This window comes from Aquarana catesbeiana, linkage group LG01 (genome assembly GCF_042186555.1).
Source record: "Aquarana catesbeiana isolate 2022-GZ linkage group LG01, ASM4218655v1, whole genome shotgun sequence".
Taxonomy (NCBI): domain Eukaryota; kingdom Metazoa; phylum Chordata; class Amphibia; order Anura; family Ranidae; genus Aquarana; species Aquarana catesbeiana.
Window position 1 is genome coordinate 171,773,448 of NC_133324.1, and position 274,725 is coordinate 172,048,172.

At 43.2% G+C, this 274,725-nt stretch overlaps 1 protein-coding gene across 3 annotated transcripts; it reads left to right on the forward strand.

The window, feature by feature from the left end:
* The first annotated feature begins 115,386 nt into the window (after window positions 1–115,386).
* On the forward strand, window positions 115,387–222,668 carry RGMB (repulsive guidance molecule BMP co-receptor b). 3 transcript variants are annotated; one of them, XM_073624562.1, is made up of 5 exons: window positions 115,387–115,681; window positions 125,050–125,082; window positions 159,062–159,252; window positions 181,592–182,100; window positions 216,108–222,668. In XM_073624562.1, coding segments are annotated over exons 2-5 (1,368 nt in total). In that variant the 5' UTR covers window positions 115,387–115,681; window positions 125,050–125,080; the 3' UTR covers window positions 216,774–222,668. The 3 variants fall into 3 exon arrangements, with proteins under 3 accessions (XP_073480663.1, XP_073480665.1, XP_073480664.1); XM_073624564.1 differs by lacking the exon at window positions 159,062–159,252 and having other exon boundaries at window positions 115,396–115,681; XM_073624563.1 differs by lacking the exons at window positions 115,387–115,681; window positions 125,050–125,082 and having other exon boundaries at window positions 158,914–159,252.
* The last annotated feature ends 52,057 nt before the right edge of the window (window positions 222,669–274,725 follow it).

Genomic DNA, 274,725 nt, shown 5'->3' on the forward strand with positions numbered 1-274,725 from the left:
CAGGGGTTTGGAGTATATAATGCACCAAAGGTATGAGTCAGGAGTATGTAAATCACAGTGTAGAGGGCATATGAGTGTATATTGCACAGAGTGCGGCGATCAGGAGAATGTAACTTACAGGCCATCATTTAGCGTTCAACCAAAAATAATTCCCTCCTGCCAGTACAAATCCCCCCAAGTCCAAATCACAAATCCCCCTAGTACAGAGACAGCAGGGACTCCCCAGTACAGAACCTCCCTTTCAGCCCACCAGGCCAGCAAAATTCCCCCCTCCAAGCCCACCCCTCTTAGTACAGGCCCACCTTCCCAGCTCAGCCACTTAGTACAGATCCCCTCTCTTTGTACAGATTTCCTCCATCCAGCCCACCCCTCAGTACAGAATCTACAGTACAGACTCTTCAGTACAGACCAAGCTCTTCAAGCCCCTTCAGGCAGGATGTCAGAAACGCCCCCTTTCTCCCTAATACTCACTCATCCTACCTCAGATGCAGTGACCGCTTTTGGGTAGCCTCCTTCGGGTTCTGAACTGCCACTGACAGGCAAGCAAAAGCAGTGCTGCATTACTATAGGCACTGCAGCACCTTGGAAAACACAAAAAAGTCAAGCAGTCATGTCCTCAGGGCCCAGAGCACCTTACAAAAGATGTACGGCGTGTACCCTGGGTGGCCAGTGCTAGCAATGCCTATGGTTATCATCTTTCAACCAGAAGTACTGTTACTGGTGGAACTGAACCTGTAGATTTACTTGTTCTTCAAATCATTTAAAACACGCCTCTGCTGAAAACTCTCACAATTGCCAGTTTGCTTGTGTGAGCTGAGTTCATTACTGAACTATCAAGCCCTCAAATAACTGGTGTCATAGCTGATAACAGGTGCAGCAACATGGCCACTGCAGGTGCTAAGATGGCAAAGTCTTTAGTTAAAAGATAGAAGGGTTGAATTCCACTTTGAGAAAAGTATGCACAGTGAGGTATGATGCCAAACACATTAAAACATAGATTTTGAGTTTACACATACTTTAACATAGTGGTGCTAAATGCTGTGTAGTTGAATTGACAGCCAAACAGTGACTGCATCCAATCTGACAGCCATTGGTGCCAGCTGTCAGAACACAATAGGCACAGTAAGACATTTGTCCATCTACACTATATAGCATGGATGGAGAAACTGACTCCAAGAATCTGCTAACACCAGTCTAACCAGTGTTGCCAACCCCCTGAATTGTAATTTACTGGCAGAATGGCAAAATTTACAAATGGCACCAATTTTTTACTGGCAAAAATCATGAACAGAGCCAAATTCTTTACTGACGCTACAAAAAAGTACCTAAAATGTCAGTTTTCAGTGCTAAACACTGCAAATATCAATATTTTAACTATAAACATATAGCTAGTGCTATTAGCAATGTGTTTAAGTTGAACAAAAGATTAAAAAAAGCCCCCGTGGCATCAGAGGGGGGCGGGGTCACTTGTTTACGTCAGCGGGTGGCCCCGCCCTCAGCTATATAAGAACTATTACAGAGAAGAAGCGTCAGTCGGCGGAAGCCTCCCATGGAGGCGGAAGGGTTGCGTTTTTTTTTTTTCTTTTTCGGTCCGTCGGGTGGCGTGAATTTACATTGCGGGACATTTTTATTTTCTTATTTTTTAAAGGATTTGTCCCAAGCTGTCGCTTGTCTTTTTTACCATTTTTGACACTTTTTTTGTGAAATGGTAGGGATAAAATGTACCCCATTACCAATTCACATGGGGGGGGATGCCAGGATCTGGGGGTCCCCTTGTTAAAGGGGGCTTCCAGATTCCAATAAGCCCCCCGCCTGCATACCCCCACAACCACCGGGCAAGGGTTGTGGGGATGAGGCCCTTGTCCCCATCAACATGGAGACAAGGTGCTTTGGGGTCAGACCCCAAAGCATCGTTCCCATGGTGAGGGCATGTGGCCTGGTACGGTTCAGGAGGGGGGGCGCTCTCCAGTCCTCCCCTCTTTTTCTGCAGCCTGCCAGGTTGCGTGCTCAGATAAGGGTCTAGTATAGATTTTGGGGGGCCCTATGTCATTTTTTTTTTAATTTTGGCGCAGGGTTCCCCTTAAAATCCATACCAGACCTGAAGAGTCTGGTAATGGACTGGGTTGGGGACCGATGAGTTTTAGCTATATTTCCGAGACCCGACAATTCATTACAGCCACGATCAGTTTTGAAAGACAATTTTTGACCCCCAGGCCAGTTTTTTAAAGAAATTGGCTCAGGGTTCCCCTTAATATTCATACCAGACCCAAAGGGTCTGGTAATGGACTGGGTTGGGGACCGATGAGTTTTAGCTATATTTCCGAGACCCGACAATTCATTACAGCCACGATCAGTTTTGAAAGACAATTTTTGAAAGACAATTTTTCCTTTAGAAATGTTGCTGTGGTACTGTTCGAAAAACACAGGAAAAATGCGCCATACGCCATTACAGGCATACTATAGACACCCCCCACGCACGATATTTAAAGTAAGGTTTTATTTTTATTGGTTCACTTTAAGCATTAAAAAAAATCACTGCTCCCGAAAAACGGCCGTTTTTAAAAAAAATGTTTGCATAGACACATGTCCCCTGGGGCAGGACCCGGGTCCCTAAACACTTTTTATGACAAGAACTTGCATACGAGCCTTTAAAATTAGCACATTTAATTTTTCATGTTAGTGTCCCATTGACTTTAACGGTGTTCTGGCGGCTTTCTAATTTCCAGCAAATGCTGCATATTGTTCGCTGTTTGGCGAACACTTACGTTCAACTCGAACATCGGGCTCATCCCTACTCCAGACCCCCTCAGAGATAGCAGACATGGTACAGGAGGTGATTAGAGGCTGCAGAGACATGGTACAGGAGGCGATTAGAGGCTGCAGAGACATGGTACAGGAGGTGATCAGAGGCTGAAGAGTAATGGTACAGGAGGTAATTAGAGGCTGCGGACATGGTACAGCAGGTGACTAGAGGCTGTGGACATGGTACAGGAGGTGATTAGAGGCTGAGGACATGGTACAGGAGGTGATTAGAGGCCGTGGACATGGTACAGGAGGGGATTAGAGGCTGCGGACATGGTACAAGAGGTGATCAGAGGCTGTGGACATGGTACAGGAGGGGATTAGAGGCTGCAGAGACATGGTACACCTTCATATATAACCCCCCAGTAGTGTCCTCCTATTCTCCATTCATCCACCTACATCAGTGTCCACCTCTGCCCTCATCACAGTAGAGTCCTTCTCTGTCCCTCTTCATCTCCACATTGGTCACAGTATCCTGTGCCCACGTCACCCCCACACAGTAGTGTGTGCCCTCCTCTGCCTGCCCGTGCCCTCTTTACATTACCATCTTAAAATGAGGAGTCAGAGTCACTGAGTCAGTGTGGCACTGGCACTGCTGGGAGCAGGTATGAGTTGACCACTAAAGCCACAAGAAGTGATGTGTCCAAAAAACCTTCCTGACTCCATGCAGTCAGCCCCCTCCCCCCCCCCCCCCCAAGTTGATGTTCAAGTCCAGCATTGGTCGCAGGCAGGCAGCCCAGCGTGGTCAGGTGAGGTCGGTCACGGGGTGGACTTAGTAAAGAGCCATCATTTTTACAGGAAACGCTGCCCTTAACGGGCATTCACGGGCAGCTTGAAAATGGGCTGAAATTTAAAGGCTGCCCATAAATTAATGGGCAGTTCAGCAACACTGAGCCTAGCTCAAGATTCAGAGACTAGTTTGATAAGATCATTTGCACTGTCTGTGTATCACTGCACCAATAAAGTAACATGAGTGATGTAAAAATATATTAAAATAAAGAAAATTGGGCAAAATATTATTAATATAACACACTATAATAATATTGGGCTAATATTCCAATGGCCCATGACCTCTAAAGCAACATGAACCTCTGATGTCCTTTACTTCTACTGAGTGCATATTCTGCCTGCCACATCATCATCGTATGAACTGACAAGATAACAGCAGGCTGGGCTAATATGCCCTATCAGTGTTTAATTGGACAAAATAAAGATCCACAACACTAAAGCCTAGTACATATGGGCCGAATGTTGGGCAGCATCAGCCGGTTCAATAGAAGCTGGTCGGACAGGAGATGGCCGTTTAGCCAGCTTCTGTCAATGGGGCATGATCAAAAAAGGTCTGCCGATCGGCTCATGATCAGCACTCTTAGCCAATAGCTGAGAGCACTGAGCGAAGTGTTCTAGTGGGGGGCATCCCCCTTTCAGAACACATTAGAACAGCAGGGGAGATCACTGTACTGACATCACATGGTTAGTACAGCGGTTCCTCCAGAACTGTCAGTTTTTTTTCCCTCAGCCCTATATTTTGGATATACTTTATAAAATCACAATAAATTATATTCATAATACAGTGTTCAAAACTGGGGAAGAGCAAAATTCAAAGATTTTATTTCTCTAAAATGTTGGATAAAACCTGGAGGTTATTGTTATTTTGTCAAAATTCATAAGGAAGGCTTTTGTGTTTTTTGCCATAGGCTCATGAGGGTTAAAAAAGTTCCTTTTAACAATACTGGACCTGTCCCCGTGGCAAAAACTTCTCTTTTTAGCCCATTTTTTAAACGTACGTTATAGTAAGAAAAAGACTGTAGGAGAAAGTGAAAAAAAAACATGACAATACCATGAAATACACAAAAAAGTGTGAAAAACAAATACAAAGAATACTAAATAAAATATATTAAACTAACCCAAATATACACTTCCTCCAAGAAAAAAACACTCCCACAAGGAAGTTTTTTTTTCATGCAAATTTCACACAATTTATTCCCAAGCATTTTCAGAGAGTAAAATTAGGAGGTCCTGTTTTAGAAAAAGTTTGCAGACATGGAAATTGTGCAGCAAAATCAATGCAGTTGAAATCACATCCTTATTCATGATCTTTTGACAACAATAAATTTGGTGGCTGTAGAGTATCAAATTTATTTACATTTAGATTCATCAGTTTCTAGTATTAGAAGACAGAAAGCTGACAGTAGATAAAAACCAGGAAAGCGTCTTTCTACATATGGATGTGTATATTCCAGTGTGTGAAATGCTTACTGCATTGTGATAGACTATCTGCCTCATAAAACCTTTGGCAGCAATGTCAGGAAAGGATTCATACTCTTTTTCCTTCTATGTGTTTCTGTTATTTGAATCTAACAGACAGCTGGGATTAACTGGAGTAAAATGTGTGGTAATTCCATCAAGCCCATTAATGAATGACAAAGAAGAATACTTGCTTGACAGGTCAATCAGGATCCAGGTTAAAGTGCAGAAATATGTTAAATCAATTGGGGTTAAATATACAGCGTCCCTTCAGAGATGGATGTAAAGCCTGTGAAGCAGTTGTATGAAAATGATCTGGTACTATTTTTCCTCTTCTTTGTATTTAATGCATTTATTGTACTTTATGTACTGTCTTCTTTTTGTTGATAGGTAGACAAGTAAAGCTGGGAATAGTATGGGTTCACACTAGTGCGAATTGGATGCAGATTTCTCCGCATCCAATTCGCAGGTCAGGAGACTGTGACCGGCTCTCAATGGAGCCGGTTCACACAGCTGCAGGACGGCTGCAGAGCAGTTTGCAGAAGAGTCCTGTGCATCTTCTGGTCTGTTTCAGGTCCGAATCAAGTAAAAAATTGGGGCCTGATTCGTCCCTAAAAACGGAGAACAGGGACGCACCGGCCCCCTGCTGTGAGCCGCTCCGCACAGCGGTGTGAACCTAGCCTGAAGGAAATTAAATGAAGCTGTTGTCCATAAAAGTCAGATTGCAGATTTTATTTTTCTTGTCTATGGCTCATAAAATCGTGACAAACCCAAGCTGTTTGCAATTTGGGAATGTTGCAAATTAATGCAGCCATTTGTGGGGACCAATAATTGGGTTTTGGTTTGGTTTTCTTTTGTGCCAACCTCCCAACTATAAAACTTTTGTCAGTGTATGATGGATATTTGGTGTAGATAGGGAGGGCTGCATTAGAGTGAATTACAATGTGGTGGTCTATGTATTGAGGTTTAGTGCTTTAGGGCTAGGGTTCAGTTTTTAGGTTTTACGTTTTGCATAGTTTAGTTCCCCAAATCACCACATTTTTGAGTGCATCAAATCACATCTTCAGTCCCCCTATTGCTATAGTTTATAATAAAGTTAGGCAATCCCCTGCATTCACAGTATCTGGGAGGCCTAAAGAAAGAGGCAGAGATTCTGCATGCAGGGCTAGTAGGGTGTAGGCAGGTTTTGCATCTGCAGGGCAAAGCAGTGGTCTGGCCATTGCCATGTTGAGAGGCAGGGTACATTTGCCTTTTTTTTCTGGCAGTGGGCATACTGTAAAGCCAGAGCATGTGGAGAAGGTAGTGGAGTGTCTCACCAAGTCTTCCTCTTTTTACTCCTCCCAAGTGAAGAGCAGCACATTTTACCCAGCAGCTGAAAAGGCACCTTCTTCCTCTGCCTCTACAGCTAATTCTGCAGTAGCCCTGGAAACTGGCATGGAAGAATTGGTTGAATTATTTTAGTAAAATCTCAGTTACTACACAAGATGCCATGTTATTCGAAATTAAAAAAAAAAAAAACATTTATACTCACCTTGGTGGGTGCAGCATTAATCCAGTGCTGCATCTGTCCCCACTGGCTCTGCAGTGAGAGTTGAGCGATCAAATACTACTGATCGCTCAGTGCTCCCCTCCTTTCTGAGTAGAGGGCCGTGACTGTCTGTCTACTCTGCCTCTCTAGCGCTCACCGGAATGTTGGGCTGTCGAGGGGGTGGGAGGGGCTGGCTCTGGCTCTCAGCGAATCGCAGATAGGCTGAACCAGGTGTCGGTCCAGGCTTCTGGGTGGATCCTGACTTTAAAGTCAGGATCTTTGCAGAGCCTAGCTCGGCTAAGTGATTTCAGCCGACAATGGGCTTTAGCCCGCTGTGGGCTGGAAATGGGTCACAGGAGTACAGAACTAAGTGCACTCCTGTGACCTACAGGAGAAGTAGAGCCAAAATACCTCTGTGCTGATGTCACCAATACCCTCGAGTCCCGGAAGGATGCGTGCAGGCCGACGCTCCGAACATAAGGCGATTTTCTCTCTACATTGCTGTAAGTGTAATATACTGTATGCGTGAATAAAGTTTTTAAGGATTTTACACGTGTAGTTCTTTTATATTTTTGGTGAACGCTGTTACAATTGTATCGAGTTAAGGAGTACGCTAAAGACAGGAGAGTTCCAGGAATAGCTAAAGGCTTTGGGTGTGCTATAGCCAAAAGCGCAAATGACCTCTTGCAGTGAGAGGTCATTTGGAGCTGGTAAGCAGATATTTCTGCCTTTGGTGGTCAATGCACAGATCACTTTCTATGATGTTGGATGGTGGAGATGCACATCAAGATTATCATCATAGCATTTGGAAATAAGATTTATCGTTACTTGACTTGTGGACATAACCTTTGTTTTCTGGTTTTGTTTTGTTTTTGTTTTTTTATCATTTAACGCAACTCTATAACATTTACCAACATGCAACATCTTTGGTGACCAGAATGACTCAATGAGGTAGGGATTAGCAACACAATGCCTCTGGTGTTTCTGCTGGATCACACACTGCATGGTGTTATAGATTGGGCACTGGAGGCACAGTACAAGGAAGAAGAGGAGGACTTCATGCTGTCTCAAAGCCAGCAAGTTCTTTTGTCTACTGCCTCGGATCCCTCTGAATCAAAGGCTGGAAAATGCAGAGCAGAAGCACAAGGAAGGTTGGGGTGCGTGGAGTGAGGAGGAGGAAATGGGGCAGATTTTCAGGGGGACATTTTACCCACCAAAGAGCTATATGTGGGTGGGGTAAGACCATGGAGGACACTCAGCGACACTGATGACTCAGGATTCTCTGCTGCAGGTAATTTGTGGTGAATAGGCTTATTAATGCTGAAATGCCTATGCAAAGACCCTATGATTTATGTAATGATGAGAGACCATTACTAGGTGACCATCTCTTTGGATCCCTGATATAAAGGGAAAATGGAAGATCCCCATGCTACCATCCCAGAGGAAGTAAAAATCTGCCATTTACAAGAGGTGCTACAGAATTTCCAGATAGTGACAGGATCCCCTCCCATGTCCAACGTTCCTCTGATCCTCAGATTGCTGGGGGATCAGTGGTGGCAGTTGCCTCAGAGATGCTTCTATGTCAATTTTCCAACCACTGTGGACAGGCCCGGCTGCTGGCAGCAGTTAAATGCAGAGCCTAAACCATATGATTGCAGACTACTTGGGGTCCAGCTCTTATACAGACACTCTTTAAAATGAGAACTCCATGGGCTACAGGGTGCCTAGACTGGACCACTGGCCTAAGCTTTCATAGTAAGTGCTGGAGCTCCTGGCTTGCCTTCCAGCCTGCCACCATTACCTGATCCTGCCACTTCTGCTGGATTGCCACTATTACAAGCTCCAACCACCTCACCTGCTACTGCCATAGTTACCAGCTCCTGAAACCCCTCCTGGACTGCCACATTCACCAGCTCCGCCTACCTCCATTGGCCTGCCACCATTACCAGCTTTTGTTGCCTCTCCTGACCTATTCTGGTGTTCCAATACTGTACAGGTCTCGTACATATTGCTTCTGTAGCTGGGTCCCAGGTGCAAAATTTTAAATGTTTGCTGCAATGTGAATTATGATCTGTGTCCCCTAGTTTGCGGCCTATTCCAATGCTCCAGCACTGAAAAATATTTGTGACTATCATCTCTGTGAAATAATTTAATCAAATGTATATTTAAAGATAAAAAGTGCCTAATCTCTCCCTCCTACCTTGTGGCCCAATCAAACTGTTTACATACTCTTCAGCGAATGTTCAATATTTGTGGCTATTGTAAAATAATTATTTTGTGATAAAAACCTGCCTCATTTCTCCCACCTAAATTGTGGGCTATAAAAACTGCTAATATATTGTGCATTGACTGTACAATATATATCACTATTGCATACCTACCAACTGTCACAGATTTCCTGGGACATTTCCGGAATTTGGACTCTTTTCCCGATTTTATTGTTTCCCGGGAAATGTCCCGAGAAATCCGTTTTTTTTTACGATTTTTCTCTGCCGCCGCTAGAGGTCCGCGGCCGGTGGAGACATTGTCTCCGTCAGCCACCATTTTTAAGAACAGGAAGGCTGGGTGGCTAGACACAGCTTCTGCGTCGCCACCCACCCTGCGCCCCGCTCCGCCTCCCCCCCCCCGCTGCCAGTCTGTTATGGAGAGGGGCGGGGGTCCGATCGGGAGCCAGCTGGTTGGACTTACTATTAGGTGACTGCTATGAGAGCTATTCACAGTGATCACATGATCTAGACACCACCTCCATCTCCTAGCATTAGGACCCACTTAAAGGACCACTGAAAGGCAAGGGGTTGGCAAACGCTGCACCAGCCAGAGATGGCGTACACTTTGTTTGAGGTAACTTATTTTTACTGTGCAAATATACAAAAATAGTTTTGGGCCCCAATTCAGTTTTAAAGTTCAGGCAGTATATTGTAGTGATTCATATTTTTCTTTTAATATATGAGACTGCTTTTCTCAGGCTAACCAGGAACTACTATGAATAGACGCTTTTGAAGCCTGTGAACTTATGAAAAAACAAGCAAGAATTTCCACTGGAATTAATCAGTGGTTTTCTTTGTGGGCAAACCTGATGTAAGGGGGGGCTCCGCTGGTGACATCTGATGTAAGGGGGGGCTCCGCTGGGGACAGCTGATGTAAGGGGGGCTCCGCTGGGGACACCTGATGTAAGGGGGGGCTCCGCTGGGGACATCTAATGTAAGGAGGGCTCCGCTGGGGACATCTGATGTAAGGGGGGCTCTGCTGGGGACATCAGATGTAAGGGGGGGCTCCGCTGGGGACATCTGATGTAAGGGGGGCTCTGCTGGGGACATCTAATGTAAGGGGGGCTCCGCTGAGGACACCTGATGTAAGGGGAGGCTCCGCTGGGGACATCTGATGTAAGGGGGGGCTCCGCTGGGGACATCTGATGTAAGGGGAGGCTCCGATGGGGACATCTCATGTAATTGGGGACTCCGCTGGGGACATCTGACGTAAAGGGGGGGCTCCGCTGGGGACACCTGATGTAAGGGGGAGCTCCGCTGGGGACATCTGATGTAAGGGGGGCTCCGCTGGGGACATCTGATGTAAGGGGGCTCCACTGGGGACATCTGATGTAAGGGGGGCTCCGCTGGGGACACCTGATGTAAGGGAAGGCTCCGATGGGGACATCTGATGTAAGGGGGGCTCCGCTGGGGACATCTGATGTAAGGGGGCCCCGCTGGGGACACCTGATATAAGGGGAGGCTCCGATGGGGACATCTGATGCAAGGACAGACTCTGCTGGGACACCTGATGCAAGGACGGACGGCTGGTTGCAGGTGAAGTGGCAGGTGACACGCTCAGGGATCCCACTGATTCGGCATTATGGTGAGTTGAATGATTTCATTTTATATTACAATGTAATAATAAAAATAATGCACTTCAATCATCCTGACACCATAACAACCATGGTGCCGGGATGATTGAAGTACTAACACCAGGTGTTTGGAGTATCTTTATCTGCTGGTTGTTAAACTTTCTAGAATACACATATTTCCATTGTTGTGTAGGATCTGGGCCTGCTGTCCGTCCATCCCTCTCCCCCCTTTCCCTCTCCATCCCTCATTCATCTCATACTCTAACCACACCCCCTTTGAGCCACACCCACTTAAGACACGCCCACCATTTTGCGTAAACCATGCCCATTTTTCTCCACGCACATTTTTTCTTTCCCCCTGTGCCATGCCTACAAACGCATGCCCCGCCCCCTAATTATAATAAGACTCTGCCTACAGCCAAAAAAGTGTCCCTAAAACATTTGTTGGCAACTATGCTATTGTCTGTGAAACAATATACTCACACTCCAACCTTGCTGTATAGAGGCTGCAGGAGACTGATACCAGGTACTTATACTACTAATACATTTTATGGTGTAATAATAATTATAGAACTGTATTAATTTGTATGTTTTATATTTAGCCCAGTAAAGGATGCACTTCCTGTATGTCTCTCCCCCACCCCTGTATATGCTTCCAGGTCTTATGACATCTGCAACTTACTTATCATGTGACATAAAATGTTTTACGTGAGCCAGAAGATCAGCTGTAATAAAGTGAATGAAGATTTCCAACAAGCCAACAGCTTTATTTTATCTAGAGAAAGTCATAATGGTCACATGCAGTCACCCAACCCATCCCTGAGAATAACCACTCTCAATGATCCAGTTTGTTCCAGCTCTCTCCTATTGTCAAAAAATTATATTTACACCATTATAATACATAGCAATATCATTTTTATAGTTTCTGGATTTTCACCTGTTATATAATCGGAAGCACACAAAAGTCACACAAACATAGGACATATTAGAATGAAACTACAAACGTTGACTATAAAATATTGCATTCTCATACTTGCCCTTGGTGACAGTCAACAAACTGAGCAGAATCAATAAAGTGTTGGCTGTGGCTTTTTTAAACGCATAAATGAACGTACCAAACTACCTTGTAGCAATGCAGCTTTCAAATTAATGAAGAGTAATCTTTGGAAAATATGTAGATGCTGAATTCTACTTTGCCAGGCAAATATTCACAATCCATTCAGCATGTAATGAAGTAGTAAAGGGTTACTCTGAATCCCTTAATAGTGTACTGGGGAAGCCTGTGCTGTCACCAGGTTCTTTGACCTAGTACCTGAATGCACAGGATCCAAAGGGATCCTCTTTACAAGGGGTGTACACAGGGGTTTGAGCCGTGAGGTTCCCCAATGCAATGTGATATAAACACTACTGAAAAAAAAGCCTGAGAATCCTTTTCCCCCAAATATGTTGGGCACCTACAGTATCTTACAAAAGTAAGTACACCCCTGACATTTTTGCAAATATTTAATGCTATCTTTTCATGTGACAACACTGAAGAAATGACACATTGCTACTATGTAAAGTAGTACGTGTACAGCTTGTATAACAGTGTAAATTCTGTCTGCTCAAAAAAACTCAACACACAACCATTAATGTCTAAACCGCTGGCAACAAAAGTGAGTACACCCCTAAGCGAAAATGTCCAAATTGGGTCAAAGTGTCAATATATTGTGTGGCCACCATTATTTTCCAGCACTGCCTTAACCTTCTTGGGCATGGAGTTCACCAGAGCTTCACAGGTTGCTACTGGAGTCCTCTCAAACTCTTCCATGATGACATCACAGAGCTGGTGGATGTTCGAGACCTAGCGCTCCTCCACTTTCCATTTGAAGATGCCCCACAGATGCTCAATAGGGTTAAGGTCTGGAGACATGCTTGGCCAGTCCAACACCTTTACCCCCAACTTCTTTAGCAAGGCAGTGGTCATCTTGAAGATATGTTTGGGGTCGTTACCATGTTGAAATACTGCCCTGTGGGCCAGTCTCCGATGGGAGGGGATCATGCTCTGCTTCAGTATGTCACAATACATGTTGGCATTCATGGTTCACTCAATGAACTGAAGTTCCCCAGTGCTGGCAGCACTCATGCATCCCCAGACCATGACACTCCCACCACCATGCTTGACTGTAGGCAAGACACACTTGTCTTTGTACTCCTCACCTGGTTGCCACCACACATGCTTGACACCATCTGAACCAAATAAGTTTATCTTGGTCTCATCAGACCACAGGACATGGTTCCAGTAATCCATGTCCTTAGTCTGCTTGTCTTCAGCAAACTGATTGCAGGCTTTCTTGTGCATCATCTTCCTTCTGGGATGACAGCCATGCAGACCAATTTGATGCACTGTGCGGCGTATGGTCTGAGCATTGACAGGCTGACCCCTCCACCCCTTCAACCTCTACAGCAATGCTGGAAGCACTCATACGTCTATTTCCCAAAGACAACCTTTGGATATGACGCTGAGCACGTGCACTCAACTTCTTTGGTCGACCATGGCGAGGCCTGTTCTGAGTGGAACTTGTCCTGTTAAATCGCTGTATGGTCTTGGCCACCATGCTGCAGCTCAGTTTCAGGGGCTTGCCAATCTTTTTATAGCCTAGGCGAGGGGTAGGTAACCTTAACCACTTAAGGACTAGCCTCGTTTTGGATTTTAGGTGTTTACATGTTTAAAACAGGTTTTTTTGCTAGAAAAACACTTAGAACCCCCAAACATTATATATTTTTTTTTATAACATCCTAGAGAATAAAATGGCGGTCATTGCAATACTTTTTTTCGCACCGGTCTTCTAAGCGCACTTTTTTTGGAAAAAATTCACTTTTTTGAATAAAAAAAAAGACAACAGTAAAGTTAGCCCAATTTTTTTTTATATTGTGAAATATTATGTTACGCCAAGTAAATTGATACCCAACATGTCACGCTTCAAAATTGTGCCCGCTCGTGGAATGGCGTCAAACTTTTACCCTTAAAAATCTCCATAGGCAACGTTTAAAAAATTCTGCAGGTTACAAGTTTTGCGTTACAGAGGAGGTCTAGGGCTAGAATTATTGCTTTCAATCTACCGGTCGCGGCGATACCTCACATGTTTGGTTTGACCACCGTTTTCATATGCAGGCGCTAGTCACGTATGCGTTCGCTTCTGCGCGTGAGCTCGTCGGGACAGGGCGCTTTAAATTTTTTTTTTTTTTTCTTATTTATTTTACTTTATTTTAATTATTTTTTCACTGTTTAAAAAAAGTGAAGGGCCTATGTTATCATAGAGGTTTAAAAAGGTATAAGTACCATCATCCCAAAGTATCAAGATCAAAGGAGGGCAGAGTGATAGCCGCAGTTGCTGCTACTGTCAGCTAGCGTCTCCACCCCCACCACAGGAAGAAAAGGGGGGACTATTACGGTACTCAGTATTGGTATACAATGGTAAGGGTAAGACAGAAGAAAATATAGAATATTTTATAAAAATGTACTTTTAATAGAAAAATGTTTATAAAAGTACAATTTCACATACAATTGCGATTATACACAACAGCACTACAGATAACCATAAAAAGGGAGGTACCACATAGTCTGAGCCAGTGGATTATGCACAGTTTTAAATGGCAAGTGTGTGTCAACTTTTATTCTCGACCGGTTTCGCGGATAACACCGCTTCTTCAGGAGAACCATGTCTACAGCGTAACATAAAATAGTAGTTTTAATTTTAACATAGATATATGTGTATATCAACTTGTTGCAGCACAGTACTTAAAAAAACTACTTTCCCCCACACACCACTACCTTGGAATACTCTAATTGCATGTTATGTGCACACTCCTCCTTGATGTCACAAGATGGTGATACTTATAATCATCTAATCCAATATTTATCCATCAGAGGCTGTCTGCCATCCCCTGTGTCCGCCGCGGGGGGGAATTATATGGGGTCCTGTATGCCCACAGGAATCTCCTGAACGGGTGAGCTTGTCCTTATTTTCATATGTTTTGTATGAAGTGTTTAGAATATTTTTTTTTTTTAAGTACTGTGCTGCAACAAGTTGATATACACATATATCTATGTTAAAATGAAAACTACTATTTTATGTTACGCTGTAGATATGGTTCTCCTGAAGAAGCGGTGTTAACAGCGAAACCGGTCGAGAATAAAAGTTGACACACACTTGTCATTTAAAACTGTGCGGAATCCACTGGCTCAGACTATGTGGTACCTCCCTTTTTATGGTTATCTGTAGTGCTGTTGTGTATAATCGCAATTGTATGTGAAATTGTACTTTTATAAACATTTTTCTATTAAAAGTAAATTTTTATAAAATATTCTATATTTTCTTCTGTCTTACCCTTATCATTGTATACCGATACTGAGTACCGTAATAGTCCCCCCTTTTCTTCCTGTGGTGGGGGTGGAGACGCTAGCTGACAGTAGCAGCAACTGCGGCTATCACTCTGCCCTCTTATCTCCTTTGATACTGTTTAAAAAAAAAAAATGGATAATTTTTATTTCTATTACAAGGAATGTAAACATCCCTTGTAATAGAAAAAAGTATGACAGGTCCTCTTAAATGTGAGATCTGGGGTCAAAAAGTCCTCAGATCTCATATTTACACTAAAATGCAAAAAAAAAAAAAGTCATTTAAAAAAATGCCAAAAAAAAATATGCCTTTAAGACATATGGGCGGAGCTGACGTTATGACGTCGCTTCTGCCGTCCTATGGTATGGAGACGGGTGGGCGCCATCTTAGCCTCACTCATCTCCATACTGAGGAACTGACAGGTCCCGATCTCCTCCACCGCTACCGACAGCTCCGGTAAGCGGCGGAGGGAGCGGGAGAGCGGCGGGAGGGGGGTGGCACCTCTCCCCCTGCCGATAACGGTGATCTTGCAGCGAATCTGAGACCACCATTATTGGAAACATGACCGGCTCCTGTAAAGATGGATACCTCGGTTGTGGCAGCAGATGCTGCCGTTACCGAGATATCCCTCTTTAAAATGCCGACGTATATGTTCAGGAGCCGGTCGGTATAGGTGGAGATCTACCTGAGCAACACAGGAGAAGTCAAAGATCGCCGGGTACGATGTTGCCTCCTCACACCTGATTTAAAACTCTAATTGCAGTATTACCGTGCCGCAAATGCGTGCATTGCATGGCAATCATGGGTTTAAACATATCGCCTTCCCACCACCTATCAACACATACTCGGATCACTTTTCAGAGAAGCAGCACTTGTGCTGCATTTGTGAATAAGCCCTTAGTTGCTTTAAGCAGCGGCACCTTAGGACTCATTCACACGTAAAGTTGGGGGTGGTAAAACAGCAGGATATAATAGATGTCTATGGCTAAGCACAGCAATCCCGCAGGTACACTGTACAACCGCAGCACATCAGTGTGAAAGCAGCCCTATACTATTAGGCCCAGTGTATTGCTTCACAATGACCTGAAGATCTCTTCTTTCTTGCTGCTGGTACCACTCTGGACATCGTTAGCTAGGTTAAGAGATGGAGTGCAGTTGGTATCACTCCGCATGGAAGAGGAGCCAGTACTACAGAGGAGGCATCAGCTTATGTGGCTTTTGCTCCCTTTGCTGCAACTTTACAAGTAGTTTTCTGCATTGCACTCCGTTTGATGCTCTGCAATGGCAGGTCAGCAGGCCCAAACCGAGATCTTCCAGCCACTTGTCCATGATCTACTGGTAGATCGCGATCTACAGATTGCTGACACCTGGCCTAGGCCATCTTTATGTAGAGCAACAATTCTTTTTTTCAGATCCTCAGAGAGTTCTTTGCCATGAGGTGCCATGTTGAACTTCCAGTGACCAGTATGAGAGGGTGAGAGCGATAACACCGAATTTAACACACCTGCTTCCCATTGACACCGGAGACATTGTAACACTAATGAGTCACATGACACCGGGGAGGGAAAATGGCTAATTGGGCCAAATTTGGACATTTTCACTTAGGGCTGTACTCACTTTTGTTGCCAGCGGTTTAGCCATTAATGGCTGTGTGTTGAGTTATTTTGAGGGGACAGCAAATTTACACTGTTATACAAGCTGTACACTCACTACTTTACATTGTAGCAAAGTGTCATTTCTTCAGTGTTGTCACATGAAAAGATATAATAAAATATTTACAAAAAAGTGAAGGGTGTACTCATTTTTGTGAGATACTGTATGTACCAAAATGAGTATATAATATATATATTGTAAGCTCCATAAGGCTTGTAAGAAAGAAGGAAAAACTAGTAGGGTTGCACGTATACCGTTTCAGGAATCACTGCCGATACCGAGTATTTTCACAAGCGCTCATGAGAATGCTCTGATACTGGAAGACGATACCTTTGTGGTGTGATTTGAGCCCATACAAAACGAATGGGCTCAAATTGCGCTGGAAAGAATCGCATGCAATTTGAACAGGAATGCGGTGGGATTCCTGTCCGAATCACATGCAGTTTACTGCACCACTTCTGTGTGAACCCAGGCCTGTCATAGTGATTTCAGCCTGGGCTTACACAGGAGAGGTGGGGAATCCACGTGAAATTCGGACAGGAATTGTACCGCATCCCTGTTAAAATGTGATTCTTTGCAGTGCGATTAGAGCCCATTCATTTTTTATGGGCTCAAAAGTGTCAGTACTCATACGCACTGGTAAAAAAAAAAAACAGTATCACTGCAACTCTAAAGAATAGCATAACTTGGGCTCATTATTGAGCCCATAACTTGGGCTCAACTGTATACTCAAGTACAGTAATACTTCGGATTGCGAGTAACGCAAGGTTAAGAGCGTTTCGCAATACGAACTATTTTTTTTTTTTTAAATCCTGACTGGGTTTGCGAGTGTTGTCACACAAGATGAGCAGGATTCAAGCCTCTGGGATGTGCATTTGGCCAGAAGTGCGGGGGTGCCGGTGACACTCAAAGGCGCTCAAGGACACTTGGAAACACTCCGTTCCCGAGTGTCTCCGAACCTCTCTGAGTGCATCCGAGCATCTCCGAGCGGTCTCCGAGTGTTTCCGAGTGTCTCCGGCACTGCCCCCCCAGCCACATGCGGTACTGCATACAATAGCAGTCACAGTGGAAATAATTATCTGAGTTTCCATTGACTTCTATGGGGAAACTCGCTTTGATATACGAGTGCTTTGGATTACAAGCATTCTTCTGGAACGAATTATGCTCGTAATCCAAGGTACCACTTTATTCAATAAAAAATCCATCCAATGTCTTTTAAAAATACGCTGAGTATAAATAGGATACAGCCGGAAACTCAGTAACTTCCAGTTGCAGTTATATTTATTTAGCCTAAAGGTACTACTGTAAGTACAGCATAAGTAAGCAATGCCTTTTAAACATATGTCACTGCCTTAAATAATTCCAATGCCAAAAAAACATCTGACTGCATACCTTTGGCTGATTAGAAATAACATTTGGTATATCCAAACATCAATCACCTTTCAGCAAGTCTATAGTTAAAATATATCTTCAAATGGACTGACAATTTTATTAGTTCACCTGTTACTTGCCAAAAGCAGTGCATCTTTCTCAATATGAAGTAAATAACGTGAGGTAATAGTGGAACATGCCTTGGAAAAATTGCAGCAAACTCCCCTTTTTTTAACCACTTCAATACAGGGCACTTATACACCTTCCTGCCCAGACCAATTTTCAGCTTTCAGCGCTGTCGCACTTTGAATGACAATTGCGCGGTCATGCTACGCTGTACTCAAACTAAATTTTTATCATTTCGTTCCCACAAACAGAGCTTTGTTTTGGTGGTATTTGACCACCTCTGGGATTTTTATTTTCTGCTAAATAAATAAAAAAAAGACCAAAAATTTTGAAAAAAAAAAAAACTTTTTTTTTTTGTTTGTTTCTGTTACAAAACTTTGTAAGTAAGGGTCCTTTCACACTGGGGCGGTTTGCATGCGCTATTGCGCTAATAATAGCGCCTGCAAACTGACCCGAAAGTGCCGCTGCTTTCATTCCAGTGTGAAAGCCTCGAGGGCTTTCACACTGGAGCGGTGCGCTGGCAGGACGGTAAAAAAAGTCCTGCTAGCAGCATCTTTGGAGAGGTGAAGGAGCGGAGTGTGTACCGCTCCTTCACCGCTCCTGCCCATTGAAATCAATGGGACGGCACGGCTATACCGTCGGCAAAGCGCCTCTGCAGAGGCGCTTTGCGGTGGTTTTTAACCATTGCTCGGCCGCTAGCGGGGGGTAAAACCGGCCCGCTAGCGGCCGCATACCGCCGGTAAAGCGCCGCTTACAATAGCGGCGCTTTACCGCTGACGCCCGCCCCAGTGTGAAAGGGCCCTAAGTTTTCTCCTTCACTGATAGGCACTGATGGGGCTGCACTGACAGGCACTGATAAGGCAGCACTGATGGGCACCGATGAGGTGGCACCAATGAGCTGGCATTGATGAGGTGGCAATGATGGGCACTGAAGATGGGCACTAATATGTTGCACTGATGGGGCACTGATAGGCGGCTCTGATGGGCACTGATAGGTGGCACTGATTTGCAGCACTGATGGGTACACATAGGTGGCACTGATGGGCACTGAAAGGCGGCACGGATGGGCATGGACGGGCACTGATAGGTGGCACTGATGTACATTAATGAATGGTACTGATGGATGCCAATCAGTGCCAAAAAATAATGCCTGCCAATCAGTGATTCCCCACTGAGCTGGGGAATGACAGGTCCGTGTCTACTACGCTTATGCAGAGTGGACACAGACACAGCCCGCTCTCCTCTATGAGCGGTCAGATGTAAACGGACCACCTGACTGTTTACACCCGACTGCCATCCGATCCAGCCAGATAAAGGGGAAGGCATCCCCATCCATTTGTTTTAAGCGGATCAGATTGGATGTAGGCGGGTGTACATCTGCTGCTCCATAGAGAAGAATGGAGGTTCCGATCAGGTCTGCCTGAAAACGGACAGGCGGACCCGCCCAAAATAGATTTATTGTAGTCACAAATTAATTGTAGAAACATCAGAGGTGCTGAGAGGTTATACACCATTCTTTAAAGCAGGTCCGTGCGCTTTATATTTGCCTGGAGTTTAGCTTTAAAGTGGATGTAAACCCTCACATATACCCAGTGAAGTGAACAGCCTCAGATGATACACAGAGATGAAACAAATCTCCCTACATAAGTTTAACATGTATATCACTGTCTTCAGCTTTATATACTGGAAAAAGGTGTAAAAAAAACACTGCGCTAACTAGTGAGAGGGAGCAGCTACATACAGTGTGACAAAAACAGTGTAGAATAAATAGAGAAAATGTAGCGCATAGTGGACAAACCAAAGTAACAAACAATGGTAATAAATTATAATGGAGTCCAAAGCAACACAAGTCCTTCATCCAAATGTAGTGGACTAAAATAGTGAAAAAGTCAATAAGCCATAGGGCAAATATATGAAAGGTAAGTCTCCAACTGTGTGTAAGCATGGAAACAGTCACTGAAGATGGTGGTTATTCCAAATGCTGGCAGGAAACTTGGTTAATCCGTAAATGAAGGCCCCATCAAACCAAAAACGGCATCAAATAAGGAAATTATAAGTATAAACTCTTACCAGATCCAAAGGACTCCCCTGTCAGCAACATTGAGCCATGAAGACAGTGTGCCACCCAGGGCGTATATGGAAGGTATCCTGACCGTCAGAACTTCTGAGTTAGACTCAACAGGAACTCCGGGGGTCGTCAGGTGGTCACAGTAAATGCACAGATAGGAATCTGGCAGATGAGATGTGCTGCATATGGTAGAAGCTGAGCATTCACTCCCATCCGGATGATATGTGGAAAGAAAAATAAAGCTTCCCCATAGTGCAGATAAAAAAGGTATCTTTATTGCTAAAAAAAAACGATACATTAAAAAGAAGTGATCACAATAAAAATCAAGGGCAACTTGGATAGTGGTGTGGCGTTCCGACACGTTTCGACCTAAAGGTCTTCTACTGGGACATAAACCACCAACTCCAAGTTGCCGATATTTATAAATAAAATAAAAAGATAAGAACCAATCACAAGGAAAGAGAATGACTCAGTGTCATTGGACCAAGATCAGCTGATCGTGAGAAGAGCAACTAGATACTAATAGACCCATGACATTCAGCATAGGACTCCCCTGTACACTGTCTTCATGACTCCATGTCGCTGACAGGGGAATCCTTTGGATCTGGTAAGAGTTTATACTTATATATTATATTTCCTTATTTGATGCCATTTCTGGTTTGATGTGGCCTTCATTTACGGATTAACCAAGTTTCCTGCCAGCATTTGGAATAACCACCATCTTCAGTGACTGTTTCCATGCTTACACACAGTTGGAGACTTACCTTTCACATATTTGCCCTATGGCTTATTGACTTTTTCACTATTTTAGTCCACTACATTTGGTTGAAGTACTTGTGTTGCTTTGGACTCCATTATAATTTATTACCATTGTTTATTACTTTGGTTTGTCCACTATGCGCTACATTTTCTGTATTTATTCTTAGCTTTATATACTGTTTAGAAAATTCACATTGTGTTAGGAGATTTTCTCTTCCTGTTCAACACTACAGTGAATCCTGGGCATACAGCCAAGACAGCTGATTGGAGGAAAGGTACACACCCCCTCTCCTCATAGGTAGAGACTTTCAGATCTGTTTGTTGAATAGTTCAGGGCTCTGCTAATCTATTTATAGCATCCTCCCCAACACAAAACTCCAGCTGCTTTTATCACATTTGACAGGGAATTTTTCAGGAGTTATCAGGCTGATAACATATGAACGGAGCAGGAGAAAGCTACGGGACATAGTGCTTTGAAGAGGGATAAGAAAACACTGTAGATACCATATTTATTGGCATATAACACTCACTTTTTTCCCCTTAAAACCAAGGGAAAATGTAAGTTTTTTTTCCTTAAACTTCCCTCCTAAAAGTTTTTTTCCTTAAAATTCTCTCCTAAACTTGGGGTGCATGTTATACGCCGGCGCGTGTTATAAGCCGATAAATACGGTATATGTGCCCAGCTCAAATTTCATGAATCGGGTTTACATCCACTTTAAAGTGTGCCTGTCAGACAACTAGTAGTTTAACTTTGTTTGAATCTCTGGCCAGAGGAAATAAATTTATGCAAATGCTATATCGCTTTACTTTGGAATTTTTCAAACTGTATTAAAAAATGTTTAAGAAGATGGTATTACAATTGTTCTAATTACTTCAGAAAACTAAAGTTGTGCTCCACTCGACTGAAGACAGGACATCTTGACCAGGCCACAAAGCAAATCAGTACATCCGGCACAGTGAGTTACCGATCTACAGCAAACATTCGGCAAATTTGGCAAAGCGTGCTTAGTATTCTTAATATATTATATTAATACATGTGTTCATTTTTACCAATCATTTTATTTGATGAGTCTTCACATCTGCTTGAGGAAACGGTCACTAAAATCCTTCAAAAGATGGACTGCTGGGGTATGAGTCATGTGAAGCACAAGAAATGTTGTTTAGAGATAATTAGAAGAGTATTTTAAGGTCACATCACTGTAGCCTACAATGTGCTCTAAATAAATTATCTAAGATGTACACTGTTATCTATATGATGACCAGCAGGTGACTGGTTTTAAAAGTTTAAACACATGAGCAAAGAGAACATTTCTAGGTGGGAAGCCATAGTTTGGCCAGTTTAGTGGCAGCTCCAAACAGGCCTGCTGAGAAGTAAAACAGTAAAATTCACAGGAAGCATGGTTTACTTTTTTAAGAAAGTTTTACTAAAAAAAGAAGGTTGAAGAGGCCAGAGTCAAAGCACGCAGATGATTGATGGGCTGGTGATTTATAAAAACACTAAATAGTATGGGTTCTGCACCTAGAACACCTAGAAAAATATGCACAGGTGATCTTAATCTGCAGGTTATTGTATAGTTTGACATGCAGTCCATGCATTAAGTTTTGTTTTTTAGTTAAATCTCTGCTTTTAAAAAGAATATATTGTGCACAATGGAGTGTGTTATAATGAGCATGTTGTACACCATGTAATTCCTAAAAAATCATAACCTTTTTTGTTTTGTATAATGTGGAGAATAAGTTACCTGTGAGGTTTTCTTTCTGCCATCTGTGTCCTATTGGAATCATTTGCCTCCACTTGCCTTCCCATAGACACATCAGTACATTAGAGGAAATAACCTATATTACCAAAAGTATTGGGAAGCCTGCCTTTACACGCACATGAACTTTAATGGCATCCCAGTCTTAGTCCGTTGGGTTCAATATTGAGTTGGCCCACCCTTTGCAGCTACAACAGCTTCAAGTCTTCTGGACAGGCTGCCCACAAGGTTTAGGAGCATGTCTATGGGATTGTTTGACCATTCTTCCAGAAGCGCATTTGTGAGGTCAGGCACTGATGTGATCAAGAAGGCCTGGCTCGCAGTCTCCACTCTAATTCATCCCAAAAGTGTTTTATCGGGTTGGGTTCAGGACTCTGTGTAGGCCAGTCAAGTTCCTCCACACCAAACTCGCTCATACATGTTTTTATGGACCTTGCTTTGTCCACTGGTCCAAATCATTTGGTGGAGGGGGGATTATGATGTTGTTTTTCAGGGGTTGGGCTTGGCCCCTTAGTTCCAGTGAAGGGAACTCTTAAGATGTCAGCATACCAAGACATTTTGGACAATTTCATGCTCCCAACTTTGTGGGAAAAGTTTGGGGATGGCCCTCTCCTGTTCCAACATGACTGCGCACCAGTGCACAAAGCAAATATAAATTGACACATAAGGGTCTACTTATAAAAAAAATGCTGTACAAATGTGACAAACTTTCACACAGTCGCAACATAAAATTACCATATTTTGTCTAATATAATTATTTCCTATGATTGTCAGAGCAATCTAATGGCCGTAATGCAGTGTTTTCCTGACTGAAGTATTTCAGGGAAAATACCACATTAGGGTCACTAAATGACATTTAGGGGTTGATTTACTAAAATTGGAGAGTGCAAAATCTGGTGCAGCCAGTCAGCTTCAAACCTCGGCTTGTTCAGTTAAGCTTTGACAAAAAAAAAAAACTGGAAGCTGGTTGGCTTCTATGCAGAGCTGCACCAGCTGTTGCACTCCCCAGTTTTAGTAAATCAACCCCTTAAAGTTATAGGAAATAATCATATTAGACGAGATGCAGAAAATTTTTGTTTGCTGCTGCATTAGGCTCCATGCACACTAGAGCTTTTTTGGAGTTTGGGTGTTTTTTTAAACAGCCCATAAACTCCACTCTATGTTATCATATGTGTCCATGCACACGTGGACGTTGTTGAACTTTTATCAGCAGTGGAGTTTATGGGCTGTTTTCTGAACGACATAAAATCGTGTTCAGGAGTCGTTTTTCTGACCACAAAAAATGCCAAACGCTCATAAACGTCGATAAACACTCAAAAATGTGGCTCACCAGCATTTTTAATGATTTTGATCCATTGAAAAAAAAAAGCTATCGTGGAAAAATGCTAAAAAACGCTAATAGACGCTATTGCAAAAACGTTAAGGCTCCATGCACACTGGACGTTAAAATAACATTATAAAAATGGCAGTAGCTATTTTTTTGGAGTCATTCTAAATTTTGTAATGTTTTTGCAATAGCGTTTATTAGCATTTATTAGCGTTTTTACGCGTTAGCGTTTTTTAGCGTTTTTTTTTGTTTAATTTTTTTTTTTTCAATGGATCAAAAATGTTGAAAAACACTGGAGAGCCATGTTTATCAACGTTTATCAGCATTTATGAGCGTTTGGCGTTTTTTGTGGTCAAAAAAACGACTCCTGAACGTGATTTTATGGCGTTCAGAAAACAGCCCATAAACTTCACTGCTGATAAAAGTTCAAAAATGTCCATGTGTGCATGGACACCTAGGATAAGGTAGAGTGGAGTTTATGGGCTGTTAAAAAAAACACCCAAACTCAAAAAAAGTGGTAATTCTCTGCCACTATGGGGTCCAGTAGACCCCATAGTGGCAGAGAATTTGCTTTGTTTAACTAATTTTGCCTATCAATGTCACGTGGACTAAGAGGCTCATTTTGAAGCAATTCTGCGAAGACAAAATCCATTACTTCATGACAAAACAATGTTTGCCAAAATCACCTTCTCATCACTATGATCGATGAATACAAAAGGGGACCATTGGCCATGTTTACCCTAAAATGCATTTATCATTTTAAATTTTTTTTTTCGTTTTTACATTTTTTTCATGCTTAGAGATAATGATCTATACAATGACTATACGATGTTAAGGCTTGTAAACAAAACATTTAGAAAATTATCCTAAGATAAAGAACACAACACTGAGGCTATCAGTACAATGAATAAGGATTTTTTTTTAAAGGAAAAAGCGTTTGGGAAACAGCTATAAATGAAAGGAACTGGTATATAGTACAGGTGACTCTTACAAGCTGATGAATGTATTCATGTATGGTTATAATTAGTCCACTGTTTTAATATCTAAATATTAATATGAAGAAAATACAGTCAGGTCCATAAATATTGGCACATCGACACAATTCTAATCTTTTTGGCTCTATACAGCACCACAATGAAAATAACAAGATGTGCTTTAACTGCAGACTTTCAGCTTTAATTTGAGGGTATTTACATCCAAAGCAGGTGAACGGTGTAGGAATTACAACAGTTTGGCCATTGCATAACATTCCACTTCTTTCCCTTAGAAAACTCTTTGGTTGCTTTCGCAGTATGTTACGGGTCATTGTCTATCTGCACTGTGAAGCACCGTCCAATGAGTTCTGAAGCATTTTGCTGAATATGAGCAGATAATATTGCCCAAAACACTTCAGAATTCATCCTGCTGCTTTTGTCAGCAGTCACATCATCAATAAATACAAGAGAACCAGTTCCATTGGCAGCCATACATACCCACGCCATGACACTACCACCACCATGCTTCACTGATGAGGTGGTATGCTTTCGATCATGAGCAGTTCCGTTCCTTCTCCATACTCTTCTCTTCCCATCACTCTGGTACAAGTTGATTTTGGTCTCATCTGTCCATAGGATGTTGTTCCAGAACTGTGAAGGCTTTTTTAGATGTTGTTTGGCAAACTCTAATCTGGCCTTCCTGTTTTTGAGGCTCACCAATGGTTTACATCTTGTGATGAACCCTCTGTATTCACTCTGGTGAAGTCTTCTCTTGATTGTTGACTTTGACACACATACACCTACCTCCTGGAGAGTGTTCTTGATCTGGCCAACTGTTGTGAAGGGTATTTTCTTCACCAGGGAAAGAATTCTTCGGTCATCCACCACAGTTGTTTTCCGTGGTCTTTTGGTGTTGCTGAGCTCACCGATGCGTTCTTTCTTTTTAAGGATGTTCCAAACAGTTGATTTGGCCACACCTAATGTTTTTGCTATCTCTCTGATGGGTTTGTTTTGTTTTTTCAGCCTAATGATGGCTTGCTTCACCGATAGTGACAGCTCCTTGGATCTCATATTGAGAGTTGACAGCAACAGATTCCAAATGCAAATAGCACACTTGAACAGAACTCTGGACCTTTTATCTGCTCCTTGTAAATCTGACAATGAGGGAATAACACACACCTAGCCATGGAACAGCTGAGCAGCCAACTGTCCCATTACTTTTGGTCCCTTAAAAAGTGGGAGGCACATATACAAACTGTTGTAATTCCTACACCGTTCACCTGATTTGGATGTAAATACCCTCAAATTAAAGCTGAAAGTCTGCAGTTAAAGCACATCTTGTTCGTTTCATTTCAAATCCATTGTGGTGGTGTATAGAGCCAAAAAGATTAGAATTGTGTCGATGTCCCAATATTTATGGACCTGACTGTACATCCTACCTATCCTGCATAGCCTGTATAAAAAAAGAACTGTATACCACAGCTCTGAATTCTGGGAATCACAATGTCACCCATAGGCTCCCATTGTTGTCAATTCCACTCACTGACACATTAGAGCCAGAGCTGCAAGATCATGTGAACTGGAGAGGATTAAAAATAGGTATATATATATATATATATATATATATATATATATATATATATATATATTTTTTTTTTTTTTTTTTTTTTTTTTTTTTATACAGGTTGGGCAGGTAAGGTAGGAGAGGTGAGGGAACATTTTTAAGAATGTACTGTGTATAGTTCAGCTTTTTCAGCTACTTTTGTTAAAAAAATAATATAACATATAAGATTGCCAAAAAAAACAGATCTGTAATTCAGTAATATTATATATTATGTTTCCATTTCAATCTTAAACTGATGTAATCTTCTAAATCTGCTAAAAAAATAAAATCAATGCAAATTGGAAACCTGACATCACAGTAGGTTGTGTGATTGGCTAACTGATTTTCACAGACATGTACACTAAGATACAAGTAAAGTTTTAGGCATGCTCTGCAATTGGAATTTCATTTTTGGTGGAATGCTCCCTTAGGATTAATAACTTTTATAGAGTTGCAGACACTTTACTGAAAGTACACCAGACAGTTTTAATGAACCAGACCCTCCTCTTTAGAAATCAGTCAGGAACATAGTGGGATGTGCTATAAAGTTTGTTAAAATGCTTGCAATGTCAATAGATCACCCAGAGGGGATGTTACACTGTAAGCAGATTCAACGTCACTGTCCTAAAATATAATGTGATTCAGGATGCAGAGGAAAAAACTTCCATTAAAGAGCTTTTGCACAGAAAATTTGCTTTGTGACAAATTTCTCAAACAGAAATCTTCAATGAATATTTTGTAGAAAGAGACATCAACTGACTGTTGTATATTGCAGTTTTTATTCATTTATATTCATTATGAAAAGCTGCCAAGAAATATAAAGTACACAAATAAAAAAATCAAAAAGACTGAAATATAATCTGATTTGTTATCTGGCAAAATAATAACACCATACTGTACATTTTCCCATCTCTATTCTTCTTTCGAATCTGGAGGATGGCTGGAACAGCTTTGATCAATTAACTTTATCGTGCTGTCAGATACAAGCAATTAAGATTTATATCAAGTTCTCACCCAGCCTAAACCTCTGTGCGCATTTCAATAATTATATCAGCTGAAGAACTGTTCAGCATTCCTCACTCATATCTGGATATCAGCCTAGAAAATGTGTTGTACTCATTATAAGTGCAATTCCTGCTGCTTCTCCTTTGAGATCTATTTATCCTTTATTAAATATGTATTTGTGCCTAATTTATTTGCAAAGGGTTATTAGTCTGAGAAGTATACATTCATTTGTGTACTCCTTTCTCTAATCAAATATCCTAATAGGATTCCCTCTCCCTGTTATTCTTACACAGTACAAGATACGCTTGCTAAATCTCATGAGCCAATGCCTAGCCAGCAGGGTAAAAGGAGGCGGCACCAACACAACAAATATGTGCTTTAATGTTATTTTTTCAAATTTTATTTTGCTTTAGTTATTTCTAGATCTAGGATAGACAGGGCTTTTTTTCAGTGGGAACGTGGGGGTACGCATACATGTATCTAATGCTAAGGAGTGCTGCTGGGAGATCTATTATTGTGGGGGGGGGGGGGTCTATTGTTGCTTGGGAGGCCTATTGTTGCTGGTGGGGGATCTATTGTTGTTGTTGGGGGGGGGGTCATATGTTGTTGGGGGTCAGTTGTTGCTGGGAGAGATCTTCTGTTGAGGGAGGGGTCTAATGTTGCTGGCTGCTGGGAGATCTATTGTTGCTGGGGCGGATCCACTGTTGCTGGGGGGTATATTGTTTAGGGGGTATACTGATGCTGTAGAGTATATTGCTGTGGAGTCTATTGTTGCTGGGGTGGATCTAATGTTGCAGGGGGGTATATTGTTGCAGGGGCCTGTTGTAGAAGGAGGGATCTATTGTTGCTGGGGGGTCTATTGTTGCTGGCTGCTGGGGATCTATTTTACTGCTTTTCCTGTTCTCATGAACAAATTCCTTACTAATTACTTAGCACCACAAAATTATACTGGGTTTTGTATTCTCTAAAAGGGGCAATACTGAGAGGTGTGTAGGGGGGGTGGAACCAAGGGGTTGGGCTAAGAGAGTGGTAGGGGGCGGAGACAAGGGGTGGCTCGGAAGGTGGGAGTACCTGCACCTCTTCTCTGAGAAAAAAAAGCCTTGAGTAAAGACATTGACATGCCAAAAGAGTATATTTATAATGTGACAATCACCCAATATTTTTTTTTCAAAATTTTTATTTAATTTTTTCACATTATACAACAAAAGAAAAACACTTATGACATTCCCATCACATTACCCCACCCAACCTCTGTGCAATGGAAAAAAAAAAACACAACACATCCCCTCTCTAACTGCGTTCATCAGACCCTCAGATTTCAATTCCCGCCTTCACTTTATTCCAAGATGGTGTCTATTTTATAAATATTCATTTCACTCGAGTAATATGTTTCTTAATTAATTTCCTGTATCATTAAGATACTCGTCTGAATGCTCAACTAGATTGGACACTAACCACCAATGCTAGATCTTTTCAAATTTCTTAGGGCATCTCCTATGTTTATAGGTCAGTTCCTCACATCTTAAACAAAGATTAATTATTTTGATCCATTAATCTGTCATTGGTGATCATTAGGGCCCGTTCACATTGCCCTGCAGCCAAAAATGTTGCTGAACGCACAGCATTTTGAGCTGTACATTCGTGCAGCAGGGTGCAGTGCGATGTGTGTTTTTTTGCATCACACAGCTCCCTCTTTTAACAGACTTTTATATAAAGTGTACAAAGTGACACTTCATTTATGTCACCGCACAGCAGCTTGGTGTGCTTGCTGTACAGTGACATGCAGGCCCAAGCAGAGAGGTGCGATATTGTGCATACATGTTGCATAATATCGCACTGCTCTGCAACATAGCAAAACATTGTGTTTTGATCTAAATAAGACACACAGAAACCTATTGTTTTCTTTGTGTCATTACAGTTGCCTGCATTTTTCAATAAGAAAAAATGCAGGTAAGTGCACACAGTGCTGCAGATGTGTATTTCTGGTGCATGTTTTTTAAATTACAGTTATTGATTCACTGCAGCAAAAATTTGGGGAAAGTTACATTCATTGCTTTGTATATATGCCCCTAAGCATACAGTATGTAAAGCCAACATTTTATTTATAATAGAGTAATGATGGATTAGAACTAGGGATGAGCCAAGCAAACCTTTGTTTGTTTTCAGGCAGGCTCAGTGTACAGTACAGAAGTTCTGGTGCTGAATGGTAAAAAGTGGTAATTGCCATTTTCTAAGGATTGTCAAACAAGTGACGTGATGACATGGGAGGCTGGGCACTGCCCTGTGGAAAATGTACAAAAGCAAAAAAACAAACAAAAAAAACTCCATTTGGCGATGAGTAGCAATTTATTAATAATTAAAAGGTAATATCAACAAAGCTAAACTACTTCAAATAGCATACCTGAATGATGCCCTGACCCTGCTTTTGAATTGGCACAACTGTACAATGTATACAACCTACTGCAGCAAAACTTGACATTTATAAATGAAGAATAATGCAGTTTAAATTGCTGCCAAATGACAGTTTCTGCTAGGACTAGGGATTCCCAGAAGTTTACCCCCAAAAAAATAAGTTGTGGGGTTTACCCCAAAAAAATAAATGCCAGGACTGCAACATTGCGGCGGACAAATCTGACCCTAAATGACACTTTTTGGAGACCAGTGACATTATTACATTGATCAGTTCTATACCAATGCACTGATCAATAAAAAAATGACACTGGCATGGAAGGGGATAAACACTAGGGAGCGATCATCAGGGTTAAGTGTGTTCCCTGGGTGTGTTCTAACTGTAGGGGGGATGGGCTCACTGGGACATGGCAGAGATCACTGTTCCCGATCACTGGGAACAGTAGATCTCTGTCATGTCATCTGGCAGAACGGGGAATCACCTTGTTGGCAGTTCCCCATTCTGCCTCTCTTCACCGAGATCACGGGTCACCGGTGGACCCTCCGTCATGCTCCTGCAGTGCGCTGTGGGCGCACGCACCTGCTATTCTCCTTATGTGGTTTCCAGTGGAGGAGTGAAGAGGAATACTTAAAAGTACCATTTGGGAGTCTGCTGGGGCTGCTGTCATCACATTCAAGATGGAGACTCCCAGCAGAGTCTTAGGGCTTTGGATTTGGATTGGCTTTTGATATCTACACAAGGGTGGCTTTTAAAATGTAAATAGCATGCATAAAATTTGTTAAATGACCATATATTTCTATAGGAATAATTTGGTCCGGCTGGTCTGACAACAGGATCTCTGTAAACCTACCGGTAGCTTTGGTATGAGATAAGTGGATGTAAACCTCAGTCATGAAATCTGAACAAAACACATAAAGCTGTAGTATTTACTTGTCTCTCTCCAAAGCTCTAAGTGTCGTTTCTCTCTGATGCTTCGTTCCTCTGTTATTATTATTATTTTTATGGAGGATTTATATAGGAGCAACCTTTTGCACAGAGCTTTACAGTGTAGAGGGGGGACAGTACATTTACAATACAGTAGGAACTGCTCATGGAGCTTACAGTCTAAAGGGAGGTGGAGGTGGTACAAAAGGTAATAGTTGCAGGGATGATCTGATGGAGGTGTCTCGGATACAGTTCTTGGGTGGAGGTGGTGTAGGCATCCCTGAATAAGTTTTCAGGGATCACCTAAAGACAGACAGGGTAGGGGCTGACTGGACATACTGGGTCAGGGAGTTCCAGAGGATGGGAGAGGCTCTGAACAAGTTCTGGAGGTGAGCATGGGAGGAGGTAACAAGGGAGCTAGAGAGCAGGAGGTCTTGGGAGGAGCGGAGAGGATGATTTGGGTGATATCTGCAGATGAGGTTATGGGGGGGTGATGTTGTGGATGACCTTGTATGTGGTTAATATTTTGAATTTTATACACTGGGGTAGAGGAAGTCAGTGAACGGATTCGCAGAGAGGAGCAGCAGTGACGGATCGGTTAGTAAGGTGTATTAGTCTAGCAGCTGCATTCATAAAAGACTGAAAGGGGGGATAGCCTGTGTAAAGGTGAATACATTGTTTTGTGGTGTCGTTACTCAGGAAGGGGCAAATTCTGGAAATGTTGCGGAGGTTGAGGAGGCAAGATTTAGCAAGTGATTGGATGTGGGGGCTGTAGAAGAGTTTAGGATTACGCCAAGCACCTTGCGTGTGTGGAGGGACCAATGGTTGTGCCTTGATCTCAATGGTAAGGTCATGGGGAGGGGATTCAGAAGGAGGAGATATTACAAGCTCAGCTTTAGAAAGATTGCATTTGAGGAAGTGGTGTGACATCCATACTGATATGTCAGTTTGTTACCAGCATAATAAGTTTTCCCGACACATGAGATACATTTGTGAAAGGGAGGAGGGCTCAGCACACAGTTTATCTATTGTGGAGATGCAACCTCATGTCACAGGTGCATATGAGCAGTGTATGCCTAATTTTGGTAGGTTTGCTAATTGTACACCTGTGTGCTGGCTTCATAATCATCCCAGGAATAGAGGTCAGTGCTCAGACTAAGGCACAACTCCGCCCGGCAGACAGGAAGTCTGGCCTGGGAGATCGGGAGGGTCCCAGTAGGAGATGGCTCCAGGAGAAAGAGACAGGAGGTCTCGGAGTCTAATACCGCGTACACACGATTAGAATTTCAGCCCGCAAAAGACCGATGAGAGTTTTTCGTCAGAAAATGCGTATGTATGTGCCATCGGACTTTTATTGGCCGAATTCCAGCCAGCAAAAGATTGAGAGCATGTTCTCAATTTTTCGGTCTGGAAAAGTTCCTATCCGAAAATGCAATCGTCTGTGGTAATTCCGACGCGCAAAATTCCTACGCATGCTCGCAAACAATTCGACGAACTTCATTTTCTCTACTCGTCGTAGTGTTGTATGTCACTGCCTTCTTGATGGTCATAAGTTCAGCGAACTTTTGCGGGACCGTGTGTATACAAGGCAAACTTGAGCAGAATCCCGTCGGAAAAGCCGTCATATCTTTTTCCCATGAGAAGTCCGATCGTGTGTACGTGGCATAAGGCTGCAGGTGGCAGCCTGTGTGTGCATGTCTGTAGCAGGCAGATGTGGTCCGCGACCAAAACAGCACGAAGCTGACAGTGAGTAAGCCAGGAAGCTATAGTTTGTGCTTATACATTGATGGTGGAACCCCCCTGCGAGGGAAGATTACTGTTTGTTTGAACTTTTTTCGCTACCTTTAAATAAAAGTGGGCTGCCATGCTCTAAAAACGCAGTCTGGAGTGGTTACGTTTCTGGAAATCTGCATGCACCACTTGAACCTAATCACCCCAGATCGTCAAACTATTCAGAACACAGCTCTGCATATTCTTTTGTTCCTGTGCAGTGTGTGGGTGTGTCCCTTTCCTCCAATCAGCTCTCATGTAACTGCAGCTCTCCACCCCCTTCTCTCTGCTCCTCACAGATGTAAAAGGATTTTTATCACAACTGTGCTCTTTTGAAGGGATGTAGACAAGAGAGGACTGCAGATAAACAAGTAAAATTTATGTAGGAGGATTTAATCTTTGTGTATCATCTGAGACTACTCGCTTCACTGGGTATATAAGAGGCTTTACAACCACTTTAAGGTTTTTCACCTTAATGCATTCTGTGCATTAAGGTGGAAAAAAAACCTTCTGTGCTGCAGGATTCCCCAAGCCCCCTCCCCCCCTTATACTTACCTGAGCCTGATTCAGCAATGTGATTGGGAGCAGCTGTCTCCCTCGTGATTGAGCAGATTGATAGCAGTGGAAGCCATTGGCTCCTGCTGCCGTCAATCAAATAATGTAACTTGGGAGCGGGAGGGCGGGCCAAGAATAGTCAATAGGCACAGATAGGGCCGCTCAGAAGCAAGTCCGCACAAGTGCCCCATAGAGGGCAGCTTTCTATGGGGGCACTCGCCAAAAAGGAAGAGCCTGGAGTGCTGACGGGAGACCTGAGAAGAGGAGGATCAGGGCTGGTTTGTGTAAAACCATTGCCCAGAGCAGGTAAGCATAACATGTTTATTATTATTATTTTTTTTAAAACAGTGCGACCCGGAGGAAAATCTAGACGGAGGGTCGGCATGACTATGGGAGGAACAGGTCGGCAAGGGTTAAGTTTTTACTGAGTTAGTTGGGGGAAAAAGGGCAGCTTACCTTATTGGAGGAGCAGGTCAGGTGTGTGGGTGGAGCAGGAAAAGGTTGGGATGTTGCACAGGCTGTTGGGAAATCATTCCAGAATTTTCCCTGTTGGTAGAAGTTCTGTCAGCCCCTGCGGAGAGAAATACAGGCAGCATGAGCGATTTGGAGGCCTTGTGGAACCAGGTCAGGGCTGCAGCCTCTACACGGGGTCCTCAGTGGCTCCAACAACAATTATTAGGCATGTTAGGGGGGTCGGGGGTTGATCCCTCTCCTCCTGGATCCCCCCCTTCATCTAAGCGCGCTAGGAGGGTTCGCCCTCCTGAGCGCTTGAGCCCTTCCCATACCCCCCGGGTCCGGCGGCCGCATGGGAGCTCCACACGGAACCCTTCAGTGTCCCCTGCTAGGCCATCAGCTTCTGGCCACAGCAGAGGGCCTGGGAGGAATCCCCAGCATCGGCGGGACCTGCGGGAGGGGGGGCCGCTGCGCTCTCTCCCCCCCTCCTCCCCCTCTACAGTGATTCAGGATGTCACGGCCGGCTCTCCTGCTGATGTGCCTAGCAGGAGGCTGGCTCGGCGAGGGACACAGTCGGATGCAGGGAGGGGCGGGAGCCCTGTCCCTTCTGGATCGGTGGGCAGAGCGGACTGTGGGAACCAGGAGGTCCGGTACCTGCGCTCGTCGGCAGCGTCATCTGGAGGATCAGCTCCCTCTCCTGTGGCTGAAGCGTCGGCTCGGCGTGGGAAGGCTGGAGAAACAGGCAGCAGAAGGCAGTTGGCGCCCTCTGCTGCTTCTACACAGACATTGCAGCCATCTTCAAGCAGAGATAGAGTGACAGCTGCACGGGGGAGTGGCCAAGCTCAATTAAAGGGCCGGCGACCCCCTTCCACAGTTGGGGGTGCACGCGGACCCCGCAGCTGTCAGATGGAGGCGGAGGAAGATGAGGGTACGCCGGGGCGTGCTGAAGCAGAGGAATCGAGGGGAAGAACGCCTGCGGCACAGTCGGTGCGTGAGTCATCAGCAGAATCCGGCGAGGTGTCCAGCGATGACGGCGATGGGCGATCACCGGCCATGCGCCCTACCGTGCAGAGTCAGCTGGGATCCGGAAGTGCGGCTGCTCGGGATTCGGTGCGCAGGCAGCCTGGTGAGTCCAATTTTAATTCTGCTACTTTTGTAGGGCAAGGTGTTGGGTTCACGGAGGGTGGAAAGGGGGGGTCACGGGGCAGGGAGCAAGCCGGTCAGATGGGGAGGGAACCTGGTGTGGCGGGTTTGGCGGAATTTTTTGCGGGTTTTCGGGAACTGTTGGACCGTTGCGCCCCGCCTGGGCCTTCAGGACCAGTAGCAGGGCCGACGGGGGCGTGGGTCCCTGCCGTGACCACGTCGGATGGATTGGGCTGTGATGCCCCTGTTGCGTGTAGTTCTACGCTGCCGCCGGCGGTGAGCACGGCGTCCCAGCGGGAGGGACAAGCGGATACGGGAATCCCATTATCCTCAGCGGTAGTTGAGTCTGCGTCTCAGACGGCGAGGGTCAGTGGCACGGAGTCGCGTAAGGCTAAGGAGTCGGGGGACGATGGGGTTCGTTTGGGTGATAGAGCACACGGTGAGGTTTATGTATGCTTCGAGGGTCCGTTAGGGGTACATCTCAAGCCCGAAGTTAGGGAGAGGATTTGGCGGGGGGAATACGTGGAGATATTCCCCCTTTTGCCGCTAGAGAAGTTTAACATAGATAAAGGAAAAGCAGATGAGAGTAAAAAGGAGGAGGAGGAGAGGCGGCGTTGGCGGCTTATCCCTAGGACATTTTCTAACTGGCTGCAAGCCTTTGCGATATTGGCCAGCGTCATAGGTGAAAAGGAGCCGGAGAATTGTTCTCCGCTTTTTTGCTATTTAGACGCTATTGGGGAGGCTTATAGGGTATATGGAGGACTGGCATGGCTTCGCTATGACGAACAGTTTCGTCAGCGGAAAGCTGTCAGGCCTCAGCTAAGATGGGACCATAAGGATATTGGGCTTTGGATGAAGCTCATGGTGCAGGCTCGGGCTTCAGGACAGCCCTTTCCAGGGGGGGCCGGCGGTTCAGGCACTGGGCAGCCGGCCTCACAACGTAAAAACTACTGTTGGCAGTTCAACGAGGGAGCGTGCCGCTTTGGCGCGTCCTGTCGGTTCCGTCACGAGTGCTCCGGATGCGGAGGCTCTCACGGTTTTGCCAAATGCTTTAAGAAGGGGAAGCTGCAATCTAGTGAGTCCGTTTCAAAAAGGGAGGACGCCGGTAAATCTGTCCGAGATGCTGCCGTACCTAAGTAGGTATCCCAGGACGGAGGCGGCGATTTTTCTTGCCGAGGGCTTTGCATATGGTTTTCGCATTCCCTGTTCGCTACCCTTGTCTGGGGATTCTATGCCCAGGAATCTGAAATCTACTTCTCAGTTTCCTCAGGTGGTGACGGATAAGTTAGCTAAAGAAGTGGAGATGGGTAGAATGGCTGGCCCGTTCGATCGCCCGCCCATACCTGGGTTGCATGTGTCTCCTTTGGGGGTAGTACCTAAGAAGGAACCACATAAATTTCGGCTGATTCATCACTTGTCGTATCCTAAGGGATCTTCGGTAAATGATGCGATTGAGCCTGATTTGACGTCGGTGTCCTATACGTCGTTTGATACGGCCGTTAGTTGGGTTCAGAGATATGGACAGGGGGCATTATTGGCTAAGACGGACATTGAGTCCGCTTTTCGTTTATTACCGGTTCATCCGGATAGCCAGCCGTTGCTGGGTTGTTTTTGGGGTGGACAGTTTTTTGTTGACCGTTGTCTTCCCATGGGTTGTTCTATTTCTTGTTCTTACTTTGAGACATTTAGTACCTTTGTCGAATGGGTGGTTTGGGAAGAGTCACAAGTGCGCTCGGTTCTGCACTACCTTGATGATTTTCTTTGTATTGGCCCCCCGAAATCCACGGTTTGTTCGGTCTTGTTACGAACATTGGAAAGCGTGGCGCGGCGTTTCGGGATTCCTCTCGCGCCGGAAAAGACGGAAGGGCCGTCGACTGAGATGCAATTCTTGGGTATCATTATTGATACACAGGCAATGGAGTGTCGCTTGCCGACGGCAAAATTGGAGGACTTGCGATTGTTGGTGAGGGCGGCCCTACAGGCGAAGAAAGTTAGGCTGAAACAATTACAGTCTTTGCTGGGGAAGCTTAATTTCGCCTGCCGCATCATGCCGATGGGGCGCATTTTTTGCCGTCGCCTGAGTGCCGCTACTTCGGGGGTACGAATGCCACATCATTTTATTCGGCTTTCGGCCGAACACAAGGCAGATCTGCGGGTATGGGAGGAGTTTCTGGCCACCTATAACGGGAGGTCCTTGTGGATGGCCCCGGTGGTATCGGCCTTTGATTTCGATTTGTACACGGATGCAGCGGGCAGTTTGGGTTTTGGGGCGTACTGTCAAGGGGCATGGTGTGCGGAGGCATGGCCGGAGGAGTGGCGTGTCGCGGGCTTCTTGAGTAATCTGGTGCTATTGGAGCTTTTCCCGATTGTGGTGGCATTGGACATCTGGGGATCTCACTTTCAAAATCGGCGAGTTTGTTTTCACTGTGATAACATGGGGGTGGTGGCGGTTGTGTCTAGTCTGTCTGCCTCGTCTCCGCCCGTAGTGCGTTTGTTACGTTTTTTGGTCCTTCGTTGTTTGAGTTTGAATTGTTTTATAAAAGCTGTGCATGTACCGGGTGTGGAGAATTCCATTGCTGATGCCTTGTCTCGTTTTCAGTGGGACAGGTTCCGGAAGCTGGCGACGGCGGCGGAGCAGAGGTCGGTTCCTTGTCCCAGGCATCTGTGGAGACTGGCATTGGAATAGCTGGTGGCTTGGTACAGCGTTCGGTGAGTGCGGGAACATTGGCGGCTTACTCGTCGGTTTGGCGGGAATGGGACGAACTGGTAAGTTCTGTAGGGGGTTGTGTTTCGGAGCAGGACAGGCTCTCACTGTTATTGTACGTGATTGGGATGCAGTTTTCCAAGGGAGAGTCGGTGTCGAAAATGAACCGGAGATTGGCTGCGTTGGCTTTTCTTTATAAGCTACAAGGCCTGCGGGATATTACCAAGGAGTTTATGGTGCGTCAGGCCATGAAGGGTTTCCGGCGCGGACGCGTGGTAAGAGATACCAGGCGCCCAGTGTCCTTTGGGCTGCTACAGGATATGGTGGGAATCTTGCCCAGGGTTTGTGCCTCGCCTTATGAGGTTCAACTTTTGCTTTTTCTTTGGCTTTCTTTGGAGCCTTGCGGATTGGGGAGCTGGTGAGCAAAAATAAACGCGGTGTGGGGGGTTTGTTGTTTTCGGAGGTACAGATCAATACGGATAGCGTTCAGCTCCTTATCAGTAGATCTAAAACTGATCAATTGGGCAAGGGGGTTTATGTGACATTATTTAAGGTGCTTCCGGAGGCAGTGTGTCCGGTACGTTCTGTTCAGCGCTTCGCTCAGGTTCGGAAGGGCGTGCAAGGGCCTTTTTTACAGCACGAGGATGGTTCATCCTTGTCGCGTTTCCAGTTCGTGGCAATTTTTAAGCGCTGCTTGTTGACGGTTGGAATGCCAGCCGCTCAATTTAACACTCATTCTTTTAGGGTAGGGGCAGCTACGGAGGCAGCTCGTTGGGGTTTGAGTCAACAGATGGTTATGCGCATAGGGAGATGGGAATCTGATCGTTTTAAAATTTATGTACGTCCGCACATGCTATAATGTTTTTTCATGATGTTATTGATCTGTTGGAGTTATGTTTTGGGCTATATGTTTTCTTTGGTTGTCTGTTACAGGTTTTCCTCAAGGCCTGGTGTGGATTCTGGGCGACTCTTATGTCTTCTGGGGGGCGATCAGAGCAGATGCGCGGCCCGAAGGGAGACAGCTTGGAGTTCCCCGGAGTGAAGCAGTATGCAAATGGTTGGGGGTTAGAGGCATGATGTGGGGACGGGTTCTTCCGGAATTCCACTATTACTCTAGAGTGGACAGGCCCCCTGATGTATTGGTGCTCTCAGTGGGAGGGAATGATATGGGGGTCCGGGCAGCTAGGGACATTGTGCGGGATGTAAAGTTTGACATTCTACGACTGATGCGGGACTTCCCTGGGGTCGTCATAGTGTGGTCCGACATAGTGGCACGACACACTTGGCGACATGCGCGTTCCGTTGAACGCTTGAATAAAGCACGGATAAAGGCCAACAGGGAGATTGGGCGTTTTGTGTCTTGCCTTGGGGGTGTGGTGGTTCGCCATCGGGATCTAGAAGACCTATCTATTAGGTATTGGAGGGATGACGGTGTACATCTGAATGCGGTTGGAACCGATTTTTGGTTTTTAGGATTGCAGGAAGGGGTGCAGAGGGCTCTGCAGGTGTGGAGGGACTCGCTTTAGTGAGGTGTCACTCAAGCTCGCATGGCGGGTCAGGGGGTCTTTGGGGGGTCAAGAATTGAAACAGTTGGTAAAATTTTGGGGGACCCATACAGGGTATGGGATCCCACCTTGGTTTGTTGTTGGTGGTTCTCCCAGGACTTAGGTCCCAAGGGAAAGAGAAATTTGGAAAGTCGCAATGTCCTCGAGCCGGCTGGGGCACAGCTGAGGGCACAGTGGTTATTGAGCAAAATGGGACCCCAAAGACCCCCTCCTGGTGTTAAGAATTGTTATGTTTATGGTTATATTTATTTTGGTTAATAAAAGGCTGTTGTGGCCATTAAAACCCATGTCACGCAGCGTTGTGTGGTTATTATAGTTATAAGATAAATGTAAGACCGCAGTTGACGAATCCTATAGTCAAGTGCGACCCGGAGGAAAATCTAGACGGAGGGTCGGCATGACTATGGGAGGAACAGGTCGGCAAGGGTTAAGTTTTTACTGAGTTAGTTGGGGGAAAAAGGGCAGCTTACCTTATTGGAGGAGCAGGTCAGGTGTGTGGGTGGAGCAGGAAAAGGTTGGGATGTTGCACAGGCTGTTGGGAAATCATTCCAGAATTTTCCCTGTTGGTAGAAGTTCCCTCCCTCCCGCCCTACATTTGGTTATGAGTTTTTTCTTTATAAAAAAAAAAAAAAAATATATATAAAAAAAAAAAAAAAAATATATAAAAAAAAAAAAAAAAATGAATATATATTTATGGTTTTCTTGAACAATTTGTCACAGCAGCTGGCGGGTCAGGGGGTCTTTGGGGGGTCAAGAATTGAAACAGTTGGTAAAATTTTGGGGGACCCATACAGGGTATGGGATCCCACCTTGGTTTGTTGTTGGTGGTTCTCCCAGGACTTAGGTCCCAAGGGAAAGAGAAATTTGGAAAGTCGCAATGTCCTCGAGCCGGCTGGGGCACAGCTGAGGGCACAGTGGTTATTGAGCAAAATGGGACCCCAAAGACCCCCTCCTGGTGTTAAGAATTGTTATGTTTATGGTTATATTTATTTTGGTTAATAAAAGGCTGTTGTGGCCATTAAAACCCATGTCACGCAGCGTTGTGTGGTTATTATAGTTATAAGATAAATGTAAGACCGCAGTTGACGAATCCTATAGTCATGAAGCTTTAGTATTACTTTAAAACAGGCTAGCTGCATAGGAAAATAAAAAAATATTACCAGTGTTGACTGGAGTGTCTCTTTAACACAGTAATATACCTAGAAAAAACAACATATGAGTAATCAGGCATTAATATATTAATAGCATTCCCCAGATCTAGGTTCTTTAGCAAGTGTGATTCCTATAAATAATTAAAATGCTAATTTCCATGACCTAAATGAAATGTAGGGATGTAGGCCAGGCTTTGTATTATGTCTTCCTATTAAAACATTATATAGCTCTACTGAGCTTATGACATACATGAGTAAAGATAACACTGATGTGTCTGAACTGACAGATACTTGTGGTATTCTGTGAACTTGAAAAATGTTTGTTCTAGTGCCTTTTTCCCATGAGTTCCCGTGAGAGTGCCCTGTGAAGGTTGCCTGCCTCTACATTCTTTTTATTTTGACAGTAGTCTGAGTAGATACAAAAGGCAGTGCTGATGCAGCACCATCAAAAAATACAGAGCAAAGTGAGCCTATGATTACTGCTGTTTTCATTGAAATCTAAAAGTATGCACATACCAAACACATTGTGTGAGTATGAATTTCAAATAACAATCTTGCAGTCCTGAATTTTCAAGCTAGACTAGAGTTTAATGAATTCTTGAAAAAGGCAATAAACTCAAACTGAATACATTTTTGCAAAGAACTGTCTTAATTGGCAGCTGGCCCTTTTGCAGATGGCACTAAAAAATGGGTGATGCTTAACAAATTATGGTAGCTTTGCCAATACTCTTTTAAAGCTGAACTCCGACCAAAAACATTTTTTGCCCTCTTGCACTGTAAAAATAAACATGAATGAAACGTGTGCAATGTGTGCCAGCTTCTGCATTATGTAATACTCTTTAATACTCCCTGTACAGTACAGTCAGCACTCAGCACCAAACACCTGGAGTAGAAACTTACAATTCCGACTAAACTATAGACATCACAGCAGGTTGCTCGCTCTGTAGCTCATCTATTCTGAAAACTTCTTTCTTTCTTTTTAAGAAATGCAAGATGTTCCTTCTGGTATAAGGGAGATTGTGATGTTCATTTGCACTTCCTCCATTCACGGAATGCCTTGTCTCATTAAAAAGAATGCAAGACGTTATTTGGAATGGGTGAGCTGCAGAGCAAAAGAACCGCTGTGATCTGTGTACTCCATCTGAGCTGTTCAGTGCTGGCTGTACTGTATGGGGGAATTAAAGTAACAGTATTACATAATGTAGCTGTGGGCACACATAATAATTATTAAATATATGGAAATTAATCAAAAGATAATTTTGAAAAAAAAAAATTAATAATAATTACATTGTGGAATTTAACAAAAAATTGTGAATGAAATCCAGACTAAAAAAATAATGCTAAATACAGGATGCCTGTGCATTCTTACTTGAATTCTGGTTTCCTTTGTGTATTTCTTCCAGATCTGTGCAGTAATCCAGTGTGAAACTTTTTAAAGACCAGTCACTGTTAAGGTGGCCATAGACCAGCAGAATTTCAATCGATTTGTGGCTACTGCAGTTGAACAAAAGGCAACCTACTGATTGACTTCTGTTCCACCACCCTTTCAGATAAAAGCCAATGGCAGTAGCTTTGATCTATGTATTCTGACAGTGGGGAGGATTCCCCCATCCACCTTAAATGTGTGGATGGTGGAATCAGTTCAGTTTGTTTCATTCAGCCTTCTTGCTGAACAAAAAAATGAACCATGTATGGCCAGCTTTACTCTCTCTCTCTCTCTCTCTTTCTCTCTCTCTCTGTATACAGAGTGACCAGTCTTACATCTGTCCCTCTGTAGTTTCTCTATTCATTTCAGTCAGTGAAGCCCGGAGGAGAAAATGGACGAAGGGGCGGCATGACTAAGGGAGGAACAAGGTCAGGGAGGGTCAGCTAGGTTAGAGTGGTGGGAAGGAGAGTAGTCCTTACCTGATTGGAGGCAGAGACTGGATGGGCAGGGAGCAGCTGTGAGGGTCAGTGCAGATAGGTGGGTTTTTGTTCATTCCAAGGAATTTAGGAAAAGAGGTAACTTCCCTCAACCCCCGCCCTCATGTTAAGGGTTGCTGAAGTGCACAGGTTGTGGAATAATTTTTGTGTTTTCCACCTTAATCGAATAGATAGATAGATAGATAGATAGATAGATAGATAGATAGATAGATAGATAGATAGATAGATAGATAGATAGATAGATAGATAGATAGATAGATAGATAGATAGATAAAATATGATTATGTCTGTTGCGTATTTTGTCACAGCAGTTGGTGGGTAAGGAGGTCTTTTGGGAGGTCAGTGAATAGTTACATTGTTACATAATGGTGGGGTCTATCTAGGCGTTATGGCACTCCCACTTGGTTAGTGGTGGTTCTCCCAGGAGCTAGATCCCCTTGGGAGGGGGGGATGGAAGTATGTGTGATGTTGTAACGTCTTCAAGCCGGTTGGGGCTCACCTGACGATTCCAGTTAAAATTGTGCCTTATGGACACCCAAAGACCCCTTGTTGTTGGGCATTGTTATGCCGCGTACACACGGTCGGACTTTTCGTCTACAAAAGTCCGACAGCCTGTCCGACAGACTTCCGACGTACCTTCGGCGGACTTGCGGCAGACTTTCTTACGAACGGACTTGCCTACACACGACCACACAAAAGTCCGACGGATTCGTACGTGATGACGTACACCGGACTAAAATAAGGAAGTTCATAGCCAGTAGCCAATAGCTGCCCTAGCATGGGTTTTTGTCCGTCGGACTAGCACACAGACGAGCGGATTTCGGGGTCCGTCGTACTTACGACGTAAAGATTTGAAGCATGTTTCAAATCTAAAGTCCGTCGGATTTGAGGCTAAAAAAGTCCGTTGAAAGTCCGGAGAAGCCCACACACGATCGGATTACCAGCCAGCTTTAGTCCGTCAGCGTCCGTTGGACTTTTGTAGACGAAAAGTCCGACCGTGTGTACGCGGCATTAGAATTACATTGTTGGATTTTGTACTTATTGGTATGTTTTAATGTGTTGTTATTTATTCTTTGGTTAATAAATTGGCTGCTGTGGCCGTATTAAACCCATGTCACACAGTTTGTGTATTTATTCTATGGATTAAAAGGGTTGTAAAGCCTCATGGTTTTTCACCTTAATGCATTTTATGCATTAAGGTGAAAAACCTTCTATGGTGTTGCAGCCCCCCCCCCCCAGCCCCTGTTTTACTTACCTGACCCCGATCTTCCTCCGGCCGGGAAAGAGCACACCAGCACTAGCTGGTGTCTTGTGTCCTGATTGGATAGATTGATAGCAGCACAGCCATTGGCTCCTGCTGCTGCCAATCAAAACCAATGATGTGGCGGGGTCGAGTCCTGCATTCTGTGTGAATGGACACAGATGTGGGACTCGGGAGCGCACTCGCATGGGTGTCCACCAAGGAGAGCGTTTCTCCAACGTGGACACTTGATGCTGGGAGGAGACACCAGCACCACTGAGGGACTCCAGAAGAGGAGGACCGGGGCCACTTTGTGCAAAGCGAACTGCACAGTGGAGGTAAGTATGACATGTTTGTTTTTTTGTTCTTTTTTAAAAACGAGGGTTTACTTTCCCTTGAGGGACCCAGGTGGACGAATTCTTTAGTCATGTAGAGGGTGAACTTGCTGGGCACCACCTACAGCTCTGTTCCTATTTTATGCAATATAGTAATGATGTCATTGCCATTTTTACAATGCAATGTCGAGGTTTGCAATGCCATTTCAATCAAAAAAAAGCAAATTGTGTCTTATTCATGACCACAAAAGATATAAATAAGAGTTTTTTGGCTGGGATCAGCTTTAAAGATACATATCAGACAAAACTGAAACAAAAACTTTGTGATGCATACAGGGAGTTCAGCTTTTCATCCAGTCAATGATGTACTGCATCAGTCTATCAAATCTTCTTTTGCTAGTAAAATGATGGTCTCAGAACCCCTGATTTTGAAGCTAAAGATATGTTCTCAGACACACCCAGTCCATGTTTCTTGCTGTTTCTCATATACGGAAACCCTGATGTAAACTATGTCAAAGCTAAGAAACTGCACCAACACCAATCTGATTAAAATTTTCTTTGGGGGTTTGAACGTGACTAGTGGTTAAAAAGAGAGAGAGAAAGAATCTTCAGGAAGTATACTCCCAGTGAACTTCAAGGAGCTTACTATACTGGTTCCAGTTGCTGGAATTGCTCATTGATACTGGACACTTTTATTCAAGTTGTAGGGCTACAATGGACATATATAGTTGCATCGTTGGTGAGGTTGTATAAAGACTCCCTTCTATCCGATTCAACCTGAGTGTGTGTTTATGTCACTACCATTTTCCATATCACTTTACATTGTGCTCACTGAGAAACACATCTACACTCTCTACTGACACCAGCAATTGAGATCACATCTTGATCATTTTAGCAGTAAAGAATCCCTACACATAATAAACTGCTTCTTATCCAACTTCAATGTGTGGCTGCATGCCTTTTTTTAGAAACCTTAGGTTAACTAGTTTATTTCCAATGTTAGAGTCCCCATTTAAAGATTTATATATTGTGATCACATCCCTTCTTAAGAGTCTCTTCTCCAAGGTAATAAGATAATGTTTGTAATTGTTCCCCATAACTAAGGCCCTCCATCCCCCTTATTTGCTTGGTTGCCCTTGTCTGAAATATCTTTGGTTCAAGCGCATACTTCCTGAGGATTGGTGATCAGAACTGGGCGGCATACTCAAGTGGTAGAATTATAGTTTTATCTCTTGTGTAAATACCCTTTTTTAAATTCATGTCTGCTAGCTTTGCTTGCTGCAGCTAGGCATTGCATATTATTGCTGAGTCTGTGTCCTACCAGGATTTCAATTCCCCTAGAGGTTCTCCCCTTAGCGTAAAACTAGCATTCGTACGTTTAGCTCTCACGGGCAGTACTTTACTGTATATTTTTCAGTATTAAACCACATTTGCCATATAGCTGCCTACTCATCTATTTTAACTGGGCCCTCTTGTAAAGTTGCTGTATCCTGCGGTCAAGTTATTGTCCAGCTTAGCTTTGTATCATCAGCAAATACTGAGATTAAACTATTTAAAGCGGAGGTTCACACATACGGGTCCCAGAGACAGCAGGGACCATTTGGATTGCGCAGTGCGACTCACGCATGCGTAGTAGGGAACTGGGAAGCGAAGCCGCAAGGCTTCAATGTACTCTTCACCTACACACTATTTCTTGCAGCACCTTCACATGCTCTTCCCCGCTATATCGCTTTTCTTTTCCCCTCTCTCCTCTCCCCGTAGGCTCCCTCCTCCCCTTGGTTACCTGACGTGGCGTCGGCCGCACATCACGGGTTACCATGACGACGGAGGCCCCGCTGCCAGGCGTCCTTCGCATTCAGTGGTTGCCAGCGAGCCGGGCGCATGCGCTACACACGCGGCGCTATGCTATTGGCTCCCTGGACCTCCAGCTGACTGACAGTCGCTGGGTCCTAGGCAACAGTGTGCCCAGAGCGGGCGGAATCGGCAATCCTTGCCGATCGAACACAATTCATGACAGTTACTGACGCCACTTGTTATTATAGCATTGTATGCTTGCCAGTATGGTTAGGATTATGCATTATCTATACAAACTATGATTTTCAATGATTCTGGCGGGATTCTGACGTCAGATTGACGTCAGTGGGAGGGGGAGGGGACTATTTCTCTCACTCTGCACTTGTTGTTCTCATTATTGGTGACCACTATATATATGTTGTATTTTACTGTGCACCCCATCACTTGCCTGACGAAGGGGTCCTGCGCGGCCCCGAAATGTTGCACCTCCCTTGTGATGTGACCGTTTTCGATTAAAAACCTTTTTTGAACAATCTTGTTTGCTGATAGCTGTATGTCGGGCGCTTTAAGACCACTAGGGGGCAGTGGTCGCTGCACTGCGGGGGTGACGCCGGCCACACGCGATTGTATGCACGAGAGCCAGAACAGGGACGTGTGTGTGTAAGCACACAAATCCCTGTTCTGTGAGGAGAGGCAGATCTACATTGAGTTCCTACTAGCTAGGAACAACGATCTGACATCTCCTCTAGTCAGTCCCTTCCCCCTACAGTTAGAACACACACTAGGGAACACAGTTAACCCCTTGATCGCCCCCTAGTGTTAACCCCTTCCCTGCCAGTGACACTTACACAGTAATCAGTTTTATAGCACTGATCGCTGTATAATTGTCCATGATCCCAAAAATGTGTCAAAAGTGTCCGATCTGTCCACCATAATATCGCAGTCCCGATAAAAAATCGTAGATCACCGCCATTACTAGAAAAAAAAAAAAATAATAATAAAAATGCCATAAATCTTTCTCCTATTTTGTAAACTCTATAACTTTTGTGCAAACCAATCAATATACACTTATTGCGATTTTTATTACCAAAAATATGTAGAAGAATACATATTGGCCTAAACTGAGGAAAACATGTGCTTTAAAAAAAAAATTGGGGACATTTATTATAGCAAGAAGACCAAAATATTGTGTTTTTTTCAAAATTGTCACTCTTTTTTTGTTTATAACGCAAAAAAATAAAAACCGCAGAGATGATCAAATACCACCAAAAGGAAGCTCTATTTGTGGGAAAAATAGGACGTCAATTTTCCATATTCCAATAAGCCCCCTGCCCGCAGACCCTGACAACTACCGACCAGGGTTGTTGGGAAGAGTCCCTTGTCCCCATCAACATGGGGACAATGTGCTTTGGGGGGCACCTTGGTATGTATCAAGAGGGGGAGGCCGCTTGCCCGTCCCCTCCCTTTCCTGGCTGCATGCTCGGATAAGGGCCTGGTATGGATTTTGGGGGGGACCCCCCAACAATTTTTTTTATATTTCGGTTTGAAGTTCCCCTTAAAAGCTATTCCAGACCCAAAGGGCTTGGTATGAATTTTTGGGGGAACCCCATGCTGTTTTTTTTTTTTTAATTGGCGTGGAGTTCCCCTTAAAATGTATACCAGACCCAAGCAGCAGCCTTATATAGTGTGGTGCGTGGACATAGCCCCTGAGCCATGATTGGTCAAAGGCACCCTGCCTTTGGCCAATCATAGCTCTCCCAGCACATCACGCTGTGCAGGTCAGGTGCATGCTTTGGCCGATCAGCGGCCGTCAATGCACTGTGATCACGCAGTGCATAATGGGCACTCCGCGGTGGATGAATTAGCCGCGAAAGCCCCATATGTTCGTTATTCTACGAACAAACAAACAGCTGATGTTCGAGTCGAACTTATGCTCGACTCAAACATCCAGCCCATCCCTAGTTGCCTATCAGAAAGCTATGAGCTTTTAGGGGTTGATTTACTAAAGGCAAAAAAGACTGTTTACAAGGGAATTTGCACTTTGCAAGATATTATCTCTAGAGCTTAGTGAATGAGGTGAAGCTCTATTTACCTTATCATCCAATCATGTGCAATCGAAAATGCTATTTTTTTTTCCTTGCACATGATTACATATTGGATTTTGCCTTGGGGAAATTACACTTTGCAACTTCCCTTGCAAAGTGAACAGCCTTTTTGTCTTTAGCAATTCAACCCTTTAGACTCAAACTTCTCTACAATAATGATCAAATGAAGAAGCTAGGCTTGCCTTGAGCAATAATGGATCTGTAAAAATAACTAGTTCAAAACTTCACGTATGTATTGGTTTACTTGAAAATATAGGCAGGCTTTTGTACTGGAGACTTGCTGTGTGTGCTCATGAAAAATTGAAGGGGAATTATGCTGAGTGAATATTAGAAATGTGTGTTCGATCTGTCACAAAGTAAAGATAAAGGATGTGGTCTGGGTATCATCTAGGACCCAATATAGTGTTAATTCATCACTAATGGGTTGGTAAGATGACAGAAACTAGCTGATTTATCATCAGCAGGAGATAACTAACTGAACTCTAAGGAATAACAAGAAGGCATCTTAAGAATCATAGTTCACGTGTTGTATTAGTACCGCAATATGAAGGAAGGCATTACTGGATACGGTAGTTTAACCAGACTAATGCCAAATCCTAATAAATCTTTATTGTGAATCTACAGAACATTGTTGCACATAACTGATATGAATACAATAAAAACTGTTAACCAATGAAATAATATTAACATGAAATGTGATGTACTTTGCTTAGCTTTATGCTAAGCAATATTGTTACCAGCCTCATTTTTAGAGATGTAAATGTCTGGAAATGTTGAAGCCATGGGAAAGAAACTTTTTTCCCCCTGTGTTTTTCTGGAAAAAATTAAATTTTCATTTTTTTTTTAAAGTTTAGTTTGGAGTAGTTTTACAAATTTGGAGTCATTTTGTTACACTGGGAAAGTGAAGCATATGTCGCTCTTGCAAAAGCTTGATCAATGTGCTCCTGATTTTCAGGTGTCATTTTCTCTATAAATGAAGATATCATGTATTTTTGAGAGGCAGTGGTTAGTAACACTTCCTTACTTGAAGATGCTGCTGGTGAATAAACACTTTGTTATGATCCAAAAAGCAGCAGAAAGGGTGTTTCAGGAATGAAAACTCTGGAAGGAGTAGCTACTAGCACTTTCATTATGGCCCTTATTATTTCATTCGATAAAGTATTTTTGACTGTCTTTAGGACACCTCTGGCATGCAGGGCTGTGTTTTGTCATCCTTGTAGCATTTGGAAAAGAATCTTTCTTCTTACAATATTTGCAAATTGCAGCTTTGCTCGCAGCAGAAATCGCACTGTAGAAATGTTCCAAAACATGCATCTGTAGTATGGAAGCATAGGAAGAAGGACGTCACAGAGCAATGTGCCTAGCTGTATCTGAGGTCTGTGTGTTTGGGGAAAGCTGCAGCCCTTGGCCATTTTTCAGAGAATATGAATGATAACACAAAAACATTTCTTCCACTCATGGTTAGTGTTTGGCTGAAGCCATTTATTATCATTTAACTGTGTTTACTCTTTTTAAATCATAATCACAACAGAAACTACCCAAATGACCCTGTAATTAGTGTGTGTGTATAAAAGGTCAATGAGTTTCTGGACTCCTGACAGACCCTTGCATCTTTCATCCAGTGCTGCACTGACGTTTCTGGATTCTGAGTCATGGGGAAAGCAAAAGAATTGTCAAAGGATCTGTGGGAAAAGATAATTGAACTGTATAAAACAGGAAAGGGATATAAAAAGATATCCAAGGAATTGAGAATGCCAATCAGCAGGGTTCAAACTCTAATCAAGAAGTTGCAAAATGAGGGGTTCTGTTGAAACCAAACCCCAGTCAGGTAGAAAAACTAAAATTTCAGCCACAACTGCCAGGAAAATTGTTCGAGATGCAAAGAAAAACCCACAAATAACTTCAGGTGAAATACAGGACTCTGAAAATTTGTGGTGTGGCTGTTTCAAGATGCACAATAAGGAGGCACTTGAAAAAAGATGGGCTGCATGGTTGAGTCACCAGAAGAAAGCCATTACTACACAAATGCCGCAAAGTATCCTGCTTACAATAAGCCAAACAGCACAGAGACAAGCCTCAAACCCTCTGGCACAAAGTTATTTGTAGTTATTAAACCAAAATTTAGCTTTATGAACACAACCATAAACGCTACATTTGGAGAGAAGTCAACAAGGCCTATGATGAAAGGTACACCATTCCTACTGTGAAACACGGAGGTGGATCACTGATGTTTTGGGGATGTGTGAGCTACAAAGGCATAGGAAATTTTGTCCAAATTGATGGTAAGATGAATGCGGTATGTTATCAAAAAATACTGGAGGAACATTTGCATTCATCAGCCAGGAAGCTGCGCATGGGACATACTTGGACATTTCAACATGACAATGATCCAAAACACAAGGCCAAGTCGACCTGTCATTGGCTACAGCAAAATAAAGTAAAGGTGGAGTGGCAATCTCAGTCTCCTGACCTCAATATCATTGAGCCACTCTGGGGAGATCTCAAACATGCAGTTCCTGCAAGACAGCCCAAGAATTTACAGAAACTGGAGGCTTTTTGCCAAGAGGAATGGACAGCTTTACCATCTGAGAAGATAAAGAACCTCATCCACAAACACCACAAAAAAATTCAAGCTGTTACTGATGTTAAAGGGGGCAATGCACGGTATTAAGAACTGGGGTGTGTAAATTTTTGATCAGGGTCATTTGGGTAGTTCCTGTTGTCATTATGATTTAACCACTTGCCGACCGCCTAACGTATATATACGTCGGCAGAATGGCACGGGCAGGCAGAATCACGTACCTGTACGTGATCTGCCTCCCGCGGGCGGGGGGTCCAATCGGACCCCCCCCGGTGCCATCGGCGGTCGGCATCTGACTGGGAGCGTCGGGAGGCGAGGGGGAGACCATCCGATCGTGGCCCCCCCCTCGCGATCGCTCCCAGCCAATGGGAATCCTCCTCTGCCTGTGTATAGTTTCACACAGGCAGAGGATGTGATGTCATCTCTCCTCGGTCTGGCAGTTTCCGTCCAGCGCCGAGGAGAGAAGACATGTAAGTCCACACAACACAAACACACACAGTAGAACATGCCAGGCATACTTTACACCCCCGATCCCCCCCCGATCGCCCCCCGATCCCCCCCCAATCACCCCCCCCCCGTCACAAACTGACATTAGCAGTATTTTTTTTTTTTTTTTTTCTGATTACTGCATAGTGTCAGTTTGTGACAGTTACAGTGTTAGGGCAGTGAGTATTACCCCCCTTTAGGTCTAGGATACCCCCCTAACCCCCCCTAATAAAGTTTTAACCCCTTGATCACCCCCTGTCACCAGTGTCACTAAGCGATCATTTTTCTGATCGCTGTATTAGTGTCGCTGGTGACGATAGTTAGAGACGTAAATATTTAGGTTCGCCGTCAGCGTTTTATAGCGACAGGGACCCCCATATACTATCTAATAAAGGTTTTAACCCCTTGATTGCCCCCTAGTTAACCCTTTCACCACTGATCACCGTATAACTGTTACGAGTGACGCTGGTTAGTTTGTTTATTTTTTATAGTGTCAGGGCACCCGCCGTTTATTACCGAATAAAGGTTTAGCCCCCTGATCGCCCGGCGGTGATATGCGTCGCCCCAGGCAGCGTCAGATTAGCGCCAGTACCGCTAACACCCACGCACGCAGCATACGCCTCCCTTAGTGGTATAGTATCTGTACGGATCAATATCTGATCCAATCAGATCTATACTAGCGTCCCCAGCAGTTTAGGGTTCCCGAAAACGCAGTGTTAGCGGGATCAGCCCAGATACCCGCTAGCACCTGCGTTTTGCCCCTCTGCCCGGCCCACCCAAGTGCAGTATCGATCGATCACTGTCACTTACAAAACACTAAACGCATAACTGCAGCGTTCGCATAGTCAGGCCTGATCCCTGCGATCGCTAACAGTTTTTTTGGTAGCGTTTTGGTGAACTGGCAAGCACCAGCCCCAGGCAGCGTCAGATTAGCGCCAGTACCGCTAACACCCACGCACGCACCGTACACCTCCCTTAGTGGTATAGTATCTGATCGGATCAATATCTGATCCGATCAGATCTATACTAGCGTCCCCAGCAGTTTAGGGTTCCCACAAACGCAGTGTTAGCGGGATCAGCCCAGATACCTGCTAGCACCTGCGTTTTGCCCCTCCGCCCGGCCCAGCCCAGCCCACCCAAGTGCAGTATCGATCGATCACTGACACTTACAAAACACTAAACACATAACTGCAGCGTTCGCAGAGTCAGGCCTGATCCCTGCGATCGCTAACAGTTTTTCTGGTAGCGTTTTGGTGAACTGGCAAGCACCAGCCCCAGGCAGCGTCAGGTTAGCGCCAGTACCGCTAACACCCACGCACGCAGCATACGCCTCCCTTAGTGGTATAGTATCTGATCGGATCAATATCTGATCCGATCAGATCTATACTAGCGTCCCCAGCAGTTTAGGGTTCCCACAAACGCAGTGTTAGCGGGATCAGCCCAGATACCTGCTAGCACCTGCGTTTTGCCCCTCCGCCCGGCCCAGCCCACCCAAGTGCAGTATCGATCGATCACTGTCACTTACAAAACACTAAACGCATAACTGCAGCGTTCGCAGAGTCAGGCCTGATCCTTGCGATCGCTAACAGTTTTTTTGGTAGCGTTTTGGTGAACTGGCAAGCACCAGCGGCCTAGTACACCCCGGTCGTAGTCAAACCAGCACTGCAGTAACACTTGGTGACGTGGCGAGTCCCATAAGTGCAGTTCAAGCTGGTGAGGTGGCAAGCACAAGTAGTGTCCCGCTGCCACCAAGAAGACGAACACAGGCCCGTCGTGCCCATAATGCCCTTCCTGCTGCATTCGCCAATCCTAATTGGGAACCCACCGCTTCTGCGGCGCCCGTACTTCCCCCATTCACATCCCCAACCAAATGCAGTCGGCTGCATGAGAGGCATTTTCTTTATGTCCTCCCGAGTACCCCTACCCAACGAACCCCCCCAAAAAAGATGTCGTGTCTGCAGCAAGCGCGGATATAGACGTGACACCCGCTATTATTGTCCCTCCTGTCCTGACAATCCTGGTCTTTGCATTGGTGAATATTTTGAACGCTACCATGCACTAGTTGAGTATTAGCGTAGGGTACAGCATTCCACAGACTAGGCACACTTTCACAGGGTCTCCCAAGATGCCATCGCATTTTGAGAGACCCGAACCTGGAACCGGTTACAGTTATAAAAGTTAGTTACAAAAAAAAGTGTAAAAAAAAAAAAAAACACATACAAAAATATAAAATAAAAAAAAAATAGTTGTCGTTTTATTGTTCTTTCTCTCTCTATTCTCTCTCTCTATTGTTCTGTTCTTTTTTACTGTATTCTATTCTGCAATGTTTTATTGTTATTATGTTTTATCATGTTTGCTTTTCAGGTATGCAATTTTTTATACCTTACCGTTTACTGTGCTTTATTGTTAACCATTTTTTTGTCTTCAGGTACGCCATTCACGACTTTGAGTGGTTATACCAGAATGATGCCTGCAGGTTTAGGTATCATCTTGGTATCATTCTTTTCAGCCAGCGGTCGGCTTTCATGTAAAAGCAATCCTAGCGGCTAATTAGCCTCTAGACTGCTTTTACAAGCAGTGGGAGGGAATGCCCCTCCCCCCCCAACATCTTCCGTGTTTTTCTCTGGCTCTCCTGTCTCAACAGGGAACCTGAAAATGCAGCCGGTGATTCAGCCAGCTGACCATAGAGCTGATCAGAGACCAGAGTGGCTCCAAACATCTCTATGGCCTAAGAAACCGGAAGCTACGAGCATTTTATGACTTAGATTTCGCCGGATGTAAACAGCGCCATTGGGAAATTGGGAAAGCATTTTATCACACCGATCTTGGTGTGGTCAGATGCTTTGAGGGCAGAGGAGAAATCTAGGGTCTAATAGACCCCAATTTTTGCAAAAAAGAGTACCTGTCACTACCTATTGCTATGATAGGGGATATTTACATTCCCTGAGATAACAATAAAAATGATTAAAAAAAAAAAAAAAATGAAAGGAACAGTTTAAAAATAAGATAAAAAAATAATAATAATAAAGAAAAAAAAAAAAAAAAAAAAAAAGCACCCCTGTCCCCCCTGCTCTCGCGCTAAGGCGAACGCAAGCGTCGGTCTGGCGTCAAATGTAAACAGCAATTGCACCATGCATGTGAGGTATCGCCGCGAAGGTCAGATCGAGGGCAGTAAGTTTAGCAGTAGACCTCCTCTGTAAATCTAAAGTGGTAACCTGTAAAGGCTTTGTCGCCACTGCACGTTTGTGCGCAATTTTAAAGCATGTCATGCTTGGTATCCATGTACTCGGCCTAAGATCATCTTTTTTATTTCATCAAACATTTGGGCAATATAGTGTGTTTTAGTGCATTAAAATGTAAAAAAGTGTGTTTTTTCCATTTTCCATTTTAATCTGTAGGGCATTTGCTTTAAAAAAAATATATAATGTTTGGGGGTTCAAAGTAATTTTCTTGCAAAAAAAAATTATTTTTTTATGTAAACAATAAGTGTCAGAAAGGGCTTTGTCTTCAAGTGGTTAGAAGTGTGGGTGATGTGTGACATAAGCTTCTAGATGTTGTGCATAAAATGCCAGGACAGTTCAAAACCCCCCCAAATGACCCCATTTTGGAAAGTAGACACCCCAAGCTATTTGCTGAGAGTCATGTTGAGTCCATGGAATAATTTATATTGCGGGAAAGAGACAATTTTTTATTTTTTTTATTTTTTTTTGCGCAAAGTTGTCACTAAATGATATATTGCTCAAACATGCCATGGGAATATGTGAAATTACACCCCAAAATACATTCTGCTGCTTCTCCTGAGTACGGGGATACCACATGTGTGGGACTTTTTGGGAGCCTAGCCGCGTACGGGACCCCGAAAACCAAGCACCGCCTTCAGGCTTTCTAAGGCCGTAAATTTTTGATTTCACTCTTCACTGCCTATCACAGTTTCGGAGGCCATGGAATGCCCAGGTGGCAAAAAAACCCCCCAAATGACCCCATTTTGGAAAGTAGACACCCCAAGCTATTTGATGAGAGGTATAGTGAGTATTTTGCAGACCTCACTTTTTGTCACAAAGTTTTGAAAATTGAAAAAAGAAAAAAAAAAAATTTTTTTCTCGTCTTTCTTTATTTTCAAAAACAAATGAGAGCTGCAAAATACTCACCATGCCTCTCAGCAAATAGCTTGGGGTGTCTACTTTCCAAAATGGGGTCATTTGGGGGGGGTTTGTGCCACCTGGGCATTCCATGGCCTCCGAAACTGTGATAGGCAGTGAGGAGTAAAATCAAAAATGTACGCCCTTAGAAATCCTGAAGGCAGTGATTGGTTTTCGGGGTCCCGTACGCGGCTAGGCTCCCAAAAAGTCCCACACATGTGGTATCCCCATACTCAGGAGAAGCAGCTAAATGTATTTTGGGGTGCAATTCCACATATGCCCATGGCCTGTGTGAGCAATATATCATTTAGTGACAACTTTGTGCCAAAAAAAAAAAAAAAATTTGTCACTTTCCCGCAACTTGTGTCAAAATATAAAACATTCCATGGACTCAACATGCCTCAAAGCAAATAGCTTGGGGTGTCTACTTTCCAAAATGGGGTCATTTGGGGGGGTTTTATGTCATCTGGGCATTTTATGGCCTTCAAAACTGAGATAGGTAGTGAGGAGTAAAATCAAAAATGTACGCCCTTAGAAATCCTGAAGGCAGTGATTGGTTTTCGGGGCCCCGTACGCGGCTAGGCTCCCAAAAAGTCTCACACATGTGGTATCCCCATACTCAGGAGAAGCAGCTAAATGTATTTTGGGGTGCAATTCCACATATGCCCATGGCCTGTGTGAGCAATATATCATTTAGTGACAACTTTTTGTAATTTTTTTTTTTTTTTTTTTTTTTTGTCATTGTTCAATCACTTGGGACAAAAAAAATGAATATTCAATGGGCTCAACATGCCTCTCAGCAAATTCCTTGGGGTGTCTACTTTCCAAAATGGGGTCATTTGTGGGGGTTTTGTACTGCCCTGCCATTTTAGCACCTCAAGAAACGACATAGGCAGTCATAAATTAAAGGCTGTGTAAATTCCAGAAAATGTACCCTAGTTTGTAGACGCTATAACTTTTGCGCAAACCAATAAATATACACTTATTGACATTTTTTTTACCAAAGACATGTGGCCGAATACATTTTGGCCTAAATGTATGACTAAAATTGAGTTTATTGGATTTTTTTTAGAACAAAAAGTAGAAAATATCATTTTTTTTCAAAATTTTCGGTCTTTTTCCGTGTATAGCGCAAAAAATAAAAACGGCAGAGGTGATCAAATACTATCAAAAGAAAGCTCTATTTGTGGGAAGAAAAGGACGCAAATTTCGTTTGGGTACAGCATTGCATGACCGCGCAATTAGCAGTTAAAGCGACGCAGTGCCGAATTGTAAAAAGTGCTCTGGTCAGGAAGGGGGTAAAACCTTCCGGGGCTGAAGTGGTTAAAAAGAGTAAACACAGTTGATTGATAATAAATGGCTTCAGCCAAACACTAATCATGAGTGAAAGAAAAGTATTTGTGTTATTCATATTCTCTGAAAAATGGCCAAGAAATCATAAATTCTGCCAGGGTATGTAAACTTATGAGCACAACTGTATATGTGTGCTAGCTAGCAGACAGCAGAGGATACCTTTGGCCAACTGTATATGCTCACTTTCCTCACTTTGTTTATCCAAGGGCACTAACACTGCATGCACTGAAATAAGCTGAACTGCAGGCAAACAGTTCATTACACTGGTAAATACGAGGGTTCTTCAAAAAGTTTCTGCATTTTCTTTTTTACTCTATTAAATATAAAATATATAATGTAGTAGACTTTTTGAAGAACCCTCATCTATACACTATATGGAAGCTGTTTTACCTGTCAAAAAGAGGTTTGTAGTAATGTGAAGTCAGATCTATGGTACAGTCACCTCTGCCACACAGGAAGGTTCTTGACCTCCATTGCAACAACAGCACAGCTTTGTCAAGTGCATACGAGCAGCTGGCTGAATTGACAATGAGTCCCTAATCTTATCCAAATTTTCACTATCAGCATTTGTGTTTTGCAGCACACCCTTATTGGGCCCTAGTGCTGCCAATCCATCTCCTAGTCTAAGAATTCCTCTACAGGGCATAACAAACACATTAACAGGGAAAGTGAAATCATATTATAGTCATTTTTAAAATAACTTTATTGGCTATTACTTACTGTTAAAAATGTCCTACTTCTTGGCCTTCAGAGACACCCCTGAAGTTTCAAGGCTCCACAATTGCCCCCTGGGAAGGTTACTTCACCAGTGGTTTCCAGGGAGAACATGTGGGTCTTTTTTTTTCAAGCAGTGTAATTTGATACGGTGCATGCGCAAATTGGGGTGTCATGACGTGATCTGTGGACTGGCAGTGGGGAAGTAAGAGGCCAGCCGGCAAGACCAGTGGTTTTTCACTGTGCATTTTTTTTCCCTGGAATTTGGTTTTAACTGGGTTTTAAAGGAAGATAATATTTAAGACCTTTTACGAGCATAAAGATACATAAACGCACTATTTAGAAGTATTTGCCTGTTTAGCCTTATAATATCTAATTGATCAGAAAAGTAGAGTTAGCCTTTGTGAAAAAACAGTATAAGAATGGAACAATCATTTAATGGTACATAATGTTTCATTCCATATTTCATCCACTGTCAAACATTAGCTCCATGATGCCTCTCCTAAACTTAATTTATTCACATTGTAAAGCTTGTTGAACAGTGCTGGGCTGATGGTCTGTCATGATGTTGCGCTGGCGACATGAGAATTAAAACAAACCAACCAAAGCTGAAATGTTGCAGTATTAAGATGGTTAGATGCCAATTAGTTGTGTTGATTAGACCGAAGAACAGTTTTTTTTTTTTTTTTTTTAGGAAAGGGATTTGTATGGTGAGTGTATTCCAAGCAAGCACAGGGATTAAAGGCGCCTAATATCATGAATATGTAAACTGAAATCCCCATATGTTTTCCACTGAGAAGTTTTAAGTGGCCAAAAGAGAATACTTACGTTATTTGTTACACATAATTTTGAAGATACGGAGACAGCTTTAAAAACACAGGAAAAGGGGGACAGCAATAATTATATCAGGAGCCACTACTGAAACAGAGCCCAGGGACCCTGAAGCTATATGGAGATGTCAATATGTTAATCATATTACATACCACTTGGTCCCATACCTCTCTACTGAGAGACTATAAAACAAGTTTAGATGATTTTAACAAGTATCTCCAAACCAAAAACATGTTGCATTGATGTCATTGGAAATCCTGGTTATCCTAGTACAGTCTTTGTCTGAGAGCCAAGGAAGTGCTACACAAATTACTATGCTACAAGATTATTACACATATATATTTTGTGTATTTTCTTTTTGTGTAATTTAATTGTTTTTTTTTTTCAACATACACTCACCGGCCACTTTATTAGGTACACCTGTTCAATTGCTTGGTCACACAAATTGCTAATCAGCCAATCACTTGCAGCAAGTCAATGCATTTAGGCATCTAGAGGTGGTGAATATGACTTGCTGTTCAAACCGAGCATCAGAATGGGGAAGAAAGGGGATTTAAGCAACTTTGAATGTGGCATGGTTGTTGGTGCCAGACGGGCTGGTCTGAGTATTTCAAAAACTGCTGATCTACTGGGATTTTCATGCACAACCATCTCTAAGGTTTACAGAGAATGGTCCATAAAGGAGAAAATATCCAGTGAGCGGCAGTTGTGTGGATGAAAATGCCTTGTTGATGTCAGAGATCAGAGGAGAATGGGCAGACTGGTTCGAGATGATAGAAAAGCAACTGTAACTCAAATAACCATTTGTTACAAGCAAGGTATGCAGAATACCATCTCTGAATGCACAAAACATCGAATCTTGAAGCAGATGTGCTAAAGCGGCAGATGACCACACTTGGTGTGACTCCTGTCAGCTAAGAACAGGAAACTGAGGCTACAATTCGCACAGGCTCATCAAAATTGGACAATAGAAGATTGAAAAAACTTTGCCTGGTCTGATGAGTCTTGATTTCAGCTGCAACATTCAGATGGTAGAGTCAGAATTTGGTGAAAACAACTTGAAAGCATGGATCCATCCTGTCTTGCATCAACGGTTCAGGCTGGTGGTGTAATGGTGTGGGGGATATTTTCATGGCACACTCTGGGCCCCTTAGTACCAATTGAGCATCTTTTAAACACCACGGCCTACCTGAGTATTGTTGCTGACCATGTCCATCCCTTTATGACTACAGTGTACCTATTTTCTGATGGCTACTTCCAGCAGGATAATACATCATGTCACAAAGATCAAACCATCTCACCACTGGTTTCCTGAACATGAAAATCAGTTCACTGTGCTCCAATGGCCTCCACAGTCACCAGATCTCAATCCAGTAGAGCACCTTTGGGATGTGGGATTTATAGTCATGTACATGACTAATAACTTTGGACATGACTAATAACTTCAGAATATGAATCATGAATCACTACTCTCTAAATACGATATTTTAGACTTTAACCCATTAACTCATTTAGCACATTAGTCATGTGTGGGGAACTTGGTTAAACACTTTTGCAGAGTTTATATACTATATCCACAGCCACTCGTTTGTCAATGTTTTTGATTTCTCCAATGGTGTGACATTTACAGAGTGCGGCTTTATTTTCTGCCTTGCTACTTATGCTGAGTGTGACGAGTTCTCAGTAGCCGGCATCTGGTGCAGTGACAGACCTGAGAATCATATACAGAGCTTGGAGTGATGTAGCCTTTCTTTGAATTTTTAAAGAAACCGGATTTGTTTGACAACTTTGGTCTTTTGTGAATCCATGCTGTCTATTGCTTAAAATATTGTTTTCTAGCAAAAATGAATCTATGCGGTATATTATCAAACTCTCAAGTATCTTTCAAACTATAGTAGTTAAACAAACAGGTCTATAGTTACCTGGTAAAGACTTTGATTCCTTTTTAAATATAGGCACCACATTGGCCTAGTGCCAATCAAGTATGCCTAGGCAGTCATTAAAGATTTTCTAAAAATTAGAAACAATGGCCTCAAAATAACATAGTTCAACACTTTGAGGACACGTGGATGTAAGTCATTTGGTCCAGGTGCTTTATTCACCTTTATTTTGTCTATATGTTTCTAGAACATGTCATTCTTGAGCCATTGTGGTTCTTTTGGGGCTATGCCAATAAAATAACAATACAGTTGATACCAAAATGTCTGCAAAGTCATACAAAGAATAATAACTAATAATAACTATTCTCATAACTATATAATAAATAGACTGTATACCACATTGTGGATGTTCATCATTATTTTTGAAAGTCCTCACAACTAATTTTGCATGCAGACCAACTTGGCTATAGTTACTACACAGTCATGTGGTGACCCAACAAAAACACATCCGTGATCCAATTTGGGTCCCAATCGATAGTTTAAAAAAATACTAGTCTACAGAAACAGCAAACCTGCCTGAAATCTAAGCTATTTAATCTAAGCATATGATGGAAAGAAATATGCAGCAAGAGCTTTCAGTGACAATATTCAATATTTCCATACAGATAGTTCAAGATTTATGTGACAATCTTCCTTGAAAGACTGAGGCTGTTCTGACAGCAAATTGTGACCCTACTCCATACAAGGTCATTGACATATCATTAGCTGTTTCTGTTATTTTGTCTACCTGCATCAACAAGCTTAACACACCATCACAGCTCTTTATACTGTCCTAAAAAACCTAATAGTGTTTATGGTACTACTAAAATGTAATATGTTGGCTCAAAATTGTTTTACAGAGTGCCTTTCTTTTTCCAAGGTGAGATTTCCATGATCCTCTAGACAATAAATATTGTCTAATAGGTTTCTTTTTATGATTGCTTGCCATAAATTAAATGTGTGAGATAATTAATTAATTTGTAATGAAATAATTATAGTTCTTCAGCAGCAATAGTTAATTAAATAGTGATCAAATGTGAAATAATGATTGTAGAACAGGCAGTTCACAAATTAAAAAGGGGAAATACTTTTAACCTCGTAATGGTGTGAAAATGATTATAATTGTCCATGTTATTAAATCTGATCAAGTTGTAAGACTATCCACAGACATTTAGTGATGGGCAGCTCTGCATGGTTAGACTGGAGCATTGCCTGTCAATTCAGCCTGGGATTTGGATGTAGTGCCAGGGGTTTGAAAGCTTTTGTAGGTAGGTAGGTATACCCAACAGCAGTTTTTCTCTGGTAACAGTGTAGATTAAAGCCAGCTCATAGTAAAGTGAAATTATTTTTAACTCTTCTTCAAATTGTTCACCCACTTCCATTTTTTTTTAGATTGTACTCATTTAGAGTAGGTGTATTACCCATGAAGGGGCCACTGAGAAAATTCACAGCCCCTCCCAAATAGTACAGAGAATGCCAGTTATGCAAGCACAGTCCCATGCACAGGGCCCTTGGAGCCCTTTCATAACCTCAAACCAGTGAACTGCACTTCTATTTTACCCTGCAGGTTTGGTGCGCTTTCTGAAAGTTCACCACACCCACAAGATATTATAGAAGTCTATGGCAAAGTGCAGCTAATGCTCAGGAAAGCCGCAGGTGCACCCACAGTGTGGGTAAACCGCAGCACATATATGTGAAAGCAGCCTTATTGGGGGCTAAGGACAGTAAGGGCTTGTTTATATTTGCATTTTGGGGGGGGGGGTGGTAAAACCCCATAGTTGAGGCGCGTTTTTACCACACCTTCCCCAACCACCGATGTAGCGTCAAGGGTCACAATGGTAACCACGTTTTACACCTGAACAGGAGGGACTGTGGGGTCGGCATATACAGGATCTAATCCTCTCCATTTTCCTCCTGCAACCAATGAAAGCCGGCTTCTCCTCCTCTCCCTCTCACCAGCATTCAGCGGCTGCAAGAGTAAAGTGTTCATTATGCTATTCAAAATAAAAAAATTAAATTCAGAACCATTTCGGGGGGCGTGGCCTGGAGCGGCATGGAATAGGACGCTGAGACGCTGAGCTCCGCCGGACATCTATCCTTTCCTGCATATCCTGCTGGCATCACAGTCTCCAGACGCCCCAAAAACACCACCCTACACAGGGCAATCGCTGGCATCATGTCGCCGCCAAAAAAACGGCCACCACGACATCCAAGCTCGACCAGTATCGCCATCAGGAGCGGGACTCCCCAGGCCAAGATGGCAGAGCCACGAGGAGAGGGGAGACGGCTGCAAATGCAGGTATTAGAAGCGATCACTGCTTGTCAGGAAGCTATTGCTGCGTGCCAATCCACCCTCACAGCCAGAATAGAGGAGGTTAAAGTGGATATCTCACTGGTGAGGCAGGACTTCCAGAAGCTCAGGGAGAGGGTCACAGAAACAGAAACTAGAATCAGCATGATGGAGGACTCCCTCCCCCCTCTTCAGCATTCTAGCGAGGCCATGCAGGCACAGGTGAACCAGCTCCTACAAAAGCAAGATGACCTAGAAAATAGAATTCGGAGGTGCAACCTCAGATTCATAGGCCTTCCAGAGGGGGTAGAGGGAAGGGACCCCCCAGAGTTCCTGGAAACTTTATTATGTGACACATACGGCAGAGCAGCATTCTCCTCTACATTTACTGTTGAACGAGCACACCGAATGTCAGGCAGACCCCCACCGGTGGGTGCACCGCCTCGCACCTTCATCGCCAAATTCCTCAATTACAGGGACAGGGACACCATACTACGTCTCAGTCGTGAAAAAGGCAATATCCCCTTTGGAAATAAAATGATAGCTGTCTTCCCAGATTTTTCTGCAGATGTGCAAAGAAAGCGCAAGACCTTCACGGAAGCGAAGCATTAAAAATATCAAATATGCAATGCTTTTTCCAGCCCGCCTGCGAGTAGAAGGAGAAGACAGAGCTTACTTCTTTGAGGATCCTGAAGCGGCCATTGCGTGGCTGGAGAGGAGAGATGCATAGAGATAAGTGCCTTAACTTTTAAATACCAAACTCAATCTCCCACATTTTTTTTTTTTTTATTATTTTTTTCTCCGTTTTGGTTGTCATGGTTTTTGCTCACATTTACTTGGAGGATGACCCTGCCTAATTCTTTTCAGCGAGATGGGGTATTTGACTGCATATAGACATTGCTCTCTGTTATACTTGCCCCTGAGCAGTTAAAACTTAGCACACGATTCATGAACATCAGGTGTCGGTAAGGCCCTTTGTGTGTGTGCGCCGCTTAGATGGATATTGGTGCGACCAGGGTCAGTTAAGCCTACATGCTACTCCCTTTTTGCAGAGACATAACTGGACAGGAAGTTTGTAGGCCGCCATGATCCACAAAAAGTACGTCTGGTGTGAAAACCTGATCTTACACATTTTTTGGCTATACCTTCCGGCGGAGGGAGGCGATTGGCTAATGGGTTCACTACAGCAAGTGGGCTCAGTCCTACACTATGCTTTGTTACGCAGCGAAGTTTCGCCCTATCATATCCAACCCAAGATGGATTACAACACTGGACGACATACAGCGTGTAGTTGTTGCCATCGTGGAGATGAGGTTTACTCTCTCTGCCTTGGCAACACCAGTAATTTTTCTTACTTTTTTTGTTCACCATTTTCTTTTTGCAGGTTGGACGATGTTCATGCCACGTTGGCAGTTACAGGGGAAAGCCCGCACCGGTTGGGAATTGTGTTGGGCAGGGAGGGGGGGATGTAATATATATTATAATGTAAGACGAAATCCCTATATTTGGCTCAGTATGCTAATATTACTTTGGTATCAAGATATCGGAGATGCAATGATACACCCAATTGTTTACTTGACCATGTTGACTCTCAGAAAATATTTAGTGGCGGGAGGAAGTCATGGAGCTCTACATTCCAAATACCTCACCCCATGACTGCTCTAACATTTCTCACGTGGAATGTACGTGGAGTGAGGGATCCCATTAAAAGGTCGGCGGTATTTACTTTACTTAAGCAGCAACGAGCAGACGTAATGGTTTTGGTTGAAACACATGCAGAGGGCTCAGTTCAAAGAGCGCTCAAACGCCCTTGGTTGGGGTGGGCATACCACTCTGTGCACACCACGCATTCTAGAGGAGTTTCAATTCTTATTGCCAAACACACTCAGTTTGAGCTCCATGGCTTCGTATCAGATCCACAAGGTCGATATGTTTTTTTAAAAGCAAAGCTGCATGGTGAAATGATTTTATTATCGGCATTCTATGTACCTCCACCATTTCAGACTTCCAGTCTAATAGAGGGGTTTAATTTTATGGCCTTACATCCTAATGTGCCAGCGATGTGGTTGGGTGATTTCAACAATGTTTTGGACCCCACACTAGACAAAATGACCAGCTCCTCCCTATCTAACGCCCCTCAACATCAAACAAGATTTGCAAGACTATTGCTGGATTTTAATCTGGTTGACAGTGGAGATGCAGGAATCCCTCGCTTCGGGTATATTCATGTTTCTCCACATCCCACCAATCTATGTCTCGTATTGATTTAATATTAATCTCTAAAACACTCCTCCCCAGATTAATTGATGCAGGTTTTTCTCCTAGATCATTATCTGACCATTGCCCATATTGGGTCAAACTCTCCATCCATCATAATAGACCACCATTCACTTGGAGACTAAACCCTTTTTGGCTGACTCTTTTTCCAGCAGAGGATGACCTCTCCTCACATTGGACACAATTCTTTGAGACCAATGAGGGCACAGCGTCCCCTCAGATAGTCTGGGAAGCATTCAAGAAACACGCTCGTATGACACTTACCACACACATCAACAAACTAAAGCGATCCTCTGGGGCAGCTATTACCGCTGCCACGAGAGTCTGCTTTCAGCAGAAAAGGCATTTACAGAAGACCCCACTCCAGAGAAGGCAAACAATCTCAAACTTTGTTCTAGGGCCACTGACCAACTCTTGTACGAAAAATCTAAAAGAAAACTTTTTTTCCAAAAACAAAGGTTATTTGAGCAAGGGGAAAGAGCAGGTAAACTACTAGCCTATCTTGTACATAGCGAAGACAGACCCCCAGTTGTAATTTCGCTTTACTCCTCTGACGGTACTCTGACGACGGAACTGGCCCAAGTTACAACAATGTTTCGAGACTTCTTTACCACACTATATACTTCCAAGGCCCCAACTGATAATACTTTAATGGAAGCTTTCTTAGACGATATTACTATCCCCACCTAACGGAAGCTCAAATAGAGACCCTAGAGGCCCCATTGACAGCAGAAGAAATCACTAAAGCCATTGCGGAATTCCCCAAAGCTAAGGCCCCTGGTTCCGATGGACTACCAGTAGAGTTCTACACCTCCCACTTAGAAATATTTACTCCTAGACTACTAAAACTATACAACTCCATCTTTACTGACTCTGAATTGCCAGCTTCTATGCGCGAGGCTACAATAGTACTAATTCCCAAAGCTGGTAAGGACCCACATCTTCCGGAGTCCTACCGCCCCATCTCTTTGTTACAGGTGGATGTAAAAATAATAGCAAAAATTCTAGCCATGCGTCTAAATGCAGTCATCTTGTCTTTAATACATGAAGACCAGGCTGGTTTTATGCCAGGGCGAAATACATCTTTTAATCTTCGTAGACTGTTTATTAACTTGCAAGCAACACATGACAATCCAGGATCCAGAATAGCTGTGGCCTTGGATACAGCCAAGGCGTTCGACTCAGTCGAATGGAAATATCTCTGGACCTGCCTAGCTCGATTTGGACTTGGTCCCAGATTTATAAAATGGGTCCAACTCCTCTACCAAAACCCAGTTGCAAGAGTAGTGGCAAACGGCTGGCCATCTGACCAATTTCCCCTATCTAGAGGTACGCGACAGGGGTGCCCTCTGTCGCCTTTGTTATATGCCCTGGCAGCAGAGCCATTGGCAATTGCAATACGGGCACACCCGGGTATAGTGGGACTTTGAAGGGGTGAGGCAGTGGAAAAAATCTGCACAAATGCAGACGATACTCTGCTGTACCTAGATGACTCACAGGAATCCTTGCCAATAGCTCTGAACCTAATAAAACGCTTTGGAGTATTCTCTGGTCTAAGGATCAATTGGGATAAATCCCAAATACTTCCTTTAGACAGCTTCCCACTAAACAGAGATAGGGCCACACTCGCTCTGCAGAGAGTAGACAAAATAAAATACCTAGGAGTACAAACGACTCGGTATTCATCAGAATACATCACACTCAATATAACACCACTGATCGATATGATTAAACAGAAAACCCAGATATGGGCGCGCCTTCCACTTGGAGTGACAGGCCGCATCAATCTAATAAAAATGGTCCTACTACCAAAAATTCTGTACATGATTTGGCACTCACCCGTATACCTGATACTCAGACACTTTAAAATAATGGAAACTCTACTTAAGCCATTTGTCTGGGGTAATACTAGGCACAAACTCCCTTGGCATAAGTTGAAGAACCCCACCGACCTAGCTGGACTGGCACTCCCTGACTTCAATATGTACTATCTCACATCCCAACTTTCACAAATGTTTCATATTGACAAAACAGACCGGAAAAGATTTTTATTTCTTGTATGCCCAAAATGGATACAACAGACTCTAGACCCATTACTATCAATGATGGGGGGGAGAGATGGAGGGGGCTTGGGGACAGACCGCAGGTCTTTACTATATCAATATAAGAAAATCTGGGATATAGCATCCAAAAAACTTCACATTGAATCACCAAACATTTATACTCCCATATGGCATAATGAGTCCCTTCCTGAGTTTAGACGCATGCAGGACACCGAGGTGTGGAGTTCTAGAGGAATAATATACTTGACGCACATAACAAATAATGGGAAATTGAAAACATTTGAAACTCTAAAATCTGAATTTGCATTACCTAACTCCATGTTCTTTAGGTACATACAACTAAGGCATGCTTTCCACACACAATATCCCGCAGATGATCTCACCCTAAAAGATAACCCACTAATGGCTGCTATAAAATTCCCAGACCCCAAAAAAATGATCTCTCAATTCTATGCCATGTTAACAATTCCACAGGCAACTGTTCAAGCCTACGCTTTGAAAACTAGATGGGAGAATGAAGTGGGTCCTATTGAGGATGACGAGTAGAGTGATGCACTAGATACATGTAAATTAGTATCCCCTAAAATATCAGACCGGCTCACACAGATTTTCATCACACATAAATCCTACCTTACGCCACTTAGGATTTCAAAATACAAAAGTAACCAATCTGCTACCTGTTTAATGTGTAACCAAGCCGTGGGCACCTTCTTCCACTTAATCTGGCATTGCCCTAAGATCCAACAGTTTTGGTCCCAGGTTATAAAATTTTTGCACGATACCATGGGTTCACCCATCACGCTACAACCAAAATCGTGCTTATTAGGAATTTTTCCTGATCCGGAACTTAACAAATTTATCAAAATATTTTTACATGAATCTCTCTTCTCGGCTCGCAAGGTAATAGCCAAAGTATGGATGAGACCCACACCACCAGAATTTTCACAATGGGTGTTAGAAATAAATAATTCTTTGCCATATAAAAAAATAATTTACTCCCACAGAGGATGCCCCACCAAGTATGAAAAAGTGTGGGAGAGGTGGCTCAGTTCCCCAGATACCTGCATAGACAAGATCTAAATCACCCTGGCTTACGGGCCATGCACCCGCGGTGTTCCTGTTCTCGACCGGGGTCCCTCTCCCACATCATATTACAAAATGTGCTCATGATAGATAAATGGAGTCAAATATAATATAGCAGAATGTATAAGATACCAATGTGAATGTCTTACATAAAAATACTAAAATAGGGGAAAAGTTTCTTTTTATATTCAGTTCTATATATTGAATGTAATATACGTCAAGACTTTATACTGTATGTAATCTCCTTTATTTGTTTAATAAACAGAATTTTACAAGTAAAAAAATTCAGAACCATTTCATTTAATTGTACACTGCGACCGGTTACCAAATCACTTATGTGGCCCGTACTTTCAAGAGGTTGAGCACCCCTGGTCTAGGCAGCAGTCCACAAACTCACTTCTGACACTAAATTCCCTTATAGCACTCGCACAGCTATCAGTCCCAATGAGAACTTTAGTCACAGTGTCCCAAGAGCTGTCTGCCACCCAGCATCCGTGGGTAGATCCTTAGTGAGGGAGGTAACAAGTGCCTTCTCCAGACCCAGGGCTTCAATGAAGTGCCCTCCATCAAGTGTAATCCTCAGGCAACCTTCCTCATGCTCTCAGCCCAGCAACCGCTGAGGCCCAGACTGCATCTTCTTGTCTCTCTGGCTATCATCCAGGGGAAACAGCCTCCCAGAGAACTGAAAACCTCCCTGATGAGGAAACAATCAATCTGCTCAGGCTTCCTGCACATTTATCACCTCCCCAGCTACCTTTTGGATGCCTCATTCCAGGGATTGGCTGGGGCATGATAAATATTAATTTTATCATTTGAATCTCCTAGCTCTATAATCTGCAAATGTGTTTTAGAGCTAGGGAGAGGCAAACAAACTCTCAGCTCAAGAATCCTGATCAGACCACACAATCAACAACCACTCCATTCACTACAGCAGAGCCAAAAACTAAATTTACACAGCAGCCTAGCTAGGAGGGTGCTTAGAGTATATTGCTTTAGCATACATTTTTATGGTCAAATGATGTGCATAATGTGATAATCATGGATTTAGACAGATATAGAATTACATAGAATTTTTAATCCCAGTCATTCAGTATCTGATTGGCAAAAGGGTTATTGGCAAGCATATAAACTACCTAACCTGCCTAGGTAGGTGCAAACGAATTGTATTGTAACGTTGGGCAGAAAAAATATACTAACCTAATGAATTTATCAAATAATATAACAATTTATGGTATTTTTTCACAGACCAGCATATATAAAGCCATATATTAATAGTGCTGCTCTCATCTCAAAAGATATGAAATCATTAGCTGAAAAGCCTAAAAAGACTGGTAAACTTTTCCCAAGTGTGCCTGTTGAAATCTATTGAAGAACAAGGACATCCAAATCATCAAAAAAGTCTGTCTATTCGGGATTATGAGATACATATTTAATACCTATAGCTGGCAATCACAGTAATAAGATTCTAATAAAATGTTATAAACATTGCCAACCAAGGTTATCAGTCTTAAACAATTAATTTAGGTAAATCAAAAAAGAAAAAAACCCTTATATTAAATTACTTAACCACTTCCTGACCGCCACACGCCGATATATACGTCCTAAGTTTGTCATGGGATATCGTTGTTATGGCAGCAGCTAGCTGCCATAACCCCAGTATCCTCGTGTTCGGCCGGTGGTTCGATTTCTGATAAGAGTGGTCTCTGTGGCGGAATTCGCCGCAAGATCACTTTTAACGGCCCCCCCTCCCACCGCGCTCCAGTGCCCTCCGCCACTTACTGGATCCGTCGGCAGCGGCGGAGGCAATCGGATCTTCACCCTGGCTGGGCATGGAGACGAGTGAAGGGAAGATGGTTCCCACCCGCCTCCATAACGATGCAGGGCAGAAGCGCATCAAAACGTCACTTCCACCCACAGCTCTTAAAGGGCCATTTTTCATTTTTTTTTAAATGCCAATTTTTTGTTATTGCATTTAAGTGTAAATATGAGATCTGAGGTCTTTTTGACCCCAGATCTCATGTTTAAGAGGTCCTGTCATGCTTTTTTCTATTACAAGGGATGTTTTTTTTTTTTTTAAACAGTGTAAAAAAAAAAAAAAAGGTAAAATAAATAATAAAAAAAAATTAAAACGCACCCCTGCAGCTCACGTGCAGAAACAAACACATACGTGAGTAGCGCCCGCATATGAAAGTGGTGTTCAAACCACACGTGAGGTATCGCCTCGATCGGTAGAGCTAGAGCAATAATTCTAGCCCTAGACCTCCTCTGTAACTTAAAACATGCAACCTGTAGAATTTTTTAAACGCCGCCTATGGAGATTTTTAAGGGTAAAAGTTTGTCGCCATTCCACGAGCCAGTGCAATTTTGAAGCATGACATGTTGGGTATCAATTTACTTGGCGTAACATTATCTTTCACAATAACTTTACTGTTGTCTTATTTTTTAATTAAAAAAAGTGTATTTTTTCCAAAATAAAAGTGCGCTTGTAAGACCGCTGCGCAAATACGGTGTGACAGAAAGTATTGCAACGACCGCCATTTTATTCTCTAGGGTGTTAGAAAAAAATGTATAATGTTTGGGGGTTCTAAGTAATTTTCTAGCAAAAAAAAAAAAAAAACAGTTTTAACTTGAAAACAACACATCTCAAAAAGAGGCTCAGTCCTTAAGTGATTAATCTAAATCTGTGCCCTATAAAAAGCAATGTAACAAGTTGAGCTAATAGTCCCCTCCTCTGCTGCTAACCCTCACCATCCCTTGTTCCTCATGGCTTTGTTTGCTCACTAAAGTGGTATGGGAAGCACTCCCTTCATGTTATATCATAATGCAGTTCTGGGCTTGTTCTTTTTACTCTGGCTGGGGTACATGGCAGCAGGTGAGCAAAGAGAAGGTAGGTATAAGCAGTAGGGCACTGGCAATTATATGAGCCAGTTGATTTGCCCTTTTTAGGCAATCTGCAAGTTCATGTTAGGTTACCCATTTAATATCAAGGTAGCCATAGAAGATAGAGGAGGACTGATCCTGTAGGCACAATCCATCTCACCTCAGTGCACCAGGACATTGCAGGGCACTTTTCGTACCTATAAGCTCAGCTCAGCATGTAAAGTTTATGGAAGGAAGCCATCATGGGCAAAAAGTGATCAAGAAACAACCCAACCCAGTCCTCAGTTCCCCAGGCAGTGGTTGGTCCGCCAGCTCAGGGGTTTCCCTCAAATATGAAATTGTTTCCTGATTTGTCTATAAACAGTTGGATTGAGCCACTGTCCTCTCATGTCTTTGGGTGCCCTGAGATTTTGGTTGGCCAATTTACCAAATTTACCAATACGTGTGAAATCAGTGCGTCAGTGTGCATGTATATGTTCATTACAGTGGGGCTCCAGGAAATAATCTAAAGAGCTGGATTGCATATACATGTGAACTGTTAAACTTTCCAGAATCTTTTAAGATAGTTCTGTGATGGACACAGCTCTACCACATTATGAAACCCATATTTTCGAGGTTTCTGTTGCTATCTGTTTTAGCTATCTGTTCATAATACAAAGAGTAATCATAATTTATCCTCTTACTTTTGGTGTTGACTTTTGTATAATGTTGTTTATGTTCAGTTATTTTAAATATTAGCTATCAATTATTTCACCTTACATTGCTTCTAAAAAAATAATTAATTCATTTAAAAAAATGTGACCAAGTTCCAGACAAAATTACAATAATTTGGACATTAGGAAAGTGCTAGAAATGTAGCCAAGCAGTTTGAAAAACAACATTGAACAGAAATGCTTTTGTAAATGTGCATTTGGGCAAAAAAAAAAAAAAAAAATGTGCATTTGGGCAATATTCTGTCTGTGTTTGACATGAAAAGCAAGGCTCCAATCAACTGTACTACTGTACCTGAAAACCATTTATCATGCTACCCGTGAAGTCTAGCAACTTTATTAAATCAATACTGGCTTAGGAAATGTTATTTCTTTATACAAGCCTGTCAGGAATTTATAATAGTGAAGTTTGAAATATTGAACGGGTTTTATGAGAACTTTCTGGTTTCATTCTAACTTACGCTCAGCCTGTACAGGTTCTTGTGGTGAAATGTTATTTGCTCCTGCTCTATTCATCCACTGTATTATACCACCAGTCTCTAGATTGTACGTTTAATGTTGTCTTGTGCAAATAAAATGGTGTCATTATTCCAAAATCTGCCAGCCCTTAGTCTAACAATCAAAGGAGGTGAATGTAAAGGAGCTTCCGAAATGCAGTAGTTTTGAAATAAACCTCTTTATTTGGAGTACAGATGGTGGAATATAGCCAATGCATTTCGGGGGACAAAGGACTTGTTTTATTTTTTCCACTTTTATTTATTCTATTTTTTGTTTTATCCTCATTTTTCTTTTTTTTTTCTTTTTTTTTTTTCATTATTATTTTTTTCAAGCGCTCCTTTACATTCACCACGTTTGATCACCTGGCCGCACCCTGAGGTAACAACCCATACCCATAACAGGGTTTACCAGCTTTACAAAACAGTCGGGAATCAAACTCCGGAAAGAATGCTTTCTTACCTTGCCTTTTGGACCTCCTATCTACAACCAGTGACCAACAAAGCCAGTCCAGCACGATCTCTACCCTTCAAGAATACTTAGTCTAAAAATGACCTATTACCTCCTAAAAATCATCTAGAAGGGGGAAGTGCACAACAAATAGCCACGTCCATAAATATTGAGGAGAAAAAATAGGGTAGTACTAAGTATTACCAAGAGGGCGGACTTTATAGGCTAGGAAACAATGGAGAAGAAACAAATTATAATCAAATTTATTAAGGTTAACAATATATAGAAAAAAAAATTTTGGATAAAAAATGTAGCATAAATGCATCTATATTTTTTGTGCAGTGAGCCCTTGTATGTCTACGCGTTTCGCCACTAGGCTTCTTCAGGACACGGCCAAGGTTCACAGATGGAACAGATAAGAGAATATGTTTCTCTATCTTAGTTTGGAATATAGTGTCATATATAGCCACGATAAGATGAATGATGCATTTAGAACCTATAAATAGATCCAATATAGCTGAGTGAATAAGCAGGGGCAGATGAAAATATGAATATTCCTGGTCTACAAAAGTCAGAAAAAAGAGGAAGGCTGGAAGGCATCCAACAATAAGTCCTTAGTTCAGTTTCAGCAGTGCTGGTGGCTGTATAGAGCCTGACAGCATAATGCTGTGTATTCAGGATTTTGGTAGAGAGATATGCCCCTGGGAGACAGAAATCCACAGCTCCTAAAAATCATATTCTTTAATTAGATTGTTGCAGGTTTTCTTTTTTTCTGAAGGAAAAAAGGGTCAAAACTTAATTTTTAATTTAGGATAGAGTAACGGTTCATAAAAAAGGAAACTGTATTGTCAAATACTTACCTTAATTTTCTTTTCCTGATGGACACCATGGCAGCCTAAGTGTGGGTTAACCCCGCCTCCTCTCCATTGCTATAGGACCCCATTCCCATAAATGAGTACTCACCACTAGCTACTGCGTTCCGTAACTAACTAAAACGTCAAGAAAGGTTCTTCAGGACCCAATGATCTGATTTCAGAGACCCTTTTAGCCGAGGTGACGGCTACTAAAAAATGCGACTTTTGCTGAAAAGTCCTTAATGGAAAGCGGGGAGGGCCCCATGGTACTGAGTCCAGAGATTGAGATCAAGGACAAGTGGAAATCTGGGTCTCCTTTGGGGCTTGAGCCTTGATGCCCCACGAAAAAATTGCTGAATCCAAGGATGAACCGCCCGTGAAGTACCGGAGAAGGCCGATAATGCAGATACTTGGACTCTAAGAGAGCTGATAGATAAGGGTAGATCTAGGCCTGTTTGAAGGAAGCTGAGAACATCCTGGACTTCTGGATGTCTAAAAGACCTGTCCCTAGAAGAGCAAAATTCCACGAATTTGGACCAGATTCTTCCATAGACCTTATTTGTGCTTGATCTTCTTGAACTCATGAGAGTGGAGATCACTTTTGAGGCACAGCCAAGGGATTCTAGTCTCTCCCTCTCAAGAACCAGACCATCAGTCTCAGTACTGCCGGACAAGGGTGCAGGACTCACCCCTGAGAAAGAAGGTCCAGCCTGAGAGGGAGAGGCACTGGGTCCAGGAAACTGAGTTGGACAAGGAAGGGGAACCAAGGCCTGTTCGGCCAATAGGGAGCTATTGTCACCACTTCGACTGCTTCCACTCGGAGCCTCCGCAGGAATCTCAGGATAACTGGAAGTGGCGGAAAGGCATACACTCTCCTGAACCTCCACTGATCCGTCAGGGCGTCTGTTCCGAAGCCCTGGCTGCAACGGCCTCTGGTATAAAATTTCTTTAGCTTGAAATTGCAGAGGGAAGCAAACAGATGTACTTCGGGATCGATTCCCAGCGACAAAATCCACCTGAACGTCTGTACATGAAGGGACCACTCCTTGTTGTCCAATTGGGTACATGATAGGAAGTCCGCTTGAGTGTTTTGGACTCCTAGGATGAAGACTGCTGAGATGTTGGAAAGGTTCTTCTGTGCCCATGATAGAATGAGCTTGACTTCTCGAAGGAGTGTGGAACTCCGAGTACCCCCTTGCCTCTTCACATAAGCGACCGCCGTGGTGTTGTCCATCCTTAACAACACTGACTCCCCTTTCAGAAGGTGAGAGAAGGACTGGAGGGCACACCAGGCCGCTAGAAGTTCCAGGACGTTCGAACCTGGGTCGGGGAGGCAGGTGTCCCACTTGCCCTGAGCAAGAAGTGATCCACAGAGGGCTCCCCATCCGGTACCGATGGCATCTGTCATGACCGTGACCCAAGAGATGGGAGCAATGGAGTGGCAAGTCAGAAGGTTTTTGCGCTGAAGCCACCAGAAGAGGCTGTTCCTCATTGTCGAAGTTATGTGGATAACTTGATTCTTGTCCCTTATCTTCCATATCTGTAGGAAACCTGACTGGAAGGGACGTAATCTCCACAAGGCCCATTTGACCATGGGAGTCGTGGAGACCATCGTGCCGACAATTTCCAGGCACTGGGAGGCTTTCAGGCGTGGGGCATGTAGGGCCTAGGCCTAGGGCTAGTGTCGAACTGAGCTCCTAGATATATTAGACATTGAGCTGGGTCTAGATGACTTTTTCCTAAGTTCAGGAGCCACCCAAAGCTGGACAGGGTGGAGATCACTTGTTCCCAGTGGGTCAGCATTTGCTCTCTGTTTTGAGACAATACTAGGAGGTCGTCGAGGTAATGGTAAAGACGTACCCCTTTTAATCTGATGAAAGCCACTGTGGCTAGGAGAACCTTTGAAAAGACCCAGGGAGATGTTGTCAGCCCGAAAGGGAGGCAGATAAATTGTAGATGATCTTGCCCGACTTGGAATCAGAGATATTTGTGAAACTCCTTTTCCACTGGGACGTGGAAATAAGCGTCCTTCAAGTTGATTGAAATCGTCCAATCGCCTGGCTGTATGGCTTGCTGGATGGTTGACAGGGTTTCCATTTTGAACTTTCCGTGCTCTATGAATTTGTTGAGGTAGGTCAGGTCTATGACTGGGCACCAAGAGCCACTCTTCTTTTGAACTAGGAAGAGAGGGGAGTATATCCCCTGGAACCATTCATCCTTTGGGACGTGTATCACTGCTCCCTGAATCTTCAGAAGGTCCACGTAGGACAACAACACTTGTCTCTGTTCCTCTGAATGAATGGAGACAAATCTGGGGGGAGAAGTACTGGAGAAGGCCCATCTGTGACCTGACGAGACTGTCCTTATAACCCAGAAGTCCGAGATTGAGGCCACCCAGATGTGGGCGGGCACAGTCTCAAAAAGACTTGGCCTGTTCACATCCACCAGATGTCTGGCTTTTCTCAGGCTTACAAAAGGATGCCTGCCCTCTGCTCCAATTTTTCCTGAAGTCTCGGCCAGGCTTGTAAGAGCGTGCTTCTCTGGAGCGCTCCGGGCTGTGTCTTCTGAACTGGGGTTTCTTCCGACCGAGCAGGCGCCTGTCCTGGGGAAGGAAGCTCGACTTACCGCCTGTGGCCCGTGTTATGGCATCATCTAGCTTGTTGCCAAACAGTGAGGACCCCTCAAAGGGAATTTTACACCATGCTTGCTTGGAAACCGGGTCGGCAAGCCAGGGGAGCAACCATAGGGCTCTTTTGGTAGTAACCGAAGACAACATAATACGTGCCAGTAGGCGGATCAAATCAATAGACGCCTCCCCCAGGAAGACTGCTGCGAGCTTTAGTTCCGCGGCTGCTGAACTTCCGGCCAGTTCCTCCGAGACGCCCCTGAGGAAGGAATCTACATTCTCCATCCAGGCCTCCATGGCCTTCGACATGGCTGCTAATGCCAGGGCCGGTTTACAGGCCATACCGGCAAGCCCATAAATTCTTTTTAGATCCTGATCTATCTTCCTCTCGAGCCCATCCTTGAAGGACACTGCGTCTTCCAAAGGAAGAGTAACGTGTTTGGCCAGACGCAGTAGGGCTGCGTCCACAAGGGGAGTATTCTCCAGACTCTTTACTTCTTCTGACTTGAAGGGGTATAATCTGGAGGTTTTACTTGACATGGAGGACTTCTTCTCCGTCTTACTCCATTCCTCATCATTGATGTCCTTTAGTTCAGGAAGGAGCGGAAAATTTGAGCGTTCTTTCCCCAGATGTTTAAGGAATTTTTTCTGTTTAGCTGGGGGAGTGGAGGGGTCTTCCCATTTCAGTGCCTCCTTGATTGCTTTGATTAATGGTGAAACCATAGCGAAGTCAAAGCCTCCAATGTCCTCTTCTTCTACAGGTTCATCATCTGAAGAGTCAAGAGAGGCAACGTAGGACTGGGAAGTGCCCAGACCATCGCGGGCCTCATCAGCCAGCGGGCCAGAAAAGTAGTGGACTGGCTCGTCGTGCGGGGTGTGTCAATCTCCATTAGGGATTGATGCACCACACGTTTTACAAGAGACTCTAAATGCAGGTTTCCTGTCTCCTTTTCCCCAACCGCACGGGCAAAGCAACGGTCACACAAGGACTTGCCCTTCAGGACTCGTGTCCTACATCCCCAGCAAGCTCTGCGATCAGAGCGGCTATCATGTCGGTGGGAGCGGTGTCTGGAGGAGGAATGAGAACGTCTCCTCTGGTGGTGAGATCCGGACTGGGAGTGCCATCTGGATCTGGATGATGAATGATTTTGTGGCCTGGCAAGGTCTCTGACATTCTTGACCGCGACCAGAGGGTCCGACCTGGAAGGGCTGGAGAAAAAACAGAAAAGGGGGAGGGGGAGGCAAGAAATAATATCAGAACTGCAAATATTTGCGCCTGTACCTCAACCCCTCTCCTCACAAGCACATACCTTGTGCGTGAGGGTTGGCCACTTAAAGGCGGTGACTTGTCCATGATCTTGGACGAGGAACGTCACGTGATAGCAGTCCATGATCTTGGCCTGAAAAAAGTGAAGGTACCAATGAGGAGGTTTGGAGAACTTGCTCCTTTAACAGGTATATAAATATATATATCCACATGTACATTACATATCCATAAATATTATTATTATACCTTCAAAAAAAAAACCTTCCCCCTTTTTTTTTTTTTTTTTTTTTTTAAAGGTTTACTAAAACAATCCTTTAAACATCTTTTTCTTTCTTTTTTTTTTTTTTTTTTTTTAAATGTGTATACATATATGCATATACTGCTACAAATAGCCACTCACCTGGAGAAATACACAAGCTTAAGATATATAAAAAAGAAAGAGATAAACCAAGGACATAAACAAACATAGAGATACTGCCATGGAGGAAAGGATGAGGATACCGCAGACCTTGCCCGCCGTTGATGCGTCCGTCCCTCGGGCATACAGAGGCGACCACCCATCCACCATAGGGGAATACTCTAACCTCTTAAAGCTACTCGCCCGCCTATGGCTGGGCTCTGAGCTGCACCGCATAAGGTATGCCAAATCCTGGATCCATCCAACCCGACGCGAACAGCATGTGTAGGTCCATTGGAGGAGGACAAAAAAGGAACGCAGTAGCTAGTGGTGAGTACTCATTTATGGGAATGGGGTCCTATAGCATTGGATAGGAGGCTGGGTTAACCCACACGTAGGCTGCCATGGAGTCTGTCAGGAAATTATTTTTTTGTGCCATCTGTGTGCAAATCGAAAGATTTCCATTCAGTTCCTGTACTGTAGACCAGTGGTGTAACAATATCCATAGCAGCCCATGTGGCTGCTATAGAGCCTAAGGATGGAAAGGGGCCCCAATGTGCGCATGTGAAGATAGCACATATAAATCACTGCTATACCCATTATGACATTACCAATGAAGGCAGGTCGGGTCGCGGCCGCCGAACGAATAAGAAGAGGTGGACTGGGTCTCGGTCTCCAGGGACCAGCGGTCGGCGGGGCACAGACAAACAGCCCGCAGCGCAGAAGACAAGGGGGCGGGCGTCCTCCCCACGGCCCCCTCCTCATTCAGGATGTCAGACAGGTGCAGCTGCAACAGGAAGAATGCCTGGAAGAGGAGAGACAAGATGGCATGCTGCATGACAGAGCGCAGGGTTCGATACCTGGTATGCTGCTTGAAGGCATGGCTCAGCAGAGTAAAGCGCAGCCAAAAGTGTCTGGTGAGTGTCATCAGTTTCAAACTTTGTCTGTACTAGTTGATTCTCTGTCTTCATTGATAAAATCTTTCTTTCCTGTGGTTAACCCTGTCTCTGCTGCTACTTTTACTGCTTTACCCAACCCAGCCCCTGCTGCTGTTTCTAGCTGTGTTCCTGTTCCCAATTTTTCTCCTGTAGTTTCTCCTATGGTTAGGACATTGCAGAATAGTGAACACACTTATCACACGGCTCAGGGAGAAAAGGATAGGAATTGTATACCAGAAGCCTGTATGAAAGATGTTATGCCATGTGAAATTTCCCCCTTGGGTTATCATTTAAGTTCATCGGTGAAAGAGAAAATATGGCGGGGAGATTTTGTAGACATTTTGTCACTTCTCCCCTACCATAAAGATTTTACTTTTAAATCGGAAAGAAGGGGGGAAGAAAAACAGGAGGAGGACTTGGTGTAGGTATGTACCTAGATCCTTTCACAATTGGCTGCAAGCATTTTGCATTTATGCTGGCGTATCGGCGGAGAAGCACCCAGAATTGTGTGGGAGTCTTTTCCAGCATCTGGACAACATTTTGGAGGCCTATAAAAATTTTGGGGGCTTGGGGTGGTATTTTTATGACGAATCCTTTTGTCAGAAGCTGGCTATTCACCCGTCGCTCAGGTGGGGCATGAAAGATGTGGGCCTATGGCTGAACCTGATTTTGCCCCAGAAACAGGTTGCTCCGACTCAAGCAGCCTATAGAAAAGGCTGTTGCTTTGCATTCAATGAGAATCAGTGTCGGTTTAACAATTCGTGCAAGTATAGGCATGAATGTGCCTTTTGTGCCGGAGCGCATCCGGTGACTAAATGTTTTTGGAAATCCGCTTCTTCGGGGGCGGGCCACACGCAGAAAGATATTTTTCTAAAGAGCCTGCACTCCAGTGAGGCTGGAAAAAATGCAATTGTGGCTGGCCAAATATCCAGACAGGACGAAAGCTCGATTGCTCATTTATGGACTTTCCCATGGATTTCCATTACCCCCCGTTTTTGGGGGACGGGCGTGAAATTATGGATAACCTAAAGTCGATTGAAAGTTTTCCGGATGTGGTTAGGGATAAGTTGTGGAAAGAGATTGCTGGGGGGCGTGTAGAGGGCCCTTTCAGGGATCCGCCTTTTCGAAATTTTCTCATCTCCCCGTTGGGGTTAGTTCCCAAGAAAGATCCCCATGCGTTCCGCTTGATTCATCACCTGTCATTCCCAAAGGGGAGATCGCTAAATGATGAAAGTGATGAATCATTGTGTTCGGTGAAATATGCAACGTTTGATGAGGCCATCGAGAAGATAAGGGCTTGTGGCCAGGGGGCTTTGCTGGCCAAAGCCGACATACAATCAGCCTTTCGACTACTGCCAATCTCTCCGGCTGCGTTTAGTTCTCTGGGTATGCATTTTGATGATTGTTATTTTTTTGACAAATGTCTTCCGATAGGTTGCTCGTTGTCGTGTTCATACTTCAAAGTTTTCTCTACCTTCCTGCATTGGGTGGTCTGTTTTCAGTCAGGATCTGACAGCCTGGTGCACTACCTCGATGATTTTTTGTTTGTGGGTCCGGCGGACGGGATGCTTTGCACAGAGTTGCTGCAGACATTTTGGTCTATTTCGCTTGATTTCAGAGTAGAAGAGGTGTGCACTATCATCAGCCTTGGAGTTCCTTGGGATTCACATTGATACTGTAAAAACGTTTGTTAGTTTGTTAGTTAGTTTGTCTGTGGCAAAGTTGGAAAAGTTGAGATTTTTGCTGGCCCGTTTTTTGCAGAAGAAGAAAGTTCTTTTCAAGGAATTACAGTCCCTATTGGGTAATTTGGCCTTTGCGTGTAGAATCATGCCGGTGGGCCGTATTTTTTCTCGGAGGCTTTATCTCGCTTGTTCTGGCCTGAAGTCTCCGTTTGCCCATGTCAGGTTGACTAACTCCCTGAAAGAGGATTTACGTGTTTGGGCAAGGTTTTTGGAGTCGTATAATGGGCGGTCTTTGTTTCAGCAGGATTTTGTGTTCACGCCGGATTTTCATTTATTTACTGATGCAGCTGGCTCAAAAGGTTTTGCGGCTATCTGGGAATCTCATTGGTGTTGTGCGGCTTGGCCGGATTCTTGGATAAGTCGGAAGGTTACGAGAAACATTGTGCTTTTGGAACTGTTCCCAGTTTTGGTATTGATTGAACTGTGGGGTGCGTATTTTGCAAATAGAAGGATCTTGGTCAAAACAGACAATAAAGGGGTTCTTTTTGCAGTGAATTGCCTTTCTTCCAGCTCATTGGGGGTTGTTAAGGTGCTGTGTCGCTTGGTTTTATTGTGTCTCCAATACAATATTTGGTTGAAGGCTAAATATACACCAAGGAAGTTAAATGTGATAGCTGATTCCTTATCCCGGTTTCTGATGGACCGTTTTCAGCAATTGTTGCCAGAGGCAGACAAAGAAGGCACCAGGTGTCCGGAGCATGTGTGGACTTTGATCTGACTTTAATCTGACATTTGCATCAGAAGCTATCCAGGGATCAGGACTTGGGCCAGCTACTTGGCTGCGTGGCGGAATTGGTTATCCTTTGCAAGCTCGGCAGGCGTGAATGGCGACAGGCTGTCGGAAGTGGGGATTCTGGCTTTCGTGTCTTCCCTAATGCAGCAAGGTTTTTCAGGCAGTCACTTGGTGAAGTCCTTGGCCGGGATTTCCTTTTTCTGTCATTTGAAGGGCCTGCCGTCCTGTATGTCATATTTTTCGGTAAAACGGGCAATTAAAGGTTACAGGAGGAAGTCTTTTGTTCCGGACAGCAGGAGGCCAATTTCGCTAACCATGCTTAGTGGCCTTTGTGGAGCTACATCAACAGTCTGCTATTCTGAGTATGTAGCAATACTTTTCAGAACAGCTTTCGTGTTGGGATTTTTTGGTGCTTTTTGCATCTCGAAGCTTGTGCCGGGCTCGAGATTTGGCAGCCCGGGCCTCCTTTTTGAGCAAGTACATTTGGAACACTCAGCGATTCACATATGGCTGCGGCGTTCTAAAACAGATCAATGTGGGAGGGGTACATGGATTACCTTACGGGAGCATGATGATAAGTCAGTGTGCCCGGTCTCTGCGGTACGACAATTCATGGGGGTTAGGCCCCGGGTAGCCGGCCATTTCCTCATTCATTGTAACTTAGTGCCAATGTCACAATATCAGTTTCATTTTGTATTTAAAAATTGTTTGGGCATAATGGGTTTCCATGGCTTCCGGTTCTCTTCCCATTCTTTTAGAATAGGCGCAGCATCAGAAGCTGCCAGAAGGGGTATGGATGAATTGGCCATTAAAGAATTGGGGAGGTGGAAATCTAAGTGTTTCGAACTGTATGTAAGACCTAATTTGTTTATTTGATTTTCCAGACTTACATCGCACAGTATGGATTCTGGGACACTCTTTTATACATTGGGCGCGGAAAAGAGCGGCTCAATGAAAATATTCCACAAACGTGTCATTACCTCCTGAATGCTTTGAGTTATTTTGGAAGGGTGTGCGAGGCCTTCAATGGTATCAATTATATTTTCAGTTAACCAGATTATTTCAGGTGTGGCCCCCCACCATCCATTTTAGTGCTACATGTCGGGGGTAACGATTTAGGTAATTTTCGTACATTAGATTTGTTATTTATGATCAGAAGGGATCTTCACCGATTTATGTTGACTTCTGCGGGCACGACTATCGTGTTTTCTGAGATAATCCCACGTCTTTCTTGGCTGTCTTCGCCCCCGAAGAAAGTGATGGAAAGAATGAGGAAAAGGGTGAACAGAGCCGTGGAAAAATTAATGCCTATTATTGGCGGTTTGTCATATAGGCATTAAGATTTGGAGGGAGGGATCCCCTGGTTTTACAGGGCTGATAGGGTTCATCTCTCAGATGTGGGTGTTGATTTATTTAATTTAGGTCTCCAGTCGGGGATTGTGATGGCCGCGGTGGTGGGGGTGGGCCGGACTTGATGTCAAGTCCGGCTGGTGTGGATTTTTGATATATTTAAAATTGTGGTTCGTTTGCTGCTCAAGTTCTGATAACTGGGCAGTGTATTTATTTGGTGTGAATTAAAAGTTATGTTAAGGTTCATTTGAATAAAAGAAAGAACTTATGTTTAACAATTATACCAATAAAGGTGCCGCGGCCAATTATTTGCCAAAATGGTGTATGGTGTCATTATGTTTAGCAGAACTGGGTTTTGGTTATATTAGGGAAAGAGTGTGTGGCCTACAATCTCATTTGTTTAGCTGTCTTAGCAGTGTAGAGTTATTGCCATCAGAGCTTCTGGTCAACCTAGCCAGCACTGAAATTAACCCTGTTTGCCTATTGCAGGCTGTAAAAAAAATACAGAATGTCTCCTGAGGTAAAAATCTACGAAACAACTTTAACAACCTCACTCTCCTGTTCTGGGACAACGTCACATGACGTCATCCCCAGTCTCACTGCACTTGCGTGCCCACGGGGGCACATAGCACGTCGATCGCAGGCGCGCTGTGTCCCAAATCTCATTAAAGAGCCGATGACAATGCTCTTTACCCATGTGATCAGCTGTGTCCAATCACAGCTGATCACATGTGAACAAGGAAATGCTTGTTATTGGCTCTCCTCGCCTCACACTGACAGAGTGTAAGAAGAGGAGAGCTGATCAGACACATCTTCTTACAGGGGAGATCTGTACAGTGCCCGGATTATCAGTGCAGCCCCAACAGTGCCCATCAGTGATGACAGTCAGTGCCCATCAGTCATGACAATCTGTTCCCGGTGATGTCAATCTGTTTCCATCAGTGATGCCAGTCAGTGCTGCCTTTCAGTGCCCATCAGTGCCTGCTCATCAGTGCCATCTCCTCAGTGCGCATCAGTGCCGCCTATCCATGCCACCTATCATTGCCCATAAGTGCTGCCTATGATTGCCTATCAGTGCCACCTATCAGTGCCCATCAGTGCTGCATATCAGTGCCGCATGTCAGTGCCCATCGGTGCTGCATATTTGTGCCTCCTCATCAGTGCCACCTCATCAGTGCCAGTGCAGCCTCATCAGAGCACATCAGTGAAGGAGAAAAATTACAAGATTTTCTGACAGAAGCTACAAATTTATTTATTTTTTTTAATTTTTTGGTAATTTTTCGTTTTTTTGGGGGTTTTTTTTTTAGCAAAAAATAAAAAACCCCAACGGTGATTAAATGCCACCCAAAGAAAGCTCTATTTGTGTGAAAAAAATTCTAAAAATCTCGTTTGGATACAACTTTGCATGACTGCGCAATTTTCATTCAAAGTGTGACAGCTGAAAATTGGCCTGGGCAGGAAGGGGTGAAAGTGGCTAGTTTTGAAGCAGGTAAAGAAGTTTGTATTAGAGTGAGAGAGTAATTGTATGCAGAAGTACTGACACTTATGCCATAATATCATAATAAAAAATAATGTGATGTTCATAATTATTGCTACTATAAATCTTTTTTTTTTTTTTTAACCTTTTACTAGGCAGCTTATTTCAGCAATTGCTTGCTGTGACAGTGGAAGAAAGGAGAAGGCTTAGAATTTACATTAAGAGTCCTTTCACACAAACAACAAAGGGGCTGTAAAAACTTGTGTTGATCAGCATTCTTACTGTTCCCTGACCTCCCATCTACAAGCAGACATGGTGCCGTTCAGAACAGTACATACTGCCATGGCTGCAATGCTTTGCATCACAGCACGCCAATTTTAACACTACATGCAGAGTTTGACAGGTGCCATTGCCTGTCAAACTGCCCCATGTAAGTGAAAGAGGCCACATCACATACGTAAGCCAAACACTTGGCTTGCAATTAGTGTGTGGTCCTGAAATGTATAATTGCCATTTGGCAATTGAAAAAAGAGGAAAAGTTAAAAAAAAAAAAAAAAAAAGCACCAGGAGGCAGAAGCATTACCTTCTGAACACCTGTTAACCTCCTTTCACTATCCTCTGAAAAGTGATCCACCAAGGATTGCTTTTCAGAGGACGGTAAAAGATACCGCTAATGTGAAAGGAACATAAGTATCTGAGATGCTAAAAAAAAAGGCTGGTAAGCTACTGGTGGAAAATGCAGGCTGAACGTTAATTTCATGCAATAGTACCTCCCTCTTCCCTAAAAAAACCTTCTAATCACAGCTCTAATCCCTACTAATGTATTGATCATTCTGACAGCTCCTGCTACCTGTCCCTAAATTTAGACATACTATATGTTAAAATCAATGACAGCAGAGAGGTTGCCTGGAGACACCATAAAAACTTTACCATGGGGTCCCATGATCTGCAGCTCTGCCCCATTGTAAACATAACAAGTGAGGGGAAGTCTCTTAAAAGAGGTACACCTGCTTCTAGACAGTTGGCACTTGAAAGGTTCCCATTTAAAGATTTCCCCTCTATTCTTTATCTGGTTAGAATTAGGCATGAGGTTTGGGCTTCCCACTACCATGGACAAAACTAATAAAGAGGATCCAATAATTTGAAGGAATGGATAACTCAGTGCCCTTTCTATAATCGGTGGGCCAGCACCCATTATGTCAGTGTGTGTTGAAGATTTTATGAAGAGATGACAATTCTGTACAGGGAGACGGGGAGAGATAGCGTTTTTTTAATTACTATTTTATATTTTTTTAGTTTTGACATTGATACATATCTCTCAAGGTAGTACACAGCTTCCCATGCCTTTTGTATGACAATTGCTGCTTATTAGCCTTACAAATGGTCAGAATGGGGTTTGCTACAAAGTTTGCGAATTTGAACTTCGAGCAAGATTTGAAAAGCTGTTCACAAACCAAACCCAAATAGTATAAACTATACACATACTTTGCGATTAAATAACATTTATAATCATATGACGTTAATCACAAGAGTCCCCCTTTACATCAGAGTCCACAGAGTCCCCCTTTACATCTGAATCCACAGAGTTCCCCTTTAATCCGAATCCACAGAGTCACCCTTTAATCTGAATCCACAGAGTCCCCCTTTACCTCTGAACCTACAAAGTCCCCCTTTACATCTAAATCCACAGAGTCCCCCTTTACATCAGAGTCCACAGAGTCCCCCTTTACATCAGAGTCCACAGAGGTCCCCTTTACATCTGAATCCACAGAGTCCCCCTTTACATCTGAATCCACAAAATCCCCCTTTACATCTAAATCCACAGAGTCCCCCTTTACATCTGAATCCACAGAGTCCCCCTTTTACATCTGAACTCACAGAGTTCCCTTACACTGTAAGGGGGGACTCTGCAGACTCTGACATAAGGGATACTCTGGGAACACTGATTTATGGGGGAACACTGAGAACTCTGATATATGGAGAGGACTCTGATGTAAGGGGGAACACTGCGACCTCTGGTGTATAGGGGAACTCTGATGTAAGGGGTGCTCTGAGAACCCCTTACCTTACCCCTTGATTTACCTTAGTGTACTCACTCAGAGGCAGGAGAAAGAAGGGGGGAGGGGAAGAGACTTCAGTCACAGACAGGGATGGATGGTGAGCTCACTCACCCCTTGGCAGTCAGCACCTCTCATCCAGATGTATCTGAGGCTGCTGGACTTCAAATTTCTGGCCCGCACTTCACTTTTCTTGGACACAGTGCCGGGGATTGGAGTGTGGACAGACACAGAGGGGTAGGTGTGGGAGGAAGAGGAGCAGATCAAGCCCTCTCTCCTCTCCCATCTGTGTGTGGATGGAGGGGATTGTTAGTGCTGGCTTTGGGCAGTGTGCAAGAGAGTGTAACAGACACTTCCAGTTTAGAAAACTGCAGCCAGCAACCCTGCTGGGAAGTCATAGTCCAGTGTGAATAATGTGTTTCAGACTGTTGGAAACCCGGACACATGATTCCAAATCCGAACTGTTCAGGTGAATCCCAGAAAAGTGGCAACCCTAACCTCTAGTAGGGATGAGATTTGCATTTGGGTCAAAGTCAGTCTGCTTGCTATTCGCACATCCACCAGACTATTGCGGTTGTTTGTGGCTGTGTTCCAAATTTGTGGCCCAAATTTCTGGTGCTGCTGTATTGTAAAAACAGGATCCTGGGTGACTCCACTGATCGAATGAAGTCATTAGAATATGTGGTCAATGAAGTCGCCCGGGATCCCCCACACCGTGTTTACATTACAGCAATATCGGGATTTGTCATTCTGTGACAGAAGTACAATGTGTACATATCAGCAGATGGCAGGTGGTCGTGATTGACAATGTATTCACATCACTGGATGCTGTGACTGACAATGTATTTACATTGTTGGATGACATAATTGAAGTTGTCAGGGAAAATTATTATCCTTTTTGTAATTTTTTTTTTTTTATAATACCATTAAAGGACTTTTTCACAGAGTTTGGGTTAATTTCAATTTAACTCTGTGGGAATGATTAATAAGGGGTACCAATATGCCCCTGTACCCATTCCCTTGGGAGGGGACAGATATTTGGATACCCTTTTATTATAAAGGGGGTTTCAAAATTCCACTGAAAGTCCCCTCCCAATAACCCCCACATCCTTTTTGGAGGACCAGATATTGGAAAGAGACCATTGTCCTTCAACATTGCAAGTTTCTTTGCAAAGGGAAAGGCTATGTCATGCCCCCCTTGCAAGGTACACCCCCATGCACGTGGCTTGGTCTGGTATAGCAAAAAGGGGGAGGGGACACTCACTGCCCTCCCTTTTCTGGCCACCCATGCCACATGCAAGGATCAAGCCTAGTACACACGGGGCAAATGTTGGGCCACATTGGATGTTTCAATAAAACCATCAGACATTTGGCTCGTGTGTATGACGGCCAGTGCGACAGAAGCCATTTGGCCGACTTCTGTTGGCTGGTCATGCTGGAAAACCAGCAGCCAATGGCTAAGAGCCGCTGACCGGAGTGTTCTGGCGGGGGTCCACCCCCCTGTCAGAACACAGTAGCTCAGCAGGGGAGATTGCTGTACTAACATCATATTATTAGTACAGTGGCTCCAACAGGAGCTGTCAGTTTGGGTTGAACAGAAAAAAAACTAGTAGTGTGTACTAAGCTTAATGGTCCATACACACAATCTGAAAATTGGACGAAAAATACCGCTTTCAAAGTGATCGTATGATAATCGGATCGTTAGTACAGAGCTTTCGAGAACCATCAGGACAGTTCATCCGATATTATCTGATCGGACAAACACGAACATTTTTCTCGTAGTATACCAGATAGTATGATTTTTGTTTATTCAGTACAGTTGTCGTCCGAAAACACAATAGAAATACACTACAACACATGAGATCACTTCCGATTTTTTATTCTGTCGTATGAGAATTTTGGTTACTTTAGTAACCTCTCCATTTTCGATATGCGACTAGCATGCTAAAAAAAAACCCCAGAAGATCTGTCATCTGATTTCCGGGTCGTGTGTACGGGTCATTAGGGTCTGTGTGTAGTTTTAGTGGGAACCCCACGTCTTCTTTTTCCCATCGCTTTTAAAGGACTACATTATACTGTTCTGTAACACCATATGTAGCCTTAAGTGGGGTATACACTATAGGAAAATCAGGCGAATGATCATCCAATTTTCCTCGTTTCACAGCAAATCGGAACTGTGAATGAAATTTCGTACAAAAATTCTCGTACGACAAAGACTTTTTTTTTTTTTTCGTTTATTGTTTCTGATCATGTGCAGTCTTTGTTTTCTGATTCTTCTTGTACGAAAATCGTACAAAAACGGTACACATTAAACTAATATCGTTCGTTCTGTTCCCATACGAGAAACGTTTTGGAGTTTGTCCCTTTGGGAATTTTCATATGAAAAGTCCGAATCGGCTGTCGAAAGTTGTGTACCAACTATACGAAAATCGTGCGATAATTCTTTGGACGAAAATGTTTGCCTTATAGTGTGTACGAGCCTTTAAGGCATCCCCCAAGCATGTTATTCAAACAATTTGTGTATTTACAATTTTGTGCTTTTAGATGTATGAAAAGACCCTCTACCTGATCTACAGTATATTTTAAAGCCCTCTTTTTGCATTGATACAGGTCTCCAGGGGCAGAATAAATTAGCTATTTTCTGTTTCAATGTTTTTATTGAAAATTTTGCAATACAAGTATATCAAGAACAAAATATACCACTTAATACTCCTCGATGACCAAGGCAGTCAAAAGAGGGCGATACATAGCAGAAACAACATAGAACTTACACAGAAGATGTATCAAGGTAGAGCAAAGTACCTGGCTAGTTTACTGTCTTAGAAAAGAACTGTTAAATTCCGTTAGAAGAACGGGCAACCTGAGAAGAAATTTAAGCTAGAGGCTCCCCCCAGGAAGGCCCCGAGATCATCACTCCACCCCCATGGGAGCACACTGTGGAGTGCGAGAGCTTCAGGGTTCCCACCAAAGGGGGCGTCTCCCCACCTCCTGTCAGATCCTCCGGGAAAGCGCTCGCACTGGAAAGGAACCCAGGCGCAGCAGCTCCCCCGGACGGATCCGACAGACACATCGTCCAGGATAGTAACCTAAGAGTAACTGGCTGCCATTTAGGCTGATACATTATGTGAGTAGTTTAGGACAACCTAAAAGAGCAAACGAGGAGGTTTTGGCCTAGAAAGACCGTTATTAGCCAGTAGCTGGTATAAGAGAGATGAGGTTGGAGCCGGAAAAGAAAGAGTAGAGATGAAAGAAGAAGAGGAGAAAGGGAGCCAAAGGTAAAGAGAGGGAGGGAGGAGGGGTGGGGTCGAAGGAGAGAGGTGGTAATCTTGCCGGACTCTCCCCTACGTTAGCAGATGACCTGGGTAAAGTGAAATACCGACATACCGAGCCCAAGGTTCCCAAATCCCTTCAAAACGTGGGACTGTGTCACGCAGTTTAGCGACTATTTGTTCCTGTGACATTATCCAAGAGATCTTCCGTTTGGTGGCCGATATGGACACCGCAGGAGTTTTCCAGGCTTTCGCTAGAGTAACTTTGGCTCCCAAGCACATAAAGAATAAAAGTTGTTGTGTGTTTTTAGAAGTGTTGGGTATTTTGCAATTAAATAGAATGTATGTGGGGTCCTGTGGAACCACTGCCCCAGATACTTTCCTTATGATATGGAGGAATTTATTCCAGAAGCTCCGTATGCGGGGGCAAGTCCACCAGATGTGATGCATCGTGCCAACATGACCGCAACCTCTGTAGCATAGGGGGGAAGAGTCTGGGAATATCCTGGCAAGCCTGGCCGGGACGTAGTACCATTTAGTAAAGAGTTTAATGTTAGCTTCAATTAAGGCTATATTTAAGATACCTTTCGATGATCTGCTGAAGGCTTGGAACCACTTCGCAGGGTCCCACTGGATGTCCAGGTCAGATTCCCAGGATCGAGCGTAAGCCGGGGTGTCCGTCCTATCCGCCAGGGACGCATAGATAATGGATATCCCACCCCTTTGGGGGGCAGATGAAGAGCACCATAGCTCATACGTCGTGGCCTTAGGAGTGTTCGCCTTATCAGTACAAAGTGAGTGGAGAAAGTGGCGTATTTGTAAGAGTCGAAACTTTTCCGAGGTAGGCATTTCCAGAGAGCTCAAACAATGGCCTAATGAAATAGGGCCATTGGGGGTAAGGAAGTGTCCTATTCGGAAAAGGCCCTTGTTCAGCCACCAATGAAATGCATGAATGTTCATCCCAGGGGGAAAGTCAGGATTGTGAAATAGGTGTGTGAGAGGCCTTAAGGGGGAAATCAAGTTGGCATGGGTATGCAATTGGTCGCAGAGGGCTAGGGAGTGAGATAAAGTGGGGGCTAAGATGGCCGGTCTGTGTTTGGGAGGTCTCCATGTTAAGAAGTCGAGAGTGAAGTGTGGTACCGCTTGTCTCTCAATGGAGATCCAATCTGGTCTGCAGGATTTAGTGTAAATGGCTGAGAATTGTGCTAACTGTGCTGCCTGGTAATATAGCCACAAGTTTGGTAGTCCCAGGCCCCCTTGAGACCGAAGTCTGAATAATATTTCTTTAGCAAAGCGATGGCCCCTGTCCCCCCAGACAAAATTAATCACCCCGGACTGAAATTTGGTCAAGACTGATTTTTTAATCGGTATTGGAAGTGATCTGAACAGGTATAGGAGGCGTGGCAGGAGAGTCATTTTGACTGCGTTGAGTCTACCTAACCATGACAGGCCCTCCCCCGACCATTTCCGTAGGTCCTGCTCCAGGGAGCGGAACATGGGGGGGTAGTTAGCGGCATATAGGTCTCCAATGTTTTTCGTCAGCTTGATACCCAAATAGGGGATGGAGTGGCTAGCCCATGTGAAGGGAAAGTGTGGTCGTAGTTGGTCTATGAGAGGTACTGGTACCGAAACATTTAGGGCCACCGATTTGGTCACATTCACCTGAAGACCAGAAATGAGACCGAAGTCTCTCAAAAGTCTGAGGACGTTAGGTGTGGATGTGAGAGGAGCAGTGAGGAACAAGAGCATGTCGTCAGCAAATAGGGCGCATTTGTGAACGTCAGGACCACACTTCACTCCCTGGATATTCTCATTCGATCTGATGGCTATCGCCAGTGTCTCGATTGCTATAGCGAAAATCAAGGGTGAGAGGGGACAGCCCTGTCTAGTTCCCCTACGAATATTGAAGGGTTCCGAGTAATGGCCCATTAGTCGCACCTGTGCTGAGGGTGAAGAATATAACGTGTTAATAATCGTGCGGAAACCGTCGCCAAACCCCCAGCGTTCTAGAATGTCAAAAATGTAGGGCCACGACACGGAGTCGAAGGCCTTCTGCAGGTCCAGCGACAGCAAGAAGCCTTCTTGTGCAGGGCCTCCGTCCCACCGGGACTGCAGAAGGGAAATCAAGTCAATAGCTCTGCGAACCTGGTCCGGTCCCTGTCTCCCCGGGATGAAGCCCACTTGGTCCCTATGTATATAATGAGCGATAAAGTTAGACATCCTGTTTGCCAGGATTTTAGTCATTATTTTGAGATCGTTATTGATTAAAGAAATAGGGCGGTAGTTGCCCACCTCGCCTGGGTCCCTACCCTGTTTAGGTATAACCGAGATAAAAGCCGAGTTTAAGTCGCTAGGGATAGGGGCTCCATCCCGGAGGGAGTTGAAGAACCGAGCCATGTAAGGAGCCAGACGAGGGCCAAACTTCTTGTAATAACATACCGAAAAACCGTCTGGACCCGGGGCAGAGTTTATTTTCAAGGATTTAATCGTTTCCAAGATTTCGTCGGAGGAGAAGGGGGCGTCTAGCAGGTCGCGGTGTGTTTGCTGTAGTTGGGGTAGGTTAATGTCTTGGAGAAAACGCTCTCTGGCCGTGGAATGAATGTGGGGTACTGTCTCATAAAGCTGTGAGTAATAATCGTGGAATGATTTCATAATGATGGTGGGGTTTTGCGTTAGATTACCCGACGAGGCACGAATCTTGGGAAATACCAAGGTACGAATCCTCGGGCTAAGCTTAGTAGCTAGCTTAGCGCCAATCCTATCCGATTGGTAATAGAAACGCGCGCCGGACCACCGTAAGTGTTTCTCCGCGGAAGTAGTGAGCGAGAGATTGAGTTTCACTCTAGCAGAGTCAAGTTTGGCCAGGTTATCCGGAGTAGGGTGTTGTTTGTGGGCTTTACTCAGCAAGCGGAAATCCGCAGTGAGGCGCGAGACCTCCTCCCTGCTTTCTTTTTTAAGTTGTGAGGAGAGTTGTAGGATCCTGCCCCTCAACACCGCCTTGTGTGCTGCCCAAAGACATCCCGGGGAGACTGATCCCGTGTCATTCTCACTGAAGTAGTCGGAAAGAGCTTTGTCTAGAAGTGTGCAATGGGTTGGGTTGCTTAGAAGAGTTTCATTAAGGCGCCATTGGAAGGAGCCCTTCACCCCCGACCCACCCCTGAGTGACATAGACATTATCGAGTGGTCGGACAGTGGAGTGTCATAAATTTTAGAGGCGGTCACTCTCGGTATTACGTGTGGTGGGACAAATATGTGGTCAATCCTAGAGAAGGTGTGGTGGGGGACCGAGTAGTGCGTGTAATCTCTAGTTTGGGGGTTCATTTCCCTCCAGATATCAATCAGGCCAAAAGATCGGACTATTTGCGCCACCCGAAGGCTACGTTTGGGAGGCCGTTTTGATTTGGGCCGCAGGGGGTTTGATTTGTCAGAGGAATAGTCAAATGGGGTATTGGAGTCTCCCCCCAAAATTACTGTGCCCACGAAATGCGGTTTGAGTACCTTTAGCGTGGTGTCAAAAAAGGTGTCTTGGTGTGTGTTGGGCGTGTAGTATGAGACAAACGTGTAAGCCTCACCATTAATCATACCGGAGACTAGTATGTAACGTCCATCTGGATCTTTGATAGTGTTTGCATGTACGAATTGAGTTCTGTTGGAGAAGCAGACTGCCACGCCTCTCGTTTTGTTGTCAGCATTAGCTAGGTGGAAGTTCATGAAGCTTTTGTGAAGGAATTTGGGCTGATAGGAGGTGGGAAAATGAGTTTCCTGAAGCAGAACTACGTCAGCCTTCAGAGTGTGAAGCTGTTGCAGTATTTTGCGTCTCTTCACAGGGGAGTTAAGGCCTTGTACGTTGTGAGATAGGATCTTAAGTGTCCCAATCAGAGTGGTGGAGTCAGTCATGGGGAGGCAAGGTGTGTGGTGCTAAGTGTTTGTGATTCTTACCTGATGTCCCAAATGTCCCTGGCAGATAGGAGACATTCCCAGCAGCAAGACGGGCTCGACCTGTGGTACCGCAGACGGGAGATCCAGTGGGAACCTGTAGGTGAGGAGGAGGGGGGAGGAGAGGGGGAGGGAAGGAGAAAGGAGAGAAGAGTAGAGAAAAGAGGTAGAGAGGAGTGAAAAAGAGAACCATTAGATATCGTGACCAAAAGTTTTTACCCATAACCCAACGGACCAGCGAGGGGCCCTCCCCTGGCTGGACCGGCACCCAGAACAAAGCAAAAATTCTGCGACCCAAGGGTCGAGAGAGTCTGGGTCCGATAGGTGAATGAACAAGGGTTCAGCTATCGGAGCCAGAGAGAGGCGCACTACGACCACTCCGGTCAACGCCGCCTCTGATTAAAATCGTGTCAGTACATAAACAATGCAATGCAAGCCCTGCCATCACCTGGTATTAGTGAGCAAAAAGCTTCGGATATTGTGGAAGGGAAAGAGAAATAGAAAAACAAAAAAAAAAAAAAAAAAAAAAAAAAGAAAACATTATGAGAAACGGAACAGAACAACCTATTCCCCGGAAAATCTGGACCCATGGGGATCCGAAAGGAAGTCCTGGGGAGAACTCAGAAGAGGAAAGTCACCAAAAAGCTGACATCAAGTTTGTCGTCAGCGTCGACCCCGGGGAGGATCAAGAGCGGAGACTGCTGATGCTGCGGGCCCACTCATGGGGGGAAGGACTCTTTCGGTCGCTTGGAGAGCTGTTTCTGCCACACCGGCGAGACTGGACTGGTGGGGGATGTTCTCTTGACTGACGATGCTCCTCGAGATGCAGAAGACTGTGGGACGTCCTGAGTGATCAGACCCAGATGAAGAAGCAGACGTTCCCCTTCTTGAAACGTTGAAAAGTTGTATGGTTTGTTGCGGTAAGAGAAGTTTAATCTCAGCGGGAAGGACCATCTGTAGGTGATCTCTTTGTCCGCCAGAACTTGTAGGAGCGGTTTCAGGGCTCTTCTTTTTTGAACGGTATATGGAGATATATCAGCGAAGATTTGGACCTGATGACCTTGGAACATCAGTTTCTCTGCTGACCTGGAGAGCTTCATCACTTCTTCCTTGACTGCATAGAAATGCGGTTTCACGATGATGTCTCGTGGCAGACCGTCTGAGCGAGGTGGTTGCAGCGCCCTGTGGGCTCTGTCGAGCTCTAAGCGATGAGCCGGAATATTGGGGATTAAACTTTTGATGAAGTCCTGAACTGCCGTGTGGGTGTCTTTAATAGATTCGGGGAGCCCCCTGAGGCGAAAATTGTAACGTCTCGACCTGTTCTCGAGGTCATCAATTTTGGAGGTGGCGGATTCCAGTTGATCCTGGAGATCCTGGATTCTGGAAGTGTTTTGGTTAAGTCGTAGTATGGCCTGGTCAGATTTATGTTCGATCGCTTCAATCCTGGCACCAATCTGCTGTAGATCTGCATGTATGGAAGCAGTGATCTGTGTGGCTGTGTGGGATAGGCCTCTAGATAACATCTGGGAGAAAGCAGCTATCATGGAGGGGAAATCAGTGGGGGAGGGAGAGAGATCTCTGGCCTGTAAGTCCCAGGAGTCAGGACTGTGAGGTGAATCCAGCTGGGGGGTGAGGGCTGCCCCTCCAAATGTCCTCCTTAACAAAGAGTCAGTGGATGCTGGAGAGGGGAACCCCGTGAGGGTACTCACTGTGGCATCCGAAGCTTGTGAGGACGGTGGGGCCCCTTCATCCTGATCAGCGATAGATTCTGACAGGCTGTGCTGGCTGTGTGAGGAGACGGCCGCCATTTTGGGATGGCCAGGCCGCTCCAGGGATCCGTTCATGGCGTCCGTGAGATTCCGCCTGGAGGAAGAAAGGGACATCCAGGTTTGGCTGGAGGTGTCCCCCAGCTGCTGGGATAGAAAACGGGCCGGAACGAGGGCTTGCACCGCCGCTATAGGCGGCGTTAGATCCGAGTGGCGCGGAGCTCCCGGGCTAAGCGGCCATCTTGGACGCTGCCGCGCATGCGCCAGTGAAATTAGCTATTTTCATCTCCCATAGACTTCATAGGGGGTTCTTCTCTAAGTTTGTGGTTCCTGAACCTCCTGCTAAGTTCACCAAACCCAGCTTGAATCAGATATGGCCAGATTCACTCATCTCTACCTCCCTCACTTTTAGTCCCAGTGACGAAACGTACTAGGACAAATAGAGGGGTGAATCTCCCCAGCAGGGACACAGACAGCAGCACTCTATTCAAAACAAAAAAGGTTTTGCCTTTCCTATACTGTGTATAACATATTCTATTGAGTTTTATTATGAATCAAAACTTTTTGGTCCCAGAACCCTGGCACCTAAATAGCTAAGTGCCTTTGTTTGAGAATATTGTTACACAAACCCCTTCAGTGCGGATTGCTCCTGCTAAAGCCTTGAATTTCCCAATCCATTATTTTATGCACACTTGCACAGCCCTTCATTGTGCTTTGAATATAATGGGGGAGAGACTGAATAAACTCACAGGGTTTTATTATCAAAGCTAATGTCCTGCTTTCCTGATTACAGCGGAGCTGCATTTCATAAATGGAAGCTCTGAGTAAATTACCACCCCATGTTACTACAAGCTGCAAGAAGGGATTTCTAAATCCTCCTTAATGAGAAGAACATATTCAATTGTGTGTCTCAAGCCCATCAATTCCGAGTCTGCCTAAGCAAGGAAGCCAGCCTATTATGTCCAATGCACTTGCTAATTTAACAGTGGCATCGTTAAGAGGATAAATAAACCAAGGGCTGCTTTCGTTAAGCAATGAAAATAGTTTTGTTCAACGGGAGGATTAGTGTATCCAATCACAGCCATACTGTCAGGGTTTATTACAGGAACATAACACTGTGCAATTTGCATAGATCAAGTCAGTATTTTCATCTAGGAACCATGTCTGAGCACTAATATGTATTATGTATGGCATTTATGGAAAGACGTTGGTATGTACAAGAAATTTCAGGTCATATTCTGCTACTTTAACCACTTCAATACAGGGCATTTTCACCCCCTTCCAGGCCAATTTTCAGTTTTCAGCGCTGTCGCATTTTGAATGACAATTGCGTGGTCATGCAACACTGTACCCAAATAGAGCTTTCTTTTGGTGGTATTTGTTCACCTCGGCGTTTTTTATTTCTTGCGCTATAAACAAAAGAAGAGTGACAAGTTTGAAAAAAAACACAATATTTTTTACTTTTTGCTATAATAAATATCCCACTTTAAAAAAAAAAAAAAAAAAAATGTTTTCCTCAGTTTAGGCCGATGTGTACTCTTCTACATATTTTTGGTAAAAAATCTCAAAATAAGCGTATATTGATTGGTTTGCACAAAAGTTATTGCGTCTACAAAATAAGGGATAGATTTATGGCATTTTTATTATTTTTATTTTTTACTAGTAATGGCGGCGATCTGCAATTTGTATCGTGACTGTGACATTGCGGCGGACACATCGGACACTTTTGACACTATTTTGGGACCATTCACATTTATACAGCGATCAGTGCTGTAAAATGCACTGATTATTGTATAAATGTCACTGGCAGGGAAGGGGTTAACGCTAGGGGGCGATCAAGGGGTTAAATGTGTTACCTAGGGAGTGATTCTAACTGTAGGGGGAGGGGACTCACAAGGGTAGGAGACCGATCGGTGTTCCTCTGTACTGGGAACACACGATCTGTCTCCTCTCACCTGACAGGACGTGGATCTGTGTGTTTACACACACAGATCCACGTCCCAGCTCTGTTACCGGCAATCACAGGTGCCCGGCGGACTTTGCGGGCGCGGAGGACGCGCACCAGCTCCCGAGTGACGTGGCGGGCGCGCGCGCCCCCTAGACGGCTGGGAAGCCCAGGACGTCATATGACACCCCCCAGGACGTATGGGGGGTTTCGTTTGACAATAGCCGAGATGTGAATTGGTTAAACAGCACTGTTACTCAATGACTGAAAAGTAAACCTGTGTGTAACTCATCACAGGTTACTAAACTATAACTGCTTGACCAATGAAGCATCCCGCCTTGGGTTTCTGCTTTACTTTAAACTTGAATAGGCACACACGGGCGGCCGGTCGAAGGCTTATGAATAATGGCTGAGAGAGCTGACCGGAGTGTTCTGGCGGGGGGGGGGTGTCCCCCAGTCAGAACACAACAGCTCAGCAGGCGAGATTGCCGTACTAACATCGGATTGTTAGTACAATGGCTTCGACCTGAGCTGGGTTGAATGAAAAAAGAAATAGTAGTGTGTACGAGGCTTTAGGGTAGGTTAAGATTAACCTACCTCTCCTCTGAAGCCTGATTTACGATCGATTCACACTTCAGAGGTGATTGACAGGCGGTGAGGAGGCGATTCAACACCTCCTCAACACCTGTTTTAACCTGTTGTGGGGCCTTTGCAGTGCTTTTAAAGCGATAGGAAGACAAAGAGATGTCTCCAGAAGAGTAGCAAATAGGAGCATCAACCACGGTGTATCAAAATTAGAAAAGCTTTATTGCATAAACAATAGGATTGGTCTACTAATGGTAAATAGTAGCACCGTTATAGTATAAAAACACATACAAAAAATGACAACGTTGTCACAATATGGTCCCAATACCGGGGCCCTAGACACACACACCCATGCACAACCAACTATGGAAGGACTGGTCCTGCTCAGAGTCGCTAATCCAGTATGGAATAATAGTTACATAGTTACATAGTTACATAGTAGGTGAGGTTGAAAAAAGACACAAGTCCATCAAGTCCAACCTATGTGTGTGATTATGTGTCAGTATTACATTACATATCCCTGTATGTTGCGGTCATTCAGGTGATTATCTAATAGTTTCTTGAAGCTATCAATGCTCCCCGCTGAGACCACCGCCTGTGGAAGGGAATTCCACATCCTTGCCGCTCTTACAGTAAAGAACCCTCTACGTAGTTTAAGGTTAAACCTCTTTTCTTCTAATTGTAATGAGTGGCCACGAGTCTTATTAAACTCTCTTCTGCGAAAAAGTTTTATCCCTATTGTGGGGTCACCAGTACAGTATTTGTAAATTGAAATCATATCCCCTCTCAAGCGTCTCTTCTCCAGAGAGAATAAGTTCAGTGCTCGCAACCTTTCCTCATAACTAAGATCCTCCAGACCCTTTATTAGCTTTGTTGCCCTTCTTTGTACTCGCTCCATTTCCAGTAATCCCTCCTGAGGACTGGTGCCCAGAACTGGACAAGCATACTCCAGGTGCGGCCGGACCAGAGTCTTGTAGAGCGGGAGAATTATCGTTTTATCTCTGGAGTTGATCCCCCTTTTAATGCATGCCAATATTCTGTTTGCTTTATTAGCAGCAATCTTCTAGTTGATAATCTAATAAACAGTGGTTCAGTATTCTACATCTAGAATGCCCATTAATAGGGTTTGTGCAATGATTATGTAGAACTAAAATGATAGCATGTGTATTAGTCTCACAGGGTTGTAAGGCACACAGTAGTGGAGCGTCGTAGACCGGTTATGTACCAATGCATATGCCAATATATAGCCGACTCACTGAGCTCTAGTGTTTGTATAGCATGGAAAGAGAAAGATCACTAAATGTCCTGATGACAGTTCGATCCGGTCATGGGTAGAGATAACTGTCAGTATAGCATGCAGTATACACCTTGGTGAACTTCACAGTCCTGTGTTGAAGGGGTATAGCACAGCACTGGGATCTCGGCTGAGGAGTTTATCAAAAAAGGAGGGGTTGCCCAAAGGCTCTTACCGCTTCGTGGCATTGTCTGATGTGAAGGTGGTATATGGATAAGCTTCCTTCATAGATGCTGCAGTCAGCGTGTTGACGAATCCTTAGTACGTCCTCATGTTGTTTGTTGGCTATTTAGCAATCAGCGGCTAGATGCAGGACATCCGGTCGGACGCTTGATGCGCCAGGTCAAGAGACCCATCAGGGAGTGTGGAGCACACTCGTCCAGTCAATCCATGCAGAAGGGGTGGCTTGATGTTACGCCGCGCTTTAGTTGGAACGCATGGTGGAATAAATAAAACAAAAGCTTGACTGTTATTTTTCATTTCTTGGAATTTATTGATATTTAGAAGTTGCCAAAGCTGTGAAATTCAATACTGTATCATATCTGTAGTCAGCATTTATCATACTGTCTGCTATATGACAGCTGTGTTTGTACAGTATGTTGATATTTTTACTGACAATTTACTTTAGATCAGTATGTCAGGAACATAAAACAACACAAATTGATGTAATGAACCTGTTTTGTAATGGCTAGGAGTTCACTTTTGTGGACACGTCTGGTTTGCATTGAATTAAAGGGCAAGTATTGTGAAAAAAAGAGTTTATTTTGCATAGAATAAGGGGGCATCTTTTTAACCACAATGCTGTTGTGCAGGTTTACCTGTGATGTGCTGCCTTCCATTTCAATAACACGCGTCATCATATGTGCATAAACATGCGTCAAGGTGTGCTTTAGCGGTCCCACAATATGTGTTAACCAGCACTTTAAAACTTTAGTGGGCTTACATTGATTTCAGTGGAAATGGAAATGCATGTGCCTAAAAATTAATAAGTGTGACATTTTCCCTAAGGAGTAGAGATTGTTCACTTAAACTGGTTCTAAAAGCAGAAGGTTTTTTTTTACCTTAGTGCATTCTCTGCATTAGGCAAAAAACCTTCTGAGTGCAGCACCCCACCCTTACATTGAACTGAGCCTGATCTCGATCCAACGATGTGCGCAAAAGCAGCGGCTCTCTTGGATCTCTCCCTCCTCATAGGGATAGAGAAATCAGTGGGAGTCATTGGCTGCTGTCAATCATAGCCAGTGAGGAGGGGGTGGTGGGTGCTACCGAGCTGTGCTATGTGTGTCTATGGAGAGGAAGTGGAGGGCAGGAGCCAGGTGTGCCGGAAGGGAACCCAAGAAGAGGAGCTTCAGGGATGCTCTTTGCAAAACCATTGCACAGAGCAGGTAAGTTTATCATGTTTGTTGTTTTAAAAAGAGGGGGGTGGTTTACAATCAGTTTAATTAAGTGAATGTTCATTTTGCAAACTGTACAGTCACCTTGCAAAGTGAATGTGATTAAATAGGATGGAGCTTTGAAAACCCAATCACATGCTAGCAAGAACAGGTTTTTAAAAAAATCTCCCTTGCACTTGATTAGGAATTCAAAATGAACAGAGTTCTACCTTATTTACCAACATCTATCTTAGCAAAGTGGACAGCCTCTACCCCTTTAGCAAAGCAACCCCTTGGAATGATGAGAATTACGGTACATTTTTATATGTCTTCTAATATTTGTTACAGTTGAAACAGTGTTTGAGGTTCGAATACAAATTCATTTCCTTTTATTACTTGTATTTTCATCTATTTCTAATTACTACACATATTACTCTTCTACATTTTGTTCACAACATTATTTTTTTTGATAAAGTTATTGTAAATCGTTTTTATTTTACTATGCTTATTTTCTTTCTACAATTTTTTTTTTTAATAAAAAGACAATACAGAAAGATGACACACTAGGAGGCATACTTTTAAAGCAGTAATGCCCTGTACACACGGTTGGATTATCCGACAGAAAAAGTGCAATCAGATTGTGTTATCAGAAATTCCGATCATGTGTGGGCTCCATCTGACTTTTTCTGTCGGAATTTCCGACACACAAAGTTTGAGAGCAGGCTATAACATTTTATGACAACAAAATCCGATCGGTTAAATTCCGATTGTGTGTACACAAATCTGACACACAAAGTGCCACCCATGCAAGAGATGTAAGCTATTGGTTACTGCCCCATTTGTAGTCCCAACGTACGCGTTTTACGCCACCGCGTTCAGAACAATCCGATTTTCCGACAACTTTGTGCGACCGTGTGTATGCAAGACAACTTTGAGCTAACATCCGTCGGAAAAAATCCATGAATTTTGTTGTCGGAATGTCCGATCAATGTCCGATCGTGTGTACAGGGCATAAGTGTTAGGTCTCATTCACATGGGCGATTACAACCGTGTCTCATGCAGGGTCGTGTTTTACCGACATAGAGGTTTTTTTTTTCCTAACATTTTCTAACATTTAGTATTATTGTAGGTTATCCTACGTTCACTGGTGTTTCTGTGCTCCATGTCTGCTTTTAGTTTTACTTGTTAGAAACACTGTATCCGTATTTTGGGATCATGTGATCCTATAAGGTTGGATTAGACTGTGTATGAAACTAGACTTTGATTAAGACTGTTTGCCAAAAACATGTAAGCTTCTCGTACTGCAATTGTAGCAGTTGTGTCAATAAAAACAGAAAATTGTATACTCACCTTTTCGTAATTTTCCTTTCCTGGTGCATCTTCATGGTAGCATACAATGGGTTGTGACTCCGCCCCACAACCTGATAGGACTGGTTAACTATTAACCACTTCAATACAGGGCACTTAGACACCTTCCTGCCCAGACCAATTTTCAGCTTTCAGCGCTGTCGCAGATTGAATGACAATTGCGCGGTCATGCTACACTGTGCCCAAACTAAATTTTTATCATTTTGTTCCCACAAATAGACCTTTCTTTTGGTGGTATTTGATCACCTCTGCGGTTTTTATTTTTTGCTAAACAATTAAAAAAAGACTGAAAATTTTGAAAAAAATAAAAGTTTTGCTTTTGTTTCTGTTAAAAAAAATTGTAAATAAGTAAGTTTTCTCTTTCACTGATGGGCACTGATAAGGCGGCACTGACAGGCACGGATACGGCGCCACCGATGAGGTGGCACCAATGAGCGGGCACTGACGATGGGCACTGATATGCGGCACTGATGGGCACTGGTAGGTGGCACTGATGGGTGGCACTGATATGCAGCACTGATGGGCATTGATAGGCGGCACTGATGGGCACTGATAGGTGGCACTGGGTGGCACTGATGGGCGACACTGATGGGACTGGCAGTGGTAGGCATTGAAGTGGGCACTGACTGGCAGCTGCCTGGGCACAGATTGGCAGCTGCCTGGGCACACAGTGGCATTTCCATGGTGGTCTAGGGGCATACCTGGTGGTCCAGTGTGGATCGCTTCCCTGGTCGTCCTGGGCGGCTTCCCTGGTGGTCCTGAGTAGGATCCAAGGGGGGACTGTGCTGATAAACAATCAGCACAGACCCCCCCTGTCAGGAGAGCAGCCAATCGGCTCTCCTCTACTCGCGTCTGTCAGATGCGAGTGAGGAAAAGCCGATCACCGGCTCTTCCTATTTACATCGTGATCAGCCGTGATTGGACACGGCTGATCACGTGGTAAAGAGTCTCTGTCGGAGACTCTTTACCTAGATCGGTGTTGCAGGGTGTCAGACTGACACCCCGCAACAATGATCGCCGCGATGCGCGCCCCCGGGGGCGCGCGGCAGCTCGATATTCCTGATCACGTCATATGACGTCCGATCAGGAATATCAAACCACTTTGCTGCCGTCATTCTGTAATAGGGCGGGCGGCAAGTGGTTAATCAAAGACAGACTCAGCATTCTCTGTAACTCTCACCATTTGGGGGGGAATCTGTATGCTGCCATAAAGATGCACCAGGAAAGGAAAATTACAGAAAGGCGAGTATAAAATTTTCCGTTTTCCTGGCGCATCATGGCAGTATACAATTGGAACTAACTTGAAATACGGGAGGATGCAATAAAAATTTTGTAATGGTCAGTGGCGTAAGTATGCACAATGAATTTTTCAAATTTTACTGTCGCTGAGCCGGGTTCACCTAATAAATTGTAATGAAGGTTTCCTGGGAGGACCATATTGCTGACTTTCAAATAGCCTCAGGAGACACTCTGCACTGCTCTGTCCACAAAGCTAGCACTGTCCTGGTTGAATGTGCTCTTAAGTCCTCCGGAACATGAAGGTCTTGTGAAGAATAGGCTCTTCTAATTGTCTTAACAGTCTAGAAGGTGACTGTACGTGTTGATGCTGACTGACCCTGCCTTTGGCCATGCCGGAAGCAAGCACAGATTTCAGCTTTTCTGAATAAAAAGGTAAAAAGAAAGAGAAAAAAAGCCCCACTAAGTGTTACAATATTAGATGTTACAGTATTAGATGCAATTTAATATGGCCCCCATAATGGGTTACTCACAAAAGGTAGGCAGTGTACAGGCTCTTCAATATGGGTCCACTATAAGGGGTCTTTTCCATCTATTCCACGTGTGCTGGGCAGTGGTGTGTCTCACGCTGTGGAGGAGACAGGAGCTGTGCCGGATGATGGCCACAGAAGCCCCGGAGCGGTTCCGGGACCAGAGATGGAATGCAGCGTGGAGCGCAGCGTTGCATGCAGTGTTGCTTGCCGTGTTGCGCCAGTGGTGGAGAGGGTACAGACGTCACAGGTCCCAGAATGCTGTGCGATGCATTTCGGAGCATTGCAGTGCTATGTTCGAGCATGAGCATTCCTCAAAAGTCCAAGGTTGACTGCAAGAACCAGGCAGGGATAGCCAGCTTCAAATGACGTAAGGAAGATGGTAGCACAGAACTGTCCAATCCTGATATCCCTAGCACCGGTGAGAGGAGCTTCCCCCCTTTCCTGACACAGCCTTAGGTCGGAGAATGGAGCCACACTTCCCCAGCACAGGAGGAAGAGGACGGGGCGGAGGGAGATGGAGTGCACACACGGCGCATGTGCACTCTGAGATGTTTATTTTAAGAAAAACATGTACCTAAAAGATTTTCCTACAGTGAATGTTTGGTGAATGTCAAATTGAGTGCCGTATAAATAAGTCCCTTAGTAATATCTGCACACTTTTCTGTAGAAATTATCCAGATCTCCTTTTTATGTACAACAGCAGTTGAAGTGGAACTCTAGGCACATAGGTTTTTGTGATTTGTGGTGGCAAAAAAAAAAAATACCTCTATTAATGTTTATCCCATGTTTGGATCGCTGCTGTGTAGTTTAAAAATCATACTTTCAGTCATGTTGTACTTCTGTCACTGCAACTATGAGAAGCTATAGTCCCGTTTTATGCCCCTCCTTTTCTCTTGTCCATTCCTAGGCACTCCTGTGCCAATATTACAAACAAATGGCAACCACCCCAACCTATAACTGGCATTTACAGCAAAGAGCACATGGAAGGGCTACGCATGTCAAAAAACAACAAAGAAAAATTGCCAGCTCACTTACCAACCAGCCTGCACTAAACAGGACAATTCAGTTTGTTGCAGGCTGGCTGGTAAGTGAGCTGGATTTTTTTTCCATTTGTTGTTTTTTGACTCCTGTGCCGATAGCCTTATAGTATATCTGTAGTATGAGATTTAAAGCCCTACTGCCTCTGCCTATCTTTCAGGAGATATGAAATGAGATTTGGGGATGTAACTACTGTGCTGCTCACTGTTCTTCTTGTTGGAGGCTCTGACATGAAGAAAATACAACCCTACCTCTAGCAATATGGCCACCTTCACACAGTGCAGAACAAGGCATTAACAATAGGGAAGTTTCAGCTGCAGGGAGACCAAAGGCAATACTGGTGTCTCATCCTTTCCCCTACTAATTTTGGGTTCAAGAGCTCAGTTCCTTTTTAAATAACTTTTTCTCAAGGTACAGAAAAGTTTGCAAGTAAAGAGCAAAGGCCTTGTTTATTGTCTTCAGCAACACTATGAAGGGTGATGAAGTGAATATTGATAAGTGCATAAAAGATAGGCCAGACAGTCACCCTGTATGGTCAGTAATAGTGGCTGGTCTGTTTTCCTTTACAATAATGGCCTCTAAGTTGACCATTTGCATAAGGGTACCTCTCAGGGGCCAGCCCCTCCAGAGGTAAAGCAGGGCCTCCATCCTACAAGCACATGGATGGTTAGCATTGCAATGGGGTGAATTTCATGCAAAGAGCCTTTCACATAGTAACACCTGCAAACAAAAGAATCGATCCTAACTCCAGGATCATACTCTAGTCACTGTACCAAATCTTGCATGCTAATTTCTAATGACTGGATACTTCCAGATGCCTGGTACACTGCTTCAGATTACCTTCATCCAACATGCAGTGCCAGCATTTAATCAAGAAATCGTGTGACAATGCATTGTCATGAAAACCTCTCCACCATTATGAAAAGAATAGTTTGTAGTAGGGATGAGCCGAACACCCGCCTTTGGCCAATTATGGCTCTCTTACCAGAGGGCGCTGGGATTGGCCAAAGCATGCAGGTCAGGTGCATGCTTTGGCCAATCATCATACAGCAATTCACTGCGATCTTGCAGTGCATTATGGGGCGTTCCGCAGCGCTCGAATTTGGTGCAAACGCCCCATAAAATTCGCTGTTCGGCAAACAGGTGAACACCCAATATTCAAGTCAAACTTATGTTTGACTCGAACTGTGGGCTCATCCCTAGTTTTAGTACTGATATAACAGTTTTGATATAAATATGCACACTAGTACTGGCTGAGCATGCATCTTTATGCACTGTGCAGACATGCCTAGCTGACACAAACCTAATTCCATTAAAACATAGTAATCATGCAAGAAAACTCAATCTGTTCAATAGATTCTCTACTAAACTGATTAGTCTGGGGTTTCTGTACAGGTCACATAGTATAAACAGATAGGCGAATGTCTCACATCGTAGCCAAAATAAGCAAGACCAGGTGATGTGTCTGTGGGTAATTTAACTTGCGTCTACTTCTAGCTTGCTTTTGTGGTTTCTTATATTCACATACTGCCTTACATACTATTCATTGCTGCCAATCAACTGTTTGCATTTATTTTGTAATATGCACAGAAAAAATGAAGTCCAACTGTACAGTGTGTACACTTCACTTTTAATTGATGCAGTACAGAGACATGCAGCATGCATCCCATTATACATTAAGATTATGCACACCCAGACTTATAAAGGGAACACTTAACCAATTTAAACAGCTGTGAAATGCCCACCATCACCACCACTTCCCACATATGGAAGAAAGAGGATTCCATTTGTGCAAGGCATTTGCTTCAGTCATGGCTTTCCCTGTGCTTGGCCTCAACTTCCTCCCACCGTTGTGACAGTAATAGGTACATTGCCTAAATGCTGGCAGAAATAAGACAGGCATCTTCTATCTTTCCAGAACCTATGAGAACACTGTCTAAAAGTTAGGCAGTTAAGCACTAGTTTGCAGAAGTACAAAGGAGTAAGAAATTTGCACGATTAATGGCTTAATTATGACACAGTAACGTAAAAACAATAAACCCATATAAACATCCTTTTTTATAGGTGCTTGCAAGTAAACTTTTATGATTTCATAATCTTTATTTGGACGTCTTTAATTGTTTCAACGGGATGTGTTAACTGCTGAGTTAAATACTTGCATTCATTTTCTAAACCACCCACTAATGCCATAATTCCACATTATAAAATAAAACATTTAACATTGAGTGCTGGTAATGTATTAAAGGGAACCTGCTCTAAACTATATAAATGCTATAGTGCATCCCCCGTAGGAGCCGCCGGTGAATAGGAATCCCTCAGATTATGACTAAGCAAACCTTGATTCATGAAACATGTTAATCTTGCCATGCCTGCATAGAGATCTCATGATGTCTTATGATGTATCTTGATGGATTTTTATCTTCAATTAAGTAATTATCACTGCTTCATACCTGGGGGTGCGGTCAACCTTTCTTGAACCACTGGCTCTTATTCAGGCTGTGGACTGGACCTGCACCACAAGGTTGAAGGGAGCAATCATTTCCACCTGGAGCGGCACAGCTCTGTCTTTGCATCAGTTAATAGGGATCCGCCACCCTGCGCAGCTAGGCACACCGAATTTTCACAGGCTTGCTTTAGACAGGAAACAGTCCATGGGATGCCCACTTGACTGGAACAAAGTCTTTTCAGGGACACTTAACTATGTACACTCCACTTCCTCCAGCACTTCACTTGCTTGCAGAAACACTCAGGCCCAGCTGGAACACTGTTTAGGTAGGATCTGACAGGGCGCTCTGTCAGATCCAGCAAAAGCCCATTAAGGCAAGGACCATGGGCCCCTTTGGTGTGTGTAAAAGTCCCAGTGTTCAGCTACCTTCCTGTGGCTACTGATCCCAGCACCACCTCATCAGGAACTGGCAGCCCACCTGGCTACAGCTGACCCTTTCACTAGCCCTCCTGGCTAATCTTCAACAGTCCTCCCAGACTTACCCTACAGCCATCCCAGACTGCCACTCCTCAGTCCTCTCAGGCTGTCTCTCAGTCCTCCTCGACTGTCTCACTCACCAGCCACCTGACTGTCTTCTCCCTGGAGATCTCCTGGATGTGTTTGCTGGCTCCTGCTGTCTTCACACCTGCTCCTGTGCCTCTGGACAGGACTCCTCTGTGTGTTTGAAGAGGATCCCTCCTGCACCTGAGCCCCAGGCCCGAGGTCAGCCCCCCCCCCCACAGACTAGGGGGCTACCCTCAAGGGCCTCCGACAGCCTCCTCAACACTCCATCTCCACCTTCCACCCAAACTCACACTGCCCCGGCTGGACTGACCGAGAGTATTTTAAAGGTCCCTCCCCCTGCCAGCCCATTTGGCCTGGGATTGGTTGGGGACCTCATCAATACTCCAGGCAGCTCCTCCTAACCACCCTCCCATTATTCTGAAACTTTCTGCAAATTTCCAGCAATTAGGGGGAGGTAACAGAGGTGCTGCCTGATGAGCCATCCAGCCTTCCAGAGTCACTCACCCTGACCCAGATTCAAAACACACAGGCTTGGCTGCTAGCCAAGCCACAATTTACCTACACTAGAAAAAACCTATTTACATTACCTAGCACTCTACACTAGAGGGTGCTACACAGAGAGGGTGGCTGGTTGACACTACAAGTCTTGAGCTAAATGTATATGTATATGTTTTGTGAATTGAGGCCCATTGTGGCACGCTGTGTTAGGCAGCCCATTCTAAATCAATGCACTTCAACATCTAAAAGTTTTGTCCAGGTAGCAATGCAGAATGGAGACCTGTTGGGGTACCAATGCATTACTGTGGGATACCGCAACATCCTGACATGAGTGTGCCCTCAGGGGTCAAGCAAAAAGAGCTGACATTGAAAAAATTATTTTTTGCTTGTGTCAAATATATCCTTTTACCTTCAAAACTTCAGAAGAAGAATGATGGTTGGAATCCAAGTGATTGCTATGGAAAGCCCAGACATGTACCCTTCTTCCAGTTTTGGAGCATACCCATGAGTTATACTATCTAGGCTATTTATAATTGTGTAGCACCCTCCTAAGTAGGTGCTAGGGAGTGTATCTAGTGTTTGGCTTTTTTGCTTAACAGAGAAGCAGACAGGAAAATGTAGGTGCTGTTTGCTTAACAGAGAGCAGTGATTGATTAGCGAGATTTGCTCAGTGTGCTCTGGTGCGGCTCATGCTGACTTGATGCTTCACACTGATCCAATAGCAAGAAGGCATATTCGAGAGTGGGAGGAAACCTAGCAGGTGAGAGCATGGATGCAGATACAGCCCTGGCCAATTAGAAGGGGATGTGCCCCAAGGAATCCTGGGTGCCTGTATTTAAGTCTGAGGAGCACATGGGCTCTGGGTTCCAGTCCAGCCCACCTCTAAGGAGAGAGGCACAGGTGGGGTGGAGGCAGCTGCCTCTCCGCACCATAGGCTGCCATGCAGCCTCATATGCCAGATCTGAGGGCCTGAAGCCTGAGAGCTACAACCCTGGGTTCCTGTGCAAGCTGACTGAAGGAGCAAGTCTATTGTTCTTGTCTTATGTCACTGGTATAGAGTGTCGCTTGGGAGTTGGAAGGAGGCTACCAGCTGTCCCTGGACATTTTGTGAGTACAGACACCTGAAGGGATCCCAGAGACTGAGTGTGTTGCTGAAATCCCCCTCTGGTCCTAGAAGTCAGCCTATTGGGTGTGTGAGCTAAAGGGGACACTGGCTAGTGTCTTGAAGACTTAAGTCCACTGACTAATTCCACTGAGTATCTTCTGTTACAGAGGGACTTGTTCTTCCATACAGACGGTGTATGGTTCAGCAGATAATCTAAAGGAAAAGAACAACAGATAATCTGCTCCATAGTTCTACAGAAAGAGAGTTGTCCTGGCTTGTGCATTGTTAATTTGGAGTATCCTACTAATTCCCTTCTCCTATCCAAGTTCTCCAAATAAAACATAAAACAAATCCCCTAGACTGGTCATTGGAGGCAACGAGCAGAAGAGTGTGTGCACCTGGCTTTGTGAAAGTACTGTGTAACTGGCAGTAGAATAATCAGTGGGAGACCCAGGGAAGTCTAAACTCAGCAACCCTCATGGAGGCAGTGCTACAATTGCAACCAACTAAAATTGCATATTTTAAATATGTGATTTCAGTAGACTAAAACCAAATTGAATTTTGAGTCTCTGTCATTTCACAAATTCACTAAACATTATCACAAGTGCTATTTTAATATTTTTAATTCACTAAAGGTTTTATTGTACAAATTAACTGAATTTACAGCAAATACATTACTTGACCGATTTTTGCTGTCATTTGTAATTAAAAGACAATTCAATAAAAAAATTACACTTTTTTAGTTTTTCAGATATTAATAGCTTGTTACTGGTGTTTAGTATGGATCTCCATGAAGTGTGTACCGCGAGAAGCAGAGAATAGAGCCAATAGGTAGTGATAAAATAACACTTAATGAGATGAAATAACGGTTCATAAGAAATTAAGGCTTTCAAAATAAACTATTTTAACTAAAAATTGTATAATTGCATACTCAAGTGATAGTTATGAATGTGAATTAAATAGTTTCATGAGAAAATGAAGGACACAGGAGATAACACAAGTAAAATAACTCATACAGCCTAATGAACTACCACCAATGTCCCTGTACATCATCATTTCTCATAAGCCAGTATGCAGGTTCGTACTCATAAAAACTAAAAGTATAATTATGTTGCTGACAATTCACGCATCCTACTTTTCATGCTCAGGGGACTGCTATTCCCTTTCAATCCATTGGCATGACATCAGCTGTTTTGCTGGGCTGTGATGAGGACATTATGGGAAGTCTCTCAGGGAACCATCTACATCTCCTCTGTCATTGCCTGGAAGAGTGGGGATCAGATGGATTTTAGCATACATAGTGTATTATGTAAACCAACGCTATCTAAATAATGTGCTGATCTCAAGCATGCTTGTGTGGGTGAGACAAATGGTGAAGTAGACAATTAAAAGTCAAACACAGCCAGAAGGAAACACAGGTGAAGCCAGGATGTTCAAGGCTTGCCTAGAAATTAAAGCTGTATGATTAAATGATGAAGTTAAACAACGTCCTTTGAGGATAACTGAGACGATGCATACAATTTGTAGATAAGTAAATTAACATAGAAATGATATTGAATGCAATTGAAGAAAATGAAGAATGACAATGAGGTAGAAAAAATATATCCATGATGTATTTTTTATTAGGAAAAAAAATTATACATTGCATAGATATACTTATTTATCATGAAAAGTACAATTTACATAGCATAAACCAGTCAGTGTGATTACTTGATAACTACTAGGTGCATTGCAGACATGGAAAATTGATATACTATAATATATTGAAAATAATTCTATGAATACTGCTTATAGGTTTCTGAAAACATGTTTCTATTCTTAATTTAACATTTGAAATGTAGAAAAACGCTGTTTTAGAGTGATAATATCAGCACTTCCAGGGTGAAGCTACTAAGTCTTGTATCTGCCTATAAGGAACATGAACTGGGCAATCAGATTGGGTCAGTGTCTGCGGTGCAGAGGATGACTGGCCTCAAGTATCAGCATGTCATTATTAATTTAAAATAAAATTATCAATAGCAAACCCTTCCTTTAAAAATGACAGTTGGAATATAAATACAACTGATTTGTGGGTAAAGAATGACAGCTCTCAAGAATGACTTGTTATAATATGCCTATAGTACCACTCTATGGCAGGAAAACATGCAAAATGTTTACTAATGAGGTTTGCCATCACCATTAATTTACGACCTTGTCCTAAATTATTGTCCTATGTTCTGGGCAATGACTAAGAGGAACTAGATGGACTTGTGTCTTTTTTTTTTTTTCAACCTGACTGACTATGTAATTATGTACAGCAACAAGCTATGAGTTCAAAAATGTGTTTTCTCTGGAAACTGGTATCATTACTCAAGAAAGAATGTAGTGATCAAGATGCACCCTTTGGCTTCTAATATTTGGTTGAGGGAGTCTTGACAGCTTATAAAAAATGAAATCCATAAGGCTCATACTTGAGCTATCTCTTTTCATCTAAATGGGTGGAGGATCTAGAATAGACCAGGAGGGATTAGGCTGCAGTATCCTAAGGCCAGACATAGATGGAGCAAATTTCTTTTCTGCAACCATGGGTTGCTGGAAAGAAATTCGCTCAATTCCCCCATCAACACAGACAATGTTGACAGCGGAATCCCACCTGCAGAGCTATTGTGTTCTCCTGGCGGGGAGGCAGGGGAAGCTGTCCCTGCTGGGAGAACATAGTGATTATTGCTAGTGGCTATAACAGCCGCTAGCAATAATCGCATTTAAAATCTGGCAGGTTGTACCCAAGTTGATCAATTGATCAACTTGGGTACATTCAGCCTGCCCATAGATGGTTTGAATCTTGGCCCGGTTCGGCAGGATTTAAACCATCTATGGCCAGCTTAACCCAAAACAGGAAGATCATGATTTTGTAGAAAGGAGGACTTTAGTCTAAACTGGCTTACTCGTCCTACAATCTCATGATGCTCAATAGAAGCAATAAGTGTAAAACCTTATAAAATGAATGTTTTTTTTTTTTATTGTGTTCTTAAGTATATACTATATTACTTATAGTATAATATTTACAATATAATGAATCCAAAAGATACACTGGTACCAATTCTATTGTATGAAATAAAAAAGCAATGTTTATCTAAAAAAGAAAATAGTATATTCTTATACATGTTGGTGTTGGTTATTATTATGTTTTCCTTCCCAGATGACATATAAATTAGTCATATTTTAACAATGGCCATTTTTTCATTTTTTCATTTTTTTGCACACATGTTAAAATGCAGTTTTAGGCCTGGGGTTTAGAAAACCCTCAAAACTTTACATGTTTTCTGAAAGCAAAGACCCTGGAGAATAAAATGGTGGTAGTTGCACATGATGTTAACGCACAAAAGCTAATGTTCAATAAAAAAATAAACTGAAGTTAATTCTAGTGTACACAAATATAACGTACTACACAATTTTTAGTAATGTAAAAGATGAGGTTGCAATGAGTAAATAGATACCAAACATGTAAAGACAAAAATTATACATGCCCATGAAACAGCAATAAACTTCAGTACCCCAAATTACCCATAGCCAGGGCTTTTTTTCTCAAACAATAGGTGCTGGTACCCCCCAAAACCCCTCCCCCCACACACACCCTCCAAATCACATCAAATAGTAAGTGTGGTCATATTTCACAAACAGTAGGGGGGTCTTAAAGGGGAATTAAATATCAGGATTGCCGAGTTCATGGGGGTTACACACAGAGTGCAGAGCTGTCACTTGTAAACACAGAAACCAGACTTCTGTGTTTACAAGTGATTGTGGTGAGCAGGCACCAAAGGGTCTGAGCCAGAGGTGGTGGAACTGAGTTCCACCAAGTTCCCCCTGAAAAAAAGCCCTGCCCATAGCCAACACTTTAAATGCCTTTGCAGGTTATTAGTTTTGATTTAACTATGAATGATGACCTTGGAATTATACCTCTTGCTCTGAAATTCGAGGCAATACCTTATGTGTGGCTTAGTTGTTGTTTTTGTACATAGGCACACCCACTGTGCTCATTTATGTTCTTATGTGCACAGTCCTGAGTTCAGTACATGGAGGTGGGGGACATTAGAAATTGTTTTTTGTGTTTTTTTATTTATTGTAAGTCTTTTATTTTTTTAATTTTTTTTTTTGGTTTTTACACTTAACTTAACCACCTATGTGATAGCATGCCATATCTGAGGTTCCTTTACTTAGACATCAGGGGGATATTTGACCCCTGATATCTCCCCTGCCCTTCACTGAAGCTAATGGAGTACAGAGCATTCTCCATTAGTTTCCATTAGTTTCTTCCCCAGCCACAGCAGTCAAGGAAAGTGACAGCCGAACACTGAAGTGACGTAATACACCCTGCTTCTATTTTCATTCACCGGTGGAGAGAACAGCAACACTCATGTGTGTTTAACCGCTTCAGCCCCGTTAGATTTTACCCCCTTCCTGACCAGAGCACTTTTTACAATTTGGCACCGCTTTAACTGACAATTGCGCGGTCATGCAATGCTGTACCTAAACTAAATTTGCGGGGTTTTTTTCCCACAAATAGAGCTTTCTTTTGGTGGTATTTGATCACCTCAGTGATTTTTTTTTTTTGCGCTATAAACAAAAAAAGAGCGACAATTTTTGAAAAAAAAAAATATTTTTTACTTTTTGCTATAATAAATACCCCCAAAAATTTTAAGAAACAAATTCCTTCATCAGTTTAGGCCAGTATATATTCTTCTACATATTGTTGGTAAAAAAAAAAAAAAATCCCAATAAGCGTATATTGATTGGTTTGCGCAAAAGTTATAGCGTCTACAAACTATGGGAAAGATTCATGACATTTTTATGGCATTTTTATTATTTATTTATTTGCTACTAGTAATGGCGGTGATCTGCGATTTTTAGCAATATTGCGACATTGCGACAAACAGATTGGACACTTTTGACACATTTTTGGGACCATTGACATTTATACAGCGATCAGTGCTATAAATATGCACTGATTACTGTGTAAATGTCACTGGCAGGGAAGGGGTTAACACTAGGGGTTGATCAAGGGGTTAAATGTGTGTTCCATCAGCGTGTTCTAACTGTATGGGGATAGGACTGACTAGGGGAGGAGACAGATCGTGTGTTCCTACTTAATAGGAACACACGATCTGTCTCCTCTCCCCTGACAGCACAGGGATTTGTGTGTTTACATACACAAATCCCCATGCTGGCTCTTGTGCACATGATTGCATGTGGCTGGCGGCGATCGAGCCCGCCGGCCATGCGCATTGGGTCCCCTGCTGTGCAGCGGGTGCCTCCAGTAGCGTGCGTGCTCTGGCAGCTCCCCTGGCCAAAGCTATACCCTTATGGGATTTTGCCCAGGAAAGCCATTCTGCAGCAGTAAAAGCACATGAGCTGGTCGGGAACCGGTTAAAATCCCATTTTACCAGTCGCCATTTATAAAATGGCACCGGTAGACAAGTAGTTAAAGATAAACCCCAGGAAAATAGCTAAATACTCATAACAAATACAGATATATTAGAAGTTTTACCTGCCAAAGGTTTTGTATCTCTGTCCATTTAATACCAAGATTTACAAAGCTCTGCCACGTAGCACAAGTCCTGTTTAGTAGGGTAGGTAACCCAACCTTTGTCAGCTGCAGCTTCACTTTTAATTACAGGTCTCCTCGCTATCCTTACCCTGTGTGGACTACACCCCCCTAACTACGCCATTGCTGTGCTGCTTCTCCTTTCACTGTTTCAGAAAATATATGTTTGGGGGGGTTGAAGAAATTTCTTTCCTTAGGGGGTCTGTTCTAGTGAAGTTGTCGGTACTAGGTTGGGGTCTTTACTGGGGGATGGGCTGTCAAGGGGGATTTAAGGATGTTGGGGGAGACCTGTACTGTGCAGGATATGGGCTTGAGGGGGGAGAGTGGTGGATTTGCACTGGAAAGAGGAGGTTATTTTTGGTTGTATTCCTGAGCCCTGCACTCTGTGCATTACGTACTTCTGAGCCCTGCACAATAGATGTTATGTTGTACATTTCATACTCCTGACCGCTGTACTCTAAGTACATTATATTTCCTGAACGGAGGAGCTACCAAGCAAACAAGTGTCTATGACAGTGTTTCTAAGCCTTTTTTCAGTCAAGTCATCCTTTAAAATTATGAACAATCTCAAGGCACCCTCCAAAATTATGAACAGTCTTGAGGCACCCCATTCTAAAATGTAAAAACGATTCTAATAGTTGTACATAATGCAGCGACATTGACACATGTAGGACACCCAACGTTAGAGGTGGTTTATTCTTCCAAAGCAAATATACCTTTTGCAAACTGGTACTGACTAGTATTCCAATGTTTCTCTTTTCCCTCAGTTTTTCCTCCATCACTTAGCTAATATGACCCCAAAGCTGATGGAGAGAAACAAGGGAGGGTCAAACAATGATGCTATGCAGGCGACTAAGATCCTCATTATTAACTGATGATGTCATTGGTCATTAGAAGGTCAGCAGGTAGAAGGTCATAATGGTGTACAATGAAAACCTGTGGCTTTGTGTAACTATAGAGCAGGGCTTCATCCACCCGCCAGCTTGTATACAATTTTTGGGGCAATTTTTGGGCATTTTGCTAAGGCACCCCTGTCCAAAACCTCAAAGCACCCCAAGGTGCCAGGGCACCCTGGTTAAAAAAGGCTGGTCTGTGATATCTGTATTGCAGCCAGAACTATATATCTCAGCACCAGATGTTCAATGCCAGCAGGCTGAATAAGTAAGTAAAAGTTCTAACAAATGCGTCATTAGCCAGAGATGAGACACACTTCATTGGAGGTAACCAATTTTAATTACGCATATATATACAAAAATCATTTTTGGCCATACTTCGATAATGATTGATACCTGTGCAATAATTTTGTGAATTGAAATATATTTTTATAAATAAAATTGTCAAAATACTACATCATTTGGTAAAATGCATCAACAAATACCACCTGGTTATTTGCATTGATAAAGTAAGGCCATATTTTTTCTGATCTAACCTTTTCGATGGTAGAAAAATAAAAAGTTGAAAATAGCGCACAAGGTCCACATTGGATAAGTTGTGTCTACAGGTTTGTTAAACTTCGATCCTCAGAACAGATGATGAACAGAACAGAACAAATGATGTTTTCTGAACAGTAGCGGTGAGCACAGGGCATGGAAAAGCTCCTTTGTCTGTAAATAATGTAGAGTGCTATTTTATATATTCAGTCCTGTTCTCTCAGTCGCAGCTTGCATTTGCTACCCATGCCAAAATGCCTAACCAGCATGTCTTCACTTCACGCTGGTAAGTGTGTCACTGTTTGCTGTGACGAAAACCTTAATTTTCCTCTTAGAGCTGAGAAATAAAACACACACACAAAGAAAGGGAGAGGAAGGCAGGCAGAGCCAGTGCAGGCTCATCCAAGTCTCCAGTCAAGGCAAGCAACTCTATAACCTGTGTCTGCTCAACATCCAGGCATCAAGTCCCCTTCTGTCTCCTCTCTAGGTAAGTGGCACACATTTTTCTTTATTTTTATTTCTTTATTTGTTATTCCAGATGTAGAACATTATGATGACTTGGGAGCTTGGGGTACTTAAATGTATTTATTCTTCTGTAATCCCTACACCTGTCATTGCACAGAAGTAAATGCCAGAATTGCAAAAGTGTCATTCATGCAACAATGGCTTGCCCTGTCTGCTGAAATCCATCGGAATATATTTGTACAGCCTGGCCCCTGTACATACTAGGCTGTGTGCAAATATTGAACATACAAATATTCTAAATACACGTTGCATAGCATTTCCATGTTATTACAGAACAGGGAATCGTTCCATTGACTTCCAGTGCACTTCTCTTACTTGGCATCTCTGTACAGCATGAAGAGTCCCATAGATAGTTCTTTGTTTTCTTTGTATGTGCTGTTATGTTTGCCCATGCGATACAAGCTGTCACTGAGTAAACAGTTCTCCGCTCACCATATTCGTAGCTTTTAAGTAACTTTTAATTTAACGAGACGTTAATCCTAAAAAAGTGACTTCTGTAAACAGTCGTTAATGCACAAACATTCAAAAGTTCAAATACTTTGCTGTGTAGCTGCGTGGAGTCTATTGTCTCAAAGGAAATCGCATGAAAGAAAAAAAAATGCAAGCTGCCATTGCTGATGTTTCTTTCTGAAAGTGCTAGCTTCTTGGCTGTCATACTGACATTCTTGCTTCAACACATTGGGGTTGATTTACTAAAGGCAAAAAGACTGTGCACTTTGCCAAGTGCAGATGCATTCTGCAAGAGCAATTGCTCCAGAGCTTAGTAAATGAGCAGAAGCTCAGCTGACTTCCAACATCCAATCATATGCAAGCAAAAATGCTGTTTTTTATTTTCCTTGTACTTGATTGTCCTGCAGCAACTGTTCTTTGCAAAGTGCACAGTCTGTTTGCCTTTATTATATCAAGCCCTTTTGAGTCACACCCCCAAACCAAGGATACAAATTAAGCTGATGAACGTGACAAAATTTGGTGAAAATAACTCCATGGGTGGCCCCAGGGCTGTTGCAAGGATTTTTGACACCCTAGGCGAAACCTCATTTTGTCACCCCCCCTTGGCTCCACCCCTGACTCCACTCCCTTTTCCCTACCCATGTAAACCCCACCTTTTTAATGAAGGGCCCATCAAATGCAGCCCACCAGCGCCCATCAAATGCAGCCCACCAGCGCCCATCAAATGCAGCCCACCAGCGCCCATCAAATGCAGCCTCACCAGCGCCCATCAATCCAGCCTACCATCGCCCATCAACACAGCCTCACCAGCGCCCATCAATCCAGCCTACCATCGCCCATCAACACAGCCTCACCAGCGCCCATCAATCCAGCCTACCATCGCCCATCAACACAGCCTCACCAGCGCCCGTCAAAATGTAGCCTAACAGTGCCCATCAATGCAGCCTCACCAGCGCCCATCAAATGCAGCCTCACCAGCGCCCATCAAATATAGCCTCACCAGCACCCATCAATGCACCCTACGAGCGTCCATCAATGCAGCCTCACCAGCGCCCATCAAACTCATCCTCACCAGTGCCCATCAATGCAGCCTACCAGCGCCCATCAATGAAGCCTTACCAGCGCCCATCAATGCAGCCTCACCAGTGCCCATCAAATGTAGCCTCTCCAGCGCTCATCAAATGCAGCCTACCAGCGCCCATCAATGCAGCCTACCAGTGCCCATCAATTAATGTTAGCTTGCTTACATTAATTCTGGAGTCGGGACACAGACACAGTCCTCCGCCGCCGCTGCGTCTCTGACACTATGTGTGAAGAGAGCGGTGGCTGCCTGCTGATGCTGAGTTGCTTGCTGCAGAGAGAAGAGAGTAGGAACACCAGTGGCCAGGCACCCTAGGCAGCAGGGCGCCCTAGGCGACTGCCTAGTTTGCCTAGTGATAGCACCGGCCCTGGGTGGCCCTTCTGGCAATCTCGCGCCTGACCTCCTTCTCATGAAAGATCAAAGAAGTCAGGGGGATGATCGTTGGCTGAACAGCTTCTGCACCCAATCAGATGCAGGCCCTGTTTCGGTATTTTGACAGCTGGAGCCACTGATTGGCAGAATACAATAGCCGCATCGGGAGATACATCTATCTACACTATTTAGCATAAATAGAAGAAACTGTTAGATTTAAAAAAAAAAAACAAAAAAAACAAATACAAGCATGTGTAGCCAGTTTATAGGCTGTTTTTTACTTTGTTTTCAGATTTTCTTCATCTGCCTAATTACTCCAAGTAATTGAGTCAGAAAGTGCAAAGGCAAGTAGGTCAGTATAACAGCAGGTTGTTTAGTATTTTATATAAGTAGTCTGCATCCACATCCCTCATATTTCTCTCCTGAAATATTTACATGTTTTAAAACTTCATTTTATTGGCTGAAACACACAGCTATTTTAAAAGAGAATATTATAACATCCAAGAAAAAAAACACCTTGCCTCAGTTCCTCAGATCCACTTCTCCCAGGTATGATAGAACTTGGATCTTTCAAACTGCGTAACATTTGTTGTGTAGCCCTTTGGTTTGTATTGTCTTAGATTATCAGTCTTTTCAGGCTAGGAAAAGGCAAAAGCTGGCCATACACTAGCAGTGTTTGTTTTAGTAATCGTTAGTGGGATATAAACCGGCAAATATTTTACATGAGAAAATTCGAAAGAGCAAGGTGGAAGATTTTTTTTTTTAACCAAACTAACGAATTTCTACCAGTGAATGTGGCTTTAGTTTAGGAAAGTCCATTATTTCCAAAGTCAAATGTTAACAGCAAATTTTGTACATTCGAATGATATTTGTCATGTTATCTAATGCAATAATGAGAATTTTCGTACAAATGTTCATTCGAAAATCTACTGGTGTATGGCCAGCTAGAAACTTACTGCAGTGTCCTTCAGCTGGAATGAAAGGACAGGAAGTCAGCTGTGTGCATTAATATATCCCCCTGGCAATATTAACATTTAAATTATGACAGAGCCAACTGCTAATGATGTTTTATTTAAACTGCAACTGGCCTTATTCAATAAGGAGCTCTTGTTTTTAAAGGGTGTACATGGTAATAGGTATTTTGTTTTTTTAAATATAATAAAGCTTTGCTGAAAGAAGGAGAGTTGTAGAACATATACTGCATATATAACATATAGAACAAATAAACAGTATTTCCAAGACATATATCAACACATAGCTCCCAACTGTCCCTGATTTCGAGTGACTGTCCCTGATTTGGAGCAATGTCCCTCTGTCCCTCTTTCCCCCTCATTTTGGTCTGATCAATATCGTTGTATATAAAATGCACTTTTTATCTTTCAAAAAGGGTTTCTCAGTGCTAAACCTTTCATCCAAATTCTAAATTGCTGCATTTGTAAAATGTAAAAGCCAATGTAAAGGAATAGTAATGGTAAAAAAAAAAAAGCCCTTGTGGATTTAATTAACCTTTTTTTTGTTAATTCTCCTTTAAGGGTTGTGGCAAGAGGCGTGTCCTATGCCTACATTTGTTTGCTAATAGGTGTCCCTCATTCCCATCTCAAAATGTTGGGAGGTTATGGCAATATGAGATCTCAGTTCCCTTTAGGGCCGGTTCACACTGGTCCGTCAACTTCCAACTGTTTTTTTTTTTTTTTATATATAAATTTGGCATGGGGTTCCCCCTCAAGATGCATACCAGACTCAGAGTCGGATCCCATTCATTGAAGTCGCATGGAAGTTGAACATGAAGTTGCAGGGCAAAGTCAGTTTAGAAGTTGTGCAATGTCCGTGCTGGAACAGTGTGAACTCAGAACCCTGCAAGACAATGGCATAATTTTCTAGTATGCATCGCATACTAGCACATTATGAAACACTTACCTTAGAACAAAAGCCTCCAATGGCGTGCTGTCACCACTGACAGGTTTTCCATCTTCACCCGGTTTTCCTTCCGTGTTTGAGTGCTCCGGCCATCTGATTGGCTGGCCTAATTTTAACCTTACCCATAGGTACAAGTGAAAAAAAAAAGACTTCCACCTGCCACTTTAAGCATGTTTTCTTGCAAGCAGGTGGCACTCTGGGTAGCTTTTCAGGTGTTTTCCAGGCTACATGCTGAAAGCGCACTTTTTCACAGAGTTCAATAGCACAAGTTTTTCATCCCCTTCCCCTATTCCCTCCTCTTGTGCAAAGCAAGCTCTCATAAAAGGTGTCAGTTAGAGAGAGGGAGACTGAAGGCATACTGCTTCTAACTTGTTTTTTTCTTTAGAAAAGCCATAATACTATGTGAATTCTGTGCATCCTGTATTAAAAGTTTACTTGTAAAACAAAACTTTAAAAATATTTTTAAAAATGGAAATATAAGGATGTTAAAATACAATTCAAATTAAATTGACCCCAAACCTTTTATGTTTTCATTTAAATGCTAATTGCCAGTCACAATAACTCAGAGTGAACGATCAAAATCTATCTCACAATGGGTTTGATTTATTAAAACTGGAGCGTGCAAATCTGGTGCAGCTCTGCATAGAAACCAATCAGCTTCTAGTTTTTTGTCAAAACTTAATTGAACAAGCTGAAGTTGGAAGTTGATTGGCTGCCGCACTAGATTTTGCACTCTACAGTTTGAGTAAATCAACCCCAATAGTTTGACTTTAGCAGTATGGATTTTGGATGGTTTGTAAGTGGTACTGCAGCTATGTGGTACTGCACTTAAAGTAATACTAAACAGGGAAGCATTATTTACCATAATTCATTTACATAAATCATATATATTGTGCCACTGACAATATATATATTTTTTTTCTGAAACCCTTTTTTTAGTCATGTGACTGTAACGGCACCAATCAAGGCTGTGCAGACACAGACTCACACTGTACAGAGCACACATCACACACATTTTCAGTCTCTAGTACCTTATTCCTGCAGCGCTGTTGTGTAGACACATGATCTCTCCCTGTTCTTTGGCATCTACAGGGAAAGATCTTTGGGAGGGGCTTTTGCTACTCTGCTGATGTGTGCTCTGTACAGTGTGAGTCTGTGTCTGCACAGCCTTGATTGGTGCCGTGCCAGTCACATGACTAAAAAAAGGGTTTCAGAAGAGCTATTCAAATTACATTATCAATATTAAATAAGTGTTTTACAGCTCCCTATAAATCTTTATTGAACGTTAAATGAGTATTATTTGTGCATTAATATGGTGTAGACAGAGTGAAAGATGATTGACATTAGCTTTAAATTTGTTCAGATGGCATCTGCATCCAAGGCTCTGTTTTTTACTTTAAAGGTATTAGCATTTACATTAGATATATTTAATACTGATTTATTTTAAAACTAAGCTTTAGCTGCCCCCATAGTGTTTAGCAATAGTAGGAAATGGAGAAGAAGGGAGAGAGGGCAGTGTCATTTAACACTGTGTATATACCCACATGCAGGGTCGCCAATAGGGGGGGTACCACTGGTCCTCCTGTAGGGGGCCCAGGCACACAAGGGGCCTGGACAGCAGCAGGATCAGGGGAGCAGAGAACGAACGATGACAGAACTGTGCAGCTCTCTGCAGCAACTGAAAGCCAGTTTCTCCCCCTCTCTGGCTTTCAGCTGCTGGGTGAGAGACACACATGGCTGGATTTAGGCTGTGCCCACCCAGATTTTAGTTCTTCCCCCCCAGGCCGGCCCTCCCTTGGATGATGTGCCTGGAGGGGGGCTGCTGAGCTCCCCCCCCCTCCTCCTGCACTCAGGGCTGGGACAAGGAGATGGACCTGAAGGCTGGAGCAGTGAGAGAAGAGGAGGCAGACAGGAAACAGCCAGGAGGAAATGCGTTGTATTGTGCTCTCACCTTGTGTCAGAACAGCGCTCCTCCATATAGCACATGGGACAAGATCACTCTTAGATCGCATATCCACATTTCCTGCTGCCGAGAGATGAGCAGCCCTTGGAGGCGATAGGGAGCGGTAATCATACTGTGTGTGTGTGTGTGTGTATAGTCCAATGCAATCTAAGAGCAATCCTCTCTCATATGCTGTATGGAAGAGCGCTGTTCTGACAGGAGGCAAGGGCACAATACAGTGTACCCCCTCCTGGCTTTATAGTGGCTTCCCCCTGTAAGTTGGGGGAGGGGGGATAATAGTTTGTGCTTGGGATGTTTGTGGAGGGGGGGGGGCTATCTGTTCTGGAAATGTAATGGGGATTTGGGGAGGGGGCACATGATCTCACGCTGCAGCTATACAGCTATGAAGTTGTAGAAACAGGAGTGCCTAGGCACACTCACATACCAAAGTGTTCTAATAGGGGAATGGCGCTGTTCACAGATAATGGAAAAATCAAAAAACGCAACCACAACCCACCAGAACATGGGAAAAAGAAAATATGAATAAAAATAAAAATAAAAATATAATTTATGAAAGTAATAAACAATAGATGTGCGGTGTGCACCAAAGTGTGTGAAGATTCTAACTAAAATCCTATGAGTTAATCCCTTAGGTTAATAACAGAAGGTGTAAATATGCAAGTCACTACCAAAAGTGAAAAAACGCAAAACCATACATAGTACAGAGTGGATAAAAATGACATTAAAATGACATAAAAAGTGATAACAACATTAAAATTCCCACTCATGTGCCAAATATCATCCACAATACATAAAATATACATATAAGTGGTCCAAATTAACATCTGTGATCATCCAGAATTAAATATGAGAAGATAAATAAAAAAGTGGAAATGTATGTGAAAGGTGAATTGATCAAAAAATGAGGATATTAATTAATAAAAATGTGCCATCAAACAGATATATGAATAGATATGTGGTGCACTCAAAAACGTCCAATATAAATTGTCCAATGAAGGTATATCAGACAAGTGTGTGATCACCAGCAAGTTTCAGTGTTAGTGTGTCCGTATCTGGCAGGCCCCCTCTTGTGCCCTCACTCACCAGAAAGCCCAACCCCTGCAGGGGTGAAGGGCATGAATCAATCCTGTGGCCGGAATGCTGGAGTCCCAGGATCCCCCTCTCAGGTTCAACGAGCCCCTTCCCACTGGATCCACGTTGTTCTGGAAGTTCCTGTGCTGGTCAGGATCTCATCTAGGTGGACATGGCGAGGTCCATCTTTAGCAAAGAGGAGGTGCTGCTGATTTCACCTCCTCTTTGCTAAAGATGGACCTCGCCATGTCCACCTAGATGAGATCCTGACCAGCACAGGAACTTCCAGAACAACGTGGATCCAGTGGGAAGGGGCTCATTGAACCTGAGAGGGGGATCCTGGGACTCCAGCATTCCGGCCACAGGATTGATTCATGCCCTTCACCCCTGCAGGGGTTGGGCTTTCTGGTGAGTGAGGGCACAAGAGGGGGCCTGCCAGATACGGACACACTAACACTGAAACTTGCTGGTGATCACACACTTGTCTGATATACCTTCATTGGACAATTTATATTGGACGTTTTTGAGTGCATCACATATCTATTCATATATCTGTTTGATGGCACATTTTTATTAATTAATATCCTCATTTTTTGATCAATTCACCTTTCACATACATTTCCACTTTTTTATTTATCTTCTCATATTTAATTCTGGATGATCACAGATGTTAATTTGGACCACTTATATGTATATTTTATGTATTGTGGATGATATTTGGCACACGAGTGGGAATTTTAATGTTGTTATCACTTTTTATGTCATTTTTATGTCATTTTTATCCACTCTGTACTATGTATGGTTTTGCGTTTTTTCACTTTTGGTAGTGACTTGCATATTTACACCTTCTGTTATTAACCTAAGGGATTAACTCATAGGATTTTAGTTAGAATCTTCACACACTTTGGTGCACACCGCACATCTATTGTTTATTACTTTCATAAATTATATTTTTATTTTTATTTTTATTCATATTTTCTTTTTCCCATTTTCTGGTGGGTTGTGGTTGCGTTTTTTGATTTTTCCATTATCTGTGAACAGGGCCATTCCCCTATTAGAACACTTTGGTTTTGTGGATTTCACTTTGGTGTTTCCATTTTGCTTGGGTGGCTGCAGTTCCTTGTTATTATTGATCCTAAGCGCGGAATATTTGATTTCCATCACATACCAGTAAGTGCACTTCTATTTTTTAGGAGGAATTCCAGATAGGATACACTTTCAGGGCACTTCTTAAAGTATAAGTTTGCCTTTACAGAAAAATCTGGAAGGTGAACTTACACTGGACCCCCTCCTCATAACATCCCCCCTCCCCCATCCTGCTGACCTGCAGCGTGGCGATCTCCCGTTCTGAGCCCTGCTGTTTCCGCCTCACCAGATCGGGGCTTAGAAACCCCCTCTGCATTCTCTCTACTTCTTCCCCACTGACAGGACAGGCTACGCAGGATCTAATGGGTAGGCGCCTCCCATGTGACGGCACCAACCAATTAGAGTGCTCTGAAACATACCTCCTGACGGGGGACGTTTTGGAGATTAAGCCGAGGGGATTTCTAAGCCCTGGTCCGGTGAGGCGGCGATAGCAGGGCTCAGAACGGGAGATCGCCACGTTGCAGTGGGACGGGGGTGAGGAGGGGGTCCCGTGTAAGTTCACCTTACAGCTTTTTCTGTAAAGGTGAACTTACACTTTAAACACAATGCACACATCCAGATTCCCCCTCTAAGATAGCCGATCTTTACTTTTAGAGTGAAAATTAGAGCTCTTTATTAAATAAAGCTGCCTGTCTATTAGGTTTAGTTACCCTTTACTAGTGGTAAAAGCATGTTTTATGCTTTCGGTATAGAATTCATATATGGATAAAAGTATATTCTTATTGCGCCCTGTTTAGGGATAAAAGCTTGATTAAGTGTGTAAATGGAGCTCCCTGTATATTCTAATAAGCCTGGAAGTCATAGAAGAGTTTCCTAAAACTGGTGTGCGTGACTTCACAGGGAAAGTACATCTGTGTTTGAACCACTATTGGGACAACTAAAGATCACAGGGGCCAAAAAGCATCTGGTCCTGTTGGTAATTGACTTTACATTACTTCACCTTGAAAAGACATTATTGACTAGGTATTTTCACTGTAAAGCTTTCCTGAGTGCTTGACTAATGGGGAGCCGAAAGTGTTTTAGGGCCGCAGGCCGTGTGCAGTTTAGCAGGTTACCTATAGCAATAAAAGGCATGGAACACTGTGGACCCGTTCTGCAGATGCAACTTTCCAGTCCTTTGATTGCTAATATTGTGATTATTTATTTATAACCTGTCAATGCTCCCCTTAGATGTGCACAGTAAGAAAATAGTAAGAGATTCTAAGTAAAAGTCTGGTGCTAATGTGCATGTAAAATCAGATAATGAGGTGGACCCTGCAAGCTTACAATCTTTAGGGCATTATGTGCATTAAACCATCACGGTATCAACACTCCTTGTAATGTTTTACAGACTGAAGACTGACATGACCCGCTGACTGGATATGTAAGTAGTGCTATTTATAATAATTAAAAATACTATTCTAAGTGTAAAGCCACCTTTTCCCCTCCTTAACCCACCCACATGTCATTTCTTTATACTTTTTAGTACTTATTAAGAATACAATGCTGAGAGCAATGATGATGTCTGAATACTATAACTTGCAGGAGATAATCATAATAAAACTGATCTGAGTACACATAAGGGGTTGATTTACTAAAGACAAATAGACCGTGTACTTTGCAAAGTGCAGTTGCTCCAGAGCTTAGTAAATGATGTAAAGCTTCACTTTGCAAAGAATACCCAATCACGTGCAAGGAAAATTAAAAAAAACAAAACATTTTTTCTAGGACATGATTGGATGATGGAAATCAGCAGAGCTTCTGCTCATTTACTAAGCTTTTGAGCAACTGCCCTTGCAGACTGCAACTGCACTTTGTAAAGTACATAGTATATTTGCCTTTAGTAAATCAACTCCAAAGTGTCCATGTAAGGGAGTGAAAAGTCTTCCAATAGCAATACCTGATATAAGAAGAAGCTTTTTACATATCTCTTTGGTACATGTTGAGTTAAATCTTTGCACTTTTGAAAAGCTCCAGGGGAGCCATTACTATCTGACACTTCCCTATGTGTCTTATAATGTGTCCCCTGCTGGATTATGTGGTCCCTTCCATCAACCCCTACATCACTCCAGAAAACAGTGGTGATGTAGGTATAGGTGGGTGAGGAGCTAAAATTCAACAAACACTGCCCACTTGATCAGAAAGAATAAGCTCCTTCTTTTAAAGGGTATTGCTGTTGGATCTGGACAGGGTCAGTTTAAAGAGTCTCTTGGTAGCCCATCCCCTGACCCACATATACTTACTTTATCTGTGCTCTCCTCCTGGTGCTCCTCTGGAGCTGTCTCAAATATCTGGTGCTTTGGGGTATGGAAGAACATGCAACTTCCCAAACCCAAACATATTACCTGAGGACGAGTACAATGTCATCAAACTTGTGTAAGCTCCGACTCCATCTGACATGGAACTCACACAGTATTTGACTCCCATCTCCAAAGAAGTAACAGTGGGGTTGATTTACTAAAGTCAAATAGACTCTTCAAGTGCAGTTGCTCCAGAGCTTAGTAAATGAGCAGAAGCGCAGCTAACTTCCATCATCCAATCATGTGCAAGCAAAAATGCATTTTTTTTTTCCTTGCACAAAGTGAACCTTTACCTCGTATACTAAGCTCTGCACTTTGCAAAGTGAACAGGCTATTTGCCTTTAGTAAATCAACCCCAGAGTGTCAGGGAGAGTGGGGAATGTGAGTATAAGTGGGTCAGTGGGTGAATTTACTGTACAAGATAATTTGAAAAGCACAGAAAAATCAAGTATTTTAATTGCTTAATTGCAGTGTTTTTCCTTTCCATAAATGATTTTTATTCACTTGCGATGTGTCTTTGAACTTTCTGGCTAAACAAACATTCTAGCAAAGCTGAGCCCAGGAAGAGTCCATCCTTCAGCACAGCCCCCTCCCTTCTTGCAATTCATAGTTCTTTCCTCTTCTGGGAGTGTCTAATTGCTCTCTGGGCTGACCCAGCTCCTCTGCCCCTCCCCTCCCTATATTCTTCACACTTTTTTGTAGCTGCCAGGGGTGGAGGGGAGGGGAATACTATGCAAGGATAGGCAACCTCAGCACTCCAGCTGTGGTGAAACTACTAATCCCATCATTCCTCTGCCACTGAGAGTCGTGCTTGTGGCTGTCATAGCCTTACAATGCTTCATGGGACAACGGCTATTGTGACAATGTTGCCTAACCCTGCTATAGAGTGTCATTTGAGTGACAGCTTTGAGTTTGCTCGGGCTGCTCACATCACATCCAAGATGGCGGCGGCACACATCAGAAATCCCGAGGCATTTGGTTGTCTACAAAAGGAAAGCTTTTACAGATGAATAACGTGCCTAAATATTTTACATGCACATACATATTATGGAAAGATTTATGCTAAAATGAATGGTCTGGCAACATTGTTTCTTTAAGTGAAGCCAGCTGGTATATATTGGGAAAATACTTTGCTCGTTATCATTTTTTTATTTTTTTTCTGCGATATCATATTAAATAAGCCAATTTGTCTTTTCGAACTTCTTTATCATCTTTCTATCATCTCTCTTTTCCAACCTCCCCCATAATCTATTCTGCTGCTTGTCTCTCTTATTGCCCTTTCCATCCCCAGCATCTCTTGTTTCCTTCTTCTCTTCTCTATTCTTGCTCCCCCTTACACCTACCTGATGTGATTCTTTATCTGCTTCTCTCCATCCTTTCCCCTTCTGCTTTCTTGGCTCTGTGTTCATGTCTTGTGCTTTTGCATGTCTCCTTTAATTGTACTTCTCTACTTTGTGCGCCCATTTTTCTTTATAGCTTATCTAGTCTTTATTTATCATATCAACCAATACAATCCCAGATTTCATTTTTCTAGGGTAGGTGAGAGAATGAAAGAACATCACAGTCAAGTGTTCTTTTTATGTTTTCTTTTAAATCAGTCTGATTTTTCTTTTTTTGCTCTCAATGCTAGTGGGTCACATTGTAAAATTTTCATTTATTTGGTTGGTATAGAAAATGAAGCACCAGTAGTGAGGAAGGAGTTGATGGGGGGCTCAACGATTTTCTTTTCTTCAACCCATTCTCTTGCAGGGGGGAAAATCTCAAACCTGGGAGAGAGACAACATTAGGATCATTAACTGGATAATCTTAACTGTGCAGTCTGCAAAAAAAACGCAAAAGGCAAATCAACTCAAACCCACATAAACTAAAAAATTAGCATTGGGTGGAAAAGCCCCTTAATTATTTTCTGTTTTCTCATCTCATACATCTCTCCTCTCCGGAGAGGTTACCAGAGAGTAAAGGTGCTATATATGTTAATTTTCTGCAAATAAAGGGTATTTCAGACCATTTCATCCGTTCGTCAACCTGTATACAAGCGAATTTTCAGTTTTGAGAGGTATACATTCAAATATTGAATGGTCAGCATAGCAAATGTGAGGAGCACGTGTAGATTTTCCAGGATCATTTCAGGTGTTTCCCCAATAATACATACATACAGGCAGATCTCCCATATTATATAATAAAATATTAAAGTGTATGTCAGGGCAAAACAAAAAAACATATGTATTACATCTCTGCAATACATGCACATTTCCTTATGTTTTAAGGTTTTAAGCTGCTGGCTGCAGCTGTCCCTTTCGCCAGCCCTCCTGGCTGTCTCTCTTTTCACACTAGTCCACCCAAATGACTCTTCAGCAGCCCACCTGGCTAACTCGTTGCCAGCCCACCTGGCTAACTCGTCGCCAGCCCACCCGGCTGACTCTTCACCAGTCCAACCGGCTGACTCTTCACCAGTCCAACCGGCTGACTCTTCACCAGCCCACCCAGCTGACTCTTCGCCAGCCCACCCAGCTGACTCTAAGGAGATCTCTAGGGAAAGGTTGAAGACTTAAGCACACCGCTGTCTTCAAGGGAGACTGGCCTTTGTTAGTCCCCATAGTGTTGCTCTATTCACTCTGTCCTCTCCTGCTCCAGTGCCTCCAGGAAAGTCTTCCTTCCTTGTGTTATGGCAGGATCCTTTCAGCACCCAAGCCACGGCCCAAGGCAGGACACTCCCCCTAGACTAGGGGGCACCCCTGAGGGTCACTAACAGCCTCCTCAATACTGTATCTCCATCTTCCACCCAACTGCCCCTGCTGGCATGGCCCATGTCTATTTATGAAGTGGTCTCAGCCCCCTGCCAGCCTACCTCTGAGGATTGGCTGTGGCTTCATAAATATTCAAGGCAGTTCTTCCTAACCTCCACCCTCTAAGTCTAGATGATTCTCTAACCTTCTAGACCAGAGGGAGGCACCAGAGAGCTGCAAGAATGACTCACCCAGCCCTCAACCTTAGTAAGCCCCTGACCCAATTTACCTGTACTAACTCCTAGCACACACTAGAGGGTGCTACATAGTCTAAAAAACAAAGGGGCCCAATATAGAACATAAACCCCCATAGACCCTATAATGACTTTATAGGTCTTTGATACTGTTCAAGACACACAGCACTCCTATGGGGAATAATGGAACCACAACACCATTTGCGATCGGTCTGATTTAGGAGATGTTGAAAAATGTTATAAAAGTTACATGTAGATGGATAAAAAATTCCAACGTGTTTCGCCAAAAGGGTTTCTTCCGGGGTATGGAGGGGTTATGTTCTGTTAACAGAGATAGAAAAAACACACACACACACACATACAAATACATACAGTGCGAAGGTTTACATATATTATTTTTACAAGGTGAATGTGCCGACTGCATATGAATACACACAAAGAGAGCGGAAAGCCAACCCTCAAGGGCCACACAGACACAGGTTTGCAATTTGTCTATTGCATACTGTAATATTATACATTTGTTAAAAAAAATAAAATAAAAGGTTTAAAAATGAAATTACCAAAATGTCATGGCATACTACTGTTTCCAATGTGCCAAGACCAGCCAGCCTGAAAGTTTAGTCCCCTGGAAGAACATGAATATGTACCATTAGTCAATGGAGGGATGGATTAAGAAAACATCTTGAGATGATCAAGGGAGTATATGCATATTCCATAGAAGCCTCTAAATGGAACAGGGATTTCCAAACTGAGGCTCATAGGCTGCATGCAGCCCAAGTCAGCTATGAATGCGGCCCAACACAAAATCTTTTACACTTAGTGAACACATGCGGCTGAAAAAAATGTAAAAACAGTGTCTCTTTACTGTACTTTAAAGTGTTACTAAACCCAGGACCCTGTATTCACTATATCTGGTCTCCCACCATACACAGAACATGGAAATGCAAATATTTTAGTAAATATAAACTGCTAAATTTCTTTTCCCATCAGCAGTATATAGCAGTCATATGACTTCTATCAGTGTCTGTTTAAAGCTTGTAGGAGGCGTTTTCATTCTACTCTGACTGTCCTATGAGGCTGCAGCACCCCTGACCCTCTGTCTGGACAGTGCTGATTGGCCCTGTGCTTATCACATGCACCTTCCCAAGAAAAAATACTCTCCAGCAATACACACAAAACTAAGCATGTGCACAGTGCCCCCAAGGCTCTGTACCATCAGGAGATGGATTGGGGACTGTGGAAGAAGGAGAGGATCAGAGGAGACAGGATCAAACAGCCTTTTTTACACAATTCAGAGGAGGTTCCACAGTGGGTATACCAAGCATGCTTTACTGCATATACAGACTGATTTTACTGTTGTGGGTCTAGAAACACTTTTTTTTATCTTCCCAAAGAAAAATATGCCACTCTTCATAATCACGCCTTTCAGCAGCACCTATATTTGTGAGCAACTATTTTCAAGGATGAAACAAACAAAGGGCAAAATTAGAACCAAAATATCTGATGATCACCTTGAGAATTCATTGAGAAGTGCTACTACATCCATTGAATCAGATATTGAGGCGTTAGTTTATCAATATAGCATCAAATATCACACTAGTTTTATGCTGCTCTCTTTTACATATAATAAAAGATATTACAAAAAAAATTACAAAAAAATGTATTTCTCAGATAGGTACATTATTTATATTGGTATCATTATCTATAACAGTGATTATTAACTTGTGATCTGCCCAAATTTTTCTGCCTATCAGCTATCCTTATTGTTAGCGCATTTTATGTGTGGCCCAAGACAAAAGTTTGGACACCCCTGCTATAGAAGGAACTTTACAGTCCAAATAGAAAGGGAGTTGACAATGTTAATATAGGATAAAAAAATGCAGTTATCATTCCAAATATAACTACCGGGCAAACTGACCTAGAAACCTACCCTAAGGCCCCGTGTTCCTTCACATGGCAACCCCCATATGGGTCCAATAATCACAGGAGGAAGTATGCCCTTATGCCACCTATGGTCTACAATAAATGAAGGAAAGGACCCAAATTATAAAAGGCAAAAAAGTGAGAAAGGTCATATACAGATTTTATACAATCCAAAAGATACGAGTGCATCCATAGGGACTGTCAAGGTATATAAATAAACCAACAGAGAGGATAGGGAAATCCAATACCTATATAGTGCCTCTCACATTGATGGCTATGGCGGCGATGATCGAGCAGGGAAAATCTGACAGGGTGGTTGTACAGGAGCTGATCGGTAGGTTGACTTCTGTACAACCACAGTTCCCATACATGGACCAAAATTCATCCAGTCCCTACTTTCGATACATGTATGGCCAAATTAAATCTGTTAAGTTTGAGAACACAATGATCTGTTGAACAATGATGCCAAACAGAATAACACAACAAAGGAACAACACATTGCACAGTTCCTTGGCCAGGCCTTCGCACTTTCCATGTTATATTCCAGCTTCACACACTTTCTGGAAAAGAATGCACTCGATGTAATATCCATTAATGTGTCTTACATGTGTTTGAATGCCGTCCAGCTGTATATCCATTTGGATCTACTACTGAGTGTCATGAGACAGAACAGAGAAAATAAGATATCATCACAAAGACTTCATCATAACAATCTTTGTCAAATCATCTCAGGACAAAATTACAGGCCCATGTACAGTGTGTGTGTGCATAGAGATAGGCAGATGCATTGTCTTCCATCAACATGAATTTTCTTAGTGCACAATGATGCGCAGTTTCAATGAGTTTTTGAATTTAGACTGGATAGGGTTAACATCCATTGACCAAGATATGGTAAAACCTATTGCGAACGCATTGAAACACATGTTATATATGTTTTGATGTGCTGCCATTGGCTTTTATTATTCTCCTGATGCACTAAAATGCAGAAAAAGGAAATGTAATATTTTTAAATATGAGATGGGAGATGGAAACAGCCACTATTATTATTAAGGACAAGTTGGACACATGGATTTTATTGCATTACAATGTGTGCTATAGTGCAACAATATAATTGGCCCTTAAATATTTGAATACGTATAGGGTTGTGTATAGGGTTCAAGAAGGAAGTATTTTTATTATAAAGCTAAGATCAAGAATAGGGGGGGGAGGAGCATAATCTTAAACTAAGAAGAGTACTAGAGTACTAGAAGAAGAGTTCCAATTAAAGTACATGTGAGTCCTCACCTTGTAAAACAACCCATTCAGTTTAAAATATTAAAAAAAAAAAAAAAATAGAAATGTAAGGCAAAATATTTGTATAGCGCTATAAAAACATTTAAAAAAATTCTTTCCCTTTTATATAAGTGATTACATATCCTCTGTTCTCAGCTGCATAAGGAACTCAGAGAGCTGGAGGAGGAGAAACAGTTGCACACTGGTTTTCCCAGTTAAGCCTCGTACACACAATCTGATTTTCCGACGGGAAATGTGTGATGACAGGCTGTTGACGGAAAATCCAACTGTTTGTATGCTCCATCGGACAATTGTTGTTGGATTTTCCCCGGACAAATGTCGGATAGCAGGTTTTAACATTTTCCGCGGACAAATGTGTGTTGTTGGATTTTCCGAGCATGTGTACACAAGTCCGTCGGACAAAAGTCCAAAGTACAAACAAGCATGCTCAGAAGCAAGGACGAGCCAGAAGCAGTCGGTCATGTAAGCTAGCGTTCATAATGGAGAATTAATATTCGTGACGTGGCAAATTATGAAATGTTGAAATGCAGCATACAATTCTCTTCTTCTTTATTTAATGGGATAATAATGAAGCTGCTTTGCTGGTGATACTGATGGAGTTATTGCAAACAAATCCTCAAAGGCTTTTTTTTTAAGTGATATCAAGAATAATATTATTATGCTTTTTTTTTTAATTATTTGGGCAAGTTACCACAACCCCATTATCCCGTAGTTGTTAAGATCAAAGATACAACTATGTTGGTGTCCTTTGTCAATTTTACATTGCATTTTTTTAAATGTAACTGCCTATTCCCAAAATGTCATTTGAAGTAAAACACATAGCCAAGTATTATTCTCCGCAATTTTTTATTGTGCAATAAAAGAAGAAAACAAATAAAATTAGACATGCTATCTGCCAACAGAACTTAACCAAAAAGTGCATTCTATGCATCCAAAAATATAACAAATCAAATCATTATTATTTAACCAAAAAATAAAATAAAAGCCTCATGCATGTGTCCTGCTTCTTAATATAGGGGGTCAACAGTGCCAAGAGTTGGTGAAAGCAGGGGTCCGTCATCCAGAGATAATTCCGAAAATCATCTGGATTGTTCTCCTGGAGCTCCCGCAGCAAAGGCATATGACATAATTGGTCACGATTAATAAAGTAAACAATTTTTGGTCCAAGAACTCCTCCTCCGGTTCCTGGACTGGACTTGGGTTAGAGCAATAACTCCAAGGCCAATAATAAATAACACGTTATCTCCTCCGATTCCGCAACATGTCTGGTTGACGAACGGCCATTCAGAAACGAACTGAAAAGCATGAAAGGGAAAGTGCAAACTGAAAAGCGTAAAATGAAAAGCGTGAAATGAAAAGTGCAAACTGAAAAGCGCGAAATGAAAAGCGTGAAATGAAAAGCACGAATCAACATTCACCAAACTTCTACTAACACGAAATTAGCAGAAGGAGCCCAAAGGGTGGCGTTAAAGAGCTGAAAAACCACGTAGTTCGTCAGTACGTTCGTGTTTGTTGGTTGACAATTCCTTACCGTTTGAATGCAAGACAAAATCCAGGCACACGCCTTCGCACAAAAGTCTGAGGTTTTGTCTGTGGAAAATCCGATCGTGTGTACGAGGCTTTTATGACTCTGCAGGAGGGGAGGGGTGTCAGCACAAGTCTGATCATTGGAGGAGAGCAGGCGGAGTTCCCAGCACACCTAGAGAACTGGCCACACTGTGCTTTCATGCCTAGTGTGGTCAATTTTCAGAGTACACCCCTAAGTGAAAATTTCCAAATTGGGCTCAATTAGCCATTTTCTCTCCCCGGTGTCATGTGACTCGTTAGTGTTACAAGGTCTCAGGTGTGAATGGGGAACAGGGGTATTAAATTTGGTGTTATCGCTCTCACTCTCTCATACTGGTCACTGGAAGTTCAACATGGCACCTCATGGCAAAGAACTCTCTGAGGATCTAAAAAAAAGAATTGTTACTCTACATAAATATGGCTTAGGCTATAAGAAGATTGCCAAGACCCTGAAACTGAGCTGCAGCACAGTGACCAAAGACCATACAGCGGTTTAACAGAACAGGTTACACTCAGAACAGGCCTCGCCATGGCCAACCAAAGAATTTGAGTGCACGTGCTCAGTGTCATATCCAGAGGTTGTCTTTGGGAAATAGACGTATGAGTTGAGTGCTGCCAGCATTGCTGCAGAGGTTGAAGGGGTGGGGGTCAGTCTGTCAGTGCTCAGACCATACACTGCACACTGTATCAAATTGGTCTGCATGACTGTCGTCCCAGAAGGAAGCCTCTTCTAAAGATGATGTACAAGAAAGCCTGCCAACAGTTTGTTGAAGACAAGCAGACCAAGGACATGGATTACTGGAACCATGTCCTCTGGTCTGATGAGACCGAGATAAAATTATTTGGTTCAGATGGTGTCAAGTGTGTGTGGCGGCAACCAGGTGAGGTGTGACACAAGTGTGTCTTGTCTACAGTCAAGCATGGTGATGGGAGTGTCATGTTCTGCGGCTGCATGAGTGCTGTCGGCACTGGGGAGCTATAGTTCATTGAGGGAACCATGAATGCCAACATGTACTGTGACATACTGAAGCAGAGCATGATCCCCTCCCTTCAGAGACTGGGCCACAGGGCAGCATTCCAACATGATAATGACCCCAAACACACCTCCAAGTCGACCACTGCCTTGCTAAATAAGCTGAGGGTAAAGGTGATGGACTGGCCAAGCATGTCTCCAGACCTAAACCCTATTGAGCATCTGTGGGGCATCCTCAAACGGAAGGTGGAAGAGTGCAAGGTCTCTAACTTCCACCAGCTCTGTGATGTCATCATGGAGGAGTGGAAGAGGACTCAAGTGGCAACCTGTGAAGCTCTGGTGAACTCCATGCCCAAGAGGGTTAAGGCAGTGCTGGAAAATAATGGTGGCCACACAAAATATTGACACTTTGGGCCCAATTTAGACATTTTCACTTAGGGGTGTACTCACTTTTGTTGCCAGTGGTTTAGACATTAATGGCTGTGTGTTGAGTTACTTTGAGGGGACAGCAAATTTGCACTGTTATACAAGCTGTACACTTACTACTTTACATTGTAGCAAAGTGTCATTTCTTCAGTGTTGTCACATGAAAAGATATAATAAAATATTTACAAAAATGTGAGGGGTGTACTCACTTTTGTGAGTTACTGTATATATATACATATATATATATATATATATATATATATATATATATATATATATATATATACATATACATATATATATAATTTATTAATAGGATATATAACAGCATTGCATAATAGGCTCTTTGCCTGATCATTAAGCTTTACATGTAAAAGAATGCACAGTGCTGTATACAGTTAATCTTAGGACTGTAAAGTGATACATTTTTAATGATGTGCTCAGAATGTCACAACTGTTAATAATGTAATTGCATTGTAAAAAAAGAGTGTGCATCTTGAAGTACAGCCATAAAAATTAATATTTTGTAACATGGCTATAAATGCATAATAATCATAAATATTAAAATATGGGCAAATGCTGAATTATTGTCGAGCCTTCTTTTCCACTTGAGCTAAAGCTGATTTGCTGCTGTTTAATTTGAAATCTGATAACTCAATACTGCCCTCTGTTGTCTGTGTGTTGGGAACACAGATATAGTCACTAGGTTCCTTTAGCGGAAAAAAACAACTTTGGAATTCTACAGACACAGTCAGCCTGTTCACCTTATGTTTATAATAACAGGGTACTGCAGGAATGAAAAACAGCTGATCGAAAATATTCCTTCATGCTGTAAATCTTTTGTTAGCTGGAATGACACTGTTTGCAGAAGCAGTGAGCAGACAAAAGCCTATAGTGTTTCAGTCGCAAGTATTCTACAAAATTATAAATAAAAAGTATTCAAAATAAATCTGGCATCTACTTATCCATGAGACAGTAAAGAATGATCACATTTTACTTGCAGAACACAAAGGTTTGACCTATTATTAAGTTGGCTACCTAACTGACTGTGTGCAGTCAGAACAAAACACTTAAAGGGTAACTCTACTATCATGGGAAAAAAATGTGCAAATAAAGAAAAAATAATATAGCATATACAATTGCAACACATATTGTAATTGAATGTTATTAAAAATGTATTTTCCTTTTCAATCTGCAGCTCTGTATTTTTCTGTAAAGTGTAATGAAATATGGCAACCTGGAGGTATTCTGTACAGAGATGGTGTACATGACGCCCCCTATAAACATCATTTCCTGCTTGTGTGATTGGCTTACGGATTTTCACAGAAGTCTGCAGTCAGATTTTAGGCACCCCCTGCAACAAAAAATTTAATTTTTGGTGAAATGCTCCCAAAGGGAAAGCTTGTATAAAGGGATGCAGACCCTGCTAATTTCCTCTTTAGAGCCCTGCAAGTGCAGCAGCTGATTTATAATTATAAAACCACTCCCATATATTCACTCACGCACATGGACACCAACAAACAAACAGCTATTTCTTCAGACTAACATAAGGTAGGAATCTGAAACAAAGTTTGTTAAAATCCTTGCAATGTACACAGATCACCCAGAGGGGAATTTTTTTTCTCAACAAAAGTGGAGTTGCTCTTTAAGCTGGCCATACATGGCTGCTAGCTGAATGAAAAAAACTGAACCAATTGTCCGATCCACACATTAATGGTGGATGTGGGAATCCTCCCCACCGTTTTACTGTATTCTGACAGCTGGACTACGCTACGCTATCAGAATACGCTAATCAGCACTGCATGCGATTGGTTGCAGCGCTGATGGAAGCAAATTCTTCCAACAAGAAGTTAATCATGAGACTGACCTCTCATGAATGGGAACAACCATAGATGGATCGAAATTTGTCCAGTCTCTGCGGAAGCGGCCAAATTTCAATCTATCTACAGCCAACCTTAGGTGTCTATTAATAAAACATGCGCATAGCTATTGATCCAGCAAATCTGCATGTGTATTCATTCTGTGCAAGTTGGGCCTAAACAAATTCTTCAGACTTTTATCTCTTCTTCTCTTATTTTTATTATAGGCAATTGTGAAATACTGCATTATTGCCAGTAGATGGAGCTGAGGAGCATGGGAAATACATAGTTTTTGTAACAAGAGATAAAATGTAACAATTCTAGAGAATGCTAGAGGATATTAGCAAATATATGTAAATATTGGTTAACTCTATCAGCTAATTGCTGCTAGTGTTCTCCAGAATTCTTACAATTTTTCTCTTATAAAAAAGTTGTATGAATTTCCTATGCTCCTCAGTTCCATCTAGTGGCCATAATGCAATATCTTCCAACTGCCCATAATAAAAGAACATTTGCTCAGAAAAGAAAATAGACCAAAGAACATTTTTTTTTGTCTTATTCACACACAATGAATGTATCTGCTGATCCTCTGGATGAATGGCTATGTGAATTTACTGTAAATAGACCCCTTGGTGTCTTTCAAGCACGCAGATCACATGTGCTTCAGCTCTTCAACACTAATCTGGAGAGTAATGTATACACAAAGCAGTGGAATAGTTTCAGTGCTTGTAGGGTTGGCCTTTGGCACAAAGGATTCCAGCACAGGAGAGGTGAGTATACAGACAAGGGTTATTGTTAGGCTGGCCACACATGGCTTTAAAGCAACAACCAGTAAACTAATTAAAGAGACTGTATAGTGATTGTTTTACTTTATATTTGGTCTGTATTTGCTATGGTCTGGCTTCAAATAAAAACATCACAGACGTTTTTTTTGTTTTTTTTTGTCAGGTACACATAAAACTACCCAAACCTAAATTTCCTCTCCCTTTAAAGTGGTTGTAAACCTCAGACATGAAATATGAACAAAGCATACCCCTCTATAGCAGGAGTCCTAAACTGGCGGACCTCCAGCTGTTGTGAAACTACAAGTCCCATGAGGCATTGCAAGGGTCACAGTTACAAGCATGACTCCCACAGGCAGAGGCATGATGGGACTTGTCATTTCACAACAGCTGGAGAGCCAGTTTGAGACCCCTACTCTATAGTGTGTACCTGTCTCAATTAAAAACACAATGGGGGTTATTTACGAAAGGCAAATGCACTTTGCACTGTAGGAGGATTTGTTTCATCTCTGTATATCAACCAAGGATAGTCCCTTTACTGGGTATATGTAAGGGTTTACAACCACTTTAAAATCTGGAGTCGATGAATGATTTAACCCTTTGACTACCAAGGATGTCTTGCCTAATAAATTGGCAAGGCAGTAAACCCACAAACTTGAGTCTATATTTCATGCAACAAGGTGCCTCTAATGTGGCCTCAAGCTCTGTGCAGACTTCTAGGGGAGGCAGTAAAAAGCAGAGGGCTAGTGATTATGGAAAATCCTACCTACAATCTAAACACTATTGCCAAGGTTGCAAGGATGAGAATTTTTTTTTTGCCACCTGTATGAAGTACATACAGCGGTTTATTTACTAAAACTAGAGCGTGCAAAAGCAGGCTCACTTCTTCATGGAAACCAATCAGCTTATAACCTCAGCTTGGTGATACTAAAGTCTAGTTTTTTTTTTCTTTAAAAATAACAAGCATATTGGTTTTGCACAGGGCAGCCCGGATCCTGCCTCTTCTCAGGTTCCTCTTCAGCTTTCCTGGCCCCTCCCTCGTGTTGAGTGCCCCCACAGCAAGCAGCTTGCTATGGGGGCACCCGAGCCGCAGCTCCGTGTGTCCATTTAGATACGGAGCCATGCTTCGGCCCGACGCAACCTCTCTCCAGATTGGTTAACTTACTTTGATTGACAGCAGTGGGAGCCAATGGCGCTGCTGCTGTGTCTCAGCCAATCAGGAGGGAGAGTCCCACACAGGCAAGACAGGAGAGTCTTGCACGTCGCTGGATAGAGGTGGGGCTCAGGTAAGTGTTAGGGGGCTGCTACACACAAAAGTTTTTTATCTTAATGCATAGAATGCATTAAGTTTAAAAAAAAAAATCTGACTTTGCAACCCCTTTAAGCTATGGTTATAAAACCTGGAAGCTGATTGGTTTCTATGCAGAAGTGAGCCCGATTTTGAACTCCCCAGCTTTAGTAAATAATCCCCACTGTCACTTTGCCTATTCAGGACAAATTGACATTGTTTATTTGTTTTTTTTTAACCCTTCACATAACCTGAGATTTTGAAGCTCGGATGCCCAGAGTGAGTTTAGCAGCTTCAGTATGCATCAGTTAAACTGATAATTCATTTTTTAGCTTGATGTCAGGTCTGGGAACTAGGATTACACACAGCTGCGCATTCCTAGTTCTCTGGTGCAGGTTAAGTAACATTTTGACAGCAAAAAGGTATTTTTAGTGTGGATCTAAAATAGAATAAAGAAGTCACAAAAATGTTAAAAAACCTCCCTTTTCCCCTAAATCAACTTATACTCGCGATCCCCACACTACTCCTGTTCTGTAGTTCTACTGCTGTGTAATTTTTGCATTAGATGTGTCAGAACTTTCACAGGTTTAGTGATGTCACTCCCGCCCTTAACCACTTCAGCCCCGGAAGGATTTGCCCCCTTCCTGACCAGGCCATTTTTTGCGATACAGCACTGCGTCGCTTTAACTGACAATTGCGCGGTCATGTGACGTTGCACCCAAACAAAATGTATGTCCTCTTTTTCTCCACAAATAGAGCTTTCTTTTGGTGATATTTGATCCCCTCTGCGGTTTTTATTTGTTGTGCTATAAACAAAAAAAGAGCGACAATTTTGAAAAAAACACAATATTTTGTACTTTTTGCTATAATAAATATAAAAAAAAAAATTAAAAAAACCTTATTTCTTCATCAGTTTAGGCTGATATGTATTCTTCTACATATTTTTGGTAAAAAAATCGCAATAAGTGTATATTGATTGGTTTGCGCAAAAGTTATAGAGTCTACAAAATAGGGGATAGTTTTATGGCATTTTTTTTTTTTTTTTTACTAGTAATGGCGGTGATCTGCATCCCCTTTACGAGTCTTATGACACCCCAATTGGTCATTGGCTGGAGAGCAACACACCTTTTTAAGTTTATAGATATGAGTGCTGGACTGTTTTTAAAGCTTTCCCGGATAAGTGAAGGACCAGCCAAGGGAGCTAATAGGAAAAGAGATGCCTGAATCATTACCAAGGACCAAAGCTGTAACCAGTTCTCAAATTGGTCACATTGGCTGGATAACAACATACTTTTTAGATTGCATACATGAGTGCTGGGCTTTTTTTCTAATGCTTTCCCAGATGAGTGAAGAGCTGCCCCAAAATAGAGACAGTATCTTCCTCTTTTGCGCTGCACACAAAAATTGTTATATGTATAATTAGGGTTGTACCGATAGCGATACTGGTATCGGTGCCGATACTTATCATTTGCAGAAGTACCGGTACTCATGCAAATGCTGCGATACCTGAAACCGATACTTTCACGCTTGATTCTTTTAGTTGTCAGCGGGATTCCCCCACTGACAGCTGAAATATTAAAAAAAAGACAGAAATTATCGGTTGTAGGAGCGGGGCTGCAGCTTCCTTAACAACTGATAACTCATTCACTTGTCAGTAGGGTTCCCCAATTGACAGCTAAAGTGTAAACTACGTCCCGGCAATTGAAGCTGTAAAAAAAAAAAAAAAATCAGCCGTGCAATGTTTATCAACAACATTGCTCACCAGCTGAAACACATAGATAAAAAGAAACATTGTTTCTTTTTGTTTATACATCTGCAGATCAAAGGGATGAACTTCGATGTGCAGATGAAGTCAATTTAATGCAACTTGTCAAGTTAAAAAAAACTCTCTCTCTCTCTCTCTCTCTCTCTCTCATTATTTGTTCCTCTGTTTAACTCCACATTAACCCTTAATTTACTCTAATCAGTCTTAAATATCTTCTTATTCTCCTTCTCCATTTAATTATTATTTTCCTGCTGATTGTTTAGTTGACTTTTATTTTATAAACTATTAATAATTTTTTTTTTTTTTTTGCTCGCTTTGTTCACTAATATTTTTACACCTTTAACATATATTTACACGATTCATATTGCTTTGTACCATTGCTGACAGCTGAAGTATAAACAAAACAGTTGCGGTAGGTATCGGTAATTGGTAGCAGTGAGTACTAAAAAAAGGTATCGGTACTCGTAAAAAAAAAAAAAAAAAAAGATATCCGTGCGTCCCTATTTCTAATAAACAGTTTACTAACGGAATTACTGTAGATGACGGAGGAGGACAGACCCCCGGGGACGTGTCTCGCAGTTTGGGAAGGTCATTGAGAGAGTTAACAGCTTTGGCAGTGTGAACATGGCTGTGGGGGATGGGAGTTGGCAATGTGCATTGAAGTGGTTGAGGCCATTCATGTAGATTGGATGGCACTTCACACTTGCTGATAACAAGCCCCTCTAATCTGTAGTCAACACTACTTAACAATGTGTGCTGGGATTTTTTTTTTTTTTGTGGTGCTTTTCTTTATGAATATATAGGAAGAAAACAGTTCTACATTTATATAATAAGACATTTAAAGGAATCGTTCACTTAGAAGTTAGCATCAGAGTGCTGTCCTGGGCAGCCCATCCCCCTCCCGTTACATACAAATTGTCACTACATTCCTCTGCCTTTGGCTACAACTAAAACTATGAACTAATTAGGTGAAGACAGGTCATAGATAATAGAGGCTAAAGAAGGGATTTCTGAAAATGCTGTATAAGCCGCTCTCAGTCTGCATTTTAATGGGCTCTGTATCCTTAGATATGTTATAGTCTACATATTCAAACAGTGTCTTCCCAGATCAGTTTTATATTCAAACAAATCAAAAAAGCACAACGGTGCCTGCCTGGATTGAATATGTCTGAAAGAAGGACTGTGCTCCAAATACCAATCAGTCAACTATAAGTACCTGAAATTATGATGCCCCTTAGGCCTCGTTTACACTAGCTTTACAATCAGAAGAGTGATCGGTAGTAGTTCACTTTTCAGAGGGTGTTTGCCAGGTGTTTGACCACCTGTTTTAACCCCTATTAACTTCAATGGGATGTTCCTGGAAAATGCCTGAAAATGTGCACTTTTCACACAATTTCCTGCCTTTCCAGTTCCTAAAAACTAGCTTCCCATTGGCTAAAACAAAAACGGCCAAGCCTTAAAATTCCCAGAGAACACATGTACATGTTTGCTTAGCGGGGGATCGATCCGCTGATCCCCGCTGTGCAGGCGGATGACAGGTCCGTCTCCGCTCACTGTGCTGACATGGACCTGTCAGATCTCTGCTCTCCTCTATGGGGAGATGGGATAAAAACGGATCTGCCTGGATTTCACGGACAGGATCAGATTGGATAGCGGCAGATGTCAGTAGACATGTCGCCGATCCGTAGAGGTGAATGGAGCGTCCGATCGGGTCCGCCTGAAAAACTGACAGGCGGACCTGATCGGAAAGCGCATGTGAAAGGGGCCTAGTGCCAGTGGCAGCTCGTCCATAGAGGGTGCATGGGCGCCACCTCCCCTATCCATGCGTCCGGCCCCCTGATCTATATATCGGTGACACCGGACTATGGATTCCAATGTGGATTGGGTAATTATTTGAAGCACCTGATTAGAGCCATAGGCTCTAATAGACTTCAAAAAAGGGTGGGCTCGGAACGCAATGCTCTGCGCTACGAGCCCACCCTTTTTGAAGCCTATTAGAGTGTGCTCTGCGCTCCGAGCCCACTCAGTTGTGTGACAATAGCGAATTAATTTTCGCTATTTTCACACTAAAGTGCCTCCCGCCAATCAGGAGGCAGGTTGTTAGACCTGTTTCCTGATTGGCCAAAGTGTCAGGCGATCCTATTGGATGCCTAACACTTAGGTGGAAGAGAGAGGAAGCCACTGGAGGAGCGGACACCGGAGCTGCTGCCTGCACCCCGCCACCCACAAGGACCGTACTGGAGGACACCACAGCCTACCACCGGTCCCCAGAGTGGGTGTGGAGTTGTTAGTGGCACGCCACCAGTCGCTGGGGGGGGTGTTAGTAGTGCCGCACCGCCGGCCGCCCAGGGAGATGGTTGCTTGCCGCTCACCCAAAAGAAAGTCCCACCAGCCGCCACTGCCTAACGCTCAAGTGAGAATGGGGTCTTAACCAATCAGGCAATGTTACCTGCACATGACCTGATGTAACTTACTGGTAGGAGGCTGATGACCCCACCATTCTGTTGCTGCTCATTCATTGACAGAGGCTGAGGGCAGGAAGAAGAACATGCAGTATTGCTTAAAGCGGAGCTTCATCCAAAAAGGAAAGTTTCGCTTTTCCTCCTCCCCCCCTCTCCTCTCCCATATTTGTAAAGCCTTTTTTTTGGGGGGGGGGGGGGGAGAGTGCGTACTTGATTTTAACACCACCCAGGCGATCGAGGCGGAAGTTTGCCCCCCCAACTCTCCCAGAAGCCTCTTGGGACATGTCCCAGGTCCCAGGAGACTGCAGGGCCATCCATGGGCACAGTGTAGCTCATGCATTTGCAGTGGGCAGCCTGCTGTAAAGCCGCAAGGAGTCTCAGCCGGCTGCCCATAGTTAAGATGCTGGCACCTGGACCTGAAGCCTGGCAAATAGCCGGGTTGGGTGAGGACATTGCTGGATCCTGGGACAGGTTTGTGTTTTTTAAAAGTCAGCAACTACAGTAGCTGCTGACTTTTGAATTTTTGTTTACAGGGTGAAGATCCTCTTTAAAATGACTTATCAGGAGTTCGCTGTAGGTTCCGTGCAAGAGAAGAGGTATTATACTCACCTACCCGGTGACCAGTGTCTTCTGCCTTTGGTCTGTTTCAGAGCTGCAGGCTCCGACAGTCTCTTCAGCATCTGACACTTCTAGAGGTGTCAGATACCTGTGTCACCCACCACACACTGTGATTCCAATCTTCAACCTCTACTGCACTGCTGTAACCTGTAGTGAGGTAGGGGTTGTAGGAATGAACCACTATGTGCAGCGGGGAACATGGGCTTCTGACAGTTTCAGAAATGTCAACTGAGACTGGCCAAGGCTGGTGAGTGGAGGTGATGACGTCAAAATATCCACCTCATCCAGTCACAGAATGCCTTTGTTCAGCTATTCATTGAAAAAGATACTAGGCTTTCTATCAATGGCAACAAGTAATTAACCTGTGATCAGTGTGCAGAGGGGAAGCTGATTGCCCAGAACCCAAGCAGGACCTGGAAGATTGCAACAGTCACTGTAGTAGCACCGACTACTATAGTGATTTCCAGCTTCCGTAGTGGTTCACCGGGTATGAGATATGCATACTAATGTCTACCTTCATTTTGTAAAGCACTGTGCAAACTGTTGGCGCTATATAAATCCGGTATAATAATAATAATACTTACATTGTGCCAAGCTGGACCAATGTAACTAATCAATACTGATAATTCCTGAAGTTTAGCTTTAAAACTGTATTAAATCCCAAATGCAAACATTTGTTATCTTGCATCTTACCAATTCTTAGACTCGATGGCTGCATTAGTTTTCCTTTTCAGGCTTTTTCTTCTATATTCATCTTGTGATCCAGCCAGTAAGTCTGTTGTTTTTCAAAAGAACAAACTCTCCTGCAGATGTAGCAATTTACCAGAAAGAGACAAACCACTTAACACTAGCAGAAGTGTTTACAATGATACCATGCCTCCCAACTTTTTTGAGATGGGTATTAGGGACACCTATTAGCAAAAGAATGTAGGCATAGGACACACAGCCCTGCTACGCCCCCTTAAAGAACAATAATACAAAAGTGCTTTTTATTACCACTTCATACTGGCTTTTGAAATTTACAAATGCTGATTTTGTACGTTTGCACACTGACAAAAAAAGATCAGGCTATAATTTTAATGGTAGGTTTATTTTAACAGTGAGAGACAGAATAACAACAAAATAATCCAGAAAAACGCATTTAAAAAAAGTTATAAACTGATTTGCATTTTAATGAGTGAAATAAGTATTTGACCCTTTTGCAAAACATGACTTAGTTCTTGGTGACAAAACCCTTGTTGGCAATCACAGAGGTCAGACGTTTCTTGTAGTTGGCCACCAGTTTTGCACACATCTCAGGAGGGATTTTGTCCCATTCCTCTTTGCAGATCCTCTCCAAGTCATTAAGGTTTTGAGGCTGACGTTTGGTAACTCGAACCTTCAGCTCCCTCCACATATTTTCCATGGGATTAAGGTCTGGAGACTGGCTAGGCCACTCCAGGACCTTAAGGTGCTTCTTCTTGAGCCACTGCTTTGTTGCCTTGGCTGTGTGTTTTGTTTCACGACCCATTTTCAATGCCCTGGCTGAGGGAAGGCGGTTTTCACCCAAGATTTGACGGTACATTGCCCTGTCCATTGTCCCTTTGATGCGGTGAAGTTGTCCTGTTCCCTAGCAGAACCCCCCCCCCCCCTCCCCAAAGCATAACGTTTCTACCTCCATGTTTGATGGTGGGGATAGTGTTCTTGGGGTCATAGGCAGCAGTTCTCCTCTTCCAAACACAGGGAGTTGTGTTGATGCCAAAGAGCTTGATTTTGGTGTCATCTGACCACAACACTTTCACCCAGTTGTCCTCTGAATCATTCAGCTGTTCATTAGCAAACTTCAGACGGATCTGTACATGTGCTTTCTTGAGCAGGGAACCTTGCAAGTGCTGCAGGATTTCAGTCCCACAGCATAGTGTGCTACCGATTGTTTGCTTGGTGACTATGGTCCCCGCTGCCTTGAGATCACTGACAAGAATTTTCCATGTAGTTCTGGGCTGCTTCCTCACCGTTCCCATGATCACTGAAACTCCGCGAGGTGAAATCTTGCATGGAGCCCCAGACCGAGGGAGATTGACAATTATTTTGTGTTTCTTCCATTTGCGAAAAATCGCACCAACTGTTGTCAACCTCTCACCAAGCTGCTTGGTGATAGTCTTGTAGCCCATTCCAGCCTTGTGTAGGTCTATAGTCTTGTCCCTGACATCCTTGGACAGCTCTTTGGCCTTGGCCATGGTGGAGAGATTATATCTTTATACAGGTAACAAGCTGAGATTAAGAGCACTCCCTTTAAGAGAGTGCTCCTAGTCTCAGCTCGTTACCTGTATAGAAGACACCTGGAAGCCAGAAATCATGCTGATTGATAGGGGATCAAATACTTATTTCACTCATTAAAATGCAAATCAATTCTAACTTTTTTGAAATGCGTTTTTTTGGATATTTTTGTTGTTATTATTCTGTCTCTCACTGTTACAATAAACTTACCATTAAAATTATAGACTGATTATTTCTTTGTCAGTGGGCAAATGTACAAAATCAGCAGGGGATCAAATACTTTTTTTCCCTCACTGTATATAGATTAGACTAAAATGAGGGACAAATGAGGAGGAAAGAGGAACAGAGGGACTTTGTTTCAAATCACAGTCCCTCAAAATCAGGGACAGTTGGGAGTTATAAGATTATTTTTATTTATTTATGTTAAACCTTTTTTCCAAAAGGAAAAAAACAGTTTGCTGTAACTAATTATAATGTGTTAGCTGGAGTTTAGCTTCAATTTGGTATTGAATTTAAATCTGCTAGAATATCTAACACTCTCCCCCCAGACTGACAATGCCACTGTCCAAAGGTGCCCCCTATTTTCCTTCATCCAGAGTGGGGACACCCTAAGACTGGAGGAGTGTTACTGGTAAGATCACCAGGTGAAAAAAAGGCTAAAAAAACGCAACCACAACATCTAATGATTGGTAATCTGCAATATATTACATTTTTGATATATAAATATAAATATATTACATTTACATAAATGACTTACAAATGTGTTTTCCTGAGGTGCTGTTAAATAGAATTGAGAATGGAAAAAAAGTCAAGGTGGATAAATACATCGGAAATCACAGAGAACGGACAGATCTTTTATCAAACATCAGGCAAGTTAAAAGTGCTTAATCCATTTCATATAAAACAAGTAATATAAATCATACATAAAATAATGCTCAAAGATGTTGTCAGCCAACAACCGTTCTTTAAATTGCAGCAACTTAAAAGAGCCCTCATACGTCTGATGGTCCTAAAGCTTTCAAAACACAGGTGGAGGAGAGCAGCCAAAGAAAAAGATCTTCCCCACTAGCAGAGATACATCACCATTGTGCTCTCCTCACCATAAAACATAAAAGAGGTAGACATGATTGACAGCTCCTTCACAGTATGTAATTCTGCAACTGTGCCTGAGAGCAAGTCATTGTTGCAGAGAAGCAAAGGGCTTTGGAATCATGAAAAGCATGTTGTGCTTTGTTCACATTATTAAAATCTCCATCTATAAATATTGTATGAAAGTATAAAACTGATATACCAAGTCCAACACATGAAAGATGTTTTCGTTTACAAATGGCAAGATACATCCCTATTGTATTTTCTAGAAGCTCTTGATGGTACACGGGGCATTTAGACCTCAAATGCTTAGCAGTTGTGCTAAGATGCAAAATCCCTGCCTGGGAAGCTACACCTGCCATGTTCAACCTCCAACATGTCATGCTCAGGTAGGTTTGGTTTCTTATCCCTTGGTTTTCACATTAGTACCCCCCTTATCATGCTCAGGTAAATGCTGACAGCTCCTGCATTAGCATTCACCCACTCAGGGTCATCTTTAAGGCAGGGCAAAAGGGGCAGCTGCCCTGGGCCTTGTCATTGTTGTGGGGCCCAAAGCAGCTGCCTCATACTTGCCAACTATCCCAGTTTAAATTCCCTAGTCCCTTGAGGTTTTAGTCCCGTGCTGTGTCCTGATATTTCAGTGTGAATTTCTGTTACTGATGCTGACCAGCTCTGACCTATTGTTGTGTACAGATGACTCACCTGCAGACCCTGTGTTTACATGTAAATACCAGCATTGATATGTAAATAGCAACAACATTCATTTGTAAATAGCGGCAGACTGGCATCATTCATATGTATATCATGCCCACCTGAGGTCATATCCACCATCACCTATACTGAATGCTGCCCACTGGGGAGATAAAGGGGCATGCTTGAAAGTCCTGCCTACAACTGTGGTCATTAAGCCCAATATCAGCCTGTTCTACAAAGGTAAGCAAATTAGTGTGTGTATGTGTGTGTGTGTGTGTGTGTGTGTGGGGGGGGGGGGGGGGGGGTAGTGTGGGGTGTACAGAGATAGGCAGAGAAGGAATTACAGTTTGAGGTGCACAGGTGAGCAAGGAGGGGATGTATGGGGGTAAGGAAGGTGGGTGCAAAGATGAGCAGAGGAGGCAGGTAGAGTTAAAGGGGAGGGGGATTAGAGTGGCAGCCCATTCATTTCAATGGGCTGCTCTATGCACTAGAAATGCGGAAGAAAGTCCCAAACCCTTTTTCAAAATCATATGGTGCCAAGACACATGTCAGCAGATTTGTGAGGGCATCATTAACAATGAATGGCACTGCTGTGTATCTGCTAAGGGGCAACACGTTTCTGTGGTGTCAGGAAAGCGATTTTGCATGCATTCCCAACACACACAAATGCGAACGCAGGCTAAATGTCTCAGTTAGATTGGTGGTCACTGTAAATCTTCTCATTACATTGGTGCTTGGTGTAGAATCCTTTCATTCACATTAGTGGCCAGTGTGAATGTCCCCCTTACATTTAGTGGTCAGTGTAAATCCCTCCTTACATTGGTGGTTACTGTGAATGCTTCTATTACATTAGCGCTCAGTGTAAACCCCTATTACATTAGTGGTCAGTGTAAACCATTATTACATTAGTGGTCAATGTAAACCCCTATTACATTAGTGGTCAGTTTAAACCCATATTACATTAGTGGTCAGTGTAAACCCATATTACATTAGTGATCAGTGTAAACCCCTATTACATTAGTGGTCAGTGTAAACCCATATTACATTAGTGGTCAGTGTAAACCCCAATTACATTAGTGGTCAGTGTAAACCCCAATTACATTAGTGGTCAGTGTAAACCCATATTACATTAGTGGTCAGTGTAAACCCATATTACATTAGTGGTCAGTGTAAACCCCTATTACATTAGTGGTCAGTGTAAACCCATATTACATTAGTGGTCAGTGTAAACCCCTATTACATTAGTGGTCAGTGTAAACCCATATTACATTAGTGGTCAGTGTAAACCCCTATTACATTAGTGGTCAGTGTAAACCCATATTACATTAGTGGTCAGTGTAAACCCCTATTACATTAGTGGTCAGTGTAAACCCCTATTACATTAGTGGTCAGTGTAAACCCCTATTACATTAGTGGTCAGTGTAAACCCCTATTACATTAGTGGTCAGTGTAAACCCCTATTACATTAGTGGTCAGTGTAAACCCCTATTACATTAGTGGTCAGTGTAAACCCCTATTACATTAGTGGTCAGTGTAAACCCCTATTACATTAGTGGTCAGTGTAAACCCCTATTACATTAGTGGTCAGTGTAAACCCCTATTACATTAGTGGTCAGTGTAAACCCCTATTACATTAGTGGTCAGTGTAAACCCCTATTACATTAATGGTCAGTGTAAACCCATAATACATTAGTGGTCAGTGTAAACCCCTATTACATTAGTGGTCAGTGTAAACCCCCATTACATTGGTGGTCATTGTTGAAACTTCTCTTTATATTGGTAGTTGGTAAAAACCCAGGAAGCACAATTATCTCTCAACTTCCTGGCTGGGGCAGTGCAAAACACTAACTTTCTACAGGCACCCCAAATGCAGGTCACAAATGCAGTGCGTTTGCCTGCACCGGATCGCATGGTACAGATCCGATTGCAGTTGGTTTTTGAGACTGGGTTCACACCTATGCAAATTGGATGTGAGTTTCCCTGCATCCAATTCGCATGACAGGAGAGTGTGACCGGCTCTCTGTGGAGCCAGTTCACACATCTCCGCTGCGGCTGCGGATCGGCTTGCACAGGAACGCTGTGCGTCTTTGGCTCCATTTCAGGGCCAAATTCAAGCAAAAATTCGGCCCTGATTCATCCCTGAAATGAAGAACAGGGACGCACTGGACCCCTGCTGCGAGCCGCACCTGTCGGAGGTGTGAACCTAGCCTTATGCCCCGTACACACGGTCGGACTTTCCGACGAAATATGTGCGATCGGAGCTTGCTGTTGGAAATTCTGACCGCGTGTGGGCTCCATCGGACTTTTTCCGACACACAAAGTTTGAGAGCAGGCTATAAAATTTTCTGACAACAAAATCCGTTTGCGTAATTTCCGACCGTGTGTGGACATTTTCGACGCACAAAGTGCCACACATGCTCAGAATAAATTAAGAGACGAAAGCTATTGGCTACTGCCCTGTTTATAGTCCTGACGTATGTGGTTTACGTCACCGTGTTCAGAACGATCGGATTTTCCGACAGCTTTGTGCGACTGTGTGTATACAAGACAAGTTTGAGCCAACATCCCTCAGAAAAAATCCATGGATTTTGTTGTCGATATGTCCGATCAATGTCCGATCGTGTATACAGGGCATTAAAGTGTGGTGTGAACCGGCCTTCAAAACAAGTGAATATAAAGTCATTCTTATCCAATATACTAGCAGTTTTCCCTCTGGAAGCAAAGCACAGGTGACATGTCAACACAAATAAATATGTCATTTTTCCATTAAAAAAGAAAATATTGTCCCTGGTTTGCAAACATGAATTTTGGCAGAAGAATATTAGTCTGAACTTCAGCGTATTAAAGGAAAAAGATGGATTGGAGGTGGCAGTTGTCAACAACACATTCCTGGAGCCGCTTTGAATGGCCACTATTATAAGAGGCTGAGCCAGAAAAGAAAACAAGTACATAGTTGAGTTCACATGGATTGCTAGTGGCTTCCTCTTGGATGCGGCATAGAATGGAGAAACATTGCTTTAAGATAGCCGGAGCATGCCAGAAATTTGTCAGAGGAGAATTAGCTGGAAGACCACCCATAAATACTGGAATTCACACTCCACTGCTGCATCTTACAGACATCATTTGTCTCCGGGCTTTATCAAAGCTGGCCATACACTGATCCTAATTCAGCTGGTTCAGCAAGCATCGGCAAGAAGTGTGTCCTTGTATTCATCGACTTCTTTCGAAGAGATGTGCTGGAAAACTTTTCCTGATCAGTGTATTCTGTCAGTGGAGAGACTCTGCCGCTATTGATCCTGCTGTCAATTTTTTGAAATGGCTAACGGTGGGATTGCTAAGAGGCTGCCTGTCTGACCCTATGGAATCGCTCCGTCTATAGCTGAGGCAGCGAGATGTCGCACCCATCTCTAGCAATCGAGACTCAGCAGCATTGGAGCCAGCAGTGCAGTGACACCTTGCTGCATGTTGCTACAGAGTGAGCAATTCCATAGGGACAGACAGGCAGCTGTAGACTTTAGTGATCCTACCACTGGCGATTTGTCTCTAACGTAGGGTTGCCACCTCATACTTTTAAACCCGAACACATATTAATTACACAGGTTCTGAGGCTACCTTAAAGTGATACTAAAGCTCGGTTCACACAGGGGCAACACGACTCTGGCCGCGACTTTGTGAAGCGACCTGGACACGACCTGAGGGCGACACCACAGCGCGACTTGGGGCGACTTACAAGGCAACTTCAAGTCGCCTCCAGGACAGGCGACTTTCCAGTGGCCAATCAAACTACAATCAGCTCTGTGGGAGGGAGGGGGGAGGGAGGGGTTTGCTTGAGAAAACCATCTTCTCTTCCTGTATTGTTGCTTCAGTTAAGACACGATCCGACTTTGGAGGCGACTTCCATTGAAATCTATGGGTACAAGTCGCCTAGAATTCGGATTGAAGCAGTACAGGAACCTTTTCTGAAGTCGGAGCGACTTCAGTAGCGTACATTAAGACGGCTCTCATTAACTTGAATGCAATTTCTGATGTCAAGCGACTTGGGGCGACTTGAAGTCTGACAAGTCGAATCCCAAGTCGCGGTAGTGTGAACCGAGCCTTAAGGATCGTTTTTTATTTTTTTAAAATAACAAACAAGTCATAGTTACCTCCACTGTGCAGCTCGTTTTGCACAGAGTGGCCCCGAACATTCATTTCTGGGGTCCCTCGGCGGCTCTCGCGGCTCCTCCCCACATTAGATAACCCCCTTGGAGAAGCGCTCTCCCGAGGGGGTCACCTTGCAGGCGCCCTCCTGAGTCCAGCATTCGGCATCCAGAGAGGCCTAATGCAGGCGCCCCCCAGCGACTGCGTTATTGGATTTGATTGACAGCAGTGGGAGCCAATGGCTGCACTGCTATCAATCTATCCAATCAAGAGCTGGGAACCCGTGGAGAGAGGGAAGGTGGGGATGCGCCAACGGAAATTCGGGGCTCAGGTAAGTAAAAGGGGGGGGCTAGGGGGCCGGTGACTGCAACACGATCCTTTACAACCCCTTTAATGCAGATAAGGCACTAAGTGAGTTTAATTACCACCTTAATTAGCCACAGAAACTGGGTAATGAATATGTGTTCGGTTTTATAGGGATGAGGTGGCAACCATACTCTAACGGCATTATCGCTCATCTGACATCATCCTAAAGCTGGCCATACACCCAATTTTCCCAAATTTTGTAATACGAGGACAAACCTAAACAACTCATTAAATTAGTATTGAATCAGGCAGGTCCATGTACTACTTAGTTGATAGTGGATCCAAACAAGATTGTAGAATCAAACTGTATAATGTGTGGTCAGCTTAACCACTAGCCGACCAGCCACCGCAGTTATACTGCGGCAGGTTGGCACGGCTGTGCGAATCGCCATAGCCGCACTCGCTCCTTTAAGACGTCACAGCAGGTGCGCACGCGCCCGCCGCGTGTCCCCGAAGATGTTGCGCATACCCGGTGGGAGAGATGACCGCCGGGCACCCGCGATCGTTAATGACAGATCTGTGTGTGTAAACACACAAATCCCGGTTCTCTCAGGGGAGAGGAGAGAGATCGTGTGTTCATACTAAGTATAATCACAGATCTCTCTTCCCCTAGTCAGTTCCATCCCTCCTACAGTGAGAACACGCTGAGGGAACAAAGTTAACCTCTTGATCACCCCTAGTGTTGACCCCTTCCCTGGCAGTGACATCTATACAATAATCAGTGGCTATTTTTAGCTCTGATCACTGTATAAATGTCAATGGTCCCAAAGAAGTGTCAAAAGTGTCCGATCTGTTCGCCGCAATGTTGCAGTCCTGATAAAAGTCGCAGATCGCCGCCATTACTAGTAAAAAAAAAAAAAATAACAAAAATAAATCTATCCCCTATTTTGTAGACGCTATAACTTTTGTGCAAACCAATCAATATACGCTTATTGCAATTTTTTTTACCACAAATATGTAGAAGAATACATATCCGCCTAAACTGAGGAAAAAAATTGTTTTGTTTCTTTTTGTTTTTTTTAATTGGGTTATTTATTATAGCAAAAAATACAAAATATTGTGTTTTTTTTTTTTTCAAAATTGTAGCTTTTTTTGTTTATAGCGCAAAATTTGTGGGGAAAAAGATACATACATTTTGTTTAGGTACAATGTCGCACGACAGTGCAATTGTCAGTTAACGTGACGCAGTGCAGTATCGCAAAAAATGGCCTGGTCGGGAAGGGGGCAAATCCTTCCGGGGGCTGAAGTGGTTAAAGTAGAACTATAGACACAACTTTTTTTTTTTCATTTTAGAGTAAGGGAGGGTTATTATAACTCTTGCTGGTTTATTGTTTGCCATCTGTGTCCCATTGGGGAGATTTCCCTTCACTTCCTGTCCCATAGCCAAAACAGGATGTGAGAGGAAATCCCTGCAAATTAAGGGAATCCCTTGGGAACCCCCAGGTCACCAAAACTAGTATCCCCATTGGAAAATTTCCCCTCTATTACATTTCTGGAGACAACCTAAATTTTGGGACTTTCTTTCACTTTCAATGATAACGATAAACATGACAAATAGAGAGGGTGAATCTTCCTAATGGGGGCACAGACAGGCAATAAAAGCTCACAGGTGTTCTAATCCCTCTCCACTCTATCCAAAACTAGTTATACTTTAACGGTACAATAAAACATGGGCAATATAAAAGTAAAGCTTTCTTGAGAGAAGCATGGAGGCTGCTATTGCTGACGTCTGTCTCACTCTGCAAATGTTAGTTGTTTGGTTGTCATGCTTCAGTGCTTGGAGTCGTTGTCCTGGAACAACTATGCAGATAAGGACTTGTGATTTGTACAGTACAGGGGCCTGGCTACCATGCTAAGCCTTATTCTTCAATTCCTTGAGTCATTGTCCTGGAACATGGATGCAGATAAAGGTTTTCCACATTTCCCTGACTATCCTGATCTGTATCCTAATTCCAGGTCAGTGATTCAGAAAGTACTGTAGGCATTGCATTGGCTTAAAGTGTTACTAAACCCACAAAGAAAAATCAGTGTGTATATGCAGTAAAGCATGCTTGTTATACTCACTGTGGAACCTAAGGGGTACTCTGATCCTTCCCCTCTTCCACAGTCCCCAATCCATCTGCTGATAGTGCAGAGCCTTGGGGATACCCTGCACATGCTCAGTTTGGTGTGTGTTGCTAGAAGGTTTCTTTTTGAGGGGGTGGGCATGTTATCTGCACAGAGCCAATCAGCACTATCCAGACAGAAACTCAGGAGTCATGCAGCCTCAAAGGATGGTCAGAGGAGAATGAAAACTCCTCCTATATGCATTAACCAGTGCTTGGTCGGACACTGATAGAAGTCACAAGACTGCTATATACTGCTGATGAGAAAAGGTATTTAGCAGGTTATATTTAGTAAAACTATTGCATTTCCATGTTTTGTGTACTGTGGGAGACCAGATATAGTGAATACAGGGTCCTGGGTTTCGTAACATTTTATAGCCCAACCCCAGAAAACCTTAAAACCCTCCCGTACTGTAAGGCTGTGCCCGCACTGCAAGGTTAACCACTTGTTTCTGTCTAGGGGACGGTAAAAGCACCCTACTTACCCGATCCTCCGATTTTGAGGCAGACAGAGCTCCTCTATGCTCCGGTGGTAGATTGTCTCTAGGCATCCTCACATCCGATACAAGGCTAGGGTCCCTGTGGTGGTCTTGATGACCACCGGAGTGCAGACTATGGGGACCAGTCTAGCAATTCAGTGGAGCCTGCAAGTACAGATGATTGTGTAAACAGTGCTTTTCCGAATCCCCTAAAAATCCCACAGAAATGTGCAGTTAAATTGGGCCAGTTCAGCAGGGAGCAGCCACATTTTCATCCATGTATAGACAGGCTGGTTGAACAGAGGTCGATCTACCGATTGACTTCTGTACAACTAATCTGTTGGACATAGGTGTGCGCAGCCCATTTCATTAGGGTGTGTACCCCAAAGCTCCAACACATATGCGTTTGACATATTTACCGGCCTCTTCCCCACTCTCCATCCTGAAACAATGGGAGGAAGGGGGAGCCAGGGAGCACACAGGGGGGCCCGGACAACAAAAAGAAGAGTAACAGGGACAGGAGGGGTGGTGGGGGTGGCATATATTGGTACCGATCCCCTGTATTTTCTTCCTCCTGTGGCAGCTGAATGTCGACGGGAGGGAGAGGAGGAGAAGCCTACTTTCAGCTGCTGCAGGAGGAAAATACAGATCGGTTCCACTAAATTTCACCCCCACCACTTTTCCTGTCCAGTTTGAGGGTCAGCAAAGAAGGATTGCATTTTACCTGTCACCTGCTCGCCATTGACGGGTTGCCAACTGCAGGATTAGGGTGTGCCCAGGCACACCTGGCACACCCCTTGTGCACGCCTATGCTGTTGGAAAATTTTCACGCGATCAGCACCGCCGGCTATAGCCGGCAGCGCTGATCAGTGTATCCCTGCTGTCAGAACACAATAGCTCCATGAGAGTGATTCCTCCATCCATATTGAATGTGTGGATGGGGAAATCGGGTCATTTGTTTTGTTTTTCGTTTAACCTGCAGGTTGAATGAAAAAAAAAATGACTAATGTATGGGCTGCCTAATCTTGTAATGTACAGGCAGCTCCACTGCAAGTTTTATTTTTCCTGGAGTTCAGCTTTAATGGCCAGTCAACTAGCATTTTCAGAGGGGGGAAAGTAGAAGGGTCCCTCATTCAAACGTTATTAGTTCTGTCACAAAAACTGATTTCAAAAAATGCCTGAAAACTGAATCAGGTTATACATCCATCTTCAGGTCAGTATAGTTGAGTTTTCGACTCATCATCATGCCAGCTTGGGTTTACAGCACGCAGGGCATGGTGGTGCTTACATGAGGTTGTTCCTACGCCAGTAAGGACCAGCAAAGCCAGACAAGAAAATGACTTCATGGGACCCATCAGAAGATTTCCAGAACCCTGCCACCGGACCATGTATTGCATTCAATCTCTTCCCATATGATTATATAGTGTGTGTATTTTATACATGTTATTTACTTGGACAGTCTTGGATGTGATGAAAGCAGCCCTAGCAGACTCAGAGTTGTCCCTTAAGTGAAACTGTATAGTTTCCCCCTATGCCCCTCTCCTGGCAGCTACATAAAAGATATTATAGGGAGGTGATGAATGGAAGGAGGAGCTGGGCCAGCACAGACAGTAACGAAACACTCCCAAAAAAGAGGCATGTAAAGAGGGCATGGGCTGTTCCAGGAATCGACCCTTCCTGCAAATTCAGATTCTCTAGCAAGTTCAATGGAACATTACAAGTGAATGGTAATCTATGGAGAAGAAAAACACTGCTAGTAAGCATCTACAATACTTGATTTGTCTGTGCTTTTACCTGCTTTTTAATAACAGAGTCTTTTTGCTGTATGTAGAAAGTGAAGTGTTCCTTTTCTCTATAGCAAAGACAATGGGTAGATTTACTAAAGGCAAAATGATTTAATGATGTTTAAAAGTGCATTTGCGCCAGAGCTTAGTAAATGAGGAAAGCTTCACTTTGCAAAGAATACCCAATCACATGCAAGGAAAATTTTAAAAAAACAGCATTTCTGCTTTCATATGATTGGATGATGTTAGTCAGCAGAACTTCCCCTCATTTAGTAAGCTATGGAGCAACTGTGCTTGCAAAGTCTATGTGCCTTTAGTAAATCTACCCTAATGAGTATTTCACTTCCTGAATGCTGAATTGGGTAAAAAAAAAAAAAAAAAAACTGCAATGATTTTGGGTGCACCAGCATCACAGCATGTCAGCATACCTCCCAACTTTTTAAGATGGGGAATGGGGGTCACCTATTAACAAAAATATGTATGCATGGGACACACCCCCTGCCACGCCCCCTTAAAGGAGAATTCTATTTAAAAAATTATTAGTTAAACCGACAAGTGCTTTTTTTTCCACTACTATTCCTTTAAATTGTTTTTTTGAAATTTACAAATGCAGCAATGTAGAAATTGGATGAAAGGAAACACTTTTTGAAAGATAAATAGTGCATTTTACTGTATATACAACTATATAGATCAAATCAAAACAAGGTTCCACATCAGGGACAGTTGGGAGCTAAGTGTCAGGGAGATCTGCTAGCTCTATCACTATCTGGACATACACTCTACAATCTGATTGTACAATCTCCTTCACATGGGCCAGTAGGGGGTGTTAAAATCAAAAAATTGAAGCTCAGTTTTACCCCCCACCACCACCTACAGAAGGGCATGCAGCAGTTCAGGGCTGTACACATGACACATGCTGTGACAGCGGTGCTTTGCAGCCAAGGCAGAAATTAAACAGCATGGTGCACTTGATGGGAGGCACCGCCATCTAACACGACCCATTTAAGTGTATGGGTGAGCACGGCAACCAGATCCAATGCATAGGGTTGTGGTGCTGCATTTATAGAGTTAAAACAGGTGGTAAGGAGGCGACATATTGCCAAATGCAAATCCACTGCAGATCACTTTTCAGAGGGGGGAAAAGGGCTGATGTACATACGAACAAGCCCTAAGCCTGGGCTCATATATGTGCGGCGTGTTTGTATGCACATGTCGCCGGTACAGAAGCCTGTTCATTTCACCATAGAAACGCGTGGAAAGAAGTCGCTGTTTTTTTTTTTTAAATCATGCTGCTCCGAGCTGCATGAGGCCACAGCAACATGTGATTTGGCGTGTACAAAAATACGCTGTGTTTGCCAGTGCATGGGGGTGCCATTAAGAATTATTGGCACCACTTTATGTCTGCTAAAGAGCAGTGCGCTTTGTCTGCAGAATTTAGTGAGTGTTCCTGACCTGCACATGTGTGAACTTAGCCTTAGATATCTGTTATATATATAATATTATATATAAGATATATGTAGGGTTGTATAGCCAAAACTATACAACTGTCCATTGAAATGACATCCAATCAGGCAGGCCCCTGCACTCCATAGAGGATGGAGATCGACCAATCAGATTGTATAGTGCGGTACACATTCTGACAGCCAGGACAACTTGTATCCAATCAGAGGGAAGTCCCCGCCCTCTGTTCCCTCTTCTGTGTATTAGTGACAAGAGGCCCAGGAATGTTAGATGGGGGAGTGGGCGTTTCCTAAATATCATCAACCACGCCCATTCTGCTTATCTTCGCCAATCACGGGGTACGGCTTCTAAAGTTCGCCTTGCAATTTGGAAGTGTGTAATGTAAAAGAAATCCCGGGAGGGAGAGATGTCCGGGCCGTCTACTTCTCCATAGATACATTCCACTGAGCGCCCAGCCCGGGACCCCACACGGCCAGTCACAGGAGAGGGAGAGGGGGCGGGAATGAGGGCGGGGCCTGGACGGCGCTGGCTGTCAATGGGGTGGAGGGAGCGGTGCGGATCTCCGGGATCCGCCCAATGAGCGGCAGCCCCCTCCCCTTCTGTCCCGCCCCTTCTCCTCTCCCGGTCCCCCTCCGGCACACACAGTGTGATGTGAGCTGTGTCCGGGATGTGTGCTCCGTCTAACCGTCTCTGTGTTCTCTCTTCTCCCGATCTCCGCCCCGGACTCTCCGCCTCCTGAAAACTTTCTCCGCCAGGAAGAGAAGGAAGCGAGCCGTGCAGTGCCAGCCTGCTCCCGCTCCGCAGCCCCACCGCCCGGCATCGCGACCTGAATGGACGGGTATGGGGAGAAGGGCCGCACTCTCCTACCCCGGGGCTGATCGCCGCGGTACGCCGGGACCCCTCCACCTCCTCCCGCTACTGATACTGGCCCTCTGGGGGCACACAGGTGAGACCGGCCCGTGTGTGTCTGTCTGTCTGTGCGTGTGTGTGTCCGTGTGTCCGACCGATCACCCCCGATCATCTCCTCCATACACCGGGCGATCATCTCCTCCATACACCGGGCGATCATCTCCTCCATACACCGGGCGATCATCTCCTCCATACACCGGGCGATCATCTCCTCCATACACCGGGCGATCATCTCCTCCATACACCGGGCGATCATCTCCTCCATACACCGGGCGATCATCTCCTCCATACACCGGGCGATCATCTCCTCCATACACCGGGCGATCATCTCCTCCACACACCGGGCGATCATCACCCTCCACGCACCGGGCGATCATCTCCCTCCACGCACGGGGCGATCATCTCCTCCATACACCGGGCGATCATCACCCTCCACGCACCGGGCGATCATCACCCTCCACGCACCGGGCGATCATCACCCTCCACGCACCGGGCGATCATCACCCTCCACGCACCGGGCGATCATCTCCCTCCACGCACAGGGCGATCATCTCCCTCCACGCACAGGGCGATCATCTCCCTCCACGCACAGGGCGATCATCTCCCTCCACGCACCGGGCGATCATCTCCCTCCACGCACAGGGCGATCATCTCCCTCCACGCACAGGGCGATCATCTCCCTCCACGCACCGGGCGATCATCTCCCTCCACGCACCGGGCGATCATCTCCCTCCACGCACCGGGCGATCATCTCCCTCCACGCACCGGGCGATCATCAATGATCATTTGGCAGCTGTAGTCCCTGATTGTACGGTGTGTGCTCAGCTTCATATAAACTATGGTGGGTTGGATGATTGGAGTCATGGGATGTTACTGGTGACAGATGTTTAGAATGATGGCACCTATGACCCCAAATTGTATGGTGTGTGCTCAGTTCAATGGTTGGATTCATCATGGGTTGTCTCTGGTTTTAGTATTTGCGGGGTGTCTCTGTCTCTGGTTTTAGGGGGGGTGGTCTTTGGTTTTAGTGTTGGGGGGTGGTCTTTGGTTTTAGTGTGGGGGGGTGGTCTTTGGTTTTAGTGTGGGGGGGTGGTCTTTGGTTTTAGTGTTGGGGGGGTGGTCTTTGGTTTTAGTGTGGGGGGGTGGTCTTTGGTTTTAGTGTTGGGGGTGGTCCTTGGTTTTAGTGTTGGGGGGTGGTCATTGGTTTTAGTGTTGGGGGGTGGTCTTTGGTTTTAGTGTTGGGGGGTGGTCTTTGGTTTTAGTGTTGGGGGGGTGGTCTTTGGTTTTAGTGTTGGGGGGTGGTCTTTGGTTTTAGTGTTGGGGGGGTGGTCTTTGGTTTTAGTGTTGGGGGGTGGTCTTTGGTTTTAGTGTGGGGGGGTGGTCTTTGGTTTTAGTGTTGGGGGTGGTCCTTGGTTTTAGTGTTGGGGGGTGGTCATTGGTTTTAGTGTTGGGGGGTGGTCTTTGGTTTTAGTGTTGGGGGGTGGTCCTTGGTTTTAGTGTTGGGGGGTGGTCCTTGGTTTTAGTGTTGGGGGGGTGGTCTCTGGTTTTAGTATTGGGGGGTGGTCCTTGGTTTTAGTGTTGGGGGTGGTCTTTGGTTTTAGTGTTGGGGGGTGGTCTTTGGTTTTAGTGTTGGGGGGTGGTCCTTGGTTTTAGTGTTGGGGGGTGGTCCTTGGTTTTAGTGTTGGGGGGTGGTCCTTGGTTTTAGTGTTGGGGGGGTGGTCCTTGGTTTTAGTGTTGGGGGGGTGGTCCTTGGTTTTAGTGTTGGGGGGGTGGTCTCTGGTTTTAGTATTGGGGGGTGGTCCTTGGTTTTAGTGTTGGGGGTGGTCTCTGGTTTTAGTGTTGGGGGGTGGTCTTTGATTCTAATGTTGGGGGGGTGGTCTCTGGTTTTAGTGTTGGGGGGTGGTCTTTGGTTTTAGTGTTGGGGGGTGGTCTTTGGTTTTAGTGTTGGGGGGGTGGTCCTTGGTTTTAGTGTTGGGGGGTGGTCTCTGGTTTTAGTATTGGGGGGTGGTCTCTGGTTTTAGTGTTGGGGGGTGGTCTTTGATTCTAATGTTGGGGGGGTGGTCTCTGGTTTTAGTGTTAAAGGGGGTGGTCTTTGGTTTTAGTGTTGGGGGGCGGTCTTTGGTTTTAGTGTTGGGGGGTGGTCTTTGGTTTTAGTGTTGGGGGGGGTGGTCTCTGGTTTTGTCAGTCTGTTCTGTAACCCATACTTGTGTGTTGTAGTAGATGGGATTAGCTGAGAGTAAGAGATTTGTATCTCCTGGCAGATCTGGGCTGTATGAAGATCTGTTCTGAGGACTACAGTATGGGGACAATGGTTGTGGACTTTCTGTCCCGGGTGACATGAGAGCCTCCTCTGCCCCTTGGAGCTGAGGACCTGGCAGCAGTATGGTGACGGTTCCCCCACACCCCTTTTTGGGCTTAGTAGCGGTTACATGCCGGATCCAGGAGTCCATATGCTAGCACTTATTCCAGGCCTTTATTGACATTTTCCCCTTTTATCCTAATTATTTATTGATAAAACGCCAGCATCTTCCACAGCTGTGAACAGTATGCTGGGCTGTGCAGACTAAGTGACCGAGGAGGAATTTCACCTAATGCAACTTTACAGAGAACAGAACGCCTTACATAAGGCGGCCTGTGTATTAGCGTATGATTATATTTATTATACACATTCTGTATTTTATTACTTTTTTAGAAGTCAAATAGTTTTGCGGTATGATAAGCTTAGACCTTTGAGCTTATCTCCACTGGCGGTTTTGCCATCACTGAAATGTCCTTAAACTGCCTAGTACAACCGCGGCAGTGCAGTTGATAGGCCCGGTACCCAGAGAAGCGGCATGTCAAAAAACCAACAAAGCAGCATTTTAGTCCCCAATTCTAGAGGTGAGTGGTTATCAGGAGATCTGGGAGCATTTTTTACAAGTAAGCACTTTTTAAAAAGTATTTTGCAAGTATGGTTGCACATGGAAGCAAACTTAGGGCATCTTTGTATTGGGGGAGAAGAGTAGTACAGTTGTTAAGGTGAAAAAACACACAGAAGTGCTTCTGTTCCAAGTTTATTGACACTTCAATTAAAGTCTGTGGGGCCAAAAACAAATCTCATGCATCATTTTGTGCTTCAAGTGACTGAGCGTAGGGATTTTGAACATCTACAATAGAACACAATTGGATTCTTGAGTGTTGTCATGCGTAGGGAAATGTGCAAAAACGCACAGCAAAATGCTTGGGGGGTGAATGGGGTTCAGGAGCTGCAACCTTCCAAGTTCCCAACCCAAGGGTGGTCACACACCTTCAAATAATGTCTGATTACGCTTAAAAACAAAAAATAATAAAGTGCTATTGTGAGCGTTGAATATGGTAACGCCAGTAGAGATGGGCTCCATATCAGAAAACGGGACCCTAACATTATACATGCATACACATAGAGATACTTCCAGTACGTCGTTAATGAAAGTTTTATTATCCTTGTGTAGAGAAGATGTTTGGAACAATGTTCTTCCAGTGTCTCTGCTGGCTGTGGTACTAGTGGTCCTTTTTGTGGTTGATGGATGTAAAGTTTGCTTTTCACAGAGATGCAGTGATCACCCTTTGGATGTGGAGGGCTTTGTACATAAAGATACCAGCAATGGTTGTGCTGTCTGAGCACCTGTATATCCTTTGTATGTCAGGAGAGGTGTGGATGTCGGCTGGCGCAGCTGGTGGCTGCTCTCTAATGGGATGTGCTCAGTCTTTTCCCCAAGGTGCCAAGGCTCTGCCTTTCCTCTATGATGCTTTTTCATGACTATACTCGGGAGGATTCTTGATGGCTCAGAAAATCATTTGGAAAGTTGGATAACCAACATCAACCAGTCAGATGTCGTATTTACAGATTTAAATCAGATAAAGTGACATCCCATTGTGGTGGGTTCTGTTCATGTACGGCTTTATCAAAGAAGCCTGCCAATGCTTTTATTTCACTTGCAGATAAATGAATGCTACAATATCTGTGTGATATAGTTCTTATTGACACTACTTGTGCATTGTAACCTGCAAAGGCGAGGTGAATGAGCACTATCATGAAGAGATGCACTGTTATTGTGAAAGCATTCTTATCTTAGGAGCCACCATCAAGGCTCATTTACCATAACTCCTATTCCTTGTTGGCATTGCAAAGTGTGTGTGTAAAATATAATATATATTATATAATTTGTGTATAAATGTTTTGTCTAGACCAGCCTTTCTAGCCTTTCTCAAACTTTTTACAACGGGGAAATCCTTAAGTTTTTTTTGTTTTTTTTTCGGGTTTTGGGGAACCCCAAACTAATTTATTGGGTGTCAGTGGGAAAATGACTATTAGGTTGGGGTTTAGTGGGAAGAATGTCTTACGCTGGTGGCCATTGGGAAGATTGGCCCCCTCACATTGTTGGCCAATGGGAAGATCGGCCCCCTCAAGTTGGTGGTCAAAATCTCGCCTTTACAGAGCCAAAAAGACCATTGGTGCCATGCAGCTGGCTGTGCCAAGTTTCGTTGTCCCCAGAACTATTCAGGCACCATCAAATAGGAGGTCAATCAGCCACAGTTCAAGGAACCCCCAACAACTTCTGGTGTACCCTCCTGATGGTGGGCAGAGCGGTCCCCTCCCTTAGGTGGCCAGTGGGCAGAGCCCTCACGGTGGTGGTGGTCAAAATCTCACCTTTACAGACAGCCAAAAAGACCATTGCTGCCATACAGTTGACTGTGCCAAGTTCTGATGGCCCCAGAACTATTCAAGCACCATCAAAGGTGAGGTCAATCAGCCACAGTTCAAGGAACCCCTAACAACCTCTGGAGGACCCTAGTTGGGAAAGGCCGGTTTAAATGTAGCACAAAGATCTGTGTAGTCATTTGCAGAGTCAGGATATGATTGATAGTGGAATATAAAGCTGAAAGCCCATTTTCTTTTTTTTTTTTTTTTTCTTTATTTGCTTTTTAACTGATTGCATTTTGTGCTGCAGGCGTGAACGAGTTAAGTATCCCCTCTTAGGTATACGGTGTGTAATGATCCAGATGTCTTTTTTTTTTTTTTTTTCCCCCTCAATTCCTTTCCTGGTGTTTGCTAGGAGTCAGGCTGAGATCAGGTTTCCAGCTTCTACAAGGAGAAAGGGGAGCCTTGTGCTGATTCTGCTCTGGATGGGAGTCAGAAAGAATTTAACCCCTGCAAGAGATTTCCTCTGAAAGACCAATCTGACATTCCCTTATCAAGTGACAGCTAATTCTTCTATTAATATATCCTAATTCTATATGCTGCATGGAGAGCGGCACAGTCCGTCCCCTGTACATGGAGTGTTCCCGTTCTGTTTATATCTAAAGTTCTGAAGCTAATTATGGTTGTAATTGTAACAACTGATGTGTGCAATGATATGTGGTTTGCAGCAGCCATTCAGCAGAAGCAGATAGGATTACATCTGGGAATCTACAGTACTTCCTCCCCTCTGGTTGGGAACAGTTAAGTTCAGAGGTTTGAATTGCCTGCTAGACTTTCTGAGACGTTCAGGGTCCACATATGTGATTTGACCTTTGCATAACGTCCTAATATTTGTGGCTTGTGACTAATTTGAACAGTTTGTATGGGGTGGATGGCTGAGAGGTGCTTTTGTTCAAGATCATTACCTTGAATAATTCCTGCAGCGATTAACTGGGAAAAGGTTGGGGCAGGCTAATCTAAATCTGATCAACAAAGCCTGATTATCTATTAAATGTTTACATCTGGATTTCTATCAGCAAGTTATTAAGTAACCACATTTACTGGTCAAGAGCTTTACAGCGGAGTAGTTCAAGGTTACTGCCAGCATATACATTCATAGATTTTATTTTTTTTTTTTTTTAAAGACCATCTTTAATATATAATATATTCTATTGACTTTTAAAACACAATTATGAATGATGCGAGGGAAAAAAATATACATTTTTCTTTTATATTATAATATATACATTTTTCTTTTTTATTATAATATATACATTTTTCTTTTTTTATTGTATAAGTTCAAAAATGTTTAAAAGATGTATTTTTTTTTTTTTTTTTTTTAAGAGGTGCACCAAAATGAAATTGTTGGTACTGAAAATGCAGGATGCACTTGGCCGAAAACGACTGACAGTTTTTAAAAAAATATATAATACAATTATATATTACTAAAGCTCTTATATGGACCTAATTGCTAATGTGAAAAACTAGTTCAGCTGCAGCTATTTAAATGTGCTCTGTTGCCACATACAGAATAATGAGATAAAAAAATATATTAATGGCGCGCTTAATAAATGTCGCACAGTAATTCCAAAAATGCACTCAAAAAACAATTACTAGTGCTCCCTCCTCTGTGAACAGAGATCCAATCCAAATATATAAGGTTATAATAATCATAAATATACAAACAATAATATCATACATATAATGAGAAATATGTGTAGAAAGTTCCAATAGAGATGAACCACCACCTGGAAGAAAGATTCCCAATCACCCTCAAGTAGTAAATAAATCAAAACCTGAGTCAAAATAATAGTCTCCAGAACATGGATCCCCACTCTGATGAGCTTATGTGGTTCAAGTGGTCTGTTTTACCCGCGACTGATGATTTCTAAAAAGTTGCTCTCAGAAATAAAAACACATCATGCGTCACAGGTCACATGACTTTCTCAAGGGAAATAAAGCATTATAACTATAACCTCTTATTTCCCTTGAGAAAGTCATGTGACCTGTGACGCAACGCATCAGGATGAGTCAGTGACGTCACCTTCGGTGTTTCACTACACCAGACGTGATGATTTCTAAAAAGTTGCTCTCATAAATAAAAACGCATCATTGCACAAGATTGCTGTGTAATTCATAAACCCCCAATTGATGTAGGCTGTTCACTCACATTTGGTTGGGTTAAAAAATGCTCTTAAAACGATCAGTAGTGCACACAGCTTTCCTCCTCACTACACGTCCGGTGTAGTGAAACACTGAAGGTGACGTCACTGGCTCATCCTGACACGTTGCGTCACAGGTTACGTGACTTTCTCAAGGGAAATAAAAGGTTATAGTTATAATGTTTTATTTCTTTTGAGAAAGTCACGTGACCTGTGACGCATAATGTGTTTTTATTTCTGAGAGCAACTTTTTAGAAATCATCAGTCGCGGGTAAAACAGACCACTTGAACCACATAAGCTCATCAGAGTGGGGATCCATGTTCTGGAGACTATTATTTTGACTCAGGTTTTGATTTATTTACTATTTGAGGGTGATTGGGAATCTTTCCTCCAGGTGGTGGTTCATCTATATTTGAACTTTCTACACATATTTCTCATTATATGTATGATATTATTGTTTGTATATTTGGATTGTATCTCTGCTCACAGAGGAGGGAGCACTAGTAATTGTTTTTTGAGTGCATTTTTGGAATACTGTATTACTGTAAAATATATATATATGACGAAACGCATAGGGAGAAGTCGGAGATGTGTGAAGCGATGGTTGTATACCGGGACGTAGCGGCCATTTCGTGGGTTTGCAACGCTAAACGTTTCTATCATGCTATTATTTTATTCCTGCAAATGTGAGTGTATTCATGTGGTTCTTATTCCTTTAAACTTTTAATGGGATGTCTGCAGTATGAGGAGTCTTTCTTTTATGTCCATTGAGACTTCGGGTGCTGTGGTGGAGACTCTGGAGACTATCCCTGAGGCTGATTGCTGTCATAGCTGTTGTTTGGGTGATACTTTATGCGCTAATTATCCCATCAGAGGGTAAGAGGTAGTGTGTTCGGGTGTTGGTGATGGTCTCTATACTCTTATGACATAGGTGATTGCTAGAGCAGAAACCATATCTGGGTATTATATGGACTGTTATTATGGACACCCCTATCAAATCATTCCCCGCATCTATTACCTTTTGTACCACCACCCCCTCCCTTTAGAATGTAAGCTCTACAAGCAGGGCCCTCCTGTCCCTTCTGTATTGTACTGTACTGTAATTGTGCTGCCCCCCCCCCTACATTGTAAAGCGCTGCGTAAACTGTTGGCGCTATATAAATCATGTATAATAATAATGGACTTTAAATGCAACTAGCGCTGCACCATTTTTCTGATATTTGTTTATGTTGTTCCATGCATATTGTGTCAGCTGCTTATAATTAACCCTTTACATCTTTATATACCTATAGCGCAGCAGATTTAGTTTTTTTTGTGTTGTTGGCCATTATCGGCACCTTTAGTGCAAGAAAAATTAATCCCTCTTCTTCACACTGGTCCGTTGCGCTTCCGTTGTGTTAAAAATCTTGCTACATTATTGGTCAGTTAAAAAAAAAAAAAAAAATCACCGGAAACGCACCTCCCTGTTAAAATGCATTGAAAATGCAGCAAGAACGCATCAAAAATGTACCCGTGTTACATTTTTGATGTGGTTTTGGAGTCACATGACCTATGAAAAACACACGGTAAAATCGTGGTAAAATCACATGCTTTTTCGATACTGTTATTTCCACTTTTTTCTCTATCACCAAAATGCTGATAACCCTATTTTCGGCTGAAATTTCAGTGCATCTTCATTTTTTTATTTATTTTTTTTGTCCTATCTTTAGTATTAATCCCTAACTTTTGAACTACAGCCTGACAAACTCTAGTGCCTAGAGCGCTTGAAAGCAAAGCTATATGTCCGATTTCTAAAGCGATTTTTCAGTTGCGCGAGGAGTTAAATACTTGCAAATGATTATCAGTTCCGTCGCGTTGATTGTGATCGTTAACTGATTGTATGTTGTTGCAGCCGCTTGCAGTTGTTGCGCACTTTCATGGGTTTGTACTGTAGTAGAAATCAATCACAGACCATGGTGGCAAAGCAGGTTCATCCAACGGTAACAATAGAAGTTCATGGAGGGCGTTTGGATTGACTGATCACAGGCAGTTTCAGATTGTCCAACACTCACTTCGGAATGTTGTATGTAGTTTGGCCTTACAATTATATCTTGAAGCAATTTTTTTTTAAACTATTCATTATAGTTTTTGGTATAAAATTGATACATAGCTTCATGAGGATTTACATATTTTTGCAGACCACCATGGTTGGTGTAAGATGTCACATAGATGCATTTTATGTTTTTCCCAAAATCTATGTGCACCACAAGTAGATACTGAAAGGTTCTTGGCTTGGTTCAGCCTTTATATCTATTCTGCAAATAAATATAAAGTATTTTAAAAAAATATATATACATACATGCTCCAAGTGAAGTATGTTGTCCTTGTTTTTGAAGAAGGCAACCACTTTGTTCTTGGAATTATGCTAAGAGCAGAGGCTGCCATCCTCACCCCTTCACCAGATGCCTCTGAGCAGTGCAGAGGTTGGAAGCAGACTCCGGGCTTTCTCCATCCCAGCACAAGTCTGGCCCCGAAGGCAAATTGATTTGATTGATCTTCCAAGACCAGCGCTATGTTACAGTATAAAGCAAATGAGCAGCTCTGAGCCTCCCACGGTTCATTGCTTCATCCTTTGTTGGTGCTGTGACGTGTTTTACCAAACCTTAATGACTAAAAACAAATGTAACAGAATAACACATCAAACATTTCCTAGAGAGCCAGAACGCCAAGAAATAGAAAACATGTCAATTACTTTTTGACTCCTAGAAGGACAAAAGTAATGGTGGAACCCTTTGTTATGTTATAGAGAAGTGAGTTGGCTGATGGTAGCACACTACTTGCTTTGTTTTAGTTATCTCATGCAGCCTTTCTCAACCTTTTTACCCCCCCCCCCCCAAGAAACCCTTGAAATATTTTTCGGGTATCGGGGAACCCTTGACAAAACCAATGCATTGGGAAAAATGCCCCTTGCATTGATGGTGGGAAAAAGACCCCTCTCACTCATGATGAGAATGCCACCCTTCCAGGCAGATAAAAAGATCTTCTGGGGTCATGCCATTCGCTCTTTCAAGTAGCAATGACCCCAGGAATATGCAGGTACCATCAAATAGGAGGTCAAAGTGGAAACTTCCCTCTCTCAATCGACATTGATTATTTTTATAGGGGAGGAGGGGCTTTCTTAGCTAAGCACACCCTCTCCTGCCTGCATGCCTGAGCTAACGACAGGTGGATTCCAGGAAGTAAATGCTACATGAATCATCTGCCCTTACTCAAGATGGCCATGGTCAGAAATAGTAGGGGGTGTTTTTGCCACAAAATATAAAGCTTGGAGACATTAATTGACGTGCGAGTTTGCTTTGATTATTAAAAATGAATAAAAGAGCATTTTTGGTTTGTGGTGGTCAGGTGAAGCGTAGCTCCACTTCAAGGAACCCCTAGCAGCCTCTGGAAGAACCTTAGGGTTCCATGGAACCCTAGGTAAAGTGTTACTAAACCCACAACAGTAAAATCGGTCTGTATATGCAGTATAAGGGGTTAATCCTCTGCATTGTGTATTAAGGCTGTTCGACCCTGTCTTCTCTGTTTCTCCCCATCTCCTGATAGAACAGAGGCTAGGGGACAAACCGCACATGCTTAGTTTGGTGTGTAATGCTAGAGTGTGTTTTTTTTTTTTTTTTCTTGGGAGGGTGCATGTGATCAGCACAGGGCCAATGAGCACTATCCAGGTTCTCAACTCCTGTCCTCAGGACCCACTAACAGGCCAGATTTTATGTATTAACTTGGGGAGATGCAGACTAGAATAGTGCAATCATGTGAATGCAAACGCGGCATGTAAACACGACAATGATCCATACCACAAAGTGATGTCCTGGTCTGCTAACGTTGTTTTTTCTTGGCTAGTAGTTAAATCCCAAGTAGTCTAAATCGGCTAAATAAATACTATGTGGATCAAAACTAAAGGTTTACAATGTTTCTTTTTGTGTAACGGCCTCAGCCTGAGTAGAAAGCCTGTCCCCCTGTCCCCTGCCAGAATACTTTAGACAAGGACCCTTCCTCTCTACAGGCAGGGGTCTCTCTGCAGAGGTCCGCCACAGCCCCTACGATACAGCTAGTGCTCATCAAAAAGCACCATGTAAAGTTTTCCTGATTTCGGAGATATATTTCTGACCCACCTGGGGGTTGTCGGACCGTTGCAGTGACACCGGTGCTTCCACACAGACAGCTAATGGTTCCTCTCTACAGCATGCTGGCAGGGGACAGGCTTTTCTTCTTTTCTATGTTTGGAGACAAGACTAAAAGCCATTGCTTCCACAAAGGGTGATAACTAAACTATAGGGCAAGCTATGTTTTCCTTATCGAAGATGGATTGTGAATTTAAACTATTAGCCACGCCCAATGTGAGCCAAACTCTGGTATTTATTATTGCCAAGTATGATGTCATTTTCAGCACACCGAATTTGTCATTTGTGATGTTTTTAGGTATTTAAATAGGAACTGCAGTCTGCTCAAAATTGCCATTCTGAAGCTTCCCTCCAAACACTTTGCATATTATTGTATATATATATACTGCGATTCTTTACTATGCTGCAGAAATCTCCCTCCACTGAGTGTGGCTGCATCCATTTTAACTGTGGGCAGCTAAAGCTACTGCCTGTTCACTTCCTGGATTTACACAGAGACACCTCCAACTCTGCAGCTCTCAATCGCCCTCTTATGACTTATCCCCCCTCCCTTCCTGGCAAACTTCCACGAGAGAAAGAGCTGTGTATGATGTCATAAGCCTAGGCTAATGACCAGACAAACAGCAAGTGGGCCGTATAAAGGTATTTACTACAGAAAAAAAAAGTGTTATAGTATCCAAAAGTTTAAAACAACAAGGGCAGAAGATTTAATAGATGGAAAGATGAAAAAATGACTGAAGGTCCGCTGTAATATTTTAAAAGATTTAAAGATTTCAATAATGCCTATACGGTTCAAACCCAGCACAGAAGTGATTCCCCTAATTATTCTATCCCAATACTGATTAGAAAAACTAGAGAAAATAACTTAATTATTGGTCAGTGCATGCCCATCTAAAAGCTCTTTGTGTCGGGTAATGAGTGGTATTTATTTCACATTCATTGTGTTGACACTCTGCAGATGTCTAGCAAATGAAGCATTAACCTTCCTTCATGTAACCAAAGTGTGAATTATAAAGCCGTTCTGTGTTTACCATGGGTATGCCATTACGGAGTTTATTCTTTTAGAGAAGTGATAAGAATATAATGTGTTCTATACACTGAATGAGATTAGGAAAGTGTGATCGTATGTCTTTGGAGCAAGGTCCTTAGGGATTATCACTAGAAGTGGCAGAAATGATGTGCCATTTAAGCATGAATACTGGTTTGTGACCATAACAACCTTATAAAACTACACATCATCAGAGAGCAGACTCTCCCTGTGCCAAAAAGCTTGTCCCCTGTCAGCATTCTACAGAAAAAGACCCTTGCTGCTGTGTGGAAGCAGTGGTCTCTCTGCAGTTTCTGAGTAGGTATAGTTTATTTAAAGGACACTGCATACACTTTCCTTTTATACCATCAACATTGTAAAAGCAATACAAACAATAGTTATATTTGACAATCCAATATAAGCTTATGTGAAAAATCTGAAAAAAGTTCTACCAATCTGCTGGCCGTCTCTTTCCACAACTTCCTGGATTCCCTGCATGCTTTGCAGCTTCTCCTCTGCTGTTTACTTTCTATTTCTAAGGACTACATATCCCATGGTACCATGCTGCCTGCAAGCAATGATTTCTGTACTGATTTCGCCTTCTGAAACTCCTCCTCCTCAGCGTCTTTTGTAGTTCAGAAGGCAGGCTCTGTGAAATGTGACACAGCAGTGCCTACTACTCACAGGGCATAGTGAATGCATGTCACAGAATTCAAGGAGGTAATTGTGTGAGGATCTCCACAAAGTAAGTTTACAAACTTCAAGATCATTCAGATTAAGGTAAAATCACATGACAAGTCGCACCTTGTCGCTGGCAATCGCACTGTTCAAATTGGTGCGACACTGACTTTGTGGTGCCGTATCAATTTGAAAAAGTAGTTCCTGCACTACTTTTGGCTTTTTCGAGTTTGACTTGCATAGACATCTGTGCATGAAGCCGCACAGATGTCTTCCAGTTTTTTTTTTTTTTTTTCAGATGAAGTCACAAGATTTCAAAGCCGCAGTCAATGTGAATGAGGCCTAATAGGAATAGGCTGGAAATAATTGAAATAAAATGGTGGAAATTAAATCTAATTTTATATTTTGACCATAGATACGATTTAACTACTTACCGACCAGCCGCCACAGATATACTTCGGCAGGGCGGCTCTATTGCGCGAATAGCCGTACCGGTACGGCGCCCTGTGTAACATCTATAGCAGGCGCGCCGCCGGAGCCGATGCGTGTGGCCGGCGGTCGCGATGGCCACCCGCGATCGCCCCACAGAGAGCCAGAACGGGGATCTGCCAGTGTAAACAAAGCGGATCCCAGTTCTGTCAGAGGAGTAGAAAGAGATCGTCTGTAACTAGTGATCAGAAACAGCAATCTCTCTCTACTCCCAGTCAGTTCACTCCCCACACAGATCCGTGTAGAACAAGACTGGTTGTTCGTTAATGGGGAAAGGATTACATTGCCTATCGGCAATACTAGTGACTAGTCTCTTTCCCCCTGCTTGTCCTCTTTGGGCACACCTTCCACAGTTCAGATCTTCTTTAGGACCATAAGTTGGGTGCCAGCTGGCATTCATTCGGGTAAACTGGCCCTTGATCATCATATACAGACGTCTCAAGTCTCCCGCGACTTGAGGGATACTCCTGCGTTTGATGGCGGGCTCACGGACACCCGCGAGTGCAGCACAATCTCCCGGCTGAGCCTGCACTGCCACTCAGCCTGGAGTAATCACAAACAGTGGGTGTCTCCTGCTGTGTCATGCAGCTGCGGTCTTAACTGTTCTGCGCCTGTCCACTGTAACAAAGCCCCGTCTGGATCTGCATCCATGATAGATGGAACACTGATTCAATTTCCCAGCATTGTATCAGTGTTCAGTTGACCGTCTATCATGGATGAGGAGGCAGGACTTTGTTACAGTGGATGGCCGCCGAACAGTTAAGACTGCAGCTGCATGACACAGCGGGAGACACCCGCTGTGTGTAATCAAGGTACTGGCGAGGCTGCAGATGGGCACTGATGAGGCTACGGATGGGCACTGATGAGGCTACGGATGGGCACTGATGAGGCTACGGATGGGCACTGATGAGGCTACGGATGGTCACTGATGAGGCTGCCGATGGGCACAGTGAGGCTGCATTGATGGGCACCGACGAGGCTGCAGATGGGCACAGTGAGGCTGCATTTTTGGCACTGACGAGGCTGCAAATGGGCACAGTGAGGCTGCATTTTTGGCACTGATGAGGCTGCAAATGGGCACAGTGAGGCTGCATTGTTGGTGAGTGTGACACAACATTTATCTTTTATATTATTAATTACCTTTAAATTATTATTTTATTATTAATGGGGGGGGGGGTGTCGGCACAGAGCGTGACCTCCCTGAAATGAGCTTGCCACCTCCCTGAAATTAGTTTTTGCAGGTTGGGATGTCTGCTTATATAATGGTGATCTTACAAATATTTTTGTATTAGGATGGATTAACTTAGTCTGTCACAATAATGTCATGTTGGGGTGGAGGTATTAACAATTGCTTTAGAGTTGAGTGTGAGGGTTAGACCCTCCCTGATAACTGCATGGTGGGAACTAATAAGGGGCCACCTTTCCGTTGAAGTGGGAAATCCCCTGACATGCTCCATTCAAGCAACCATTTTGTTGATCTAAAAAACCATTGGATTGAACCAATTATTTTACTTTTCCGCAGTGTCCTATGAATGTTGATGATGCTCCTGCTTTCCATATAATTGATAGGCTGCATTCTTTAGAATTTCGATGCATGTCAAAATGGGTCTCACAACAGTAAGTCATAAATGACAGGTGTACTTTAAATTCTCTTCCAAGATGCAGATAAGTACTCAATCAAATTGCTCTGCTTCTGAGGCCTAGATATCTAATGCTAAATATTAAAAATAAATTGGAAATGTAAATCAATCAAAGCATTAGCTCTTTGTAATCCTATCCAAATGCCAGGCAAAGGCTTCTGATTTCAACAAAGCAATGCATGCATTTCCTGAATGGAGATGAAATGGGGCAGAGGCTGCTTACTCATACATTTCATGGCCTTTCTTGGCTGGCTCCCCAAGCTTGTTTTTTTACTAAGCATTGCTCTGGCATTCTGACAGTAGTGTTTTCTCTTTTCTTTTAGGCACCCTGTCTAACCAAAGTGTGCACTGTCATTATAAATGTATGAATAATGGATATTTCTGGGTGTAGGCTGTACAGGATGTTCAAAGAGATAAAACCTTAAATTGATGAGGCTTCTAAATCAGAAATCTATATGCAGCAAGGCCATAATAAATTCTAAGCTTGAATCCCGCTAAGGACTACCTGGATTGTATTAAAGCTGACCTGCCTTCTGCATTGAAAAGAGTCGCTAGACATCACAAATTAAAATTGCTGAGCTTACGTCTGAGAGGACACAAAGCCTTGGTAGTCTTTCGAGTCTCTGATGTAGAAAAAATAACCATGTCAAGGCCATATTGCAGAATTGCACACTAACCTCATAAGAACATTGCTCCACTTTGGAAATGGCACCTATCTCTGTAGAAATGATCTTGCCATGTACAGATCAGCATCAGAAAGGGGTATTTGGCATGTGCTAATAACCTGCACAGATCATTGTCTGTTACTTTGAACAAATAAAGTGTATTGAGCTGAGGCTTTGTTAAAATTGGTATAGACTTCAAGGCTTGTGAGTACTAAGTGCCTCATTTGTTTGTACCGCTCTCCTTCATGATCCTGCTGGAGTGAGTGCTAATTGCACAATTCATTAATAGGGTGGAAGACAATATTTCAGTAGTTTTGGCCCTGGCTCAGATGGGTGCTAACCACTTCTAGTAAAAGAAGTATGAGACACACCAGTGCTGGCTACTTCAAAAGTTGATAGTTCCATAGTTGTTCAGCTCAACTGTGGCTGTACTGTTTTTAAAGCACCATTTCTCAACCAGGGTTCCAAGGAACTCTATGGTTCCTCGGGGGTTGTTATGGGTTCCTTGGGTGATGAGAAATCTGTAAAGTGACCACTAATGGCAATTGTGGCTATCTGTAGGGGTGGGAGGCTTTTTTTCCATTGACCACGAATGAGACATTCTTTCTACCAAGCTGCAATGTTAGGCGCATTTTCCCAATTAAGCACCAATGTAATGATCCTCTCAATGTAAGGAGCAAACCTTCTCCCAATAGATACAAATTTAGAGGTAATTCTATGTATTTAAGTTTTGTACAAAGCAAGAACAGAAAAAAAGACAATCTCACATAGACATTACTAAGTTGGTGTAATAACAGGAACAGAAATGTCCATAGAGTCCAAGTAGTCTAGGGTGGGGGTCTCCAAACTTTCTGAACAAAGGATCAGTTTACTGTCCTTCAGACTTAAGAGGGGCTGGACTGTGGCCATTGGGAGTAGAAAAGGTCTCAATGTAATTTGGAATAAACAATGCCTCATGGTTGGTGTCAGTGGGAGGGATAGCACCCCATTGTTGGTGTCAGTGGAAGAAACGGTGCCCCATCGTGTGTGTCATTGGGAGAAATTGTTCCCCATTATTGCTGTCATTGGGCCCCATTGTTGGTATCATTGAGAGAAATTGTGCCCCATCGTTGGTGTTAATGGGAGGCATTCTGCTCCTTCATTGGTGTCAATGGAGGTAATTTGCCTCATTGTTGGTATCAGTGAATGAAAATGGTGCCACAAGGGCTGGATAAAAGTAAGCAAAGGGCCACATTTTGGAGACCACTGGTCTTAGGAAATGAGTAGTGCCCAATTAAGAGAAACATGGAGTGGCACTTATGCAGAAAGTATAACATTGGAAATACTGTTTGGGGTGGAGGATGGAGGAAACAGGATAATGGCCACTAATGTAAAGGGTAACTCCACTTTTGTGGGGGGAAAAAAACTAGCAATTAAAAAATAGTTTAGCAGTTACAATTGCAACACAAGTGATATTGTGATTGAATGTTATTAAAAATTACCTTTTCATTTCTCTGCACTGTACAATTCAATATGGCTACCCGGAGGCGTTCTGTACACCGATAGTGTACAGAACACCCCCCATGATATGTCATTTCCTTCTTGAGTGATTGACTTACTGATTTTCCCAGAAATCTTCACTAAGATACAAATTAGATTTTGAACATCCCCTGCCACAAAATGTCATTTTTGGTGAGATACAGACCCTGCAAGTTTCCTCATTAGAGCCCTGCATGTGCAGCAGCTGATTTATAATTATAAAACCATTCACTTTACACACGGACACAAACAGCTATTTCTTGACTTTTTACTTCACTGGCTGCATATTAGTTCTGGGTCAGTGATGTACAGGACGTTGAAGCTTTAAGAGCAATTGAAGTGCAACACAACAAAGGTGAAAATGATTGGATGCTCATATGCGTCCACCTCCCATGTGAAGGTGCCCTTAGAATCCTGTTGCTTAGTAACACGGGTTGGGCTTTGTTTGAGTCGGTTTATATTTTCATACATCTCTTAGGGCAGTGTCACCCAGTGGCGGGTCAACTGATCCTTGGCGTTGATCTCCTTTCACTCAACTCATTTACTCCCTTCAAAACTTTCATTCTTTTAATGCATAGTTTAATATTATTTATGGCCGATGGTTGCAGAGGCTCAGAAATGACAGCGCATACTTTGATTATTTGCAGTTCAGGGCCTGTCACGGCCATTATGTACAGATCTCCCGAAGGTGCAGTTTTCTAGACGTTCTGTAAGTCCTCGTCTCAGTCGGTGGAGGTCAGCTGTGTGGCTTTTTTTTATTTGTTTAGATTTTCTGACCTTTGAAGAAATGGCAGTCAGGGGAAATGTATCTTGTCTGATTGCAGCATACGTTGTTATTGTTCCAAGTCATCTTGGGAAAGGCAGAGCGAGCTTGAAATTTGATTTGCTCCAGGCCTCGTTGAACTAAGTTCCTCTCTGTCTGCTGGAAGAGCTTAGCTACAATTCTGTTTTGCATAGCTTGAAATGTGAGCTGCATTTTTTTTTTTTTTTCTTTACTGTATGTACATGGATTGGAATATTCGCTTACCACCTGTGTTTTCCTGGCAGTGTTTCCCAGGCTGTAAAGAAACATCAGGGTGGTCAAACCTAATGGCCACAAAAATCCAGTGTGAAGCTCGAAATTTTTATTTTTTTTCCAAATTGTTTGCTCTGTGTGGTGTTGATTGTAGAGCTCCAGGCAAAAGTAAAAAATATTTAGTTAGTATGTATATTCAGTGAATCACGTATGTTATTGTAAAACTGTGCCAAGTGTAATTACCTGTAATCCTTCTTTATATTAAATTCCCATCATCCTCAACCACCAGTTAAATCTGAAAGTGGCAGAATGTGGGTGTGCCTATACCAGCTGTAAAAATGGGGGGAAATTTTTATTTTGTAGACTCTCCTGGATAGGGTAGGATCAGATGCACAGTAAAGATTCTCCTGGCTAGGATGCACAGAAAAGACTTTTCTGAAAAGGATAGGGTGCACAGAAAAGACTTTTCTGAAAAGGATAGGGTGCACAGAAAAGACTTTTCTGAAAAGGATAGGGTGCACAGAAAAGACTCTTCTGAAAAGGATAGGGTGCACAGAAAAGACTCTCCTGAAAAGGATGGGGTGCACAGAAAAGACTTTTCTGAAAAGGATAGGGTGCACAGAAAAGACTCTCCTGAAAAGGATGGGGTGCACAGAAAAGACTCTCCTGAAAAGGATGGGGTGCACAGAAAAGACTCTCCTGAAAAGGATGGGGTGCACAGAAAAGACTCTCCTGAAAAGGATAGGATGCACAGAAAAGACTCTCCTGAAAAGGATGGGGTGCACAGAAAAGACTCTCCTGAAAAGGATGGGGTGCACAGAAAAGACTCTCCTGAAAAGGATGGGGTGCACAGAAAAGACTCTCCTGAAAAGGATGGGGTGCACAGAAAAGACTCTCCTGAAAAGGATGGGGTGCACAGAAAAGACTCTCCTGAAAAGGATGGGGTGCACAGAAAAGACTCTCCTGAAAAGGATGGGGTGCACAGAAAAGACTCTCCTGAAAAGGATGGGGTGCACAGAAAAGACTCTCCTGAAAAGGATGGGGTGCACAGAAAAGACTCTCTTGGATAGGGTAGGATAGCATGCACAGTAAATACTTTCCTGGATAGGATGCACAGAAAAGACTCTACATTCCTTTGGCCTCTGTGATTCTGCTTTATCCTGGTTCTCCTCCTACCTATCTCAGCACACTTTCAGTGTCACAACTCCATCTCCTCCGCTCTTCCTCTCTCTGTTGGGGTACCCCAAGGCTCCGTTCTTGGGCCCCTCCTATTCTCGCTCTATACCTCTTCCCTGTGTTAGTTGATCACCTCACATGGCTTCCAATACCACCTCTACGCCGATGACACCCAGATCTATCTCGCCACTCCTCAACTTGCCCCCTCGATCTCCTCACGAATCTCAAACCTACTGAATGACATATCGGTATGGATGTCACACCACTTTCTCAAACTCAATCTTTCTAAAACTAAGCTTGTAATATTTCCTCCTTCCCGGTCCCCCCCCCCATGACTTTAACATTAAGATCAACAGCACAACCATTGGTCCCTCCACACATGCCAGGGTCCTGACTGTGACCTTTCCTTCAGCCCCCATAGCCAAACACTGGCTAAATCCTGCCGCCTTAACCTCCGCAACATCTCCAGAATTCGACCCTACCTGACTAATGACCCCACAAAGCAACTTATTCACTCCTTGATTATTTCCCGCCTTGACTACTGCAACTCTCTCCTTAATGGCCTACCCTTACGCAGGCTATCCCCCTTCAGTCTATTATGAATGCTGCTGCTAGACTAATACACCTCACTAACCGATCCGTAACTGCTGCCCCTCTCTGCCAATCCCTTCACTGGCTTCCCCTACCCCACCGTATAAAATTCAAAATGCTAACCACAACATCGCCCCCAGCTACATCACCAGCCTCATCTGCAGATATCGCCCAAATCGTCCCCTCCGCTCCTCCTAGGACCTCCTGCTTTCTAGCTCCCTTGTTGCTTCCTCTCATGCTCACCTTCAGGACTTCTCCAGAGCCTCTCCCATCCTCTGGAACTCCCTGCCCCAGTAGATCCGATCAGCCCCTAACCTGTCCACCTTTAGGAAATCCCCGAAAACTCACCTATTCAGGGAAGCCTATCCCACACCCACCTAACAACTGTCCCCGAGCCACCCCCATCAAATCATTCCCTGCATCTATTATCTTTTGTACCACCACCCCCTCCCTTTAGAATGTAAGCTGTACGAGCAGGGCCCTCCTGTCCCTTCTGTATTGAACTGTACTGTAATTGTGCTGTCCCCCCTCTACATTGTAAAGCGCCGTGTAAACTGTTGGCGCATGCTGTATATGCTTATTGCAGCTAGTTGTGAGATCTGCAACCCATTTCACCAAATTTACATTTTCCAGGTAGGCAGAGGATGTTAAATTTGCTCGAAAAGGAAGGTTTTATTTCTACTGAAATAGTCAGAATGGATTGTAGTAATCTTCTGCGGTAAATGGGATCTTTGGCAATGTATTTAAAGCTCAACTGAATTTCAATTTAAATCGGCTAGGCTTCATGTACACGAGTGCTTTTGGCTCACAGCGCGAAAAAAAAACAGGTGTATTTTGGCACCTGGGAGGCACAGGTGAGTACATACAGCCGCTGCCAGCAGCCTGTCAAATCAGCCAAGTGGTATTTGTGTACAGGGGCATGTGCCACGAACGCTAACCTTCCTTGTACGCATACGGCCTTGAAAACAAGAATAAGTAAAACCCTTTCACACTGGGCCTCGTTAGCGCTAAAGCGCTGAAACAAGCAGCGCTGTTTAATCGGCACTTTTTGGCAGCTAGCGGGGTGCTTTTTAGCCCCTGCTAGCGGCCGAAGAAGGGGTTAAAAGCGCCCGTGTTGCGGCGCTTCCGAATCGATTTTCAGAAGCTTTGAAAGCACTGCCCACTCATTTAAATGGGCAAGAGTGTTTTGGGAGCGCTGTATACAGCACTCCCAAACCGCCTCAAAGATGCTGTTTGCAGGACTTTTCCTAACCTCCCGCAAGCGCACCGCCCCAGTGTGAAAAGTCACACTGAAATCAATGGGAGGCAGTTTACAGGTGCTAAAACTCCTGGAAACCACCTCAGTGTGAAAGGGGTCTTATGCGCAGATGTGCGGACAGCTGCCATTTCAGATTTTGACAGGCTGCTGGCAGTGAGCTTTACGCAACACCTGTGCCTCTTGTGTGCTGAAATGCGCTTGCTTTTCTTTCTCTTTTTTTTTTTTTTTTTTTACACCGTAGAGACCAAAGTGTTAAATACCCTAGTTCCTAAATACCATCCAAGTGCATCAAATCGAAGGGTGTGCAGAGATTTACAGTTGGTTTTCTTTAGAAAGAAGCAACAGCCTGAGTAGAAAAGCCTGTCCCCGGCCAGCTGTTGCAAAAGAAAACCCTTGCTTTCTATGTGGAAGCAGTGTCCTCTGTGCAGGGATCTGACAAACCACCAACTGAGTCAGCACTAGTTACTCAATCAGCAGGGAGAAAGAGTCTAGAGAGTATCTAATCACATCAAAGGGCGTGTTGGACCTCTGCAGGGAGACCACTGTTTCCATGCAGTAAGGGGCCTTCTCTGCAGCATGCTTGCAAGGGACAGGCTTCTCTACTTAGGCTGTTGTTGCTTTCTTAAGAAAACGAATTGTAAGCCTTTTGAACGCCTGGAATATATTTTAGCTGATTTAAACTTAAACCTCAAGTTCAGTTGGGCTTTAACTTTGCGATATAGTAAAACGTTATATATTTAAGTGGGTCTGCCTATCAAATCGGCTCGCCTTCACAAATATTTTCTGTTTTTGATAAGCTTTTGAAATGCTTCCAGATTCTTCTGTGAATATTGTAAACCGCTTCTCCCCTGTGTTGCACATATATGTGGCTATACGGAGGTAAGCCATAACGTGAGTTGTCACATTTTTGTGGCGCTATGTTGTTGTGTGGGCGCACTTGATCTGTGACCCCCACAACAGTGATGAGCTGTCACAGATAGCTCACTGTCAAGTACCGATGAATGGGATCCAGTAGAAGGGGCACCTTATCACTGCAATTTGCGCACCCTAATTATGTAAACGCATAAGTGTGATCTCAGCCTACCATCACTGGTTATTTAAAAGGGTCAACAGCAAGGGGTTAAAGGTGTTTTCATGTAAACAAATGGGTATTTTAGAGATCTATCAGCTCTTTAATTTCACCCATGAGTGCCTCTGTACTAGTTTTTGCTGTTGTAATTTTACAAGCACAGTTTATATAGCTTTTGGATGTTTGAAGTGTTTTATAACCACCTTCTTCTCTTTTCTGTTCTTGCAGGCTACTGTCATCAGCAGACGCAGTGTCGTATTCAGAAGTGCACAACCGACTTTGTGTCATTAACCTCACACCTAAACACAGGGAGCGATGGCTTTGACTCTGAATTCTGTAAGGCCTTGCGGGCCTATGCTGGCTGTACGCATAGAACTTCAAAAGCATGCCGTGGAAACCTAGTTTACCATTCTGCTGTGTTGGGTATCAGCGATCTGATGAGCCAGAGGAATTGCTCCAAGGATGGCCCCACTTCTTCAACCAATCCAGAATTTGCCAACGACCTTTGTAACTTTCATAGTAGAGTGACAGCACGGGAACTAAGGGTAGGGGAGCAGACGCAGCCCAATTACCTCTTTTGTGGCTTGTTTGGGGACCCTCATCTAAGGACTTTTAAAGACCATTTTCAGACTTGTAAAGTGGAGGGAGCATGGCCACTGATAGACAACAACTACTTGTCTGTTCAAGTGACGAATGTGCCCGTGGTCACTGGATCCAGTGCTACTGCTACAAACAAGGTACCTATTACTGTCACGCTGCTTTCAATAAATAACAGGAACTTTTTATAACATGTTTGAATGCAACCAGGAAACTTTGTTTTATATGTTTCAGTAACCTTGTTTTCCTTCTCTGTAATTGGGCATTTTGCTGCTCTCTGAATTGGCTGAAACCTTTGTATCTCTGCAGATAACTCCATACAAATTGCATATTTCTGTACCTGTCCTCTATACCAAAAGGTTAGACATCCATAACCTTGTAGTTGACATCCTTAAAACCTATGGACTTGTTGAACCCAGTCACTTATTCTGGGCTAGAATGTCCCCGTCTTTTCAGCACTGGACATTTCCAACCATCGTAGTACTAATGACCTTTTCAAGCTAGTAGTTGCCCGTAACAAGATCATGTATGCCATCTAACTGGAAGCCCTTTAGTGTTTTGAAGGGGAATTTCTGTTCACAGTGCTAGATTTAGCAATGCCTTTTCCCTCAAACCATAAAGAGGCCCTGCCACCCTTGTTCGTGACAGCGTCTGTGTAAAGCCAACACCTGACCAACTTATACTTGCCTCTCTAGTGCTCTTTTGCCATTCCTTCCTCCATTGCAGCCACCAAAATACCTATTGTCTGACAGTATCAAATCACAAGTGGTGATGTCACACCCTCGGTCATGCTTGGGCCTAGTGATTGAGTACTGCATCATTGATAGAAGTCACCTGCTCTGGGTATTTGGCAGTGGTGGACACAATAGGAGGAATGAAGGGGAAGCACCCGAGAGGCGAGTATAAAGTGGTCATTGGGTGGGGGTTGCATAGAACCTGTCAACCTTTCCTGAATTCGCAAGATGACCGGGTCTTAATTGGTAATTCTTATGTGCTGCAATTCATAGCAGCCTATCAGAATTCATTATTTCCTGGTCTGACTTTTTGCAGGTTGAATGCTTCTGTGGCTAACTACACATAAAGTGCGCCTGTGGCCAAACTATGGGCATTGAACTATATGCATAACAAGCGTTTAAAACAAGTCATTGCTTCGCTTTCTAGCCGCTTTTAATGTGTCATTTATGCTCTAAGATCACAACAGATATTAAGAAACGGACGGTTATCAGGATAACTTAGAAATACTTTTTGGTTGTTTACATCGGAAGGTTGACAGCTGCCCAAATTCTGCTGTAGTAGAAAACCACAGTGCCTGTGTGGTGAATATTGTATCTATAAGCATTGTGGAGAAATTAATTTTCAGAGATGTATGAGGGCTTGCTTTTAAAGTGTTTTTAGTGATTGTTTGGTATCTGTAAATTCCGGTGTGCATGATCACATTCACCTTAAGTTGGTACTCTTTAAAGCTATTACCGCTAAACTTGTAGTATTAGGATTGGAGTCTTTAGTTCACCAATTTGACCTCCACTGTTGTTGTTCTCAATCTTCTTTAGTGCTTTGTGCACCTACGCAGTGAATGCCCTTATGCCGTGTACACACTATCGGACTTTCCGCTAACAAAACCGTGGATTTTTGTTCGAAGGTTGTTGGCTTGCATACACATGGTCACACAAATGTTGGCCAACAATTCTGAACGTGAGAACGCGGTGACGTACAAGACGTACGACGAGGCGAGAAAAAGGAAGTTCAATAGCCAGTGCGGCTCCTTCTGCTTGATTCAGAGCATGCGTAAACTTTTGTGTGACGGACTTGTGTACACATAATCGGACTTTCCGACAACAAGTTTAGTTGGCAGAAAATTTGAGAACCTGCTATCAAACATTTGTTGGCGGAAAGTCCAACAGCAAATGTTCGATGGAGCATACACACGGTCGGACTTTCCGACAACAAGCTCACATCCAACATTTCCCGTCGGAAAATCAGACCGTGTGTACGCGGCATAAGACTTTAATGGAGCCACGCTTTGAGCGTCTCTAGTCTCAGTAGTGTACAGAGTATTCAATTCTATAAGGGTTCACTGTGCAAGTGTGGTGAAAGCAGTGGCGTCTCCAGCTTTCAAATTTAGGGGGGGCACATGGGGGGACAGGGACAAAAGTAGGGGGGCAACTATAAAATGTGTGTGTGTGTATATATATATATATATATATATATATATATATATATATCCTGGGGCCCTTTACTACGACCCCACAACGGGCCCTTTCACATGTTCTGCAGTGAGCTCCCTTCCTACTGTATTGGGGTCCCCCAGGGTGGCAGAAAACAAGAGATATATGTCACCAGCATACCAAGAAAATATAAGGATCCAAAGCAGTGGGAGAACTATCAGGGTTGCAAAGGTTGTCTTGCCTCCGGGCCCTGGTGTTCTGCCACTGTGGGGTTCCCCAGCCTCCTCTTGCTGTCCTGCCCCTGCTATTGACAGCTCTGGTCTGGCATCTCTTGGAATTTACAGGCTGGTCCTCCTGTCCTAAGGACGGGAGAAATCAGTCTGTTTTTTCAGTAACTGAAAGTCCTGGTGGAGTCCTTCCTGCAACTCGCTCTTCTCCCTGCCAATGAGGATGCAGGTGAAGGAGCAGATCAGGCGGCCGTGGTTGTGTGAACGCTCGCATTATGCAGTGTCAGCGAGCAGGGGAGGGGGGAGGAATCACCCGCAGGAGCTGACTGGGGACTCTCTCCCTCTTAGACATTGATTTTTTTGTAAAAAAAAAAAAAAAAATTTTTTTTTTGGGGGGGGGCACATGGTGGGGCACAGCATAATGTTGGGGGGGTCAGGGCCCCCTCTGGCCCCCCCCTAGGGTCGCCATTGGGTGAAAGCTGTAGAAAATGCCCAACCCTAGGAAACAGGGAGCCTGGGTTCACACTGCAGCGCTGCGATATGGTGTGAATTTAATGCGGATTTTTGTCCGGGGTGTGGTGCGAATTTACAGTGCGATTTACAGCGTGGAGGTACGAACAAATTTTGCATTTCAGGATAGAAGTTCGCATTGCACCCGCACCAAAAAAAGCACAGGAGCCTTTTTTTTTATTTTATTTATTTTTATTAGATTTATTTATTTTTTTCCCTGCATCAAATTCGCAATGCTGATATGTGAACCAAACACATATCTATTCTATTCAAGTGACATGCGAATCTTTGGTTCCCTAACCGCATCTAAACCACTCAGGATTCGCAGCAGTGTGAACCCAGGCTGAAGGAGGTAAATGGGGAATGAGGAATTGAGGTAAGTGTTTAGTTTAGGGAGATGAAAAGGATAACTAATCTACTTTTTACTATATATGCAGTTGTCCTCTAAATCTGCCCAAAAGTGGCTTGAAATACTGGTGATTGCTTGACAAGTTTGAAATAAAAAAATCAAAGGACCTGGGGTGTAAAATTGTTGACTGAAAAGTAACTGTATCCTGTACTCAGATGTTCAGGTAATCGGACAGCTGCCTACCTGCCTGCATGCAATAGCCGACAGGGCCATCCACGCAGTTTAGAAATCTGTGTGTGTATGGCTAGGGTAAGTCTTGATTGCTCCATGTATCCTGCAGCAAATCACTGCACTTTGCACTACGTTACTGAATAAAGACCATGGTATTCCTGGAAAAGCTAAACTGCAAATACCATAGTATTGCAACATATTCTGAATAAAGTTCACATCTTTAAACCTATAGGTAAAATGACCCGAGGTTATTTGTATAGTTAAATGTATTGATGACGATAAGTTGACACCTTCAAATGTTATGCCAGTGACAGGAAAAACAACTTTTCCACACAATACCGCGTTTTCAGTCTTTTATTTCTGAAATGGATTATGGCAGGTTTGGTTTAGATGGCAGATATTTGTTGCCCACTATCTGCTGGTATTTTAAAGGCCAACTCCAGACAAAATCCTTTCTTTTTAGCTAGGACATCCATCAAAATGCTGTCTGTTACAGGTCTTCCCTTCTCTTCACGTTTTGGTCCAATGGGGGCTGAAATGGTAACAAACATACAGTTTTTTTTTTAGTAGATTGAGGGAAGTGTTAGATTAGAACATCTGTGAGATTTTTATCATCGTCCTGGTGACCTCATTGTAATCATTTGTTGTCCTGCTGTCACAAGGATAGAAATGACTGGACATCTGCCCAGTGACAGAACAGACAGCTACAAAACCCGTGCAAAGATCCTTTCCTACTACATTCAGAACTAGAAAATGGCTGGGGTTGTTTTGATTAAATGCATGCCAAAGTGCATTTCTAGCACATACAGTATCTTAAAACTATGTTGAAGTAAACCTGTACTGATGGAGATATAGAGTTCACCATTGCTGTCCTCCTTGTAAACATGCTAGTTGCCTGGCTGTCTTTGGCTTTAGTACTTTGAGTCACTGACCTGGATTATCAATGCAGGTTAAAAAGTCAGAATGCAGTCAAAACTTATGATCTGGCGAAATAATACTAAAGCCGTTTGATCAGCAATGACAGCCAGACAGTTGGCATTTATAACTTAGTTGCACCCCAGCGTTTTTCCCCCAGATGTGTTTCCCTTTTGAAATCAATGAAAACTCATCAAACCGCCTGTCAACACCTCATGATGCGTTGCTGTGCTTCTTAGGCCCCACTCACACCTGAGCGTTTTGTAGCTTGAAGCCTCAAGCTACAAAACGCTGAAGGGGAAAAAAAAATCAATTATTCTCTATGGAGATTGTTCACATCTTCACTCCAAAACGCCAGAAGCTCAAACAAGTTCTGGACCTTTTTTTTTTTTTTTCGGCAGATTTGGGCGTTTTTCTGCTTTTTACATTTGTGACCTTTTGACCTGTACAAAATCACATAAAAATTGCGTGACTTTCTGCCTGAAAACGCTACGCTCAGGTGTGAATGGGGCCTTAGTGCATGCGGGAACGTGTACTTTGCTGCTTTTCCCTTGATCTCAAGGGAAATAAATGCATCAAGCAAACATGCATAGGTGTGAGGTGCTAATTGCCTGGCTGTCTGTGGCTTCAATGCTTTTTGTTCTACTATGCAGTTATTTATACAAATCAGTGAAGTTTGCTAACCTACATACATGTTCCAAGTCAAAGCCTCAGAAAATACTGGAGGCGTTGCATCAGCTAGCCAGCAGTGGTAGCCTCCATACTTCCTAAGGCTCCATACTCGCTTAAAAATCACTGCTTCTACAGGAGTTTTGTGTTCTGCCTGTAAAAGCAGCTCAGTGTTCTATGTGTCCATGCACATTAGGACGATTACAGGCATATTTTGAGCTCCGCATGTTGAGGCAGAAAAAAAAAACCCTTCTGGTTTGCATCTGATTGGAGCTTTCTGGTAGAAAAAAAGCTAAACACTCCTAAGCTGCGTACAAAAGTGCGCTATATGAGCATTTTTTTTTTCTGCCAAGGGAACTGGCATATTTTTTAAGTCCAGTGTGCACGGAGCCTTATGCCGCGTACACACGGTCGGACTTTTCGTCTACAAAAGTCCGACGGACGCCGACGGACCAAAGCTGGCTGACAATCCGATCGTGTGTGGGCTTCCCCGGACTTTCAGCGGACTTTTTCAGCCACAAATCTGACGGACTTTAGATTTGAAACTTGCTTCAAATCTTTACGTCGTAACTCCGCCAGACCCAGAAATCCATGTATGCTAGTCCGACGGACAAAAACCCACGCTAGGGCAGCTATTGGCTACTGGCTATCAACTTCCTTATTTTAGTCCGGTGTACGTCATCACGTACGAATCCGTCGGACTTTTGTGTGATCGTATGTAGGCAAGTACATTCATTAGAAAGTCTGCCGCAAGTCCGTTGAAAGTCCGTCGAAAGTCTGTCGGTGGGGCTGTCAGACTTTTGTAGCCGAAAAGTCCGACCGTGTGTACGCGGCATTAGGGTTCTTTTTAGCATTCCTGTCCACCCATCATAGAAATATGATGCCATTGCTAACCTGAAAATGCTAGTTCCTTGACTTTTTGGCTTCAATAGTTTTGCAAACTACACCTAGGGCAACCATGATGCAACAAGCACTTCAGGTCAGTGACTCAAAAGGCAGCAGTAACGGCATGACAGCCAGGGAACTAGCTTTTTTAAAAATATGTCGTCAGTGACAGTATTTTGTGTCAACGTGACATGAGTTTCCTTTTTATTTCACACACCTTAGTTTGTAATTTCTTTGTGTTCTTCTCCTAATGTTCTAAGAAACTGAAGTTTTAGCAAGAATAATAAACAATAAGCGATAGTTTAATGGGTGATAACACACTGCAACCAAAGCAGTCATTCACTATTGTTGTCCTTTTAAAATATATTTAAATATGATTACGAAGGCGATTCTTAGAAATCGTCAATGGCAGCTTTCGTATTTCCCCAGTACAGATCTCCTTTAAAATATCCGCACATACTTTGTTTTCACGAGTGCAATGGGAGCGCCGAATACCAGGACACTCTAATATGTGATTTCCAACACTTCTGTCACTTCCCATCCTATTGGCCGAGAAGGCCACCCATGAGAGTGACGGGCCAAAGGGGACAGGTGAACTCTCGGCATTGCTAGCAATAGCAAGTGTTCGTTTGTCAAAACCTAGGAATTGGGGCTTTTAGGACCATTGAGAAGACGTTACAGAGGAAGTAAAGTTATCTAGAAAAAAAAAAAAAATCTTCTCCCTGCAAGGTAAAGTCATAATGTGTTAGTATGCATTGCATACTGCAACATTATGAAAGACTTACCTTGAAATGAAGCCCTCCAGCAGCATGCTGTTCACCGCTGACAGGGCTTCCATATTCACCCAGTCTTCCTTCTTTTGGATTTGCGGCCTCCGGCCTTTTGAATGGGCGAGCCACGATGATGTCACTGCTGCGCGTGCGCGCGCGAATCACTGTTTACGGCACAGGGCTCTGCCGTTCCAGCAGAGTGCACGTGCCAGTGATGTCACCGGCTGCAGAGACACTGCATATCTCCTAAACGGTACACGTTAAGAAGGTATTCCTTGTTACCTGTAGGTAGACGTGTCCAATGGGATTTTACTACTGCTTTAATGGCTCCATCCTACTTATACTTGAGGCAGTGCACACTAAAATGGATGCATTAATGAGTTGCCACAACACATGCCAGCGCACCTAGTCTATGTGAGGTCCATTGTGAATGCCAGGACACAGCAGCCCACCACCAAGCACATACTTTTTTGTCTGTATTGGTGCATTGGCAGTCCATTCACAATGAATTCACCCCAAATTTGTGGTATAACCTGCATCATTCCCCAGCCCCCCCCCCCCCCCCCAATTATTTATTTCCCAACCACTCTAGTAATTCTCAGTGTAAGAATGTCACCTAGGGGAGAGAAGGGGTTGATTTGTGTAAAGTTTGACAACCCCAAACTGTTAGGATTGGGTGCTGCATGCCATCAATATGTCCAAGGTCTTATTAATTATTGTGAATAGCGAATTCCTGCAACAAGGATCACAGGTGATTGCAAATTTCTATAACTAGGAAGACTGTACAAAGCAATGACAAGAGCAATGGACAGCCAAAACGCCTGTCAGTATGTCATTGCTTAGTACAAGCCTCCCAACCCACATGTGTTTCCATGAACAGCCCATCAGAGATCATACATTTACATTTATAAACTTTATTATGCCACCAAAACAATCATATTAAACCTATGTGCATACTTTTACATATTGCACCTTTCCATGCATCCTTTCATCTTTATAATGACTAGGCCTCACTTAAAGGGGCTAAAGTCTAGTGAGAGTTTAGATTCCAACTTTAGAAGGGAGGCATAGTCAATATAAAGAGAAAATAGAATATTGATCGGGTTCACAGTGCACTCTAAACGGAAGAAATATGCAATAGTAAAAGTCCACGCATACGTTTACTAAGTAAAGTGGTTTTGACATCTAAAAGTGTTTTTGTTCGTTTTTTTTCTTTTTCCTTAAAGGGTTTGTAAAGGTAAAAAAAAAAAAAAAAAAAAAAAAGACAAACATGTCTATACTTACCTACTACCTGCAATGGAATCACACAGAGCAGCTGGGAACCACCTGTTTTGCCCACACAGGCTTTTAGCAGCGTTTTTCTGTCAGGGGCATTTTCTGGCTGGAAAAAACCTCCCTTAAATAATGGGTTTTGAGAGGCGTTTTTCAGCTCTAAAACCGCTCTAACTCTGAAAAAAGCTTAAAAACGCAGCTACTCTGTGTTTATCAGCGTTTTTGAGCCATAAGCTTTTGCTAAAAAACGCTGAAAAATGCTATGCAAAACTTATTCTTCTGCTACAGCTTTCTACAGCTAACACTACTGGCGTTTTTATCACGTTCATGAGGCCTAAGTGCTGGGTGGACTGCAGAGACAGAGTCGTTCTCTGTAATATCAGGGTGATTTTATTGAAGGGACAGTTAAGACCTAAATAGTTCTCCCTGGAGTTCCTCTTAAGAACTGTTGAAATATGTTATCTGGAGATATAGAGCGAGTTGTTTTTAGTCAGGACAGATTGAGGGCCTGTTCACACCATAATGTGTTGCACTGCGCAGCTTTGCTGCATAGATAAGGCAACTTGCCTTGTGTCCTATATGTTCAGTTCACTCCACCCACGCTGCAGTGGTATATTTTGGGGGGGAGACCGGAAGTGCACAACCTTTTCACCACAGTGTGCTGCAATGCACTACACCACATCACAAGGGGCTGTGGTGCATAAATGTGAATACAATGTCATTTCAATCAAGTTCTACCAAAAGGAAACCACGTGATGCGTTGTAATTGTCACTGCACAGCACGGCGCAGGGCTCTGAAGGAACGGCACGGGTGGCCATTCTTTCAGAGCACATGCGCCAGTGATGTCACTGGCTGCATGTACAGTAAATAACCTAACGGTGCAAGTTTAGGAGAATTCAGTGCCTTGAAGAAGTATTCATACCCTTTGAAATTTTCCACATTTTGTCGTGTTGCAACAAAAAAACGTAAATGTATTTTATTGGGGTTTTATATGATAGACCAACACAAAGTAGCACATAATTGTGAAGTGGAAGAGAAATGATAAATGGTTTTCAAAATTTTTTACAAATGAATATCTGAAAAGTGTGGCATGCATTTGTATTCAGCCCCCTTTACTCTGATACCCCTAACTAAAATCTAGTGGAACCGATTGCCTTCAGAAGTCACCTAATTAGTAAATAGAGTTCACCTGTGTGTAATTTAATCTCAGTATAAATACAGCTTTTCTGTGAAGCCCTCGGAGGTTTGTTGGAGAACCTTAGTGAACAAATAGCATTATGGAGGCCAAGGAACACACCAGATAGGTCATGCATAAAATTGTGGAGAAGTTTAAAGCAGGGTTAGGTTATTAAAAAAAAAAAAAATCCCGAGCTTTGAACATCTAATGGAGCTCTGCTCAATCCATCATCCGAAAATGGAAAGAATATGGCACAACTGCAAACCTAACAAGACATGGCCGGGCAAGGAGAATAGTAATCAGAGAAGCAGCCAAGAGGCCCATGTTAACTCTGGAGAAGCTGCAGAGATCCACAGCTCAGGTGGGAGAATCTGTCCACAGGACAACTATTAGTCGTGCACTCCACAAATCTGGCCTTTTATGGAAGATTGGCAAGAAGAAAGCCATAAGAAGTCCCATTTTGCCATGATGTGGGGGACACAGCAAACATGTGGAAGAAGGTGCTCTGGTCAGATGAGACCAAAATTGAACTTTGTGGCCTAAAAGAAAAAAGCTATGTGTGACGGAAAACTGACACTGCACATCACCCCGAACACACCATCCCCAGCGTGAAACATGGTGGTGGCAGCATCATGTTGTGGGGATGATTTTCTTCAGCAGGGACATGGAAGCTGGTCAGAGTTGATGGGAAGATGGATGGAGCCAAATACAGGGCAATCTTATGCTGTGTACACTCGACTGGTTTTGCCGTCAAAATAAACTCTGAAGGTTTCTCCGACAGAGATCCATTCAAGTGGTCTTGCCTACACACGGTCACCCCAAAGTCCGACCGTCCAGAACGCGGTGATGTACAACAGCACGTAGGACGGGACTAGAAAAAGGAAGTTCAATAGCCAGTAGCCAATAGTTTCCATCTTGTACTTGCTTCAGAGCTAGCGTTGTTTTTGGTCCGTCGGAACAGCATACAGACGAGCGGTTTTCCCCATAGGAATTGGTTCCATCGGAAATATTTAGAACATGTTCTATTTCTAGGTCCGTCAGAATTTTCGAAAAAAAAAAGTCTGATGAGGCACACACACGATCAGTATAGACAATGAAAAGCTTCCGTCTGACTTTTTTTCTGTCGGACATTCTGCTCGTGTGTACGCGGCTTTAGAAGAAAACCTGTTTGAGTCTGCAAAAGACTTGAGACTGGGGTGGAAGTTCACCTTCCAGCAGGACAACGACCCTAAACATACAGCCAGAGCTACAGTGGAATGGTTTAGATCAAAGCATAATCATGTGTTAGAGTTGCCCAGTCAAAGTCCAGACCTAAATCCAATTGGGAATCTGTGGCAAGATTTGCTGTTCAGAGACACTCTCCATCCAGTCTGACCGAGCTTGAGCTATTTTACAAAGACAAATGGGCAAAAATCACTCTCTAGATGTGCAAAGCTGGTAGAGACATCCCCCAAAAGACTCGCAGATGTAGGTGGTTCTACAAAGTATTGACTCAGGGGGCTGAATACAAATGCACACCACACTTTTCACATATTTATTTGTAAAAAATTTTGAAGACCATTTATCATTTTCCTTGCATTTCACAATAATGTGCCACTTTATGTTTGTGTGTGTATATCACATAAAATCTCAATAAAATACATTTATGTTTCTGGTTGTAACCTGACAAAATTTGGAAAATTTCAAGGCACTGTATTTACACTACCTATAGGTAAGCCTTATTATAGGCTTACATATAGGAAAAATTCAAAGATGGAAGTTTATTTCCTCTTTTAACTTTTTGGTTAGCTAGTTATACAAAAGTTTTTAAAGGCCTATCATCCTTTAAAAGTGTGTGGAAAGTGGTATGTTTTCTGCAGAGGGACTCCACGAGGTAAAGTTGGATGTTTCACCTCAGGAGGAATTCTAGAAGAAGCTGGCAGAGAAGGGGTTAGGCTGTGCAGCAGCTAATAACATGCATTTTCTTCAAGTCTCTCTTTGTGAGAGCTGAATGCGGCATTTATAGTCAGTGGGCAGCCAGCCTTCGCAAGGTGTGTGTTATGTGTAAACTGCGGCATCTGTCTGCTTTGGCTGACTTGGCCATTGTGTTTAGCAAACAGGCATGTTGTTACAATGTGCTTCCTAGCATGTTTCATTATGTGGCCATTTGTGTATTTAGTGCGGTTTGTGTCAAGTGTTTCTCAGTTTTATCTTGTTTCCAGATAGAAAGTGTGCACAGTTTCAGCTGTCACCAGCACGCAGTGTGGTGTAAATGTTAGTGGGCACTAAGCAGTCTTTGTGTTCAGAAAGGTCACATGACACAACACTGGAATTTCGCAGTGGCTACAACCCACTCTGGGAAGATACGACATTTATTTATTTCCCTGTACCTCTGAAGGCCCCATAGACTGCTCAGATTCTGGCCAGTTCCTGCCTCCACCCCACCCATGGATTAGCTGTCATCTTTCTGTTTAATCACCTAATTAATTAAATGGCCAAAGTGGATATGCACTTTAAAGCACATCTAAGCCCACAAACAAAAATGTCATATATTTTAATCATACAGTATAGGACGCAGGCAACATATTCATATTATTCACTTTTCAGGCTAAGAATATTTTCAGCAGGTAAAGCACGAATAACCATATTTGTATTGTGTAAACTAATAGGCTCTGCAATCCACCATGTAACGGAGATGTTTAGCCCCGGACTCCTGACGTGGATAGACCGGGGTTCAGAACGAGTGATTGCCATGGTCCATGTCAGCGGGACCCGGGGGGCGGGGGCGAGGAGGGGGTCCTGTGTAAGTTCACCTTACAGATTTTTCTGTAAAAGTGAACTTGCCCTTTAAAGTCCAATTACATTTGTCAATATGTCCTGAAATGTCACCATCAATATCAAGAGCCTACAATGGCACTGTACAAATCCAGGATTAAAAAATAGCAGGAAATATACACCAAACAACCATACCATTATGAAAGTTGACAGTAAAAGTGAATAATATATCTCATTACAATGGCACCTGAAAGTGGGTGGGATAAAACGGGTAAATGGGTGGGATGCTCCCAGTCTGCAGTGGTCGGTACTTACCAAAAGTGATCCAAGAAAGGAACTGATGAACCAGGACAGGCTCCTGGGTTTCCAAGGCTCACTGGTGCACATGTGGTGTGAAGACTGGCCCATGCAATCTGAGAGCAAATATAACTCAAATGCTGGTCCTGATAAAAAGGTGTCAGAACACACCGTCCATCATAGTTTGTTACGTATGGGGCTGTATAGCCACAGACTAGTCAGGGTGTCCATGCTGACCTGTGTTCACAGCCAAAAGCACCTACAATTGGCATTGGAGAATCAGAACGGGACCATAGACCATTAGAAGAAGGTGGCCTGGTCTGATCAAAAATGGTGTTTTGAGGAACATGAGTTTGAGGAACATAACAACTTGGCCTTCAATCTCTCCAGATCTCATTTAAGGATTTGTGGCATGTGCTGGAAAAACAAATCTGATCCATGGGGGCCCCACCTTGCAACCTAAAGACTCTGCTACTGGCGCCTTGCTGCTAGATACCACAACATATAAAAAATACCCCACCAGGATAAAGCACCTCAAAGGCTACTATTGCGATATAAAATATAATTTATTGGACATCCAAAAGTACAAAAAAAAGCACAAACCCATTGACGGAGTCAGTCAGCTAACCCATGGAGGGGGAACTGCAGCCCCCAAACATCCCCTGACCCCCCCACCGTCCCACCCAAGCAACTCTCTCACCCAGTGAACCCACCCCCCTCTCCAGTGTCCCAAAAGAGGACCCTAACACCAAATCTCCCCTCAAACCCCAACACCGGCCAGTGGGAACCTCTATAAACGCTCAAAAGGGGGCGAATAGCCCAAAAAACCCATAACCAGGCTGAAAAATGTAGTCTGAGGGAAAATAAGTCTCATGCATGCATGAAAATTCAAGGGCCGGTTACACCGACACTTGATCTTGAACTACCTGCTTCTCAAAGTATATATACTGGAGCTTTTTGGATGCACTTCCCCTAAAAGGGGTGTGGCACTATTTCCACTCCTAGGACTCTTTTTTTTTTTTTTTTTGTTTTTTTTTTTGCATTAGATACCACAACATACCTTCAGAGGTCTAGTGGAGTCCATGCCTCAACGGGTTATGGTGGGTGGTCATATTATAGCTGATCGGTGTAAGTGGAAGCCATAATGCCTTGTCAAGGCTCCTCTGTGTAGTGTGGTCCCTAACACTCACTGTTTAAGATCCAGTCATGACAGCCATGGCTGCCTCCATAGAGACAGCGCTTGAAAGGCATAGACATGAAGGGGCAGGATTCGGATTGCCATGTAAAAATGAAGATGCAGTAACTAAATCTAAGGGCTAGTAAGCTGCAATATATAAATCTTTTGGTTTGGGCTTTAGATATGCTTTAAAGCAGAGTTCCACCCATTTTTGAGAAGTGGTCTTAAACGAAAGACCACCCCTTCACCCCTTGTTTTTGGATATTAAAAATTAATATATATATATATATATATATATATATATATATATATATATATATATATATATATATATATATATATATATATATATATATATATATATATATATATATTTTTTCCCTTCCTACCTTTTAAGAAGTACATGGTGTACTTCTGATCCAACTAGGCCGCGGCGCAGGCCGTCGTAACCTTTTTTGTACGGCGAACCCCCCCGCGCTGTCTTCTGGGACCTGTGTGTCTCCCAGAAGATAAGTTCTCGCACATGCGCAGTAGGAAACGTGCAGTGAAGGCTCAAGGCTCCACTGCCGGTTTCCATTAGTTGGAATGGCGGCGCCTGCACCTGATCCGATGGACAGATTGGGCTCGGGGGGCAGACATCGCTGGCTACCTGGACAGGTAAGTTTCCTTATTAAAAGTCAGCAGCTACAGTGTTTGACTTTTTTGCGGCTGAAACACCGCTTTAACCTCTTGCTGCCCACGTAACGCATATGTATCCAAAGAGATGAGCCTTAACGTCCACATGCCCACGCATACATATAAGTGGGGTGCACCACTCTCTTGCTCCATTAGGTCAGCTTAGCTCCATGTACCCAGGCTGTAGATAACGCTCTCTGCTAATTAGTGATATTACAGCTGCCTACTGTTTGCAGCAGAGTGAAAATTGAGATGCCCTGGAGACCAGAGCAGGAAAGCTTTGGCTAAGAACACTGTGAAAATTGAGACTTTCTTACAAAATCATATCCGCACATAACCAATATCTATGCCCACCTTAATCCTGTATTGTCACATACATTCAAATAATATACAAATAATTGTAGCCTTTTATGTCATGATTACCATGTTGATAGTGTGCTGCTACTGTACTTTGTGCTGCTGCTTCGCCTAGTGTTAACCCTTTCCTTGAAATGTTTCCTGCCTAATCATTCCAGTGTGCATTTTACAGCCATGGGCCATCTGCTAAGCTTGTTGCTGCTTTGACGTCTCTTATTGGGATTCACATTTATTTTTAAAGTGGACCTGTGAGGATAGAAATTTGGGAGCTGTTTATAAAGGTGGGGTATGCATGTTTTGGTGGAAATAAGGAATGCAGTTCTACCCTTACGAGTTCACCTTAAATTTAACCTTGCATTAAAGTGGTTGTAAACCTCCGACGTGAAATATGAACAAAGCATATCCCTCTATAGCAGACATTCTCAACCTTTTTAACACAGAGGAACCCTTGAAATTACTTTCCGGTCTCAGGAAACCCCTGATAAAAATTACTATAGCTACATCTCATGATATGTTAGTGTGATGAACACTGGAAGGAATGCTCCTTACGCTTGTGGTCATTGGGAAGAATGACCCCCTTACAAATAGCTAAAAAGATTAATGGGAGCCTATGTGAAAGGCAGAAATTGCTCCTTACTCAAGGAACCCCTAGCAACCTCTGGAGGAACCCTAGTTGAGAAACCCTGCTCTATAGTGTGTACTTGCCTTAATTAAGAGCATTGTGTCATTTCTGTCAGCTGCCTCATCCCCCTGTATATCAGCATAAGTCACTTTTGACATGTTTTTCTGACACCAAGAGAAAAAAGGTGACAGGGAAGGGATCTCCAGCTGATTGACAGCCTCAGCTCTGTTCCTGTGTGCTGTGTGGAGGGGGGTGTGTCCCTTCCCTCCAATTATCTCTCAGAACTCTCCTCACTGAGCTCTGCAGAGTGTAACTTCACCTATCTACCCCCTGCTTTTTAAATGCTCAGACAAGCTTTATGAATTCTGCACTTTGAATAGATGTAGAGAAGACCGCAAATAAACAGGTACAACTTATGTAGGAGGATTTGTTTCATCTCTTTGTATCACCTGAGGCTGGTCTCTTCACTGGGTATGGGACAACCACTTTAAAATGCAAGATTAACCTATAATCTCCAGGAAGTCTATAAAAATCACGTGCTGAAAGCAAAATGTTCCTGTAAAGAAAAAAACGAGATTTTTATACTTGCCTTATCATTGGCTGCCGCCTCCAGCGTGTCATTACATTCCTTGTGGCTAGAACCTGGGGTATACAAAGCAGTCCAAATCTTGTGAGAAGATACCCTGGCAGTGGACTGGAGTGTCTTTTTGCAAGATTCTCAAAGAATCCTCCCCCGAAGGAAGATGTCTTTTCACCCAGCAGTGTTAAAGAATGGGTAAGGTAAATATAAAATCTGTTCCCTTTTTATAGGTACCTTTTGCACATGTTTATAGCAGGTGACTTTTACAGGGATTTGGGGGGGGGGGACATTAAAAATGGATCATTCATCTTGCAGCAAGATCCACCTGAAGGCTTCTCAGTATAGGTGAATCATTCATGTGGCTGATATTTGGGGGGGGGGGTAGATTTTTCCATCTAACAACATTAGGTACCTCTTTTATTGTATACTGATGTTTGCATTGTGTTCTTTTTGTATATTTTCCTTTATTTGCATAGTGGAAGGGAAGACTTAGAAGGCTCTTAATTAGCTGATTGTGATAAAAGCCAATCCATTTGGTTGAAATGGAGGAAATTGAATTGCAGAATAGTTGAATATATTGATCTCTTGTCTGAAAGTAATTTATAGACGAGCTGCAATTAAAGATGCATTCGAGCATTGCTTTCATGCTGTGTTTGAACACAAAAATCAAAGGCATTTCATCCAGAACATATACAGAGGGAGCTATGTTCTCTATATGGGATGGCAGTGTATGTATTTATACCGTTTGTCTTTATATTAGGCTGGCCTGATGTCACCTCAGTCTGATGGCCAGGTATGTTTTAGAGACAGCTGTACATTGCCTGTTTTTCTAGCTGGGGTTAAGATTAAGCGACACAGGGTGCAGGGGTTGGGAGTAAGCTACGCAGGGTGCAGGGGTCGGGGTAATCTATGCAGGGGTTGGGAGTAAGCTACGCAGGGTGCAGGGGTCGGGGGTAAGCTACGCAGGGGTCAGGGTAAGCTACGCAGGGGTTGGGAGTAAGCTACGCAGGAGTCGGGGGGTAAGCTATGCAGGGTGCAGGGGTTGGGGGTAAGCTATGCAGGGTGCAGGGGTCGGGCGTAAGCTGTGCAGGGGTCGGGCCTAAGCTGTGCAGGGGTCGGGCCTAAGCTGTGCAGGGGTCGGGCCTAAGCTGTGCAGGGGTCGGGCCTAAGCTATGCAGGGTGCAGGGGTCGGGCGTAAGCTGTGCAGGGGTGGGGAGTAAGCTACACAGAGTGCGGGGGTCGGGCATAAGCTACGCAGGGGTCGGCAGTAGGCTAAACAGAGTGCAGGGGTGGGGAGTAAGCTACGTTGGGTGCAGGGGTCGGGAGTAAGTAGGGCAGGGGTCAAGGGTATGTATTATCAATAACGTTTTGCCTATGGCGAGTTCATTATTGTAAGTTGCTAATGCAGCTGCTGAACACCTATCTGCTTGTCAAATTGGGAAAGTATAACTATTACACAGATTATTTAAAGGGGTTGTAAAGTCAGGTTTTTTTTATCATAATGTAGTCTATACATTTAAGATAAAAAGCCTTCTCTGGGCAGCAGCCCCCCTAATACTTACCTGAGCAACAAATATTTAAACAAATCCCCCTCTGCAACTTCATAAAACTATATTGTGAGGCCCGGTGCACACTAGTGCAATGCCAGACATCGCATGTGATTCACACTGCATTGCTGTGAAGATCACATGCGATGTCTCTGCGATGAGATTTCAGCCATACAGACTGTATGGCTGAAATTGCATCGCATTCTCACCAAAATGGTGCAGGACCCTTTTTTTGGTCTGCACTGGAATCGGATCGCATGGGTGTTCACACTCATGCGATCCGATTCCTGCACCATTTCACAGTTCGCACAGTGCAGGGGTCAGTAGTATGTAAAGCACAGTGCAGGTGGTCATTAGTATGTAAAGCACAGTGCAGAGGTGAGTAGTATGTAAAGCACAGTGCAGGGGTGAGTAGTATGTAAAGCACAGTGCAGGGGTCAGTAGTATGTTGAACACAGTGCAGGGGTCAGTAGTATGTAATGCACAGTGCAGGGGTTCATTAGTATGTAAAGCACAGTGCAGGTGGTCATTAGTATGTAAAGCACAGTGCAGGAGTAAGTAGTATGTAAAGCACAGTGCAGGGGTCAGTAGTATGTTGAACACAGTGCAGGGGTCAGTAGTATGTAACGCACAGTGCAGGGGTCAGTAGTATGTAACGCACAGTGCAGGGGTCAGTAGTATGTAAAGCACAGTGCAGGGGTTCATTAGTATGTAAAGCACAGTGCAGGGGTTCATTAGTATGTAAAGCACAGTGCAGGGGTTCATTAGTATGTAAAGCACAGTGCAGGGGTCAGTAGTATGTAAAGCACAGTGCAGGGGTTCATTAGTATGTAAAGCACAGTGCAGGGGTTCATTAGTATGTAAAGCACAGTGCAGGGGTCAGTAGTATGTAAAGCACAGTGCAGGGGTCAGTAGTATGTAAAGCACAGTGCAGGGGTCAGTAGTATGTAATGCACAGTGCAGGGGTCAGTATTATGTAATGCACAGTGCAGGGGTCAGTAGTATGAGTACTCAGTACTATGAGCTGTATAAGGTGGACAGAGAAATCTTAGATATTTTTTTTTTCAGCCTTAAGGCTGTAAAAAATTTTGCCTAATTGTTGTGGTGTCTGTTCCTGACCTTATGAATGCACTTCCCACCCCCATTATAAATTTAGACAGTTCTCTTTTTTTTGCTTTTGCCAGATGCTTCGTTCTGTAACTAATGCAATGTTATATACCCGCCGGGGGGGACCCAATAGAAATCATTTAATGGTAACCAAGTTTTAACAGCAATTAAACTCGCATCAAGCTGGATGGTTTACATAAATCGCATGACTCTCTTTGATGCTCATTTGCAAGTAATATTGGCTATAGAAGGCTAAGGCAAGCAACAATCCTTTTTTATGAAAATATACGCTGTGTCCTATACAGAGAACTTTCATTTCTGTATATGTATGTATGTATTGTATGTGTGTGTAATATACACTATATATCTGTGTTTTGTTTTTTGTCTTTTCTGGAAGGACTTATTACATTACATGGAATGCTAATGGTAACATATGAACAGATGTCTTGCTAATGATCCTAATTGTAGAAAATGAGCTTTTCTAATCAGCCCAGCATACAACAGTTCTTAGATTTACAGCTGGCTTCCTAACCCCATTGTGATGTGTAAGTAATTACAGAAAAAAAGACATTCATTGGAACTTGTTGATCACTTATCCAGTGTGCTAATCATGGCCAGATGGAGAAGACATTTCCTGATATTTAATGACCAGGGCCAGCATGTCGAACTTTTTGTTGCTTTGTTTTAACTGAGTTCCATAGGATAAGACACTGAGATCTTGTATCCTGCCAAAGAGACTCTTGCACAACGATCATGGAGCGTAAGACGCAGTGTATTCCTGGACTTTGGACACGAGTGTGAAAAAAAAAAAATACAGCTGGGTTCTTTTTCATCAAGGTCTTGTATGGGTAGAACCAATATATAAAGTATCAATTTATTTTAAAAATAATTTTAGATACATTAGAATCTGCAGCCAGAATGAAAATATTACCCAAAGGTCCTTGTTAAGGCACTTCCTGTTATAGGGTGACAACGCTCTGTCCTCTTCTTCCACGTGTGCTCCTGTGTTGTCACCCTGTCATATGGGCATTCAGTGGAGATTACAGGTGGCCATTTTGATAATTAGTTAGGTATGGTCCACTGTTGTCATTAGGAAACTCGTCCAGAGAAATGCCATTTAGCCATCGCTAAAAAGGTTTAAAGTTTTTTTTCATTTTGGATAGAGCAAGGGAGGGTTATAACACCTGGGTTTATTTTTGCCATCTGTGTCCCATTGCGAAGATTTACCTTCACTTTCTTCCCCATAGCCAAACAGGAAGTTAAAGGAAATCCCTGCAAATTAAGGGAATTCCTTGGGGACCTCACTGGAAGATATCCCCTCTACTACTTTTCTGGGGACAGCCCAAAATTTGGTATTTTCTTCTACTCTCAATTTCAATGATAATGGTAAACAGGACAAATAGAGTTGGTGGATCTCCTTAACGGGGGGGGGGGGGGGGGCACAGACCGCAATAAAAACTGACACAGGTGTTCTAATTTATCTCTACTTTGACCAAAAGGAAAAAAAAAGTTTTGCCTTTAGTTATACTTTAATGGTATAGTGGGTCATCATTGGTTTAAGACCCCTTTCATACTGAGGCGGTTTTCAGGCGTTTTAGTGCTAGTTTGGGAGTGCTGTATTTGGCGTTCCCAAAACCCCCTGCCCATTGAAATGAATGGGCAGCACCTGAAAAGCACTTCAGGAGTGCTGCAACACCGGCACTTTTAACCCCTTCTTTGGGATTAAAAGCTCCCTGCTAGTGGCACAGCTTAAACAACGCTAAAGTGCCGCTAAAACGAGCGTGGCTTTAGCACTAACGTGGCCGCGGCCCCAGTGTGAAAGGGGTCTTATTGGGAGAAATGGTATCCCACTGTTTTCAGTTGAAGGAATGGTGCCCAATTGTTTATCTTTGTCCAAGGAAAGTGTCTCATTGTTGGTGTCCGTAGAAGATGCTCCATTGTTGGTGTCAGTGGAAGTATTACTGCCTCACTGTTGGGGTCCATAAAAGGAATGGTGCCTCATCGTTGGTGTCAGTGAGAGGAATAGTGCCTTATGTCAGTGGGAAGAACAGTGTCCCAAGGGTCAGATAAAGACAAGCAAAGGGCCGTATTTGGGCCACAGTTTCACACCACCCCTTTCTTATCTATGCATAAAATAACATGTGTAGCACTAACTCACAGTGGAGCTGCAGTACTATGTGGTCTGTTAACTTTAGGATGCGTCCTCCAACTGAGTCACCAGGCCCCTCTCCAGACCAGCACTCTGCATGATCCTTCCATGACGGGTCCTCCCCTGGGATCTTCTCAGTTGTCCACCTTCTTCCCGTAGGACAGACAGCACAGGACCATTCCCTCGCCGCTGTGGCAGGCCCCAGACAGACTTCTGGGCCCACCCACACGCTGCAGCAACGTGGTCCTCCCGATCAGAGGACCACGCGGTAATACTCCTAACACATACCTGTCGGCCAGGAGGGCCAGCAGGTGGAACGAAATCGACCCTAAAACATGGCGTCTGTCCCATAAATAACCTCTCCCAGAATGCAACTTGGAGGACCTCCTCCACCGAGTTATCTCCGGGACAGAAGAGCACCCATACGCTTCAGCGCGTTGCCTTTCCAACACCGACCTATGGCGACAACGACACCCACAGGCACAGTGTGAAACTACATGCAACACAGCCAAACTGGAACAGAGGCTAAATCCGACTATGTATAAAACAGATAACCCACTAAATTTACCTATAAGCGGTAGATGAAAATCTACCAGCGCTGTAATATTACATTTTGACTCTGAACGGACATTTTAAACACAGTGATTGCGTCCTGTGAATCTGTTCCTGCAGCTGCAGTATTAACTGAGTCCCAATCAGAAATAATTCCAGCCAGCTAGTTTGGCGAGCCAGCCAGGAGTCACTGCTAAATATCACTCAGTTAAAGTTTATATTTACTTTAAAGTGGTTCTAAAGATGTACGTTTTTTTTTTTGTTTGTCTTTTTCTTACCTTAATGCATTCTATGCATTAAGGTAAAATGTTTATATACAGCTCCTCCCCCAAACCCCCCCCCCCCCATTTTGACCTTAAGCCTGATGTTGATCCAGCATTGTACAGCATTGGCTCGGACACAACAGCGGGGGGGGGGGCATTGGGTCCTGCTGCTGTCAATCACAGCTAGGGAGCAGGGGGTGGGGCCTGAAGCACAGTAACATATATTCTATGCACGGGTGTAACATGTTACAAATGGTGAACCTAACATTTGGTATTGTGTGTTGCAGAAGAGGTTCCTAAGCTGTACAAAACTTTAGCTTGTATGAGCCCTTTGAACAATCCATTCTAGCTTGATATCTGCCTGCTGCCTATATTTATTTATTTTAAACAAAAAAGCCTGTGGTGATATTGATCAGTTGTATGTATCGTAAAGCATAGATGTGCCTGCCCGTATGTTTGAGTTACGCACACTTGAGTGCTCTGATTGCATCCCATTCTCATCTGTGCTCAAGAACTTTACATAAACTTTTCCATCTTACTTAGTGCCAAGTTTAAAATTAAACTTTCTCCCACTCCATTCCCCATAATCGCTGTATTTGGCTTTCAATTATTTCATTTCACAGCCGTGTGCAATGCATAAATCCTTTAACATCATGGAGTTGGCAATAACAATTGTACTAAACTAACTGTCAAAATGTTTTCTTTACGTATTGGTTGAACGTGCTTATTTACCAAAAAAAAACCTCTTATGTGGGAAGATATATATCCTAGACCAGGGGTCGGTAACTTTGGCATTCCAGCTGTGCTGAAACTATAAATCCCATCATGCACTTGGATGTCATGTCTGTAGCTGTCAGAACCTTGCAGTGCATCATGGGACTAGTAGTTCTACAACAGCTGGAGTACCAGGGTTGCCCCACGCCTGACCTAGATGCAAAAATAGCTTTCTTTTCATTTGGCTTGGATTTTTTATTGTTAAAGCTTAAAGTGGTTGTAAACCTCAGACATGAAATATGAACAAAGCATATCCCTCCGTAGGTTGTGCTTGTCTCTATCCACAGCACTGAGTGTCATTTCTGTCTGCTGCTTCATTCCTCTGCTATCAGCATGAATCACTTCTGACAAGTTTTCCTGACACAAAGAGAAAAAAGGTGATGGGAGGGATCTTCAGCTGATTGACAGCCTCAGCTCTGTTCCTGTGTGAAAGCGTGTGTCCGTCCCTCCAATCAGCTCTCACAGTTCCCCTCACTGAGCTCTGCAGAGTGTAACTTCAGCTTCCAGCCCCCTTTTTTTTCTGACAGCTCAAACAAATGTTATAAATTCTGAACTTTTAACAGATGTAAAGACAAGAAAGACTGCAAATAAACAGGTTTTTTACCTGAATGCATGAAGATAAAAAAACTTCAGCCTTTAGAACAGTGGTTCTCAACTCCGGTCCTCAGGACCCACTAACAGGCCAGGTTTGCAAGATAACTAAAATACATCACAGGTGATTTCATTTACTGCTCAGTGATTGCAGTATTCTTGTCTGCATCTCCCCAAGGTAATACTTAAAATCTGGCCTGTTGGTGGGTCCTGAGGACTGGAGTTGAGAACCACTGCTTTAGAACCACTTTAAGCTTACATTGAGCAAGCTTGGTTACATGTAGTTTATTCACATGTCACATCCGGAAAGCATGCTGGTTATACTCACTGTGGAACTGAAGGGGTTAATCCTCCGCATTGTGTAAAAAAAAGTTGTTTGATCCTGTCTTCTCTGATACTCCCCTTATTCCACTGTCCCCAGTCCAGCTCCTGATAAGACAGAGCCTTTGGAGTCGCTCTGCATATGCGCAGATTAGTGTGTATTGCCAGAGAGTGTTTTTTTTTTTTTTTTTTCATGTGAGGGTACATGTGATCATCACAGGACCAATTGGTAATGTCCAGACAGAGGGTCAGGGGTCCTGCAGCCTCATAGGACAGCTTTAGCCAGACAGTGATAGAAGTCACAAGACTGCTATTTACTGCTGATGAGAAAAGGTATTTAACAGTTTACATTACTAAAAAAATTGCATTTTCATGTTCTGTGTACTGTGGGAGACCAGATATAGTGAATGCAGGGTCCTGGGTTTCGTAACACTTTAAAGGTGGCAAAGTGTTTGCTAACTGTCTACTGAGTAGTAGGTACCACCGTGGTGACTGCTCCTGGCTCATACTGCATTTTATTTGCTGCACAAAGGACCCCGGTCCCTTGGAAAGGGAACAGTTATAGGTAGGCCAGCCATTGCTAGTAACTCTTTGGATTCCCAAGTAGGTTTGGTTATTGACTTCTGAGTCACATCAGTGGCAGAATTTTCATTTTGTGTTGTCGGGCTGTAGAAGGGAACCGGTGGATTTATCAGAGTGTCAGGTTCTAAGTGCCTGTCTTTATCTTCCAGGTTTTTGAAAAATAACACAGGGATTGAAGAGTAGAAATAAAGGATTATAGGGATATACTGTAGGTTCTGTGCCGATAGGCAGGACAAATACTGTTAACAGCTACAGTATTTCACAAAAGTGAGTACATCACTCACATTTTTTAAAATATTTTATTATATCTTTTCATGTGACAACACTGAAGAAATGACATTTTGCTACAATGTAAAGTAGTGAGTGTACAGCTTGTATAACAGTGTAAATTTGCTGTCCCTCCACAATATCTCAACACATTAACAGCCATTAACGTCTAAACCTCTGGCAACAAAAGTGAGTACACCCCTAGGTGAAAAAGTCCAAATTGGACCCAAAGTGTCAATATTTTGTGTGACCACCATTATTTTCCAACACTGCCTTAACCCTCTTGGGCATGGAGTTCACCAGAGTTTCACAGGTTGCCACTGGAGTCCTCTTCCACTCCTCCATGACGACATCACAGAGCTGGTGGATGTTGGAAACCTTGCGCACCTCCACCTTCCGTTTTGAGGATGCCCCACAGATGCTCAATAGGGTTTAGGTCTGGAGACGAGTTTGGCCAGTCCATCACCTTTACCCTCAGTTTCTTTAGCAAAGCAGTGGTCATCTTTTAGGTGTGTTTGGAATGTTGGAATACTGCCCTGTGGCCCAGTCTCCGAAGGTAGGAGATCATGCTCTGCTTCATTATGTCACAGTACATGTATAATAAAATATTTACAAAAATGTAAGGGGTGTACTCACTTTTGTGAGATACTGTAAATCATTGTACACATACTTCTACATGGTAGATGCCATGTTTTAGTTGAGGTAAGAGTTGTGGAACACAGAAGACTTCTGGTCCAGATTACACAATTTACTAATTCCCGTTCATAGAAGAAGAATCTTGGCCTTTTCATATTTTAGAATAAATAATGGATCAGAAAACGTATTTATTGACATTGAGTGTTCACAGTTGGCATGCATTTCATTCTTCTTATAATGCTATTGGATCACACGTATAAGTAGCCCTGCTTGGATTCAGTTTTTGGCTGACAGCCATGATAAGGTGTGTTCCACCAGAAGCTTCTCTATCTACAACCAGATAGCTAACTAACAGTAACTCCACTGTCACACACCCTCACCAGCAGAACAGCGTTATTCAAAACCACATAGTTAAAGGAGATCAGACGGCTTCCCATTTATCAACAGTGATATTGTATATGTCTGTGCCTGGGACTGCAGACATGGAGGTTGCAAACATTTCCACAAGATTTTGTTTTTATTACCTAAAGTAACACTCCAGGCAAACAAATAATGCACAGTTGAAATGCATATTATTATTATACAGAATTTATATAGCGCCAACAGTTTACTCAGAGCTTTACAATATAAAGGGATATGCATAGATATGCTACACTGGTTTACCTGCCAAAGAATTTGTAATTCTGAGCAGAAACAGGTCTTATATCATTTTTATATTAATTTGGTAAAATGTTAAATTTGGAGAATGAAGTTGATTTCAGGAAAGTATTACCTGAGTATTCTGCTCTTTAGGTTATAAAGCTTCTAGCTTTAACCACTTACCCTCAAAGGTTTTACCGCCCCTTCATGACCAGGCCATTTTTTGCGATACAGCACCTGCGTTACTTTAACTGACAATTGCGTGGTCGTGTGACGCTGTACCCAAATAAAATGTCCTCTTTTCCCACAAATAGAGCTTTATTTTGGTGGTTTTACGCAGAGGAGCCGCCGCCCCGCAGTAAATGTACATGGGGCGGTCAGTAAGAAGTTAAAGTAATTGTAAAGTCTTTTATCCTAAAGAAAAAAAAAAGTTTAGTCATTTTTAGGGTGGAACATGTGACATGTTTCCGCTCCCTGATCCACCCCCTTCTCTGTGACAGCAAGCCGGGGATCTTTTCCCCGCACCCACTGGCACTATTTGAAAAGAGCATGGCCATGTGGCTCTCCGACCCCAAGGCTGCATCATTCATTCACAAAGTTCTGTGAATGAATGGCTACAAGTACCGTCCGCCTTTGCTGCTGACGGCTTGTAGTTCTCAATTAACTGTGAGGGTGCTGGTGGTATTCCATTAAGCTTCCTGGACTAAAGTAGCTGCCTGCCCAAGGTGTGGCACACAGCTTCACTGACAGTATGCAGAAGCCTCACCTGTGTTCTGCTGCTTACGGGTGCAATGCTTTCCAGGCTCCTAAGAAGAAAAAAAATAGTAAATGCAAATTTTTTTTTTTTTTTTAACCTGCAAAAAAAAATGTGCATTTATTTTTTTAAAAAGGTGAACTTATCCTTGAAATAACAAACCGGTTTATACTTATTCCATTGCACAGAGCAGCCCCTAACCTCCTTTTCTCCGATACCCTACCTGCTCTCCTGGCTTCCATCATGGCACATCAGGCTGGATCCCGAGCTGCACTGCCAGTGTTCAAGGAATACATTAAGGTAGAAAAAACACTTGAAGGCCCTGTTCACAGCTGACTGATTTGACGTGCCGTCTAAAGCTTCATCAGAAGTGCTTTAAATTGAAGCTTGATGCTAAGATTTCTGTTATATTCAGTGGTGCCCACTCATTCCTGAGTGTGGTGTCACTCAAAGTACATGAGCTTCAGCCGTTTTTTGTGCATTTTCTTACCTAATGTCAAGTTTTCTATTAGGTAAGAATAAAGAACATCTCTTAGACCTCAATATGTGTGCAAGAGCACGTGTAAAGGTTTTTTTTTGGGGTATTTATTGTTGGAACTTGGATAGGAGAAGGGAATAGTGGGATACTCCAGCTGGAACTAATTACAAATGAGGACACCTCTCACTCAGCCTCACAGGTTAGATGTGGTAACAGACTTGCTGTTAAACCATACAACACTTGTATGGGAAGAAAAAGTCCTTTGCTTGCTCTGGAAGTAGACTTTATGAAACTGTTTATCCACAGGACACTCTCTAGCATCCCTTTTGAGCCTCGTACACACGATCAGATTTTCGGCAGGGAATTGTGTGATGACAGACTGTTGGCCTAAAATTTGACCATTAGTACGCTCCATCAGATGATTGTTGTCCAATTTTCTGCCAACAAATGTTGAATGGGAGGCTAGTAAATTTTTGGCAGACAGCGGTCTGTTGTCAGATTTTCCTATCGTCTGTACACAAGTCCGTCACACGAGTTGAAAGTACAAACACGCATGCTCAGAATTAATGCTCACCAAACATGACATTGGCAGAAGGTGCCCAAAGGGTGGCGCTCAAGAGCTGAAATTCCTCGTAGTATGTCACTACATTCGTGTTTGTTGGCCGACAATTGTGTACCGTTTGTATGCAAGACAAGTTCCTGGCACACGCCCTTCGGACAAAAGTCTGACGCTTTGTTGGCCAACAATCTGATCATGTGTACCAGGCTTAACACCCAGCCTCTGACTCTTCTAGCTGAAGGGGTGGCCCTCGCAGGATAGGCCCCATGACACAGATCTGTACTCACTGAGCCGAATCAGATCCTTTCTGGCCTTTCCCCCTTCCAGTCAGCTCTGTAGAACTTCTGGGTTGCAGCTACTCTCAGCTTCAGGCCCTCAGGTCAGCAACCTAAGGCCGCATGGCAGCTTCTACAGAGGAGGGGCAGCCGCTCCCTCCCTTCGGGACCTTGCTCTCCAGCTGAAGACCCCGAGCACATGTGTCCTTGGCATATATACAGTCACTCAGCATGCACTGAGGCACTCTCCTCTGCCAATGGCCAGGGCTGTAACTATGCTTGTGCCTCATTTACCAGGTTTCCTCCTACTGTCAAATATTCCCCCTTATTGGACCAGTGTGAAACATTCAGACAACATGAGCAGCACCTGAACACCACGAGCAGACCCTATCAATGGCTCCCTGGTAAGCAGAGAGCATCTAAATTTACCTGATAGCCTTCCTGATAAGCAGAAAGACCCAAAAACTATACTCTCTTCTAGCACCTACCTAGGAGAGTGCTACATAAAATTTGTATTCCATGGAAGTATTCCATCACGTGGCGGGATCAGGTTTTAGTGCTCAAGGCATGGTAAACAAGAACTGGACAAGGACCCTGCATGGGTTTGTAGAGGGGGCCCTCCATTACACATGGGGAATTTCAATTTCAGCTGCAGGTTTGGTTATAGAGTACACTGTATACAATACTTTGTATAAGCCTTGTTTGAAGAATATTGTTAGTACCAGTAGGGTCACATGACTGGTGAAGCTCTAATGCACATTAGTTGCAGTATTTGACATTGTAGGGAGGTCTGGAATGCTCATCCTTACCTTGATGTTCCTGTTTTCACAGCTGGTGAGAAGCCAAGGAGCAAATTGTTTAAAAATGGATGAGTGCAGCAGCTCATCCGGGAAAGAAGCTTAACATAAGCATTGATGTTTTAAATACACAGCATTTCTGTTTATCAATAATAAATGACATATTGGTGGTGGGGGTGGTCGTGCCAAATTCCTGAACGTCTAATGTACAAGGACACAAGACAAGTTAGGTGTTTTAGCTCAAGATGAGCTAATTGTCTCCCTCCGGCTCATCAATGTGAGCACAGTGAGGGATGTATAATATAATACAATCTATAGTGCATGCATTGCTAAGAACCTGTAGAATCTTGTATACACACTCCACTAAAGCAATAGCAGCAACTACCATCTAGAACTATACAGACTGTTATCTCAAAATCCTATCAAATGGGTTTATTCACCCGATACAGACAGCAAATAGCTAACCCTAGTTATCCCTGCAGGTGAGTTGTGTCTCTTATTGGCCTATTATTTCTCTTGGTGACTCCTAGAAGTAAGATTTCTGCAGCTAAGGCCTATCTCTTGTTACAGCAATGATCTGGTTGGCACTGTTGAATTATGTTTATTGATGGTTAATGCAGCTCAAGCAGTGAGACATACTAGCTTGTTTTTTTAAGGCTATGGCATAGTGCAGAGCAACTAGAGAAGCAGAAGAAGAAGCAGCGAGTGATTGTATGTATGTGTGTCAACGTCTCTCCAAAACTAAAATATCGAAATATGGAAATGAGTTGTCCGCTTTAAAGGGAAGTCTTGACTGGGCAAATGTCAGGTGACCTCTTTAACAGACAAAACCCAAGGAAAAAAATGGACCAAATGTATTTGTTAGACTTCATTATTTAAAGAGATCCTGATGCCTGATCATTCATTTCAACAGCAATCTTACCATAAGATTATATTGCATTTATGCATATTATTTACCTGAAAAAGCCTCCCTTGTGTAGACATCTTCTTGGTTTTAGGCCGGGTTCATACTGCTCAAGGCAACTTCGGCGCAGCTTCAGAGAATGCCTGTGTAATCTTCCTGTGATGTCGGATCCAAATCACATCAATTAAGATGAGGATTAGATTTGGATGCGACTTACATTCAATTCTTTGGGCTGAAATCGGACAGAAGACCTTTTCTAAAGTTGGACTGACACAAGTTGGACCAGTTAAGACAGCTCTCATAGGGAAACATTGATTTTTACATGTCATGCGACATGTACTCTCAAAGTCAGAGCGCATGTCGCACCAGCGTGAACCTGGCCTCGTTGTCAAAGCTTAATTGAACACACTGAAATTAGAAGCTGATTGGTTACTATGCATTGCTGCACTCGTTTTAGTAAACCTCCCCCAGAGTCTCTTTTAAAATAACTATGGTAAATACTAAAGCTACCCCTACAATAATATATTTTCAGTGTGGTTGGGGAAGTGGCCTGGCTGAGGCTGCTGTTACCTGCTGACCACTTGGGATGGGTGAAGTGTGCAGCGGCCGGGCTTTCTCTTACTATTTCTGCAGTAGATTTTCGAACGATTGTTCATGAGAACATCCAACAAACATTTGTATGAAAACGCTCCGTACCTTTGATGACAAAGCACAAAAGTACTTTGCTTACATTCATTCCAAAAAAAATATGAAAAGCAATTTTCCGAATAAAAAACACATACACTGTTAGAAATTTGTTCAAGAAAACAAGGAAAAAAATGAAAATGTTCCATCCTGCTCCTTTAAATGTTCTCGTTATTACAGCTGATATCATTGATTTGACCCCACTAAAGATTAGAGAATCAAATGTTCTTAAAATGAAAAGTTTCGTAAGAGTGTTAGGCTAGCTTATCACATGCAGCGTTCTGTGAATGGCTTAACCACTGCAGCCCCAGAAGGATTTACCCCCTTAATGACCAGGCCATTTTTTGCAGTACAGCACTCCGTTACTTTAACGGACAATTGCGGGTACGTGCAATGCTGTACCTAAATAAAATTGATGTCCTTTTTTTTCCCCACAAATAGAGCTTTATTTTGGTGGTATTTGATCACCTCTGTGGTTTTTATTCTTTGCGCTAATAGCAGAAAAAGAACAACAATTTTTGAAAAAAAAACTATAAAACATATCCAATAAAAAAAATGTAAAAAAAATCAGATTTCTTCATCAATTTAGGCCAATATGTATTCTGCTACATATTTTTGGTAAGAAAATCGCAATAAGCATATATTGATTGGTTTGCGCAAATGTTATAGCATCTACAAAATAGGGGATAGATTTATGGCTTTTTTTTACTTGTAATGGCAGTGATCAGTGATTTTTAGCAGTACTGCGACATTGCGGCCTGTATAATGACACTGGCAGGGAAGGGGTTAACATCGGGGTGATCAAAGGGTTAAGTGTATTCCCTAATTGTGCTTTCTTATGGGGGGGGGGGTCAGGCTCACTGCATGGACACTGTTCCTGGTTAGCAGGGACACTAGATCAGTGTCCATCCCTGACAGCACGGAAAATTACTTGGAACCCCCAAACATTATATATATATTTTTTCTAACACCCTAGAGAATAAAATGGCGGTCGTTGCAATAATTTTTGTCACACCGTATTTGCGCACAATTTTTTGAATTAAAAAATAAGACAACAGTAAAGTTAGCCCAATTTTTTTTATATTGTGAAAGATGATGTTACGCCGAGTAAATTGATAGCCAACATGTCACGCTTCAAAGTTTCGCCCACTCGTGGAATGGCAACAAACTTTTACCCTTAAAAATATCCATATGCGATGCTTAAAAAAAATTCTACAGGTTGCATGTTTTGAGTTAGATGAGGTCTAGGACTAGAATTATTGCTCTCGCTCTAACGATCGCGGCGATACCTCACATGTGTGCATTCACTTCTGCACGCGAGCCCGGCGGGACGGGGCACATTTAAAAATAATACATTTTTTTTTTTCTTATTTATTTTACCTTTTTTATTTTTTATTTTTACACAGTTTTTTTAAAAATAAAATTTGTGTCACTTTTATTCCTATTACAAGGAATGTAAAAATCCCTTGTAATAGAAAAAAAGCATGACAGGACCTCTTTAATATGAGATCTGGGGTCAAAAAGACCTCAGATCTCATATTTACAGTAAAATGAAAAAAATTTTGCTTTAGGAGCTGTGGACAGAAGTGACGTTGTTGACGTCGCTTCCACCCTCCAATTGTATGGAGACGGGTGGGGGCCATCTTCCCCTCACTCATCTCCATACCTAACAGGGAGAAGGACACAATCGCCTCCGCCGGCAGCGGCTCCGGTAAGCGATGGAAGGCACCGGAGAGTGGCAGGAGGGGGGCCCTCTCCCGCCGCCGATAAAAGTGACCTTGTGGCGAATCCGCTGCAGAGACCACTTTTATCTGAAAACGGACCGCCCGCTAAAGAATAGGATACAGGGGTTATGGTAGCTAGCTGCTGCCATAACAATGATATTCCTCTTCAAACAGCTGACGTATAACGACAGCGGGCGGTCTGGAAGTGGTTAAAGAATAAGTTTGCCATTGTTCATCTTTTTTGTTTTGATTTTTCTAAATTCCAGCTCCCCTATGTATCAATATAGCATTAATGTACTATTTTTGCAAAAATAAAACCGCTTTCCATTTATTCTACACACGCTTACCTCACTGTCCTCATGGCTGTTTGAAAACAATGCTCCATTACTTCTGCCTTGCTTGCTGGACAGACTTTAGATCATGGTGTTGACCAGCTGATCTCATTAGCACATACCCTGTATCTACTCTCAGCTGGTCACCTCCTTCCTGTGTCATGACCTAAAGTCAGTCCAGGAAGTAAGGCAGAAGTAATGGAGAAGTGTTTTTAAACAGCCCTGAGGTAAGTGTGTGTAGAATAAATGGAAAGCTGTTTTCTTTTTGCAAAAGAATTACATTAATGCTAAATTGGTACTGGAATTTAGAAAAAAAATGTGAACTTAGCCTTTAAGGAGTCATGATGCTTTTACCCAAAATCCACACATCTTTCCAATTGGATTCAGTTGGAGAAATGTGTGAATCCTGGGTTAAAGTTATGTGTTCAAATTCGTGTATGAGCCCGGTCGTGCTGGGCTCTCTCTAAGGTGGTGGGATGGCTGCCTGTTTACCCGAGATGTTTTATGGAACAAAATGGCACTTTTATTGAAACCACCAACCACAGTGATTGCTTCCCATTAGAATTTGTTTAATATTAGGCGATTGCTAATTTTATTTTCAAGTGTAAAATTATAAGCGCCCGAGTTGAAACATGAGTCCTGCAGTTTTCCCATCAAGGTGGATTTCAGTAGAAGTCAGAGACTTTTATGAGTCACGGCTGTCAAGTAGACAAATTGCTTAGCTTTGTGAGAAGAGTTGATGTTGTAATTTACAGTGCTAATGTTATGATTGCGGCTTGCCTAAGGTACCTATTAAATGAAGAGACCTGTCATTTGTCTCTCATTATTACTGCTTCTGCAAGTTCTCTTAACTCTCACAGGTGTTGAGTAAACTTGAGGAAGATGTTGCCGTTCTTGTTTTCTTTTTTATTTTGTCTTGTAAACTGCTGTCCTAGTCATCCATTTGGATATGATTATGTAATTTTCATGGTTATTTAAAGCCTAACATCACATTTAACGTTTCAAGGCAGTCATTTGAAATCATCAACAGTGAAAATATAAATTACCTGCCCTGAAATTGTCAAGGTTGAAAATATTTATCTGTTCTGAAATCCTCAGAACTAAAATGATCTGTACCTTATTGATCCATTACATCTTTTCTTTCAGCCTTTTAAAGCATGTTTATACTAGTTCTAAACATATAATACATTTCTCATCAATGATATTTTTTCATCTTGCAATATTTAGGGTGTTCAATCAATTAAGTTAAAAATAAATAACTGCTATTTTTTAAATTTAGAAGTTTTCTTTTTTTTTTGTTTTTGTTTTTTTGTTTTTGTGAACATGCAATTAAAAATTACCAACTGTCGGCCCCTGTGCTTTTTGTAGATTTTCTCTATTGTGTCCAGTGAGTGATTTAAATCTGCTTGTCAGGAGGAACTGTGAACCATTATCTATAGCATTGTTTCCCAAACCCGTCCTTGCCATTTGTGTAAGGGCATAAATCCCTGGAATGCAACTTTAGCATGCTGCAGGATTTATGATTATACAAACACTGCAAATACCCAACTACAGCCATTTATTACTTTTACTCACTCTCTTGGGCGTAGAAATATACCCACAGTTTACATTACATGCCTTGTTTTTCAGAGGTGTTTGACAGGCAGGGAAGAGGTTATGTCACCTCCTCACCACCTGTTTTAACCCTCAAAATGTAGACCCACCTTGCCGCAAGTGCCTGCATCACTTGAATGGGTCGTGTTCGATGGCAACCAAACCCGATGGGAGGAATCGTCTTTAGGATGTGTACAAGATGCTTTTGCAGCTTAAAGTAGAACACCATTTTCTTTCATTTTGGATAGAGTAAGAACCCCTGTAAGGTTTATTTTTGCCTTCCTTGTCCTATTGGGGAGATTTCCCTTTACTTCCTGTCCCATAGCCAAACAGGAAGTGAGTGGAAATTCCTGCAAATTAAGGGAATCTCTTGGGGATGCCCAGGTTACCAGAGCTAGTGTCCCCTTTGGAAGATTTTACTTTTTACTCCTATTACTTTTCAGGGGACAGCCCAAAATGTTAGATTTTCTTTAACTTTCACCCTTAATGAAAATGGTAAACAGGACGAAGACCGCAATAAAACTGACAGGTGTTCTTATCCAGCTGCCCTTTATCCAAAACTTAAAAAAAGAAAAAAAAATTTTGCCTTTAGTTATACTTTATGGGCAGAAGGGCAAAAATGCAGGTCAACCACCTGCTGGCTGGTTAGAAGAGAACGGTTTACTGGCTGTCATGCCAGTCCACTGTCTTCCATGCATTCTGTGTTCCTGACCCAGAACAAGTGTATAGATCAGGAGTTTGACTTCACTCTAGTAAGCCCAATCTAGTAGAAGGAAGGCAAAGAGCCAACAAACCTCTTTCAGTTGACCACAGTAAAAAAAATGTTGAATAAACTTGGTTGCCAGATGTAATTTTTTTAGGCATGTGTGTTTCTTGGATCCTGAGGTTTAATAATCTATATATTTTTTGTGGGGGTGATATATTTACAACCTTTATTATATTGTTGTAACGTACCATTTATTTTTCTTTTTTTTTTTTTCTTTTAGATTACTATAATATTTAAATCCTTTCCCGATTGCACCGACCAGAAAGTTTACCAGGCTGTGACTGATGACCTGCCAGCAGCTTTTGTTGACGGCACAGTTAGTGGAGGAGATGGAGACTCTAAAACCTTGCGGATTACAGAGAAAGTCAGTGGAAAGCATGTGGAAATACATGCCAGGTATATCGGAACAACTGTCATTGTACGACAACATGGAAACTACCTAACTTTGGCCATTCGCATGCCAGAAGAATTGGCAATGGCTTACGAGGAAAGCCAAGACTTGCAGCTGTGTATGAATGGCTGCCCATCTAGTGAACGCATTGATGAAGGTGGACACCTGCGTTTTCCGGAGACCGTTAATGCTCCACCCAGCCCATTACCTAGTCAGGCTCGATCGGCATACACACTGGAAAGTGCAATTGCCAAATGTCTTGAAAAGTTCCAGGTCCGACACATCTACTTCCACTCTTGTGTCTTTGACCTGTTGACAACGGGGGATGCAAACTTCACTGCTGCAGCTTACAGTGCTTGGGAGGACGTGGAAGGTTTACACCCCAGGAAGGAGCTATGGCAAATTTTCCCAAACAGTGGAAATGGGAGCAAGACACAAGCTTTGCCGGCTGTCGTTCTTGGGCTTGTATGCTTGGTCCTTGTTGCTTTTTTGTAGGAGGGTTTCTTGTGTAAAAACAAAAAAAATGTAAAATATATATTGTTATAATATATTGATCAAGGATAACAGCGTATATGTATATACCGTGTATATGAAGGGATATTCGTCTTGGGATGCCCATGAGATTGTAAATATTGTCATTGTTTATACTTAATTTGGATGTAGTATTACGTTTTTAATTTGTCTTTTTTTTTTTTCTTGTGAAATGTTTTGTATGTTCCATTGCTGGAACCTTTTAGAAAGCACTTTATTTTTTTATAATATATTTATGTGTCTCTACCAGTGAGAAAGTATGTGTGTGATAACACACAGACCAAGCTCTGCTTATGTATTGTGTTGAAACCTAAGAGTTTTTTTTTTTTTTTTCCATATCGTGTCAGTTGCCAGGATAGGTACGTAGTGGCAATAGATTTGCCATGGTAGATCTAGGAATAGGTTTTCTTTCTGAGGCTTTTTCACAGGAATTAATGTGAACAACTTTTTTATGTCTTCTGAATGGACCATTTAAGAGCAATAGAGAGGAATAAACAAAGGTCTTAAAATGCCCATTACATTTATAATATGCAGTTCACTGTATCAAAGTGTAGATCTTCTGTTAACACATCTGTATGTGGGACAGCCTTTCAAGCCATGTTATTGGTTGTAGAGCATCAAAAGAAAAAAGTATTTGCGGTATAAGTATGGGATTTGGTGTTATGAAGCGTATGCATTCCTGGATTTAGAACACTGTCCTAGAGCCCAACTCCAGCCAAAATGTTTTTCATTGGGTTGCGTGGGGAAGGGTCAAAGCTTAGGTCTGTGTCACTGCTGGCAAAATCCCCCCTCATTTCCTGTCATGACAATACGTGATAAAAATGCTCTCCATTTGGGACACAAACGGTGCCTTCTTTTCAGCATGACTACCGCAATCCCCTCATTCCTTGCACAGGCATCACAGGAAAAAGGAAGAGATACAGATGGAAATACAACCTGACCAATATTTTAACTCTTCCCCACTATATAAAAAACAGCAAAAATGTCTGGAGGTTTTAAGTGCATTTTGACTTTTTCTGGGAAAAAAACAACCCTACCTGCCAGTCAAGCATATACATTGCATGGAATGTGGCCAGTTACATACCTGCTGCCACTTCAGTTGGAGCTCCCACACTGATTTCACTCAGCTTCATACTTCCTCCAGCCATTTTCCAGGTACAAAGTGGGAATGTCTTTCTGTTATAGTCACATGATCAGTCCCCATCAAAGTTTTCTCTTTTTACTCATCTTAGGTCATCATAGCTAAATGCATGGTAAACGAGAGGTAATCTTTTTCACATTAATTTATAAAAAGATGAGCAATTAAGTATATGATTTTTGGAGCAGTAAACATTTGCAAAATATTTGCAAAGCTTTCGGCAGCTTGATTGAAACCTTTAAGGTGGAACATTAACATGCTCCCGCTCTTCTGCGCTGATACCCCCCTTCTCTGTGACAGTGGTACCGGGGATCTTCTCCCCGCACCTGCTGTCACAATTTGAAAAGAGCTTGGCCGTGTGGAGCTCTGCCCACATGGCCACGTCATTCATTCAGAGGGACTACAGCTGACAACTTGTAGTTCTCAGTGAACTGCAAGGGTACTGGTGGGTGCTCTCGTAGTCCATTGAGCTTGCTGAACTGAAGTAACTGCTTTCCAAGGTACGGGCAGACAGCTACACTGACAGTTTGCAGGAGTTATTTGCGTGTGAAATGCTTTACAGGCTCCTAAGAAACAAAATATTACTGCACATTTTTTACCTGCAAAAACAATGTGCATTTATTTTATTTTTATTTTTTTTTCAAAGGTGAATGTATCCTGTAAACATAGATCTGAATTGCCGTTCTGTCCTTTAAATATGCTGCTAACAGGCTTCTGCGGACATCCAGCAAGCTTCAAGTAGTGCAGAAGCTTACAGATGCTTTCGAACATCGGCTAATATGTTTAAAGTGACAGCACTTACATTATGATCTGTGTTTGACTTTCCCAAACTGATATTGAAATGGTGCTTTTCAAGCAATGCCAATGCTTTGTATAAGTTTGCTGTACACACTTTTCATATACAAGCTGAACCTTGTACATTCAAGGCCAAATGGGGGAGAACTCCCCAAAACATAGGAAAGTATGTGTTTTCTGCCATTTACACTTCTCACATGTCTGTGGTGTCCTTTGCTGGATACCCTGCAGTAAATCTTGAATCTTCCTTCAATTCACCTATTTTCAGCAGGATTTCTGGCCCCATCACTACTAACTAAATAGATGCAGCCAATTCCATGTAAATCTAAGGAGCAGACTGCTTCAATACAAAAAATGCAGAGCTGCTGGAGCAGGACTGAGCTTGCAGTCTTCAGTGGGTACTGGAAGGTTGAATTGGTAAATTTCCATCTTTGCTGGTCTAGTGCCAAAGTAGAGGGTAGAGTGAGACAGATCTCCGCTCTGGAGTTCCTCGATAAGTTGACGGTGGGTGATTCAACTTGCTTACATATACAAAAATGTATTCGTTTGAGGTGGTCTTTGGTAGCACTAAATAACTAATGGAAATGGAAACTCAGTTACTTAAACTTCATGCTGCAGTCTTCTTTCTAGTAGGTATTAAACTTGTGGTGGAAAAGCTATTGCAAAATTCAAGAAACCACTTCCATTGCTTCAGAAAAGGCTTAGAAAACCTATGCACTTGCCACAGTTATTTAAGGAGCCTTTGTTGCCTGGCTTCTGCATTGTTTATCTTGGTCAAGCCCGTAGAGGTGTATGTAAACAGTCTCATGGCCACATATTATAGAAGTTACTTGAACCAGGTCTGGCGCAAAAGGTTCTTTTATTGGGTGCTTAATTCCCACTTAGTGTGCTGTAGCCCCTTGGGTTGGGGTATGTATGGGTTGAATCACCCTGCTGCTTATTTTAGGACTCCAGCCATGAACTCTTTTTTGCAGTCTGCTCCCTTTTACAAATACTTTTAACGTCTCGTTTTGGGACTTCCCAATCATGTTTGATGTTCTAGGTAATACTTTGGGGTAGTGCCAACATTTGGCTTTGAAGTGACCATGGAAATTTGGTGAAAATAGGAATTTTTCTGATGTTTTCATCCTGATATAGCCCATAAATTTATTATAAGATACTGAGTGAATTAGCTCACCAGTGACAATTACACAACACTGAAATTCATAGGTTTGCAGCTGACCTTCAAATAAACTATGGTCCCTTCAAAAACAATGTAGGTCCCCTTTCACAAGGGTGGACTGATCGGGTCTGCCTGTCAGCTTTTCAAGTGGACCTGATCGGACCCTCCAGTTGTCTATGGAGTGGCGGGTGTCAACGGCGAAATCCGTTCCGATTCTTTCCCTCAAATAACAGACAGATGGGGATCCCCAGCAGATCGGATGGTAGTTGTGTGTAAATGGACAGGCAGTCCGTTTACATCCAACCACCCATAGAGGACACACCCACGCATAAGTGGAGTGGACGCAGACCAGCCATTCCCCTGCTCAATGGGGGATCGGTGGGAGGGATTTCCCACTGAGCAGGCCTTATTCATTTATGTTTTACTTGCAATCAGATGTCATTATTGAGTTTTTCTTAACAGATGCAGTAACAGTGAAGGAGAAGATCTTAAAATAAACTCACAGCTGTTTACCACTGTCTGTGGCCATTGATCAGCTAACAAATCAAAGTTTGCCTGTCACTCATTTGTCTTGAAATTCTGCCCAACTGTTTCTCATTTCCTTTGATTTGATAGTGAAAAGCCAATTGCTACTATTGTGCTTTTGCACGTGAATATTCACATTTGTCGAAACTCACCTTATCTCACCAATGACAGTTACATTTGATGCAGCAATATGATTTTTAACTTGTACATTGATTTTGTCATATTGGCTGTCCCTCAGATCCTGGCTCCTGGAGACATGCTCCTATTATTTCCTTCCTTCTGGCCAGATGTTATCTTTTAAACATTTTGCCAAAATACATAATCTTGTCTTTGCAGAATCACTTAATCATTTCTCTCTCGTTTGCTGACAGTTGGGCTTGTACAGTTACTTATATATGTATTTCTCAAACTGGACCCATGTCTCACATTTAAACACATACACACAATGGAGACTTCTTTCTTTTAGGGCTTCACTTGTAGAAGGAACAGCTTCAACCCTCCCATAGCATTAGTACTCTTGACTCCCATGATGTGTGCTAGTTCAAGTATAATGGAACTACTATGTGTCCCGGGGATTGGAGAATGGTTTCTGCCCTGGAAAGCTTCAAAATTCATCTTGAAAAGGTAATGGTGATTTACAGAGTCCTTTTAGTCAAACTACCAATAGTGAACTTGGCAAGAATCAACACTCCCACATGCCAATTTAACACAATGTACCTCATGCCTCTCTAACATCATTGTTGCTTTGCTGATTATGGTGCATTCTTAGAAATGATTGTTTCAGAACGCAAAAGTTGTCTCATTAGTATATAGGCAAGCACACACAGAATAAAAACACTCCAGACAACTCAATCAAGAATGCAAATTATTATTGTACATTTGTTACTGTGAATGAAACCTAAACCTCTTTTTCGAGCTTAATACATTTTGTTAGGATAATAGGTTTTTGTGTTGCTTTAAATAGACATTATTTCATGGATTCCAGTTTACTTTAGTAAGAGATTGGAGAGGGGGGAGTACTGACCAGTAGATCCATTTTGTGACCAGAAAAAAAAAAAATCCACCTTTTTAATTTGTGAAGCTTCAAGGGTCCAGATTTGCCTACAGTGGACCTTCTCCCATGCTAACTATTGACTAGTCACTTTTTTCAACCAATAAACTGCCCATTTGTGCACATTTCAGAGTAGGTCTTCCAATGTGTGGGAAAAACCTTTCCTGGATTTAATCTGTCTATGATATGGAAAACCTCTCAGTAAAGGTAAGCAGAAAAAAGCATAAATCATAGATGGCAAAAGCCCACTTTATTAAAGTGACTATATTTTTCCTTGTTATCAAAGAAAAACCTTTTGCAGTGCTTTTTATTACATAATATGTATTTACAACCAGTGACCGCACCAGCTAGTGCATTATGCAAACAACACTAAAAGCTGTTGCTCTTTAACTAGAGGCAAAGGACACCCAAAACTGATATTTGGCTTACGGGCAAGAATTTTGGTGGACGAAAATGTGACCTAATTTATTTATGTTATGAACTTCCCAAGATTTCTTTGTTGGAGTTCCTGGCTCTGTCATCATTTCTTTGCTGTTTAATCTTTCATCTCTTCTCATTACTCCTTGTAGTAATTAAAGGGCAAGTTAAATGGTAGGACCTGGCAAGTCCAGTCCAGAGATCTCATCTAAGGAAGACCAAGGTGATACTACTCACTGAATAATGATTGAGTCCACCACTGCCCAGCTTTAATTCAAATATCAGTTTTATGTAGATGGACCCTTTAAGAAGAGCAATTCTAAACTTAGGTTTGTATTCTAGCTATAGCTGAGAGTAAATGCAGGGACGTGTCCAGAAAACTTTTAAGTATTAGTTGTACGTCTTTCTTGTAGTTTAGCACTTCTTAGTTTTTCCGCTCTTGGCCCAGCTCTGGGAATTGAGAAAATGTTATTTGCACATGTTCTTGCAGGCTGTTGTGGCTAAGAGAGCTTTAGATGAAGCCAAACATAAGGATAGTTAAAACTTGGCGAGTACCCTCGGGGGAGAGCTAAAACTTTTGAGAGGATGTGCACAAAATGGCCTCCTCCTGTCGTGCTTGGATAAGCCCCATGATGTGTCTTTGCAGAAACTTTTAGATGTGGTTCATAGTTATGCCAATAAGTATCTGTTTGTGTAAAAGTGACTGTGCATTGTGTAAATAGTTTAACTTATTATGCTACAAGAATAAAGTTGATTACCCTAAGGTAAAAAGGCTCATGTGTGGTGTTATAGTGATTTTCTGTGTTGTCTTGTTAAAAAGTGAACAATGAAGAAAAATGTATAGCTGATGGGGTTAATAAGATGTTTGAGGTATTGGGAGGGAGATAACTGAGCAGAATGGGTTCTGCATAAGAGGTAGGGCCATAACTAACTCACCAGAGTAGATTCTACATAGGAAAGCATATGGTGTGGGGAGGGGGTTAACTAATTAGTGTGGGTTCTACATAAAAGAAGGGAGATATGCATCTGGAGTTTGCTGACCAGAATGGGTTCTACATAAGAGATGGGTGGTAAGGATTGGGAGTTAGCTGACCAGAATGGGTCCTACACAAGAAATTGGAGGTGTGGATCGGGAGTTGGCTGACCAGATTTGATTCTACATAAGAGCTGGGAGGTCGGGGGGGGGGGGGGGGCTTACTGACCAGAATGGGTTCTACATTAAAAAAAGTTTGGTATAAGTGGGGTTAGCTGATTGCAAATGGCTCTATAAGAGTTCTGAGGTATTCTGAGATATAAGGAAGGGGCGGTAGCTTAGCTGATTAGAAAATCTTCTACATGTAAGGTATGGCATAAGGGTTTTACATAAAAGGTGTTTGACATGGGTTATCTGATCAGGATGGGTTGTACATAAGAAGTGTAAGGTGGGTATCTGCTAATCCGAATTGGTACTATATATAAGTTGCATAAGAGGTGTGAGCTATGGGTGGGGGTTAACAAGTTCTGCTAAATTGTTGCGCACCTTGCAGATATGCTGTGACTCACAGCTTAGCTATGCTTGGTAATTGTAACCATGTACATGCTTGATAGTCATGTATCTCCTCATTCTTTTACTATTAACTCTGCATGGCTTTAAAGGAAAACTTCACTAAACCTTTTGTTCCTAAAGATGCATTTAATGGATGGAATTTTTTAAAAAATACATTATTCCTGTAAATCCCCAGCCTCCCATCAAGTCTATCTTCCGGTAGCTAACTTTTACTTTATGGTTGGATGAACCTTTTTTTTTTTTTTTTTTTTTAACAGGAAACCTGCTCTGAGAGTAATTTTTTATTTTTTTTACCTTTTCACATAAAATACCTTTTTTAGATGTTCATTGTGGGACACAGCACTGTGGATAGTTTATACCATGAGTTCTGCTGCACCTATGGTATAGGCCAGCGTTTCTCAACTGGGGCAGATAGATAAAAGCTGATTGGAGTTGTTCTGAGTTAACTCCAGGATATAAACAGAAGGGAGAGCACAGCCCGCACCTCCTCCTGGCTCTCTCCTCATCTTTACTCCTGTCAGCGACCTGAAAATCTGTATGGGCTGCCCACCCACTTCAGAAGAAATTGTGAGTAAAGGACAGTAATAAAACCTTTTACAGTCCCGATCTGAGAGTTCTGTATTATCTCCTGTATACAGACAGTAGGGAGGACATAGCCCGCACCTCCTCCTGGCTCTCTCGTCCTCTCTGCTGCTGTCACTACTTCTGTAGTGATGAGAGGAATGTGGTGGGATGAGAGGTTTTGTGCTAGGAATGGGGAGGAGAAACATAATTTGTTTTGGGGGCAGGAAGGGGGTTTTAGGAGAAGTTTTCCTGAACCGCACAAAAATGTGCTGCCTTTTGCAGATGCACGCAGGTGCCATTAATTCCTAATGGCACCCCCACACATCCAGCAAATGCGTATACGTTTGCATACGCTAAAACGCATAGTACTGCAGTACCATGCGTTTTGGTGTGGTGTGATTTTAAAATCAGGCCAGTGCCTTTTTTGCGTGTTTAATGCGCATAGAACAGCCCATTAAAAAACACCATATGCGGGAACACACAAAAAGCACATGCACTTGGAAGCACCTCCTGGTGTGAACGAGTCCTTAGACTGGTATGTGCCGAGACTGAGCACAATTCTAAAAGGTGCCTTGACTGAAAAAAGTGCTACTGTTTCCTGGCTGTAATGGCTAAAACTGACCTGCAGTTGTAGCCACAGTATTTACCTCCACGGTCCTCAAATGCATTTCTAGCTATAACACAACTAAGCCAGTGCTTTCAATCAGGACTCAGCATGTGGATCAGTAGGAGCCATGGTAAACTTTGAGAAGAGGTACGACCACAGCAGCATGTTTTTAATTTTGTAGTACTGATATAGTAACTGCTGTGTAAATGAATGGTGCTATATAAGTACCTGTAATAAATAAAATGATATATAGAATTCTTGAGCTTTTTTTCAACAATAGTAAGGTGTTCTTTTGTTTCTCCAGCCCCTCAAAGAGCTGGAGCTTTTCCTATTGTATGTGTTCAGAGAACTGTCATGAGTTGGATTTCTGGGGAAGTTTAATATACGAAGTAGTAGGTTGCACAGCAAACAAGTACAGTATGTTTTGTTGCTCTGTTTCTGTTCAGGTGTGGCTAGTTATGATTGTAAATCATAATTGCCTTTTTGTAAAAAAAAAAAAAAAAAGTTTTGCAACTAAGTTAGGTTTAGTAGTTTACAATATAAACAGCTAATTGCTTCTATCAGCTCTGATTGTAGTGAGGATTAAGGCCTCAGCATGAATGAGGAGTCTACACATCTCAAGTTTTACATGCAGACAAGCGTATATTTCCATTCTTAAAGTGGTTGTAAACCCTTACGATCCAGTTTTACTAAAGGTAAGCCTAAGGCTTAAATGTAGCTACCCCGGATATCTCCTAAACCTGCACAGTTTAGGAGATATCCCCTGTATCTGCATGTGCCGACGTCATCGGCACATGTGCACTGAAGCAATGGCTCGTTCCTCCCACTGCTTCAGCTAGTGTGCCGTTACCGGCGGCTCCCACACGCATGTGTGGGAGTGAAGTCATTGCAGCTCCAGTCAATGACAGCGCCGGAGCCCGCGACACCCAGAAGTAACTCCGGGAGCGATGTCGCTGGCCGGAGCTGTGTATGGGGCCCGCTGCGGGGGCTTCAATCTCAGGTGAGTATTTCATAATGAGCTAGGTTTTTTTTTTGTGGGCTTACAGCCACTTTAAATTGTACCATGACCAATACACAGTGCCTATAACCCCTGTGTTGGTTTTCCTTTTCCATTTTTGTTTTTGTATGGTCACAGAACAGGGTCTCCAAACTTTTCCGTATGAGGGCCACATCCTTCCTGTATATTACAAATATTCGCGGGCCAAAAAGTCAAGTCCAGTGCTGCATGGACCAAGGAGAAGGGAACACCCTGAAAGCCCAAGCTTCTCCTGAAAAGCTAAAAAATAATGCAAATAAAACAAAAAAAGAATCACAGTATTTAAAATGGTAGAAAACTGGTTTAAAGAGAAATACCTTCAAGTATGTATTCCTAACTCAAAAAGTATAGTGTACTCTCTTGCTCTCAGCCTTCTCCAAACTCCAAAATTTTTTTGCTGCCGTGATAGGACTTCCTGTTAGAGGGTGGCCACGTTCATTCTCCATGGTCCCACTGTATGTAAGAACATGGCCATCCTCCTTGCTTGCTTCTGAGATGGGATTTGTAGTGTGCATACACTACAACAAACAGAAGCGAGGAGGGGTTCAGGAGAGAATATGGATATTGTTTGGTATCATTTTAACTATGTTGTTGCATGATTACTACGGTCACCACAAGTCTAGTCACAAATACTTTATTGGACTGAGATCTGGATGCCGACTTGGCAGTTTGAAGACATTAAAGCTGAATTCCGGGTGTGGCCATTTTTACAATTACATTGGTACAGCTGGGAACAGTGTATGTATTTATGTACCATACCTGTTGAATCCCCCTGGAAGCTGGAAATCACTGTAGTAGTTATCACTACTACACCAATTGCCACTAGCTTCTGGGTCCCACACCGAGCGGTTGCACTGCTGCTTCATTGGCTGTGATTGCACGAAGTGGAGATTGTGACCTCATCACCCCACCTCATCCAATCAGAGAATGCTTTGCACTCATTAAAAAAATGCAGTGTGTACCCTAAATGGCGCTTATGCCGAAGAGGCAACCTCCTGTGTTCACAATGCAACAGGGCAGCCAGTTGGCACAGCACCTGGAAACTAGTGAAGATCACTGGAGTAGCAGTGCCTACTAAAATGATTTCCAACTTCCATGGGTATGGCACATGTGTACTTACATTGGTCCAAGCCCAATTAAAAATGTAGCTAATTGTAAAAAATGGCATTCTTGGAATTCACCATGAAAAATGCTATTTTAGGCATTTGTGCAGTTCTGGTTTTGTGCTTGAGGTCATTGTTGAAAGACAAATTACCCCAGGTTCAGGTTTCTCACAGAATGCATCAGGTTTTCTTCTAGGATTTCCCTGTATTTTGCTGAATTCACTCTACCTTCACAAGCCTTCCTGGACCTACTGCAGAGAGGCAGCTCCACAGCATGATACTGCCGCCACCATTCGTTATGTTGAGGATGGTGCATTTATAATGATGTGCAGTTTTTGGCTTAACCACTTGACGCACAATCACATATATGTATGTCATTGTGTTTAACTGGTTATACTGGGGCCATGGCTGCAGCTGGTAGCCATAACCCTGGTATTAAAATTTTCAGCTGGCGATTGCCTTTCTGCTAAGTGACCTGAGCAGCTAATTAGTCACTGGATCACTTTTAGAAGCAGCGGGCAGCGAGAGGGGTCACTTACCCCGGTCCCTCTCCGTTGCAGCTTTCCTGTAAAACTGAGGAGCCTGGGATCCAATCCAGCAGTTGTGGCCCTTTGCCATAGAGATGTCGAGGACCTGAATATCCCTGATTACCTCTATGGTCTCCGAGACCGTAAGTGACAAGCATTTTGTCACTTCTGGTTAGGAAGAATGTAAACAAGGCCATTTTTTAATTTATTTTACTAGACAGCATGAGAATAACCTTTTTTTTTTTTGGGGGGGGGGGGGGAGGTTGTGGTTTTTTTATTTATTTATATCATGCTTCTTAGGATAGAGGAGAGATCTGGAGTCTTACCCTATGTTCACACCTATTCGCTTTTTTGTGCGTTTTCCATTTTGCAGAAACGCACTACAGTCCATTTAACATGGTTTCCTATGGTACACATTCACATCTATGCGTTTTTCAACCGGAGCGTTTTTGGAAAGGTTTGCAGACTTTTTTTTCCCGCAGCAGATTGTGTTTTGCGCGTTGCATTTTTGATGGGTTTTTTAATGCATTTTGTGTTTTTGTTTTTTTTTAATTTCCCCTTTAAAAACACTGTACATAGCTGGTTGCTAAGGAGCAGGCCGGGAAGCCAGCCGCCGCGTCCCTAACAACCGATTAGCTGTCAGCCGTTTTTTTCTCGTATTTTTCAGCCGGCAATTCTTTTTTTACATTCAGCTGTGAGGTAACACCGCAAAAGTTATAGCGAGAGCAATAATTTTAGCTTTAGACCCCCTTTGTAACTCTAAACTGATAACATGTAAAAAATTTTAAAGCATCTCCTATGGAAATTTTTAAGTATAATAAGCTTGTTGCCATTCCACAAGTGCACACAGTTTTAAAGCGCGACCAGGTATGTTAGATACCTATTTACTCAGCATGATATTGTCTTTAATATTTTGCCAAAAATTGGATTAAATATTGTGTTTTTTTGCACTGAAATTTTTTTCACAAAAAAACAAAAGCTGCATTGTATAACTGCTGTGCAAATAATATATGACATAAAATAATGCAATGACCACCTTTTTATTCCCTAGGGCCTCTGCTAAAAAAAATAAATATATATATATATATATATATACCATATATACTCCAGTATAAGCTGAGTTTTTCAGCACATTGTGCTGAAAGTGCCCCCCTCGGCTTATACTCGAGTCAAGCACTTTTCTGCAGCAAAGAATGACATTTTCCGAACTGATTTTGGGGCCCCATATCTCGGGGCCACTTAGTGCTAGGAACCCCAAGTTTTGTGTGCAAACCCAGTGGCACTAGCACTACAACATATCCAAAGATGGGTCTCCTAGCACCAAGTGGCCCCAAGATACGGGGCCCCAAAGTTGATTTGGAAAATGTCATTCTCTGCTGCAGAAAAGTGCTTGACATTTTCTGAACCGAATTTGGGGCCCTGTATCTCAGGGCCACTTGGTGCTAGGAACCTCAGCTTTGGATATGTTGTGGTGCTAGTTACACTGGGTTTGCACACCCAATTGTTCCTAGCACCAAGTGGCCCCGAGATACGGGGCCCCAAATTCGGTCAACTGTGTCCATCTGCAGCAATGTAATTTCGGGACCCTTTGGGTCCAGAGACCCCAAATTTTGGCTGCAACTAGGGGGGCATCTAGGAACCCTTAACTACCGAGTTTGAAGTTCAGGGACCTAGGCTTATACTCGAGTCAATAAGTTTTCTCAGTTTTTTTGTGGTAAAATTAGGTGCCTCGGCTTATATTCAGGTCGGCTTATACGGTATATATATATATATATATATATATATATATATATACATATTTATATATTATCTTTGGGGGTTGTAAGCAACTTTTTAGCAAAAATACTGATTTTTAAATATAAACAAAAAGTGTCAGCCTATGTCTGGTCTTCAAGACGGTAAACCAAAGTGTTTATTCTGATGACCCAAAAGTTCACTTTAAATCTCAGACCATAGAACCTTCTTCTTCAGTCAAGTCTCCCCATGCCTTCTGGCATACTTTAGACAAAAATATCTGTGGCTTTCTTCTGACGCTCTCCCATAAGGATGCAACTGGCGAATCATCTGGGCAACAGCTGTATGCATAGTCTCTCCAATCACACTAATGCCCCATACACGTGATCGGACATTCTGACAACAAAATACATGTTTTTTTTCCGACAGATGTTGGTCAAACTTGTCTTGCATACACACGGTCACACAAATCTTGTCAGAAATTCCGAATGTCAAGAACGCAGTGACGTACGACGAGCCGAGAAAAATGAAGTTCAATAGCCAGTGCTGCACTTCTGCTTGATTCCGAGCATGCAAGGAACTTTGTGCGTCGGAAATGTGTACACACAATCGGAATTTACGACAGCGGATTTTGACGGAAAATTTGAGATCCAGATCTCAAATTTTGTGTGACGGAAATTCCGATGGAAAATGTCCGATGGAGCCTACACACGGTCAGAATTTCCGACAACAAGCTCCCATCAAACATTTTCCGTTGGAAAATCCGACCGTGTGTACGGGGCATACGAGTGGTCATATGTCTCTTGAGCCCTCCATCACTAGTCTACCTTTTGCCCGCTAACTCACTTTTGGTGGACTCTGTTTTTTTTGCAGAATTACAGTTGTGCCATACTCTTCATTAAATAATTGAATTAACTGTAAGTACGTTCAGCAATTAGATTTTTTTTTCCCTTGTATCCCTCCCATGACATATGCCTTGTAATTACCTCTTAACAGAGTGGCTTGGAATGTTCTTTGGCCTTCACGGTGTAGGTTATGCCATGATACTGACTCTCAAGAAGTTGATCCTTTCAAGTACACCTGTATTTATACTAAAGTCGTTGGAGGCCCTTGACTACACACAGCCAATCCCCTTGTAATGTAATTTTATAAGGGGTGTATACTTAAACCGAGTACACACTATTAGCTTTTTTTTGTTCAATCCAGTGGGCTGAACGAAAAAAAATAGGAGATCCTGTACAAACTATCAGATGTTAGTACAGCGATCTCCCCCACTGAGCTATTGTGTTCTGACAGGGGGACGCCTCCCCCCCCCCCCCACCAGAACACACCGGTCAGTGCTCTTAGCCATTGGCTGAGAGCGCTGATCGGATGCCGATCGACAGAACTTTTTCTGTCTTGCCTCTTCGACAGAAGCTGGACATTCGGCCAGCTTATGTCGGACTGACCGTCGCACACGTGGCCAAATGTTGGCCTGTTTCTATTAAACCGGCCAATACCGTACGATATTCAGGTCATGTGTACAGCCCTTTAGGCATTTTTCATTGAAATTCATTTCAATCCACTTGCAGAGATCTATTTTTACTTTGTTGTTAAAAAGTGATATTTTGTTGATCGGAGTTAAAAAAAAAAAAAAAAAAAGTTATCCATGCGATCAATGTTCTATGAAACAAAAACTTGAAAACTTCCAAGGGGTTGAATACTATATATCAGCACTGTATAAATAAAAACATTTTCAACCCGTTTGTACAATATACATTATGGCCATAGCTTCACAATCCCAGATATTTTTCACTAGAAATGCCTTTGCGGCCCACTACCTCTGCTAGTGAATACTGAAAAGGAGAGAAAAAAATAGACAGGTTTTCTGAAGGGCACTCTGAATCGATTGCAGATGTTCTTTCAGAGGTGGGGGAAGGAACATACTGGAACCGATCTCAGCTGCTGGATTAGCAAAGGTTGTAACCCTCAGCTTCCCACGACTCTTATTTAAACAATTTTTGTATTTAGAATTTAAAGGAGAAATCAAATGAAAAATAGTCACATAATTTCGTGCCACATGTCTCATATTAGGATATGGCATAGAGTGTGCCATCAATTGTTTTTTTTTTCTTTCTTTCAGGAAACTGCAAATTTTCTTGAATTAAATGTATAAAACACACAGACACATTATGTACTGTTTTTTTATACTTGTAAGAGTTAATACTGTCAGGATTTCCATCTGTAAAATTTTACGGGTTTGTGAAGATCATATTAAAAGAAAAAATATTGCTACTAGATGATTAAGAAGGACAAGGGACCAGATATCAGTAACCAAAACTGTTCCGAAAGAAACATTGGGGAGCTTTACTAAAACTAGAGCACTCTGGAGAAGCTGTGCATGGTAGCCAATCAGCTTGTTCAATTAAGCTTTGACAATAAAAAATGCAAGCTGATTGGTTTTTATGCACAGCTGCACCAGATTTTGCACTCTCCAGTTTTAGTAAACCCCCCCCAATTTTTTTGTTATCTAAAATGCTGGTTGCCTGACTGCCACTGGCTTCAATACATTCTTTATTACTGTCCAAGAGCAAACATGCAATTTGTTGTAGATCTGTGATTTAAAAAATATTAAAGCGTATGTACATTTATAGTTTTGAAAAGAGAGGGTGCAGAAGTGGAGGGATGTCTGTATTTCCACCTCTGTGTCCTGGTGGCCAGTTGTCACCAGAGCAAGATGCAAGCTAAAATCATTCAATTGGGGCTTCTGGTGATAACTCTCTGAGATGGGAAATTGTTCACTTTTCCATCCAATATTTCCATCCATTTCCTGTTTTGTTTCCAAAAACTAAAACAATTTTGTGCTTTGCACACGCATTAAAAGGAGACGTACAGCCAAAGCTTGTTTGGCTGTACTTCTCCAGTGTATCACAGGAGTGCAATTTGTTCTGCACTCCTGTGCCCCGTTTTCAACAGCAGGCTGAAGTCACAGAGCCGGTCCAGGCTGGGGAAAGATCGTGACCATATGGTCCGGATCCACCCAGATCCCTTGATCGGCACCTGGCTGAGCCTCTTAGTAATCTGCTGAGAGCCTGAGCCAGCTGCTCCTGCCCTCTCCACAGCCCAGCACGCCAGTGAGCGTGGGGGGGTGGGGGCAGGCAGAGCGGAGAGCTGGTGACAGAGTCACCAGCTGCTGCATCCACCTAGGTAAGTATGATTCTAAAAAAAAAGGAGAGCTTAGAAATAGCCAAGCTGGCCCAAACAAACTATATAAAGTAAAATTAAACCTGGAGTTTTTTTATTCAGAGCTGGAACTGGAAATGCTCAATGAGTGAGTGTCAAATTAGAAATTCAAATTCGTCAGTTTTTAATTTGGCTGAATATCTGCCTGACTGATTTGTTGAGAATCACATCATTTAAGAATTCTGTTAGATGCAGACTGGACAAATCTATGTAATTAAATTCAGCGAATTAAAAAAAATCACAATTCTTTGATTCACCTGATGACTGTTTCTTAGCTCAAGACTTCAAAACCAACAAAATCATACCATGGAGGTGAATGACACGTCGACTCTTGTGCTTTTACTCAAATTGCCTGGGTGACAATGTCATCTAATTTTAACAGAACCATTCGACAAGGCAGGAAGATCAATGAGTGACCAATGGTCACAGCCATTTTTGGATGCATTTAGAGGTAATCATTGCTGACACATGGCTCAACATCACATTGGAGAGATTACATATTCAATACAGGCTATAAATGTATGACAGGGAGACAACATATCTGTTTGATGTTTTTAAAGTCATTTTCTTTTTGGCTAAGAATGGATGTTTCAGGGAGGTGTTGGTTGATAAAACTTAAAGACTGTGTTCCGCTAAGATACATTGTGAGTTATATTGGATAGCATTGACAACTAGATAGTACTCTAAGCCTGCACACAGTATGTAAGCAACAATAGATAATAATGTTCACAAGTTCTGGAATTCCGAAGATAATCCCTTATGGAAAACTGTTGAGTCTTCTACAGAGGATTAAGTGTGGAATTTCTGAACCTGTAAATGGAGCTTCTTTTGTTTCATAGCTATATTCTACAACATGAAGCACACTGATATAAAAACAGAAAATTGTTTCATACCATAATTTTCTTTTCCTGGTGCCTATCCATGGCAGCATACCTGTGACAAGCTTCGCCTTGGCTCCTCCCTCAGGACCAGTGAATATTACAAAAGAAAAGGATTAGTGCGCTCCCACCATTCTACGTAATATAGCATAACGAGGGTGAGATTGTATGCTGCCATGGATAGGCACCAGGAAAAAAAAATTATGGTAAGTATGAAACAATTTTCTGTTTTCCTGGTGCCTCCATGGCAGCATACCTGTGACAAATAACTAGCTGAAATGGGTGGGATGATTCATAGTAAAAGATTTATTTGAAAAAGGATTTAAATTAGGCAAATGCCGGCCTGAGAGTCTGCCAGTTTCTACAGATGAGAAAGCTGCCGGGTCTACTCTAATGTCTCATAAAACGCATGTTGGGATGACCATGATGCTACCCTTTAGATCGCTTTGATGGATACGTCTGCTCTGGCCGTCCAAGAAGCAGAAATCAACCGGGTGGCATACAGCCCAACTGAAGAGGGGTTTCCAGTCCCCTATCCCTGTACACCTTCTTAACCAACTTGATTATCCATGAAACTATTGTACTAGAGCAGGGATCTGCAAACTATGGCTGCCAGCTGCCAAACCCAGCTGCCGCAGAACCACATGGCCCATGAGATATTGTAAAGCTCTGATATCCACAGACATGACTAGGCATGATGGATACTGCAGTTCTGGAATGGCCGGAGGGCCCTAGATGATGCTTCTTTGCCCCTGTCTTTTTTTGGAGTATTGCAAATAGGTTAGATGAAAGTCTCAAGGGAGTTGTGGCTTAAAGATAGTGTCTTAGTACCTAGTAGTAGTAATATCGTCTTCGTGAAGAAGGTCAAAATTGGATCTGAAAAGATTGGCAGGGCCCAAGGCTCAGAGATAGTAGAGGAAGAGGAGCACTTGGGGATGAATCCATGTACCGTTCTAAGTTCCACTCTATCCGAGTACAAAAACTAATATTATCTTCTGATCCCAGAGCCTGAAGTTCTGATACTCCCCAGCCCGATGCCATCACTGCAAAGAAAAATAGGTTTCCAAGTGACATTCCACAAGGATGCTGAATCAGATGGGGCAAAAGGCTGTTTGGATAAGAGCTCCAGAGTGATAGAGAGATCCCAAGTGGGAAAGATTTGTTTTAATGGGTGGGCTTATCTTCTTGACTGTCTTGAAGAATTTGATTATTAAAAGGATCTTCGGCCCATCTCTTGTTGTCACAGCAGAGAATGCCACCAGCGGTACCTTTTAAATTGCTTAATACTAAATCAAGGTCTTCTTGCAGGAAGTCAAGCAGTTGGGAGGAAGAGGTCTAAACTTATTCCAAACCTTGTCACACGTATTGTTCATTGAAGGCTCCTGTGTTTTGAGCAGAGTTGAAAAAACTCTAGAGGAACATTCTAATGATTAAAGCCTCTGTTTTAACATTCTAATGTGAAGGTTCAATCTGTGAGGATTCTGAAGGGTGTGATGCCTCGAGCCAGAAGAAAGGGTATCAGAGGAATATTTACCGGCGGCTGGACACTGGAACAAGAAATATTGCCCTAGGGAATCATGGGTCTCCCTGCAAATATCGCAGGACTGTTATCACCGTTTAATGTTGATATTGCAAGTCTTGAGAGAATTTGAGGTAGGAGGCCGGAGGAGGCCTAAATTAGATTGCATGCCCAAGGACCTGACAGGGCAGCTATTGCTTCTGCCCAAGGGTGAGTTAGATGTGAAAAAAAAACTTTGCAGCCTGGTACTGCTTGCTGTAGCAAAGGGATGCAGTTCAGGAAAGGTCCACTGGCCCACAATTCAACTGAATAACTTCAGTTGTAGGGACCATTTGTTGGGATCCAGGAATCCTTGGGATAGGTGATCGGCGTCTGTGTTTAAGTAGGCTGGAAGACTACTTTTAGGTCCTTCAGATTCCCCTCTGCCCAAAAGAAGATGGGTTCCTCTTCCCTTAGTAAGGAACTGTTATGGGTTCCGCCTTGGTGTATGTATGATATTGCAGCTCTATTGTCTATATCCGAAACAGAACTGATTTGTCCTTGATCTGAGAGAGCAAATGCTGTTGATGCAAGATAAGCCGTCTGGATTTCCAGGATATTTGCAATGATGTCTGAACGCCCATCTCTCCTGAACCAACATCTGGTTGTAATGTGCATCCTAGCCTATTGCATTGGCATCTGTGGTAACTGTGGTCCAGAACACATGCCTTAATGGACGTGCCTTTACCGGCATCTCCCTCTTTGTCCACTAATGCAGACCCCTGGGCATATAGACGGTTTGCTCCATAGCTTCAGGAATTCTAGATAAAAGGTGCCTGAGATATCCATGTGTCCATCGGACAATTTGGATACAAATAGACAAAAATCCCTATTAAGTTGAGTTAGCTTGAGGCTGTTATGTAGGACCATGTCCTCACTCTCCTCACTTTCTAAATGACCGCCCACACTTTCTCAGATGGCAGGGACACCGTCCCTTTGCAGTGTTGAATAAGGTGCCTAAACTGGAGAAAAAATTACTAGTTTGATGATTTACCATCCAACTGTATCTTGATAGTTTAGGCCACAGCATCCACCTGTGTTCCACTAGCTGGGCTGGATCTTTTGATAAAAGGAGGATATTATCTTGTTAGTGATAAGAACTGAGACCCAGTTCTCGTAAAGTAGCTTGGATAGTGATCCGAGCCTTCGTGGGGGCTCTGAGGGAAATGCAGGGTCCAAAGGGGAGACTTTGGAATTGTAGATAGACCTGGTCGACCAAAACTCTCAGATACTTCTGTAACAGTTTTAGTATAGGTACGTGCAAGTAAGCATACTTGAATCCCTGGGTACGTCTAATTCTGCTGTTCTGGGGAATCAAGTCTGACTTTCCTCCTGTGACACGGGAAATGGCTTTCTGTAACCTTTCTTCAAAGAGTGATTAAGGGGGGCGTGGCCTAGCGCATGGAGTGAGCAGATGTGCCCTGTTGGAGTTCCCGCACACACTGGACATTCCGAGGCTTGCACCGCTTCACAATTCAAGCCGACAGGTCGGTAATGGGGAGGAGAGGTGGGGGAGACACCCAGCACACCCCTGATCCACAAAAAAGAGGGGGATATAGACAGATTTTTCACTCGATTGGGGTCTAAACACCGGGCCCCCCCCTCATCCAAGATGGGGCCGACCCGCTCCTCAGGCTCACATACAGGCTCACAGGGAGCTGCTTCACAGCGCTCCACACCCCACACCAGAAACAGACAGCGTGCTAGATCCCCTGCAGATTCAGAGAATGAGTCAGTCCGATCGGCTTGTCACTCCCCAGATTCCCACAGATCATTTAATAGCTGGGACATGGAGGCCTACATCAAGGCCCTCCCAAACAAACATGATTTTGAGGCCTGTGTACAAAGAATGGAGCGCTCTTACAAGCAGGAAATAGCAGAGCTGCGCAGAGATGTCACTAACAGGCTGGAAGAAGTTGAGCACAGTGTAGAGGTGACTGTTTCCACTCTGCAAACCCATGAATCCTTTCTACATGAGCACACCCTGCAAATACAACAATTAATATACCACCAGGATGACCAAGAAAATAGGGCCAGACGTAACAATATAGGCATCCGCGGCCTTCCTGAATCCGTGGAAACCAAAGACCTGGCCCCTGCGATTATAGCCATATTCAATGAGCTGCTGCAGAAAGACAAGGATGCCCCCCTGGAACTGGATCGGGTGCACAGAGCTCTGGGCCCTAGAAACCCTAATCTGGAACAACCCAGAGATGTTATCTGTAGAGTACATTTCTACGCGTTCAAAGACGCCATTATGCAAGCCGCACGTACCCAGGAATCCATCTTCTTCAATGGCGCTCAAGTAACCTTGCTTCTAGATATATCTAAGCTGACCCTGGACATGCGTCGGGCTCTGAAACCCCTTACTGGAGCTCTACAGGCAAAACACATCAAATATCGCTGGGGTTTCCCCTTTAACCTGTCTGCATCTCATGAAGGGAAATCAGCAACATTTCGCACACTGGGGGATTTACCAAAGTTCCTAGGAACATTCGAGCTACCTCAGATCCCGTTACCAGACTGGCCACTTCATGCGGCAACCCCTGGATTCCAGACCAATACTGGCTGGCAGAAACAATCCAAGAAGAACAAACGTTCAAAAGCTGAAGCTTCCAAGTCGACTGCCGGCTGAATCCCTTCCCCCTACCTTTTGATTAACCACTTTTTTTCTCTACAGGCCTCCAACCCGTGATGTCGTCCCGGTTCCTAGCTATGTTGGGACTTTGAATAGATATATTATTTTTGCACTTTTGATTGCACTGACGGATGTTATATCATTCTACTTTGCACTATGGTAATGTGTTAGTTTTTTACATAATGGCTACACCTGTCGGTACCTACTTCCCTTACCCTCCCCACCCCCCTTCCCCTCTTGTTAATAATTGGTTATACTTGACCTGTCTACAGTTAAGCAATAGACCCTCACTGCGCTCATCACACAAGGGGCTTCCCCTGGGCCCCCCCCTGGGATGGCCCACTAGAGGTTGGTTACATAAAATATGAGCGGCAGTGGGGGATCCTGAGCTACTAAGTTAATTTACAAAAAATGTTACTGTTGCCCGGTGTGTGCGGGCTCCTCCGTGCGCTGATACGTACCCCCTCTTAGGTTTTTTCAGCACCCCTAGCAGGCTTTGCTGACTTGTTGGTTACAACACTATAGTTAGTTAGGCCTTATTGGCCTTACTCTCCTTTCTTTTCTCTTTTTCTCCTCTCACCTTCATCTTCTCTAACCCCCTCCTCCTTTTGCTCCCTATGTTCGCCACTGGATGGCGACCTCCCCTCCTCTTTCTCCTTCCCTCTCTCCCTCTCTCCCATGCTCTGGGGCAGCAGACCTCACTCTTATCCAAGCTAACACTCCATTTACATTTCCCCTCTCATGGCAATGCAACCCTCCTTGAAAGTCTCCTCTTTAAATTGTAGGGGCCTCAATACCCCGGAGAAGAGACAGCAAATTTTGTACCATTTTCATAAACAACGTACGCAAATTCTACTTCTCCAAGAGACCCACTTTAGGTCTGACACAATCCCATAATTCCTACATAGGCAATACCCCACCTGGTTCCACAGTACTAATCCAAAAGCTAAGTCCAAAGGGGTTTCCATTGCATTCCATGCCACGTTCACACCAGATGTGCTAGATTCTTATATAGATCCACAAGGGAGATATGTTTTCCTCAAACTATCATACTTGAATGTGATATACACGGTCATTAACGTATATTCTCCCAATCAGGACCAACTGCAATTTCTCTCTTCGGTTACATCACGTCTAAAACGTTTCAGCACGATCAACATGATCCTGGGAGGGGACCTTAATGCTGCCTTGATACCCCGTCTCGATATTTCAACCGGTAAAGCCTCTATTTCCCCAACTTCTCTGAGCAAAATCCGAACAATTTTCGCGGAGCTTTCCTTGGTGGATGTGTGGAGAGTTCTTCACCCCTCTACCAAGGACTACACATACTACTCCCCTGCACATTCCTCTTACAGTAGGTTGGACTACATTTTCATTTCACAAACGTTATTGGATTATAACCCCGGACACTTCTATAGGCCTTACTCTTTGGTCTGATCATGCCCCCATTCACCTGAGCTTAGGGAGGATCCCGTCTGGTAAAGCCAGAACCTCCTGGGGACTTAATGATAATCTATTATTTGACTCAGTGTGCGTACAGGACATCATACAGACCATTAAAAACTTTGTTACAGATCATGCACACGACGATACCAACCCACTTATAAAATGGGAAGCACTTAAATGTGTCCTCAGGGGCAAATTTATCCAACACGGTTCCAGACTAAAACGAGAACGTACGGTAGACATTGCATGCCTCCTCGCCTCCATTAATGCATTGGAAGACTCACATAAACGGAACCCTGACATGGCCACTCATTTGGACCTGACTAATGCCCGGAGAGACCTCCTGCAAATTTTTGCGGATGCTCCTTGATAGCAAAGAATAAGGGACGTTTTGTTCATTACTCCCAAGCCAATAAATGCGGTAAGCACTTAGCAAACACATTGCACCCCCGTCAACTCAGGAAACCTGTCCCTTTTATTAACTCAGCTACCAAAGGGAAATTAATGAATAACTCAGCAATAGCGGAGGAATTCCGCCAATACTACGCTTCTCTATATAATCTTCCGTTACAGACGTCGACCTTTAAATCCCACGGAGGTGCACCTCCACAAGATCTCTCCTCGTACATTCAAGAAACCGCCCTCCCCACCATTCCTTCTTCCGATTCGGAAGAACTGGAATCTGCCCTTTCTGACACAGACTTTATACAGGCATTAAAAAATCTCAAAACTGGCAAAAGCCCTGGTCCAGATGGGTTTTCCCCACGTTTTTATAAAACATTCCCACTATTATTATCTCCTCTCCTAGCGAAGGCGTTCTCAGCGATAGATGGGAATATAACCCCCTCTGCAACCCTTCTCCAAGCCCAAATTGTAGTAATCCCGAAAGCAAGCAAAGACCCCGCTGCATGTCCTGATTATAGACCAATATCCCTATTAAATATTGACTTGAAGCTCTTCGCCAAGATTCTTGCCAACCGAATATCACCATTTCTACCCAACATTATACATGGAGACCAAGTGGGTTTTGTCCCTGGTCGCGAAGCTAGGGCCAGCACCACCAAAACCATACACCTAATAGCATATGCTCATCGCACCCACACTCCAACTTGCCTTCTTTCCTGCGACGCAGAGAAAGCTTTCGATAGGGTAAACTGGTCCTTTCTTCAATCCACCCTCTCCCAGATAGGATTAGGCCCTAGAATGTTAGCACGTATCATGTCTCTTTACTCAAAACCGACGGCCACTGTTTTGACGAACGGTACACAATCAGACAAGTTTTCAATCACCAACGGCACAAGACAAGGCTGTCCACTTTCCCCTTTACTGTTTGCCTTAGTGATTGAACACTTAGCTCAAGTCATTCGGTTGAATCCAAATATACACGGCATTCAGACTCCCTCTTCCCAATGTAAACTTTCCTTATACGCAGATGATTTACTTCTCTATGTAACCCAAACCCATATTAGCATCCCTTCACTACTAGCCGAAATTAATAGGTTCGGCCACTTTAGCAATTACAAATTAAATGTCTCCAAAACAGAAGCACTGAATCTTTCATTAACACAAAATACCCTGACATCTCTTAAGGCCAACTTCCCATTCCAATGGCAGACGCGTTCCATCTCATATCTGGGTACCGCTATTCCTAGATGTATATCAGAAATCTACGCCCTAAACTTCAGCCCTCTCCTAACTAAGCTGCGACGTCTCTCTGAGGAACGCAAGGACCTACCGGTGTCATGGTTTGGACGTATGAGCGCATTGAAAATGGACATACTTTCAAAATTACTTTATTTCAAGCTCTTCCGATTGCTCTCCCATCAGCCTTCTTTCGTGCCCTCCGTACTATGGCAATTTGCTTTGTATGGAAAGGGAGCCACCCCAGACTGAAACACAAGCTTCTATGTGCTGTCACTTATAAAGGAGGGGTTGGTTTACCTGACTTTGAGGTATACCATAGTTCAGCAGTAATCTCTCGAGTTCTGGAGTGGTTCCCTCGCCCTCTGACCAAAGCATCAACCTTGATAGAACAGGATATGTCTTTGGACGACCTCAGGGCACTTCTCTGGGGATTCGATAAAACTTATAAATCCATCCCAATCTTATCCCCCCTCACCAGAGATGCCTTGGCGGTATGGTAACGAAAAAGGGAGACATACTCACTGTCTACTGAACCGAGTCCCCTCACTCCCCTATTCGGTAATCCAGCTCTCCCAGAAGGTAGACTTGTACACAGCTTGGAAAGTTATTCGAGAGATCCCTGGCCCACAGCACAACAATATGTAGATGCGGAAAACGGTACCTTCGTGACTCTTCATAGCACCGCTGCCTCTAGGGTTACATGGCTTACCCGTTTACATTTAACCTCCTATTCCAAGAAACTTCATGACTCCAATCTAATCCACAGACCTCTGACTGTGTTTGAACAACTAACTACTTACACGGAGGCGCCTCGCCATACCCTATCACTGGTATATAGGATGTCACTAGATCACACTTATAACAACTTTCCTAAATACACCACTGTATGGTCGGAGGAGCTTGGGAAGGACATAACAGAGGCGGAATGGGGTAAGGCTTTTCTTTTTACCCATAAATCATCCATCTCGAGTTACACTCAAGAAAAAAATGATAAATTACTATCAAGGTGGTATCGGGTCCCAACTACTCTCAGGACTATGTTCCCATTGGCAACCGATACCTGCTGGAGATGTAATTCCGCAACAGGCACGTATAAGCATATCTGGTGGGATTGTGATGTGATCCAGCCTTTTTGGACGCAAATTTTTCAAATCTATGATGAAATTTATGACAAATTTCTCATGCCCTCCCCCGTCATAGCACTTCTCTCCATACTTCCCGGGACCCTCAAATCCCAAAAACACAGTCTTCTCAAATTTTTCCTAAGTGCGGCGAGACAATTAATTCCCAGACACTGGAAAACTACCTCTCCTCCATCTCTCATTGAATGGGTGGCTGAAATAAATGATATCATGCTTATGGAGGAGATGCAGGCTAAATCCATAGAAAAAGAAGCAAAGTTTTCGTTCATCTGGAGTATCTGGAGGCATTACTCTACTTCAGACAAATTAAAAAACAGACTTTCACCAGTAAATACATCTTAAGAGATGCTGGTCTCCTTATTCCCCTTCTAACCTTTATGTGATTACTACACATGCAGATATGTGAGGTCCGCTGCCTCAACCCCCCCCCCCCTCCTTACTCCCCTTCTCGGGGTTCCCCCTTTTATCATCCTTTCTCCTCTTTCTTTTGTTCTTTTATCTTTTCTATCCCTATTTTTTTTTTTTTGATAATCACTCCACGTGCTAATATACACTCATAGCTGCCAGTATATGCAATCTAGGCAGCCAAGACACTCGAAATTACTAATAACCCTGGTTCTGAGGGTACATATGGAAATTTCTGCCCCCTCGGCCTCTGGAGCAGCAGGATCCCATTGGGGCTTCCGGGCTAGAGGTTTAGGCAGTCATATAAAAGTCAGCATTGTATCAGAACCTTCTTATCAGAGTGATTTACCATTAAAAAAAAAAAAATGGTATTTATACTAATTTTGTTTGGACATAGTGTCAGCTGCCCGTAGTTCTGACCACAATACCCATATGGCTATCACAAGTACATTGATCTTGCGAAGTATCGAATTGTATCCATCGCCGTCTCACCAGTGAAGTCTGCTTAGAGCCGTAATTTGTCCAAAGCCTTGACTATATTTTCCCTAGGGACATTTTGATGAATCACTATTGCCATGTTTTCGTTCCATGCCCACATGGCTTTGGATACCCACCATTTGGTAAGCTCCTTTAGTTAGGGACTATTCGTCTGTCTAAAGGATCCTCAATTGAGGCTGAATCATCGATTGGTGAGATGAAATTCTTTGTTATACGAACCACTGCCGCGTCTACCTCCGGTGGACCATCTGGCATTGCAGAATCTTGTTCCGACAGTGGATAAAGTTTTCCTAGGCAAGTGAGAGGAATTTTTTTTTTTCTTCAACAATGTCTCTGACATCATCCATCAGAGTAAGCCTATGTTTCCACTATAGCGACCTGAAAGTCATGTGATTTTGTTACAATTGTTTGCTGCAATTTTGATGTGACTTGAACAATGCCTGTGTATTCTTGAGGTCTATGGACATCAAGTTGCATCAAAGTGGGACCAAAGTAATGCAGGGACTACTTTGATGTCGCTGCGACTTGAAGTCGTACAGATATGAACAGTACTCACTGGAAATCATGGGGTACGACCTGTCATGTGACTTTGCAGTCCCAAGTCGCATGACAAGTTACACCAGTGGAAACCGAGCCGAAAGAAGGAAACCTGCTTCTTTAGAAATGGGAAGTACATTTTTGACTTCTCAGATGTAGTGCTGGCTTTCTACCATCCAATAGCTGGCTTTACAGGCTGGACATAGGGCTGAATTAGGAAAAAGTTGAAGTCCGAGGGCCCAGCTCTTCTGAGGTATCCTCAGATGGCTCCCCATCATCCAGATATCTAGGAGGGATACTTTCTGCGTGGTGAGAGGATTCTCTCGAGGATGGGCCAGGAAGAGTTAACTTCTATGGAGGAGATTGAGCTAATTGCTGCAATGAAACTGCTGTAGCTCGTTCCACTGTGTACCCCCTACCCATCTTTAACCACTTCAGCCCCGGACCATTTGGCTGCCCAAAGACCAGAGCATTTTTTTTGCGATTCGGCACTGCGTCGCTTTAACTGACAATAGCGCGGTCGTGTGATGCTGTACCCAAACAAAATTGATGTCCTTTTTTTCCCCACAAATAGAGCTTTCTTTTGGTGTCATTTGATCGCCTCTGCGGTATTTATTTTTTGCACCATAAACAGAAAAAGAGCAACAATTTTGAAAATTAGAATTTAAAACGGGGTGCCAAATCTCATCACAGGATGGTCTGTGGAGACTTCATGGATAGAGCAGTGCCAACATCCTAAGTCTACAAATTCTCAACACTACACCAGGGGGTGTGAAAAAAATGGACTTTGTAGGCACCAATCATAAAAATACAGATATTTTATTTATACAAAAAAATACAAAAATTCAAACGACATACATATTGTTAAAACATTGCAGCGTGTTACAGAACAATGACTAATGCTCTCTCACATATACATCAAAGCATAAAGAGTGGTACCCCTTAAAGCAAAGGGGAAAATAGAGGTTACCCCCCTTTATTTGGCATAAGAGACATCAAACCAGTATAACTCTCTACATGTTTCGCAATTGAATGCTTCTTCAGGAGCAGTTTGAGTCATCTGTAGAAGGAGAGGGGAGAGAACAAACACCAAAGTATATAACATTAATATACATATGAAATCCCATTAGTAAAGCGTCTCAGTCAGTATTCGTGAGCACCAGTAGGGGGCCATCCATTGAACCCAACAGCCAGCCATCAAACGGTGACAACCAATCACATGCGGGGACGTGTCTGGTAGCACAATAGTAACAACAATAGCTCACAGTAAGATGGTAGAATGAAGAGTCCCAGCTGCCAAGGAAAGATTTAGGTAATATCAAGTGAACCTAAACGGGTGGTAAAATTAAGGCCAAAATCACTGTGTAAGGCAGAGAATTGGAAAAAGGAAGAAAGAAGGAAGGGAAAAAAGAAAAGGAAAAAGGAGCAAAGCGAAGACAGAGAGGGATAGGGCTGTGGAATGGGACAAGGGGAAGGGGGAGAGGGGGGGAAAAGGAAGGGGAGGATTGGGAGAAAGGGGGAGGGGAAAGAAGGGGGGAGGGGGGAAAAAGAGACAGAAAGGGGGGGGGAAAGGGGGGGAGGAAAAGAAGGGGGGGGGAAAGGGGGGGAAAGAAAGGGAGGAGAAAGGGGGGGAGAAGGGGGGCAAGTAAAAGGGAGGGGGGAGGGGAAAAACTCAGGAAGGTTCAGGACGAAAAGGTAAGAAAGCATTAAAAGGAGTAGTAGAAACTAGTAGTACTAAGTGAATCTGTCCCATTAGGCATACCTCAAAGCGGACTAGAGATCGCAGATAAATAGAGTGCATATGCGATCACGCTCGGCTTAAATGAGCCAAGTTGCATTGAGTAGTCAGTAGTCTCAATTCTAAGGGATACAAACAGTATAGATTACAATACCATTTACTATATCCATATAAGTCCATCTCACAACGAATAACTGCAGAAAACTGCAGCATCAAAGGAGATGACATTGAACAGCTGTTCAAACAGCTTTTGATACAGCCATGTATACATATATGCAACCTGGGTCTCACCTTATATAAAACAGTGTTGGCTAAGCAGAGCCTGTGGACAGCGATCACAGATTATTTCCTTATACTAAGCTAGCAGGCAGGGTGAGACTGGGATTGTATAATTGTCCAACCAAGCATCAGCGGTAAAGCACAAGCCATCTACAAGGGCAAACACAGAACTCAGTGTGGCCAATCATAGGATTAAAGAAAAAGCTATAGATAGAGCCAGAGAAATCTTACCAGATAACTTGTCAAATTGTAGTTAGTAGCCAGGCATAAGGACGTCCTGAGCGGGGGTAACGTGATAGAAGGCTAAACTAATAGCCTTATATACATGCCCCAATCAGGTGTGCATAAGATGCAACACCTGACTCGGCCGGGTAGGGCTGCGCGCGCATCCCCGACGTTCCACGCATGCGCAGTAGCCACTGGCCGACTGCCATAGACGCGGACGTGTGGGAGGAGCGCAGTCCTAGGAGGTAGCAGAGCTGGGAGCTCCCCCTAGTGGTGCCTCCAAGGTGGCAGCGTGATACGCTGAAGGAGATAGATTAATCTATCCCACAGTTGTCAAAACCCACACCCAGAAGGTAATAACAACCAGGGGGAGAGCCACAGTCTGAACCTAATGCCGCAGAATCCAGCCCATGGACGGGGCGGAATGTGGCTACCCGGCCGCACATATGATCGTGTACACCTACAGGCCAGCGGGGTCCACGGACTGACAATCCCCGGGTCCTCATTATAGGCCCGAAACGCAGGGCCAAATAAACACACATACAAAATAAAAGTGACCATGAAAGGGAATGACGCCCCTTCATGGTGCATAAATATTCATTTCTAAAGCAACAAAAAACGTTAGTAATATGTAATAAGTCTGCAGACAATATATGACAGACAGTGTGATAACAGCTAGAAATTCAGGACAATGCAGGCCAAGTGAATATCAAATGACAACCGGACATTCGAAGTAATCTCAATTAGTGCATATTTCGCAGTGCTTACCACATATGAGCCACAGGGGTAGGGGGCAGAGGCAGGAGCACAGTCCTACTGTAAAAGAGAGCAAAGTGGACCAATGGTGTATCTCTGAGTTAGGGATTCAATGTAATGATGTATAGATTTACGTTATGTAAAGAATCTCCCCCAAAGCTGACAGAGAGTCATCATTAAAGGAAGGATTTGTAGGATTGTACTTCATTAATCCCTGGCCAACATGTGGCATTCAAACGTTCGATCCACTTTGCCTCATGTTGGAGTATCCTCCTGTCCCAGTCCCCACCCCTAGGTCCTGTGAAATCACTGCCAAAGCGATAAAAGTTGCAACAGAGGTGTCAAATCTATGACACAGATCAAGATGTCTACTAATGGGGCTGAGCATCTTGCCATTAGTCGAATAATAGACATGATCTCGTATCCTTTGCCAAAAATGGCGGATAGTCTTGCCCACATAAAAGACCCCACATTTGCAGGTCATCAAGTATACTATTCCCTGAGTGTTACAGTCAGCCCTAAAGCGTGGGCGAAACATCTCTCCATTCGGTAGTTGGAATTTCTGACCTGTAGACACCCAAGGACAGAAGGAGCACTGACCACATATGTACATGCCTATTTGGTTTGTCGTATGGTCCTGTGAGGGGACAAAATGACTTCTAGTTAGTTTATCACGTAGGGAGGGGGCCCTTTTAAATGCAATCTCAGGGTGGTCACTGACATATTTGCCCACAATAGGGTCATCATATAAAATATGCCAGTGTTGTTGTAATAGGTTGCGTAGTTGGTACTGTTGGTGCGAATATTGTGTGATAAATTTGACCGTTGAATACTCTTCTACTTTATTTTTGTTTTTGTAGAGTAGTGTATTTCGAGGTTGGTCACAGGCTTTGTTAAAAGCCTTCCGAAGAAGTGACTTGGAATACCCCCGTTGAAGGAGTCGCTTCCTAAGTAGGTCCGCATGGTGTTTGAAGTCACTGTCAACAATACAGTTTCTTCTAAGGCGGATATACTGTGCGTAGGGAATGCTCCGTACCAGTGTGGAGGGGTGCGCACTGGAAGCGTGCAAAATCGTATTCCCCGCCGTTTCCTTGTGGTAGAGTGTAGTGGCCAGACAGTTGTTGGAATTCTTGTAGATTACCAAGTCAAGAAAAGAAATTTTTTGTACATCGCTACTGACAGTAAGCTTCAAGTTAAAAGTATTATTGTTCAGGTGGTTAACAAAAGAAGAAAGTGCCTGTTGGGAACCAACACAAATGATAAAAATATCGTCAATATATCTTAACCACAACAGTACTTCGCTAGTGTACTTGCTGAGTTGTTCATTTGAAAAAATATCACGTTCCCACCCCCCCAGGTACAGGTTGGTGTAGGCCGGGGCACAACAAGTGCCCATGGCCACGCCCTGTACCTGGAGGTAGTGGGAACCGTGAAATGTAAAACAGTTATGTGTCAAGATGAAAAACAACAGTTTCAATAGAAATTCATTAAAGGGCCATTCATGGTGGTCTTCCTCCATGAGGAAGGAGCGGACCGTCCCGACGCCCCGCTCGTGAGGGATGCTGGAGTACAAAGCCTCAACATCCAGAGTCACGAGCAGGGCATTGGGAGGGACCGCCACCCCCTCAATGTGTTTAAGGAGGTCTAAGGCGTCCCGTACGTAAGAGGGTAAACGTAAAACGTGAGGGGTTAAGAAGGAGTCAACAAATCTGCTCACGTTTTCAGTCAGTGAGCCTATTGCAGAGATGATCGGCCGGCCCGGAGGGGCCTCTAGGTTCTTGTGAACTTTTGGTAACGCATAGAATGTAGCCGTGCGAGCAAATTTGTTGTCTAGATACGCATGTGTGTCTTGGTCAATCAGGTCTAAAAAGTAGGCCTCTCCTATAAGTGATTTGTATTCATTAGCAAAGCGATGGGCAACACTCTCCGCAATTTTACAGTACCAGGACCTGTTGTTGAGGATGTTCATGCACATTTTTATGTATTGTTGGTTAGTCATTAGTACAATGTTGCCCCCTTTGTCTGATTGTTTTATGACCAGATCAGGGTGGCTTCGTAGTTTAGTTAGAGAATGTAATTGGTCAGGTCGTAGATTACTTGGCATGGGATCTAATGTGAGTCGCCTCAAATCTCCAATAGTAGCTGTCAGGAAGGCCCAAATGTGAGGGTTACTTGCAAGATCCGGGAATTTTTTAGACTTGGATTTGAATTTTGTTCCCAGATTTAGGTGGTAGGGGGGTAGGTGTGTGTGTAATGTCTATGGTAGGAATTGAGGACTCAGCCATCTCACTCTCCTCTAACAGGAGAATAAGATCTCTGAAAGCCCTAAATTCCTCCATAGTGAAGTGTTTGATACATTCAGAAAATTCTTTATCACGTTTAGAACGTATACGTTGGTCATCAAAGAGATATTTGTAAGTTAGCTTTCTACAGAAAAGATAAAGATCTTTAATCGTGTCATATTTATCCATCTGTGGTGTAGGACAGAAACTCAATCCATATCTCAGGAGGTCAAAGTCTACTTGAGAAAAGGCATGAGGAGTGAGATTGATAACATCAAGTTCTACGTGGGAAGGGGCAGGGTCAGGGGTGAGGGAAATTTTGTGGAGGGTGGTATCAGAGAAGTTACATGGGCATCCAAAGTGCTCTGTTTCGTGGGAAGTAGTGCCGGTGCTGTTGAGCTCGGTGGAAGAGGTGTCGTGTTGATAACTGGCCGTGTCGTGGCACTTGAAAAGGTGGAACCAATGTTCGAAGTGGAATTAGCATTGGGTCCTGGTGTGTTTTGCAGTATGGCAAGTGCCTGTGTAGCTAGGTGACCCAATAGTGTGGTTACCCCCTGTATTACCCATATTCAAACCCGAGGTGGCACCTTGGGGGTGTGTTTTAGGTGTCATTGGATGATGTTTACTAGTCTCGTCCGGTCATTTTTTAGGATGCGGGGTATAGGGTTGGTTTCCTATCAAACCTCTTTTGCGTGGGCCGGAGTTGGAATTGGGACGCGTATTGGTAGATTGAGGGAAGGGCCGTGTGGAGGAAGACGCAAAGGAGGCGTCGGATTCAGTATACTCCTCCCTAGAGGAATAACTCATACCATCATTACTAGGTTTGGGATTTTGTCTAGTTCTTTTGTTTTGTGGCATCAAGTGCCAGCGGTATGCATACCCCTCCACGAAAGCCGTCTTGTCTCTAAACATTTTGGTTTGTTTTTTCGATATGATGTCCTTATTCAGTCTGTTCAGATATTCCTTTAATTCCTGCCATTTCTTATCAAATTATGCATGACTTTTGACCGAGTCTTGTTGTGCCTGTAAAGAGATAAGTTCCTGGTCTAGTGCCGTTAGATCAGTTCTATATTGGGCAACTAGCAACTTAATTAGTTCTATACTACATTTAGTGAGTTCTTGTTCCCAAGCGAGCTTAAGTTCGGGTGTCACGTTTTTAAAAGAGGGGAACAGGTGTATTCTAAGTCCAGTCGGGCAGATGTTATGTATATATTGTTGAAAAAATTTGATATGCCAGTATAAATTTGACTTCTTTTTAAGGAGTCTTCTGGCTTTCGCAAGGTACTGATTGAGTGCTAAATCATCTCTAGTGGAAGTATTACAATTATTATATAATTCATTCATATACCCAGACCAGGCATCTCCTACAAAGTCCATTTTCACCTGACTACAAGGGTCCAACCTGACAGTACGTAGCTGGCAGGGGCCGTGTTCCAAATACAGGGGACCAATGGGTCAGCCAATTAAAGGAATTTCTGATGTCACACTGAGCACTGTACATAAAGTGCCGAAATATGCAATTAACTCAAATTTAGTAATATTAAAAAGAATTCCATCATGGGACAACAAGCGGTTGCTACCACCCAATCAACATTAGAATTTAAAACGGGGTGCCAAATCTCATCACAGGATGGTCTGTGGAGACTTCATGGATAGAGCAGTGCCAACGTCCTAAGTCTACAAATTCTCAGCGCTACACCAGGGGGTGTGAAAAAAATGGACTTTGTAGGCACCAATCATAAAAATACAGATATTTTATTTATACAAAAAAATACAAAAATTCAAACGACCTATATATTGTTAAAACATTGCAGCGTGTTACAGAACAATGACTAATGCTCTCTCTACCCCCTGGTGTAGCGTTGAGAACAATTTTGAAAAAAAAAAAAAAACTGTATTTTTTACTATAATAAATATCCCCCAAAAATATATAAAAAAACAATTTTTTTCCTCAGTTTAGGCTGATATGTATTCTTCTACATATTTTTGGTAAAAAAAAAAATATATATATATCGCAATAAGCGTATATTGATTGGTTTGGGCAAAATTTTTAGTTTTATGGCATTTTTATTTTTTTGTTATTAGTAATGGCGGCGATCTGCGATTTTTATCGGGACTGCGACATTATGGCAGACACATCCGACATTTTTGACACATTTTTGGGACCATTGTCATTTATACAGAGATTAGTGCGATTAAATATGCATTGATTACTGTGTAAATGGCACTGGCAGTGAAGGGGTTAACCACTAGGGGGCAGTGAAGGGGTTAAGTGTGTCCTAGGGATTCTAACTGTGAGGGGGCTGGGCTTGAACACACAGGACAGTGATCACTGCTCTCGATCACAGAGAGCAGTAGATCACTGTCCTGTCACTAGGCAGAACGGGAAGGCTTTGTTTACATAAGCATCTCCCCGTTCTTCCTCTCCGTGACACGATCACAGGCACCTGGCGGACATCTAGTCCGCGGGACCCGATGCGGTGTTGCGAGCACCCGCTCACGACACCGCTTCTTAAAAGGGATGTACCTGTACGCCCTTTTGCCTGCCAGTGCCATTCTGCCAACGTACATCGGCGTACGCTGGTCAGCATGCGGTTGAGTAGGACAGCTTACCTGTTAACCCTCTGACTCTCTGTCTGCTGCATAGAATCTAAAACAGCTTTTGCAGACCAATTGGCTGGTAATTGGATGACCCCACATGCTCGGCATTTAGGGATTTGAGAGTTGGTGAATGTGAAGAACTATATCTTTTCACGGATGAACCCTTGCCACTTGCATAGTATCCTGATCTGGTTGGGGCCTTCATAGATTTGTTTATGTCGCCTTGATGTCCGCTTGGACTTCTTCTGGCGTACAAGGCTGAAATACATAAACGTACCAGCATAAGTGCTCTCTTTTATTTTTTTTACTCACCTGGATGTGGGGTTGCCACCTCATCCCTTTAAACCCAGACACATGAATTACACAGGTTCTGAGTCTAATTTATTGCAGATAATTAAATAATAATAATAATAATAATAATAATACATGCTGGTAGGTTAATTGGATCCTGTCTAAATTGTCCCTAGTATGTATGAATGTGAGTTAGGGACCTTAGATTGTAAGCTCCTTGAGGGTAGGGACTGATGTGAATGTACAATGTATATGTAAAGTGCTGCGTAAATTGACGGCGCTATATAAGTACCTGAAATAATAATAATAATAGTGAGTTTAATTACCATCTTAATCAGCCACAGAACCTGTGTAATTAATATGTGTTCAGGTTTAAAGGGATGAGGTGGCAACCCTACCTGGATGACGGTCCCTACCTTAAATGTTGGAGAGGGTCTTGTTCCAGTGGCGTACTGCTTATTTTAGGCAACAGACAGAAAAAGCAGCTAGAGAAAGATAAAGGAGTTTGCAACTGGTATTTCATCTGGAGCAAGGAAAAGGTATTCCTGAGTAAAGAAAAAGAAAGAAATTACATTTACTGTTGGCAAAAAAACAGAGTCCCCTCCAGGGGCTTCCCACATAGGCAACCTTCTCAGATGACAACAGGCTGCCATGCTGAAAGTCCCCAGTAATAAACAATGGAGAGGGGAGGGACATCTTGTGGAAGATACAACCCTCTAAAAAATGATTTTGACAAACAAGGGCAAAAAATTAAAAATTTGCCCCTATTCATGATGGCCACCACAACCTCAGGGCAGACCGTGCATGCACGGCCAGCAGCACTAGGACCTATGCAGCCTGCCCGACTCAGCCCCGCCCACCGAGCCGGCTCCTGACATCAGCGCATGCGCAGAGTGGGCAGGAAGACAGCCGGTGCGAGGTGTGCACCGCCCACTACAGTAACCAGGAATGAAGGTACAATATCAAAATAAGGGGAAGGTGGTGGGGGAGGAAGAAAGTGAAAAAGAGAGAGAGGAACGCAAAGAAAGGAAAGCGAGAGAGAATGGATGAAAGGAGGGAGAAATGGAAGGATAAGGCTAAGTGAAAAATAGATCTAGCTGCTTTCTCTGCTGCAGGCTTGAGCAAATGCCAGTAAATAAATGCAGATAGGAGCTCTTAGTTAAGAGACAACTGCTGTCCCAAAAGACCCACAGAAGGGACCCCCTATCTTATCAGTGCATTTAGCTGCCCAAGAATAGGGACTGCACCTGGGAGAGGCTTGAACCCAGCTGGAAGCTGCCGACTGCAGAGGTAAAGGACGTTCGACCATCATTCACTAACCATGAGGTATCAGGGGAAAAAAAGGAGAATGCTGGGAGTGCACTAATCCTTTTCTTTTATAATATTCCCTGGTTCTGAGGGAGGAGCCAAGGCGGAGCTTTTCACAGGTATGCTGCCATGGAGGCACCAGGGAAATGTATTATTTATATTGTAAAAGCAGGAAACAAGACTGGATCCTGAATTATTAGAAAAGGGCCATTCTGGTTCTGGGAAAGGACCTTTCAAGCAGATGCAAGCAGGTTTGATCAACACGCAGATTATGTAGTACAAAACAAATACAGAAAACCTATGAGGGCCACATAATAATCACAAAGGCCCTTGATTGCCCTAAAGACGCATGGACGCAGCTATGTGAAGCGCCCAAACGTTTCTATAATATTTTGCTTATAGAAGACTCTTCCTTATTTACTACTTTCAATTTACTTGTCAATAGGACATACTGGGAAAATAATTAGAGCAAGCTGTGTGTGAGATGCTCACTGGGAGCTTTGAAGAGATGAAGAAAACTAGCTGGGTGTATGGAGATCCATAGGACATTCCATCTGTTTGCTAAGCACAAAGAAGGGAATGCCTGATTTCACCAACAAAGACTGAGTGAGGAATTCCAGGGTTCTCGAAGGAATAATCTAATAACAGCAGTTCTGTGCTGACAAATTCTGCTGGAGAACAGATTCCAGTAAGGCTAATGATACTAAAAAAGTGATGTTCTGTGAAGGTAATAAATGAAACCACAGATGTTTTCACTAAGGATCAGATGAAAATAGGGCTCTTCTCACCGAAGATCTCGAAGACTGAAATACTGGTATAATGAATTGTTTTATAATCACTATATACTTTTGTCAAGGTGTTTTTCTGTGTGTGTGTGTATATATATATATATATATATATATATATATATATATATATATATATATATAAGAATAATCAGAAGGGTGAGGTGCACTACAGTCTCAGATGGCCGTGCTTAGAAATCAAGCCCTCCCACAGGCTTCGACATAGAAAAAATCCAAAAACAGGGGATTGCTGCACAAACTGTATTTATTTTGAAATCTTCAAAAGGACATCACCATGACATCCATAAAATCAGGCATACATAATAAACGTTTTTGGGCGATTGTAGATAACGCCCTTCCTCAGAAGATCATGCCTATCTAATGAATATACATATGGTAATATATATACTCAATGAACAATCAATTAACGAGCTAATCATCCGGAATCAATCAAATAATCATTTATGTTTAACCAAATCTGTTATCCCATACACATACAATTATCATCAGATGTGAATACAATTTTTTTTACAATTTTTTTTACAATTTAGGAATCAAAGTCACAGGTAGAAAGGAGATTTCACACTTTATGGAGTATGGACACAGAGATCCTGAAATTAAAACAGAAAAATAAAAAATGAAAATGTAAAAATTAAAATGTCACATCTATAAAAGGTATATATTTTTATATGTGCAGATTTAACCCTTTTTATATGATCTATAGTGGATACCTATATCTTTCATGTTAAACTATGCACAATCTCTATACCTCTTCAGCAGTTTGTGCATATTCAATCCCTGTACTAGACCATACACACCACAACTAGCACCAATCTGATTGCACGGAATACCGTTAAATGTGAAAAAAATGTGAAAAAATATGAAAAAAAAAGACAATAATAATTGTAATAATGACTAACATTTATGACATTATCTTTATTATTATTATACAGTATTTATATAGCGCCAACAGTTTACGTAGCGCTTTACAACTTGAGGGTACAAATACAATACAATTTGATACAGTAGGAATCAGAGGGCCCTGCTCCTTAGAGCATTAACCACCTCTCCAAAAACTATTTCAAATAATTCAAAAATTTCAAAAACAGTAAAAATTAAAAAAAAATTTGTATGCTATAAAAATAAATACAAATCAAAATCAGAATTTAACCCTTTCGGCTGGAGTGTATCCAGCCGATGGATCCAACTCACTTCTTTCTTTCTTAGAGACTTTTCTCTATCCCCACCACGTCTGTTTATGATGACACCATCTATCACCATAAATTTTAGCTGTGACACTGTGTGTCCCCACTCAACAAAATGTCTAGCCAGGGGAAGTTTAACTAGTTTGTCCGAATGGAGTACTTATGACGAGCTATGCGGTCCTTAACCCTCTGTGTGGTCTCCCCCACATAAAGGAGAACGCAAGGGCATTTTATTATATACACCACAAAGGATGACTGGAAGGTATAGTGATCTCTGATCAAAATATCATAACCCTTAAGTGTGCGAAAAACTTTTCCCTTTTATCATGCTAGAGCATTGGATACAACTTAAACATGGAAATGACCCAGTGTTTTTAGGACCCAGAAAGGTTACCCGGGGATTTGGTACTGAAAATTGATCAGACTTCACCAACCTGTCACGTATCGTCCTGCCACGTCGGTAGGATGGTGATGTCCTTTTGAAGATTTCAAAATAAATAAGGTTTGTGCAGCAATCCCCTGTTTTTGGATTGTTATATATATATATATATATATATATATATATATATATATACACACACTATACACTACATTGTGCCCCGTACACACGGTCGGATTTTCCGATGGAAAATGTGTGATAGGACCTTGTTGTCAGAAATTCCGAACGTGCGTGGGCTCCATCACACATTTTCCATCGGAATTTCCGACACACAAAGTTTGAGAGCAGGCTATAAAATTTTCCGACAACAAAATCCGTTGTCGGAAATTCCGATCGTGTGTACACAAATCCGACGCACAAAGTGCCACGCATGCTCAGAATAAATGAAGAAACGAAAGCTATTGGCTACTGCCCCATTTATAGTCCTGACGTACGTGTTTTACGTCACCGCGTTTAGAACGATCGGATTTTCCGACAACTTTGTGTGACCGTGTGTATGCAAGACAAGTTTGAGCCAACATCCGTCGGAAAAAATCTATGGATTTTGTTGTCGGAATGTCCGATCAATGTCCGACCGTGTGTACGGGGCATTAGTCTGTAGAGTTCAATATTGAGTTGGCCCACCCTTTGCAGCTATAACAGCTTCAACTCTTCTGGGAAGGCTGTCCACAAGATTTAGGAGTGTGTCCTAAACCTGGGGAATGTTTGACCATTCTTCCAGAAGCGCATTTGTGAGGGGTCAGGCACTGATGTGGTGAGAAGGACTAGTCCACAGTCTCCGCTCTAATTCATCCCAAAGGTGTTCTATCGGGTTGAGATCAGGACTCTGTGCAGGCCAGTCAAGTTCCTCCACCCCAAACTCGCTCATCTATTGAACCCTATGGATTAAGACTGGGATGCTATTAAAGTTCATGTGCGTGTAAAGGCAGGCGTCCCAATAATATAGTATCAAATCATCTCAAACTGGTTTCTTGAACATGACAATGAGTTCACTGTACTCCAATGGCCTCCACAGTCACCAGATCTCAATCTAATAGAGCACCTTTGGGATGTGGTGGAACGGGAAATTCACATCATGGATGTACAGCTGACAAATCTGCAGCAACTGCGTGATGCTATCATGTCAATATGGACCAAAATCTGAGGAATGTTTCCAACACCTTGTTGAATCTATGCCACAAAGAATTAAGGCAGTTCTGAAGTGTACCTAATAAAGTGGCTGGTGAGTGTTTATACAGTGATGCATGACACCAAACATACTGAAAAATAGATTTTGGTTTTGTATACAGTTATGCTTTTTATCCACTTTTATTTTTTGATAAAGCAACATAGCGTCTTCTCTCACAAAGGGTATATTAGGCACCATGCAACAAATTCCCCAACTGAAAACCCCACCTGATGGAGGTGGAGTATGGAGTTGATGGAGTAATACACCGTGATGGAGTATTTACAAAAATGGACATTGTTATAAAGGACTTGTCAAATGTTTGGGTGTCTTTAGTTATAGGTGATTTATTTTTTCTGTGAATGAGTAGTGGTGGGAGGAGGGGGTAGTATCTGGAGCCCTGCTTATTATTAAAGGGGGCTTCCAGATACTGATAAGCCTCCTGCCCACAACCACCAGCCAGGGTTTTGGGGAAGAGGTTCTTGTCCTCAACAACATGAGGACAAGGTGCTTTTCGGAGTTGGGGATGGAGGGGTTCTTCTGGCAAGGCATCCGTCCCATGTTGAGGGAATATTGCCTGGTATGGTTCAGGAAAGTGCTTGCCCCCCCTTTTTTTCTGGCCAGGCTGCCTGCTCAGATTATGGGTCTGGTATGGATTTCCTGGGGGACCTCATGCATTTTTTTTTTTAGGTACCCCTAAAAATCATACCAGACTCAAAAAAATGTTTTATGCTGAAGGATGTGCTACAGCAAAAGTGACATTTAGGCTACATGCCCACGGACGTTTTAAAAAACGGGCTGTAAAGCCAGTACAGATGCCAGGAAAAAAGCAGTGTTAAAAACGCGATTTTATCCACGTTTTGCATTGAATTGTACGTTACTTCGCACTGGCTTTCAGCCGCGTTTTCTCCCTATGGGAGCCCATTGATTTGAATAAACATCGCACCAGAAGTCGGATCAGGAGGATCCGACTTGCGGTGTGACTTGTGTACTGAGAATCTTGAGGGGGGAACCCAGCGAAAATTAAAAACATTTTTTTTCGTGAGGTTCCCCCACCAAGACAATACCAGACCCTTCGGTCTGGTATGGATCTAAAGGGGAACCCCCACACCAAAAAAAAATGGCATGGGGGTACCCCCAAGATCCATACCAGACCCTTATCTGAGCACGCAGCCCGTCAGGTCAGGAAAGGGGGGGCGAGCGTAAAGCCAGTACAGACGCCAGGAAAAAAGCGGCGTTAAAAACGTGATTATATCTGCGTTTTGCATTGAATTCAATGCACGTTACTCTGCGCTGGCTTTCAGCCGCGTTTCTCTGTCTCTATTGGAAATCAATGGTTCCCTATGGGAGCCCATTGATTTGAATAAAGGTAGCACCAGAAGTCAGATCAGAAGGATCCGACTTGCGGTGCGACTTGTGTACTGAGAATCTTGAGGGGGGAACCCAGCGAAAATTAAAAAAAAAATTTGCGTGAGGTTCCCCCACCAAGACGATACCAGACCCTTCGGTCTGGTATGGATCTTAAAGGCTCTAATAGGCTTAAAAAAAGGTGGACTTGGAGCACAAAGCATTGCGCTCGCAGTCCACCCAGGTGTCTTAGCAAAGCAAATGAATATTTCCTTTTCTAACACTGAACCGCCTCTCAGCCAATCAGGAGATCTAATACCCATAACCTGATTGGCAGAAGGCACAAGAGCTCCGATTGGACACCTAACGGAATGGAAGAAAAGATGCACGGGAGAACAGAAAACCATGAAGGACACAGGAGCAGTCGCATTACCCGCTGCATGTCCCACAGCTCGCCGCCATCACCCTCCACCAGGATGGGGTAAGTGTGTGCCGGTCAGACGGCGAGTGGTGGGGTCACAGAGGCGCATATGATGGGCACAGAGGCTGCATATGATGGGCACAGAGGCTGTATGATGGGCACAGGCTGCATATGATGGGCACAGAGGCTGTATGATGGGCACAGACTGCATATGATGGGCACAGAGGTTGCATATGATGGGCACAGAGGCTGAGTATGATGGGCACTGGCTGCATATGATGGACAGAGGCTGTATGATGGGCACAGGCGCTGCATATGATGGGCACAGGCTGCATATGATGGGCACAGAGGCTGTATGATGGGCACAGACTGCATATGATGGGCACAGAGGCTGCATATGATGGGCACAGAGGTTGCGTATGATGGGGACAGAAGCTGCATATGATGGGCACCGGCTGCATATGATGGGCACAGAGGCTGTATGATGGGCACAGGCTGCATATGATGGGCACAGGCGCTGCATATGATAGGCACAGTGGCTGCATATGATGGGCAGAGTGGCTGCATTTTATGGGCACCATGGCTGCAATTGATGGCACAGTGAGGCTGCAATTGATGGGGTTTTTTCAGTATTTTTTAGAATTCTTCAGTTTGTTTGCATCCCACCAAAAATTTTGAGCACCAGCCTCCACTGGTGCAGACCCAGCCAGCGGAGAAGAAGATTCTGGCCAGATAAGGATGAAAACAAGAAGCATGCCATGGCTGCCCCACTGAGCTAGGTAAGCAGCCATGGTGACTTCACAATGACCTGCCGTGTTGGTGCACATTATGCTGCGTGTTGTTTTAAAGCCTTGTACACATGATCGTATTGTTGGCCAACAGTGCGTCAGACTTTTGTCAAAAGGGCATGTGCCTGGATCTTGTCTTGCATACTATCGGCACACAATTGTCGGCCAACAAACACGAAAATAGTGATGTACTACGTGGAATTTCAGCTCTTGAGCGCCACCCTTTGGGCACCTTCTGATAATGTTGTGTTTGGTGAGCATTGATTCCGAGCATGCGTGTTTGTACTTTGGACTTTTGTGTGACGGACTTGTGTACCGACGATACTAAAATCTGACAACAGACCGTTGTCCGCCGAAAATTTACTAGCCTGCCATCCAACATATCTTGGCCGAAAGTTGGAAAACAATTGTCTGAAGGAGCGTACTAATGGTCAGAGTTTAGGCAGTCTGTCATCACACAATTCCCTGCCAACAATCTCCTGTGTATGAGGCTTAAGGCAGCCTGTTCATTAAATGGGTTGCCTAGTGCAATATAATGGATCAAAAAAAGGTGCATGCAGCATTTTCAGCATTACCGGACATGCCCCTTGCTGCACTGCGATGGCAGAGCATTGTACCATGTGTTGCGGTAAAATATGAATAGGGCCTGAAAGAAGTTTAAGTCAGAAGGACTTTGAAAGTTGGGGAGTGTAGATTTCAATAAAAGGTCAGTTGATTTTAATCAGAGAGAAGTTCAGAAGCTGAGTATTTAATATGTTAGTGTGTGGGGTATGTTGGAGGGTCTAAAGAATTTTTGTAATCAGTTTGTACATGGCGGGAGTACTCAGACAGAATCATGCTGTACAAAAAGGGGAACACTATGGAGCTTCAGCTGAGGAAGGAAGTGAGTAATTAGGGTAGTTGTATTCCACTGAGTAAAACAGGTGAAATCTATTGCTTGAAGTCATTCTTGCATGGCAATATGTCAGTCACAATTAACCTATTAGCATTCCACACATGGAAACAGAATTACTTCTTGTTTTGACAGAAGTTAAGGAATGACCTATTCTGCTTAGAGAGCAAATTACTCCTTATGACTAAATCGTGTTCTATCCGTCTTCATGAAACTGGGTTGTTTTAGAACAATATATGAGATATACCACCTCATCTGTACATGCATTCTACATTTAAGGCTAATACTCAAGCTATTGTCAAAAAAGGACATGGGAAGCTGGGCAGCTCCACAGTGGCATTTAGCAAAGCAAAAACATTTTTTATATACCATACAATGGGAAGAGGGTCCTTTTAATGTGACTTTGAGGGCTACTTGGAAAAAACACAAAACACTAACCCATTTGTGGTGTTTAAGTGGAAGTATACTTTCATCTTTAAGTTTTACCTAAGCCTATAATAAGGCTTACCTATAGGTATTGTAAATATCTCCTAAACGTGCGCTGTTTAGGAGATATTTACTGTACATGCAGCCAGTGAAATCACTGGCGCATGCGCTCTGAAGGAACGGTTGTCGTTGCCGTTTCTCCAGGGCCCTGTGCCGCGACCGGCAAGCGGGAATGACATCATAGTGGCTCTGACCGGTCACAGAGCCGGAGTCCGTAAACCCGGAAGGAAGACTGGGTGACAATGGATGCTGTATCCAGCGAGGACATCGCATCGCTGGAAGGCTTCGTTTTGAGGTAAGTCTCACATAATGTGCTAGTATGAGATGCATACTAGCACATTATGCTTTTGTCTTGCAGGTAAGAAAAACAAAAGAAAAAGTGCAGCGGTTTACAACCACTTTCATGAAAAGTAGAATTTTCATGGACAGCATTAGTGGCGCTGTATTTTATTATTATTATTATTATACAGGATTTATATATAGTGCCAACAGTTTGCAAAGTGAACTATTGTAGACCAGGTTAAGGCAGGACAGAGGAAAAACTTGTTCATAGAGGTGGTTAGTAGCAGAATAGAGAAGTGAGGAGATAAACTGGCAACGGTTTCTAATGCCGCATACACACGGTCGGACTTTTCAGCTACAAAAGTCCGACAGCCCGTCCAACAGACTTTCGACAGACTTTCGACGGACTTTTGGCGGACTTTCAACAGACTTTTTCTAACGACCGGACTTGCCTACATACGATCACACCAAAGTCCGACGGATTCGTACGTGATGATGTACACCGGACTAAAATAAGGAAGTTGATAGCCAGTAGCCAATAGCTGCCCTAGCGTAGGTTTTTGTCCGTCGGACTAGCATACAGACGAGCGGATTTCTGGGTCCAGCAGAGTTAAGACGTAAAGATTTGAAGCATGTTCCAAATCTAAAGTCCATCAGATTTGCACCTGGAAAAGTCAGCTGAAGGTCCGGTGAAGCCCACACACGATCGGATTGTCCGCCGGATTTGGTCCGTCGGCGTCTGTCGGACAAGTCCGGTCGAAAAGTCCGACCGTGTGTACGCGGCATAAGGGTAACCGTTTTGCTGCTTGGAGGGACAGGTGGTTGAAGACAAGGATACCGTGAAACTGATAAAGTTGTGATTAGAGATAGGAAAGGGGGTGTTGGATTGCTAGGAGTGCAGAGATGGGGAAATACAAGGTCAATGGTGTTACCAGTGGCGGCTGGTGCTCAACATTTTTTGGGGGGTAAATTTAAATTGTTAGTAATGCAGGACTGTAAGTAGCCATTTATCAGGTGATTATGTATCCTTACTGCTAGATAAAACTGTGCCCATCAATTGCAGCCTCACTGTGCCCATCACAGTAGGCCAGTCACATCCACATTTCAAGTAAAATAAAATAAAACCACTTATCATAAGGTGTCCTCATCAGAGCCCCCTTTTACATCAGATGTCCCAATCAGAGTCCCCCTTTACAGCAGGTGCCCCCCTTTACAACAGGTGTTCCCATCAGCATCCCCCTATACATCAGGTGTCCTCATCAGAGTCCCCCTATAAATCAGGTGTCCCAATCAGAGTCCCCCTTTACAGCAGGTGCCACCCTTTACATTAGATGCCCCATCAGAGTCCTCCTTTACATCAGTTGTCACCATCAGAGTCCCCCTGTACATTGGATGTCCCCGTTTTTTGGGATATATATTATAGCAAAAAGTAATTTTTTCAAAATTGTCGATCTTTTTTTGTTTATAGCGCAAAATATAAAAACCGCAGAGGTGATCAAATACCACCAAAAGAAAGCTCTATTTGTGGGAAAAATAGGACATAAATTTTGTTTGGGTACAGCATCACACGACTGCACAATTGTCAGTAAATGCGACGCAGTGCCAAATCTCAAAAAATGGCCTGGTCATTAAGGGGGCAAATCCTTCCGGTCCTTAAGTGGTTAAGCTACAAAACGCTGAGATGTGAATGGGGCCTAAAGGAGTTACAGTATCTCATAAAAGTGAGTACACCCCTCACATTTTTGTAAATAATCTATTATATTTTTTCATGTGACAACACTGGATAAATGACATTTTGCTACAATGTAAAGTAGTGAGTGTACAGCTTGTATAACAGTGTAAATTTGCTGTCCCCTCAAAATAACACAACACACAGCCATTAATGTCTAAACCGCTGACAACAAAAGTGAGTACACCTCTAAGTGAAAATGTCCAAATTGGGCCCAATTAGCAATTTCTCCTCCCTGGTGTCATGTGACTCATTAGTGTTGCAAGGCCTCAGGTGTGAATGGGGGAGCAGGTGTGTTAAATATGGTGTTATCGTTCTCACTCTCTCATACTGGTCACTGGAAGTTCAACATGGCAACTCATGGCAAATAACTCTCTGAGGAGCTGAAAAAAAGAATTGTTGCTCTACATAAAGATGGCCTAGGCTATAAGAAGATTGCCAAGACCCTAAAACTGAGCTGCAGCATGGTGGCCAAGACCATACAGCGGTTTAACAGGACAGGTTCCACTCAGAACAGGATTCGCCATAGTCGACCAAAGAAGTTGAGTGCACATGCTCAGCATCATATCCAGAGGTTGTCTTTGGGAAATAGACGTATGAGTGCTGCCAGCATTGCTGCAGAGGTTGAAGGGGTGGGGGGGTCAGCCAGTCAGTGCTCAGACCATACGCCGCACACTGCATCAAATTGGTCATCATGTCTTTTGTCCCAGAAGGAAGCCTCTTCTAAAGATGATGGATAAGAAAGCCCGCAAACAGTTTGCTGAAGACAAGCAGACTAAGGACATGAATTACTGGAACCATGTCCTGTGGTCTGATGAGACCAAGATAAACTTATTTGGTTAAGATGGTGTCAAGCGTGTGTCACGGCAACCAGGTGAGGAGTACAAAGACAAGTGTGTCTTGCCTATAGTCAAGCATGGTGGTGGGAGTGTCATGGTCTGGGACAGCATGAGTGCCGTCAGCACTAGGGAGCTACAATTCATAGAGGGAACCATGAATGCCAACATGTACTGTGACATACTGAAGCAGAGCATGATCTCCCTTTGGAGACTGGGGTGCAGGGCAGTATTCCAACATGATAACGACCCCAAACACACCTCCAAGACGACCACTGTCTTGCTAAAGAAGCTGAGGGTAAAGGTGATCGACTGGCCAAGCATGTCTCCAGACCTAAACCCTATTAAGCATCTGTGGGGCATCCTCAAACGGAAGGTGGAAGAGTGCAAGGTCTATAACATCCACCAGCTCCGTGATGTCATCATGGAGGAGTGGAAGAGGACTCCAGTGGCAACCTGTGAAGCTCCGGTGAACTCCATGCCCAAGAGGGTTAAGGCAGTGCTGGAAAATAATGGTGGCCACACAAAATATTGACATTTTGGCCCCAATTTGTACTTCCTTTTTGTTGCCAGTGGTTTAGACAATAATGGCTGTGTGTTGAGTTATTTTGAGGGGACAGCAAATTTACACTGTTATACAAGCTGTACACTCACTACTTTACATTGTAGCAAAGTGTCATTTCTTCAGTGTTGTCACAAGAAAAGATATAATAAAATATTTACAAAAATGTGAGGGGTGTACTCACTTTTGTGAGATACTGTATCTTTTAACCACAGCTCAGTAGTTAAACACAGTCAGTGTTTGGCTAACCAGAACATGACTTGATTTACATGGGCTTTTTGCCTTATCTTTCACAGCTTTAATCTATCTGCTTTATGTACATATTATTTTATTTTACCCATTTCTCCTTGATACATGAGATGCATAGAAGGAGAAAAGTCTGGCTCATCGATAAGGGAAAGGAGATAAGGCTGTATGAGTGTATGTAAAATAGCTTAGGCCCCTTGTACACTAGCCATATAGCTTCAGTGCATGAGGCCCCAGGGTTTAGGTGCACATTGGCAGCACGGGTGCACCGTCCAGCCCTACTGCCAGCAGCCTGTTGAACTCTACGAGAGGTTCCTGCAGCTGGATGGTGCACCTAGCAGTACTTACGATTATAGCAATATAAGCCCAGAGCTAAATGGCTGGACTGCAGACTTCTTGTGTTCCAGCCATTTGTCTCCATCTCTTGGTGGAGCTTGAAAGGCTATGGGCAACAAGCTGGATGGTGTACCTGTGCCTTCAGCCTGCATCTTAATGGCAGAGACTCATGCATTGGGCTAAACAACCAGTGTGCATGGGGCTTTAGGTTAGTGAGCCAAGTTAAGCTGGCCATACCCATATGTCTGCTGACAGAACAGAAAACACAGATTCCTCCATCCATGGATGGATGAATTTCCTACTGTGGCAATTGTATTCTAAATGGATGCACGTACCATTCGGCCAACATATTTCTGCCTGGCTTCTTCAATTTTTTGCTTAGTGAATGTTGGGCAGGAGGATATCAACAGAACCACCCATGGTGTGATTTTGGTTTGTTCATTTGGAATCAGCCAAATACTTTGTTGAAGCACCTTTGGCACCAATTACAGCCTCAAGTCTTTTTGAGTATGATGCTATAAGCTTGGCACACCTATTTTTGGGCAGTTTCTCCAATTCTTCTTTGCAGGACCTCTCAAGCTCCATCAGGTTGGATGGGGAGCGTCTGTGCCATTTTTAGATCTCTCTAGAGATGTTTAATCGGGTTCTGGCTGGGCCACTCAAGGACATTCACAGAGTTGTCCCGTACCCACTGCCTTGTTATCTTGGCCGTGTGCTTAGGGTCGTTGTCCTGGAGTAGGTTTTCATCAAGAAAGTCTCTGTACATTGCTGCATTCATCTTTCCCTAGATCCTAATTAGTCTCCCAGTTCCTCCCACTGAAAAACATCTCCACATCATGATGCTGCCACCACCATGCTTCACTGTAGGGATGGTACTGGCCAGGTGATGAGTGGTGCCTGGTTTCCTCCAGATATGACACTTGCCATTCAGGCCAAAGAGTTCAATCTTTGTTTCATCAGACCAGAGGATATTGTTTCTCATGGTCTGAGAGTCCTTTAGGTGCCTTTTGGCCAACTCCAGGCAGGCTGTCTAGTGGCTTTTATCTGGCCACTCTACCATACAGGCCTGATTGGTGGAGTGCTGCAGAGATGGTTGCTCTTCTGGAAGGTTCTCCTCTCTCTCCACAGAAAAATGCTGGAGATCTGTCAGAGTGACCATCAGGTTCTTGGTTACCTCCCTGGCTAAGGACCTTCTCCCCCGATCGCTCGGTTTGCCAGGCCGGCCCACACTAGGAAGAGTCCTGGTGGTTCCAAACTTCCTCCATTTACGAATGATGCAGGCCACTGTGCTCTTTGGGACCATCAATGCTGCAAAAAATTTTCTGTACCCCTCCCCAGATCTGTGCCTTGATACAATTCTGTCTCGGAGGTCTTCAGACAATACCTTGGATTTCATGGCTTGGTTTGTGCTCTGACATGCACTGTTAACTGTGAGACCTTTCCAAATCATGTCCAATCAACTGAATTTACCACATATGGATTAATCAAGTTGTAGAAACATCTCAAGGATGATCAGTGGAAACAGGATGCACCTGAGCTCAATTTTGAGTGTCATGGCAAAGGCTGTGAATACTTATGAACATGTGATTTTTTTCGTTTTTTTATTTTTGATAAATTTGCAAAGATTTCAAACAAACATCTTTCACGTTGTCATCATGGGGTATTGTTTGTAGAATTTCAAGGAAAATAATGAATTTAATCCCTTTGGGAATAAAGCTGTAACATAACAAAATGTGGAAAAAGTGAAGCGCTGTGAATACTTTCTGGATGCACTGTATAACTAAATTGGTGTGAAGTTTATGTATTGCAATGCAAATAGATTAATACAGACATTTTAAAAGAATACACCTGATTTACTGAATGCACTCATAACTCACTGGATAGTATCAGTATGGCCTCCTGCCTAAATTAGTTACATTTTTTTTTTTTTTTATATAGGCTTTCACACACATTTCCTTGGAATACGGAGCAAAAAACATGTTAGGGACCATGAAATCATTAACAAGATATACCTGTTTCAAAGAAAATATGGTGAGAATTTCTAATCCTGAAAAGAATGTCTGGATTACTGGAAAGGATGAAGAGATGATTCTTAGGATAACAAAATCCTCTAAGAGGAGTGTAGAGAGAAGACAAATAGGTGATACTTTCCCCAACACAGATATTCATATGCCAGGCATAAAGGTAGTAAGTGGGGAGTACTGAGGTATACCCTGGAAAGTTTATATGCCAATGAGCCCTTGGTGCACAAAACAGTGCTACAGTATAAAGCTGATATGAAAATGTATGTAAACCCTTACCATGAACTCATCTTATTAGCCTAAAGGCTGATAAGTATACCAGTGAAGGGCTGAAATTTTTGGTTTGGCAAGTTCAAAAAAAAAAATGTTGATCCTGCCAAAAACCTTGTAAGCTAATAACTTCCTGTTCTTTCTGCCTCTGCTGACCATTAAAAGTTATATTGCTCTAGCTCCTTCTGTGGACTACAGTACACCTTCACCCTATATACATCTAATTCAGTTAAACCTTTTTAGGTAGTTATGACCGCAACACCTGATTTTTTTTTTTTATCCAGTGGCAATAGGCCAGAATTGAACAGTGGGGGTAGCAGCCATAACAGAAAAGCTATACTAAAGTTAAGTTGTTTTTTTTTTTTGTTTGTTTATTATTATTATTTTTTTTAAATAGAGTTCCTTAGCTTTATACAAATTGGACATTTTTATAGCATAATTTTAATAAAATATCAAAATAGAGTGCACAAACACACTTCAAAGCCAAAACCCCACATTCTCTGAGCCCCCTCCCATCCCCATTTTTCTATGCATTCTTTATTTTTTCTGCTCTACATACATTACAGCAAAACATATGCCAGCCTCTGACCTTACATGGGAACAATTACTTAGCTGATAATGGGAGTAGTAGTTCTCTTACAAATTTTTTTAATGATTATCATTTCAGGGTATATTGATTTTTGCATTGTTAAATCTGCTCTACAGCACAGCGATTCAGTTCATTAATTTAATGAGCTGTGTACATAGAATTTACAGTATCAGATGGCCATTTCTCCTGCACAGGTTTGCTTTAAGCCCAAAAAAGAATTGGCATTTGTCTCCATCTAGTGGTCGTATTTAAGCATTATTTGTCTGTATGTAGCACATAAAGGAATATAGACCGATTAGCAATACCTTTATGACCACAGACAGGTTAGGTGAATAACATAGATTATCTTGTTATGATGGTATCTGAAAGTCGGTGAGATATATTAGGCAGTAAGTAAACATGTTGTTCCTGAAGTAGATGTGTTGAAAGCAGAAAAAAAATGGGCATTGCAGTTTGTTCTGCTGGGAAACCTTGGTCCTGCCATTCATAAGGATGTTACGTTGACACATACCAACTTCTTAAAGACTGTTGCTGACCAAGTACACCACTTCATGGAAACGTTTTCCCCTGATTGCAGTGGCCTCTTTCAACAGGATAATGTGCCCTGCCACTCTGCAAAAAATATTCAACAATGGTTTGAGGTGTTGATTTGGCCTCCAAATTCTCCAGATCTCAATCCCATTCAGCATTTGTGGGATGTACTGGAAAAACAAGTGCGATCCATGGAGGTCCCACCTAGAAATTGACATGCACTTAAAGGATGTGCTATTGACGGCTTGGTAAAACAAAACACAAAGAGCAGCACCATCTAAGTACAGCAATAGTAAAACATTTTATTCCAAGATAGACAATTGGGAATTTACAAGATCATAGATGTGTCAGCGCATTGAAATAATTTAGACGGTTCATCCACTCATGAGGGAAGGCGGTCGGCATGCAGGTGGAGAGGCAGCCGGTGCTCCAGCTGACGCTGGTTGCTTCCAGCGCTTCCATGAACTTAGAATGTTACATGTCACTTCCGGTTGGCGAGAGAGAGTGGGGAGGAGCTGGGAGCGCTGTTTTCCACAGAGCCCTTTCTAGATTGTTACGAACTGGCAGCCATCCTCAGTCAGCACACCTGAGACCACCATTACGTTGTGTGCTGCACATGAACTTTCATACATGGACTCCCTGTCCAAGAGAGCTTTTTGATTACCCACACTCTCTCTCTGACCAGCTGATAGAGCTCACGCGAGTATGCAATTTTTCCTGTGTTTGTATTGATGGCTTGGTGCCAGATACTTTCAGAGATCTAGTGGCGTCCATGCCTCAACGGGTCAGGGCTGTTTTAGTGGCAAAAGGGAGACCTGCTCAGGATTAGGTGGTGATCATAAAGTTATGGCTGATCGGTTTATTACATTACAAAATGTTTTGCTAGAGCAGGGTTTCTCAACAATTTTTAACTTGGAGGAACCCTTAGCAAAAAGTTTGGGGAACCCTTGAAATAATGTTCACATCTACAGCTCACGGAACAGCGATGTGATCAATGAGCTGTTGAGAAAGCAACAATTATCTTTAGAAATAGCATTGAAGGGGTTGTAAAGTCTCATGCTTTTTTTTCTGTGCTGCAGCTACCCCCAGAGCCCCCCCCCCCCCTTTTTTTTTCTTACCTGAACCCGATCGTTCCAGCAATGTGCACGAGCCCAGCAGCGCCAGCCGCTGTCTCGGGTCCTCATTGGATAGATAGCAGCAGGAGCCATTGACTCCTGCTGCTGTCAATCAAATCCAATGACACTAGTATGTGTAAATCTAGTATGTATTTGAGCACCACTGTAAGTGGGACATTCTTCCTATTGGCCATCAGTATAAGGGGCATTGTTCCTATTGACCCCTGATCAATTGGTTTTAGTAAGAGTTCCACGAGACCCGAAAATAATTTTGGGGTTCCTCTAGGGTTTAAAGGTTGAGAAAGGCTTCCCTAAAGGGAGGAGTTTTACGTTTCAGACCGTAGGCCTGAATGACCAATTGACAATGGAAGCTGCCTGCCCTTTCTTGGGTCCTTCTGGTAAAACAAAAAAGGATAGCCATTGACTCCTGCTGCTGTCAATCAAATCCAGTGACACGGGAGCCGGGGGCAGGGCCGAGTCCTGCTGTCTGTGTCAATGGACGCAGCAGCGGGACTTGTGAGCGCGCCCGCACGGGTCCCCCCAGGGAAATAGGCTCTCCGCTGGGGCACCCCAGAAAAGGAGCATTGGGGATGCTCTGTGCAAAACCCTTGCACAGAGGAGGTATGTATTACATGTTTGTTATTTAAAAAAAACAAAAAAATAAAAAATAAAAAACAACCTTTACAATCACTTTAAGTAATAAAATCAGTATTAAAATGTACTAATTTACTGAAAACTTGTGCTTGCTTTTTTTTTTTCTGCACAGATGCTCAATTCTGGGTCCAACGGTGTACAGGGGGGCAGGAGGTCACACTACATGGTGGAAGTGGGGGGTCAGCAGGCCACATTATATGAGAGCGGGGAAAATGACATGGGGGCAGGGCATATTACGTGGGAACAAGGCACATTACTTGCGGAGCAGGACACATTCCAGTAGCAGCAGTTTCCTTCATATGCAGAGCAGCTCAGGAAAGCAGCTGTGGTCAGTTCTCTTGTGGGGCAGTTTTTCAAACACCCCTCCTGTCCATCCGAAATATTTCACAAAAAGCACCTGGGTGGGACAAGAGGGGAGGTGGGGCCAGTGAGGAACAGCGCACCACAACCAACAAATCACAGCCGCTTCCCTGCCTAGATCTGCGTGTGTCGGCAGAAGGGAATACGCTATACCTATCAGCTGCTTGCGACTGATGGGTAGATTGCAGCGGAACCCCTGAGGAGCTTTCTCGGAAAACCCAGTTGAGAAACTTTGTGCTAAAGAATATAAGATTAATTTCAACTAGTGTCATGTAAATAAACACATCATTTACTGTGCTGCAATAGGGGCCCATTCAATTACTTTACCATCAGTTTTTTTTGTATTAAAGGCCCCTTTCACACAGGGCACATCCATTTTGATGTACTCTGCTTGCTGAGCAGGCGCATGACAGGTCTGTCTCAGTTCACTGTGCAGAGATGGACCTGTCAGAACCCCACTGTTCACTATGGGAGATCGGATGAAAACAGATCCGCCTATTTTCATCTGATCCGTTAGACGGATGGAATATAGTGTTTCCATCCGTCTGGATTTGGTGGACCGGATCGGATATCGGTGGGTGTCAGCGGACATGTTACAACTGACATCTGTTGCTCCATAGAGGTGCATGGAGCGTCCGATCAGGTCCGCTTAAAAAACTGACAGGCATACCTGATCGGACAGCATGTGTGAAAGGGGCCTAAATAAATAGAAAACAATACTGTGAAGCTCAAAGAACACTTAACATAGGAAGCTTAGCAGTTCTATGAACAGTTTTAACACTACCATGTAGTTAATTAACTGCACAAGATCACAAGACCTATGTAGCAACATGAAAGGCATCTACAGTGTCCTGAAAATCAGAGGAATTTAAACTGTGCTGCTACAGCATCTGACTTTATTGTTGTTCATTGCTAGGTTTTGTGCCTTGGTACATTCTGCTGCTTCACCCCCTCCTGTTGTGCACTAGATAGGCCAGCCCCTGGTTGGCGCTACCTGCTTCCCAATGCTCTCTGTTACTTTTGGTGGAGTTTGGTTTTCATGGAGTAAAGAGTTCTCTCTGAGGTGTCCGTTTATGGAACAGTGGAAAATATCCACTGCTCCATTCTCTGGCATTCACAGAGGAGATCGCTATTGCACTATATATTTATTATTTTTTGATAATTTTCGCAATCTCTACATTAAGAAGCGCATACGTAATAGGATTTTTTTTCATCATATTTACCTGTAAAAAATCCTTTTCTTTGAGTACATCATGGGACACAGAGTCAGGCTAATATTCATTACCTGCTGGGTTATACTTCATCTCCAGGTGAATGGACACTGGTAGACCAAAGGTCTTCAGACAGGAAGTGATCCCCTATATAACCCCTCCCTTACAGGAAGCACTTCAGTTTTGTAGCAAGCACTGAAGCCTCAAAAAAGAGGGGAGGGATCTCTGTCCCATGATGTACTCAAAGAAAGGGATTTTACAGGCATCATGTGACACAGAGTCAGTCCAATATTCATTAGCTGCTGGGACGTCCCAGAGCAATAGCCTTGAGATACCCTGCCAAACAATAGCTCTCAGAACTTATACGGCAACCCGCTGTACACTGCGGCTGAAAGCCGAATCCTTGGCTGCTTGAACATTCACTTGATAAAATGTTGTGAACGTATGCACTGAAGACCAGGTAGCAGCCTTACAAATCTGAGCCACAGATACCAGATGGCGAAAAGCCCAGGAGGTTCCTACACCCCTGGTAGAATGAGCTCTCACCCTAAAGCAGCCATTCTCAATCAGGGTTCCGTGGAACCCTGGGGTTCCTCCAGAGGTTGCTAGGGGTTCCTTGAGCTGTGTCTGATGAACCACCTTTTTGATGGTGCCTACAGAGTTCAAGGTTCAGCATCACTTAGCAAAGCCAGCAGCATGGCACAAAATATCATTTTAGCTGTCTTTAAGGGTGGCATTTTGAGCACCACTGTAAGTGGGACATTCTTCCTATTGGCCATCAGTATAAGGGGCATTGTTCCTATTGACCCCTGATAAATTGGTTTTAGCAAGAGTTCCTCGAGACCCGAAAATTATTTTTGGGGTTCCTCTAGGGTTTAAAGGTTGAGAAAGGCTGCCTTAAAAGGGAGGAGTTTTACATTTCAGACCGTAGGCGTGAATGACCAATTGACGGACCCAATTGGCAATGGAAGCTTTGGAAGCTGCCTGCCCTTTCCTGGGTCCTTTTGGTAAAACAAAAAAGGAGTCTGATCCTCGGATCTCCGCAGATCTAGACAAATAAACCTTGACTACCCGGACAACATCCAAGGAGTGCAGTCGTCTCTCCTTTCACCGAACGAGGCTGAGAGAAAAAAGAAGTCAAAATAATGTCAGGATTTAAATGAAAGGCCGACACCACTTTTGGCAAAAAGGATGGAAGAGGTTGTAACACGACCCTGTCGTGGTGGAGGATCAAGTACAGTTCCCTGCATGGAGGGGCCGCCAACTATGACACCCTTCTAGCCGCGGTGATAGCCATCAGGAAGGCTAGCTTGCGTGACAGCAAGTCTAATGGAATTTCCTTCATAGGTTCAAATGTTTGTTTCTGTAACACAGACAGCACCAAGTTCAAGTCCCGAGGACACAGATGACCTGGGAAGCATCCATGGCCCGTCTATTGTCAGTCACACAATCTCCGGGAACCAGGGCCTTCTGGGCCATGCTAGTGCCACAAGAATGACATGAGCTCCCTCTCTCTAAATCCTGGCTCCATAGAACTACCAGAGCATCTGCTCTGATTTCCAGAGAATCTCTTGTTCGGCACACAAACAGCTGTAGTTTGTTGTTGAACCTGGATGCCAGTAGGTCAAACTCTGGCCATTCCCAACGTTGGCAAATTTCCTGGAACACCCCTGGGTGTAGGGACCATTCCCCCAGCAGATCTGCTGGTGGCTGAGATAACCTGCCTTCCAGTGCTCTACTCCTAGGATATGGAGTGCCAATAGAATCAGCACCTGTCCCTCTGCCCTGGCTAGTATGTGGTTCACCTCCTTCAGAGCTGAATGACTTCTGGTACCACCTTGGTGGTTTATACAGGCCACTGTAGTGGCATTGTCGGACTAAAACCTGATCGGGCAGTCCTGAAGCGCCACTGTCCATGACCGTAGGGCCAGTCGGACTGCCTCCATGACGTTGATGGGATCTGTTCTGTCGACCATTTCCCTTGAACTGTGAGCCCCTCTAGGGTCACTCCCCGGCCTTAAAGACTGGCCTGGCATCTGTAGTCAGTACTCTCCAAGTTAACAGGAGGAAGATCTTCCCTTTCGCAGGTTCTAAACCTGGAACCACCAGTTTAGGCTTGAGCATGCCCGAAGAGATAAGAACATTGCATAATCCAGGGCTTGTCCTCTCCTGTTCCAAGCCAACAAGATGTCTTGTTGTAGAGGCCTAGAATGGAACTGGGCATAGGACACTGCCTCGAAGGAGAATACTATCCTCCCAGCTATGAGTAAGCACTTAGTATAACGGAACGTACCACTCTGCTGTGGTGTCTTGTGTACTTTATAATCCTGATCTACAATTAAAGGAATTAGAAATTTCCATCGGTGTGAGGCTGCCTAGAGTTCTTCCGCCTATTACTATCCTCCCTAGATGACTCATACAGAGCCGAATGGAGGGTTGTCTGGTGCCCCCCCCATCTGACGCACCTGATCCTTCCGGGCACAGATACCTGCGGGTGAAAAGAATACTCTTGCTTGGACCGTATCTAGGATCAGACCTAAATACCTTAGACCAGTGATAGCAAACCTTGGCACCCCAGATGTTTCGGAACTACATTTCCCATGATGCTCAGCTACACTGCAGAGTGCATGAGCATCATGGGAAATGTAGTTCCAAAACATCTGGACTGCCAAGGTTCGCCATCACTGCCTTAGACCTTGAGCTGGGTTCAAGGCTGACTTTTCTGTATTTATGATCCAGCCTAAGCTAATAGCGCACTGTGCAGGTTATGCTCTGTTTTAGAGCCTGTAATGAGTGATCTCTGAGCAGGAGGTCATCCAGATACCTGAGCACCAGGATCCCTTGGGCCCTTAAAAAACCCAGTACTGGTGCTAGGACCTTTGTAAACACTCGGGGAGCTGTAGCAAGCCCTAAGGGTAGAGCCACAACCGAAAATGATGTTCCTCTTTCAGCCACATCAGAGGTTCCTGTGATTTGCAGTAGATAGGTACTTGTAAATATGTGTCCTCTATAAAATCGATGGAGACTGAAAAGTCTTCCATCTGGAGCGAGGCTACAACTGAGTGGACAGACTCCATACAAAAGAACTTGATTAGTAGATACTGGTTCAGAGATTATAGGTCCAAAAATGTGCCCTGTGACCCCATTTGGTTTTTAAAGCGGAAAACAGGCTTGCTCCTTCGGATACAGGAACCTGTACAATTACTCCTTGATGCACTAAATGATGTAGTGCCTGAAGCAATAAGTCTCTTTTTGGAGGATCCAAGGGAACACTGGATCTTAAAAACCTCTGAGGGGGAACCCCCCGCAACTCCAGCTTGTAACCGCAGGATATAAAATTGAGGTGATCCACTTGTCCTGAATTATTGTTCTCCAAATGTCCGCAAATGTCAGCAGCCTTCCCCCCACACCCGATAGTGTGGGGGCATCTCCTCAAAAGGAGGGCTTGGTGCTGGGTTTAGAAGAATTTTGAACCCAGGGCTTTTTCTGGCCCTGCGGCTTGCCCCTGGCCCTAGCGCCCTGTTGGTGGCAGAACTGCTTTGGCACTAAGACATTTGAGGAAGCACTTCCTGAAGTTCTAAACGAGGGATGCCTGGTGCTTTTCTTCACAGGAAGTAGAGAACTCTTCCCTCCAGAAATCTTTTGGATATATTTGTCCAAATGATCACCAAACATTCCCCATGAAAGGGGAAACCTGCCAATAACTTTTCACAAGGAAGCTCGGCTGACCAGTTCTTAAGCCACAAAAGTATGCGCATATGTACAGACAAGAGAGCCAAATGAGAAACCTGCTGTATTGAATCCTTTCAAGGCGTCAACAGCAAAACACAGCGCTTGAGGAATATTTGTCTTATTTTTCAGGCAGATCATCCTCCTGGTTAGGCCTATCAGGCCGATTGACCTGGTCCTTTACAGACTGGCAGATACCAATTGCTGCAACAGCTGGCTGAATAGCTGAACTGGCCAAAGAAAAGGAAGACTTTAATAATGACT

What these genes read in the sequence shown, in the direction of transcription:
- RGMB (XM_073624562.1), top strand. An exon ending in GGCCCTCTGGGGGCACACAG is followed by an intron (nt 159,253 to 181,591) that starts GTGAGACCGGCC and finishes CTGTTCTTGCAG; the next exon opens with GCTACTGTCATCAGCAGACG. An exon ending in GTGCTACTGCTACAAACAAG is followed by an intron (nt 182,101 to 216,107) that starts GTACCTATTACT and finishes TTTTTCTTTTAG; the next exon opens with ATTACTATAATATTTAAATC.